Source organism: Scardinius erythrophthalmus (genome assembly GCF_964197995.2).
Source record: "Scardinius erythrophthalmus genome assembly, chromosome: 4".
In the NCBI taxonomy this organism is placed as follows: domain Eukaryota; kingdom Metazoa; phylum Chordata; class Actinopteri; order Cypriniformes; family Leuciscidae; genus Scardinius; species Scardinius erythrophthalmus.
In genome coordinates this window covers 17,642,711-17,913,119 of record NC_138224.1, presented here as the reverse complement: position 1 = coordinate 17,913,119, position 270,409 = coordinate 17,642,711, and the positions used below count along the sequence as shown (strand labels likewise).

At 39.0% G+C, this 270,409-nt stretch overlaps 3 protein-coding genes across 6 annotated transcripts in view; all 3 read left to right on the top strand.

The window, feature by feature from the left end:
• Positions 1 to 11,711, top strand: part of usp6nl (USP6 N-terminal like) — a 61,256-nt gene extending 49,545 nt beyond the window's left edge. For all 4 annotated transcript variants that reach the window (XM_081363733.1, XM_081363732.1, XM_081363730.1 and 1 more), the window contains 9 exons: positions 1,342 to 1,449; positions 1,913 to 2,022; positions 3,306 to 3,354; positions 3,623 to 3,743; positions 4,533 to 4,627; positions 5,327 to 5,392; positions 5,506 to 5,605; positions 6,051 to 6,203; positions 8,611 to 11,711. In XM_081363733.1, coding sequence (XP_081219859.1) covers positions 1,342 to 1,449; positions 1,913 to 2,022; positions 3,306 to 3,354; positions 3,623 to 3,743; positions 4,533 to 4,627; positions 5,327 to 5,392; positions 5,506 to 5,605; positions 6,051 to 6,203; positions 8,611 to 10,010 — 2,202 coding nt within the window. In that variant the 3' untranslated portion in view covers positions 10,011 to 11,711. The remainder of the gene's footprint in view (positions 1 to 1,341; positions 1,450 to 1,912; positions 2,023 to 3,305; positions 3,355 to 3,622; positions 3,744 to 4,532; positions 4,628 to 5,326; positions 5,393 to 5,505; positions 5,606 to 6,050; positions 6,204 to 8,610) is intronic.
• Positions 11,712 to 15,613: 3,902 nt separating this feature from the next.
• cpm (carboxypeptidase M) lies at positions 15,614 to 61,189 on the top strand. The gene is made up of 9 exons (XM_081363206.1): positions 15,614 to 16,033; positions 16,746 to 16,947; positions 25,937 to 26,034; positions 41,559 to 41,728; positions 50,808 to 50,995; positions 51,832 to 52,002; positions 52,436 to 52,588; positions 57,228 to 57,376; positions 60,355 to 61,189. The coding sequence occupies exons 2-9, from the start codon at positions 16,782 to 16,784 to the stop codon at positions 60,550 to 60,552; spliced, it is 1,293 nt and encodes a 430-aa protein (XP_081219332.1). The 5' UTR covers positions 15,614 to 16,033; positions 16,746 to 16,781; the 3' UTR covers positions 60,553 to 61,189.
• Positions 61,190 to 114,669: 53,480 nt separating this feature from the next.
• Positions 114,670 to 246,975, top strand: LOC308689438 (thyrotropin-releasing hormone-degrading ectoenzyme-like). Its single transcript, XM_081363144.1, has 19 exons — positions 114,670 to 115,742; positions 118,784 to 119,057; positions 130,415 to 130,541; positions 176,899 to 177,053; positions 183,341 to 183,454; positions 192,942 to 193,079; positions 194,434 to 194,499; positions 207,069 to 207,134; positions 211,595 to 211,782; positions 219,782 to 219,870; positions 221,125 to 221,258; positions 221,407 to 221,462; positions 228,333 to 228,480; positions 230,285 to 230,382; positions 230,594 to 230,701; positions 235,918 to 236,085; positions 243,793 to 243,933; positions 244,176 to 244,257; positions 245,239 to 246,975. Exons 1-19 carry the CDS (start codon positions 115,048 to 115,050, stop codon positions 245,380 to 245,382), a joined length of 2,991 nt encoding a protein of 996 aa, XP_081219270.1. The 5' UTR covers positions 114,670 to 115,047; the 3' UTR covers positions 245,383 to 246,975.
• Positions 246,976 to 270,409: the final 23,434 nt, after the last annotated feature.

Below are 270,409 nucleotides of genomic sequence, written 5' to 3'. Positions count from 1 at the left end.
TCTCTCTCTCTCTCTCTCTCTCTCTCTTTCTGTTCCAGCGGGTGAGTTTAATTGTAGCGGAGAGACGATTCACGCCGGCCATTAGCTTTTGTGGTTTCAGCGTTTTGCTTTTGAGCTTTTAATCTGCCCTCTGATGGGAGTTTAATCTTTACTGACTGCACAATTACCTGTTAGAGACAGATGTGTTTTATTACACTGGCATTGAATGCATTTAGACGGTGGGATTATGGTTATTGGGGGTGTCCTAATAACCAGGACAGCAGTATCTGTGTCCACATCGTTTAGTTTTGTATATTATGTACCTTTGTTTTTGTTGTTGTTGTTGTTGTTTTTTCAATGTCTTTCATATTTTTAGCATGAATTCAAACTCCCAGTTCAATTTAACATATTTCACCATATTTGAATCCATTCCTGCCTAAAATTCTCCCAAAATCAGCACAGAAAATGTGGAAAGTCTGAAAATTCCGTCTGGGTCTTCTCCTAGCCATGACAAAGAAACAAAGTCATCTGTCTATGATAGGGTTGTCTATATTCCAGATTGCAAAAGCATTACACTTCATTAAGTAGCTTGGTGTCATTTTATTATTTCTTTAAAAGGGTAAAGAAGTGTGAAACAACTACATCATAGAATTATAGATAGGACCCCTGCAGACCCTCATGACTATGTGTAAAGGTTTTTGTGTGTGTGATTTGCTAATTTTAGTTCAGGTTGTATCATGTCATATGAATTTCTGTTTCAATTAAATGCAGTTCTAACTTCCTATGAATGGAAAAACAAAACATCTTACCACTGTTTCCACAAAAATATATTAAACAGCACTGTTTTCAACATTGATAATAATAATAATAAATGTTTCTTGGGCACAAAATTAGCATTTTAGAATGATTTCTGAAGGATCATGTGACACTGAGGAATGGAGTAATGATGCTGAAAATTCAGTTTTGCATCACAGGAATACATTATATTTTAAAATAGATTTAAATAGAAAAGTGTTATTTTAAATGTTACTAATATTTCACAATATTGCTATTTTTACTGTATTTTTAATTAAACAAATGCAGCCTTGATGAGTATAAAATACTTGTTTCAAAAACATCTAACTGACCTCAAACCTCTGAATGGTAGTGAAGTTTTTACCTTGAAAATAACATTTGTTAAATTATTTATGTGTTGGTCTATCTGTTTATGTTTTTTTAGAAATGTCTACAAAGTGTACACTTACATAGTTGAGATTTAGAGGTTTCTTAAATTCTAATCTTGTTTTGTTCGTGTGTGTGTGTGTGTGTGTGTGTGTGTGTGTGTGTGTGTGTGTGTGTGTGTGTGTGTGTGTATGTGTGCAGCTGGCGAGAAGGATCTATAAGGGAATCCCACTGCAGCTCAGAGGTCAAGTTTGGTGTCTGCTGCTCGACGTCCCCAAAATCAAGGAGGAGAAGAAGGACTTCTACGAGGTAAAAACAGTCTCTCCATTCTAGCATAGCCATGATTTTCTTTAGAGCTTGTTAATTCCACAGAAATGTGTGTGTGTGTGTGTGTGTGTGTGTGTGTGTGTGTGTGTGTGTGTGTGTGTGTGTGTGTGTGTGTGTAAGAGAGAGTCAATCTCTTTGCTTAAATATGACTTTCTAAAATAGCCAGCCCCTGAGGTTTGCAATGTAACACTTATGTGGTTTGACACACACACACACACACACCACAGAGGGAAACATCACCCCAAACGGACAATTGCAGCTTTACTAAAGCCCTGCAGCATCCAAGCAGACAGAAAACATGATTTGCAGGCTGTATTCTCCTTTAACTGGAAGTGTTTGCGTGTGTGGCAGAAATCATGCTGTGATCTTTGCAGAATGCTGACTATAATTCACTGCTAGTTAATATTTCTTATGAACTCAATGCCCTGTCTCTTTATTTCTCCAGAAACTAAAGACCAGAGCGAGGGGGTTGTCTCCAGATGTCCGTCAGATTGATCTGGATGTGAATCGTACATATAGAGATCACATCATGTTCATGCACCGTTATGATGTCAAGTGAGCATCCAAACACACATCAACAGAAATACACACAAAGATACACAGGAAGTTTTGTATGTTTCATGCTACGATGGGCCCTCAATTCATGCAGTGACCATTAGGGCCCCTCACCACACCGTACAAGATGACCACTAGGCAATCTAGGCCCCTTAGCACATACAAAAAACAACAACATGGAGGGGTTTGCAATACAGATGTGTTCTTACAACATGAAATTGTGTAGCCATTGCGCTGGACTTCTGCATATTTTTGAGGCAGCGTCAGAAAGGAAGGAGCCTGGTGTGTGTGGCTTTATTCCGTGCTGTCGTTTTCACCGGTATCAAAATTCAACATTATATTGTCATTTTCTACTCAACCGGCACTTTGCTACAACACAACCTGGTTTCTGCAGCGACAGCATGTTTCCTATAACAACATGTCTGATATATGACGTGAGAAAGTGACATAAACCACACGAAATTCGATCAGAGCGGTCAGACTGAAACCCATTTCCAGAAATGAGATTTGAATAGGATTTCAAACAACATATGAATGTTGCTCAGAACGGATTTGTAAAAATCGCATTATGTTTTGTTTTGTTTTTTGTTCACACTTGCTAAATATGATCAGAATCCAATCGGATATGCACAAAAATTGGATTTTAACAGACACTCTGAATGTTAATCAAGTAGCCAAATATTTTGTGTTTTGTTTTTAGTTTTGTATTTGTTTTGTTTTCATATAATCAAGTTTTTAATTTAATGAAATAAAATTTCATTTCATTTCTTTTATCTGAACAAACATTAACATTTTATTGCAAATATTGCATACACTGTGGTGTTTTAGCAGGCTTTCATGCTAAATTGCTTTGCTGATGGAGAATCTTTTTTTTTTTTTTATGTAGGGCTTTAATCTGCCTGTGTAAAATACATTTTTTATTTCTCCTCGGAGGTGCTTCCATTTCTCATGGCCATAAAACTGCTACATTTAACCAGCATGTGAAATGGAAAAGTTGCGAACGCAATGGAGCGAGAGAGAGAGACGCCTACACCCCACCGTTTCTCTTCGAGTTATTGGTGTATTGAATTGTGACAGGGCTAAAGCGCTCATATTGATTGATGTGACATTTACCTGTGGAGATTTGAAAGGGTCAGATCATTCTCACATTGTGTGTGTGTGTGAGACAGTGAGATAGGGAAAGAACAGAACTTGCAAAAATGTGCTAAAACTTAATGATCTATGGCATATAAAAGGAGAATGGAGGATGTGTACATGATTGTTTTGTGTGTGCTGTGTTTCAGACAGCAGGATCTGTTTCATGTGCTCACTGCATACTCCGTTTATAACACGGTGAGTCAAAAATACCCCTTTTTTAAATAGCCACGCTGATTTCAGTTTGCTTCCCAGTAACGAATTAAATTGCTGTCTCAGAGTCAGCAATCATTTTTGAGTATGATTTTGGTTTATGTGTGGAAAGAAGCTGCACACAATGGATTCTCACTCTTATGGTGTGTGTGTGTGTGTGTGTGTGTGTGTGTGTGTGTGTGTGTGTGTGTGTGTGTGTGTGTGTGTGTGTGTGTGTGTGTGTGTGTGTGTGTGTGTGTGTGTGTGTGTGTAGGAGGTGGGCTATTGTCAGGGCATGAGTCAGATCACTGCTCTCTTACTCATCTATATGAATGAGGAAGATGCTTTCTGGGCACTGGTTAAGCTGCTGTCTGGACAGAGACATACCATGCACGGTACATGCACACTCTCTTACCCACTCTAGAACTGTGGTATTGAACTGGTGTTGAGAAGTAATGATAATAATAATAATAAATCATCATCATAACAATAGTGCATATATTAGAATTTGTGTAATGGAAGAGAAAAGAAATGGAAGGGAAAGTGCATCCATTTAAATTCAAGATAATCCAAATAGCCAGTAATTATAAAATTAAATAAATATCTAAATTAAATGACTGCTAATACTGCTAATAATAATATTGTTATTATTTATTTATGTCTTCTTTTTTTTTTTCAAAGAACTGTGCATCCACTTAAATACAAGATTATCCAAACACCCTGCAATTATACAATAAAATAAATATCTAAAATAAACAAAGAAATATATTATTATTATTATTATTATTATTATTGACTTTACTGCAATTAAAATAATCAATAAAATTAATAAAAATGTAATAAATATCTCAAATAAATTAATGAATTAATTAATTATAATTAATATTAGTAATACATTTAGGCTTATCTTATTCATAGTATATAAGGTCATAAATTCATAATGTTTTGTCTAACTTTTTTTTTTTTCTATGAATACATTTTGGTACTGTGTTCAGTCACCACTTGATGTCCAATGTAAAATCTGGATCCTGAAGCAAAAATTAGTTGAGAACCATTGAGCCACAACACTAATGATGTGTTTACTCATTCAATACTGTATATTGTTTATACAGTATATACTGTATAAACATGCACTTCACATACACTTTCTATACCAAATTGAAAAATGTTGTTTTCTCCTCTAGGTTTCTTCGTACCAGGGTTCCCTAAACTCATGCGCTTCCAGGAGCATCATGATCGTATCCTGCAGAAGATGATGCCTAAGCTCAAACAACATCTAGTAAGACAGAACAGCTGGCCAACCCTGAGTGTTCATGTAACAGAGAATCCACAAAGAAATGCCAGCAGGGATTCATTAAAGGGCAGAGTAATTAATAAAAGGCAATATTAATTAATAAAGAGATGGATGGAGTGATGAATTAATCAATTATTAGTGTGTGAGAGTCAGCCTTTGATGTGGGTGGATTAGAAAGAGGATAAAAGAGAAGGATAAGCTTCACTCTTTTAATATGTGTGATTATATGGTCATATGACACTATACAACCACAGTACTTGCACTATTTTTGCAGTATATATACTGTGAACAATATATGATTCATCTATATGCATGTACCTGAATGACCTACATTTTAGGAATACAAATGGTACCGTATACAACCACAATGTGTGAGAGTGAATGTGCTTTCAAAGAGAGTCAAAGACTTGACCTCCCAGGTCTAGAGTGAGAAAAAATATATTATTTTAATATTATTATTTATTTATTTTTTACAAAGTAGGATTCTAGGAGGAAAAAAAATAGAAAGAAACTCAAATGTGTAACTTGTACTTTTTTAAACATTCACCCATACAATTTAAAGAAGTATACACTGTGCAGTGGGTTATACTGTAGTATTGCTTGTGTGCGCATTCACAAAATGTTTTTATCTGTCTTTTGTTGCCATTCTTTTATTAATAACTGTAACTTTGCTGCCCTCTACAGGATAACCAAGAGGTGTTCACCAGCCTGTACACTATGAAATGGTTCTTTCAGTGTTTCTTGGATCGGGTATGGACTTTTAAAACATTATTTCAGTAAATCAGAGCATATTATCTTTTTCTGCTGTAATATTATTTGTGAAACCTCACTGATTTGAGTGCATTTATATGTGTTTTGAATAGACTCCGTTCACGCTCACGCTGAGAATATGGGACATTTATATTTTGGAAGGAGAGCGAGTTCTGACGGCAATGTCCTACACCATCCTCAAACTACACAAAAGTAATGACTGTGTGTGTGTTGTGTGTTTGTGTGTCTTTACTTGGCTTTGTGGGCAAAATTGCTTCTAAGGTACAGGTTTAGATGCTAGCTAAACCTGAAAAATCTCCTTAAAAAGCATCATTAAAGCTAAAAATGTTTCAAATATTAATGTATTAAATAAAATGATTGATATGTGCAAGGGACAACGTGCAAAATAAACCCTGAAAGGACATAATCATAATAGACTGTATAGTTATTATAATTATTGTGTGGCTCTTCTTAGGATTCAAATATGAAATATGATATATCAAATTTGAACATGTCACATTCTAGTTGTAACCACTTGTGTTTTCTCTGGTGTGTGTGTGTGTGTGTGTGTGTGTGTGTGTGTGTGTGTGTGTGTGTGTGTGTGTGTGTGTGTGTGTGTGTGTGTGTGTGTGTGTGTGTGTGTGTGTTTGCATGTTAGAGACCCTCTTGAAGTTGTCTATGGAGGATCTGGTGAAGTTTCTGCAGGTGACTCTGTCAAAAGATTTCTGTTTTGAGGACGACTTTGTGATAGAGCAGCTTCAACACTCCATGTCTGAGCTCAGACGATCTAAACTGGAGCTGCCACCTCCAGGTACTTTAAACACACACACTCAAACACATACTAAAATCATGGCGAATCATAAAATGTATGGCTGTGTGTCACCACCCATAGAGGGAAACATCCTGCTGCACACACTGTCTCCTGGTAATCTCTCTCTGACTCTATCTACTTTATCTTTTCCTTTATCTCTTGCACATACATACACACACACACACTCATTCACTGCTGCTATGTATTGTTTGTCTAATCTGCGTTCTCTCCCTTTCGCTTCAAACATAGCTTCTGCTTACACTAGTGGGTCTGGGAAAGGAGGGCGCCAACCCTCCTACAAAACCAACCGGTGGGCAAAAACGCACTGACTACTTTATCTGTCAATCAACCAACCAACCATTCGTTCGTCTACCCCTATATACACACGTCCCTCTCCCCTCGTTTGTTTCTCTGTCTCACACAAAACCTGGGTTCTTTTGGGGGAAAACTTTTTTTGGGGGGTATGTATTGCAATAAGCTGAGTTATAAAATTCAGTTGACAGAAAATACTTTTAATAAACACACTTATGAGTTCACTACAAAAATTAGCAATAAAAATATTTTTAACCTTTGTGTTTTTGAATAATAGAGTATTTCCTCATTACCTTAGCAATGCTAACACCAAACTATTAGAATCAATTCTGAGTCTCCTAGCTAATAGGGAACATTCCCAACATTCAGAAATAATGTTTTCATAACTTAATGGGAACATTATTATTTTTTTTTTGCTGGGCTCATGTTCGATTTAAATGGGACCTATTATGCAAAATTCACTTTTACATGGTGTTTGAACACAAATGTGTGTGGCAGTGTGTGTACACAACCACTCTATAATGGTAAAAAATCCTCCCACTTCTTTTATTTAATCCCCATAAATCATAAGCAGTGCAAACAAGTCGTTTGCAGTTTCTATGTAGCGTGACGTCACATTGCACAGGCCCCGCCCACGACTGCTGACGGACTCTGCCGTATTAGCATAGACCCGCCCTGAGCATTTAACAGCAGTATCCAAGTAAGAAATATATTGTTATTAAAGCTAATAAAGTTATTTAGTCAAGAGCAGTAAATTATTTTCTGTTTTTCTCATTGTTTGATTCATATTAACAGCATGTATAGCAGTAGGTACTGTATAATACACTGCTTTTTACACAGATCTAATATACACATGCAATTTCTTAACTTGCCGTTTACGTTCACAGACAAAACCGACTGTTTATGTGAACATTGTGTGTTTTTGACATAACCTTGGTTATTATTAAATATGGCTTTAAAACGCATGCAGATAATACACTTTCATGATGATGAGTGCGACCGCGATAGAGATGATAATCAAAGCCAAACAGATGTTTTAGTTTTTGTCAGAGTATCCGAGGCAGGAGCTGTACAGGCTCCGCCCTCTTCTGGAAAGTGGGGTGGGGAGCAGTAGCTCATTTGCATTTAAGGATATATGCACGAAAACAGCATGTTTTTCCTTCCACCCAAAAATGGGCATTTACAACATGGTATAATAAATTATCTGTGGGGTATTTTGACCTGAAACTTAACAGGCACATTCTAGGCACACCTGAGACTTATATTACATCTTGTAAAAAGGGGCATAATAAGGTCCCCTTTAAAGAGAAATCATACATGACCATTCTCGATTTAAACAATACATGCCATTTGGCCTGTAACCTGCATCTTAATTTTGGAACCAAAGTATGATAAACTAGCACCTTTGAAGGTGGTTTGTTTGGATTTGACGTTTCCGTTCCTCACAGCCCTTTCTCAACGCAAACCAAGAACCGCCCCAACCATCAGTATCTGTGTGTAAACGTTCATCATTCCCTTGACGTTTTCTTCAGTTTCCTTCACTGCGTACTTGAATATCGTGCACATTCTTTGTGTTCCAAAACGTACCTAACACATCCTTTCTCCACATGATTTGTATGTTCACAGTCAGGCTTGAACAGTAAGTGTTGTGTTAATATTTTTATTTGTATTTTTTAGCTTCTTAAATCCTCAATGTTCCCAATCTGAGCTTTGATTTGACACCAGCCGTGGATGTTTGTGGTTTGTTTTTCTTTGAATGAAGTGTCAACTGTAACTCTTGTTTTATTTGGCAGTTTGGCTCTGCTAAAAGACATTCAGCTGCATGACTGTTGCATTTCAGTGTGTGTTTATATTGTCATGGTTTAAAGACTCCATGAAATGCATTTTGCTTTCCAGGGGACATTCTCGTTCTGCAGATTATTTTATTGTTCATAAATTTGTACACACGCCCTGAGAGCAAGAGTCGTCATCAATGTTTTGATCTGTTTCTTATGAAGAGAGAGACTTGCTTATAAAGTTTTCATGGAGTCTTTAATACCTGTCATTTCTGTGTTGATATTGGCTCTGATTGGCTGCTCTGCTGTCACCCGTGCAGGTAAGGAGGATGAGTTTCCTAAGAAACCATTAGGTCAACTTCCCCCTGAGCCTCCAGGATTGACGACAGGAGCAACCAATCATGTGGCTAACGGGCAGCCGGTCGGACAGACAGGTGTGGGTCTCCCCCCTCGTGGTCCGAGCCCTGCCGCAAGCACCAGTAAACGAGTAGAGTCTGGTCCCATCACTGATGGAACACCAGAGAGGTACCAAGAGAGTCGGCCACCCAGCTCACTGGACAAGGTGCCTCATCCAGACAAGAGCGAGAAGGATAGACGGGGTGTGGACACTCAAAAGGAAAGGGTCCCAACCCACATGCCCAACAGCAGTGCAAGAGTTGGTGGGAAGGCGTCGACCCAGAACCAGACAAATCACAACTCCAATGCTAGATCCAGCATGCGCAGGGAAATTGGACCTCGCTGGGTCAAGCCTTCCGAGGGCAAACTGGAAGCAGTCAAGGCTGCAGCAATTCGGGAAAGCCAGTCTAGTCTAAATACGGGTGTTCCACCCTCGCCCAGCTCCCTAGCTCCAGAGGAAGCCTCCGGGGCACAGCGCCGACCCCATTCTCGCACATTCGTTTCAGGCTCCAACCGCGCTTCCAATGCCTCACAATACGACAATGTCCCGGGACCAGACGGAGAGGTTATGGAAATTATAGAGCTGGAGAAACCACCATCTCGCCCCCCATCCCGACCATCCACTGGACCTTCTTTGAGACAAGGCAGTCCCACCCGTTCTCCTAGTGGTGTAACTGGTGTTTCTCCCTTTAGAATGCCCAAACAGAGCATGATGCAATCCAAACCAGAACCTCGTGCACCTCTGCACTATCCACCTGGCATGACGCCTGTCTACACTACCTACATTTCGGATTCTCGGCCAGAGGACAGACTATACGCGACTACGGGACGTGGCTCATCTAACCCTTCGCCTGAGAAAACTCTGATGAACAACAGCTACTTAACCTACCGACGGCCTCCGCCAAACATGCCCCCGCTCAGGGTTGCTCCGGCTGAGCTTTCTTCCCAGATAGACAGTGTTGGCGAGGGCGGGTATTACATGAGACAGCCAACCCGACTGGGGTCTCCTGCTTACCCGCCCACAGAACTGCGTTACGAGGGACACAGACAGAGAGAGGGCTGGTACGGGGACATGGAGGCAGGGCCTCCGCGATCTCCTGTGGGACTACCTCGATCTCCCAGCTTCCAGAAGGCTCAGCTGTCTCCCATTCACCCAGGTCAGGAGTTTAACTTTGCTCCTGCAAATATCTCGGACGCTGTGCTCCATTTCAGAGGACACTACCAAGAGCACTCCAGCAGGCAACAGCTCCCCCCGCTGTTCGGAGGAGCACACTACAGGCAGGCACAGGAGGCCTTCGCAATGCAGGAGTCCATGCTGCTCTGAGAGGGACAGACAGAGACCGAAATAGAGGGATACACTGTATGAGTGATGGCTAGCAAGCCGTTTTCTGTTGGTTTAATGCTTTTGCATTCGGTTTTGTTTGTTTCTTTGTTTGTTCGTTTTGTCTGGCAAGTCTTACTAAACAAGAGTTGCCAGTTTCAGTCATTTGTACTGATCAAAGACTGACTGAAGAATTACATTTTTGTTTTTGCCCGTAAAATAATCTTTAACTGCCGATGTGAGTTATATAACAGAGCTTAAATGTGCAAAGAGAGGTTTTTGTTGTTTGTTTAATTAGTACACTGAGATATTTAAATGGAGGGTTAAAGACAAACTCAGTTACTGATCTATTATCATCTATTTTTTTAATGCATTTCAGACATAAACACATACTTTAGAGGACACTTTATTCCTTGATTGTGAATATATATTTTTAAGAACAAAAATTTGTGTAGGTTAGATACAGTATGGATAATTATGAACAACTAAAACAGTGAACATAATTACTGTTGGACAGAACATTTTGATGCATCACTACAGTGTTCAAATGAAAGTAAAAACCTTGTTTGTAAGGCTTGTTTTTGAGGTTATATCTAAAAATGCAGATATTTAATTTTAAATCGAAAGGGAAGTTTAGGGGGTATGTGCATTCTCAAAATCTGTTAGGCACTGACTAGCAAGTAGATCTTATATTGTCAGTCCATCAAGGTTAAAACATAAAATAACAGATCAAACCGATTGATACTCGAGTTTGTTCAAATTCACTAACAGATGACTCTTTAACCAAGGGTGAAATAAAGTACATTGGGACACTTTTGGCAGTCAAAGTGGCCCAATTTACCAAAATTCATCTAATAAATGTCTGTGATGCCCAGTGCAAGTTATGCAGTTAGTTACTGAAAACTCTGTTAGTATTCAATAATATGGCTGCTAGTTTGTTGTAGCATGCGGCTGCTGTGTTAAGTTGGTTGTACCTGTGCTGTTACTCAGTGGAATTCTTCTAATAATGGACCTTTTTTTTTTACAGCAGAAGATTATCAATTTCAAATTTTACAAAAGCACAGGTTTTACACATTATAACACAATCAACTCATTGAATCTCTACAGATCTATTGATATTTTGTTCCAGTCCGTGCCATTTCCTAATCTTATTTAGGAAACTAGATTAGGCTGCTAACCCACTAACCTGATTTTGAGTGAATCTTTTTTTTTTTTTTTTTTTGTATCAGCCTACTTGACATGATTATATGGCATGGCAACACTACCAACTTATTTGACATTCATTTTAATATTACACACCAGTATATTTGCTACTGAATAAGCAGATGGATTATTTCATACTGTAATATACCCTAATGACCAGCCCAAACAGCTTTCAGAACACTCCACGCAACACTCACTCTTTGTATCCCTTTCTGATGGCCTTCTGCTATCATTCCACAGCAAAAAAAAAATACAATTTAAAAAATATATTTTTTATGTCTTATTCATGGAAAAGCAAACTAATTTATTCTCTGCACTAGCCCCAATTGTTTCCTTCTTCCATGCTTGTCTTTTCAGTATATAAACTGGTTTAGTGCATTTCATTTTGACACCGCATTCCAGTTCAGATTGTTGGACTGAACATCATGTCTTTGTTTAACTACTAAATGCAACTTGATTATCAGATTTCCCCTTCTCTAATAAAACCACATGGGGTGATTTAAAAAAATGGCCACTGTTTTGTTTGTTCTGGCATCTCAAAGAGTTTAATGAATGTAATATGTGAGATCTCATTCAATTCTAGAGACTTGGATGTGTGAAGTTATTGCAACCACCAGATGTCTCCATCTGCTTGAACACATTGTGCAATTTGAGACAAGAGATCATTTTCAAACTTAACCATTCATTAAGCTGTAGGTAAGGGTGGTGTGGGACCAAAAAATGACACTTAATATAAATGTTTAATCTTTATCGTATGAGACTAATGACTCCTAGTTTAGTTATGTCATTGAATAAATGTCAGAAAAGACATTAAATTCAGGCCCTGGTGACATTTTGGTCATTCGTTTAAAACTGTTCACCTTCAAGAAGCTCAACATGTGGAGTATGGCGCTAACGCTTCATGGGTTCAGTTCCTAAACACACTTGTAGATAAATGGGACTTTAATAATAAGAGTGATTGATGTGTATTAACTCATGATAAAGACAGCCTAGATCATTGTTTTCAGTTTCCATGACTTCTTTGTTTCAGCCAAACATAGATGTGGAAAATGTTTGTTTTAATTTGTTCAATCTCCAGCTGTGCATCTCATTTAGTATGAAAACCATCCACAGCCACCTCTTGAAAAGCCAAACTTCACATAAGAACCAAAACATATGAGTTGCCTGGTGTTGAAACTAAACTATGCGTGTCAACCTTTTTCCTGGAACAAACAGATGACTAGAGGAACCTTCAGGTCACTGGAAACTATTAGTTGTCGTGTTTAAAGTGACATAATTTATGGGCGTCCTGTCAATTGATTCGAGGCTTGATCTGTTGATTTATGCTGTCAAATTTGTTGACGCGACTCATTGTTTATAAAAACTGACCTAAAATGAGTCGACCACAGGCCAAATAAAGAGAAAGACCCAACTGAAAGAAACAGCTTAATTCACCCTAAGGTGGTTTAAGCTGGTCTAACTGGTTTCTCAACTAGTTTTGAAACTAAAATGTGACATTTTGAAGACATCAATTTACATCAATAGTACTGAACTATCATTTTTGTAAATAACAGAGTTGTGTTTTTATTGTACAGTATATACGCACATATACCTAGAAACCTCTCGTCAGATGTGGATGTGTACAGACACATACCAGTGAACACCTCTGTTCACTGGTATGTGAACTGGTATGTAGATATCTACATGCATGAACACTCTCTATAGACTAGATTGCAGCTGTCAGGACTAATGATGTGTAAGAGATACTAGGGTTTTACAGTTTTTATTGAAACTGGAATTAATAGAGGGCTTTAATAGAGACAGCGTAATGATTAGTCCACTGCAGGAGAGTTGAATTTAACCCATGTGTAGTTTATTACAAAAACAAAACAACTTGACAAACATGACCTGAAACAGAAAATTGGAAACAGAAAACTCAACAAACAGCACTTACAGGAAACAAAGCTAAGCAGGAGACAATAACATGAGGGCTGTGTATACTTGATCCAGTAATACTAACACTTTCTCTTGTATTTATAAAAAAAAAAAAAAATGTGCATGTATTGCGTTAGATTAAACTGAGAAGGGTCATAGCACTTGCATATTGTTGTTAGTTTAGCTGCTTCTATTGTTCTCTTTTGTAAGTCGCTATGGATAAAAGTGTCTGCTAAATGCAAATGTAAAATACTAAGGACTAATGACATAACAAGACACCTGAAAGCAATGAACCAATGAGAACATGACTCATGAAACAAGGGAACCAATCAGAACCTGAGTTCTGATTAGTAACGCGAGAGGGATTCGAGTAACGCTAGAGCGATTCGAGTAACGCGAGAGCGATTCGAGAGCAGCCGGCTAATTCAGACTAGGGAAGGCAAGAAAGTCACATTACCAACAGGAACATGACTATGAAAACTACAAAAAATAAAAGACAAGAAAACATGGACATGAAACAAAACCACAACCAACTGCGACAGACGTATTTCCTCTTTACTATGTTTTCAGATGTTAAAACCCCACTTTCAAGGAGCAAACCATATCTAGAAACTAGCTTCTGATTTATGCTCCCAACACCCATGCAAAGGCCTTTGTAATGCCCTAACAACCACCATTGTTGATGCGACTCTGTACACCCTAGCAACAACCTGGTATCCTGACAGCATCTTTTGCACATACACATTTCAGAAATTCTATAGTTAGCATTAATAGGAGTTCCTGGATCAACATCTTTGTTGATCCTGAAACAACATTCCAATCAACGTTAGATTTGAGAGACAAGTTATGTCAGTTTATATCAAGTTTCGGCTTATAACCAGGGTTTAGTGCTTCTACATCAGTGTTATTTACCTGTTACGTCCCTCTGATTTTAGGGATAACTTATGGGTAGGGTTAGGGTGAGGATATTGTTAGGACCAGAAATGTTGTTCCATGGTCAACAAAATATGTTGACCCAGGAACATGTCTTACAAAATCATGGTGACCATATTTCGTACAGCTCACAATGAGGTCACTTTCAAACCAAGCAGCTTTCTGTTGGTCAACGCGCCAAATTTCACGCGACCAACGTTGCAAAAATCTGCATGGGGAAATCTTTAGCCCTCACGCAAACTTCCAAATCACATGGATTCCAATTGAAATGGCCCCCTTAAAAATACGCTGAAAGGTGCGGTCACGTTTACTGCCGTTCGTCGAATTTCCGTGGGCAAAATCCAGTCATTTCGAAAGGAATCCATGTGAAAATTTGCGTTAGAAATTTGAAAATTAGGACATTTGCGTGGAAATCCAAATTTGGCGTGTTGACCAACAGCAAGTGACTTCTGTTTGAGCTGTGCTTCAAACATCACTACACAGCTAAGAATAGACAATGAACTTGTTTTGCCTGGGGAATTTCGTTAATGTGATCTTACCTGAACAATGGTGGTGTGACATCACCTTAATGATAAGCTATTAACCATTTTTGGAGTGTTTTTAGAGGACAGTAATCCTACCTTAGACATGACTCATGTATGAAAACATCACTTATGTTTATGTTTACTTGTGTAATCAAGTTTTGTGTATAGGACAGAAAAAGAGGCAGGAAAGGCCACCTTCTGTTATTGGAAAAAAACACAGCAAATACTTGGTTTTCTTTAGAACGGATAGGTCTAGTTTAAGTTTTTAGAGAAATTACCTTTTTCTTTCGGAGAGCTCACACTTGTTATCCTTGAACCCTGAAGTGGGCCAAGCTAAAGTACCTTTTTAGATTCAAATTTCAAATAGACGCAAATTTATGTGATCTTTTGGACAATTAGTACACATATATTTCCTGTAATCTACTCACTAATATGCAGCATTTCACAGTAGGTGAGGGTAAACTCAGCAGTAAAGAATGTGCTTGCAAACGGTGTGCTATTTATCTGGCTGTACAGTCGCCCTGAGGGACTCTGCTACACCTTAAATTTGACAGCAAAATTCAACAGATCTTCTTATAGTCCAATGAATAAATTCCACATACTTGAGACGAAATGATATGGTTGCAATCCACTTCATTTTCTTTCTTCTTTGTGTTGCTCTCTTATATGGTATTTTCATGATATGTAAACATGACCTGTTGGTCATAACATTGGTTAAATGACTGATTTTTTTATTACTGTTTGTTAATAACCCTTTGATGTATGATGTCTATATCTTTAAAACTCAGTTTTAGCCATGCATTTTACATCCAAACTAAGTGCACCTTTAACCATTTCCCATAATGTAGTCTTTTTAATTAAATGAGTTCAAAATATATTTGAAACTACTTTAAAAAAGAAAAACTTAGTACTATTTTTTAATCTAATCGTGGACAATATTAAAATATATCATGATTCATGATAGCCATTACGTAAGTCAAAAGTAAAATATGCAAATTGAAGTATATCAAGAATCTTGATTGGTCGACATGTCACGCATTCCTAATAATATGCAAAGTGGTCTTCAGTTAATACCTGTCTCTGTACCGACTGCTGAACTGTACGTTTACAATGTACATTTTAAATAGATACAGTAGTTCACTGAACACCATTAAGTTGGTTTAACTTTCAAATGTCACTTATTCAGTGTGTGTGTGTTTGCACGCGCGATTGTGTGTTTGTGTGGAGGCGCTCCGCCTCCACGCACAAGTACATCAAACACACGAGGCTCGCTTGAGTCAGTTGAACTCACAGCGGTATGAAACAAGACACCTTCATTTCATCAATGACACGTACAGGAGGGGTACATATGAACTTTATTACCATGATGTGAGATGTTATAATGACCGCGGAGTAACTAAACAAACAGGAGAAGGTCTTAAACTGTGCCGGAGAACAACCAACGCACAAGAGGTAAAGCTGCTCATTAACTCATTAATATTAACTACAACGTACACTTTTGTCAGTGAATACCTTTACAAAGTAATGCAGTTTGTTTCTCTTTTTTTAAAAACCATTTTATTTAGGTGCAGTACTTGTTAATTTGGTTTTAGTTATTTGTTGATAGATGCTACACTGTATATGGTTTAAACAGGAGATTTCTATCAAACAACAGACCATCACTGTATGTTGGTTCCACCACAGTATTATTATTAGTATTTTTTTAATTATATGAGATGCATGGCTACCTAAACAGGTAGGCTATGGGCATAATCTATCTGTCTGTCTGTCTGTCAGTTGATATATCTATCTGTCGATCTGTCTGTCAATTGATATGTCTGTCTGTCTGTCTATCTATCTATCTATCTATCTATCTATCTATCTATCTATCTATCTATCTATCTATCTATCTATCTATCTATCTATCTATCTGTGCATCATGCAATGAATAAATGTCCTTACAAAAAGTACTGTGGTGGTACTATGATGTGATATAAGTATGGTATAATGCTATAGTAATGAATTTACTGCATTTACATTGGCCGATAGATTATATTGAATGAATGTTATATTTATCTTTCTAAACCTACAGACTTTTAAAAATATGTGGTATCCATGTTTGACAGACAGTGGGATAATAAGGGCACATCACATCATTGTTGTCTCTATTTTTTCTTTCTGGAAGAGGTTCTCGCACTTTTCTATTGTGCTGGCTCAAAGGATGTTCGTCTTCACGCTCTGCCTGTACTCATGGTCCTGGCTGTCATCCATTCACGGTCTGGAGTTTCGCTATCATAACAGCGTGGAAATGGAGCAGTACTTGAAAGATGTCAACAGGACGTATCCTGAGATCACACATCTACACAGCATCGGACAGTCTGTTGAAGGTAAAACAGCTGTGGTGCAGCGTTAAACACAATCATGACAATAGTTTCCTATGTCTGTCTTCTGTGAGTTAAATTCCTCTCTGTCCGTATGTGTTCCTGCAGAAGAGCACACGGTGTTGTACAGTTTGAGGGCATGTTAATTTTAACAGATGCATGCAACAGGTTCAAACTTATTGCCTGGCCGATCATTAGAGAGCTTATTGTGCTACAAATATTTGTATGAGTCTACAAACAGCAGCAGCAGCAGTACAGTGAGCCATTCATGTATGTATCTGTATGTATGCATAAAACAGTCATCTAATTTGACTGGCCCAATATACAGTCCCTCAGCACTGGGATTTTTCACTGTTTGCATTGTCTGTGTTTGAGGGACAACACTGAGTTTTTTTTTTTTATATTTAGATTTACAAATATAACCAGGATGTCCATTAGGGTAAAATTAATAAATAAATAAGATAGAAAAATAAACATAAAAAATAAAAAACATTTTTAAAAATATATATATTTTTGTTGGTGATTCTTTTACAGTATTAAACGTTTTATGTGTGCAACTATTTACAACAAAGCCCAAGATCCACCCACAATCATAAGACTAAATAAAAATAAATAAATAATATGAAAATAAAATAAAATTGTGACCAAAACAATATATAGAAACTCAAGATTTCAAACTTTTTGATAAAATCTTAATAAGGTCCAACCAAAATTGTATTGTCCTTCTGGTGGCGCCGTGCACTTCAGCTGTGGTACATTCCAAAAGAGCAATGTCCAGCAAATAGGAGGTAGTTGGTTCCAACCACAGTTTTAGGATAACCTTTTTAGCAGATATTTTATTAATTTATATTGATTAAGGTATTGTCGAACTGAACAAAAACATTAATTTCCCCCCATATTTACATTTGTGTAAATAAATTTCGATAATAGATGTTGCAGATTAATTAAATAATATTACTTATAAGACTAAAACATAAGTGAAATAAGTGAATGGCATAAGTGAAATAACCAAAAACATTTTTTTTTTATATATATATAACTGATAGTTGGGCAAGATGTGATCCTTAATAAATGGACAGAAATATTACCAAAAACAAGCTGAATGTAGCCTAAAACCATAAAAAAAAAATGTAGGTCCGCGCAATCGCATTTTATTCTGATACGGCACAGAATAAGATATGACATCAGACTCTGTATCGCCTTTTTAAAAAACATAAATTCAGCATATAACAATTAAATGCAATGCAAACCTGCTGCTTTAAATTTTGCACATTCAGCTAAGAAGAGGTCACACTTCGTAGTGTAATTTGCAAGTCAAAGTTTACCAAAATGCGAAACTTCTTCGCATATGAGCTAGCGTGTTTTTTCTTGCATTCGCATGCGTATGAATGGAAGTCAATGGAATTATGAACGAAAGGCGGAAATTCGGCGGATGGAGGTTACAACCTCACGCCAGTAGGTGGCGACAGGTTTTAGTTGATTAGTTTCACGCAAACGAATCACAATTCATTCAGGTGCTTTTCATTGCACTCTTTATTAGGAACTATTTTTTAAGGATTGTAAAAAAGCAATATTACTCGCAATCGTAGTCTGAATATTACCTGCGCCCTCGTGTCTATGGCCGAATCAACAGCACACATTTGATATTCCTTAAATTGCATTTTTTATTTATTTTAATTAGCAAAATGCTCATATGACTGGTATTCATAAGCAGATGCCTTTTAAATTTGTGAATTGTTTACTGACAGTTATTTCATGTTTACATAAACAGTGGCCTCAAAAATATTTGGTACTTTTTAAATCTGTTTTCATCATTGCATTAATTAATGTGGTTAACTTTAGTCCTGAGAAATACTCTAGCAGTATTTGTTTGCTTATGAGGGGATTATATTAATTATCTAATGCAATGACATTCATATATTAAGTGCTGCTTAAATGTCCAAATATTATTTGGGGTCACTTATTAAGGAAACTTTTATAGCACTATTCATTGAGTATATTTCACTTTCTGATGTAACTGGGAAATTCACATTAGTATCTCTCTGAATGTGCTGCATTGCTCAAATACAGTACCTAAAAGTACTGGTTCCCCTTGAAACGTCCTGTGTAAAGGTGTTGGATACAATCCCATCAGCCATTTCAGTCCCACTACATGTTGATCATAGTTATTAAAACACATTATTACTTACTATGAGTGAAACCGTACTAGTCATTCATGCATATTGAAACCACAATGCTTTCAACCTTTGAAAGAGTGAATCATCTTAGGTTTTAGATTGATATAGTCTACTTGTATTTTAATAATGTTAAAATTGGTTTAATCTCTCTTCCACATCAGATAAACTGTTTTGTTAATTTAGTGACTTATACACAACATTTGATAAGGATCTTGGCCTCTGACCGAACTTCACGTCTTGTAGTTTCTAAGCGCCAAATACCAAAACAGTTTAAGTGTAGCAAAGCGGATCATATCAGCGGCAAAATCACAACTCGCTTGAACACTAGTTTCCCATGGTTCTACTCAGGTGCTTGGAAAGACCAGCCAGTTTTACTCTATTACCCCAACAAAAGGATCCTGGGTAGCTTCAGTGCCATGCTTCAAAGGTCTTTCTCTATGCCTATACGGTCATACTGAAAGAACGTTTTGAAGCAGGCTGTTTTGTCTGGGGATGTTTGAAAGGATAGTTTGCTCATCCCATTTGTTATTTGTAAGGGAAATCAGTGCAGCTAAAGATTTGCTGTTTTTCCACAGACGGTCAATCTGACAGTGTTAAACAGAGGCGGTAAACACTTGCCCGCACAGAAGCACAATGCAGCTCCTGTGCTGAGAGATTGGTATAACAAATAAAGCTGACCTTTGATTTGCATTTGGGTGACAGACAAGACAGTAGTTTTTACAATGAAACAAAATGAGTGTCCGGCACTCTTAAGATTCCATGCTAAAGGTTTAGGCTTTTTCTTATTTTAGTGTTGCTCACCCTGGTCCTGTATGACAGTGATTCCCAACCAGATGATTTCGCTCTGTTTAAAGCATACAACTTTACCACTTTTAGAATATAAAAAATATTAGGCTAATGTAAAAAATAATAATAATAGCATTACCATTCAAACGTTTGGGGTCTGCAAGTTAATGTTTTTGAAAAGTCATGCTTACCAAAGATGTATTTATTTGATAGAAAATAGAGTAAAAACGGGGGAAAAAAAGAAGTAGAAAAAATGCAGCAGCCATTACTAATATTATTCTAATATGCTGATTTGTTGCTCAAACATTTCGAATTATTATCATTGTAGAAATCGATTGTGCTGCCTATGAGATAAAAAAAAAAAAAATGGGGTGAAATTTCATTGCATACCATATGACATATAAGTTGGGAAACTGAGTGATATAACCACTCCCTGCCATTTGTACCCTGTTTTTTCTTTTAATAAAGTAAGTGTGTTTATTTACTGTGGCCGCCTAGCTCACGGTTACGGTGAGTGACGGAGACATTGGCTTATCTTTTAGTGAAGGTGCTGCTAGTCTGTGACATTTTAAGTTGATTTGGTTCATGGATCAGGTTGCTCTTTTTGGCTCCGCACAAAAACATCATTGAGTAGAGCACATCCGCTGCCAACTCTCTCTCCCTCCCTCTCTCTCTCTTACTCTCCTTCTGTTTTCTCCATCTGATTTAGATGCTAATATCATGCTGTACACATTCTCTCCACCTCTGTTTCTACAAGGGTGGTCCTCCGTATCCTTCAGACCAAATCTCGTTTACTTCATCTCTAGACAAGAGGAGTGCCCCAAGGCTGACTCCTGGGCCCACTTTAGTTGATTAAAACCTCAAGTAAACCTCTGCTTCCCCCGTTAAAGATCTCTTTCTGCTAATGTAGGTAGTGCCCAAAGCTAATCCAAGGACACTGCGGTACCATACCATTTCATTTAGCTGATGGAGTCACACTTCAAGAAAGCAACCCCTAATGAAGTTGTTCCCATCTCTTTCATCTCTTGGAAACCTTTGTTGCTGGCTGATTGTAAAGCCCATTTCTCCAATCACTTCAGACCTCAAGGACATTGTGAAGCCATTGTGCGCTCTTGCCCTGTCAAGCTAACCCCTTGTCCTAATCCCACTGTGTCGCCTATTTAAGGCCAGGAAATAAGAGACCCGAGCTGACTAGAGGTAATCTAGGACACCAGCTGCTTAGCCTGGAAGACAGTCCTTGTTTGTTGACCGCCCTGTCTCGGCCTAATCAGTGTTACAGTTGCCCACCAGGGTAAGAACGGGGCTGGAGGCTGACTATGATTATCTCTGATGTAATATTATGTTTCTTATGCTTGATTAGTTGGGCCTAATTAGCTAAAGCGCTTGTAGGGTGATTATCAACCCAGACAAATGCCAGTTGTCATTTGGCAACATTGTTGGCTTAATCAAGATTACACTACAGAAATCCTTTAAGCATTCATAATTCTGTACATCATTTTGTCTTGTGTGATAAACAGCAGTAATTGGATTTCAATTCTTGTAGGAAATGCAAAAACAACTTTGTTAATGGAGGAAGTGGCATGTATCGGCTCTTGTGAGTTGTGTAATGGGGTGGTTGACTCTTTGTAACCACTGTTGAAGTTGGAATGAATTGGAAGCGACAGATGTTTTCTTAATGTACCTACATCCGAGTGTAACAGATTATTGAAAAAGAAAAAAATTACTTGGTTGTAGAGGTGGCCATAATGGCAAAAATATATCTTACAATGATTCTTTACATTGTTTTTTAAGACTGGTTCATTTGTTACTAAACAGTAATTTTTAAATAGGGAACTAATCGCTTCAGGCATGTGCACTCAGAAAACTGTATATCAGAAGTTTGAACTGGCAAGGTTTTAAAACATATGAAAATAATTACATTTTTATAATGATGAAAACCATAATAATAATTAAAAAAAACAGCAACTGCAACTGATAGACTTTGCACTGTACTACACTAATGATCTCTATGTAAAGGCAGATTGTGGAGATATTTTTATCTTTCACCATCTAATATAGTCATGCTGTACACCAAGGTTATTTTCGTAAACGAAAACTGAAGCTAAGACTAAAACTATTGGTCAAAAAACATTTTCGTAAACTGAAATAAAATAGAAATTTCAACATTAATGAAAAACTAAAACTAAACTAAACTAACAACAGTTACTGAAATAATCAAATAGTTACTAATAATTAGCCTATGACCATTGCGCTTGAGTCTCGCGTCTTCTGCAGCATCACGTGCATGACACGACGCTCTAAAAACGCAGCACTCAAGTTAAAATTAGTTAAACTTTTAGAAGACGCCTATCGAGACCTTTTTCCCCACTGTGCCCGTGTCTTTTTTCCGTTTTTCAAAGCAAAACCGCTTTCTGTGTGAACCAGCCCTAAGAAGCAGAAAGGCCAAAATAAGTATTTCCACCTCATGCAAATACAGCTGTACCTTAATTCCAGGTATAAGATAACCATCTCATGTGAAACTAGCCTAAACAAGATAGGCCTATACCACACATATTAGACAAGATACCACACTGAGCAGAAAACGGAAAAAACAAATAGCATGTCTATAGCCCAGAAATAGACGTATATTTGTCCGAGTAGAAGTATACTAAATGTCTGGTCTGAAGAGAACATTTGAATATGTGCATAACTATGAGTATATGATTTTAAACAAAACGCATAAATGGATCAATACAAGAATAATGTTTGAAAGGATTAATCATAGAAATAAACTTAAAGAATAATCATAATTGGCATTTGTTTGGTTCTTTGTTCATCCTCAAACAATTATTTTATTTTTATTATTAAGAGGTTTTCACAAGATTTAAATGTAAACTGCAAACATTAAACTTTGCTGAAATGAAATGTCTTTAACTGGAAGTGTTCTGTTAACTCTGCTAAACTATAATTACTAAAACTAAAACTGAAACTAAATGTATAAAAACTAAATAGAAATGTGTTCACAAAATAAAAACTAAACTAAAACTAACAAAACCATTAATGAAACTAACTAAAACTAAACTGAAATTTATAGGAAATTTGAAAATGATATTAAAATAAAAACTAATTTAAAAATGCAAAACTATAATAACCTTGCTGTACACATTTAACTTGGTTCTATGCATCAGTTGTTGATTGAATTTTCAGATGTGGACGTTGCACTCAAAAGTGGAGGCAGATAAACGTGAGTTTACAGAGGCAAGGTTAAAGCAGATTACATGATTGATTAAATTAAGTCCTGCATAAATCATCTGTCATTTTCACTGGAAGGTCCAGCTATACTCATTAAACATTATGTGGTCAAAACATTTTCTTTTTTAAAATAAAACCCACGACCGGTGGTTTGTTCACAGTACGATCTATAGCTTGCAATTAGAAAATAACTGGGGTGAAATTTCATTGCATGCCGACTTTAAGGAGTCAAATTTAAATCTCACAACAACATAAAAACACATCAGAGATCACTCCTACTCTTTTGTTGCTTTGGGAATAAAAGTCCAGGTGCTTTAATAGCTGGGCTGATACTATTACAGTATATTGATGTGTATTGGGCCAGAAGTCCATTGACTTTTCCGATGACATGGAGACTTGGCTGTAAATGTGAATAATTTTTTTTCTCTGTTTGGAGGTTTTGTGTGAAACTGTGAACAAGACTCACTGTCAAAATGTCATCTAATCAGTGCTGACAATGCCAAACCAAGCTGTTAACGTTCTCAATCGATGGTATGTGTGAACAAAGCCATACTATTAGGCATGCACGTTGGAGCATGTTTAAGGTTGTGATGCTCTAACGTACTGTAAGAAGTCTGCTTTAAATGAGTTTGACCCAGTCACAGAGTTTGACGCAATTAGGGCTCGTTCACACAGAACGCGTTTTTGCTTTGAAAAACTCAAGATGCGGGCAGTGGAATGGGGAAAAAACGCAAGATCTTGAGATGCTTTTTTTAAAAGTTAAGCTGATTTTAACTTTTTTAGAATGATGTATCATTCGCGAGGCACTGCAAAAGACGCAAGGCTCGAACGCAACGGTTATACACGTCCGTCTAGCGCGAGTTTACATAGAAAAACAATAGAAAAGTAGCACATTTGAGTGGAATAAATGCGTTCCGTGTGAATGGCGCCTTAGACTTACAAGTAAATTTCATGGACTTGTGTGACATCATGAACAACTGTATAAATTGTGCATTCAACAGCATTTTGGTGGTGAAAAAAATATGCCTTTACCAAAAAAGTTAATCCAGTAATTAGTGTAAAAGTTGCTAATCAGTTGGAGGTAGAGAACCTGACACTCTTTCTAAAAGTAACTAAAGAAACTATTGTGGACTTGGAGAGAGGCCCCCTAGTGAGAGTGAAAGGCTTCAAGTATCTCAAGGTCCACACCTCAGAGAGCTTTACATGGACCACACACACCACAGATTAGTTTGGAGGCCACAATAGTACCTCTACCTTTGGTGCCTGGGGACGTCCCGGATGGCCCCCATGATCTTTGTAAAGGTGCACAATTAAAAATGTTCTCACAGGTAGACCTACTGACTGGTGTGTAAGTTCCACACACACAAAAAAATTGTAGGATGTGTGGATGGGGGTATACATTTAGGCATTTTAAGATGTCTGGAGGGCAAAAATTGGATAGCAATAGCTTTAAAATCATGTATTTTCACTTTCGTCTGTGTCAGTAAATAAAAGTAAACACATGGCCGTGAAGAGTTGCATTTGTTTTTTGGAATGACTGTGCTGTACTGCAAAGGTTACAGTGGTTTCTTGTCAAAAAGAGATAATATTTGGGTTTTATTTTTTAATATAAAAAAAGACTAAGTGACTGTCCTAACCACAACCTATCAACACACTTGTCAAAGCCACACGTTTTACCTGTTGTGGTGTAGGTCTATCTATGCATTACAAGTGAATTTACTGAAACGCTGTCGGGAAATTGTAACCAAATTCATTAAATTCATTCACAATATGCACACATTCATTCTTAATATGCCTAGAATGTTATAAATGGCTCTGGTTGAGTTGTTTGCATGCCTTAAAATTAGGCCACTACTAGTCGTTTAACATTTTGGTAGCACTTTATTTTACAGTCCTGTTCCCCACGTACATACTTATTATAGTAATATCAATAATTGGGTAAAAACTAATAACACTAAGTACACGTAAGGTCATGTAATGTTAAATAAAGTGCAACCTATTGTAGGCTAAAACAGTTTAGCTTAGCATGCACCAATGCTAAATTTGCTATATACAGTAAACGTTATGTTCACAACTTGTAATAATTACTTCAAGCTCATTGTTTCTGCTTTAAATTAATACATGACGTTAGCTAACTGCGTGATTTATAAATGTACATTTCTGAAATGCATAACTTAGACGTAGTCACCTCTGATAACAGATTACTCTGAATTGAAATGTAGACATGCATTTTCTGTAAAGCTGCTTTAAAACGATATGTATTGTGAAATGCGCTATACAAGTAAATGTGAATTGAATTCGCTACGGGCATCTTACATCTCAATTGCAGGATGTAAGTTCAGCTTTGCCATCACAGGAATACATTTCATTTAAAAAATATTAAAATACAAAGGTTTTAGTAAACTGTAATATTACAGTAATCTTGGTTTGGATGACTGTTTCTCTTTTCAAGCTCATCTTGAAGATGTATTTCTTTTAGTTTGTTCTGAAGCCAGCATGCTTTAACTTGCTCAGTGAATGTGAGATCTCCATATTCAGTAGTCCTCTGAGAGACAGAGACCGAGACAGACAAATAGAGTGAATAAGAGCTAGACGTGAGATTACACGGGATTGGGTTGCCAGGTGCCTGCCCAAACTGTGCAAAAACATTATTTGAGTATCTGGTTAACCCTGAAAACAGTGAGACATTAATCATGTGACCGGCACAAGATCCACACTACTTAATTCAGTTGCAAATGCACTGATTCACTAATGGAAACATTTGTTTGCAGTCGATTAACATTTACATTTTGTCTTTCTAGGAAGAGAACTCTGGGTCTTAATACTGGGTCAACATCCGAGAGAACACAGAACAGGCATCCCGGAATTCAAATATGTGGGAAACATGCACGGAAACGAGGTAATGCAGACGTGTTCCTTTGTTATTTAGTACAGGACATGGTTATATTTTCACCAGGTCTTGCATTGTGAGCAGGTCAGTATTACTGATCCGCTTCTAAAGAACCCAGTCTGGCATGTCTGTTTTCTTTAGATCGGGCTAAATTAGGAATTGGAGGCTTCTTTAAATAGATCCAGCTCTTCGTTTGTTTAGTTTTTTTTCCTTCTTCTTTTTTGTTGTTTGGGCGAGAAGGGGCCAGCGCCGGTCTGAAGGGGCGTATTTGGTAAGGGGTGTGTGGGAAAAGCGGTCTGTGCACAAAAGCATTACAGTCCGAGGAACCGTCCGGGACGCCAGTGAGGAGCAGTGGACTGTGACCCTCACTGGGAAAAAAAATAAAAAAATTAAATACAAGGTGGGCTGTATAGGGGGGATCTTTTCACCAATGTGCTCCGCCTCCACACCCACTCAGAACTATTGTGAATTCAGTACTTCCTGTCTTTGTGAGAAGACTAAACCAAATTTGCTGAAGAAAAACTGTGGTTGGAATTACTATTGGAGGAATGGGCTGGAAAAGCTATAGGAGAGAGATTTTTGGGGAAAAAAGGGTCACACTTTAGATTAGGGTACAATTCTCAATCTAAATATTAACTATAGCCGCGTTTCCACCGCAGGAACTTTCCCCAGGAACTAGTAACTTTGGGGTGGGACTCGGTGTGTTTCGACCACAGGAATCAGGGTCCAAATGAAGTTCTGGGTAAAAATGTCCCCCTCAGAAAGTCCCAGCTTGCGAGGTAGTACTTTTTCAAAGTTCAGGAACTTTTGGGGGTGGGACTCGGATGCCAAACATGCTGATTGGTTGAGTTCATGCCGCATTTTGATTGGTTGACTCCACACAGCATTTCATTTCAACTACCATTTTTACAAATCTGTTGGCGGTGCGTGCAGTCCTACGTCATCGGACTAATTTGCTTAATCTTCACGGTACTTTAGACCGCGGTGGAAACGCAAAAAGCAACAGGTCTGGGGGAAAAAAGTTCCTAGAACAATTTGTCCCGGGTAATTTCGGTGGAAATGCTGCTTATGACTTTTGCCTCAATAAAATCCTAATTACTGCTTATTAATAGTTAGTGAGGTAGTTAAGTTTAGGTATTGGGTAGGAATATGGGATGTAGAATATGGTCATGCAGAATAAGGCATTAATATTTGTTTTATAAGTACTAATAAACAGCCTATATCCTGGTAATGTGCTAATAAGCAACTAGTTAATAGTGGGAATTGGAACCTAAACTAAAGTATTACCAAAAATTTACTCTATCCCAGTTTTAATTTGCAGGGATTACTATCCACCTCTACTGCATTTTAAATTAGGCCTATGGGTGGCACTTCTGGTTTGGGGAACTTCGAATCAAAAAGACTGAAACAACTCATTTCAAATAGGGTTGCACTTCAGTTAATCCTTATCCATCAGTTTGACTGAATAAGCATACATTTTCCATCATGCTCTATTTTTATCCATCAGGAAAATAATGTCAATCTTGACATTTTAATGTGACATTGGTATCATAAGAATACTTGTGATAAGGGCTAATTTCAGTTTGCTGTGTTCTGTTCTCCCAGATTAGTTTATTTTTCTATGGATATGAAAAGGACAACAGATGCTGCAGTATTGTGGTCTACTCTCCCGATTTAATGGACATATCCCACAAATAATTTACTGGAATGCAGTAAGAATCTCTCGTTTTCTCCGCAAATCCTCATTCACATCTCTTTTATGGTTTGTTTTCACTCAAGCAATTTAAAGGTTAAATTGGTGCTCAACCAATGTGCATTCTAGTTAGAAACTCTGACTTGAGACTGCGCTGACACTATGTGACTGCGACGTATGCCTTTAAAATACTACGAAAGCGATTCCAGAGCAATCGGCTGGCTCATTCTGTACAGTTTCTCCAGAACGGCTGCACAAGCTCTGATGTTTAATGATGATAGCAATCACGTGTGTTTCGTGTTTGTTCTGACACCTTTAGTTCCACTAATCCAAGTTTTTAAAACCGTAAGAAATCATGTAATCTTGTATTCCTTTATTGGTATTTAAATAACTTTGGAATTAGAATTCAAATTAAGTTCTTGCACATATGTGCGCTGTACATAAATTACTGAATGAAATGCTACTGTTGCTGCATAAAAATGTCTTGTATTTGACACATTTCATCAAATCCACTTTGCATACTTCATCAATCCGAACGTCACTAAGGGAAGCAGAGAGTTTCTGAATTGACGGCTCCGTTTTCAACTCCTTCCCCAACGGCAAGCGACGAATCTTTCTGATCGGTTAAATCCAGCCAAAGTCCATGTTCCTTTGGGATCTTTTGCCTTTTGATTTGACTTAGACTTTAGTCAAATAAGCAACCACCTAGAATGCAATAGCAACACATTAAAAAACACTGTGAACATCTGTGATCATCTTAGAACATCATCATTTTACATAGTGCAGTATTCTGTGTCATTTTGTAGTCGTTTTCTTTAAGTATTTTTTTTTTTTGTAATATAAAAATAACACAATTCAGCTTCAAAAGATTTCACGTATATCAGTAGCTACTGTACCCTTGTCAAGTTACCTTTTAAATTTAGCCAGTCAAAGCTTTACTTGTCTGGCACCATGGTGCCACCTAATGAGACCGCATCCTGTCTGACCCTTTCAAATCACGCAAATGCAAGGAAGGGAGGTGCATTTTATAAAACTGTAAACATGTAAACATTACTCAAATTAGTCGCGTAAGCATTAACGATCAGCATCCATGAGTCATCTCATGAAAAGAGGTGTGCCAGAACTTTGATACACCACTAAAGTGCTCCTATGATGGTCCGAGTCTCTTAATGACCCCATAAGACAGAACATGATCCTTTTGTATAAACCTGAATGGCAAAAAGTCTCTTTTAAACATCTAGCTAAAGAGAGTGTACAGACTGTAAACAAAGACAGGGCTAGTATGGATTACGGAGAGATGAAAGAGGAGAAGAGAGGGGAATTATGCATTACATTAATGCATTACTCAGATTGAATGTAAATAATATATATAGCACATTACATACACAATGGTATTTCAAAGTGCTTTACATAGAAGAAATTAAAATAAGAATAATTAAAACAGGTTAGAATAAAAAATAATCAGTCAGACGCACAGTGGCACAGTACTCGTTCAGAAAATGCCCAGCTAAACGGAAGTGTTTTGAGTCTGGATTTGAATGTGACTACTCTAGGAGCACATCTGATCTCTTCTGGAAGGTGGTTCCAGCTGCGGCTGGCATTATAGCTAAAAGCGGACTCGCCATGCTTAGAGTGAACCCTTCTTGTTGATGTGATCCTAATGATCTGAGTGATCTGTTGGGTTATATTCAGTTTCAACAGGATGGCCTCCACCCAAACAAACTAATGTGTTTGATCACGTTCATCTCGTTTGGAGATTCCTCATCTACATTCATTAATACTTCAAATCTGTTCTCAAGATGTATAGGCGGTGGTAGGAAACTAGTGTTTGCAATCCTTGTCAGAACCGTATCTGGGGTAGAGGATGCTACTGCGGCAATATGTGATACTCGTGTCTTGAGTGCCTTTGGGTCTCGCTCCCTGTTTGTGCCATCGATTAGTGTGTTGATCGGCTTGTTTCTCTACACTCAGTATGGCCTGTCGAGGAGCACTAGATTCATGGGACTCACTGGCTGTACGCTGGGGACGTCCATGACGAAGCTCTGTTGTGTGTTCCGTCTGGTTTGGTGGTCCCGCGAGTAACTTTGTTTCCAGAACTGCAATCCTTTGTAAAAGTCTGTGGCAGTTTATGCAGCAAGTAGATTCTAGAACCAGAAGAGGCATTTTGTCTCTTGTCCTTTTGAATGTAGGCAGTTGTTGGTGACGTTCTTGGTGTGTTGCTATGCTGTTGGTAAGGTGTTCTAGAATGTGCTGGTTGATTGCTTACTGACTATGCATTTAAGGATGTACCGAAATGAAAATTTGGGGCCGAAACCGAGAGTGAAACCTGAGCGCTGAACACTGAGCGGCAAGCGGCTGAAATTTCGGTGCATCCCAAAATGCATGTCGTAAGCGTTTTAAACTGTTTTCCTTTATTGGCGTAAGCGGCTTAAGAATACTGTTGTAAAGTTTTTCTTTCTTCAAAGCAGAGACCAGTGAGACAGTCGGGATCGCGTTCAACTGAAGTTATTCTTTATTGAGAACTCCTCTGTACGCGGCTGTAGAAACTTCCAACATGATCTGATCTAACATAACTATACTAACTATACTAACATAACTAACATGTTATCTTATAGGCATTTTAGGAGGAGGGACTTTTGGGGATGGCATGTAAATGAGTATACAGGTTAAGGTAACCTGCCCCAGACCCCAGCGTGTTTACCAGTATCAATTTAATCAGCATACCTATTCAAATGCTGATACTGGCCAGGAAACTCTGGTTCCACGGGCCATCCCAGAGCCATTTAAGACAAAAGGGTGCGTCTTGGAGCTACTGGCTAGAGCCATTAAAGACTCATTTAAAACACAATAGAGAAAACAGGGTTTAGGAGCTGTTGATACCATTATAACCTAACCTTAAAAGCTAAAATCAGTATTCTTCACTGTGATGTTATGTAAGGAAGCATATCTGAAAACATATTCTTAAATTTTAACCCTTCAGTCCCCTCTTTGAGAGTTCTTAAAAAAACTCTCACAAAATACAAATTTAAACACATAAAGTTAATTCTGTAACTGGTGTAAGTTACAGGCACATCGCATATGTTCATTCTTGTAACTTGTGTAAGTTACAGGCACATATAACTTGCTCTGTGTTGTTCATCTGTAATTGCATGTTGACACAGAAACAAACATGCACTTAGGGTCCGTGAAATCTTACGGGTAATATTCTTTTCTGGTTGAAAAAAAAACTGTTATTTCCTTGTGCTGGACGTGAGTCATTTGTTGGTTGACACACTTGATACTAACAGGTTTCCGAACCATGAAAAGTTATCTTCAGTCATATTAACCAGGTGCAGCACTCAGATAATGGTGCAGGCTTGTAGTCTTGATCATATCCATGGTTGACTGAAGGTTTTGTATTTCTCTGCGTTGTGTATTTTTTTCTTCTTTTTCTTTTGTGATTGGCTCGTTCAGCAGTGGGTGTAGTTGTCTTCTTGAGGTTGTGGCTTCATATGCAGGTGAGACGTCGTTGCATATGGATTTTTGGAACAGCCATCAAGTGTTTATCTGCACAGAGGAAGAAAGAAAAACAAAAGACGACAGAGCAGTATTTGTCCAAACACTAGGGTTGTAGCAGTATTTGTTTAAATACTAGGGTTGTAGCGTCTGCTGCAGTTGTTTCATTCTTTCCCTATTTCTTAATTTATTTGACACCTATGGACCAGTGAGGTAAGGATGGACTAAATGGGGAAAGGCCTATGAGGTTGTCTTCACCCTGGATTGGCCCCTGACGCCTGTTGCGTCAGTTCTTTCCAGGGCCCTCACTGAACCGTGTCCTATTCTGTCCCTGTTGTGTGCACACTGTACAGTGTGTGAGAAAATTGGCACATCTCCATTCTCCAGTGAAACATCAGTCCTAATAAACATCATTAACAGAGGATGGTTGTCTAACTGCAATATTTTGTGGTATAACATTTTAAGGCTGTGAGTTTTCTGAATGTCCCCCAAACAAAGACTGTGACAGTCACTTTCCTTTTGTTCTATTAAACAAAAATAAGTCTTTCATCTTTGTTGTAAGTTACTGGGGAGATTAAGCAATCACAGCCCAAATTGTTAACACCTCAAAAAGCTTACCCACGAGTCCAGTGACGAGGGGAGGGGTTGCTTCAAAGTAGCAAACAAATGTAGTAAGAGCTGCATAACATTGTTAACTTGTCTTAAGTTATTTTTATTTTTTCGACATTCTTTTCCAAAATGTCCGTGCTTGCCACAGTAAGAACAACTGGCTTCTCTAGGACTTTTGCGTTTCTTTGGCTTCTCTGAGTTAACCTTAAAGGATGCTGCTGCAATTTTTACTCTTGCCTTGACATCAAAGTCTCTTTCCCAAATAGCTAAACTGTCCAAGTTGTCTTGCAGGGTTCTATTTGACCATGTAAGATCTAAGAAAGGCAATGCATTTCTATGTTCTGACAAAAGACCATCGGACCATGTGCGAACTAGAGGACCATTATGACCTAACACTTTCTCTGGAGTGTCGGCAATTCCGCTGTAAACGGCAGCGATCTGACAGAATCGTTCTGTGTACTCACAAACAGTTTCATCCTTCTTCTGTACACAATTAGTGAGCTTTGACCAGTCCACTTTCGGTCCAACAATGTTCTTTAACACTTTAACAACTTCCTCTCTCAATTCATCTTTACTGGTCTGTTGCAGTTCAGAATTATTTACAGCACTTTCAAAATCATTGAATTCTGACTCAGTCAAGATCTGTGATATTAGCTGGGTGACTTCAGCTAGAGTCATATCATAGAGCCGCATTTTGCTGATCAATGCTCTTCTAAACTTAGAAAAATTTCTTTGCACTGATGGCAAACTTTCAGCAATTCTCTCAATCTCTTTAGGACCTAAAGATGTTTTGATTGCTTGTGGCTGCAATATGGGGGTTGCACATGGAACGGTATCAACACCTTTTCCCTGAGGCTTTTGTCTAGCTACGCACACTTCAACTGCATTTACATCTGCATTGACATTGTCCTCTATACTATCAAAAGACTGTAAATCAGGATAGCTTTCATCTGACTGTTGGTCTTCTAAATCACATTTGGTTGAGGCTTTGTTAAGGACCACCTTTGTCTTGAGACAGGACATGTGAGTCTGCAATTGTTTGTTCTGATCGTTTAACGTAGCAATACAACGGGCTTGTTCTTGTGCAATGGATAAGCTAAATTCTCGGTAACAACAGATAATGGCTTTCATATCGTTCTTGTGAATACTTGCTCCTAGTACCTTCTTACAATCTTCAATTGACCAAACTTTGACTGCATCAATGCCAAATTTCTTTGTTAAATTCAATCTGACTTCCTCAGTCACGATTGAGTCCATGCATTCTCCTAACAAGGACTTAAACTCATTGTCTGTCCATAACGGGCTAGCTAATCCACCTTTCTCTGTCGTGGGTATCAGCCTAGCATTCCTTCTAACCATTTTGTGACTTCCTTTGTTGCTTAACAATCACAAAACACTAAAACTTCTCTCTACTGTTTTACAAACAGAGGGTACAATCTTGTTAACACAGCTTAACTATTGTTAACTTTCCAAATTACCACACTTAACTTCCCTGCTGACAAGAACAGAGGATCAACAGAAATATCTAGCACGTAAAGCTAATTCTTCTCTGCCTAAAGCAAAGGATACCAACTATTAGCACTTGATGCTAACTTCTCTAGCAAGAGCATACACACAATATTAACATGTAACTGTTAATCTTCCCTGCCAACAACAGGGGGTAAATTTCATCTCTAAAAGAAAATACTTTTTTAGAGGCTCATCTTTAGTTAACCAAACTCTACAGCTGTTTGTTAACTACTTCTCTGAACGGCGCAGAGGAAAACATTTGTACTGGTCTGCATTGGTTCTTTTAATGGAGTGAAACTCACCGAGTCTTTCATTTGTAGAGAAAGATTCCGTCTGGAAAAAAATCAGTCTTTGAGATCTTTTTGGAGCTTGAAGTTTTCAATCTGGATTCAGAAGATTCAGTCTGGAACTCAGTCAGCTTCGTTGAGATCTTTGAGCTTGAAGTTTCAAGATGCAGTTCTTTGAGTTTCCTTTTTCTCCATCCGGGTCACAAGGCACCATCTGTTGTAAAGTTTTTCTTTCTTCAAAGCAGAGACCAGTGAGACAGTCGGGATCGCGTTCAACTGAAGTTATTCTTTATTGAGAACTCCTCTGTACGCGGCTGTAGAAACTTCCAACATGATCTGATCTAACATAACTTTACATGTTATCTTATAGGCATTTTAGGAGGAGGGACTTTTGGGGATGGCATGTAAATGAGTATACAGGTTAAGGTAACCTGCCCCAGACCCCAGCGTGTTTACCAGTATCAATTTAATCAGCATACCTATTCAAATGCTGATACTGGCCAGGAAACTCTGGTTCCACGGGCCATCCCAGAGCCATTTAAGACAAAAGGGTGCGTCTTGGAGCTACTGGCTAGAGCCATTAAAGACTCATTTAAAACACAATAGAGAAAACAGGGTTTAGGAGCTGTTGATACCATTATAACCTAACCTTAAAAGCTAAAATCAGTATTCTTCACTGTGATGTTATGTAAGGAAGCATATCTGAAAACATATTCTTAAATTTTAACCCTTCAATACACAGATCGATATTTTCCCAGATTTTTCCGGTCATGTAAACACCTTAACCTGCATTCTTTCAGTTTTTTGAAGTGCATTGAAGTGATATATGTAACAGGAAAGCATCCTTAGGTGCATCCAACCAGAGTTAGTGTTTCACTGAAAGGTAAAAATATATCATACACGCTGACTCTTCCTCGACCAAAGACATTTTTGAAAATGTGTTCTCATCTCTTGCTGGCGAAGTGGAAGTGGGAAGTGGGAAGTGGTTATACATTGATGTAACTACCGGGGAAAAAGTCGTGTAAAAGTTTTTTTTTTTTTTTTCTTGGTTCGCTGGGTTTATGATTTGCATGTTAACCAGTAAAACAGGTTATTTAAACTATTTGTGGTAGTTAGCATAGTGGCGTGCATAAAAAGGTGCTCACTGGTTTTCATTTACAACTTTAAGCACACTATCGGATCCAGGCCATATCCAGATCTGATGAAGGACCTTCGCCTGAACCCGATCCAACGCAGTGCTGAAGTGCCAACTAGTCTCTCCCTATGGAGGATCCCTTTACCACTCTACGGATAAAGCGTTGTCGGGAAACTAAATTCGCGTACCTACCCCGAATTGATAAAATAAACTAAAATTCTGTATCAAAAATTATAAGGAAACACCAGTACTTTGTTTAGGCTTGGTTTGTAGGGAATTCCTAACCTGCGCACATATATTCAAACGCACATAACTATAGAACCAATTCTTAATGCGCATGTGACCGCCATCAGCGTTTCTCACAGGTTCGCGTTTAAAGTCTGTGTAGAGGGAATGGTGTCGTCTTAGCGGCCCCAAATTTAATAACAAATGATCGTTGCCGATGGAAGCGAATCAATCAAAACTAACTTTAGCTGGAAAATAACTTTACCGCTATAAAGCCAAAACAATCTCTGTTACCTTAAATTATACATTTATCTCTGTAAAGCTGCTTTGAAACAATCTACATTGTTAAAAGCGCTATATAAATGAAGATGACTTGACTTGGCTATATTAGTAGACTAAAGCCCTATTCGCACTGGATTAGTATTACCTGGTGACCTCTAGTCATTTGTAATAATTGCGGAGGTTGTCTGTGATCTTAATCCCGTGCAAATCGGCCATGTCTGTAATTTGTAAAGTAAAAATTCTCCCGCAAAATGACCTACCATATTTCGCAGAACACAGAGGTCCTGTGACCCGTGCGTCCCGTGCGAATTGGCATCTCTGTGATTTGGCGGGGTCGGATATAATTTTTTCAAGGTTTTTGTTTCCTGTGCGCCTTTTTATCCATCTTTTGCGAAGAATGGAGGCTGCATTGGAGTGTTTTGATAGTATTTTGGGTGCTGGGTCATATCGCTATACCTACACCATACAACTATACAATTTGCAGAAAGAGAAAGCTGAAAATCATCAGAAGAGCGAAACAAAAAGAATGATTAGATGGAGATGGATGACATGTATAGCAGCATGGCGTAAAGAACATTATTCTGTTTATGATACATCATACAGCTAGACCTATAACGACAATACATTTCCAAGCAATAGCCTGTTGACATCATATCCGGGAGTTAAGTCAGAAAATTCGAGTAAAATCACAGGCTTCGCTTATCCTGTGCGAATGCGTCTAATAGGGCTTAATTTAGAGAATAGTGAGTGAAGGTGATTTCAGATGCAGCCCAAGTTTCGATGATATTCTGGTCTGTATGGTTTGGGTCCCTTTATAAAGACTATTTGATTTTTCACCTCTGTCTGTTATCATCCAAATGAAAACCATAATTATTTTTGAAAAACAATTGCACACTCTTAATATGAAAATATCAAAAAAGCTGCACCATTTGAGGAGCATTCATGCCTGTAACATAAACAGACATGCCAGAATTTAATACCAAGTATAGGAGCTACTCCTATCACCTTCAAAGTATCATCTACAGTCATGTAAAATCAGCATTATTTTAAGTAACCAATTAAGTAACCAACAGTGAGAGAGAAATTCATGGAAAGCTAAAGTCTAGTGACTGTTAACACAGTCAAATGACCTTCGGCCTTAGTGCAGTGTGACTGACTTGTCTTTTTCCAGCTCTGGTTTTACTTCAATCTTAAATTATTCTGCTGCACGCTGCTCCGGCCAGAGCGGACTCACCGCCTGCTCAAGCTGCGCTGCATGAAAGCACGATTGTGAATATACAGACTGATCTTAGTCCTACCGGAGGTTTTCAACAGTGGCCCCTTTTTTCCCTGCTCTCTCTCTCTCTCTCTCTCTCTCTCTCTCTCTCTCTCTCTCTCTCTCTCTCTCTCTCTCTCTCTCTCTCTCTCTCTCTGTGGTCTTTTAAGTGGTTTAAGCTGTGGGTATAGAGCTGGTAAGTCCCGCCCATCCGTAAAACCCCAAGTGGACCTCTCTAGGTTGAAAAATCGTCAATGCAAGTGAATGGGAGAAAATAATTGTTTTCTGGTCCCGTTTGAATTGTGCCATGAATGTGAACATATGTTGTCTGTGAATTTTTTATATAATTTTTCATGTTACGAGTTTGACAGTATATGGTATCATTCTTCGGCTAGCAGTTGTGGAAAAGACATAACGAGAAAGACTACATGTCGCCTATGTGACGTCACCCCATAAAGTTGACTTACCCGTGGTTTTCGCCAACCTCACCGATTTTGTCCTCTCCCTAAAAGAAGGCGGTGAAGTGCACCAAAGACACAGCCATGTTTAGCGGGATCCGTGAGCTAGTGTCCGTGTGCGAGTGGTGGTGACGTTTCAAACGCGTCGAAAGCAGCGAAGAGTTGTAGTCCACAAAGTGCTCTCACACAAAGTCTAACCGTATCAAACTTCTACCCGCTAAATTGTAGCATTCTTTACACGAAAAATTATATAAAAAATTCACAGACAACATATGTTCACATTCATGGCACAATTCAAACGGGACCAGAAAATAATTATTTTCTCCCATTCACTTGCATTGACGATTTTTCAACCTAGAGGTCCAGTGGGGTTAGCGGAAGGGGCGGGACTTACCAGCTCTATAATGTGTGTCTGTTTATTTAAATCTCTTGTTGTCTGTATGCCAACCTAAAAAAGCAGCCCATGTGCCTTGGTAATCAGAAATAGATCTATAAATATTCTCCTCTGGATTAGTTATTTCACTCAATAAATGTTTTTTAAAAAAAAAAGCTTTTATTGGAAACAGTGAAGTTAATGTTTTCTTACAAAGTTTTACAAAGCCAGATTTTTGACCAGCAGTATTCAGCATAAAGTCTGGTTTAAGTCTGATAAAGAATTGCCTAGTTAGACATGAAAAGACCATATGTCTGACATGTAAGGGACAAATCAGTTCAGTTGGTTTCTACCAGTGGAAATACGAATTGCTGTACAGAGGAAAAAAGTCAATTTTAGTGATAGAATTTAAAACAAGTGTTCATTTTATTAATTACGTTTCTGTTTTGAGTCTTCTTTTAAACACAAGATTACTTCGATTTTTCATCCGATTAATTGTGCCTAACTATTTACACGAAGGCAAATAGTGCGATTAATTGTGCCTAACTATTTACACTAAGGTAAATAGACTGTCACAGTCATGACATTTAAACATTAGTTTCGGATTTATTTTTGCCACGTTGTTCTAATCACTTGAGGTAACACTGTTAATGTCCTCTCTCAGCCTTGTCGGCAAACATACTGCTGTTCTCTTCTAATGAACCATTTAGTCAACATAATAATAATTTTAAAATGACAACGTGTTTTGCAATGTTCTATATACATAGTCAAAGTTTTAAATCTGTATCGATATATTCAGCTTCATGAAGATTATAGCGTCATGTGTCAGAACAAACACGACTAGGCTTCAGTGATAGTTTTAGTTTTGCCTCTTTTACAATGTAATGACAGCACACCCTTCTCAGCCACTCCCGCAATGGAAAAACTATCAGTGTGGATTATTGCCGATAACCGATAGTTCCAGAAATCGGTTATAGGAGCAGATAAATCTGCAAAATCGAGATATCAGTCGAACCTATACAGCCAATCATTTATTAAACCATTCAAGTATAATATGATACAAAATATAATATTCAGTACTGGCGTTCTGTCTGTGAAGAGTCTCTCTCTCTGAACACACACAACCGAAACAGAAAGCCTCTTCTCAGACAGCACGCAACAGTTCTCTTTTGTGATTTATTAAGCTTGAGTGACAAAAACACACAAAATTTAAAAAGTATCCTCATAAGCACTGTCTTAAATGAGTTAAAAAGTCTCAAGGGTCATTCCATGTCAAATCAACCAAATTTCAGAAACTTCCCCGGCTCAAATTAATTTATTTATTTATTTTTTTAAGAAGAAAGACCAACATAAATAGTGATGAAAGCCAAAATGCCAGTAATCCACATTTGTAACCATAATGTAAAATCATATTGAGATAACTTTAATACTTGAGTTACAGGCACACAATTATTCAACATAATTTGTTCTTCAAAAAGTGATCCACATTTGTTTTTTGGAAAAAGTGTACAATTTAACAATTTACTCATTGAGCCACATTGAAATCCCCATATCTCTGGAAATATACCATAAAGGGCCTTAAAAATGTATATACCCAATCTAAAAGGATATTAAGATATATTTAATACAGGCAGTAACAGGCATGGAAACTTCAAAAAAAAAAAAAAAAAACTTTATTTATGACATGTTGACATTTGCATATGATGTAACATAGATTGCTAAAGTCCGTAGATTTAACTAATAGACCTATTCATCTCTGTGTAAAAATAAAACAATGATGCTGCAATCTTTATAATATAATTTGTAACCCCCTGTAATCTGGCTCCAAATCTCCGCTATTAGATTAGTCAAGATTGGATTACTCAGTTAATATCCATCCATCCATCCATGACATTTAATGTTCTGGCTTTCTTCTTCATTTATCTGTCTTTCAACAAAAGAAGTGATCAAAATCAAAGTTTTTAGCCAGGAAACTATTGTCTTTTTATATGAACAAAACATTTCACAACATAAAGGGATAGTTTTCAGGAATCTACAACCAAATACTCACAGCTGTTTAGTATGTCAGCAAAATCCTGTGTGGGTGTGAGAATTCCTCCCTAAATTATTAAACTGGACCCTTCTTCCATTTCTTCTCTCAAAGGTGTTTTATTTCACCAACAAGTGTAAGCTTGGCCTCAAATGCATCACCCCACAGGCGTGAGGGATCTGTCTGTGCCCTCACACACATGCTGAAATGTTTTGGGTGTTGATCTAGAGGTGTGTTAGTGTGAGCATCAGGGTGCCGTATGAAGAACATCATGTTTTTCAGGCCTGGCTTGGGCCCTGTGATCATGTCTGGGGCGCTGAAGGGACTGAGGACACTATGTAAATTGAATGGTAAACAAAAACCAAACCACATCAGTAAAGTTTCAACCACATCACTGAACGTTTTAACAGAGAAATGTAATGACATGTCAACATATAACCACTAAGTAAAGCAATTTGCCGTAATGCAAAAATGATGTGACGTGCACAGTGTTCAGGAACTATTTAAGATGTGTCAATGAACCGTGAAACCAGACTTTACTGTTTTCTTTTGAACAGTATAATTGCCACTGGAGCAGATGTTTTTGTCTGAGATGAGTTGGCGAGTAAGCGCTGATGGGGACAGGGAGAACTACAGGACTCAATATATCATCATCAGTGTGTTTTCAGCTCTCTGTTTTTTACAGAATTTGCTTAGAGGTCTTACGTAGCCAGTGGTTCTTGTGTGGACTTGAAATGCTCATTGTCTGATGAAAGAACAGGACAAAACTTAGTATGCCACTATGTCCTCAAATGAAACCATTAAAAAGATTAAAAAAAAATTTGATTATTCAACTGCATCAGCTTATAAATTTGTTATGTTTATAAAAGTCCCATTATTGACAGCAGTAAGCCTTTCCTAAATGCCAATAATCACTCAAAACCGAATTAAACCATTTAAATTACGTATTAGGAAGGAAACTTTGTTGTTTAAATACGCCCCTACATTTTTCATTGTGCTTTTCTGGGATATTAAGCCCTGTTTAATATTTTATCTATAATTTATTAATATATATATTATAAGGATGTATGCTGTGTGCTTATATACGCATTGGCACGTTTTGTTTATGGGTGTCTGTTTGTATGAGTGAGATTGTTGCTACTCTTTTGGAAAGCTGTGTTATCACATTCACACCGATGAGCTGATGTGTGCTGTGGTCTGTTTCACAGATAAAAGTAATCGTACACACCGTGACCCACTGTTAGACAGACTACAACACTCCAGGACAGACAGTTTAACCCACAACTCTGCTGGTCTGAACTTGTGCTTCATAATCACAGGTCTCACTGTGTCACAATGTGTATGACGATGCACTTTAACTTCAGAGTCTCATTCGCATATAGTGTTCTAGAAAATGGGTTGTCCTTGGGATAAACAAAGGCAGTCATTTCTCAGAAAGAGTACAGAGACATCCACACCTTACTGATACTATCTATCTGTTGTCTCAATGCTTGCATGTTGTCTTATATAAGCACCTCGGGCATCATGTTCTGTGAGTAGTTTCTGGTATAGCTGCTCCTGTAAGATGAGAATAGCAGTGCAAACTCTCCTCAAACCACATCAAAGCGCCCCTGACGTCCTGTGACGTCCAGAAGAGACAACAATGATGTGGCATGAACTATCTTTTCTGTGATCTCCTACTAGGAATGGAGCAATTCATTTCCTGCAGAAGATTCTGCCATAGTTATGTTAGGCATGACAAATACTAATGCAATTTGTGAGGATTTATATTTGAAGATATTACATTTGAATGAACAGATATAAGTTGTGTGATAAGTGTGTATTAGGGCTGTCAATAGAATATTTTTTGTGTGATTAATCATACACTTCATTGAAATTAAGCATACATCATTTATCTTGCTTAACACGTTCATTTTGTCATAATTTGCTACTGTACTGTATGCAAAGTTAGGGTGATTCTCACAAAATTGTATTCTCTTCAAGCTTTTGTCAAGGTAAATTTAGGTGTCTTTCCAAAAAAGGACACTTAGAGACTCCAAAAGGACACCTAAATGATATGAGCCCATATAATTCATAAATGTATGCACAGCAAAGCAGTTTTATAAAAAATAGCAGTATTATCAAAAATCTGTGGTTGAAACTTTTTTCCTTTTGACTATGTATTTGTGTTTCTCTGTGTGCAGGTTGTAGGGCGTGTGTTACTGCTTCAGTTGATCAATTATCTGACCAGCCGTTACCTGAGTGATCCGCTGGTGACACGTATGTTGAACAGCAGCCGTGTGCACATCCTGCCATCCATGAACCCGGACGGCTTTGAGTCATCTGCCCGGGACTGCATGAACTCAGTGGGCCGGTAAGTGAGAGAGAGATAAATAATACAATTTGATATATGAATATCCCACATTTGTACCACAATACCATGCTTATAATAGTGTTTCTACTGTAAATCCATGGTGAATGTTGGTGATTTGTGGTTAAAAAAGCCTAGATCGCTTTCTTCGACGTCTTCTGCGCGAGTGTGAAAATGTCAGTGCGGTTTCATGTGGCTTTAAACTAGTTTAAATCACCAAGACATTTGTGGTTTGTTTTTGAGAACTTGAATACTTCTCACTGGTTCTCGCTATTATTGACACCAGTCAGCGACTAAACGCATTTGCTCTGCGCTGCCTTTTGGACAGAGATAATAATCGCTGCAGTTCAAATGAATAGTGTTGTTTCGTTCTGATTTTGGCAAGTTTGCCATTGGATGTTTTTAATACGCAACAGAAATGGCAGCGCTTATCATTTAGGCAAATTAGTAGTGGGATATGTGCGACCTCTAACAAAATTCAACAAAAAGTCGCAAAATGTGACAATTTAGTCCCAGTCTGGATCCCTGATATTGGAACCCAATGATATTGGTGAATTGTAGCCTCGAGCTCACAGCTGATTGGTCCGTGGTGACATTCAGTTTCAACACTTCCATTGGCATCGGTCCATACCATAGATAGAGTATACATGGTGTAAATAAATAATGTGGTACTAGAAAGGTTTACGCTCTTTAAGTTAGTATATATCGGAAAAAGCAGGGAATTTTTTTTTTCCCATCAAGTGACCCTTTAACATCCAATTGAACAATTTATTTTTGCCTATCAAAAGCTGAATTTATTTTGCTGCAAGGAATTCAGAACAGTTTATTTCCAAGAGTCTGTATCTGTCTGCCCAGAGAAATCATGGCTCAGATGAGACGTTTAGAGATAGAGCCTAATTTTCCCACAAATCATCCAGAACTTTGCTGATAAGCAGGATACAAAGACTCAAAACACACGTCTTATCTGGCATGAGGGATCTTACTCACACATACACACACACAAAGATAAACATCCATTATAGCAAACTTAAACTATTTGGCCCACAGGCTCCCAAACAGCGGTACATAGTTTTGCCAGAGTAGAGGGGTGTTAAAAGCCTGAAGCAATGGAAAATAACTTCCTTGGTCTGTTGCCACAACATGCTGACAAAAAAAATCTACCCAAGAGGAAATCTGTAATCTGAAATCAGAAGATATGAAAACCCATATCTGGATGAATAAGTTTCATTCATCCTGTGGATGTAACAATGCAGCTTTTGATCAGACTGGGCCACCAATGCTGTAAAAGTCTGCTGTTTTCAACGATACCAATCAAAGACTAGTCAGCACCTCACGTTGTCTGTTTTTGTTCAGAGGAAATAGATGATGTAGATGGATCGTATCTATGGAAGCTCCCACTGGGTGAGCTCAATCTAGAATTGCTCTGTATGATTAGCAATAAAGTAAATTTAGCCAAGCTCAAACATTGAAGACAAATAGAGATGAATAGGGATGTCATTCATGTCAAGGGGAAGGGGATATGTATGACTTTTCAAAAGTTATACGGCGGACTTTTGACAGCCCTGGGGATTTTGTTAAAACTACTGATCAAACTTCCACATTTTTGTATTCCTGCCCACAGAAATCAGAGGTGCATTATGGGTGTTGAAAGTTTTGATAAAAGGGAACAGCACAGCCCTTTTTCTCTGTTTTCTGTAGTCACGTAGCACTGATTTATTTAGTTAGTTAGTTAGTTAGTTAGTTGAATAAATCCACTGTATAGTCAAATTTATTAAAAGCCCATCTTTCCGTCTTGAAAAATAATGTATAAAGATGTTCAGTAGTTTGTTCTCATTATTAGAAGTGTTGCCTGCAAAAAGCATTAGACAGTGAAGCAACTCCCTAGTTTCTGAAAGGCTACGTGAGACCAGTGTCAACCATATGTCCAGCTCAGTAAGCCCCAAAACTTTGGAGACACACCAGACCTCATCTAATACCGTAGAAGCCACATCCTTGAATACAAACCATCCTGCTCCTGCAGTCTGAGACCACATAAGCGCTCCTGCTCAGATGGGGATGCAATTGGAAACAGATCTGATCTGGATTTGATGATATGGTGGGTAAACTCGGGGAGAAAGAGATTGAGCAAGAGTCAAAGCGAGAGAGCACACTACAACAGCAGCCGTGCAGCTGTGTACATTGAGGACGATGATTGTATTTTTACATGGTGTGGTTCGCCCTTATTGCCGTGGCTCTCGCTATGAGCTTCCTGTGAGGTTTGGCACCACTCTTAACCAAGTGAAACAAACACAGCGCTGTCAGCCGTTTTCTCTTATTTCAAACCAGCGGATCATGCTTAACCTGTGACAGTTCACATTGTAAGGAAAAGTGATGGGAATATCACAAGCAAATGCATCACTCTGATTCCAGTTCTGATTGAATTAGGCTACTTTGCCGGTGTGAGCAGAAGCAGGAGCTGGATGAAATATTCTGAATGATACCAATCCACAATCTGATTTATGATGCAGTCTAGAAGCATAATCCCATTATGACCGGTCCCCCTAATGAGTCTGGTTTCTCCCAAGATGTTTTTCTCCATTTCTGTCACCTGATGGAGTTTGGGTTTCTTGCCACTATCGCCTTTGGCTTGCTTTGTTGGGGAAACTTGACATTCAGCAGTAGGCTATTATTGATTTGATACTATTAGATGAGAACTGAACTGAGCTGGGTGGCATCACTATTTTTCCCAGAGCTGCTTTACAGCAGAATTAAAGGCTATTTGTAGGGCTTAACGATACATCGAATTTTCATCGTCATCGCAACAGACAGCCTGACACGATGAATAATGCCTGGTTCAGATGACAAGATTTGTGTGTCTGTTACGATAGTCACGGTGTCAGATTACACGATTTTGACTCCTAAAATTGGACAAGAAACATGTCAGACTACACGTTGCTTTACGACCAGTCATCGCGTGCCGTCACACACATTCACTCGCAAACATTCACTCGCATGCACACACACACTCGCTCACTCGCGCGCGCACACACACACTCACTGTCCCTCGCTCACTCACTCACTTCAATTGCGCTCACTCGCGCACACACACTCACACTCACTGTCCCTCGCTCACTCACTCGCGCACACACACACACGCTCACTCGCACACACACACACTGTCCCTCGCTCACTCACTCGCGCGCACACACACACTCACTGTTGCTCGCACTCTCGCTTACATACTCGACCCGTCGTGGAAGACCGTTAAAAAATTAAACATGCTAGTCTTTCTGTCGTGATGTCGTGAAGCATCGCAGACGCGACGTAGGTTGTCGCCCACATACGAGAAACGATCGAATCTTGTGTCCGGACGCCCGTTGTCGCTTACGAATCCCCACGACACCCTACGTCAAACGGATCGTGCCAAAACCGCGCTAAAATCGTGTAATCTGAACCAGGCTGGTAATAAACGTTTGACCTAACACGCAAAGAACCTATTAAAGCACTAAGACATGGGAACAGTATAGCTAACATTCACATTTGAATATTTATCGCAAGTATCGTCATCGCAATATTAAACAATGTTATCGCACATCGCAGCTTTTCCTCATATCGTGCAGCCCTAGCTATTTGTGCCATTGATCATTATTTTCTTGCTTATCACTGTAAAGCTGCTTTGAAACTATCTGTTTAGTATAAAGTCCTTTATAAGTTAAGGTGACTTGACTTTTCTTGACTTAACAATTACATAAATCCTTTTAGTAACTAAGCAAGAACCAGAAGTTATTCAGTAACTTTGTCTGTAGTAATGCCATGAAATACTCAGGAAAAGTTGTTGCATTGTAGTAAAGTTTATACATGCATTTAAATCATTCTCCTTATGTCAGACATTTTCCTACCCTGCTGTACCACCACTTCATGTATTTCTTGTAAACCCATACCTTAGATTTGTGTATGTGCCAAGTCTGCAGAGAAAAATATACATACCACGGAAAAACGTTTATACATTTCACAGGAAACAATGAATCAACACTTGTAAGTTTGACACAAAAATACACAAGCCGTGTCACCGTAAAAACGGCCTGAGTTTATGGCCTGAAAGGTACTATTTGCAAGTACATGTTTGTTTATAATGTAGTTCTTGAATCAATGCAACAAAACGTTGAATTCTCAGTGTTGCTACAAGGGGCGCAACAAAAGACATTAGCATGAACGTTTACAGTCTGATGCAAAAATGTGCAACAAGTGCGTCCAGAACTGCTAACAGAACTGAACTTTAATTTTTTTTATTTAGCAATTTATTCCTGTGATGGCAAAGCTGAATTCTCATCGGCGAAAATTGTCTCATGATCCTTCAGAAATCATTGTAAAAATCTAATTTAGCACTATTTCTTATCAATGTTGAAAACAGGTAATAAATTCAAAAGGACAGCATATGGAGCAAGCTGTGAAGCTTTAACCGGTTGTCAATTCTAAGCCCTAATAAGGAACAATTATTTTCATTTTATTTTTGGGGATTATTTGCTCCGATCCCCTAGTCGACTAAATCAAATCATCCTTGGGATCTAATAAAGTATGTTGTATAATCTCAGATATTAGTTTGTGGGAAAAGGTTATATTAGTCCTTTGCAGATAGGAATTACAGATTATAAATAGCAATATCATGTGGCCACCCTTAAGATTCAGAGGAAATGTAGCATTCTCAAAGGACTTATTGACAGGAAAAGGATGTTCTGATAAATTCATTTGGGAAACGGTCTGTATTTGGAAGCTAATGAAATCCGCTCTTGCCAGATTTGTGTCCAATATGGCAATAATTTGACCTTCCGAATTAAGAAAAGACAACTCTTGAGGTTTTAGACATTTAGGGCGACTTGACTCGATCAAAAGGTCCACAGATGGTTTGGCCTGGCATTCGTAGTTTTCTCAGCGGAAAGAGGCAAATACGCATACGACTGGTCAGTTTGTCATTGGCGTCAATCTGAGGTTTCAGTGAAAGTACTATAATTTGATGCCGAAAGCACAGCTGGACTGCAGGAATTTTCCATCAGGTCGAGTCTGCAGTGGAACGTGGCCACTATATCTTCATTCTATATATCCATCTTATATATCTCTCTCACACAGCAAAAACATAGAGGGTATTTTCCTTGAAAGGGCAACCTGCAATAATTTCTGTCTCATTTTATCATACAGAGCTAATTAGAAGTAAGCCATTCCTAGGTCGACTTCCTGAGTAGTGTAAACACTGCGGCTCTTTTAAAACATTCGCGTTTGTTTGAGCGGTCGGACATGGCAGATACGGGGCGGGGTGGAAGGAGGATTCGGGAAATCCGTCTTTGTTTGGAATCGAATACAATTATACTAATTAGTGAATCTGCTCAGTATATACTGTGTATCTAGAAAGTGAACCTGAAAGTATTGTTCAAGAATGAACCTCATCACACTGCATGCAAGTGGTATCTTGAAAATATAAAGCATTATTTTACTTTTTTAGATACATTTCTCTACATACATCAAATATATTTTCACTTTTCAATGTACACACATTTTTTTTTTAAATACTTATGGTGACTTTTTGTAATTTGTGGCGTTTGACAGAACTTGCGCATTCTGCTAAACAAATACTTTTGTGTTCTGTTGATTGTTTGTAACGCCATGAGAGTGAATAAACAATGACAGAAGTTTTGGTTAATTATTTCTTTACAGATCAGTGAAACACACCAGAAAAAATGTCCATTCTGCACTGATCACTCCACAGCCAGAAAGCACAACATAAACATTTAATGCTTTTCACTCAGGGATTAATGGCTCTCACACATCCTGGCGCCCCGTGACAGCCCTGATACTCCTCCAAATTAAACTGACAGACCTAGAGTGCAAGCTGACAGAGATTTTATGGCTGTGCGCATGCATAGAGATCTAAGTGTGTGGCGTGGCATGTGTGTAAAATTGTACTGATACAAGTCATCCTGAAAACACCATGATCTAAGCTGTCATTACATATAAACAGTGGTTAAAAGTAAACCACACCGGGCGTGGCTCCATCTCTGATAGAGTGATATCATGATCATTCTAGATATCACAGATGGCGCAATGTGTCTTATGCCGAGTTCAGACTGCACGATTTTAGCCCCGATTTTGGCTCGCCGACAGGTTTTGAGAAATCACCGACAAATGGCCGAAATCACAGGCAAATCGGTGCTCGTTCACGCGAGTGACAATCACGCAGTGTGAATGAGCAAAGACGCGATCTGAGAGAATCACCGACGAGTCGCCGACGCCCGTGAGATATTTGGCATGCTAAATATCTGGACCTGTCGGCGATTCAAAATCCTGCTGTTTGAAAAGTGTTCTGACTGAAAACTACATCGGCGATGACCGACAGCCAATGAGAGAGCAAGATACAGAGCAGCGGGGAGTTCGGGGAGGAGTTATAGGCCACAGTATCAGTATTTTAATAGATATATTTACAATTATATCAAACAGAAACAAAGCACAAACATTTGCTTGACCAGCAGCAACAGCAGCACATTGCAAAATTATTTATTTACCCCAAACTCTCTTTGCAGAACACACAGTCCTTGTTCCTCTTGTCTTCCCAGCCATTTCCTCATACATATGTTTTTCTTTTTCTCCTGTTCGCAGCAAATCAGTGCACAGGCAATTTGGATCGCAAGCTTCTTGCAGGCTATCATTTTTAATAACAATTTCAGTCTCGCGCGAGAGCTGCGGTCTTACGCACGCGGGATTTTGCGCTATTTCCTTATCACTTCTCGCGTGTGTTTGGTTGCGAAACGTAGTTTGCGGGCCAGACAGGAGTTGTCTGCGATTCTTCCTCCTGAAAGTCATGCGGTGTGAAACCTCCTGTCGCCGATGCATCGTGCAGTGTGAACACACCAGCACCCAGGATCAGCTACCCTAACAAAACCACATCCTGAGCTTATATAAGAGAAATGGCATACATTGATCTGATCACAAATGCAGAAAGCGTCAGACAAGATGAAGGCCTTCAACGATCTGTTCTGCCCCGTCAAACTAACAGCTCACCACTAATGGAAACCTCAAGAGCTCTTTTAGACAAATAGTTTATAGAGCTGAAAGCAGTTCATCAACCATTGTTTTTACGACAAAATGTGTTTTGCGCCACATCGATCAGCTGGAGTGTCTGGCGTGATTTAGATCCTAGGGTCTTAAGAGAGAAATCAGGTGTCTGGATGAGGCCGGCAATCAGCGAAAGAAAACAACCCAACTCCAAACCGTGCCAGAGACACAAGAGAATCTGAGTGGATTTATGAGGTGCTTAATCAGTTTTCAAAAAGCTTTCAAACAAGTCGAAGAGCTCCAATATTTGGCGAGAGAACCTGGCATAAACAAGCTCATCTCTGCCATTAAACTACAAAAGCAATCGAGGCTGAGAGTGCAGGCCAACTTTTTGTTTTAAATTGTATTGTGAAAGCAGGAAGAAAACAACTCTGTGTTCAAACGCCAGCGAAATGTGGCACACACACACATCCTGTTTATTGCGTCTAGGTTGGTTTCATATGCATCTGACGATGACCACCCAGGAAGGCTCGATTGTTGAACCTCTAAACCTCTGTACAAAACCCAAACAAATTTTTTTTTCAATTGTCATTGGTTTCTGAGTCATTTTGTGTTTATATATATTGTGTTTATATATATATATATATATATATATATATATATATATATATATATATATATATATATATATATACAGTGCTATGCATAAGTTTAGACACCCATACTAAAGTTGACTAAAAAGAGGAATAAAAAATCATCTTTTGGAAACTGAACTTAATGCCTTAATTTAAAAAATGAGGAAAAATCCAACCTTTAAGGACACCAATTTTCTTTGTGAATGAATAATGTATCGTAAATAAATACATGTTCTTCCTTAAAATACAGGGTGCATAAGTTTGGACATCCCTATGTTAAATTCCCATAGAGGCAGGCAGATTTTTATTTTTAAGTATTTTTTTTATTTTTTATTTTTGGGATACTATGCATCCTGATAAAGTTCCCTTGGCCTTTGGAATTAAAATAGCCCCACATCATCACATAGCCTTCACCATACCTAGAGATTGGCATGGGGTACTTTCCATAAGATCATCTCTCAATGCAAATCAAACTACAGTAGCCTAGCTATTAGGCTAACTGAAATAAAACCATGCCAATCTCTAGGTATGGTGAAGGCTATGTGATGATGTGGGGCTATTTTAATTCCAAAGGCCAAGGGAACTTTATCAGGATGCATAGTATCATAAAAAATAAAAATAAAAAAATACTTAAAAATAAAAATCTGCCTGCCTCTATGGGAATTTAACATAGGGGTGTCCAGACTTATGCACCCTGTATTTTAAGGAAGAACATTTATTTATTTACGATACATTATTCATTCACAAAGAAAACTGGTGTCCTCAAAGGTTGGATTTTTCCTAATTTTTTAAATTAAGGCATTAAGTTCAATTTCCAAAAGATGATTTTTTTATTCCTCTTTTTAGTCAACTTTAACATGGGTGTCTAAACTTATGCATAGCACTGGATATATAAAAAATATTATATTTATTTTTTCCCATACTGTATGGTTGTATGTAATAATTCGGTATATGTGCCGGCATCCAGACGTGCTGCTTTAGCTGAGCAGAATTTGTTGACTGAGAGAGGCTGTTTAAAAGCACTTCAAAGCGTTGCAACAGTAAGCAGATAGGAATCCCTGAGGGAAGCACTTCTGTATGGCGTAGAGCGGGCGCTCTGTGTTCGGGATTAAGAAGGATCGCTCCACCCGACGGTGTCACGGCAAAACACACTAATCCACCCGCACAAATTTAGACCTGCCAGTGCAAACTAATGCAGAGGGCTGTCACTGGCCTGTTAGTTGGCTAGTTAGTCGTTTGATGTTCTTCATCCTTGAAGATTTTGGTGTCAGCAACACAGATGCAGGCTGCAGCTTACACAGTCAGGTCTGCTGTTCAATATGTCCACAAAAGAGTCAAGTTATTTGTTGAAATATTTGCAATTATTCCAGAAAAGCACATTTATAGGCCATAGTTTCATTGAGTAACTAGTTCCTCCTCCCCTCCAGGTATAATAAGAACGGCGTGGACCTGAATCGTAATTTCCCGGATGCATTTGAGAGTAACACCGTGCAGGAAAGGGAGAAAGAAGTCAGGGCAGTGATGGACTGGCTGAAGACGGAGACTTTCGTCCTGTCGGCCAATCTCCACGGAGGTGCGGTGGTGGCCAGCTACCCCTACGACAACAGCAACAGAGGTCAGTTGCTTGTACACATTAATGAACCCTTTTTCAGTGGCTTCCTCCAGTTTTTTTTTTTTTTTTTTAAGCATAAGGATTCATGTTAAATGACAGCAAAAAAATATTGTCAGCTCTTAAAGGAGAACTCGGCAACTCTAGCGAACTCTAGTCACTTCTTCGCTGATTTTCCCTTTTGTTGTCGCATGTTTTCCCCACGAGCTCCCCCTACAGCTGTGGGGGGGGGCGTATATTTCACAACACGGTCGTAAAAAACTCACTTGCGGCGGCCTCCTCCCCTTTCTACCGCTGCTCATGTGCATTTGTTTTGATCGGAGCAAGCCAACTGTATAGTGTGGAGCTATGTTTACCGAGGTGGGTAACTATGGGTAATACATCATACATTGCCGTAAAGCAATTCGTTTTTCGCGCTCGTTCTCGTTTCTCACGAGACTTCCAATTTCTATCTTGCCGGGACAGTAGTCCCCAAGTTGCAAGGTTGGTTTTCCGCCTGGGAACGCTGGGGGGAGCGGGGAAAGTCACCAATATCACCAGAACAGGTTGTTTAACCATCCAAATGATTTCTAGACAGTTTTATTAAGTTAAAAAAGTTACCAAGTTCTCCTTTAAAAGCCACCAGATTCATTGGGCAATTCATTGGAATTTCAAAGCAGAATGGTATAAAAGGGTATAATGGTATAAAAAGAAAAGTTTCCAGAACAACCGAGCTGATGACCGAACAGCAATTCAGTTGGAATTGTCTCGAGTCCAGCATCTGAATCTGCACGGCTCATCGCTGGGACTGCAAACACGCCGTGATCATGAGATTAACGGGAAAGTTATTCGCTGTCTTTCAGGAAGCGAGCTGCAAGGAGGCCAGAGCATCTCCCCCGACGATGACGTGTTTGTCCACTTGGCAAGGACCTACTCCTACAACCACACTGAAATGCACAACGCAAAGAGTTGCTCCGATTTGACGGGCTTTGTCAACGGCATCACTAACGGATACTACTGGTATCCTCTAAAAGGTAAAAGTGTTCAATGCAGCATTTTAATATTTGTGACCTGTGCTAAGTGCTCTATTAAAAAATCTTGAAAATGATGTATGATTTGTTTGAATCGGGCAAAAAATTTATGAATGAGTCGATAGTCAGCAAAGTAAGTTTTGAGAAAAATCTATCAAGTTTTCTTAAGGTTCCAAAACAAAATCACCCAGCAACCATACCTTAAAATCCGTGGTAATACCACCAAATTTGGAACACACCAAAGTCAAAACTAAATATCTATAGAAAAAAAATATATATATTCAACTTTTTTACCTGTATACCACAATTGTTTGATTAACATCAATGAAAACAGACAGCCTATATATAAGACCTACAGTACCGCACGGATCTAATATAATGTTACTGTTAGTGCCAATCGATGGTTCTGTACTAACTGAATGTGTTTTTCTCTTAGGGGGAATGCAAGACTATAACTATGTGTGGGCACAGTGTTTAGAGCTCACACTGGAAATCTCTTGCTGCAAGTTTCCTTCAGAGTCACAGCTTCCTGGCCTATGGGAGGCCAACAGACCTGCACTACTGGCTTACATGCAGCAAGTACACCTAGGTAGGTACTGCTTAGACACACTTGCCCACTTAATGGTGTCCCCATTATGCATAGTATTCCAAAAAAATATAGAGTCATACAAATAGAAAAAAAATCCCTCTTAATCATAACTTATGATCCACTAGAAGTGTGTGCAGGTGTTTGTGTTTAGACACACTGCCATGTGCCTGTAAATTCTTATTTTTTTGGTTTTGCTGTGCTCGGGACATTTCTGGGCTGCAGTAGCATTTGGCCAGTGCGTTTGGCGACACCCTCAGACAATGACGACGCAGACTTTATCGTCTGTGTCTGAAGCTCCACTAAGTTGTCCTGTATCAACATGAAATATAATTTGCTAATGTTGCTACTGTCTTGTTGACTGCTATATGTAATTTGACAGATTACTAGGCATCGTTAGTACGTTTTTATGATAACACAATTGTTTATTAGCGAGCTAGACTGGCTAAACTCGCTTGCAAATTACAGCCAGTCATGTAATTAATAGTGTAACTGTCTGTTCATATACACAATACTGTTTATGATAAACACAATATAAAGAAGAAAAAATGCTCACACAAAAGTCACTTTCTAATCACTCAACTTTGTGTTGGTCAACGCTGTGAATTTGAACACAATCAAAACTATGCAGAGAACTTTTTTGCCCTCACGTGAAACTCCCGATTGTCCTGATGCAATAAGTGTATTTTTCCAAGTAACGGTAGATGTGTGACAACACCTTTAGCTCTTTCATTAACTCGAGAAGATAGGTGATTTCAGATTTTACCAGTGAAACGTACCACCCACACTTAAGTGGCCCCTAAATAAACAAACAAGTAAAGCAAACATTTTAAAAAAGCAGTTTTGCCTAACCATATAATTGTAGCCATGAAATAATGAGCTAAATTTCATGCGGTATAGGGTACTGTATTATTACAGCACAGTAAACATATTCTGTTACAGTCACAATGAAATTACACACACACACAGCACCATCCTGACCGTGATTGTCCCACAGGGACAAAGCCGCCGTCCACACCCAGCATTGACACAACTGTCCCTGTAACCCAACCACAAGCAAAACATCTCCACATACACTACCACACCTCTAAAACAATGTTGTGAAAGAAATGGCTAACCACCTAGAGAGCACCTAAAGTTGTATAATACCACATAGACACGACTGCTTGTAAGATGGTGCTGTGCACCTTTAAAGCACTATATGCCCCTTTTCACAAGATGTAATATGGTGTCCCCATAATGTGTCTGTGAAATTTCTGCTCGAAATACCCCCCGATAATTTATTATAGCTCAGGGGTCTCCAACACGTCGCTCGCGAGCTACCAGTAGCGTGGCCTGATTGGAGGTAGCTCGCCATGGGGACGTTAACATATCGCGTCTTTTGCGAGCGCAAGCGCGCTCATAATTGAAGCGACGCACTAATTTTTTCCAGGCGCAGCGAGATATCATAATCATATAATCATATCATGATATCTCATTATTTGATGGCTACAATTATATGGTTTGGCAAAACTGCTTTTTTAAAATGTTTGCTTACCTTGTTTGTTTATTTAGGGGCCACTTAAGTTTGGGTGGTACATTTCACTGGTAAAATCTGAAATCAACTACCTTCTCTTTATTGAAGGTGAATTCTCAATTCACCAAGTTTCTCTTAAACCTTATTTTAGTATTGTATTACATGAGTAGCTCTTGGCCACTTTTATTTTTAAAAAGTAGCTCTCAAATGAAAAAAGGTTGGAGACCCTATAGCTTGTCAAAATTGTCTCTTTTTGTGTGTGAGCAAAAACTTTTTGTGCGTGTCCCTTTAAATGCAAATGAGCTGCTGTTCCCCACCTCCGTTCGGAAGATGGCCGATCCTTTACACGAGGCGTGATTTCAGTCAATAACAAAACACGCGAATCTCAGTCAGATTTCAGAAATAAGTAGCGGAGTGCAGCCTTACGGAGAGACTCAGAAAGAGGTTGCACCTGGACGTTGCTGAATGGTTAGTGGATACATTTATGTAACGTTAGTTGTTGTGGAGTTACATTGATTCATTTCATATACTCGCATGTGCCGTCATGTTAAACTTTTATACAAGTTGACAGTTCCCTGGGGTCTTTAAAAGACAGCTGTGACATTTGTTTGGTCAAATAATGTTATGTGGTCGTCTGTGCAGCCAACGACAGAACAGTTTGCATGCTTTGTGCCAACAAAACAATACTTTTGGCATTGGTTTTGTAGTTTGCGAAAACAAAATGGCGGCGCCGTGGGTGGAAGTTTTACAGTCTATGTGATAATGGTGGAAACGTGCAGATTAAGGGGTAGTGATATTACAATAAGATCCCCGTCTTACGTTAGAAGGGGAGCGAAGTTTCATCGTCTTTTTTTTTTTTTTTTTTGGACATGCTTTGCAGAGAAAGGCTCACCAAAACTGGGTTGCCATCCGTTCCGTATACGGAATCGTCCCGTATTCAAGGTATCAGTGAAGCGTCCCCTATGATCGGAACGCAGTTTGTCTCGTATTTTCAGACATACGCTCTAAATTGAGAATGAACCATTTCTTTGAGACACATCTTTGTTTGATTTGCAAACATCTAGACGTTCGCTGAATGCTTTAAGACTTAGCAGAATCCTCTACCTCTACCGGCTGGCTTCACAGCCATCACATCGGGACTCGCGCTAACGGCAAATCCATTCTTTCACTGTCCTCGTTTTGATTCCGTCTTATCAGTTTGGGCGACTAATGGTGCGTTCCAGGCAACCTGTAACCCGTGTTTTTCCAACCTTATACCCGTGAAAGTGCACTGGAACGGCTGTCAAACCCGTGACTTCCCACCCGTGAACTCGTAATAGATCGATGCACTCTCAGTTACGAGTCGTGAGTCGTGGTTTTAAGTCGTGATTTACGTGCTCAAAAACCTGCCTGGAGCGCAGCATAATCAACGTGATTATTTTTCATAAGTCCAATAGTCAGCAACGCAAGAAAACATACAATATACCTGAGGGAAGACGTTATCAAAAATTTTTCACTATTGTAAGTTAATTTTAAATAGAGAAAAACATTTTACATTAAAGTAACTTGTACCGTTGGTCGGACCTCGTTATTGAAACGCAAAATAACCAATAAAATCTCAAGCACCAAAAGCAGCCCATACTAATCATCTAAGTTCTCTTTATCTGGAAAATATGCACTTTTCATTTATTCATACACGGTTACAAAAACATTTAGGCCTTTAATGCCTTTTTTTTTTTTTTTTTGGCTGTAATTTCAAAGACGTTCAGTTATTGTGCTTTTAAATATTATGCAATGTATGTATCTTCCTGGCAAAAAAAAAAAAAAAAAAAACATTTATGTTTATCATTTTGAATAGAGGCTGATGATACAGTAATATCCGTTGGTGCAGCTGTATAGGCTATAGAAAATGGGTAAAATTCAACAATTTGAACATGGAGCCAAATTATTTCTATAGGATTGAACCATATAGGGCCTTTAAAAGTAATAAAGATATCTTAATATCCTTCTATATTCTCATTTTTAATAAAACTTTTCTTATGAAATCTTCATTTTAGAGTTACAGGCACACAAACTTTGGAAAAATACCATTTATTGCACTCTGTAATGTCCAATTTTGTAAAAAAAAAAACCCAACAAAAACAAGATACATTTCTAGTTTCAACATTTATTTGTTCTTCAGAAAATGTGCGACCATTGAAAATGTGTACTAATTTAACATTAATATCCCTATATATTGGGACTTAAAATGAACCATGTTCCGCCTTAAAAATTAAGAAACCAAAAGAAAAGTGTGTTAAGAATTAGAATCTAAAAGAATATTAAGCTATTTTTAATATGAGTTGCAGGCATGCAAACTTTGGGCAAAAAAACAAAAGTAGTGTTTTTTCCCATTTTTAAAATGTCACCGTTGGCATAGCTTTAATAAAACGAAGATGACTAAAGTCAACCGATTTAGCTAAATAGCCCAAACAATCTCTGTGTAAAAGTACAATAATGATGCAGTTTTTAAGTCATTTTAACCCCCCTGTAATCTGACTCCAAATCTCAGGTGAAAATTGTCTTTTTGACCCATTTTACAAAACTGTTAATATACATCCATCACATGTAGCCTAATATTTTGGCTTTCTTCTTCATTTACGTTTGTCTTTCTTCTGAATATTTTAACAAAATCAAAAAATTGAGCCAGGAAAGTTTCTGAAATTTGGTTGATTTTTCCACAAAATGACCCAAATGTGTTTGTCTGAGAACCGTTTATACATCTTTTGTACACATTTTAACTGCAGATGCTAAAATTATATGCACTGTGTGGTACAGTACAAATATTTTGAGTGTCCCTTATTTTCCTTTCCATAAGTTGGCAACCCTAGTTGTCACTTTTCATGTTTTCTGTGTTGGTAGATGCACCGGGGACCCGATTATTGCTCTTAAACACAGAACAAGTCAGACTTTCATGATATGTCCCCTTTAAGTCACTCATATGTACACAGACAGTGTTTACATGCGACTCCATAGAGAAGAAAGAAGAAATATTTTCCATTTTTCTGGTAGATGATTGATAGGTGGCCGCTTACTGGCCCAAGTGAAGGCCAGTGTGATATTTTGCAAACAGAAATGAAGTCAGAGTTTGTATTTTATTTCGCACAGGAGTGAAAGGAGTAGTGATGGACTCAGACGGGAAGCCTGTGCCAAACGCTGTAGTCGAGGTGTCGGGAAGAAGAAACCTGTGTCCATTCAGTAGCGATCGTAACGGGGAGTACTTCAGACTGCTGCTGCCCGGCAACTACACCATCACGGTAAGATACCGCCCCCGTGTGGTCAACTTCAAATCTCACTTCTCTGAAAGCTTTACAGACGAGTCACAGCACAATAGTATCATTACAAAAAAAAGACTCCATGGTCAGGGCAAGAGTTATAAGCAATCACATTTTAAAGCGCTATTTGAGTTGTAAAAGTTGTTTCTCTGCCAGTTACAAAACACCTTCAGAATGTGGCACCTTGGGGTTTGAGTTAGCCAGGGATTTATTGAGCAAATAAAGTGACGGAGCACAGTATGCACCACGTATAAACGCTAATCATTGTGAAGTAATGAATTACACTTAACTGTAAAGTTGGGGTTAAATGGTCAGAGCTCAAGGTCAATTCACTCAGACTAAATACAAGGTTGAGATTTGAAAAACAATAAGCAGCTAAAACAAAGGCTTCTAGGTTTGTTTTTTGTAAAAAAAAAAAGCAAATTTTTTTTTTTGATTGTGGCCTTGTTGCAGAATCAGTTATTTAACCTGTTAACATGCATCAGGATGAAATGGTTTACATTAAAATCCCCTTAGGAAATACTCACAATTACATCAGAATGAATGTAATATTATTAAAAAGTATTTAAAATTAGGTAATTTCAAGAAAAATGTATGTAATCATTTAAAAGAGCAGTGTTTTTTTTTTTTTTTTATCTGTATGGTTACACATTTAATATATTTTCAAAATTATATGGTTAAAAGTATTTGTTCTCAGTTTATGCAAATTAGCTCATGCTGAATGAACTAACATGGTAATTAAAAAAAATCCTCATTGTGCATAATATTATGCATAGCCTATATGAACAGAAAAGTATTAGATTAAAGTATTAGATTAGAAAAGTATTATGCTTGCAGGCACATCAGAATCAGTAAGAGCTTTATTGCCACATGTACAAATACAAGACACAAAGTATAGACATGAAAATTTTAAAAACAGGCATTTAACAGGCATACATATGAACATTTTACAGGATAATAAATGAAAGTTAATAAGACATTGCACTAAACAATGGGAGGCATTTAACTGTTCAGGAGTGCCAAGTGTATTGAATCGCTGGTCGGAAGGCAACAGTTCACATAGGTTGTGTGAGTGGAGGCTGTGATTTTCAATATTAACCAACTGTAGAACCACTGCTAGGAACTGAACACATCCTCATAGCAGTGTGAGGATGACAGCGCCAGCCTGATGCCGGAAGTGGGCGGGGTAAAAGCATCTAGGGGGTGTAGATGGGTAGGTTTAGGTATGGTGTATATTATAAGGTGGATATGTATGGTATGCGGTTCTGCGGTCAGACCTATCTCGTGATTTTACTCTGGGTGAGTACAGGTCCTGGAGGGTGAGCAGGGGAGCACCAATAATCCTTTCAACAGTCCAGGCTATGAAGGTAAATGAGTAGCAAAACTCTGGAGCATGTAAATGTATAATTGAAACCTTGTACAATAAATATTTGTACTTGTATGCTGAAATTGGAGACAAGTCACAAATGTGTAAAATGCTGTTTGCAGTACAATCTCAATTAGGCACTTGCAACTCTGTGGCGGCGAGAGAGAAAGGAGGGCACAAAGGAGTCGTTTTATTGGTTGGCGCCTAACTAATGAAATGGTACTTTTGTACGCGATGATGTCACGAAACCCGTGTCCTCGGGGACGTTCTGAAACGCTAACGTGTCTTAATGCATTTGTTAAGCATTTTCCTCACATAGAAAGAAAACCAAAGGGCTTAATGCATTAAGACAGTGGTATTAAAAGACCAAACTCAGTACTAACACCCTACTATGTTTTAGTGCAAATCACCAAACCTGCTGCCTGTTTTATTAACAAATGTATAACAAATTTGTTTATTTTACTTTTGGTCCATTAAGCCCTTTGGTTTTCTATGTGAGGAAAATGCTTAACATGTAATTAAACGTATTGCATTCATATTGTGGGCTCATCTGTACACAGTAGGCTATGCTTAATTAGTATGGTGTTTACCGAGCTTGATAATTATAATTTCTTTCTTTTAATATCACTGTCTAATGCGTACAAATGCATCATCGCGTACAAAAGTAGTGCCATTTCATTGGTTAGGCGCCAACCAATAAAACGACTCCTTTGTGCCCTCCTTGCTGAATTATGCATCTGATATATCGTGAAAATAGTAGCAAAAGCCTAAGTGATGATGTAATGTAAATGTAAGAATAAGTGCACTACAAGTTTATGTCTGTCATTGTATTTTTGTGAATGACATTTTACACATCGTAGCTGTGAGTGTAAATTTTAGCGTACGAATAATTATTGCTACTCTTTTACCTTCATAACGGACTGTCCGGTGTAGTCGTCTTATGTAGCTGAACTTCAGCTGTCTATGAGTCAATGTGACTGTCCCACTTCAGGCCCTGGAACTTGACTCCCCAACGGCAAGGTAGGGAGTGTTGGGGTGTTCCTCCCCAGGTTGTTATGACTGCACCAGACAGCCAGCTGTAAGCAGACTCGGCCGTGTAGGGGGTGCAAGAACACATGCTTGTGGAGCACAAGTGCTGATCGTCCAGATGTTAGAAGAGAATTTTCCCAGCCTCACTAGCTGATACCTCTCTGTCAGCAAGTTGGTGACGCAGAGAGCCGAGTTCATTTGGGCAGGAGGAGGTTCAGAATGAACAAGATGACATTCTGAAAGAAGGAAACACAATATGAAAACAACATCACTACATTTTACCATCCTCACATCAAATCCATTTATATTTGGAATACAGACATACACTTCACTCCGACAGACAAATTCACATCAAACAACTTTACAGCCATGACTAAACAAATAGTGCTGGGAGCACACAATGTATAACCATGTTGTCTCCAGCTGCACAAAAAACTACTAATTGGTTATACTGTATTATCTAGTCATGCCAATAAAGCGATTCAAATTTAATATACATAAAAAAGGAGTAAAATTCTCCCTCACAGGATTTGGTGTTGGTTACTCATTGTTGCTTTGTCTACAGGTGACATACCCAGGACACAAGACCCTCACACAGAGCATTAAAGTGCCATATGGTCCTGACTCGTTCTCTGCCCTGACACACAACTTCCTCCTCCAGCAGAGTGACAACAGCTCAGCAGGAACAGCACAACCCCAGTCCTGCACCACTGCAATCACGACACTTACCTTATTCATCCTACAAAGACTGCTGCTGTCCTGAGAGGGACCAAAGACTCTTTTTAAACATTAAGGACAAAGTCGACTGCCTTTCTTGCACATTCAGATTTGTTAATTCTGTACGAAATCATGATGCCATATCTAGCATTGTCAAACAATCAATAGTACACATGGAGCATGTAAAAACTCGATCCACAGCCTTGTTTAGGGTTTCACAGTGCAAGTTTTTGAAACAGATAGTGCTTTATAATGCTGTCAAATTTAAGATGCCTGCATTTCTGCTTTCAATATGGAAGACCAATTGCTACAATACTGACATATGAAGATTGATAAAAGTTGAAGGATATGTGTGTACAATTTTTAACTCTTGGAGAAACTTGTTTTTATTTGAAGATGCTGCAGATAGTTTGTCAGGAAAATTACCTTAACCTTTTTGCATATTAATGTGTCTTTGCAGCTGTGTAACATGAAGACAACCAAGCCAAAAAACCTGGTGCTCTTTCTACCTCACTCAGTCTTACTTTACTAAGACTGGCAGTGCCCTCAATAAACATCGTCTACACAGTGTCTGATTTTTCACATGTAAGATACTGTATTTAAAACACAATGAGTAGTGCTGTAAAATCTATTAATGGCACCTAACAACTAATTTTATAAACAAAAACTAATAATGAGTCTTTTAATATGAGAAGTGTAACAGTTTTTTGACAAAAAGAAAGAATCTTACTTTGAAAGGAGGAATGAGCCCAACACTGCTTAAGTGTATTGCATGTTCACTGAGGGGGACCCTAGTCAGGTAATATAAAAAAAAAAAAATGCCAACAAATATTACAATAAGGTTCATTACATTAGTTAATGTGTCAACTAACATTACTGTAACTATTGCTCATAGTTAGTTCATGTTGGTTGATACATGAACTAATGTAATGAACCTTATTGTAAAGTGTTACCAATATTTCTAATATATACCGGTACTGACATTACATTACACACATTTACATTTCCTGTCTTCTCTAAATCATGGGGTTCACCACCAGTGGGCTGTGAGAAGTTGCATGGAAAATATAAGAAACATTAAAAACTTGATTTGTTTCGCCCATTATTTGTGAAAGGCACTCTACATCAGGGTAACTCGGTCCTGCACAGTTTAGCTCCAACCCTGATCAAACACACCTAGTTTCTAGTGATCCTGAAGACATTGATTAGCTTGCTCGGGTGTGTTTGATCAGTGTTGGAGCTAAACTCTGCAGGACAGCGGCCCTCCAGGACCGAGTTTGAGGAACCCTGCTCTACATAATACATGACTATATTCAGTAGTGGCCAAAAAGGGATATTTGAGGGGAAGAACAAAACACTAAACTTGGTTAAGGGTAAATATCTGACAAAATTGTGCGGCAAACTACAGCCACAGGTTTTATTTCACTACGCATATTGACTACAAGATAATCAGTTATTAATATCTCGCTGGTTCTCTCTTGTTTTTGCATGTGTTAATATAATGAATGAACACTATGAATTAAAATTCCACTCAATTAGCCAATAGGTTTTAATGAAAGGCAAACATGTCTGAAATGTACATCTATCTCATGAAATTACTGATTAATAGCCCCATGAGTCATATCAACTTTTTTTTATTTTTTTTATTACTAGCTACACTTATTGTGTCTATTTTTTTCTGTTTTGTGTTTGTATTACTGACTGCTTTTAAAAGGATTTCATAATTCACCATGACTCACCGTTGTTCTGAGTCTGTGGCAGGTCTGCTCCCTCTCACTCCAGCTACGCTCAACTGTGTGTCCTGTGGTACAGACGTGCCATTCCAGCAACCAAGACAAACTGCTGTGGGACAGTATTACAGGCACAGGCAAACTCATCTGTGAAGATACAACATGAAGATACTCAAATCAAACAATGGCAAAACTCATTTCATATTTAACAACTATTTAATGAAAACATAAGCATCAATATGCAACTATATTTTGTAAAAGGTGTTTTAACCCCATCATTCTTTATTTGTGCCCATCGACAGCAGTTTCAAAGAACCCGGATGTTCCTTTGCCAAACAATTGTTCGCAAATATTACTTATCTAAGTAATTCTATAGCCTAGCTGAAACCATCAATTATTCTTGTCTGCACTGTTTGAATTATCATAAATAAGATAACCTCAAAATGTATCCTATAAACACCATCCCTTGGTTTCACAGACAAGGTTTAAGACTAGTCCCAGAATAAAATGCATGTTTGAGCTGTTTTAACTGAAAGCTATGGAAGCTTGTTTCCGCCACAAAATAATTAAAAAAAAAAAGATAATTGCGACTTTTTATCACACAATTGCAAGTTTACATCTCGCAATTCTGACTTTATTTCTCAGAATTGCGAGATATAAAGTCAGAATTGCGTGAAATAAAGTCGCAATTGCGTGAAATAAAGTCGCAATTGCATGTTTTAAAGTCAGAATTGCGAGATATAAAGTCAGAATTGCGTGAAATAAAGTCGCAATTGCGTGAAATAAAGTCGCAATTGCATGTTTTAAAGTCAGAATTGCGAGATATAAAGTCTAGTCAGAATTGCGTTAAATAAAGTCACAATTGCGTGATATAAAGTCAGAATTGCGAGATATAAAGTCACAATTGCGTGTTATAAAGTCAGAATTCTGACTTTTTTTCCTCGCAATTGCGACTTTATATCACGAAATTCTGACTTTATATCTCAGAATTCTGACTTTATATCACGAAATTGGGAGATATAAAGTCAGAATTGCATGATATAAAGTCGCAATTGCGTGTTATAAAGTCAGAATTGTGAGATATAAACTATTTTAAGGTAAAAAAAAAAAGTCTGTCTTTTTCCCCCCTTAGAATTGGACTTTATATCTCACAATTCTGAGAAAAGATGTCAGAATTGAGAGATATAAACTCGCAATTATGTGTTATAAAGTCAGAATTGTGAGATATAAACTATTCTAAGGTAAAAAAAAAAAAAGTCAGAATTGCGTGAAATAAAGTCAGAATTCTGATATAAAGTCAGAATTGCGTGAAATAAAGTCAGAATTCTGATATAAAGTCAGAATTGCGTGAAATAAAGTCAGAATTCTGAGATATAAAGTCAGAATTCTGAGATATAAAGTCAGAATTGCGAGAAAAAAAGTCAGAATTCTGACTTTATAAGACGCAATTGCGACTTTATATCTCGCAATTCTGACTTTATATCTCAGAATTCTGACTTTATATCTCAGAATTCTGACTTTATATCACGCAATTCTGACTTTATATCACGCAATTCTGAGAAATAAAGTCAGAATTGCGAGATGTAAACTCGCAATTGTGAGATAAAGTCGCAATTATCTTTTAAAATGTTTTATTCAGTGGCGGAAACAAGCTTCCATAGAAAGCAACTTGCACTGACAAAAATATATCAGTGCTACTGATATTAAAATTCCACTCAATTAAAGGTTTTAATGAAAGGCAAACATGTCTGAAATGTACATCTATCTCATGAAATTACTGATTAATAGCCCCATGAGTCATATCAACTTTTTTTTTTTTATTTAATAAGATGAACATTAGTAAAAAAAAAAAAAAAAATCTGAGGCACGTTTATAAAAGCTTCTTTAAATGTCCTAATTGAACTAAGGCCTTATCCTGGCTTAATCTAAGCCCTGTCTGTGAAACCAGGCCAATGCTAATTTAAGGGCCATTATATGGGCCACACAAGTCCCCCACATGCATGTCACACGTCAAAAGGACTGTAAGCTGGGTTAGAAAAGAAATGAGACAATCCAACCACCACATTACTGAACGACGGTCATTCTGTACTTGATCAAGTTCAAAGGGCAGTTCTAATAAATTTCCTTGCATACTTTTTACAAGCAGTCAAACAACAAATTAACACACTTATTCCTGGAAAATAAAATGTATCTTGTAGCCTATCGGTTTAAGTTCATTAATATTAAGCCAGGTTTAGCATTGATTACACAAATCAGAAGAATAGTGAAGAACTCGGAAAGGTTAAATGATAAAAACCACACCGTGAAACATTTCACAAGCCAATTCAATTGGGCACTTGGGGAAGGATTAACTGACCAAACCTGTACTTTGAAACCTTTCACATACCAGAATTGTGTTACCAACTTACGCACTCAGAGAATGGTAAAGTGACCAAAACTGCCCTGTGAAACATTTCACAATATGTCCATTTGAGCCTAGTATGACCTGACTAGATGACCAGTTTTTAAACTATAAGCTGATTCATCAAATGGCTTGGACCGTTAGCACAGCCTCTACTATGTCTTTATTACACAAGAAAAAACGGGACCGAACAGTGAGAAACACAGAAATGCAACAAAATTCTGAAAGTTCACAAATCAGGTGATTTCCTAAACGTGGTCTTCATGTTTTTTGGAATTAGACGTTAAACATTAAGAACGCCTTTATTATTACTAGCTGACTTACCAATGGGGTTGATGGACAAATGTGAAAATTTTCACAGTCACAGCCTTGCTTTCATACATGTCAAGGTGCTGCTCTGAATAAGGTCTATAGCCTATTCATTTTTGGCATACTTCAGTGTACTTGTAGACAGACTACTGATCACTATAAAGTGTTAACTTGAAGATCGCCATTTTGGAACAACTAATTTTATTCCAAGTATAGTTTAGTTGTAAAATAGTTTTAGTAAAGTACAATTTGAAGTGTATTTACTGTACTTTTGTGTGCTAAAATGGAACAACTTCAAGTAGTGCACCAAGTATGCCAGAGTAGGGACTAATTACATGCTTGACCAATTAAATTAAAGTGTACCTTAACTGTTATTAGTACATTACAAATGTATGCGTGTAATCCAACTATACTAGCAACATAGGGCTGTAACGATTCCTCGATTAAAGCCGAGTACTCGATTTTAAAAAAGTCCTTGATTGCAATTTACCCGTGTTGAGTAACCGGCAAAATATCGGAAGTGGCGCATACAGACGAGAATACCTGAACCGCATTATTACACCGTTTTCTAAGGCTACGCGATATATTTAAAACCATTTACAATCATAATATAGCATAGTGCTATCGTGAAATCACAAAGGCTGTGATTCAGTTAAATAAATATATGCGCTGTTCGTTTGGCCAATATTAAACAAGGATATGATCATGCCTTAGGCCGTGTGTCCACCAAAGCGTTTTTACTCGCGGCTGGCGTGTTTTTTCAATTGTTTTCAATGGGAGCGCCGCGTTTTTAAAACGCCATGAGCGTAACGAGGCGCTGAGCGTCTTTTTCACGCTGAAGCGCTGAGCGTTCGGCGTTTTTTACTGGTCGCCGAGAGTTGAAGAATGTTCAACTTTTGGTAAAACGCAGCGCTCATCACTGTCACTTTTTACCCAACCGTCCAATCACAGTGGAGGAGAGGCGGGACTAATACCACACCGGCCAACCGCGTCCGTCACATGATTCTGCTTGTACAACGTACGTCAACAGATGACAACAAGCATAATAACGGAACAAAATCAAGAGCCAGAGAAAATACATTACATATTGTATTGACATTTTAATATAGAATCAACACAGAAACAAAATATGTGTGAAATGAGATACTAGTAAGACTTTCGCGGATATTCCGTATCATAACAAGCAAAGTGTCTCGGTCTCAACCGTCTCAACTGAAAAAACGCTGCGCTGCCAAAACGCTCTCAAGCGCCCACAGCTGAGCGTTTTTAGCAGAGCGCCTAGCGTTTTCAGCTGGCTAATAACGCTTTGGTGGACACACGGCCTTAGGCTTAGTGTAACCACGCCGTTGGCGCCTTCTGCGGGTAATTTGTTTTAATACGTAGCCTAAAGTTATGTTTATATTAGTTTATATCATATATTTTACATGGTGTATTTTAACAGCGTTGTTCAATAAAACCCATATGATTACTTTGATACTTTATTTGAACCAACAATTTTTGATTGTTAATATAAATGGGTAACACTTTACAATAAGGTTCATTAGTGAACATTAATGTATAAACCAACATGAACTACAGTAACAATGAACAATAGCTACTTTTTGTAACTGTATTTATTAATCTTTGTTAATGTTAATTAATACAAATCCAACCTTTGATTTTAATAATGTATTAGTAAATGTTGAAATTAATATGAACTAAGATTAATAATTGCTGAAGAAGTATTGTTCATACTTAACATTAGTTAACTACCTTAGTTAACATCCTAAGTAATGAACCTTATTGTAAAGTGTTACCTATATTTGTATTTTAAGTCATTTTAAAGGCTGTTGTTCACTTGGATCTATTTTTATTACCACAATTTTTGTATCTGATTACTTGATTAATCGATGGAATAATCAGTAGAATAATCAATTACTAAAATAATCGATAGCAACAGCAATATACCTGCATCATTATACTTTTAGCTTATACCAAATACTAAAAAAATGCACACTTTGTACTGAATAACAGTATAGCCTACTTTATTACACTGCAAACCCCTGTAAGTTAACAGAACTCAAATTAAGCCATCCAATTGCCTTTTGTTTTTGAACCTATAAATCTAGTGTTTTTAGTTGATAACATGCTACCTGTCCATGATTACAGTAAAGTTATGTAATCAAATATTTTCAGTTAAAGGAATAGTCTGAATGAAAATTCTGTCATCATGTACTCGCCCTCAAGTTGCTCCAAACCTGCATGAATTTCTTTCTTCTGCTGAATGTTGGTAACCAAACAGTTGATGGACCCCATTGACTTCCATAGTAGGAAAACAAATAGGTACCCATCAACAGATTGAATGTAGGCTTTTATTCACACATAAACATCAACTCATACATCAGTTGTGGTGGTAAACAGAAGCTCAAGCATGTTCACTTGACAAGAACCAACAAGGTTCATGTGTATTAAGCAGCACAAGCATAATGTTTGAGCTTGTTCATCAAAGTTTATATGCAAATAAAAGCCTTCATTCAATCATTTCATCATATATAAAGCGATCGTGTCAATTCAGAACATTTTTTTACTAAACCACTCAATTCATATGGATTAGTTTTATAACTTTTTGAAGCGTCAAAGTGGTAGCGTAACTGTCAATGCTACAGGACTGGGTCAGATTGTATTTAAAAATATGCATCTTCTATCTACGAAAAAGACCATCTACGAATGTCTTAACGTTACGGGTTTGGAACAACACGGGGGTGAGTGTAAATAATGACCGAATTTGACATTTTTGAGTGAACTGTCCCTTTAAGGCAGTAATCGCGACCACGCGAACTTTGTTACATCAAGCGAGAGATAACTTATACAAGTTTAGTGACAAACAACGCTCTGTTTATCGTTTCACATTATATTACACAACTTACCCGGTCAAAAGACAACGAACGTGCAAGGAAGAGGCGACCAGTACAAGGCGTAGGCCTACAATTCAGTTTGCATTTCGCAACAACTCTCCTCGCGGCTCACACAAGCGGCACAACGATCATGACGCGCAGAGCCGCACTGCGCAGCTGCGGGAATTGCGCGGCCTGCACCTGGTCTGGTGTGATTACGTTGCCAAAAATTACGTCAAACTAAACATTCAAGAAAAAAATTGCAGCCCTTCTGATACAATAATAGTCCAGTCATTTTATGAAAAAAGGTTGAACAAATTGCAACTGAAGCAAACTCAACTGATTTTGTATCCTCAATATGTCCTGAGTAAGGAAAAAAAAGCCCAGAAGAATCCCATTAGAGGAAAGTTTCGAAAAAGACCCAAATATAGCCTATTCATTCGTTTTCTCACGTGAATAGGAAAACAATTTTAACCTTTAGATATCACCATGAAAACAAAAACAAAAACCAAACAAACAAAAAATGTATTACAAGTTTTTTTTTTAAATATTTTTTTAACATGGACAAACGGTGCATAATCTAATTACATATGTGCTAATTTGCATAAATACCACAACAGATCTAAACAGTGGGTATAGCCAGGTGAAAATGTCTTGTTGAATCTTGTTGACACATAACAGTAAAATACTTGATGTTAAGGTCTGAATAGAACCCATTTAGGCTACCCATGAGCATTAATACATAGAGGCAGGAAGAAGTACTTTAAACCAGCCTTTATTCATTATTATTGCAGAGATGGGGTTTGGGGCTGGGTCCGTGGGACTGTTTCTGGGGATTCACTTTTTTATTTTACCTACCTTTTGTCTTCTGCATTCTCCTTACCATTGTCTCCTGTTCTTCCCTCAGACTCGTGCCCCAGAAACAGTCCCACGGACCCAGCCCCAAACCCCAAACCCCAGCTCTGCAATAATAATGAATAAAGGCTGGTATAGCCTAATTCTTCCTGCCTCTATGTATTAATGCTCATGGGTATCCTAAATGGGTTCCATTCAGACCTTAACATTAAGTAAATACTGTTCTCTTACGAGAGGTTCTCTCGTATTGCGTAGTTGCTTACGCTACGGGAAAGCCTTTCTTTCTCGAGATACTGAAGCCAAAAATTATCCTTAATTTTTATAATCTTGTCAACGCAGTGCGGCAGCCTGCAGACCTAGGGCAAGCTTACTAGCGTGCCCATTGGCTGCCCTGCGGCAACTGCAGCAGCCTACCGCTGAGCCCTTGGCGTGACGTCACGACCAATGAGCGCGCTTGGCGCGCTTAATGCGTCACAGCCCGCGAAAAGGGGTGTGGCTTAGCGTATATAAACAGGGCTCGGAGGCTGCTTCTCTGATTTCTGTCTTTTCAGCGAAGCTCTACGCATCGCTGCTCTCTGAGGAAGCCGCCGTCGAATCAAGCGACCAGCACGCCGAGGATCTCAGCCTGAGGACGCCGGCCGCCTTCGCCGCCTTCAGCTTTCCCTGCCTGCTTCGCTATCCGGCGAATATATCCTTTTACTGCTCTGTGTTGTATGTGTTTGTGTGTTCGCCCCGCGACACACTTTGCATCTAAAAGAGCGCGAGGCGTTGTTGCAAATGCCTCGCTCATCCTGTGGCTCGTGCAGAGCCGCGCTCAGCGACGGAGACCGCCACGTGATCTGCGCTCTCTGCCTGGGTTTCGACCACGCAGCCCGCGCCCTTCACGGGCGGCTGCGAACAGTGTGAGGACTTGCCGATGTCGACCCTGCGGGCTCGACTCGCCATGTTTCACGATCCTCCACCTTCTCCGGCTGCCTCTTCCGGGCCGCGTAAGAAAAACGCCGCTCTCAAAGGCCTTCCGAGCCGGTGGTTATAGCTGAGCGCTCGCCGGAGCCCCTCCCGCGAGCCTCGCTCTCTCCTTCTCCCCCGCCCTTCACCGACGCGCAGCGGCCGGCCTCTGCCCGCACTGCCGTCGCCTCAGGGGATGAAGCTGACCAGCTGGTTACTCCCCTCTGTCAAGCCGCGCAAACGGCGCCGCTCACAAGGGATGTCAGAACGGACGGTCACGGGCTATAGCTTCCTTTACGTTACAAGGAAGCTACCCCCCCCCCGGATGACGCACGCCCTCTCCCCCTCTGTTCGAGCCGCGCAAGGCGCCGCTCACAAGGGATGTCAGAAGTAGACGGTCACGGGCTGGCTTCCTTTACGTTATAAGAAAGCTACCCCGCGTCTCGGTCGCGCGCGTCACTCTCCGGCCACCTCCGTTTCTCACACATTTCTCAGTCCCCTCCTAGCTCAGGCGACTAGAAATATCTATATTGCAGTAAACGAGCCTGTTATACACGCACGCCTGCAAACAAACGATGTCACAGCACATAATGACATCTTCCCGCTCTCTCTCCCTTTGTTCGAGCCGCGCAACTGCGCCGTTCTCAAGGGATATCAGAGCGGACGTCACGAGCACCGGCGAAAGGAGGAAGAGAGAGTGTTTACGTCCCGCTTAGGCCGGACTCCCTCCAATCCTCGCATATTTCTCAGTCCCCTCTAAGTTCAGGCGGCTGGAAATACTATTATTGCAGTAAACGAGCCTGTTGTAATACACGCGCGCCTGCAAACAAACGCTCGGTCATATGCTCGCACTGACTGGAAGCTCATGTGTGCCCCTGTGGCTCAGTGGCAGAACATTAGACTTCCGCACCAGAGACCCGTGTTCGAATCCGGCTCTGGCAGCAGAAAAACTTTTTTCTGCTTGCTTCTCTCGAGCTCGCGGCCAGCTTTCTTACATACAGAAAGCAAACCCGCATCTCACGGGATACAGATTTCTCAGTCCCCTCTAAGTTCAGGCGGCTGGAAATACTAATACTGCAGTAAACGGGCCTGTTTTAATACACGCGCGCCTGCAAACAAACGCCGAAACGAAACACGACGCTCGGACATATGCTTGCACTGACCGGAAGCTCATGTGTGCCCCTGTGGCTCAGTGGCAGAACATTAGGCTTCCGCACCAGAGACCCGTGTTCGAATCCGGCTCTGGCAGCAGAAAAAAAAAAAAAAAAAAAACTTTTTTCTGCTTGCTTCTCCGAGCTCGCGGCCAGCTTTCTTACATACAGAAAGCAAACCCGCATCTCAAGGGATACATATTTCTCAGTCCCCTCTAAGTTAGGCGGCTGGAAATACTAATGCTGCAGTAAACGGGCCTGTTTTAATACACGCGCGCCTGCAAACAAACGCCGAAACACGACGCTCGGTCATATGCTCGCACCAACTGGAAGCTCATGTGTGCCCCTGTGGCTCAGTGGCAGAATTTTACTGGAGAACCGTGTTCAAATCCGGCTCTGGCGGCAGAAAATATTTTTTCTGCTGTCTTCTCCGAGCTCGCGGCCAGCTTTCTTACATACAGAAAGCAAACCTGCATCTCACAGGATGGTGCTTGAGTATTTATGAGCGTCTAAACATATGAGCCATCAAAGCATTTGCTCTATAACGCCGATGGTGTTACAAGTGTAGAAAATGTGCCCACTCCCATGTGCTCACTGCTACACACAAACACGGTCCCCATGGTAACGCGTTCAGAGCGCTCTCTCATAAAGCGGTCACACGCCGCTCGAGTAATAAGTGTAGTAAATGTGCCCACAACTCTGTGCTCACATCTACCTGTAACTCGCTCTGCCACTCGGTTACCCCGGGCAACAGCGGCTCAAGCCGAGGGTGTTATAAGTGTAGAAAATGTGCCCACTCCCATGTGCTCACTGCTTCACACAAACATGGTCCCCATGGTAACGCGCATAGAGCGCTCTCTCATAAAGCGGACACAAGCCGCTCGAGTACTAAGTGTAGTAAATGTGCCCACAACTTTGTGCTCACACCTACCCGCTGCTCGCTCTGCCATTCAGTTACCTCGGGTCGCACACCCTCTAAGCTCCCAAACTCTGGCCGTGTCATAAGTGTAAACTCTGCGCCCGCTCAGGTGCACGCGCACTCACTTTTAGACATTACAATCCCCACGCCGCTTTCGCGCCAGGGGTGTTTGTCAGCAAATCGCGCTCCATCCTCTGGGACCGAGCTACCGAACACTGTACAGCCGGCCAATACTGCTTACCAGCCCCCGTGTTCGAGCACCAGCGGCGCGCACGCCGCTCCATCCTCTCTGATACAGGTTCCCCAATCCCGCGCAGCGCGGCGATCTGAACCCAGAGACCATTCGACCCCTAGCTATGCATGCGGAAGCATGGGAAGCTATTCAGGGCGCGTCAGAATGGGTGCTGAGTACTATAAAACACGGCTATTCGCTTCAATTCGCTCGTCGCCCTCCGCGCTTTCTAGCACAGACGGAGACGAAAGTGAGTTCAGAAGCTGCGCACCTGCTTCAAGCCGAAATAGCGAAGCTACTGCGCAAAAGGGCTATAGAACAGGTTCATCCTTCTCTAAGCGAGTCGAGCCTTTACAGCCGCTACTTCCTCGTACCCAAGAAGGACGGAGCGTTAAGACCTATTTTAGATCTGAGACATCTGAACAAAGCCCTCATGAGACGGCCGTTCAAAATGATCACAACCAGAAAATCCTCGCGCAGATTTGCCCAGGAGACTGGTTTATCTCTCTCGATCTAAAAGACGCATATTTTCAGATCCAGATAACTCCCCGTCACAGGCCATTCTTGAGATTCGCCTTCAACGGTCGAGTATATCAGTACACAATCCTGCCCTTCGGCCTGTCTTTGGCACCCCGTACATTACGAAATGCATGGACACGGCTCTCGCTCCCCTGAGAAAACAGGGAATGCGAATACTGAATTATCTGGACGATTGGCTTATTCTAGCGCTGTCAGAGACGGAACTTGTGTCTCACGGAACAGCGCTTCTCAGCCATCTGGAGGAGCTGGGTCTCTCGGTCACTGGACCAAGAGCTCGCTATCGCCCCGTCAGTCAATTTCCTTCTTGGAATAGAACTGGACTCGGTGGCTATGACGGCCAGACTGTCGGAGCAGCGCGCGCGCCGCATCCGCCTCCTCGCCGCATCCGCCTCCTCGCCGCATCCCTCCAAATAGGCAGCCGGGTTCCGCTGAGGACATTCCAGCGTATCCTGGGGCATATGGCCTCAGCTGCAGCAGTGCTCCAGCTGGGCTTACTGCGCATGCGCCCGCTTCAACGCTGGCTGAAAGCGCGCGTGCCCCACCGAGCCTGGGCGGCCGGCGGCTTGCGAGTCAGAGTGAATCAGAGCTGCTTTTCAGCCCTGCAGCCCTGGCTGGCAGCCGAATGGTATCACACAGGAGTGACTATGGGAGTGATTTCACACCGGAAAGTTGTCTCGACAGACGCTTCCAACCTAGATTGGGGAGCGCTCTTCGAAGGCAGACCGGTCTATGGCCGCTGGTCAGACCAGGAGAATCTCCTACACATAAACTGTCTAGAGATGCTCGCGGTCGAGAAAGCTCTCAAACACTTCCTCCCATTCCTCCACGGTCACCATGTTCTAGTCCGCACGGACAATACATTGGTAGTGGCCTATGTGAATCGCCAGGGCGGTGTCAGATCAGACGCTCTGCACCCTGGCGGAACGCCTCCTCGTGTGGGCTCAGCACTCTCTGCGCTCGCTGAGAGAGCCGCGCATGTGCCTGGCCACCTGAACGAGGGCCCCGACAGACTGTCCAGGGACAGCGTTCCCCCTGGGGAGTGGTCTCAACACCCCCAAACAGTCCAGTCACTGTGGCGCCGTTTCGGCAAAGCGAAAGTCGACCTTTTTGCGTCAAAAGACAACGCTCATTGCCCAGAGTTCTTCTCGAAGAACGAGGACACGCTGGCCCAGACCCGGCCCAGCGGCCCGCTGTATGCTTTTCTCTCTGCTGCCTCAGGTCATCAAGAGAATCAGGGAAGCGCGCCACACAGTGCTCCTCTTAGCCCCATACTGGGAGAACCAAGCTTGGTTCCCGGATCTAATACAGCTGGCAGACTCAGCCCCCTGGCCGATACCGGTGAAGAGAGACCTTTTCTCTCAAGCCCGCGGCTCGATATGGCATCCCCATCCAGAGCGCTGTCTCTGCATGCGTGGAGCCTCAACGATTACACGCTGATCTGCCAGACGGGGTCATGAACACGATCATACAATCTAGAGCCCCCTCTACGAGGCGGCTCTACATGTCGAAATGGTCAGTGTTTAACAGATGGTGCACTGCTAAGGGGCTCGATCCACAGACATGTGGGGTATCGCGAGTACTGTGTTCCTTCAAGAGTTACTGGACGCGGGCAGGTCCCCCTCCACGCTCAAAGTCTATGTCACGGCCATTTCAGCGCTCTCTGTTCAGAGCTGGGCCGCGCATTAGGAAGGAACGAGTTCGTCATCCGCTTCCTTAGAGGAGCCAGGAGGATGAACCCCCCGCGACCCCCCTCGGTTCCTATGTGGGATCTTTCACTGGTCTTGGAGGCCCTGAAAGCGCATCCCTTCGAACCCTTGGAAACTGTGGATATGAAATACCTCACGCTCAAAACCGTTTTTCTGATAGCACTGTCTTCAGTCAAACGAGTGGTGAAACAGCTCTTTGTTTCGTTTGGCGGGCGCACCAAGGGTCTCGCCGCCTCGAAACACAGCCTGTCCAGATGGATAGTGGACGCTATTGCTGCTGCTTATGCGTCTAAAGACCTGCAGTGCCCATTGGGCATTCAAGCTCACTCCACCAGAGGCATGGCCTCGTCGTGGGCGTGGTCCAGCGGGATTCCCATTCATGACATTTGTGCAGCGGCAGGCTGGGCCTCCCCCTCCACATTTGTTAGGTTTTACAACCTGGATGTTCCCGCCTTGCAGGCGAAAGTGTTATCAGTCTAAGTCTCGCGTATGCCAGCCCACTATCTGTGCGCGGGCTACGTTGTGTGATTTAGCTCTACTGGTTGAGCTGCACTATGCAGGGAATTGTCAGTTCGGACCGGCCGTGCCGCTCCTAACCCCCTAGTGTGTGCTTATGTACGGCGCTAGCCCTCTTCGGGCCGCCCGGCTCTCTGCTATCACGTTCCCCGGGCTCTCCCTGGGACTCATTCAGTGGATGCTGGGCGCGCACGGCGTTGACAAGGGCGTTCCCGTAGCGTAAGCAACTACGCAATACGAGAGAACCTCTCGTAAGAGAACGTTTCGGTTACTCACGTAACCTCTGTTCTCTCTAGAAGAGGGAACGAGTATTGCGTAGCCCGCCGTGCTCGCACCACGAGCTCATTTCGCTTCATGCGACAGAAACCAGAGAAGCAGCCTCCGAGCCCTGTTTATATACGCTAAGCCACACCCCTTTTCGCGGGCTGTGACGCATTAAGCGCGCCAAGCGCGCTCATTGGTCGTGACGTCACGCCAAGGGCTCAGCGGTAGGCTGCTGCAGTTGCCGCAGGGCAGCCAATGGGCACGCTAGTAAGCTTGCCCTAGGTCTGCAGGCTGCCGCACTGCGTTGACAAGATTATAAAAATTAAGGATAATTTTTGGCTTCAGTATCTCGAGAAAGAAAGGCTTTCCCGTAGCGTAAGCAACTACGCAATACTCGTTCCCTCTTCTAGAGAGAACAGAGGTTACGTGAGTAACCGAAACGTTATATGTCAACAAGATTTTCAGAACAAGAATTTCCATGGTGATATCTAAAGGTTAAAATTTGTACCCTATTCACGTAAGAAAAAGAATGAATAGGCGTATGAATAGGCTATATTTGGGTCTTTTTCGAAACTTTCCCCTAATGGGATTCTTCGGGGCTTTTTTTTTCCTTACTCAGGACATATTGAGGATACAAAATCAGTTGAGTTTGCTTCTGTTGCAATTTGTTCAAGGTTGACCCCCATTTTGGCTTAAAATGACTGGACTATAAGGCTGAACATCAAGGACCATGACCAAAATCACATAGCATTTGAGCCTGTTCATAAACCACCCTCACTGTTTCAAAGGGGCTCTGAAATGTTGTTTTTCTTTTTTTAAAACCATGAAAAAATGAATCAAGTAGAAGAATGACTAAAGTTTAGCATCGGGTCAGGAACGGAAGGTTATTGAAAGAAACAAGAACAGTAATGCACACCAATATTTCTTTCTATTACCTAAATATTTCTGCAGGTGGCAGTGTTGCTCTTTTCTCATTATTGTCTCTCATTTAAGAACTCAAACGTTTTTCTTTCTTTCCACAATGCACTATTCCACTATTAGGCAACCAAATCATAGCAAACTGATCAATATACAAAAACATCTAAAGGCTATCAATTAAATGGACGATCCCTCACTAAATTATATGAAATATTTTGTTGACACATTTACATTCATTTTGTTCTATATGTAATGTAATAATTATTAATAGTATTACAAGTTAATTATTTAATTAATTATAATCATTGTTATATAATACATGTAGGGTATTGCATTGAATTTATATAAATTTAACAAGTGAATATAATTACTAATTTATTTATGGGAATTAATCTAATAATACTTCCCCCATGACTGATTTTAACAAACAGATATTCATTAGACCAGTTCTTTCTGTCCATTTCAGTAAGCATAAATGTCTAAACGGCGAACAGATTGCCTATGGCAGAATTTTTCAGATGCCCTCTGCTTCTTCCTAAAGAGAATTATGCTAATTTTCAAAAAGAGTTCAAAAGAGGCCCTTGTGCAAACAGCCTTAATGTAGCGCAGAACATAAAAACAGAGAAACCATTTGCTCCTCTCTGTGGCTCTGAGCAGATGTGGGTGTTAAAGAAGCTACAATTTGGACCAGAGCTCTTTTAAATGCACTTTAACAAGCAATACATAAATCTCTGATTATGTTCGTCTACACCTACTTATCTAACAAGAAAATCCAAAACACAAGTTAGAAACAAGTTTTTGGGACAGAATTCAATGCGACAGCTTGAGTTAATAAGTTTGGAGGCAGTACATGTTCTTTTTTATTCAGAATAAAACTACATTAAAGCCTGAGGCCAACATTCAGTTGTTATGAGCCACTGTGAAATATTCGTGTTTCTAGACATAAATTGGATGATTTGTTTTATGTATTCAGCGTACAGAAAGAAGAGGGCACTCTTGAAAATGGAGCAAATTCAAAGGTGCAAAATGTATGTGGCCTTCAGAAATAAATTACTATTTGTAGAGTTCGATCAGACACTCAGGTGAACGCTCGACTGACTCGTTCATGAATAAAACGTCAAAATAAAATGCAACAAGTTAAAATATTTAATATTTTTAATAATATATTACGTACAATATATAATTAAAAATATTTAATATTAATATTTAAAAATGTAGCTCAGTAACATTGTTTTATATAATCTGTATTTGAAACCACAAATTATAGGCTGATCTAAACTAGAACAAACATTGTGACAGTTGAAAGTTTTCAAATCAGGAAAAACAAACACGTTCAGGATGTGTTAACGATAACAAATGCAGATTTTTTGGCTTCAGAATTTGGGTTTGCGCCCAACAGATTGTGTTTATCCACACCTGCACAATTAAAAAATTGCATACCAGCCTTCTCACAGCTGCTTACAATATTTTGTCATTTATGCGGTGATCTCCCTGTCTTTTCTGTTTATGATCAAATATGACTATAACTATAGTTATTAAATGTTAATTTGAGTTTCAATTTTAACAGTCTTATATTTATTATGTGTAAAGAAATGAGTGAATCAGAATCAAGCACTCAAGAAAGTCGTGTGAATAAATAAATGAATATTACTGTCCCTTAGTCAGACTTTTATATAGAGAATATTTTTGGGGTCACTAAACTTCACTAAAACTCAAAACCAAACAGATGGCCACTGTGTTTTAATGGGTACGCTTCTGTGCGTGATAAACAAAAAGTTTTATGATTTTATTTTTGGAATACATTTCAATGCATTATTTTGTTCCAAATGAAAAGCAGTGATGGTGAAATACAGTCAGATCCCATTACCGTGTGGCACAGATCAATGCATAATGCATATGAATTGCAGTATATCTAGTCAATTTGTTTTGGCAGGGAAGATTGGCTGGTGGACGCCTGGCAATCGACTGCGCAGCAATCAGAAAGAAGAGCTGGACGCTCGAACACACACCTGTAATATTCAGAAACCCCAGAGAGACATCCATGTGCATGGGCTGGTTTGTTCATGGTCAGAGAGACAACAGACTGAAAAGCATCAAATGATTTAACTGCTACAAGCGGCGCTAACTGTCAGCCTGCAACTGCGATTTAAGCTAAATCATGTTGGTTTTAATTATAAACTTTCCACTGTATGAGCTGACAAAACGTCTTTCAAACTGTGTGTTTATATTTACGGTCATGTTCAAAGCAGATGCTTTTCTTGTCATGGTGACTTACAAGAGCACAAAAGTACATAACCGGCAGCTAGCTGAGAAAACACGCCGCTTGCTAAGCCAGACCTCTGTTTCTCACCACACGCCTTTAGCTAACACAGACATGAAACACTGAACATAATCTGGCTTTACACATTTTAATTACCTGTTCTGTGTAACAATAATGTGAATTATGAACCAGCCGCTAAAAACACACTGGTAATTGCACAGTCATTTGTTTCTGCAAAGATGATTGCTGAAAGTACCCATCAACCCCAGGCTTTGTTCGGAAAGCGAGGCCGACTTTACATTTGTGTGCTTGTTGAACTGAACAGGAACTAGATGGCTGCTTTTCACTATTGACATGCCTCTCAGGTGCCTGACTTGTGTGGTGGTGGGTGATAAGATGGGCTTCCAATCAGGGTGAAAGAGCTCAGCATTCAAGTCAGGTGAACTCAGTCTGAATCCCTCGCTGAGACTCGGCATACAGATATTAAACCTTTGCTAGCTAAGGGTTTATTAATTGTTCGTTCAAATCGGCCTTATTCATACCAGTGAAGTAAACTCATGTTGTTTTAAATCAACTGCAGCATTACTTGCACCATCATCGCCAATAAGAAGGATAATATTCCTCATGACACCTCATTCATTATCGTATGTTGCACTTTCATTGCAGTACAGACCTGATCAAAAGAAACAACAGTCTCACGATTCATTCAAAAGGTAATGAGACATTACTGATGCTTGCAGAGCCATGCCTCTGAAGACGACGAAGCAAAAACAATAAGATGGGGGACGTCGATATGTGCCTCTATTTGTGGTCAGTGAACATAATGGTTTGTTAATGATGACTGAACAAATATGGAGGAGACGAGGTGAGATTCTCATTGACTGCTGCTATCGGACACATTATTAGTCTAATTGGAAGTGAGACGCCGTCAGTCTTATGTTAACAATCCCGGCATGGCTAACAGTCCCTGAAATCTCATCGCATGTGGGACAAATCAGACATCTGGCCGACAAAATGAAGGGTGGAGAGAAAAACTAATTAGTTTTATGATGAACAAATGACGACAAGCAAATGCATTCATTACTGCGAGTGACTGAGACACAAGAAGATAAAATGACTTTTGGTGACTTTGGCTTCTCTGTTGTATTGATGCTTGCTGTTCTTAAAGCAACTGTTTATTAGCAAGTTCAAGGTCACATGCTGCCGTGAACTACCATATTCTTACTGTTTGTTGGCTTATTGGAATATCGACTTAATATAGCATCCATTCTGCAATCTAAATGTAAAATGTGATAATAAGCGCCTGGTAACTTATTGTTCACCAAACAGGCAAAGCAACAGATCCCGTGTCAGTTTGAAGTGAAAATCATTGTGATAGCTTTGCAGCTATATTGGCTCCTCTCTGTTTTTATGCGACGGATCATCCGCCCTCCTGGTGGAGGTCCTCATTATCTTGTTCCACCCACTCGCTATTTCAATTATTTGCCATGCTCGACTTCAGGTCGACTACATCATATGCCACTGGTGTTCAGACAAACACGCAGAGCTCAAAATAATGCTGACACGTCGTCACAGTTGATCGAGCACGAAACCTTGTAAAAGCCAAAACGGACGACGCATAAGTCCAAAGCAGAAGCACTGAACCAGTCTTTCCTGGGCTTTTTTATTATTATTATTCACGTATTTTCAGATGTGAAGCGTTTTCAATGTATCTAGCCTCAAGGCTTCGACACAATCAGAGTAATGTGTAAAAATTTCAGATGGAAAGATATAAAAGCGCGCATGGCAATGGTCGAAATTAGTATGAAGGGAAAATACACTGAACAAAAGCTGAACTGAGCTGAACTCAAAGATCTAAGACTTTTTCTATGTACAGTACACAAAAGGCCTATTTCTCTCAAATATTGTTCACAAATCTGTCTAAATCTGTGTTAGTGAGCACTTCTCCTTTGCCGAGATAATCCATCCACCTCACAGGTGTGGCATATCAAGATGCTGATAAGACAGTATGACGAAAACCAGCCAGTATCTGGTGTGACCACCATTTGCCTCACTTGATCAGGTTGTTGATTGTGGCTTCTGGAATGTTGGTCCACTCCTCTTCAAGCTGTGCGAAGTTGCTGGATATTGGCAGGACCTGGAACACGCTGTTGTATACACCGATCCAGAGCATACCAAACATGCTAAATGGGTGACATGTCCGGTGAGTATGCTGGCCATGCAAGAACTGGGATGTTTTCAGCTTCCAGGATTTGTGTACAGATCCTTGCAACATGGGGCCGTGTATTACCATGCTGCAACATGAGGTGATGGTCGTGGATGAATGGCACAACAATGGGCTTCAGGAATCTCGTCACGGTATCTCTGTGCATTCAAAATGCCATCAAGAAAATGCACCTGTGTTCGTTGTCCATAACATACGCCTGCCCATACCATAACCCCTCCGCCACCATGGGCCATTCGATCCACAACGTTGACATCAAACCACTCACCCACATGACGCCATACATGCTGTCTGCCATCTGCCCTTTACAGTAAAAACCGGGATTCATACGTGAAGAGAACACCTCTCCAAAGTGCCAGACGCCATCGAATGTGAGCATTTGCCCACTCAACTGCAGTCAGGTCGAGACCCCGATGAGAACGATGAGCATGCAGATGAGCTTCCCTGAGACGGTTTCTGACAGTTTGTACAGAAATTCTTTGGTTATGCAAACCGATTGTTGCAGCAGCTGTCCGGTTGGCTGGTCTCAGATGATCTTGGAGGTGAAGATGCTGGATGTGGAGGTCCTGGGCTGGTGTGGTTACACGTGGTCTGCGGTTGTGAGGCCGGTTGGATGTACAACCAAATTCTCTGAAACGCCTTTGGAGACGGCTTATAGTAGAGAAATGATCATTCAATTCACAGGCAACAGCTCTGGTGGACATTCCTGCAGTCAGAATGCCAATTGCACGCTCCCTCAAAACTTGTGACATCTGTGGCATTGTGCTGTGTGATAAAACTGCACATTTTAGAGTGGCCTTTTATTGTGGCCAGCCTAAGGCACACCTGTGCAATAATCATGCTGTCTAATCAGCATCTTGATATGCCACACCTGTGAGGTGGATGGATTATCTCGGCACAGGAGAAGTGCTCACTAACACAGATTTAGACAGATTTGTGAACAAAATTTGAGAGAAATTGGCCTTTTGTGTACATAGAAAAAGTCTTAGATCTTTGAGTTCAGCTCATGAAAAATGGGGGCAAAAACAAAAGGTGTTTATAATTTTGTTCAGTGTAGAAGGGCTGGGTGACAAATATCAGAAACCTAAACCCGAAAACCAACTTGAAAGCAGTTTTTGTAGACAGACTTTGTCTGGGACGCAGAACTGCATGAAAAGCTTTATATTTCATAAGCTCTTTGCTACAACTCATTTTAATATATTAGCTGTTGGCTACATAATATCTGAAGAATAAAACACCAATTAGGATTAAATAACCGACTCATCCACACCACACGGACAATGTGCCCTTTGTGTTTCTAATTAAATACATTGTTTTGAGTGGATTATTTTCATTATCTCATGTGAACAGAACAGCATGACCAGCGAGGACAGCAATGCTTGCTCAGACTGGTGCAATGTTAGCAGAAAATGACATACTGGACTGTAAGATTTATTTCCTAAGTCCATCTCTACTGGTGTAACACAGGTGTGACATTATTTCACTAAACCAATTACGGTAACACTTTAGAATAATGGTCCGTCATTAATAACTAACTATGCAGGAAGTGATCCAGGACTAATGAGCAGCACTACATTAACACTTCAGCTACTACTACTAACTAATATGGAAACAAGCTTAACTAATCAGTAAGTAATATCGAATTTAGGACTAAGATATTTCCTTATTAGGTAATCAATAATTACTTAATGAGATTAGCATCATTAATAACTAATAGGTAATTATGACAAATTATAAAGAATTACTAATTAATTACTAATCACAACATTAACGTGTCTGAGACGTTAGCAAATGTCTTTTTTTTTTACTCTCAACGTGGTCACAAAATGCATCAGTAATTACTCAAGGGTTACCTAGTCACTATGAAAATAATAATGAACTATCTCCTAAATTTGATATTACTTACTGATTAGTTAAGCGTGTTCCCATATTAGTAAATAGTAGTAGCTGAAGTGTTAATGTAGAACTACTCATTAGTCCTGCATTACTTCCTGCATAGTTACTTATTAATGATGGACCATTATTCTAAAGTGTTACCCCAATTACTGTAATAAACCTGTGAATGTGTGTTCATTGTATCTTCATTTGTCTCTCTATACACTCTGAAACTGTTTGATCAAACTGTTCAATAGAAACACACTCAAAATAAACTTAAACTGGAGCCTTTTCTGAATAAAAGTGGATGTAAAGTTAAATATGCTGCTTTATAACTTATGCTATAGACTTCAAACCTACAACAGACTGAGAAAATGTTAGGCTGCTGCACAGCTATGTTGGCTTCTTTTGATTTATTTTGCTATTAAATTACACGTGTTTCGAATCAAATACTGAATGGTTAGCAACGGCCTTTTGGGTTTCAGTTTATTTTGATGGTCCTTTAACATGTTGACTATAAGTAACGTTGCACCTACATGTCCACTAACTCTCATTAGGGTGTTAGTAGAGGATTAGTAGACTGGTAGGGTTAGAATAAGTTGACATGTAGTTGTAAAGTTACTTATAGTGAGTAGAAAGTCTGTTGGAGGACCATCACAATAAAGAGTTGGAAGATATTAAGCAGACACTCTACTAATACTCTAATGAGATTTAGTTGGCATGTAGTTGCAAAGTTACTTATAGTCAACAGAATGTTCAAAAGGGACCATCAAAATAAAGTCACTGTGAACTCTGTTCAGAGAACATTTGGTCCCTCTCTACAGAGAGTTAAAATAACTCTGAATCAGAGTTAAAGTTAATGAGATACTTAAGTGATTAATTAAGTGATGATTGGACATTAATGATGAACACCTGCTGTTAACAAGTTCTCAGCAGAGGAGGATTAAACAACTCCATAAACAGCATTACCAGCTTCACTTATTACTAACCAGGGGTGCGTTTCCCGAAAGCATCATTGGCCAACTATGGTCGCAAGTTCATCGCAATGTCCATTGAACTCTATTGGTAACGACGGAACTTGCGACCATAGTTGGCCAACGATGCTTTCGGGAAACGCACCCCAGACTGACTTTATTTCTGTCAGACGTCTACAGAAAGTCTTATTGAGAATTAACAGAGGTTTAGATGTTGATGATTTATTGAAAATGTATGATCACCATTATAGTGATGAGTGTTTCCTTCAGTTGGGCAGTTTGACTCTTACTGCGAGTTTGTGGTTTTTGTAACAGCTTTTACCAAAACACGTAATTTGTTACAAAGAAAGCCAAAAAAAGATGATCAGGTGATATAGTTTTTAACAGCAGATAGTAAAAAAATGCACTTATATCATCACTGTCCAAAAGTGGTCATTTGATGTTAATAGATTATATTCACTAACAATACTCTCTTGCCACGGATTGGACATTTTAATTTTTTTTAAATACATAATAGGGGATTTTTTTTTTCTAAGACACAGACTTCAAGAATCAGCATATGAATCTCAACAATGGTGACATGCTTCATGCTGCAATGCATGCTGGGAGCCACAATAGTATAAAACTCATGGCTCCCAGCATGCATTGCGGCATGAAACATGTCACCATTGTTGAGATTCATATGCTGATTCTTGATGTCTGTGTCTTAGAAAAAAAAAATCCCCTATTATGTATTTAATAAATTCAAAATGTCCAATCCGTGGCAAGAGAGTATTGTTGGTGAATATAATCTATTAACATCAAATGACCACTTTTGGACAGTGATGATATAAGCGCATCATTCTACTTTTTGTTGTTGAAAACTAGATCACCTGAACATCTTTGCATCTGGCATTCTTTGCAACAAATTACATGTTTTGGTAAAAGCTGTTACAAATACCACAAACACTCAAAAAAATAAGCTAGAGTCAAACTGACCAACTAAAGGAAACACTCATCACCATTATGGTGACCAACCATTTTCAATAAATCGTCAACATCTAAACCTCTGTTAATTCTCAATACGAACTTCTGTAGACGTCTGACAGAAATAAAGTTAGTCTGGTTAGTAATAAGTGAAGCTGGTAATGCTGTTTATGGAGTTGTTTAATCCTCTGCTGAGAACTTGTTAACAGCAGGTGTTCATCATTAATGCCCAATCATCACTTAATTAATCACTTAAGTATCTCATTAACTTTAACTCTGATTCAGAGTTATTTTAACTCTCTGTAGAGAGGGACCAAATGTTCTCTGAACAGAGTTAATTTAACTCTGGGGATTTTGCTGTGTGGATCCTTTTTTTGTTGTTTTTGTTTTTTGTTGCTGTTGTCAAAAATAGTGATGGGCTCTCAGAATCCAAATGCCCGAAGAGCAATGAAAAGCACTTTCGGATCTGATTCGTATACCCTGACAGGCATGTAAAAACTCAGCATGCATATGTAAGGTCTCATTTGTGCAGCTCATTTCAGCATCTGGTGGCAGATGTCTCAGACCTCAGTGTCCTCTGAGGGAACGTCTGTGTTCTCATTACTGCAGTCCGGCCACATATCACTGCTCTGAGCTCCTGAGCTCCTACAGGCCACGAGTTTGTGTTTGTGTTAGTCAGGGCTGTCTATAGCAATGCAGGTTAACTCACTGAATTACAAAGAGGTATTTTTGAGCCGATATAGAATCAACAGTAACTCGAAATAAGCACTCGTTACAACCGAGGTCTGCCAAAGAGCATATCTGAACGCACAACATGTCGAACCTTGAAGCAAATGGGACACAGTAGCAGAAGACACACCGTGTGTGTGCAAGTCCTGTCAATTAAGAACAGGAAAATGAGGCTACAATTCGCACAGCTCACCAAAATTGGGTAATAGAAGATTGGAAAAACGTTTGCTGGTCTTGATTTCCGCTGCGACATTCAGATGGTAGGGTCAGAATTTAGTGTAAATAACACTGTGTGGCATGGACCTATCCTGTCTTGTATCAACGGTTCAGACTGGCGCTGGTGGTGTAGGTGTGTTGTGGAAGATGTTTTCTTGGCACACTTTGAGCTCCTTACTACCAATTGAGCATCATTTAAACACCACAGCCGACCTGAGTATTGTTGCTGACCATGTCCATCTCCAGTGTACCAATCTTCTAATGGCTACTTCCAGCAGGATAATACACCATGTCACAAAAGCTCAACTCATCTACTTGAACATGACCACAGTCACCAGATCTCAATCCAGTAGAGCATCTTTGTGATGCATTCAGCATGACATCACAGTCATGATATAATAACATCATCTACAAAATCCCATTTGAATCTTCACCAAAAGTTTGACGAGTGAGGGGAATTTTGCAAAATTTATGAGCAATTAAATGTTGAACAGTTTAAAAGCAGTTAAGTTGGTAACTAGCGGCCGCCCTGCTGCTGCAGTGTGTAAAAGCAGATATCATTACTGTATTTTACTGGGTTTGAATTCCCTGTGAGCTTGTGCTATTTCATATCTGACGTTTTTGGAAAGAAGCACGTACGGCTCACTTATGATTTATGCATGCCATAAATAGAAGATAGGAATTGTAAAATTGAAAATGTATCAAAGCTGAACATTTGCTGCTTGGCTTAGCAAAGAGAAAAGTCCTGTTTGCATGAGCGACTGCTCTGTGATTGAGGAAAAAGGTATTTAAGACCAGAACGGTGTGTCCTGCCTCTGCATAAAGGACTTACGGGACGCTGCCAGAAGAAACTTTAATCAATATAACATTGTTGTGCCTCGCTATGCAAGTTTAAGGTCTCACTAAAAGAAAGTTCATTGAACGCACAGTCACGTTCACTATAAACCTGACAACACCTGATGGCTACATGTGCTTTGATGAAACATTTTTCACAAGCAATTAACCTCAGATATCTCATGTCAAAAGTTTACATCGAATGCTTTGTTTATTCAGCTGATACAGATGTGCTTATCAGCGATTATGAGTGGGTGTAATGGGTCTGTCACTCGTAACTTTCACCTGACTGGATATGAATAGCAGTAATTCTTGTGAGGAAAAAAATGTTTGAATACTGCTGATCTTTGATTAAAGTATAAAAAGTGAAGAGTCATATAACCCTAACAAGCCAAATAACTTGTGTTCCACAGCAGCTATAATTAGTTTCTTCCCACTACAAAATATTTAAATAAATTTTAAGAGCTACAGCAAAGGGGAATGTTTTCAGTGATTACAAATATGTATATCAAAATTCATTCCATTTAATTTCTTGACTGATAGGCAGAAAATAATGTTTGTCATATGGGAAATAGAAAGCGTCAACAGTGACCACGAGCAACTGTGCTGAGTATATTAAAACCCTTTCACACGTAAGTTTAAAATATTCTGGCTGACCCCCCAGCGTGAGTTTTTCAAGGCAACCGTTATTTAGAACGTGTCACTTTATGGTTTCCATGGTGACGCGTCATTGCTTGTCACGTGACACACCGCAGCAACAACAGAGCTGAATGAATGATGATCTGCTTTTATGTCATTTTTCCTTTTTTATTCAAAATATTCACAAATTTGTTAGATATGTCATGAATTATCTGATATTCCGATTGTCAAATATATGCAAGTGGAAGTGTTTTGTTGTTTAAAACACCTTTATAACGATCGCGTTAGTTGAGCTGTATGCGCGATGGGCGCCGCCATCTTAGTTTGTGCCGCAGACGCAGTTCAGAGAATCAGATCTATTGGATTTACAACACGTGAATTCATCCACTTCTCCCGAAGTACATGAAAGTAAGTGGCTGGTGAACTGGGAGAAGAATAGAGTAAACTTTAAAGTTACTTACACAATGTGTATCTTATATGAATAAAACGTGTCTAATTATAATGGAAAGGATTATTATTGCCTCTTCCTTTGACATCAGTGTGTATTTTATAAACTCTAAATGTATTGGTTTTTTAGTACTTATATGTCTGAAACCTAAAATAAACATTATGTGGTTGAAAACACTGAAAAGTTGTGATATATGACAGCTCTGAGCGCGCCTGTCTCTGGCTCAGCGCCAGCCAACGCGCGAAAGCATATTTGAATTTAGCAGTTGATCACGTGATGCACTGACCGTTCTAATCACACCGGTGTGATCGTACGCTCCAGGGACCAGCCTAGACTGATCACACCGGTGTGATCGTACGTGCGAAAGGGTTAAGATCAGGATTTCCCATACCACATATCCACATAACATCCACCTAATGAGAAGCACCAGAGGTGTATTTTCACAGGGACGTCTCAAGTAGACAGCTGCATACTGAAGGGAGAGATCTTTACAGCTGGATTCCCTAAATAATTCATGATTCTTCAAGAGTGTCAAGCAATAAAACCCCTTTTAGTCACAGACCACAGGCACATGGATGTTTACAGATGCTGTAGACATCAGGCCTGTGGGGATTCCACAATAATGTGACGCCCATCAGAGGATTTCAGGTCTGTGAGGTTTATGTCAGATAAGACTGAGTGAAAAACTAAAAAACAACGAGTGAAGCCTCTTATCCAACCAGTAACTCACAGATGTAGACCAGAGGTGTGACAGGGAATAGGGAACAGATCTAAATGCGGTTGACACTATTTTTTATTTTTTTTTTACCTTAAATACTTTAAGGTAAAAAAGCAATCGACATTCTGGCAGCTTATTTAATATTTGCATAATCGGTTTACATTTTGCGGTTTGGTTGTCACATGTGCTTGATTAATATTGTCACATCTAAATGAGGCTTGTGTGTTTGGCTGCTGTCCTTGGTGTCTGTGTGAAAACTAATGCATTCATACAGAATAGAGAAAAATTAGATTTTTCTTTTACCTAAAGTTCTTCTTCATATTTTTATCATTATTATATTTATACATGCTTCATTTATTTTTATGTTCTTGCTTCAGTCTTTGGTGACAGACATGTTTCCATATATATTCTCTATGATTATTTCCTCTTATGGTTATTTTTGTTTCATAACAATGTCTGAGCTGGAATAAAACCATCAATGACACTCACTAAGTCTCATGTGTTATTATTATAGGAAAAGTCAAATTGTGCTAATTGCATGTCAGAGCTGCTGTGTTCAGTTAATGAGTGTCACATACATGCATGTGACTGAGATCAAATGAGCCTGTTTCTCACAGGATCACTGATTTCTAATGATTTATTTAACAGTCTGTAATTCTAAAGATCAATTTAATGTGATGTAATGGTCATCCATTATTAACCATTGCTTCCTAATGTGGGATCCAGACCTTTATGCATTAGTAATGCATGATTTCAATAGAAAATGGCACGCAATTGCAATGTCACATTCATTAAAATAATTCAAACTAAGTTGCAATTCACAACATTTCACTGTTTAAATATTAATGTTCCCTTCATAAATACCTACAATAATATATTGCTTAACCTGCTAATTGACTAAATATTTTGTTAGTTATATATGTGTAATTGGAAAAAGAAATCCTGCTTTTGGCAATTGAATTATATGTATGTATGTATGTATGTTTACAAAAATATACTAAATATTTTGTTAGTATATATATATATATATATATATATATATATATATATATATATATATATATTAATTATTCAGTTGCCAAAAGCAGTATATATATATATATATATATATATATATATATATATATATATATATATATATATATAATTATTCAGTTGCCAAAAGCAGGATTTCTTTTTCCAATTACACATGTATTACTAACAAAATATTTAGAATTTTTTTGTTAAATATGCCTACATATATATATATATATATATATATATATATATATATATATATATATATATATATATATATATATATATATATATATATATATATATATATATATATATATATATATATACACTCACCTAAAGGATTATTTGGAAGACCTGTTCAATTTCTCATTAATGCAATTATCTAATCAACCAATCACATGGCAGTTGCTTCAATGCATTTAGGGGTGTGGTCCTGGTCAAGACAATCTCCCGAACTCCAAACTGAATGTCAGAATGGTGAAGAAAGGTGATCTAAGCCATTTTGAGCGTGTCATGGTTGTTGGTGCCAGACGGGCCGGTCTGAGTATTTCACAATCTGCTCAGTTACTGGGATTTTCACGCACAACCTTTTCTAGGGTTTACAAAGAATGGTGTGAAAAGGGAAAAACATCCAGTATGCGGCAGTCCTGTGGGCGAAAATGCCTTGTTGATGCTAGAGGTCAGAGGAGAATGGGCCGACTGATTCAAGCTGATAGAAGAGCAACTTTGACTGAAATAACCACTCGTTACAACCGAGGTATGCAGCAAAGCATTTGTGAAGCCACAACACGCACAACCTTGAGGTGGATGGGCTACAACAGCAGAAGACCCCACCGGGTACCACTCATCTCCACTACAAATAGGAAAAAGAGGCTACAATTTGCACGAGCTCACCAAAATTGGACAGTTGAAGACTTGAAAAATGTTGCCTGGTCTGATGAGTCTTGATTTCTGTTGAGACATTCAGATGGTAGAGTCAGAATTTGGCGTAAACAGAATGAGAACATGGATCCATCATGCCTTGTTACCACTGTGCAGGCTGGTGGTGGTGGTGTAATGGTGTGGGGGATGTTTTCTTGGCACACTTTAGGCCCCTTAGTGCCAATTGGGTATCGTTTAAATGCCACGGCCTACCTGAGCATTGCTTCTGACCATGTCCATCCCTTTATGACCATCCTCTGATGGCTACTTCCAGCAGGATAATGCACCATGTCACAAAGCTCGAATCATTTCATGAGTTCACTGTACTAAAATGTCCCCCACAGTCACCAGATCTCAACCCAATAGAGCATCTTTGGGATGTGGTGGAACGGGAGCTTCATGCCCTGGATGTGCATCCCACAAATCTCCATCAACTGCAAGATGCTATCCTATAAATATGGGCCAACATTTCTAAAGAATGCTTTCAGCACCTTGTTGAATCAATGCCACGTAGAACTAAGGCAGTTCTGAAGGCGAAAGGGGTCAAACGCAGTATTAGTATGGTATATATATATATACTGTATATAGCTACTCAGCACAGTATGTTTCTAGATGATATTTTAAAACAATGACTCAGAGGTCAGAATGCCTAAGCTTTCTTAGTAGAATTCAGTACCAATAATCCTTATAAATATTTACAGCCAAAATATGTTGTTTTGCTAATTTCTAGATTTTATGGAGGGTGGATTACTCAATTTCTATCATCATTTACTTACCCTTATGTCCAAAGCTGTAAGATTTTTATTCACTAGACACAAAAAATATATATTTTGAAGAATGTTGTCCATGGACATAAAACACTGGGCCATCTCAAAATATCTTATGTTGTGTTCCACAGAAGAAAGAAAATCATAAAGGTTTGGAACAACATGAGGACGAATAAATGATGGCAGAATTTGCATCATTATTTGTTTATTTTTTGTCTCCCTTTAAGCATCACTGAACACCTTGATTTCACTTTCACATGTAATTCAATAGCATATTTAACTTTGTTTCTGATCAAACGTCCACAGGCTGACAGTCAGAGTTTTGTTCTTTCTGCGTGACGGTCTATGAGCAGATCAGACACGAGTCAAGGACACAAAGACGTCTTCACTGGAGTCTGACTATTTGACAAACTTCATTGTTATTCTATCACTCGTAGCAAGATTAGAATATATCAGAAACGCTCATGTGAAGGTGAAGAGGTGCTGATATACTCCAGAATTTTGTCCTACAAGAAGCCCTGTGACATTTAATCTATCGCTGAGGGGGAGACGAGAGATGGGACGAGTTTCATCAAAGTATGTCAACACTGGAGAGGAGGGTGAAAGACACGGTACAACTTCACGTCTGAAACACACTTTGATTACTTGAGAAAACTGAAATATTACAGACCAATGAGCATTTAATTCCCTTGTCTTTGCAGTGGGTTTGTTTGTGAATCACTGAAATTAAAGGCTCAGTGACTGTAATTAAAGATATAGTCTGTAAATCCTGTACTACATACTACATGCAGCCTACACACACACACACACACACACACGTTTTGCTATGCTGAAATAACATTGTAGGAGTAACAATGCATGAAGACATTTATCCGATTTCATCTCGCACTTCAGGGATTCCATAGTTTACAGCATCTTTGACTATCAGCATAAAGTAGTAGTAGTAGTAGATAACTACATTAGTCCCCGTGGGGCAATTGGGTTTGCGGCACAGTCGCAAGGCACAACATGACAGGACATCAGACATATGACACAAACAAATAAAATAAAATACACTATACACCCTTGGGTCTGACCAGCCCAGCTGGACATCTAGCTTATCCTGACTGATTTAAGGCTTTAATGGCTTGTGGTGCAAAATAGAATTTGGATCTGTTCTTGGTCAGAAGGGGTGGGTAGAAACAACGCCTAGATGACAGTAGATGCCAACGGGTGTGTGTAATCACATACAATATTATTGGCCTTTCTCACCATTCTGTCTTTGTAAATGTGTCCAATGCTCGGTAGTGTTGTCCCAAGTAATTTGCTGGTAGTAGTAACTGTTTTTCTGATTATCCTTTTCTGTGATTCAGTGGCATTTCTGAACCGACAGATAATACAGCAAGTTAAAACACTTTCAATAAAATCAGTATAAAACATTTGAGGCATCTTGTTATTGACATTAAAAACAAGCAGTTTCTTTAAAAAGAACATTCTTTGCTGTGTCTTAGTGTGCAAAAGATCAGTCCATGAATCCCATTTAAGCTTGTTGTCCAGTACAATGCCAAGGTATTTATAGTTTGTAACAACCTGAATAATCTCCCGATTGATAGAAGTGTCGGTGGGTTGCTGTGACTTTCTAAAATCTATAAACATTTCTTTGGTCTTATTGGTATTTAAAATTAAGTGTGACTTATTGCACCATTCTAAAAAGGAATCTAAAACTGGCCCATGATCTACCTCCCCACCCTGTAGCAGACTCACTAGCAACCTGAATCATTTGGATCTGTTCTTGGTCAGAAGGGGTGGGCAGTGCTGTGTCATCTGAATATTTAATAAAGTGCCTGTTTTGAAAAGTGCTAGTGCATGAATTTGTGTATAAAATAAATAGTAAAGGAAATCATTTTGGAGAGCCTATGGATGTTATCATCAGATCAGACAGAAATGAGCCCACTCTAACCTGCTGGACTCTACTCGTAAGAAAGTCCATGATCCAATTAATAATACCTGAATTAAGATAGAATTCACTGGCTAAAATGTCAGCAAGAATCTTAGGTTGCATTAAAAGCGGATGAAAAATAGAATCTTAGCATGAGTCTTTGGTTTCTCAAGATGAGAATGCAAAAGGTACCCTGGAAATCCGGAGTTCTCGCGAGAGCACAATTTGAATTTGATCAGTGAGTTACTCTTGCATTGAGTAATGATGCTCATTAACTATACCCTTGTAGCCGAGCTGCACCAATCACATAGGTGTATCTGATATAGGCGGGCCAGAGGCGAGCTAAACAGATGACGACAGCGCTGCGACGTCAAAGTCATTAGTAAACATTGCAAGATGGCTATGGATGAACACCAGTTGTTTGAAACGGCTTTGGCGGCTACAATGAACGAGTTAGACTTGGCTTTTTATCTAAAAGAGGAACAGAAGACGACGCTCGAATCGGTCCTTTGCAAGAAGGACGTTTTTGCTGTTTTGCCGACCGGATACGGCAAGAGTCTAATCTACCAGTTAGCTCCGCTGGTAGCTAAGCTAAAGATATGTCACCCCGTGTATTGTTGTGATTGGTCGTAGTGTTATCCAATTGCGTGCAGTGAGATTTTCAAATGCATGCTTGGTGTTGCCCCTCGAGTTGGGCGATTTTCATTACTCAATGCCAGACCCTTAATCTGTCAGATTTGGGTCTGGATTCCCAGGCTATGCAAAAGGTGCATTAATGTCAAAATTGCATCGTCCACCCCCCTGGAGGCTTGATAAGCGAATTACAGGGGGTTCATAAGATTGCGGGTTTGTAATACAATGCACCACTTTACCAGGTGCTCCAGGCACTTCATGACCAATGATGTCAACGCAATTGGCCGGAAGTCATTGGACTCTGTGGGTCTTGACAGTTTTGGCACGGGTACAATTGTAGATGTTTTCCACAGGATGGGGACTTTACAGAGATTAAGAGAGGAGTTAAAAATGTCAGTGAACACAGGGGCTAACTGTTCTGCACAGTGCTTGAGGATATTACCACAGATTTTGTCAGGGCCAGGACTTTTCCGTGGATTACAGCGACTAAAAAGGTGAAATACATCCGATCGTCTGATGTTTAATACAGATGTAGGGGGTGGAGGGGGCAGCACGATGCCAGCTCCAGCACCGCTGCCACTCTCAAAGCGACAGAAGAAGCTGTTTAGCTGGTTTGGCCTTTCCAGTCCCTCACCTCCAGGCAGAATCAGGGAAGGATTCCCTCTGCCCTCATGGGGGACATTGGTCAGGGTCTTCTTGATCCCCTGCCATGCCTCACGGGAGTTGCCTGACACCAGGGTTGCCTCAATCTTCTGTCTGTACCTGTACTTATCCAGCTTTATTTGTCTTTTAATCTGTCTCTGTATGTCCCTTTTGATTCCTGCATGCTTTTTTCTTTTCAATAATAAAATGCTTTAATTTGTTGGAGATCCAGGGCTTGTCGTTTGGAAAGAGTGGTTTTTATGGGTATGACTGTGTCTACACAGAAATTGATGTAGTCAGATTTTGTTTCTACCTGTTAATTTATATCAGGGCATTTAAAAGTCTGTAACTGCAGCTTATAGGCAACAGGAACCATCCACTTAGACTGGAAGAGACAATTGACATGTAATGTGATAAATCACAATTTGTTTTGTTTTTACATGCCATTTTGGACTATTTTACCTGACTGATAAGAGACATGATAGTGTGTACACAATTATTCAAAAGTTTGGGGTCAGAGGTCTTCAAATCGAATCAGCATATTATAATGATTTCTGAAGGATCATGTGACATGTGACACTGAAAATTCAGCTTTGCCATTATATTAAGTAAGGAATAATTGACGACAGGCCGTAGAATTATTAGAAAAATAATGCACACCCGAGGTGGTAATGTGCTGCCAGGTAATGTTACACCTCGGTGTGCATTATTTTTCTAATAATTCAACGGCCTGAAGTCAATTATTCCGCTTATACTACAGTTACCACACCTCGAAACATTGTTCAGATTATGTATTTCAAGACGTTTGTAAAGTTTTTGTCATTAAAATGCTCTTGTATGTAGGACTAATTTCTTACGCATCTAATCCAATGCCAATGCCAATGCGTTGCTAATTCCAAAACGTCATTTTAGAGTTAGTAACGGAGGTTTGAGCCACTGATAGCAGACTAATGCTAGCTGACACATTCTCTCGCTGTTTTCATCGACTGCAGCAGATTTTAAACACCGACTTTGAACACAGACTGAACGCGCTAAACACGCGTTTGGGCATGATCAGTCATAAGTATCAAATTACATTCATAACCGACCTTAAAGTGTGTCCCCGGCTTTATGCAGTTATTAATGCAGTTATTAGAGAGAGATGTTGCAAAAATGAGACAGAAAAGCATGTGCGTCAATATTATTATTTATTTATTAATTCAATTCGTTATAATTAATTTGTTCATTCTTTTTTATATTATTGACAGATGACAGTAGACTAGCTAAATAAATGAAACACAAAGCCATTTTAACAAGTAGGCCTATCAATAATTATTTATTTGTTATATATTATCTGCAATAAAAATCCTTGCTGCAGGACTATTTATTTAGCCTATATTCAGTTTAATTTTCTATTGATTATAGATAGCCTAGGACTATATACTTTATTTATTAAAATTAAACTGCATGTTTCCATTGATTGTGAAGCTAGACATTGAAAATTGCAGATCAAGCGCATGGGGCTGCATGTTTTTTCTTGTTATGAATTGTATCCTGTTTTCCGTTATTACGGTTGACTACGCGAAGTGATATGGAACTGTAATGCGGTCAAGACCTGCCTGGAACTACTTTAGCTGTGCGTTTCCCTGAAAATAATGCACACCTTAGAACGTTCTTCAACCAATCAGATTCAAGCATTCAACAGCCCTGTAGTATAAATTGTAATAATATACACTATATACTGTTTTACTTAAATAAATGGAGCCTTGGTGAGCATAAGAGACTTCACTGACTTCAAAAGCGTTCACTGAACAGTTGGTCTTGGCATGACTAGATCTGCTATGCATGTTGCTGCTGCAGAGCAAGTATGGATTTGCTACTGCCATTAGATACACAGACATGCTGCTGCTGCAAGCATACTATATACGATATGTTGCTGCTGCTGCATAAATTGACATAGATAAATCCCGTAGATCTAGGCAGGTGGAGCTGGGGAGGTGGAGGATTTCAGGAAAACGTACTTGGTTACTTACGTAACCTCGGTTCCCTTAGAGATAAGGGAACGAGTACTGCGTTGAAAACGCTGTGGGAAAACTCCTTTTCTCGAGAATATTGAAGCCTTTATTTTAAAACGCATTGCTGCAGCACATGCGAGAGCTAGAAGCTCGCGTGAGCGTGCTGATTGGCTTGTGCAAAGCAACTGCACGAACCAATGGCGGATCAGCAGAGGAGCACGGACCAATCGGGGCGCTTGGCACTCTGCCAGAGTCAAGCGCGCGAAACCGCACGTGACAGAAGAGTATAAATACACAGAGAATCCACCATTTGACAGGTTTAAATCAACTGAAGCGAAAAGACACCTGCCATAAGAGACAATAGCACGGCAAGGCAACGCAGTACTCGTTCCCTTATCTCTAAGGGAACCGAGGTTACGTAAGTAACCAAGTACGTTCCCTTACGAGAACGTTCTCTCGTACTGCGTTGAAAACGCTGTGGGAACACTATTTAAAACGCCGTGCTTGTCGTCTTTGGCCAATCTGACTCACCGAGAGCTCCAGGAAGTACAGAATAGCCTAGGATAAAGAGACCGGATCTTCGGGCCCTTAGATATCCAAACAGATAAAGCTGGGCCAAGGGCCAGTCTTAAGAATCCCACAACTCAAGATGACAACCAGTGTCTGAGTCAAAAACTAGTCTGGGTCCACAGAGCCAGCGTTAGATAGAGACTACTCATGCCTATAAGGCAGGTACCATAGAGGTTTAAGATGCGGACGGAACGGACCAGCCGGCCGCCGCATAACATCCTACATAGGCATTTTCGTAACTAGTCTGGATCCATAGAGCCAGGGCCTAGCTAGAGAGAATTCGTACCTGCGGAGCAGGGACTTTTGGGTTGTAACGTTTCACAGATGTGGACGAAACAGACTAGCCGGTCATCGCACAAATGTGCCAGAGGGAATGTCAAAACTAGCCTGGGTCCGCAGAGCCAGAGCTTAGATAGAGAGAACTCGTGCCTGCAGAGCAGGAACTTCCAGGTTGTAAAATCTCACAAATGTGGACGGGACGGACCATCCGGCCGCCGCACAAATGTCCTCGATAGGAACACCACTCGACCAGGCCCACGAGGAGGCGACGCCTCTCGTGGAGTGAGCTCTAACACCTATGGGACATGTAAGGCCCAGTGAGGTGTAGGCCAGAGCAATGGCATCCACTATCCATCTGGACAGCGTGAGCTTCGTGACGGGAAGACCTTTGGTTCGGCCCCCGAAACAAACAAAAAGCTGTTCAGACTGTCTGAAAGAGGCTGAACGCTCTAAATAAATTCTCAAAGCTCTGACAGGGCAGAGTGTGAGAACATCACTGAACTCTTCTGAAGTGGGAAGAGCTGACAGAGAAATAACCTGGGCTCTGAACGGAGTTGAGAGCACCTTAGGAATATATCCATGTCTTGGCCTAAGGATGACCTTAGAGTCATTGGGGCCGAATTCCAGACAGGAAGCGCTAGTAGAGAGCGCCTGTAAGTCACTTACTCTCTTGACTGACGCCAGTGCCAACAGCAGGGCGGTTTTCAGGGAGAGAGGTTTTAGGTCGGCTGACTGAAGTGGTTCAAAGGGAGGTCCCTTAAGAGCCCGCAGAACCAAAGAAAGGTCCCATGCTGGGACAGATGGCGGCCGAGGCGGGTTAAGCCTTCTGGCGCCCTTAAGGAAGCGAACTATAAGGTCGCATTTTCCTAAGGAGGCTCTGGCTTCCAATACATGCTGTGCAGCAATGGCTGCTACGTATACCTTGAGAGTGGAGGGGGAACGACCCGCATCCAGCATCTCCTGGAGAAGGGATAGTACTCTTGGTACTTCACAAGTGTGTGGGTCGAGGTTTCGAGCTAAACACCAGCTTGAAAACACTGACCATTTATGGTGGTAGAGGCGTCTGGTAGACGGAGCTCTAGCCTCCCTTATCGTGTTCAGGACGCCCTCTGGGAGGTCCTGGGGTACCCGTTGAGTGGCCAAGCGTGTAGGGCCCACAAATCGGGACGGGGATGCCATATAGTCCTGTTGGCCTGAGCCAGGAGGTCGCGCCTCACTGGGATTGGCCAAGGGTCTGTCACAGACAGCCGTATCAGCTCCGGGAACCAAGATTGGGTTCGCCAGAGAGGAGCTATCAGGAGCACTACGCATTTCGTGTCTCTGATCCGTTCGATGACCTGAGGGAGCATCGAGACCGGAGGAAACGCATAGAGGGGAAGGCTGGGCCAGTCGTGGGCCAACGCATCCCTGTTCTTTGAAAAGAAGATTGGGCAGTGACGATTGCCTTCTGAGGCGAAGAGAACTACTTCTGCCTTCCCGAAGACCTCCCAAAGTAGGAGAACCGTCTGAGGGTGGAGAGACCATTCCTCTGGGGGAACCCTGCCCCGAGAGAGCATGTCTGCTCCTGTGTTCAACGTGCCCGGCACGTGAGCTGCCCTGAGCGAGCGCAGATTGGTGTGAGCCCATAACAGTAGCTGGGTGGCTATGGCAAGCAGGATGCGGGACCTGAGGCCGCCCTGGCGATTTATGTAAGATACCACTGACATGTCCGCCCGGACCAATACGTGGTGTCCAGCCAGGTATGGGAGGAAGGTTTTCAGGGCCAGAAAAACTGCTCTCATTTCGAGGCAGTTGATGTGTAGGCGTTTCTCCGAGCTCGACCAGAGGCCGGAGGCAGGCCTGCCCTCGTACAGCGCTCCCCAACCTGAGTTGGAAGCGTCTGTTGAAATCACCCTCCTCTCTGAGACCACCCCCATGCTTACGCCCTGCTGGTACCAGCTGGCGTCTTTCCAAGGGGCCAGGGCTTGAACACAGCGCTGGTTTACCTTGATAACCAAGTGGCCTGAATGCCAGGCATGGGGTGGCACCAGAGGTGCTAGCCACAGCTGAAGAGGACGCATACGCAGTAGGCCGAGTTGGAGTACTGATGATGCGGAGGCCATGAGGCCAAGGATCCTCTGGAACGTTCTGAGGGGTACATAAGAGCCCTCTGTGAGCGATGCTGCGAGCTGCTGAATCGTTAGAGCACGGGCCGGTGTGGGCCATGCTCTCATAAGTACGGAGTCGAGAACTGTTCCCAGGAACGTGATACGTTGGCTGGGCAACAGAATACTCTTGGCAAATTTGACCTTGAGCCCTAGACATTCTAGATGTCTGAGGAGCCAGGCTCTGTGAGTATGTGACTCCGCCTCTGACTGGGTCAATATGAGCCAATCGCCGAGATAGTTCAGGATGCGCATTCCCCGCTGTCTCAGGGGGGAGAGAGCTGCATCCATGCACTTCGTGAATGTACGAGGTGCCAGTGCCAGTCCAAATGGTAGGACTGTGTACTGATATGTCTGCCCCTCGAAGGCGAATCTCAAGAATGGCCTGTGGTGGGGGTTCACTTGAATGTGAAAGTAAGCGTCTTTTAGATCTATTGAGAAAAACCAGTCGCCTGGGCGAATTTGCGCCAGGATGTGTCTGGTCGTGAGCATTCTGAACGGCCGTGACATGAGAGCCTTGTTCAGATGTCTGAGATCTAAAATGGGTCTCAGGCCGCCGTCTTTCTTTGGAACAAGAAAGTAACGGCTGTAAAAACCTGACTCGCTCTTAGAAAGGGGGATCTTTTCGATGGCCCCTTTGGCCAGCAGACTTAACACTTCGGTGCGGAGGACAAGACTCAGTGTGCTCCTTACCGTGGTTTGTAAAACAGCACGGAAACGCGGTGGTCTGCGGGCGAACTGAAGCGAGTAACCGCGCTTTATGATGTTCATTACCCATTCTGAAACTCCGGGAATAGCTTGCCAAGCTAGAGCCCGCAGAGACAGAGACATTATCATATCTGGAACGCCCAGTGTTGGGGGTTCGAACTGACATGTACGTGAGGGAGAAATTTTGCTCGATTTGTGCTTTTTGTGGGTCGCTGTTAAAACAGCGTTTGTGTGCAGGGGTGCGTGACAGGTGACGGGCCCATGTTCTGCATTTAATACTGCTCCAACCGCCTGAACTGAAGAGGGGGCTGAGAGTAGCACTCGAGCGATCTTCGGGGCTGGTCCGGCCGCGGCGGGACAATGACCCCTCTTTAAACCGGTTAGGACGGCTTCTTGAGCTCGTGATCGAGCGTGAGCTTCGGCTGCGGGCCCTGGCGCTTAGGGAACAGGAACCGTTTTGCAGGCTTCATGCGCTGGCTAGTCTCAGCCACTGGGCGGGGTGAAGCTACCCTCTCAGGTCGCGGCGTGCTCTTGGGGCGCCGTTGGACCGAATTGGAGCGTTTAGGGAGGAAATGCTTCATGGCGCTGGAGGCTTTCTGAGCCTCAGTGAAGCGTTCTGCGAAGCCGCTGACAGATGGGACGAAGAGACCAGATGCTGTGACCGGAGAATCGAGGAAGGCGGTTGTGTCTGCGTCCCTGATTACGGTCAATGTCAGCCATAGGTGGCGCTCTAAAACTACTAGGCTGCCATGTTGCGGCCCAGTGCTTGAGCGGTGGTCTTAGTGGCCCGTAGCGCTAGATCTGTCGCACTTCTGAGGTCCTTAAAAGTGTCTTGGTCAGGGCCTGACTCATCCATGTAGCGGAGGAGCTTCGCCTGAAACACTTGGAGGGTCGCCATGGCGTGCAGAGCAGAGGCGGCTTGACCGGCGGCAGCATAAGCGCGGCTGGCAATGGCCGAAGTAGTTCTGCACGGCTTAGATGGGTGCACAGTCTTAGACCTCCAACTTCCTGCAGTGGGAGGGCATAAGTGTGCAGCGACCGCTTCCTCCAGTGGGAGGAGACACACATAACCTTTTTCTTTAGCGCCGTCAACAGTGGAGGGCGTTGAAGAAGCAGATGAGCGGGTTCGCGCTGAAAAGGGCGCGCGCCAGCTTTTAGTGAGCTCTTCGTGGACCTCAGGCAGAAATGGAGCGGCACGCTGACGAGGGGCCTGTTGGCGCCCCGGCAGGTACCACTCGTCGAGGCGGCTTCTGGCAGGCTCAGCTGGAGAAAAACCAGTAGAGTCCCAGCTCGTTGACAGCGCGAGACATGACGCGGAAGAGTTCGGCGTCGATGTTCGCTCGAGTGTCAGAAGGGTCTAACTGAGACGGGGGGAAGGGGTCCGCGGAGCCCGACCAATCCTCGTTCTCAGATGCCGCCACGGAACTGCATCATGCATTAACATCAGCAGATCCGTCAAAAGAGACGAATCCCGCCGCTTCAGACAAGGGGCGTTGGTCGCTCTGAGAGAACAGAACTGAGAAGCGCGTGGGGGAAGCACGTGGAGAAAAGCCCAGCGTGCATCCGCTAACTCACCGCGTTCAGGACGCCTCATGATCGCGCCGCTTCTTCCTACGGGTTTGCGGGGCGCCGAAGACGGAAGATGGGCGGGATAACTCACCGACGAAGCGAGAGCGGGTCTCGAGCGGAGAGAAGAAACAGGCATCCCGTCGCAGAGAAGGCAGCCGCCTATAGTGAGCGCTGACTCGGCGTGCTCAGGGCCGAGACAGGCAGCACACAGAGTGTGTGTCTATAAACACAAGCAGGGGAAACCCGCAGTATTCACAGATAGAGAGCGGCATTTGAATCAACACCGCGCGCTGTGAAAACAGCGAATTTGCTCTTTTAGGATAGAGAGAAAGAGAAAAAGGATACTCGTCGGATGCCACAGGGAAACGCTCAGCTGGCAGATGCCGGGATGCGAAGCTGTTCCGCTGGACGGCTGTTCAACGACGAGCGGCTTCTATCCGGAGAGGATCAGCGACGAGGTGAGTCGAAAGCTGAAGGAGATAAAATCTGTCAAATGGCGGATTCTCTGTGTATTTATACTCTTCTGTCACGTGCGGTTTCGCGCGCTTGACTCTGGCAGAGTGCCAAGCGCCCCGATTGGTCCGCGCTCCTCTGCTGATCCGCCATTGGTTCGTGCAGTTGCTTTGCACAAGCCAATCAGCACGCTCACGCGAGCTTCTAGCTCTCGCATGTGCTGCAGCAATGCGTTTTAAAATAAAGGCTTCAATATTCTCGAGAAAAGGAGTTTTCCCACAGCGTTTTCAACGCAGTACGAGAGAACGTTCTCGTAAGGGAACTCTGATAGCATACTGTAGGACTAGCCTACAGCAAACACTGAACCAGACTATTTAAATGTTGACCAAGCAATCTCATTGGCTACAGAATCAGCAGAGGCTAATCAGCTTGTGCCATGTGTTAATGGTGAGAAAGCATGAAGATTGCATGTAAAGCCTGCGCCTTTTAGACTTTTAATGACTGAATTATATATTTTAATAATGTAACTCTCAGAGTAGTTTTGGCATGTTAATTAATATGCCATTGTTAATATATTTGGTCTCGGTGGGCTAGATCTGCTACGCATGCTGCTGTTCCGACAAAGCAAGTATAGACTTGCGACTGCCATTAGAAACACAGATAGATACAGAGCTTTGTACATGTACATGTAAGATATGTTGCTGCTGTATGACATACAGAAATACCCCAAACAACCAGATGACACAATACAAGCCAACACACATGCATAATACATAAATCCTCACACAGAGATAATGGAAAGACAATTGGATACTACAGTCACCAATAGATTGAAAGACAATTGGTTACTACCGGATACTTTGCAAAGCCCAGAGTTATTTAACTAGTGACTTTTGCAATGTGTACCAGGATGCCACAGCCTTATGGTTGTTTAACTATTGACCTAAATCAACTATGTGTGTCTGAGCCAATATGCCTCAAACTTTCATAATTAGAATGTGCACTATGTGTGACTTTAACAAAATTGTCATGTTGCATGTCATGCAAGCCGATAAAGATGGAGAAATAACCCCCAACCGCCACCTGAGCAAACATGCATCCAGGCGTTCATTCAAACAGCTACCACAGGATAACATGCAAATCTACACATTCTATCTTCATGAAAAATACCTCAATTTCATATAATACGTGTTCTCTAAAAACCTGCCAGTCATTTTTGTGCATAATATGATCAGTGTACAGACTGCAGGGTTACTCTGAGACGAGCAATTAATTAAATAGTTTTTTCAATAATTACAAATTTCATTGATAAGTGTTGGAATGCTGGTGCAAAACCTATAAAGTAATGTTGAGAAGTCCAGCACAATTTTACCAAGACGCACCTGGGGTGTCAATTCAGACATATTAATACTGAAGAAGGAAAAAAAAAAACTCCAGAAACCACTAGAATTTAAACTCAAAGTTGACTTCAAATGTTTACCCTAAAGGCAGGATAAAAAGCTCAAGTTTTAAATTCCTCAGTAGGCAGAGTCGTCCTCGATTGGGGGACTGAGTTGAGGTGGGGGAAAGTTTCAAGCCTGAGAGTTTATACTGTGCCTGCTTTTGTTAAAACATCCCACATTCGATTTGTTTTTGTGAATGAATGATTTAGCTTGTCCTTCTCTTTGAACTTATTGGTGTTGCATAAACTTGTTTGATGTGCTCTTCTAATTTTTTTTTCTGGTCAAAAAAATGACCAATCCCTTCTTTTGGGTTTGTAAACACACACACACATAGGGCCCTATTTTAATGATCCAAGTGCATGGTCTAAAGTGTACGGCGCAAGTTCACTCAGGGCGTGTCCGAATCCACTTTTATGGTTTAAAGACAAGAAAAATGGTCTAAAAGGGTTGTCCCTATTCTCTTAATGAGCAATGGGTGTGTTTTGGGCGTAACGTGCAATAAACCAATCAGAGTCTATTCTCCCATTCCCTTCAAAAACCAGTTGTGCTCGCCATGTGCTTCACTATTTACATGACCGTGTATTTCGTTACATGACGAAGTTTGCAAGTGGAAAAACTGAACGCTTCTCCAGAGAGGAAACGGATCTGCTCCTGCATGAGGTTAAAGCACACAAGCAGACCATCTACAGGACATGCCGGATTCCACCATTTGTTATACACAATAATAATCTTTTACATTGTAATCCTTTTATTTTTAATATTTGGCTAGTTTGTTCCTGCGCATCTGTGTGTGTGTAATAAGCAAAGTGTACGCGGATTGTACACCCGCCTATAGGTGTGCGTATATTACTAATGTAAATAGCAACGCGCCAACAATGCGCCAGAACACACCTCGTTTTAAGACCAGCATGCCCATGGGTGCACAAATGCATTTGTATTCAAACAACGTGGCACAGGAAGTGAAAATGATAACTGCGTCGGGCTGAAACTAGCAAAAAACACTTGCATCACGCCTGGCGCTGCATTGCGCCGGGTGTATGATAGGGTCCATAGAGGCTGATCTCTCTTATCAGGTCAAAGCTAAATGTTGTGTCACTTGCTGTGTCATTGGTTTTAATATACATTACAGTATATCTGCTTGAGCTCAAAGGCGAGACACTCTGAGACACTCCAGATCTTCATCCTACAGTGATAGAGAAGAGCACATACATACAAATGTGGAGATTAGCAGCTGTGTTCACTGAGAGCTGGAGGGTTTATCTATTATCTGTTTCCTTTGGACCCCTGCGCTTCGCTGCTCACTGGGGAAAATCCAGAGTGACTCGAACACACACACGGAGAAAAGCTTCGGTAAAAAACGCTCGAGAGTTTTTGCCTTCGAGGTTCTACGGGTTTGTGTGGGGAGTCTCTGAATCAGGCCGTGACCCAGATGACACGGAAAAGCTGCATATAGTTTCATATACTTGGAAATGTAAAGCAACCGACGTGTGACATCAGTGGATCGATTTGACTATTAAAATGATTATATGTCTGGGAAATCCTCCAGTCGGCCGGGGAGAATTTATGCGAGCGAGTCCCACACAGCGCCTGGAGATATGCAGATTCAATTTGAAAACACACATATAAAATGAGTTCAAGAGATTTAATGAGAACCAGCTCCCAATAAAACAAACACGAAGAAAGAAAGAAAAGAAAAAAACAGCAAGGAGAAAGAAGAGGAATAGATGGAGGCCACAGGCACATAAAATAAGCTTGGAGAAGTTAAACGTGACAAAGGTGCAAGCCTATTTTCTCTGAGATGAAGTGCAGGGGATTCTGTGTTTTGGTGTCCAAGGTCAACAGGGACGAATATCACGAAAGTGTTTGTGTCACAGAGACATTAACAGGTTTGCTCAGGCACTGCAGACACATTGTTTTGCTCCTTCAGTTTGACTGTTGACCTTGAGTTTCCTTGAGTTTCCACCCCATGAACAGGTTTAAGTTTTAGATGTTTTCAGCACATTGACAACCTCTGAGGCTAAACAAAGACATTCAAAGCTTCATATGAGCTTTAAGGTATTTTACAGGCGGAACAAAATGAAAACGTTTCCTTTTCATTTGCATTTTATATTAATAAGCGTCACTCATTGAAGATCTGATGATAAAGAGAAGTTTCTGTTGGATCTTGGTGTCTTGTTAACAAACTTAAGACACTGAAGGAGTCTTGGTGGAGGTTATCGAGCATTGGATTGCTTCCATGTTTTTTATTTGTATCGGTCAGCCCAAGCTTACCTCAGCACAAACTCAAATCTCTTCCCCAAACTCAATAACTCATCTCAATCCTGGCCAGTGATAGAAGCCCCAGGCGCTTCAGTTTCCCATGTTTCAGCTGCTCAAAATGTTTCTCTTCTTGACCAGACTGTCAGAATTTAAATTGCTCAGCACATTTTTCCATACGCCCATATGAGAATCAGACGGCTTTGATTCTTGCAAAATCGATGCTGTTGTGCTTCATGCCACATCAAAAAAGGCATATAATTTACTTTCAAAAATAATTTGTGTTATTAAATCTAAACGTCATTATCGACGTGACTTTAATGAAACCCCAAACTATGATGAAGAAATTAATATTCAATATTAATAAAAATCTGATATATTTATATAAGCCAGGTCACTTATTTTATGGCATTTTTGTGATTAATATGTATATAAAATATAAAATATGAATCTCAGCAATTGTAAACTGCTTCTCTATTTAAAGTCAATGTCATTTTTTCAGCAGATAAAACATTAACAGGACGCTTCTTTTAGCTCAGTGTACTTATCTAAAATGATCTTTCCATCTGGATTCAAAGGTTTCTTCTCTATTATTTAATCATACAGCTTTAAAAGCAGAAGAGCACATGTAACACATTCCACCACGTTATAAACCTCTTCCACCAAACACTGTGGAAATGGGCCTGTGGGTGTCTTGGGCACTGGCGTTTGTAAGTCAATCTTGGAAGGATATAATGGCATGAGGTTTCATGTAGACATGGTGGGAAGGAAGCCATTTGAATCTGTTGACAGTGTCTCGCTGTATTTTCATGATGTTTGGAGAATAATGAAGCTCAGGAGCGAGCGGGGGGGATTTGAAAGAAACACATTTGCGTAGGACCGGTGGCGGAGGCTTTGTGCTTTGACTTGATGTGGCACATTAAGAAGACACACAGTGTATGAAGCTCTATGGGCATCTTATTGTCAGAGGCGGAAGCAGAATTTGCTTGTCATGTTGAACTGCTTTTGAAATTCATGGAAAAATCCATGCATAATTTAACAGTTCTCATTTCTGTACACATGCATGTCATGTCTCTGAAAAAGCTTTCTTTTTTTTTGTTTTGTTTTTTTGTGGAGGATTTTTCTCATTTTAATCAATGGTTGTGTAACATTGCAGTTTTTGTGTGTGTTGCATTTGCCTGTTAAATGATATCATCTGAAACTGAAGACAGATTTTTAAGAAGGAATTATGATCCGATATTCCGATCTGATATTGTTGTCTTAAGGCTTGTTGCAGTAATTGCAGATTGTGTCTTTTATTCTTTTTAATGTCATTAATTGTTGTGACAAGGTTTAAGATGTAATATTTACACATATCTTGCAGTTGCCTTGAGAATAATAAGACATAAAACACATGATCAGTGTTTAAAAGACTAGTGCATCCCTCTAAACAAGCCATGAAATTAAGAGAGAAGCTCTTTGGTTTCAGTTCAAAACATTTCAGACACTTCTCATAATAATGCTGCACTATCAGAAAGAGAGAGAGAGAGAGAGAGAGAGAGAGAGAGAGAGAGAGAGAGAGAGAGAGAGAGAGAGAGAGAGAGAGAGAGAGAGAGAGAGAGAGAGAGAGAGAGAGAGAGAGAGAGAGAGAGAGAGAGAGAGAGAGAGAGAGAGAGAGAGAGAGAGAGAGAAAAATTCATAGCAATACTGAAAGAGGAAAAAAATATTGTCTTCATGCACATGTGGCTCAATATCACACTTTAGTCACATGTGTTTGTTCAATACCCATCTGGCTTCTAGGCTTCTGTGAAATTGATTTCAGCTCTTGACTTCCTGTATTAAATATCGTCCTTGATAAGAGTATAGGAAATGATTTACAGATGGAAACATGGAGAGAATATGATGAAGATAGCAGGATACACAGTTTTCTTACCTAAACATAATCATTTTCCACATTTTTAAGCTTAACCAGGCTCAGAAAAATGGGAACAAAGTATCTATTTCAATATATTTCATGTATTTAATTCATGGAGTTATGTGTGTGGGCTCTTTTAAATGTTTAAATTCATATAAAAGTGCGAAAGAGATTGGGTTACACTTTATTTCGATGGTCCACTTTAAACACTCTACTACATGTCAACTTACTCTCATTAATTTACAACTACATGTCAACTAACTCTCATTAGAGTAGGCCTAGTAAGTAGACTGGTAGGGTTCGGGTTAGTAGAATAATTTGACATGTAGTTGCAAAGTTACTTATAGTCAGTAGAATATCTGTTGGGGAGCATCAAAATAAAGTGTTAGCAGATATGACAGACAGTTTACTAATGACTGTTAGTTGACATGTAGTTGCAAAGTTACTTATAGTTAGTAGAAAGTCTAAAATGGACCATCGAAAAAAGGTGTTACTTCATATTTTTTGGTCATTTGTTTTCATTGATTTAAATGCTGTATTTTGTTAACTTAATGAATCATCAGTGCTATAGAAGAAGAGCTTGATTTTTTAAAATATAAGAGGTAAAAAGAAAATGTTCTACAAAATAAAAATTTCACCTTCCGGTTAATTAAGTCATTTTTAACACCGAACCTAAAGATACAAAACAAAAAACAGCTTTTACTATGTACGTTTTGCAGAACATCCAAAGCAATGCTAAGTGCTGGGCTAAATCGGCTCGTTGTGTGTGCGTACATGTGGTGGTATTTTTACCAGCTGAGAACTCGTGAAAATGTGTAAAGAAGTCGTAAACAGTAAACCAAACCTGCTGAAAGTGTGAAAACGACCTTAAAGATGATAAAAGTTAAAGTCTGTAAAACTAGATTCCAATGCCACAGTATCATTTTGTGATTCACATGCACACTGTTGCAGCTTTCTATCTCTGTATCTGTTTGTGATAATCTCTGCTTCTGTTAACATTATAATTTCACCAAAATGCTTCCTATCTCACTCGGAACAGACGGACCTCTGTATCAGTGTTTGGGGGCGTCTGGGCGGCCCTCTGAGTGACAGCGCCTCCCCAGCAGCCTGGTAAACCATAGGGAACAAGCAAAGGCTTATAATTACAGTGTATCCTCCAGTCCTAATAGCAACTGCTTATATTTAATTACATACTGTCATCGGCCCAAACAGAGCTGAGAGTGCAGAACGCTGCTGTTGCCTTGACAACCAGTGGAGAAAATAAAGGTAATTAATCAGCGGAGAGAATGACGGGAAAATACACACAATTTACAGATCATCCCTGTTTGATGCGACTCTATGGGAGTTTGGTAAAACAAAACTTTTGTTTTGCATATATCAAATTGGTTCTTGCACAGAAATGGATGGAACCATTTTGGACGTTGTTGGATTGTCAATCTTTGCTCGTTAAATGTAAAGGACATTTGAACCTATAAAGTTTTATGGCTCATTTAATGAGAATGAGCTGAAATGACTTTCAAGAACAAGAACATTGTGCAAGATTCTGGTCTTCCAACACCTGGTACAATGTGCTCTCTTCAAAGTTTCTCCATTAACAGTGTTGAGCCAGTGTGAACAGTGTGAAAGACCTTTTCTCATCATTTCCCTCATGTGATGCTCAGCGGGACCATGTAAATCATCATCCCATCAAACCTGTGCGAATCACATCTGAATGTCAGTCTGAAAAACATCAGGACTCAAAGCCCTTGGAGACCAAACGATTGTTCATTTTCAGCCTGTCTGGCTGCTTTATTTCTAAGCGTAGTTTGATCCAGGGAAATCATTAGAGTTTGTCAAGATGACGAGATAAAAGCTGATGAATGGACAATAAATCATCAGACTGTCACGAGGAACCGTGTTTTAACTGTAAAAGAAGAGCCGAGCGTCTCTGGAGCGACTCAGGCGTGAGTTAAAAGTGTCAATGATTCATCATTTCCTATGAAATGTCTCAGATATTTATGATCAAGTTTGCTGATAATAGAAATGTCTATCATCCTCTAATGAGCTGAGACCATGGATGAGTCACTGTTTGTTTATCAAACAAACAACATTGATTATTCAGTCCTAATATATATTTCATTTAATTTATTGTAATTTCATTTATGATAACACCATGATTTGTGGAGTTTTATGTAACATTTATGTTTTTTATTTATTTATCTATTTTATTTTGTTATGTACCATGTTTTTTTTGTATATTTACCAAATATATCACAGAATAACATAGTATTACTATCTGTTTTTCTGTACATTTTCTAAACTTTTACATACTGTAACTTTATTTTAAGGTCAAACTAAACCGAGATCCATTATTTAAATGCATTCATCTTGGCATTATGATGAATAATGGTAGAGCTCCGAATAAATCACTTCATAACTGTGAAAATATAAAACTGATTCATCATTCACAGCTAGATGTTGCTTAAACTTTTCAACTCTGTGTTAAAACGCTGCATTATTTGTTTCCTCATAATATCGCTTGTATTTCTCACGGTTGCTGGAGTTGTGTGAGTGTTCACTACAGGGACTCGTGTGTCAGTTCTCTGCATTTTCAGCAGTTTGAGCAGTTCACTTGATAACAGGATGCAGATCGATGAATTCTGAGCTAATAGACAAACTTATTGCCCTGGACACAGACGAGGCCAATGTGTTTGTTTGGACGAGGCTCTTTAGTGTTGCCTTATAACCAATGGGAGACCCGAGGGCTTCTGGGTAACGTTAGCTGCCATTAACATTCAGATACAGAAACAGCGTCTTCATCCTCAGGCATATTTCTCTCCACCGTTCTATCATTGCTAAAAGCTTTTCATTTAAAAGCTTTTCTACTTTACCAAATGTATTCACATTGCAAGGGTAAAACATTGGTTCTTTTGGACACCATTATTATGTAAGAACATTTCAGCACATTCATATCTCTGGAAACATCTCTAAATCAGATGCACCTCAATCTACTGATGAACAAAAGCATTTGCATCAGCCTCACAGTCAGGTTGTATCATAGTGGAGGGTAAAAATACCAATTCCCTGCTGTCTTACTGTGCCATACTTACTGCTTATACGATATCATATCCAACTGACGTATGAATTATGAATGAGTGTCAGATGTGTGTGTGACTTAAAGTGCTGACGGATGAATTCTAGACTGATGAGAAAAATCATCACCTCCCTGTACAGAATCAACTTCCCTCTAGCAAAACACTCTTTCAGGATACATCTAATTCTGTCCAAAGATGCAATTACTGTGGCATTAAACAACAAGAGATTTTTATCCTACCTTCAAGTGCACCTGGGAAGCTCGTACTTCAGTCGGCCACTCATTATTATGGCATTTCATGTCGGATACATAAGGAAGTTGCCTAAACAAAGCAAAATAATTATATTGTGAACAAATTATGAAAATTATTTATTTCTATATTTTGTTACGTAAAGCAAATCATGAAGGGCGAGTGATTAACTTTACACTTGTTGTAGTTGACTTGTTGTTACACTTTACCTTTAAATGATTGAAATACAGCATGTGAAATTAAAATGCAAAATCATGTATTGCCATTCACTACAGACTTGCTTTCCACTGGTTTCAAGACTATTTTATAGATATGTTATGATATTATCGATATTATAGATCATGGTTTCCACAATTTTTCAACCCGTCACGCCCCTTCCGATGTCCCAACTTGGCAACTCGTGTACCATCTAGAATTCTGAGTTTCTCACTCTTAAATTTGACTTTGCTTGGTCATTCATTGAGGTTTCTGACTTGAAGGGCACATAAATATGTGAACAGTTTTACTAACCTTATCTAACTTGATCATCAAGATTCTTGTCACAATTGCTCTGCCATTACAGTCATTTCCTGAAAGAGAAAACCATAGAATAAGAAGACTTGATGCTAATGTCTGCTATAGCACCCCTTGTGGCAAGGATAAGAATGCAATGTGTGTACTTGTATGGCATTATAAATAACTGTACATTCTGCCATATTTCATATCTCATTCATTACATGAAACAGAAGCTTGTAAAAGTTCCACTGGACAAGGACATCTGCCTGATCACTGAGATGAAAAATAACTGAAAACTTCCACAGGTTTCAGAGAGACTTCACCAGATTGCTTAGATTAAGGACATTCAGCTTCAATGGACCAGCTGTGCTGTGTATATCTCTGTCCATTGTTGATTGTGACAATTGCACAATGTTACCTGTAGACTGCAGGGGGCGATGTGTCTCTGCTCTGCTTAGTGATTTTCACACAAACCTCCGTTTCTTTCTCTTCTGAAATGACCCTCTATGTGCCGGCAGTCACAGCTGCACTCAAGGATGTTTTACAGACATTTTTATTCAAAATCACAGTCCCTCCAGACTGATCTTGTGTTGTATGTTTTCATTCAACATGAGGCTCACGGTTCACACACATCATGACACAGGCTTTTGTGTTCAGATGGCACATTGAAATTGCTTATTTTTCTCTTTAAATGCACCTCCATTTTCATTTGATCCAAAGATTTCACAATCATTCTAGGACGTTCCATCATTATTTCATGAGAATTGGTTTTAAATTCCATAGGGGTAAAGGGGCGAAGAGGATCTTGATCGGATGGAATCCAAATGCATTTCCTGCCCAGTCTAGTTTGGAGAATTTCAATTGTGAATAAAATCATTTGAACTAGAAGCCCCAGTTTCATTTTTCACTTTATCCTCATCATCTTTCCTCCTGGTCTTCTCTCTCCCGGCTCCTTCAAGGGTGTCTTCACACGCTCACCGCTGTCTTCTCGCTGCGCTGTTTAACCAGCCATGCCAACGGCTGCAAATTGAGGGTGTTATTTGGTGTTTGGAGCCGTCACTGCGTTCAAAGAGCCGCCGCTGGTCTTCCTTTATGAAACAATGACAGATGTACTGAGAGGAATGAGTGGCGGAAAAGATGGAGGGGAGATGTGAAGGTGGAGTAGAGGGTGTTTGTGGGTGACTCGTGTAAGTTTTTAAAATGTAAGATGTAAATGGAAAATACATTATTCACAACAGATGATGCTCACCAACTGATGCAGATCAAAGAGGAACCGTGTCTTCCTCATCAGTCTTCACGTGGCTCCTCACACATGCCCAGAAATCCAGCAACACCTCCTGGGAGAGGCAGACGAATCCCCATTTTACCATGTTATAGAAACACAAAGGTCAAAGTGCACAGGAACAAATGACACCAAATCAAAACACAGACAACAAACTGACATGGACTGATCATGTTGATCTAATTCAGAAAGCACAGATTGACCAGTGTGGATGTCCTCATGCAAAATTGGCCCCTTGATTCTCAACATCAGGATCACGTTGTCATCAGCAGAAGCATTTCCTCTTGTGAACGATGTCATCTTGATACCTGGGAAAAAAGATAAAGGGTTAAAAAAAAAGTCAGCTCAAAATTCATTCAGGTCAAACACAAACGCAAATCTGAAAATGGCTTTATAACATCCAGTAGATCGATCAATTTTTTTTTTTTTTTTGTCAACTGTATGTGATTATTAGTGGCCGATGCTTTGTGTTAAAGTTGTGTGTGTTAAATAACAAGCTTTTTTTAATTTAATTTAATTTAATTTAATGGCAGGTTTAATAAGATAGTTAATCTAACATTATTTCAGATAAAATAAATGGTTCTGGAATTTATATGTGTAATAAACACTGTGTAACACCTCAAAACTGCTAAAAGAAAATGTTAAATGCTAAGATAAACATCCTAAAACAACTAAAAATGGGTTAAAAAACAACACTGAATCAAGCCCCTGCCCCTTTTGTCTCAAAATGTATTGTGCCCCTCTCTGATAAGTGTAAATAATAATAATTATTATAATAAATATTATAATAAATAACAATACACTTATACACCATTGCCACTAACAACAATACAAAAAATTATATATATATATATATATATATATATATATATATATATATATATATATATATATATATATATATATATATATATATATATATATATGTAGAAATTTTAAGTCCATATCCAACTCTAAATTGTAAGGAATTTATATTTTTGATTTCATAGTAACATTTTACAATAAGGTTAATTTGTTTATTATTCATATTAACTAACATGAACTATGAGCAACACATTTGTTACTGTATTTGTTAATCTAAGTTAATAATAATACAACTGTTAATTGTTTGTTCATGTTATGTCACAGCCAGTGCAAAGTGTTAACAAATCCAACTTTTGATTTTAATAATGTTTTAGTAAATGCTGAAATTAATATTAACTAAGAAGATTAATAAATGCTGTAGAAGTGCAGTTCATTAGTTAATGTTAAAAAATTAACGAATGAAACCTTATTGTAAAGTGTTACTGATTTAATGATAGCTAACATTTTCATGAATACATACATCCAATTTACAACATCAACAAAACTAAACACCTTCTTGATTCTCACTGTTTGGTAAAGTAAATAATATTTAGTAATATTATCATCATTTCCCTATTTTTGTTTGACGTCTTTTCATTTGTAATGAAGAGAGGCTCTCTGACCTGCTCTCCATCGAGCGAGATATTCCAATTAATTGTGAGGATTAAAATATTTAAAAACACAACAGACAGACGGGTACTGCTTTAAATACAGGTGATTTATTTAATAAATAAATGTTTTAAAAAAAATTGTGCCCTTTTTGGTTCTTCTGCCCCCTGCCCCTGAGGAGGTCTGTGCACGCCACTGACCTGTGTATTATATAAGTTATGGAAGAATGGGAGATATTAATCTACATATAATCTTTGCAGGATTAGCTAATTGAAGCTGAAGTGTGTACATTTTCAAACATTTAATTGATGTTATCTTGATATCCGGAAACTACTATACATATGCCATTTGTAGTTTGATTCATCCTGAAAAGTGACTTTGTGGTTCTATCACGACATTACTCTTTTTGAGAATCAGCCAACCAATGGTGTGAGTTTGGGCCGGTACTATCTCTTTGTTTGGCCAATAACAGACGGGGGGAGTTGTTCTGGAAAATTGTTTGAAATGCAACCCTTATTTTAAATTCCGTTCAGTGGCGCTAGTGGAGCTGAAATTGCACACGGTTCCTGCTTGATTCAGCACCATGGACAGCAGCTTTCAGTTTACAGTTGCAGCGCCCATTGTGAATATGTTTTATTATTTGGTTTTATAAAACTGAAATATTGCCCAGCTACACCGACACTGAAATAACATACTACTGAACAAAACTACTGAGTACACATAACAAGTACTGAAAAGGAATATGGGCTCTCGTTTGACTGCACCACACAACCTCAATACAGTTTATTGAATTAATAATCACACCTCCATTTCACGCTTTTGTTGTGAAAGTACACAACAGACATGCTCTAAACTATTTGTGCGATGTGTAATAAACACTGTTGGAAATGCTGCTATAAAAGTTTGACATGTACATGTCTCAAATGCGTCTCATATTTTCATTTAATTTATGTTCAATGTCAATGTCTGTTTAATATTCATGCAACTCAGCAATTTTAAATGTGTGAAAGAGGATAGAGTAACATCAGCCTGTGTGAATATTTCACTGTTTAATTAAATGTGGTTTAACTGAACATTAGATGGAGAGAGAGAGAGAGAGAGAGAGAGAGAGAGAGAGAGAGAGAGAGAGAGAGAGAGAGAGAGAGAGAGAGAGAGCACAGCCCACTGGCTGAAAGAGAGGATGATGCACCAGAGAGCGAGAGAAACAGGGACGATGATGATGATGTTGATGGAGGCAGGAGAAATGAACAGAGAGAAGAGAGTTTCACAACACTGATCAGGAAGCAGGTGCTGGACCTTCATCCACATCAGACTGAAGTCAGAGGAGAAATGGATGTGCGAAAGGACTCGATGAGCTCCAGCATCTGACCGGACGAACTTCTGATTCACAGCAATCTAGTCTCGAGATCATCGATCCGCAGTTATTCTGCGTGTTTCGCGGGATATTCTCCTCATTTCGCGCCTTTAAATCTGAAGCTGCACCGCATGAACGCAGGCTGATGATGAATATAAAACACATCAGGTTCGTCATATAATGGGGATCGAGGACGCGAGCATGAGGAACGGACGGGCTCTGTCCGATCAGTGGGCCGACAGCGTGGTGGTCCGGCCCCGGACGACCGAACAGCACATCACTGTTCACAAGAGGCTGGTGTTGGGGTTCGCCATCTCCATCCTCACCCTCATCATCGTCACGGCCATCGCCATCACGCTGAGCGTCAGCTTCGAGAGATGCGCCGCGGAGAGCAGCGGGGCTCTGGCCGCGAACGGCTCCAGCAACAGTAAGTGGAAACAGTCCCGGGACGGGAACATCAGTCACAGAGACACAGAGGACGGCCAGCAGCCCTGGAGAAATCTGCGCTTACCGGCCACCCTGCGCCCGCGACACTACGACCTCCGACTGTCCGTGAACATGGAGAACTTCAGCTTCTCCGGCGAGGTGAACATCGAGTTTGAATGCGTCAACTCCACGAAGTTGATCGTGCTGCACACGGACCGGCTGGAGGTGGAGAAAGTGCTGGTGTTTTCGGACAGTAACGTTAAGAAAGCGGGCGTCATGAGGATCCAGCGCCGCTTCCACTATCAGCCCAAGCAGGTGTTTGTGATCGCGCTGCACAGAGAGATGAAGCCCCTCAGAACATACAAGATCAACATCACCTTTCACGCGCACATCGAGCACGAGCTCTTGGGCTTCTTCCGCAGCTCGTACGCGCTGAATGGAGAAAGAAGGTAAAAGGGGTTCAGTGTCCGTCTCAAAAAAGTCTCTCATATGATAATCAGGTGTTGATATAATGTCGTGCTGTTGCCATGGGTAGGGCCGTAGCTGGGGTATCCGGGGCCCCGGCTGAAATCAGGTGCCCCCCCTAAAGCCGGGGGCCAGATCCTCACTAGCGACGGCCCTGACCATGGGAACCACTGATGGTGTGTTAAGATCATATGCAAAATTAAGCTTTTTTGTTTGGCTAATTATTTGCTCTTACAGAAATTTACCATGGTAACCAAAATACCATAGTTACTACAGATGTTACTGTTAAACTATAATAAATAGGATACCAATCTTCAGAAGCTGTAATGTTACAGTCCCCAGTTTACTACAGCTTTACCGCAGTAACTGTATTAACTGTCTGTGTTATGAATATTCATTATTATATATATCGAGTGGGAGATTCATGTGTCAGTGGTATTGATGCATGCAAATTGTGTTATGATGATACATATAAACATAAGTAGACGCAATACAAAGCCCTGTTTAGTCTCCTAATAATATCCTGTAATTTATTCTCCTATAAATAGTATTAACTATGGATTACATTAAACTATCATAGTTTCAATAGTAATGTTCACTACTTCAAAACCATAATAAAAATGAACATGAGATGTTCTTATATGATATATATCATATATCATTCTACCATGCTAAGATTTGTGAGGCTGGCTTTATTTTTTGTTGTTCTGTATACAACAGCTGTACTGTGCAGATGATTGTCAGTAAAGTGTCAAGTACATCATGGAGGTGATACGTTTTAAAAACACAACTGCCAAGACGCTGCTGCTGTCATATTACAGCATGTCAAAAGAAACAAGATATAATCTCTGGTTCTTCATTCATAACATTTACAGCTTTAAATCCAGGTTATAGTTAAGGTTAGGCAGGTCACCTGTAACACTTAATCTAACATTATTATGTGTATGTAATTTTTACGCCGCGGTCTCAGACAGTAACTGTTCCTCAGTGTTCAGGGAGGTCAGAGGTCACACAGATCTGAACACTAGTTATACCTCTGGGTACTGAAGTCACAGCTGTGACTGACACTGCACTCAATGACTCATTTACTGTCACACACTGAGACTCGCATATAATCATGGGAAGTTTTCCAGCACAGTGATAAACACTCATAAACCCACACAGTTAGATTTACATCAAAAATAACCTTCAAATATAAACTATTTATGCAGTTACTACCATTATGCTTTAATTTATAAACTGTATATTGATATAATCAATATATAAACAGATAATCCATCGATATAATATAAACAGATTAGACAATTCAAGTGTTCATTTCATATGTGCTCCTGTTTAAACGACAACCCATTTTTATGTCTGAAAATCGTCATATTATTAGTTAAAATCTAATATAACTCTTTAAGATGCACAGTTGATTATCAGAAGCTCATATATGTGTGTTGACTGTAGATTTACAGCCGTTTACAGCCTCGTATTCACAGTGATTTCACTAAAAATCAACTTCTTGCTCTTGTTTTTCGGCTTCTGACTCTTTGTCCTCTGAGGGAAAAACTGGCTCGAGTCTGAATCTTTGCCGCAGGTTTTCCTGTATTTGAGACATGTTTAAGCCTTGTTTTACCCTGAAGGGTTCGCTTTCATGGACACACTTCATAACCCTTCTGTCTGTCCACCAGTTTCCTCCTTGTCTTTTCAATAACGGCTGAACCTTCTGCTTGCTTTCAGCTGTAAACACAGCATGCTAAAGGCTCAGGGCGATTCTTTCTTTTACTTAAACTTTATTGTGAGGTCTTGATATCGTAATATCCATTGAAGAGCACCTTTGAGATAAATTCAGTATGTTGATGTTGTTCAGCTCCACAGGCTGTGAAGATCCTTCAGTTTAGTGTAATCAGCGCCTGCTGGCTGCTCGTATATTCATGAACACTGAACAGCGGGATCTCGCTGGATTGAGGAAATACTTGTGTTGATGTAGTTAGACGTGATCTGAACTGATCCTCTGGTCTCTTCAGAGATTCAACAGTTTTTCCTTCTTCCTCTTCACACGTTTTCTTCAACCTCGCATTGCACGTCAGTGATGTCATAACGCGCATGTATAAAACATCTCCAACAAACTCAAACACCTCCATGTGTTTCACTGCAGGGAATTTCACTCAAACATCCCTGTAGAATCTCCTCCTGTGTCTGTTAGTAGTCTGATTTCTCATCACCTCCTGTCTGGTCCTGATCTTTAAATAGTGTAAAGATGTTTATATGGTACTAGCATCTATGAAGTGTGAATGAAATGAAGAGGTAGACAGATGGGACATTATAGACTCATTATAGATTGCTCCTGCATGAATGGCTGCTAATGAGAGTAAAAAGTTGTGACAGAAATGCAGGAGCGAGCAGAACACCCCTCCTCCCCCGTCTGATGGTCACGCTGTGGGTGGTGAAGGAAAATTCCTCCCTGTGAGGTTTGATACAGCTTTAATATCCGTTAATGCAGCTTTCTGGAATGCAGCTCACTCTTTCCTCTTAAGAACCGCTTTTCCAGCTCTCTAACTTCTTTACTTTGATACTCAGACTCAGTTCTGATTCTGATGTCCTAAATGTGTCTGTATGTAGATTATTAACGCTTCTACATGTAAGAACAATTTGACAGCTTTTAATTATTTTCTTGTCATTTAAATAGATTCACGCTGTCAATTCGTTGACATTGTGCCGTCACAGAGGTTTAATGTTTACAGCTGTGACATGCAGATATCAAATATATCATTATTTCTGTGTAGTATTTCTTATGTTACTGTATGTTGACATTTGATGTGATATAGTTGCTGTGGTTAAAAATATCTAACAGTCTTCATTAGTGTGATATAAATGCACAGCGATGTGAACAGGGACGGAAGACAGCTAATTTACATTCAGAAAAGTCATGTGACTGATCAATTATGACTTTCCGCTGTTGACTCCTGGACTAGTTAAATAGCATATGTTTCAGCAAAGTTTTCTTTCCTCTTACCTCTCTCTCGTTCTTATTCTGCAGGTTTCTTGCGGTGACGCAGTTCTCACCGACTCACGCTAGAAAGGCCTTCCCGTGTTTCGACGAGCCCATCTATAAAGCCACATTCAGAGTGAGTCTGAAACACGAGAGCTCGTATCAGTCTCTGTCCAACATGCCAGTGGAGTCTTCAACGTCTGAGGAGGACGGATGGGTGACCAACCATTTCTCCAGGACGCCCCGCATGTCCACGTACTACCTGGCCTGGGCCGTGTGCAACTTCACCTACAGAGAAGCAGTTACAGACAACGGAGTCGTGGTGAGTCGCGTTTTCAGACCCTAAAACTCAAAGTTACAAAGAGTACACTGAGATTGTATTATTTTATAGCTTGTTTTCTAAAACCTAGAGAGCAGCATTTTAAAGCATCACAAATTCTAAGGCAGCACCTCATGTATGCTTCAAAGTGAAGGCAATCCCAGAATGCATTGCACTGAGCTCAGTAATAAAGTCAATTCAAAATGGCAAATAAGCCGAGAGAAATAAATGGATACTTACAGAATATACACTTGATTGATCAAAAGCTCATCAAGAGTGACAGTAAAGACATGTATAATGTTACAAATCATTTATATGTCAAATAAATCTGTTGCTTTTGAACTTTCTATTCACCAAAAAATCTTGGAATATAAAAAATGTATCACAGCTTCCAAACATTAAGTAGCAGAACAGTTTCTGAAAGGTCATGTGACACTGAAGACTGGAGTAAATTCAGCTTTACATCACAGGAATAAATGACATTTTAAAATTTAAATTGAAAACAATTCACAATATTGATGTGTTTCATCAAATAAATGCAGACTTGTTGAGCATAAGAGAATTCTTTCAAAAGCATTATAAATACCGACCCCAAACGGTGGTGTATAACTGAATATATTTAATTAAATACTGAAAATTATTGCTAACATAGTTTAATCTAATAAAAAATTGATTACTTTACCCAATATTTATGTGTGTGTGCTACTGCTATGTAGCTTTAAGTTCATTAGCATATTGAATCATTAGCTTTGCAACAGACTAACGTCAAAGTCGATTAATATTAATTGTTATTCGAGTCTCATGTGTACAGCGTTTTTATGTGTTTAATGCTCTGCTATTTATGCTGAGTTTTCCAAATCTGTGACCTGTGAGGTTTCATCTCACTCGGGATTCTCCCAGAAACTGCCAAGAAAGCAAGTTTTAAAACAGACCTATTATCTTGCTCACAGTCGATATGTTTATTTTACAGTACGTTTCTATAATCAATATATAATGGTTACACAGTGTATAATGGAAATGTTTGTCCACAAAGTCATATACGTGCTTATTAAAAGGGTAACAGTCATGTGTGCAACAGGTGTCCACTTATGCTCATGTCCAGGATTGTGTTCATGACAAACTCTTCCAGGTTTTATATAAAATGTTTGATGTGACGTTGTATCACTTCTTTTTTTTTTTACACTGAATCCTCAGATTCTAAGCAGCTTCATCTGTCTGCCATTAGAGAGACTCTGTTTATGAGCTGTGTTACTGATATCACGTTCAGTCATATTAGACACTCCTGACGGCTTCCTCAGTGGCTCCTGCTGTTGCCCTTGGCCGGCCTCCTCCTCATATTAGTGTAATTAATCGATCTCCTTCAGCATGACCGCGCTCTCCTTTATATCAAATCATCTCTGACTGCAGTGTGTGCTTCTATCTGGGGCATTTATACCCACACTGTGGCGTGTAGCGGTTAGCCGCACGCTAGCGTCCCCATCAATCACATTAAAGCGGCAGGGTCGCCCCCCTTGCTCCATTCATCACACAGATTCGGCTGTGCGGAGCGAGAGGAAAGATCGTGGGAGAGGAACGTTGGAGAGGAGAGTGGAGTTATTACTCTGGGTTTATGGGGAAACACTGATCTACCACACACACGTGTAAAGATCAAGGAACACCCGGTAGCAATTGCTTGGGCATTATGTATTATGGGTTTTAAGGCTCTATATGGTGGTGGTGAATTTTAACTGTATACAACCATAAATTTATGTCTATAGTCTATACAGTTATTGATGCAGTTTTACAGTTACAACATCTGGAGCTGATCGACAGCTAGCATACCTTTAAAGAAAATCCCAAGCTTTCCACTCGTATTAACATTGCGGTGGTGGTTATGTGCGTTCAACTCGTAAATAGGGTCTTTCCGACATGGCTTGAACGAACCATTACATTTAGAGCCTTTGCCATCACTGTACGCTCATCATAGTAGTTATATAGTTGTGTTACTACTCACAACCCCATCTCAATTTTAAATACCCTGCATTTTCTGTTATGTGGATTACAAAAGAGAACACAACACTAGATAAACTTTTAGATTTATTCTCATACAACACTAGATAGACTTTTACAATATGCCTTAAAACAGGCATACATAATTACATACATAAATACATACCTTACCTGTTCTTAAAATACAAATATACTGTCAAGTCAAACAAGTTTTCAGTGAAAACTAGCCCATTTTTTATATCAAAACAAATTGTTTATAAAATAAATATCAGCATTTGATACTTTTGGACTGATGGTTAAAGTCTTTTTCAGCACAGTTTTCCCAGTTATTTTATACACCTCTTTTCTCCGTGCAGCTTTGGTCCTCTTTTCTGGATTTATTCCAATAATAGTCCAGTCATTTTATGAAATAAGGAAGGACAAATTGCAACAGAGGCAAACTCTACTGATTTTGTATCCTCATTCCTCAATATGCCCTGAGTAAGGAAAAAAAAAAGTCCCGAAGAATCCCATTAGGGGAAAGTTTCGAAAAAGACCCAAATATAGCCTATTTATACGCCTATTCATTCTTTTTCTTACGTGTATAGGGTAACATTTTTAACCTTTAGATATCACCATGAAAATTACTGAGTTGATTACTTACATCAAGACAAACAAAAAATGTATTACAAGGTTTTTTTTAATTGTTTGTTAACATGGGAAAACGGTGCATAATCTAATTATGTAAGTGCTAATTTGCATAAATACCACACCTTTGGATATAGCCAGGTGAAAATGTCTTTTTGAATCTTGTTGACATATAATAGTAAAATAATGTTAAGGCCTGAATGGAACCCATTTTGGCTACCCATGAGCAGAACAGACATAGAGGCAGGATTTCACCAATAATAGTCCAGATGTTCCCAATAAATTTAGTTGATCACCAGGTATGTTTTATTAATGTAGGTTGAATAATCCATGTAGGAGAAACAAAAGGAAATCTTTCTTACCTGAGTGACAGCTTAGTGACAGTTGATTGACAGTTGAGTGGACCTTGAATGAATGACTGAATTTCTGCCCCTTGCCCTGGTTCACACCGGACGCCGAAGCGACGCGTAGGCGGCGCGGAACGGAGGCCGCTTCCTTTCGGCGCCCATGTTAACCTATGGTGTCGTTCACACCAGACACGGAGCGCCGCGGCCGGCCCGCGCCGTGAAGCGCCAGTTTCGGCGTCTGGTCTATTTTTTGCGCGAGCCGCGAGTGATCCGCGCCAATTCCGGCAGGAAGTCACACCAAGAAACACGAGACAATCTGGTCAATTGTCAAAATATAAGCAATTAAAAAAAAATAAAAAATACCGCGAGTGACAAATGCGATCATATTTGTGTATCTAAACAGACTAGAAAGATGAAAACAAACAAAGAAAAAACACAACAAAATATATTTAATAAATTTGAAGAGAGGATGTATATTTCAACGGTATATCTACACTACTACTGTCTACCATATTCTCTCTCTGGCTGCGTGTGTGTCTCGACAACGGATTAATAAAAGAAGTGTACAAACTTCTTGGTTACAGAAACATGGTGTATTCATTTTATGAGGTTATTTACTTACCCATGATGTAAAAAATAGCTCTGAATAAACAACAAATGAGCAGAAGCGCTTGTCGACCGCCGCGGAGAATATGCGTCTGGTGTGAACAGGCAGGCGCCGGACCGGGCGTGATTTTCCGTTACGCGCCGCTTCAGCGTCCGGTGTGAACCAGGCGTTATGGTGACATTTGTTTGCCTCTATTGCCTCTTTTACTGTAAGATGTCAACAGGATTCTACAAGACATTTTCACCTGGCTATATCCAGTGTTTACATATGTTGTGTTATTAAATGCAAATTAGCGCATACATTATTATGCACCATTTGCTCATGTTACCAATTTTTTTTTTTAAACTCGTAATACATTTTTTGTTTGTCTTAATGTAAGTAATCAACTCAGTAATTTTCATGGTGATATCTAAAGGTTAAAAATTTAAAAAAATTAATGAATAGGCTATATTTGGGTCTTTTTCAAAACTTTCCCCTAATGGAATTCTTCTGGGCTTTTTTTTTCCTTACTCAGGACATATTGAGGATACAAAATCTGTTGAGTTTGCTTCTGTTGCAATTTGTCCTAGGTTGACCCACATTTTGGCTTAAAATTACTGGACTATTGTAACGTCAGACGGGTGGTGAAAGAAAGATGATCCACGATATACAAAAATACTCTAGTTTATTTACAAAGGCAAAACTCGAAACAGTGAGCATGTGCACAAACATACACTAACACTCAACAATAACCGACACCTGAATACTGAACAGAAGGAACTTAAATACACAAGATGATTTGACAGATGACGACATGACAACAGGTGATGGTGATACTGATGAGTGAACACAGGTGATGACGGTAATGATAATGACAGTGATGAGGAAGATGATTAGCTAAACAGGTGAATGAACTAAACTAATGAAGATGATGATCTAATGAAACCAGAACAGAAGAAAACAAACTAAAAGTCCATGAAAACGTGACAACTATAAAGTATCTGAAAAATAAGAGGAGAACATTTTCAATTAAAATGATTTGCAGTGTATAGTTTTGATTATCTAAAAATTTCTAACCAAAAACTACTGGATAATTCACTGAAGACTTGGAATTAACTGCAGAGGTCATACAGAGTACATTTATAGTCAGTAGATTGTAGCATAAGGCACATAAATGTGGATCTTCTCCTGATAAACGAAAGTTATGTGTCAGTCTGGAGTTTGAGCTTTGTTTTAGTGAAACAAAATGCAGACATGTCTAATATGACATACTTACCAAGAAGGATCAAACAAGGAGACACAAGTGCAAGCATTTTCTCAAGGTCAGCAGGTGTGGCAGACATCTATTAGTAAAGAAAACTATTTAAGATGACTAACAGCAGGGGCGGATCTAGAAAAATATTTATGGGGTGGCGAGAGGGGGGCAGGAATTTTTGAGGGGTGGCAAAATATGGCAGACGTATATACACTGAATTTAATCACAGTTAAATTGGCCATAACTTTTAATTTGTTGCTGCCAATAGGGATGGGTATCATTCGGTATTACTACTCTTACCAATACTCCTTATCGATCCGGTACTTTAACGGTATTCTTATCGGTTCTTTTTGTTATATAAAAAAAAAAGAAAAAAAAAATTTTTTAGAACACAATTAATATTGTTTTATATTTTGAAATGTAAAATAAATATACATAGCAAAAGAAAAAGCAATGCTTTAACAAAGCAAATAAAACATACGTTATGCAGAAGGGTGCAGGCTTTTGTGTTTTATATACAGAAGACATAGGACACCAAAAACAAAGTACAAACACATGGTCAAACAAAAAGTATACAATTAAACAAATATACAAATTATAGACCCAGTGCTTTAATTTCAGTAATGTCTGACATTACTGTTCAGGAGTAATATGGGCTAAAAAGACATATAATAAAGTCAGATTTAAAATAACACTGCATAGTTTATCATAGATAGATTAAAGATTCAAGAGCTGCGACAGATTTTCTCTTTGCCTTTTGTAGTTTGGTTCACATTAATGGAGCAATCGTCAGCAGGTTTATTAGACTGCTGCCTCTTTAAGACCAAATGCAGATCTATTCATTATTACGCATCATATTTTCTCCCAACTATTAACGCCCATACTTAATCCTATTGTATTTGTTATTTCCCCAGTTGTAGCCTGGTTTCATTGCTGTGATATCTGAGAGAAATTGGATTTAATAGGACTGCTTAGCGAATCAAAAGATCGATCTCCTAACTGGCACTGTATTGTGTGTTGTAACGTAACGTCTGCGTAACGGCGACCATCAGTAAACGTTATGGATACAAACAATATTTTATATTTTTTATTAAGCTGTTCTTGTCTTCACTAAAATAAAAATTAGGCCAATCAAAGGGAAGAGTGCTCTTACAAATCACGAGGGAGTGTTTGACCGCTGATTTTGGCTAACGTAATAGACTCGCTGTTTTTGCTGATGCTGAATCGTCTTTAGCATACAATACATTCATTACAAATGTAACTTTAAGTTAAACGTGTGTTTAAACTACACCTGGGGAAACTCAATTCACCTTCAGAGGCTCTGTCAGGGGCAGCTCAGTCTCTCCAGTAGGGTTGCAACTTGCAAGACACTACGTACTGCAGACAGATGCACTGTGCAGCCTGCCCAGGCTGCCCTGTGCTGCCACTGGTGAAATTTCGCGGGGGTCGCTGCCGTGCTAGTGATGGGTGAAACCATTGTGAGGGGGAGGGGATTCTAAATCGGCGATTTCTGTTTGAGAGGAGTTTGTTGCGGGTCTCATTGTCCTTCAACGTGTAGGCTATGAACATAAAATATCCTTAAAAAATATTATCTGATTTATAAATGGGGTGGCAGCAGGGGTGGCAAGACTGTATCCCAGGGGTGGCAGCTGCCACCCTTTGCCACCCCGTAGATCCGCCACTGACTAACAGTATCTGCAAATAAAAACTTAATGTGCTACTTGTTTCTTATATTCTATAAATAGGCCTAACATATTCATAATATGAATGGTTTATGTAAAAATTATAATTTTCTCATTTACTCACCCTTTTAAACTCCAATGATGCAAAATATAATATTTTAATGGAAATGAAATGTCTGTTTGTCCCTACAATGCAAAAGAACAGAATGGGGATCAATAATGAGGAACACCAATAGTCATAGTAAATGAAGGATAAAGGTAATTCATACGGGTCACATGGTTTAACCAGTTTTCTGAAGTGATTCAATTTGTTTCACCGTACATCTAGCAATTGGAGTCTAGTTTTTGATGCTTTGGTCTTATATCTTTGAGATTAGATGAAACGACTGGTGACTTAGATTAAAGGGATAGTTCACCCCAAAATTTTAATTATCCCATGATTTACTCACCCTGAAGCCATCCTAGGTGTATATGACATTCTTCTTTCAGACGAATACAATCAGAGTTATATTAAAAAAAAATGTCCTCGTTCTTCCAAGCTTTATAATGGGAGTGAATGGGGTCCATTTTTCTTAAGTTTTAAGTGCATCTATCCATCATAAGTGTCCCAAACTGCTCTGAGGGGTTAATAAAGGCCTTCTGAAGCAAAGCGATGCGTTGGTGTGAGAAAAATATCCATATTTAAAACTTTATCGACTTAACTTGTTTCCGCCAGACACCCGTACGCATCGATTTGCGGCGAAAGAGTAACACTTGAACTTGACGCACGACGTAATGACAACGTGGTTGCTCAGCCCTGTTTGTTTGAACCGCGAGAGGCATCTAAGCTTACACTACTCCTACATCTACGTCATACATAATAATACAGCTCAATCAATCAATCAATCAATCAGTCAATCAAGTGTTGCTCTTTTGAAGCAAGTCACCTACAGTGTACAGACATCTGCCGGAAGCTAGTTATTTTAGTCGATAAAGTCTTAAATATGAATATTTTTCTTTCAAGAATGCAACACTGCTTCAGAAGGCCTTTATTAACCCCCCAGAGCCATTTGGCACTCTTTTATGATGGATAGATACACTTTGATGGACTTAAAAAATGGTGCCCATTCACTCCCATTATAAAGCTTAGTAGAGCCAGGAAATTTTTTAAATATAACTCCAGTTGTATTTGTCTGAAAGTAAATCATGGGCTAATTTTCATTTTTGGGTGAACTATCCCTTTAATCGTACTGTACCTTTATGTTCCTTTTGGAGCTTGAAGGTTTGGTCCCCATTCGTTTTCCATTGTTTGGGCAAGCAGACATAATTTCTCCACAACAATATCTTAATTTTTCCTCCAAGAGAAAGAGACAACATAAGGTTAGGTAAATGATGAGAGAACTACCCTTTTTAGGTGAACAATTACTATACAGGTGTTCATCGAACAAACAATAGGCAAACTTACAGCTTCTTAAAGAATGAGTCCTTGCTTTTCTACGAAGTTAGCCTTCAGGAGTTGAACTACAATGACAAGGAAAACATAACGTAAAGAAGAGATACATAAAAAAAAAGAAAGTCTCAATAAAAAGAAAAATTAGAAAATGATCAACATTGTATTCTATTCATAGTCCATCTGTTATGCTGCTATTTCTGCAATGGTTTGAACACGCAAGTTCACATGTAATCACACAAGAATTATGAATTTTGATCATACCTCACGTATCTTTTGCTTCGATAAAGATTGGGACATGTGTCCGTTGCATATGCATAAACTGTGCATGACGGTAGCAAATACAAACCAAATGCAGTCTAAGTGTATGCTAACGAGCTCACAAGTATGCTATCATATTTTACTCGGTTACATTTCCATGATTAAAACATGCTATCCTGTCTTCTTCACTGGATCTTTATACTGTATGTTAATATTTAGACGTACTTGGTAATTAACAGATCAAATCAAAGACGTAGTTGCAAATAACAGCAGCAGATAATGGACGCTTTGAATCTCACGTTAAAATTTTAACCACACAAGAAAAAAAAAAAAAACATTTCACTCATTTTTTACGCAGATAAAGTTAAGGAAAATGTGCAGGTTGGATAAAAGTTTCTTACCCGTTTTAATGTGATGTGATGACAGTCTGTACAATGGGTTCACATTCCTGTGGTATCTTGCAGATTAGTCACTTCATCCGATTTACATCACAAAAACATCACTGGATGTTTAAAATGTAATATTTAAAAGTAATAGGTAGTTTACAAATAAAATAATAATAGGCAGAGCTGCAAAATGACCTCATGCAGATAAACTAAAATGTCTTCCTATACTCACATGTACATAGGAAAATATGGTATTATACTGTTAAATAACAGTGCCATACTGTTGCTTGTCAACACGCAATTTGAAGTGGCCAAGTTCTCACATAATGCATTGCAAAAAAAACAGTAACTTACAGTTATTACATGAAAACAGCATTTTGCTGATAAATTTCCATGTAAATTTACAGGATTTTTTTATAGTGCAGATGTGCATGTTTACAGGAGTTATGATGCATAAGATTGAATCTGTCTTGAGAACTAAAATCGGACTATCTACCATAATAATACAGCTCGCTCAATCGCTCAATCAATCAATCAATCAATCAATCAATCAATCAATCAATCAATCCTTATAGCGCTCCAGTTTTATAAAGACATCTGTTCTGGTGAATGTGACTTTTGTTTCAATACTTTACAGAATTTGACCCTCATGGTCATAATTTTTTACCTGGTGTCTTATATTAGTTAAAATGCTAAAATAAAATAAACTGGTTATTTAATTGTCTTTAAGCAGCACATTTCATTCATAACACGATAGCAGCCGTTTTTAAATGCACTGGTTTAGTGTCAGTCAGTTTTTATTTATTTTATCATTAAAATGACAAATGTTCTTGTAATATCTAATCAATATTCAACACCACTATACTAAATATTCTCATTACATATTCATGAAATTACTCAGCCTGATCAGAAAAGCATGTTTACTGCATTTAGTGGACAAAATTATGGTTTTAGCAGAAGAATACAAATGCCTTCAAACGTCTATGTGGGTTTAAGTTAAAATACCAGCTTATAGCAGCATGAATGTCCATCTTGATTTTTTCTGGTTTCGTGCTGTCAGGCTGTTAAACCAGTCAAACTGGTCTAAACAACACAAGTGACTAGATAGACTTTCTAACAGGGAATCATATTATATAAAATTAGGAGATACATTTCACACATTGTACAGTTTTTATGGCACAATTTGGACTTTTATAGGAATGAATTTGTGAAGTTCCTGAAGTATCTCTCACATATAGACAAGTATAGTGTAATAACTCAACAGGTTATTAATGTCAGGTCAAGTGCTCCATGTCATCTTCTGAGTGTGTTAACGTCATCTTTTCATCGGGAAGAGCTTTTTAGTGGATCAATGTTGAGCAGCTGCTCATTGAGAGACTCTCTCTATTAAAGTTCAATTAACCCCATTTAAGTCTCTGTCAAGCTGCCTTCAACAAAGCCAAACAAACAAAACAAATGAAGCAGTCAGCACTAGAGTCAGATTGAACAATCTCCACAATGGCTGATTAATAAAGCTTCTCTTGATTGTCAACTTGAGCGCTTTGTCTAATTACAGGTTGATTTAAAATCACATAGATTTGATTGAGCTTTGAATCATTTCCACAGCCGTCCATTCATCTTTTTATCAGACATAGAGCTGATCGATACGGTAGCAACATGTGATGTAAACAACACATAATTCAATGTGCATTGCTGCCAGGCTCTGAAACAAAGGCTTGTTTTGCACGGTAACTCTGTTAGTGTAGGAGGACATTCATTCTGACTGGATGGATGCCCGTTCAGAAAGCTGTGTTGTGCATCAGCCTTCGGCTAAAAGAGACCAAGATCATTTTTACTGTGAGAATACATTTCCCACAGAGCCACACCTCACACATTTCTTTCACACTTGTTCTCTTCCCTCTCACACACATATAGTCGTAAATACAGAATAAAGGATCTTGTAATCATGCAAATGTTTTATCTTTCCTTTTTTCCTGGAAATCTAATGTTTCCAAAGATAAATGTCTAAAATGCTATTTTAATAAACTACAGCTTTAAAATTGATGGAAATAAGCAAAGATGTTTAAATTTTTAAACACATAGAGGAGTTTTTCATCAGCTAGTCTAATAACATTATGGTTTATGAAAATGTAAACAACTAAAGATAAAAGATTAAGCCATGTATCAAAGTTCTAAAGTAAATCACACAATTACAAGCTTTGATTTAAACAAAACAAGTTTATGAAAAGTGCTTCTTTTAGTAAATGAACTAATCCTATGAAGCATTGCAAATTACTAAATCAAATCAGAAAAAAAATATGGTACGGTATTCATTATAAATAAATAAACAATATATTAAAAGTTAAATTTGTCAGCTTATTATGTCTTTCTCAATGCGTTATATGTGTGGACTGTTCTTCAATATGCAAAAGTTCTCTAATTGTTGAATCTCTCTTCAGGGTATTGGGTAGATTAATTCTTTTTTGGAAATCTTTTAATTAAAAACGCTGAATATGAGCTCATCTGCCTGCTATCTACAGAAAATAAAAGGGTTTTTTACATGTGGATTAGGTGACAGTAATACTTTTTAATGCCTCACACACTTTTGAGGGGTGGCAAAAAGTGCACTTGAAAGACAAATGCAAAATTCACAAGCCAGATGAAGCATTTGTCAGATATTTTCACCAAGGATTACTCTTTCAAGTTATCCTTGAGGGAATTCAGGTTAGGACTAAACCCAGAGCCGTACTAGAGTACATTCAGCACCTGACACAATTTGACTTTTGTTCTCCCTCTCTTCCAATGTTGTGTTGATGTAGATTCGGCTGTACGCCAGGCCTGACGCCATCCAGAGCGGATCGGGAGACTACGCTCTGCACATCACCAAGAGACTCCTGCAGTTTTACCAGGATTACTTCAAAGTCAAATATTCCCTCCCGAAATTAGGTAAGACCGGCGGTGAAATGTCTTCAGCTTTGTCTGGCTTCAGTGAAACGGCAATAAATGTTCTTCTCATGGGAAAGCGAGGGATTTTTCATTGCTTCATTTGTACTGCCAGTCGGTTCTGTGTGACTTCATGTTTTGTGTTCGTGTGAAGAGGTGAAGGAGTCTCAATAGCAACTCAGTTCTTGCATTTATTGATCCCAAAAGCATTCTAGGCTGTTTGTGGTTGTGTTTGGTGTTGGGAATTAGAGCACACACACACCATGCGTGTGGTGTTAAAGTGTGTGTAGTTTTAAGTGTGAGTGTGGTTGTGGTGGACTGGCTCACATCAGACTGTGTCTCGCTCCATTGGGTTCCTGTCAGTTCTCTGACTTCATTTGAATATAGCCATCAATCTCTCTAGGCGCCTGTCTGTCACTCTCTTCCCCCGCCTGCTCTCTTCCTCTCTAAATGTGTGTGTTTCATGTAGGCTGTGTATTTCAGTGCACATGTAATATTAATCATGTTCCTCTCTTAAACGCTCTCTGGGAAGCATTTGCTCTGCTTGCTAATAGGGTTAAGACCCTCTCAGTATTCACACACAGACTACATCTCAATGATTTTCTCTTTGAAGTTCTTTCATTCTCATTTTCACCTTCTAGTAAATCCAGCGTAAGCTATTCGCTGTGTTCGGGAACATGGCAGTCGGTCTGCTAGGTCTCATCCTAGACCAGCTAATATGTTTCTAAAACACAGCGACCAGCTTAAAGTCCGCGTGAACCGGAAGTTGCAAACGACTTTTCTCCAGTGTTGTGACGTATTTCCCAGTGAAACGGAATATTGAACAGAGGGCAGGGTTTTACTCTAGCGCTCCTCCTCTCCATCTCTCACTCATAACAGACTAACGGTTTGAGGGGAGTGGTTAAGCATTTCCCAACCCAAGCCGTCAAACCTACATCAGCAGAGAAGGAATGCCATTCCAGACCGGAAGTAACTTTTCACTTTGATTAAAGATTACGACGGCAAACAATTTTTTTCTGTGTATTAACTTGCACGGATTAATTGTTCACCACAAGACTAGTATGCGCTAACAAAGTAAATAGGGTCAATTTTGATTTCAGTTGGACTTCAAGCTTTTCCAGCAGGGGTTTCTAGGACTTTAAATCTGTAACTAAATCTGCAATTAAATCCTAAATATTTAGTGGTAAAGGACAATGTAGCATTCTTACTAATGTTAGTATGTATTACCTTGTGAAAAAGAAGTGTGCTTAAAATTGGCATGAAACAGAAGTCGCAGTAGTCTTTTCTTTCCTAGTGTGCTGTGTGATGAGCAAAACGCTTCTCAAACAAGAAGAAATGTAGAAGGGTACTTGATTTTGTCCTTCGGTAATTGATCGTTATGGTTTGCTATTGCTTGCAAACCTGTTTGTTTCTTTTGCTAAACGCAAAAGAAGATATTTTGAAGAATATGGGAAACCAAATTGACTTCAATAGTATGGAAAAATAGAAGTAGCTATAGAAGTCAATGGCACCCATCAACTGTTTGGTTACCCATATTCTTCTAAATATCTTCTTTTGTGTTCAGCAGAAGAAAAAAAAATCATACAGGTTTCGAGCAACTTGAGCAACGTTGGTTCAATCATAAAATACACAGTATCAAAAAAATAATATACTTAGTTTTCTTTTTAATAGAAAAAAAGACACTACACAAGACAGTAAATCATTTACACAATGTTCTGGGATGCATGTTCATTTATAGATCAGTTCATCTATAAATTAGTGCAGGAAAGTCTGTTTTAAGGTCTGTTTCTGTCTTTCCTATGGCCTCTGTCTTGACCACATGACCACATCTTTTGAAACCACATCTCCTCGTCCCAGTAATGAGTCTTTTTCATTACTGTTGCTCTATTGATTTACGTCCTGCAGGATCATTTCACTGAATCTTTTTAAACATGCTGAACCCTTTAATGAGGCTGGAGATTTTATTCACCTGCTAAAAAGATGGTCACGTCTGGCTGTTAAAATGTCACATCAAAGACGCTGCTTTTGCAAAGGAACAGTTTGTTTTCAACTCAGTTTGTGACCTTAAGATACTTTTGACATGTACGCATTAGTGTTGCTTGTCACTACTAAACTGGGGGGTGAGATGGTTTCAGCGTGAAGTGCGGCTTCATCTGAGAAATGATGTGGACGTAATGAATGCGTCCGTTACGTAAAGACACCATCTGTGTGTTGAGTGTTGGAGCAGTTGCAGCCCCTCTGGTCTCCAAACAGGGACATTCTGTCTTTCTGCTCATGCAAACGAGAAAAATACAGAGAAATGAATTCAGAGCGTACAGGTTAAAGACGGCACGCTAGGAGCAGATCACATTCAAGTCCTTGAAGCACCTCACCTGATGTGTTTTAAAAGCTTGTTACAGCATTTTAAAGCTTCCTAACACTTCGGATTTTAAGGTTTATGTAGTCTGAGAGATTTTAGGCCATTTATTTTGTTCCTTCTTTGACTTAAAGACTAAAGCTCTTTGTATCCGCGGCTCTTGGCATGTGATTCGTCGCTAATGGCATAACGATTTCTTTCAGAAGAAACAACGACACAAACCGCAACACGACCCATTCATCAAAGTGGCCTATTGTTCACCCGCCGAATCTGAAGCAGAGTCCAATTAGAGCAACTTAATCAGAGCTGCCATTTACTGTGACTGGCAAATAAGAGACAAAGAGCCACTTTCTCTCTTTCTCTGTTCCTCTCTTTCATTCACTCTCTCTTTTAAAGAGGGCGAAAAACTGAATGACAGTAAAAGGATTCAAAGAATGATGCAAACCAGGGGAGAAAATGGACTCTGTTGTCGGGTAGCAGTTAATACCTTCATATGATGATCAGAAACCGGTTTCATGCCTTTGACGCAAAAGCTTCCAGAAGCTTCCTCATCAGTGAAGAGTCACATGCAGAATGATAATAAGATGAAGAATCAGAGCGGAGTGTGTCTACATCCATTTAGCTTTCATTACATCAACAAGTGTCTTCAGCTGCAAGTATCAAACTGTCGGATGCTTCTGGGAGTTGTTGTGAGGACGCTCTTTAGGTCCCAGTGAACAGAGAAATAATCAAATCTGTCATAAGTGAGCATTTGCAGGCGCTTTTATTTAGACATTTCACCCCTGCAAATTTGTGTGCTGCAAAACACATTTGATGGCTAATTCTCAGATTACAATCAAATTCTAGAGAAAACAAGAGCTGTCTGGTGCTCAAACATTGAGTCAATTTGTATATCAAATGAGATGCTGTTCCGAGTGAGATGATAAAATGGTCTCTTCAAATGGTGGTTGAAAATAAAGCCCTTTGAGCAAGAAATCAGCAATAGGGAACTGAAGAAATTCTGATTCTTAGAACACTAGCCTATTGCTAATTGCACAGTATACTTATTTTTATAGATTTTTTTAAACATATGTGCAATGATAAAAGTTATTAAATGTAGCATGATACATGTGTGGCATCCAATTAATTAAGAACTATTTTAAATATAAAATTAAAATTATTTAACATGAAAATATAAAATATTATTTATATATATATATATGATTTTAATGTATAATATATATATATACAAAACTATTTATATGAATATTATTTTATATTATAATACTGTATGTATTTAATTACACTATTTAATTGTGTATTGTAATTTATAATTTAATATGATTGTAATAATTTAATATATATTAATGTATTAATAATATCAAATAATCGATCTGATAATTGTAATTCAATCAATCAAGTGCGAATATGAGCAAACGAGAATAAGAGTTGATTCATTCAACACGCTGGAAGGTCAATTGCATTGCATTGAGGTTGCATTTGATATTCTAGATATTTTATTCAGAAAAAGGTGCATACTATGTACTATTTACTGCAGAAAAAAATGATATGCCATTGAGAATCTATCCTTAATGTTAAATTTCACTTAAAAGTGCTTCATCACTGTCATATTTTTTCATTCTCATTTAAAATTTGACAGCTGTTTGAGTCGATATGACTGTAATGGAGCACATCATCTGTTTGTCATAATAAAGAGACAGTGTGAGTGGTTGAAGTAGCATTTAGCACGTCCTTTGAGAGGGACGCGTTACACATTGATCTACAGTAAGTGCTTCTCAGAAAGAGATCAATGATCTATCAAGAAGAGGCCGAGTTGCTCCAGACTCTTCTTAAGCCTGACAGCAGAATCTGAGTGACAAATACGGATGAATGCAAAAGGAAATCCAATGCGTGACAAATGTGGACGGGTTCATTTTCCTTTGCTGTTAAAACCAGAGAAGGATCAGCGGTGTGTGTGTGTGTGTGTGTGTGTGTGTGCGTGTGTGTGTGTGTGTGTGTGTGTGTGTGTGTGTGTGTGTGTGTGTGTGTGTTGACACCGCAACTAATCAGACCAATCAAATCCCAGTGTCATTCATTGGCTGTTATTCCTTTTGAACTTCCTGCATGTTGATCCAGGAACAAGTTCCTCTTGGCTGAATCTCGTAAAGCCTAGAGATCAGATCCAGCTCAGAATCACACATGTGACCTTCAGATTTATTTAAACCTACTGCATGATGGTAATGATGACATTTATCACAATCACCTTTGCCCCCCATCCTCACCCCTCCACTTTATGAGATTACAGTGAGAAGAGAGCATTCTGGGTAATTTCATGTCATGGGAGATCGGTAACAGTGCCAGAGCTGGAGAGATCAAACTATATGAATTAATCTGAGAGAATGAGACATTAAAGACTGACAGAGGAACGTCTGAGCATCTTTCAGATACAGTGTTTTCTGAGGTGAGTGATTGATTTTGAGGAGGATGAGACTGTTTTTTATTTCCTTGTTTTGAATGAGTTCATTTCTTCGCTCATTTTTGCAGTTCATGTCCTCTGCAAGGACATCTTTCACTGCTCTATTCTAACCATCATTATTTATTATCAATACAACTGTGACACTGCCATTTCTCTTTTAGTTTGCTTCATCTCGCTCTTATTTCTTTCTTGCTCGCTCTTTCAGTGTCTTTCCTCCCTCAATCCTGGAACACAAAATCCACTCATCATCATACTTCTACAAAAACTGAAGCATAAGCTGCACTTTTAAATACCTATTTTTTGTCTCGATCGCTATCTCTGTGTGATTGTTCTGGATTGGGCCCTTAATACAAAAAAATCCCAAGGATAATAGTAATCTCTTCTAGAATTCATTAAAGCTAATCATCAAGGTCGGACGAGGGGCGTTTTGAAAGCGCCCGCACCATCAATGTGAAAGTGACGGTCATAAAACTGAAAGGTATTTCACTAGAGATGAAAAATGAGGCACATTATTAAAGAATCACAAAGCCGCCGTATGTCTGATGAATGTTAACAGAGTGACGCTCTCCATCCCTCTTCTTTTACTGAGGAACAACGTATAGAGTGTTTGCCAAGTGTTTCTCAAACCTGACCTTTGACCCTTCCAGGTCTTCTATATGCTTACTAGTGTGCTTTTCAAGAGAAGGAGGTTCAAATTCATTTATTTTAACAGCATTTCCGTTATTTTAAAATGTGCCATTATGATTGATGAGCTCATTTTGATCATAGATCGCTCCTTATTAGAGCACAAAATCATAATCCTCATCACAAGAAACAGAAATCTCCATTTCTCGATTCGTCTTGTATGAAATAAAAAAATCCAACCATTATTAACTTTCTTTTCCTCACATTTTAATGAATAATTTCCCAGCACTGACTGAGAGCTTTATGTTTTTTCCATTACCAGCCTCTCAAAGCGAGAGCTGATTCACAATGCACTAATACGATAAGTGTGTGTGACGGGGTCTGTTTTATGTTGCTGTTTATCATAGAAAGTTATTAGATCACACAAGGTCACATGATCAAAGGAGACGTCTTGACACATGAGCTGTCACATTTATTTTTTGGATGGTGCTAATAAACCTACAGGTGTCTGCAACTTCTCTATTAATATTACATGAGCTTTGCTTTGCATTTCAATACGAGCTAGAAGCCTTCATCATCTACATATAACAGCGAGAGCAGTTGTTATCCAAAAACACAAGTGTGAAAATATGTCATTAAATCTCTTCCAAAGTCTGGTGAGAAGCTGCTTACATTCACCGACATCATAGGCACGTCCCTAAAGGATGGGAAATTTTGACTATGAATTATTTATTTTATTATTTATTGCATAATAATACATTGATTTAATGATATTTGTGTTATTATATTTTTTTTTATTATTATCCACATTAACTTTTGTTGTGTTTTTGTCATTTTTATATATTTTTGAAAATATTTGCATTTGTATTTTTATTTCAGTCTTAGTTATAGAATTTCAGTATATGTGGTTAAACTAAATTAAAAGCTGGAATAATTTTCTAGTTGTATTTTATTTTATTTCAAGTAACAAAAATGTTTTTTATGGATTTAGTTTTAGTTACTGTAATGATAACCCTGCTCAAGACTGTGAATATATACTTACTAATTAAAATGGACTATTTTTGTCAATATTTGTGTATTGTTAAAGCTTGTTAGTGCATCATGTTCTTAGCAATATACTAATGTCAAAATCTTCAAGAATTAATTTACTTTGGTTGTCATGAATACAGCGCAGTATGAAGAGTGATCCAACGTTTCCACAACCTTGCAATATGTTGTAATTTTTCTCACTTGTCATTTCTTGCATCGAGTTTTTCATTTTCTGCTTTCAGAACTCTAGGAGCAGCAGTGTGACTGTATTCAGAGAAACACACTGACCTTTAGTGTGTTTAATCACAGCTGTGTGTGTGTGTGTGTGTGTGTGTGTGTGTGTGTGTGTGTGTGTGTGTGTGTGTGTGTGTGTGTGTTCGGCGTGATGAAAGCTAGAGCCGTGTTTCGCTCTTTCTGCTGAGTTTGGCTCTTGCTTAGTTTGAAGGCCGAGGGCGATGTCACAGGCCTCGTGTCTCTTCATCTATCAGCTGCTTTCTGAAATCTACAGCCTCTGGTCTCTATCGATTCTGCACATCATTTTTGTTCGCCTCCTGCTGAGACTGAAAGCTGAAGCTGAAGCCGAGAAGGAGATTCAGAACAGCAAGGAGGAACTCGGCTGTTTCCTTTAAAAAGATTAAAAAGGAAGTTTGCTGATGGTTGAGAGATCCAGACATCAGATCATACTGAAAACATACAGCAGGAGAACACGACTGTGATGTTTCTGGCAGCTTGTGATGTCAGTTGAGTCTGTGTAATCTTTTCTCCAGTGTGAGCGTCTTTCCCATAATCATCATCTATGATTATGACTGATATATTCTGTCTGTGCTGCAGGTGTGCTGTAGCTGCTCATCACTTGCTGTTTGACTCAAATTTACTGTCTCACCTTCAAGTCGAGATCAAGAAGATCAAGTTCTTACCCTCCTGAACAGGCCATAGACCAGCTAGTTCAGACTGGTTTATGCTGGTTAGTGCTGGTGTGGTCCGTCCAGTCAATAAATTCTTTCTGGGTGAACACCAGCATCCAAAATAAGTGACGTGAAGGCCAAGTACGGTAACCCATACTCGTAATTTGTCCTCTGCATTAAACCCAACCAAGTTTAATGTGTGTTACCAGTCTGACACATTACTGGGTTACCAGTACTCTACCAGGACTCTCTAACCATCAGGCCACGACTGCCCCCGTACAAATACAACAAATGCTGGTGATCTATTGCTGGTCTTTTCACACTAACTGAAAAGTAACAGTTAAAAAAATTATATTGAAGGACCATGCAAATATCATGGTATTTGGTATATATTTGTAATCTTTTTGATGCCAAGGATCCCCAAATATGCTACAATTCACTGTTAATATTGTGGCTACATTTAATGAAAGACACAGAAATGAAAACACAAACAAAAATAGATCTGGCCTGAAGTCGTGTCCTTCCCATCACCCCTGTGCATGTGTGTGGACACAAAACACTGTATGCTGTGTAATTACAAGTGTTTATTTTGTGTGTGTACATGTGTATGCATGTGTTTGTGAAGCGTGTGTGTGTGTGTGTGTGTGTGTGTGTGTGTGTTTGTGAGCAGAATCACTGGCTACGATTACATGCAACCAAATAATCCATTAGTAATCAGATTGACGGCTCAATTGGACTGCAAAGCCTTCATGTAAACACCTTAATCGATCCGAATGAAATTTCGATCAGATTGAAAGGGATAGTTTATTCCTTTTCTAATCCAATCGAGAGGACATGTAAACACTTATTCGGATTGAAAACCGAAACTGAAAGGACTTTGCATGTGCAATGACGTAGAAATAGCGTAATGATGTATGACGCACACACATACATTTTTTACATTTTATGTACATATACTTATTATTTTGCACAAACTGTTTGCAGGTATGATTTTATCAGTGGCCCTGGACCCCTTTTTGAAAACCCCTGGTATATGATAATCATTCAGCACCATGAGGCATCGCCTGTTTCAGGGATCACTGTACATGGTACCAACACAGAGTGAGGAAAATGAACTGTATTGACTGCACACTAAAGAGCAAACACCCTACTGAGTGAGTGTAAATGATTTTGACCTCTCCGTTAAACACAAACGAGTGTCACGCTGTCAAGGCTCACGGTTCTGCCGTCACTCCAGACTTCTGCCACTGTAATCAGTTTCATATTGTGTATGTGGTGGTCAGTGTGTTTGGAGTTTCACTCACTTTTGTGTTTGACTGCAGAATCTCGTCTTCATTCCTATTACAGGTTTAATTCAGCCTCAGTTTGTGCCGTAGATCAAAGTCATTTGTCTGAGAAAGAAACGCTGTCACTGGTTCAGTCAGAGTTGCACTGGAGACTCATTCATCACCTGTAGGACAGCGGGCGCCTCGTGCTGATTGGACATTTAGGATCAACTATTAAGAGAAAGAGAGAAAAATATATAAACTACAGAGCTGTGCCTTTATAAATCCTTCATTTATCCACACATCTACCCATCATAAAAATCTGTAGTTTAATGGCCATCTGTCTGTTTGTGCTGATATATGAAGCTCTATGGAAATGATGGAAGATGATGGTATTTAAGTATTTATGGTCTCTTTAAATTGTTTTTCGGATAAAGCCCCTCAGACGGACAGGATGCTGCTAAAGAGGGATTTTGGGGCTCAGTGAGCAAAGCAAAGTGAAAAACTCAAGAATCCATCCGCTCACAAATAGCAGAAGGCGTCTGATTTTATAATGCGCATTAGATCTGGACAAACTGGCTCTTGACTGACTGTTCTGTTCAACTGACTGTCCAATAAAGTGTGATGTAATCCTGTAATTGGATTGATTATGACAGAGAGGCCAAATGACACGCCGGCCGTCACACTGTAGGAGCACGCAAACACAACACACACACGCACATATTGCTGTTGTCACAATGTCACTAAACTAAATTACTACTTTAGATTAATCTAATTCTTCAATTTGTTGAATCTGACCACCAAAATTCACCAAAAAGATGCAAAAGTGAATTCATCATTGTTCATGTTAATGGGCCAATGACAAATAAGAGTGTTAAATCTGTTAAAAATCTACTTTAGAAATGTTAGTTTTGAAAAGAATAAATTTAATCACAATAAAAATGCCATGTGGTGTAACCATCAAGTAATAATATATTTTCCATTCTCTTTTTTTTTTTAAATATCAAAATTAATTCTAATTCAGAAATTAAAAACATGCTTGTATGAATTGCAATGTTCTGTTTAAATGTCACTTACCCAGCAACAGTTTCAAGTAACGCACCAATAAGATTGTTTGATTGAAGGTGTCCACCCATTTTTAAAGCAATGATTCACTCTGTTGTCTAAGATTGTTCTCCACTTCACACAACACACATCAGCTTAATATCATCTGAAACTGATTGACAGGTGGAACATGTACTGAAATACTCCTGAGTTTCAGACGTGTTGATGTGAGTTTAATGTTCAGTGCTTTAGAGATGAACTACATCAGCAACTGCTTTTAATTAGTCTGGCTTTGAGAGTAATTTTCACACTCTTCTCACTCTCTGTTCATATTCTGTAGTGTTCTCCTCATATCTGAGGTGGGTTGGAGTCTCACTGGATCTGCAGTGAAGTTACTGATTTCAATCACGTCTCATTTACTGCAAATATGCCATGAAATGAGAGTTTGAGCAACAACACAATCAGCTCTTCTGTCTCGTCTGGGCTGGTTTTATTTGCCCGCTGATTAAAACTTCATGAAAGCTCACATTCTTCAAACAAGCAGTTTTAGGTGAACATTTTCAACCGAGAGAGCGTTTAGTGATGTTTTTTCTGTACAAAGCACTTTTCTGTTTAAACAAAGTTCCTCCCCGCAGAGTTTGTTCCTTGGGCTTTTTCCTTGGGGTGTGTTGGTCGATTCTTTTATAAAATGATTAAAAAATAGCAGGGTCTCTTACTACAGTTGCTCACTGTATGTGTAAGTCACCTCCAGCGTTATTGATCGAACACTTTCTGCCCTAATAGTGTTTATGAGTGTTTTCATGTGCATTAGTTGAATATCCAGTATTTTTAGACTGAACTCTCAGCTGAATGTAAATGCTTTTGTGCTGGTTTACATGAATAGAGAAGATATGTCTCAGTTATTGAATCTTTTTATGTTCATACAAATATTAACACATAGTAAGAAATTTGCTGATGAAAAAAGCATTTGAAAGACAGAGGACGTTTCAACCAAACATTTCAATCAAATAATCCATTAGTAATCGGATTGACGGCTCAGGGAAGGGGTTAGGACTTTAGGATTAAACATCTTAATCGATCCGACTGAACTCGATCCGAATGAAATTTTGATCGGATTGAAAGGGATAGTTTATTCCTTTTCTAATCCGATCGGGAGGACATGTAAACACTTAATCGGCTTGAAAACCGAAACTGAAAGGACTTTGCATGTGCAATGACGTAGAAATAGCATAATGATGTATGGCACGAGAATGAAAATTCTCCTTTGACTCAGCGTCTGTGAAGTGGAGCAACGTCTCACCAGTCCTTGTTTCGGATTTCCATCCACAGATGACTGGTTTTGGGCGCGGGAAGGGCTATTTTTACTGTGTGATAAATATAAGCAACATGGAAAAACAGTTAATATACTCTTTGTCTCCAAATGACGGAAACGGATATTAAGTCTGCTGTTAAAAACGTAAGAGAATGGTTATTATGTGCAAACAGTGGGAAACTATATTCGTGCAGTGTGCACGTCAAAAAATCTATTCCGATTCGAAGCTTGTGACATAAACCCGCACATCAAGTTACCTTACCACTTTGTTTAGCGTTCATGTAAACACTACGTTCGGATTCATCAATCGGAATGAATTAAGTCCGATTGAAACTAAAGTTGTGCATGTAAACAGAGTCACTGAGGTTTATTCCCACAGCATTGTCAGTCAGTTGCTGTGTGGTGATATCACAGCGCCATCGGGAGAAAGATGGAGAGAGAGACAATCGTGCAGGATGATGAAAGATGGAGGGGAAAAGAGCGGGTATGTTTGGATGGACTGAAGGTGAAAGCTCGAGTGGATGGGGTGAATGAGCTCAGGTCCGGTGAGCAAGGATGACTGTCTTTATGGTTTTAATTGTCTCGACCCTGAGAGGGCAAACGGCCGGCCCTGACCAATCACAGCACTCTATCAGCCTGAAGCTACAGCAGCTAAATCTATAACACACTGCTATAAAAAGAACATCACACACACTAAACCCTGATGAAACAATGAGAGAGCAATGCTGACCGCACTGTCATCAACTCAAAGACTGATAAGACAAGCTTCAGCAAACTGTACTGTTCAAAGTCTGAAACTGTTCAGCTAAAATTAATGATTTGTTAATGTGTGAACGAGCACCTGACATAAAGATTCGAAGGGGAATTCATGTGTCTAACTGGCTGTGTGGTTGGACTGAATCAGCCAATGAGCAAGCAGGACAGGTGATTTTTAGAGCACTTTGTGTAGTGTTGTATATATATATATATATATATATATATATATATATATATATATATATATATATATATATATATTATATTTGCTCTCAGCTGCTTTCAATTGAATGCTGCCGTTTTGGTTTTGCAAAAGTTAACATGCTAAACTACAATATTTAACTAAAAATTTCCCCTGATAATTTTTTATTTTTTTTTTGCTTTGGAATAATAATCAATGTTAATAATTCATCTGAATTGAATTTGTTTCTATTGTAAGTATCATTAATAATGGATAGAACTTAATATGAAGTAAATATTCAATATAATATTTTTTTTAGTATTTAAATGTATTAAATATGATTTGATTTTTGAAACAATATGTTGTCTTGTATCACGCTCAATATCTTCTCAAACAGTATGAATGCGTCTAGATACCATTCAAAAGTTTAGGGTCAAGATTTTTTATTTATTTAAGGAAATTATTTATTTTTCATCAAGAACGTATTAAATTGATCAAAAGTAACATTTACAAGTTGTTACAAAAGATTTCTATTTCAAATAAAGGATGTTGGTTTGAACTTGATATTCATCTACAAGTGTAGCTGCTGCAAATTTAGCTTTGCCATCACGAGAATAAATTCCACTTTAAAATATATTAAAATAGAAAACGGTTAGTTTAAATTGCAATAATGTTGAAAAATTTTGACCAAATAAACTGCAAGCAAAAGAGCTTATGTGATATTTGGGGGTCCATGACATCATTTTGGTTTTACCAAAAAAAAAAACCTTTTTCATATAGAAAGTCGGAAATTCATAGTTGATAACAATGAAGATCACTTAAAAGACGGATCATGTGGTTCACAAAATATCACAACTACTCCAGCACAGCACATTAAACTCTTAACAGGCTATGAATAATTAGCTCTTTAGCTTGTGTTTTGTGATTTATACACCAAACAGCTCATTGATTTCACTCATCAAGAAACAATCACGGCCAATCTGAGCATAAAATGAAGAATCTGAGGTTAATAATGGATAGAAACTCAATCCAAAACTCCCTAAACATGAAGTCAATTACTATATACAGTCCGTCACAATATCACTGACACTACTAGCAGAGATCTGTGAGAGTTTGAAACCAAGCGAAGTCAAACGAAAGACCTTAAGGGCCGAAGCGTCAGTACATATATGTTGAAAGCGCTGCAGAAAATAATTGAATCACTCAGGAAGTTGAAGCAAATAATCAGGCTAGTTAGATTCGAGAGTAATTATATTAATCATTTCATGTGCCGTGTGTTATTAGAACAAGCGTCCTGAGAGTCAAAATAAACTGGTGTGCTTCTGTACCGAAACAATTTCATGAGGAGTCGTGCTTTTAAAACAGCTCCAAAATACCTCAGAAACTGTGATAAATATAGACATAATTGAACACTTCTGCAGATCAAAGCACAAACTGAACTGAGTACAAGGAAAATATCATTTAAAGATGTGTTACTAAAACACTGAAGGGGAGTTTTTCCTAATATACTCAGAGAAAGGTTTGAGATGCTGAACACGGTTTCAAATAAAGTATGGTGAAATTTGTCTTATTAGTGGCTTGTTATTCTTTCCCTTTTTCTTCTAAATGTGTCCTTGTACAAGAATAATTATTCAGTCTAATGAATTAGAAATTGAGTATAAATCAATATTTGGCTTCAGTTGATCACAGACAATTTTACAAAGACAGAAGCAGTCTGAAGTGAACATTAATTGACTCTGAACTGGTTTCACAAATAGGTTTTGACTAAATAAGTATATTTTATCATTGCCAATTCAGTTCTGTCTGGGGTTTAAATCTCAGATTTAAAACCAGCTCCAATATTAAACACTCATAGACTGCATCATTTCATATAAAGATCATCATTAAGATATGAACAGAGATAGTCTTCTCTCAGATTAGCCCAAATAACACTTGACCTCTGCAGTTCTTGTCTCAAACGATGAATTCGCACGTGGCGCTGTGGTCGTTCTCCTCGAGGCTCTTTTGTTTTGACTCTAATGAACTATTTCATACTTGCTTAGCTTGACTGTTGCCTTGGGCTACAAATATTCCTATTATCATCTTCTCTGAGATCATATTAAGTGTCTGTAGTTCTTCATAATTCTCTCTTACAGGGCTATATATCAGTCTCACCCTCTTTTCTCTCGGTCTGTCTCTCTCTCTGTCTCATAAACTGACACTCAGAGCGCTGTGACATTATTCTGGGAGTTAATTGCTAGTTTTGTGTTAATTCTGTCTCAGTTTCTCTGATCCCTGTCTGTGTCCTCACTGACCTTTTCCCTTCAAATCAAATCTCGACGTGTCATTTAGAAGACGTCAGATTTGCACGTCGATCTGCCGATCAGATTGCAGGATGAATGACCCACTACTGCATTCCAGCAATAATAAAATGGCCATAAAATAGCAAACTCCTTTGTCTTGCTAAGGCTAATTTCAGAGCTAGCATTTTATGTCTCCGAAATATACACAAATATTATTTTCACGCTTTTTTCCCCACAAAGTTTGTTTGGAAAAGACACACAAGAAATATATTTTGCTCACAAGATATACCTTGATTTTATTTTATTTTTCTTCACACATCTCATATTTTATCTCAAGTTCTTTACTGACACTATTGTCTCCTTGCTAAAGAGGTACGCTAACAAAAAAAAAAAAAAAAAAAACACTTTATTATGGAAATTATGTCACAACTGAAGGACAATCCTTTAAAAAAAAAAAAAAAAGAAATATAAATTTTCTAAATAATAATGACATATAACTGTCTAAATACATATTAAAATGTAACCATAGTTTTACAACATGCAGTAATTCAGATTTTTATTTGTATAATGATGTTTCATAGCCACATCGAGATGTTAGGTCTGGGAACTCACCATTGGCAGGGCTCAATCCGAGGGGCGGGATAAACGGTTGTCTTTCAATTTCCCTCTGCACGCAATAGGATAGCGCTACAACAAACCAGAGCGTTTTCCCACCAGCGGAGCTAGTTGATAGATTCAACTTTTGCCGTATCTGGGCGGCAAAACTCTGAACACATCTTCCTTTTTTAAGATACTTAAGTGCTGTTCTTTGTTCTTTTCTCAAAGAAAAGCTTAACTCCAAGTCGTCCTGAGTCGCGGTCAAAGCCGATTCGAAAGACTGTTCGCAGCAGCAGCCATTCTTTGTTTTCAAGTAGCAGGGAACCGTCGCAACTCTGTCGTCATTATGTTAAGCCTGCCCGCCGACTCTATACACGATGTGATTGGCCTGACTAGAGTTTGGTTTTTCCAGCTCGAAAGCCAACGGAGAGTTGCTAGACCACCCTGGCTGCAAAATAAAATTTGTAGGCTAGATGTTTCATAGTTTAAGCCTGAAAGTCTGTGACTGGGATAACAGTAGCCGCGTTTCCATTACAGATTTGCGCAAATGTTTTGCGCTATTATCTAAATATCGATAAAAAACTATTGCGAAATGACGGCGTTTCCATTACCGATGTTATGCAACTAAAACATCCTTTTTTCTCTCGCGATAAGTCATTCCCAAAATCACGGCAACTGACGTTGGTTTATATAATATCACAGCCACCGCATTAGACATTATTATTATTAATGAAAGGAGACGTGGCGTGTTATCCAAGCATTAATGGCAGGGAAAGACCCTTATAATGCGAACGACACATGGAGTTTCTGGGTGTTTCGCCCTCATTTCTGCTCCGAGGTTTTGATTGTGGCATTTCTTTGAGATTTAGAATCCAGTATTCCTATAGTCTAATTATTATTATTTTTTAATGAATTTAATAAAGAACTCTGTCTCGTATTCTGTCCAAACGATCCATAGGCTATTTTGTGTCCATTCGTTTTTCCTTTTTTTAACCCGTAATTGAAAAACGAAAAATGAACGGTTGTTGTCTTTTTAAAACGCAAAGTGGAACACCAAAATTTTAATTTGAACTGGCTACACCAGCTGCTGCGCAAAAAAGTAAATATCGAAGAATTTTCAGATGTTTGTTTATGACTTTTTGCCCCCTTATTAAACATTTAAAATAGTCACAAATTAATATGGAAAACATGTCGATTTTACTGGTTTTCTAAGGCCAAATTAGAACCTGGAATTGATGTTTTTCCCGCAGTGCTGAATGAGAAGAGCCATTAATATTATTAATAAACTATTGTTTTGGCTAAAATCACATCTCCATATCCGCTGTTAAGCAGATGCGCTTTTAGAGAGAAATGCACCTTTCGAATTACAAAATCAGAAGGTAAGCTTTCGATTCGAATTTGTTCGTTTTAAAGTGGACATTTCAAGCTTTAGCCTATATTTGTTTCAGTTCTCGCGCTCCAGTTTACGGAGATCATGAAAGTGCGTCTGATTGTTTTCTTTTACTTTACACAAGCACAACGTTTTATTTTGTTCTTGTGAGTTTACACAAATAAAAGTAGTTGAGAATAATGTATTATTATTTTCTGTATGACCAGAAATGATAGAGTATTTTTAAGTTGTTTCCACTGTTGATAGGAAAATGCAAGTGTTCGCGACCGCGCCTCCGTGCCATGCAGTGCGCGCTCCACACTCAGCTTTGTTCTTTTTTTGCATAAAAGCGTCCTCTAAATATAGCCTATTAAATGTTAAAATAAAATAATATAAAATAATTGTTAGGCCTATTTGCGTAGCTATACATGGACCTCAAACACACCGCGTCTTCTAAGTCAGGTGACTGTAAATGCGCAAAAACTGTTTCCATTGCAGTTTTGCGAAATATTCCTTTTTCGAATTGCCTGAAAAACCACCTCATGAGAGCGTAAAAACTTTTTTGCGATAAACGGGAGTTTTTGCGAAATTGACGTGTTTCCATTGAGCGTATTTTTATTTCGCAATTTCAATTTGCGCAATTTGAAGGGTAATGGAAACGCGGCTAGTGAAACAATAATGTCTAAGAATAACACATATGAAAACTGGCAAACATAAATAATGAAGACATGATACCATTTTTTAAAGTAAAACTGGCAGAAGTTGAAATAACACTTCTTAACCATCTTCAAGAGGTGTTTCATTAGTATATCATTAAAGTGTGTGGCCTGATTATTGCTGAAACACACACACGTGAGCAGATCAATCTGGCTTCACTGTGTCTCATGTCTCCACCATCTGCGAGACTCTCGTCCATATGTTTCTCTGTCTCACTTTTGCCCCTCTTCCCTCTCCGTGTCCCCGTCTCTCATTAGCATGTCCCTCTCAAGAGCTCTTGTCCTTCTCACTCTCGAGTGCTCCTCATCTCTTCCCTCTCCTCTTTTCCTGAATCAGTTTTTTGTGTGTTTTCATCTCCATCTCACTTGTCAAGTCCTCTTGTCTTTGCGAGCGATGTGACCTGGCCTCTGTTCTCTGAGGAGAGCGGCTGTTGAGTTACAGAGCAGAAAGTTTTGTGGACTTCACTGTGGATTTCTCCGCCTGTCCGTTTCAAGGCTCAGGGTCACTGGGGTCCTCTGGAGGTCGACAGGGTCGAACCTTCGTCTCGCTCCCGTGGCTTTTGACAGCTCTACTGCGGTCAGCGCACATAAACGCTTTGGTTCTGCATGTTTAGGCTTGTATCTCGTCCTCCCTTGAAGACAAAGACACTGATTCAAAGGAAACTCTCGTTCCTGCATATGTGTGTGTGTCGTCTAATCTTTTTCATGGCTGTGAACGAGTGTTGTTCGTGTTTTCCCACTCCTCTACAACAATAATAGACCTCTCCAGATCGCTCTTCACTCCGGGGGATTGTCAAATACGTGCTCTGAAAACAGGGTTCTTTCTCACCCTGGCGATGAGTCTCGTCGCCCTCCTCACTCAGCGTTTGTCTCAAGAGCCACTCCAAATATTTATCCTCCGATTCCAAGGTTTTATTCTCACATTTACTGAACTAACAAGACACAATTTCACATTTTGTTTTTCAGATTATTTTGCCATTATTAGCAGATATTTTGTTGTGCTGATGAAAAGCTTTTCTAGTCTAAGTTTATGCACAACTAATACCAGCTAGGCCTTATGCCACAATTTTTTTATTTTCCTTATAGGAAGATCCAGCCAAAACTAGCTTAAGGTGGTAACAGATTGTATATGGTTTCTAACTGGTCCAAGCTGATCATTTATTGATCTTCTGTTAGTCCAGGCTGGTTAAGATGGTTGATCAACTGGATTGGTAATTGGTCTGATTTTGGACTGGTAGACCAGAATGCAGGATGGTGCTGGTAGACTGCTGTGGAAAAATCAGCTTGACAAGCTAAAACTGGCATTGAACTGGTTCCTGGTTCTACAAAAACAGTGATTTGAACTTATATTTGATTATATTATCACCAGAATCATTATAAGTGATTAGACCTTAAACTCTCATTCAAACCGTTTGAGTGAATCAGTTATTTTGGACGTATATTGAAATGAAGGAAATATGGATTAACAGATTCAGCTGGATCATCAATAAACAGTTTTTCCAAAAGTCCATGCATCAAAATAAATATTAGCTAAATACTGCAATCATACCCAAGTTTTGATGTGAGATAAAATACTTTGTCTTGCTTAGCTAAATCCTGGTACAAATTTGTCCCCAAAATATGGTTAAGCAGGAACACGCACACACAGACTAACAGCAGGTTCATGTCAAAGTCATTCAGTGTGAATCGTGACATTGGAGTCGCTCTAGAAGTCAAACAGCTAAAATAGCTTCTTTCCCTCAAAACTCTCATACATATTTAACAAAGAGCCTGAATTACACCAGCTTGACATACACTGAACCGGCAGGGTTTTTGTCCTTTTCATTTTTTTACTTTTTCTTCCAGACTCTTGCTCCATTTCACGCTAGTTTCCTCGTTTACTCTGTCAGAAGCCTTCTGGACCCACAATCCCTCACGGCCTGAAAGTGCTCAAGCATGATGGGTGCACAGGTGCTCATGTATCCATCCATCCACATATTCTCTTTCTCTCTCTATCCTTTTTTCGCTTATTTATTTATAAATATTTTTTTTTACTCCTATTACATCTTAGTCAGATGGCGTCAATCTGTTTACGTTGCTGAAGTATTTGAACTTGTCAATGTTTCACAAAGGGCAAATTCTCTTTTTTTAATGTTTTAGTTTGAAAAATGCACTTCTCTTTTCATGACACTGTTGAAGTGTTTTTAGTTGCGAGTCGAGGACCCTTTTTCTCAGATTCTGCACAAGCACAGCTGAAGTTTCATGGTGATAGTCTGTCTTTGTCAGTGTGTCGGTGGGTTTGTCGCAGCGCAGAGCAGCAGATTGATCCTCCTCTTGTCAATTTGAAGTTGGAGTGGAGCTGTTGCAGTGTGCCGCTAAAAGCAAACAGATTTCTGCCGATGACAGAATGACACATCCAAAAAAGTCAAAGAAAAGAGTTTCAAACCCACGGCTCGGGACAGGCAGAGATGGAGTTTGTTCATTCTGTCACAGTCTCAGTATGTATATACAGTACTGTGCAAAAGTCTTAGGCACGTTAGTATTTTCACCCCCCAAAAAAGAAGGTTTTAAGCCAGTTATTTATATCTTTTGCTGTAGTGTGTCAGTAGGAAATATCAGTTTACATTTTCAAACATTCCGTTTGCCATTCATTTTAATACTCCAGCGATATTTTTGTCAACAGCCGGTATGCTCCACACATAGAGACATCTGATCTCACTATCATCAAGTCTATCAGTGATTATTACATATAAAAAAAGGAAAACACTGAGACAGACTAAATGCAGAATACTGTGGCGACGTATTAAAGGGGTGATAGAATGATTTTATAGGGTATTTCACACTGTTCCTTAAAGGGATGGTTCGGAGTAAAATCAACCTAGGGTCCTTTGCACCATGACCTCGAGCCAAACGGGTTAGCGGTAGCATTAGCCATAACCATACAACTCCTGATGTACTTACAAACTTTCCAATGCCTCATTTTATGAGTACAGAACCTATTTGTACTACTGTAGAAGTTTGGTACCATTCTGGGCATTATTAGTGGGGTAATTTACAAGATACAACCGGGGATCCATTAGCGCCTGCACTAAGCCATTCGGCTGATATCTCTAAATAAGCTCTAACTTTAATAATGTTTGACCAAGGGAAAAAAGGCTTCTGGGGAGGGTGTTTGGCTCGAGGTCATGGTGCAAAGGACCTTAGGTTGATTTTACACTGAACCATTTTACATATGTGGTTTCAACAACCAGATGCATTTACACTTGTCTAGTATCGTCTGGAATGTGGCCCAGACCTCCTCTTGAAGTGGTTTGAGGGATCGGATTCAAATCCGTCTCGATTGCGTTTTGGAGGGCATTTACACCTGGTCTTTTCACGATCGGACAGCTATCCGATCACAGAAAACGCATGAAGTGGCCAGGTGTAAACAGCCCCCAAGAAATCAAAATTGCAGCAGCCAAAGAGCTAGAGAAATACAGTTCTTTTGAAGGAGAAAATGATTTTTCAAATACCTTGATTCCCATTGTACCCACAATGTCTTCAACAAACGGCGCAGTTTGCCTCATATACATTTAGGCACCGGCTTTAACCACCACGAGAACTCCTGGGCCCAGAAATTGAGCTGTGTGTATGCAAATTTAGGGGCGTAACAAAGGAACAGACCAGATCCAAATAAGGAAATCCCCCAAGTGTTACGTCACATCTGAGCTGATTTGAGATCCGACCGTTTTACAGCTGCAGTTTAAAGTTCTGAGATTTTCATTTTAAGGAGGTGACATAGGATTTTGAGATTCTGTGTATGGCTATTTTACCCACCGAGCTGCTGTTATTCAACTATGCCAAGGTAAACTTGGTTTTGCATTCTATCACCCCTTTAAAGACGGTCAGTCACAGTGAGGGCTAGCATTAGCTGTTTAGCACTGGAGCTCAGGGGCTTTCCAAAAATGGAAAAATGTTGCACTACACTTTTTACTCGTGATTTTGTCCTTTTTGTTTTAGTACTGAAACGTAACAAGCACAGAATGACAATTGCGTCAGTCTCCTGAGGATGTTTACTGAGGTGTGAAGAATGTGAGCTGCTGGCCAAAGGCAAATTTCTGCAGAGACAAGCAGCAATGAGTTCAACTACATTTGCATTTCCTGGAGGAAATACCAGGGGGTTTGCAAAGCAGAAGAATAGTGTTAAAATTTTAGATAATATGAGCTTTAAGGCTTTAATTATGTGTAAATGACACTCAGCTCACTACTGTGTTTATGCGTCTCACATAGCTGCCAACTTTTGAGTTTAGCTTGGAGTGAGAATTATGGAAGGGGGAAATTATGGAAATAAATAAATCTTGGATCACAATTAGTGTATTGTGATTTTCAAAACATTTTAGTAACTAAACTGAATTTTATTAGGTTTAGTGGCAACATGTTACAATGTTTACATGGTACAATTTCTGGTAAGCTACGTTTTTTATTATTATTACTTGACACAAATTTCACGATTTCAATTCAATTCTTGTGATTTGATTTAATATTAACTAATTTGGATAAATATTAGGTACACAAGATAGACGTAAATTTTTCTCAAAAAAAAAAAAAAAAAAAAATCTCACCTAATGCTGTAAACATTCAGAGTCCTATCAGCTGGTAGTATATTTAAGGTTAAAAATAACTCAAATTAAATATAATGCGTTTTTTTATTATAATAACAACTTTACTTAATGATATTAGTAAAAATATAATAAATATGTAATATAGTACACATATTTAGCAAAATACTCTCTATAGCTCTTTTTTTCTATATTTGCTATAGCCTATATTATGGTCATTAAATGGCTTTCCTGAGGAAAAATGTTATGTGACATCGTTCTCCAGCTGTTTTATTGACCCCTTTCCGCAGTTGAAAAACACTGATTGGTTGATATTATGTATGAGGAATATACATTTCGGTAAGTTGTACTGTATCTTTCAACATTGTTCATTCGTGTTTTTTTACTATTCGCTAGTAGAGATGATCGGTTCACATGCCGCTTGGGATCTGTCACGTCACATTTACAAGCGCCCAAAACGGTATTTATAATTTGAATTTCGTAATAAAATTGACAGAATCTGAGAGCTGAGATTTTTTTTTACATCATAAGTAACCTGCTCTGTCGAGTCTGTTGGTCTCCGTGTCCTCTTTGCTTAGTGATTTTTCTGTGTGTGAGAAAATGGATGTGTGGCGTGAGAGCGTGTGAAAAGTGCCAATTGCGTGAGTCTCATGGTGAATGCATGAGAGTTGGCAGGTCTGGTCTCACACGAGAATAAACAGTGACTGTGCAGTGTAAATATGGCTATAAAAGGTTACAACAATGTTGCAGATTCTAAGTATAAAGATTGCAAAAAATAAAAACAATTAGCACACAAGCTACATGCACAGTGGGAGAGCCGCATGTAGCCAGCCAACAAATCCTGCTCACATCCCAGTCAATTAGCAGAGATCCGTCCAGATCAGAGAGTCATCAGTATTATCATGAGTCATCAGGGTTTCCATGGAACTCAGAGAGAAACAGCCAATGAGAGAGAGTAATATGAATCAGATTCAATTCAACCATCTTCCAGGATTCACAGATACATCATTCAAGCTGTGAACACTGAGAAAAATACCTCCGTGAAACAAACCCCAGTTTCCCATCTCCATCTCCAGCTCGTCCAGTCAAAGCTTCAATCTCACGGCAGCTGATCTGAGAGCAGCATGTGTGTGACTGATGAAGATTTCGGCTGATCAGTATTCACTTCACTCTCATTGTGCTGCAGATCCTCTGCTGACTGTGCCGTCTCCGTCCAAATGAACGTTCTTGTGTTTTAGGCCACGGAGAAGCTCATTCGGCTCTGAGCCGTGACGGACCTGCTGCGAATTACCCTCTGTGATCTGTGCATTCAGATTCAGTGACAGATTAGAAGATCCCGCAAAGACACAGTTCCAACAGTGACAGTGTTTAACAGAAATATTATATAAACTCACTAAGTGCGTTTGAATGTGTCTTTATCCAAATGACACTCATCAAGTTTAAGAATTCAACAATAAGGCGTTTGTTCACGTCTGAAACGCCTCTCGCCCGACCCGCGTGAACAAATTAGAGCGTCTGCCAATACCATCGACCGTCTGAAGCGTCTGCCATATGAAGGCTGTAAACAAAAGACAGATTGCTTTACTGAGCACGAGGATACGAGGAGAAAAAAAGATGTGTCATAAATGGAGGATATTGATTGGATGGTTTGTTCATCAAGCATTTGTTCTGCTGAAGTCAGAGAGTGAAGATCCGATGTTACTCAATGTGTGTGTTTACGTGTCCAGATTAGATATTTTTGAGAAGCCTTTGTGTTTGAAAGTCCTAAAAAAAACGTTCATCTCTAAATTCTTTGCTTTTTTTTGTTTACTTGCCTTCAAACTGAATGAAACTGAAAAGTCCCTGATTGGCTGAAGCCTTTTATACACCCTGATAATGTGAGTGTGTTTGTGCTTCAGTCTTTATCTAATGCTGGCAGTTTCTTTTCATGTGCTTTTGAATTTCGCCCAACAAAACAGAACAAAGACACCAAAGCCTGAAACTCACCATTAGAAATTTGCCAAGAAACATTCATAAAAAAGCTTCACAAAAACAGCTCAAGACCCTTTTCTTTGTATCTCGCTTAAAATTTGTCTGTAATGGCCATTTTTGTGCACTGACTTTGTAAAAAGATGGTTTATTCATCCTCTTTTTGTGTCATTCTGGCTTTTACTTGTATGGTTATTGTTAGGATATTGTTTTTCTTATGCCATAAAATACATACATTATATACTTACTGCATGGCTTGGTTGAATTCTAACGCAGGATTCTAACCGTAGAGACGGAACGGACTATTTTCTTTAGAGGAAGCAATACAATCGTTTTTAAATCAATAAACTCCTTTTTAAATCAATATTTTGTGTCAAATTATTGATTTATTTGGTAGGTAGCCATGTAATAAGCGGGATAATGTAGAGCGAGGCGGTTGTTATAGTGAATACAACCCCTTCAGGCTGATTCAAGACCCCGACGCGAAGCGGAGGTTGTATTCATCAGGGTTGTATTCGCTATAACAACCGCCTCGCTCTACATTATCCCTTACATACATTGTGGTTGAATTTCAGCACTGAGTATATATACTTATGGGGTATATAAGATGACATCTGTCACTTTTTAATAAATAATTGAAACTGGAGTGTTAAATGGACCTCGTACACACGAAGGCTTTCATATTCACATTCCTGTCCATCTGAAAGACAAAACCACTTCAGCTCAGACAGGACGAACACAATAACTGTGTGTTTATTAGCAACTTCAACCTCTCATGTGAATCAAGGACCATTTTCAAACAATATTATGCAGTTGATTGATTCTCAGTAGGAACATCAGGCCCAATTTGTTTCATTAGACGGGTCATGAAACTTCTCTAAAATTACATGATCTAAGGCACTTTTATAAATAAAATTAAAAAGTGGGTGAATGAGATCTTGAGTTTAAGCCATTAAAATCTCAAGACGATGACCGGACAACTGTCACCATTAAATGAATTGTATTGCTTCAGTTTTACAAGCATTTTGCAAAATTTTCCATGAATTGTCTTTTTTTTTGATATATATAATTATTTATCTATTATTTTTTAAACCCAAAGTTAAATGTCCAGTTCACTGCCCCCTTGTTAACATTTTGGGTTTGAGAAAAATAGTTCATAGTTTATTTTTGATGACGTGACTACAACTGGTGTTTGAACTGATTATTGTGCTTTAATGTATTTGGACAGACAGATAACTGAACAACACACCAGTATGTTCACTGTATTTTGTCCTCATCTAATCGAAGTGTCCATGTGGGAAACTCGAAGCATAAATCAACCTTTAGGATTTCTGCCAGCTGGCATTTTCAAAGCTACTGAAATTTTAGTTGATTAAATCAGGATGCTGCAGAGTTTACATTCAAATACAGTTTAGTGAAGTGACGTTTTCTCTTTGCTTTCACTTTCTGCTCTCGGTGCTGAACGTGTTAGGAAAAGCATCTCAGTGCTGCATTTTTCTTTTCATTCTATTTTTAAAAATGTGACATTTCTGAAAGACGTGACAACACAAGGAAACCAGAGCCCAATGACTAACCGGTCTGGAAAATGACAGCTCTCGACTGGCTGAGGTCACGTCAAAACTTCCCCTGAGATTGTAGATCTGAAGACAAACAGATCAACACTGACTAGTTCATTTGGAAGAGTGACTGAATTTAATGAAGAAACATAAAAAATCAACAACTCATGTACGAATAAAATACACAGAGCTACTGAGAATTCCCCTAAACTTCGACATTTTCTATTTGAGAGAGAGAGAGAAAAGAGTTAAAGCAAGAGAAATGTTTCTCACTCTTTTTTTTCTTTGACTTGAAAAAGTGACAGTTTAAGTTCATGATCAAACAGTCTCGGGAAAGGGAGGAAAACTTTGTTGAGGAGAGAGGAGGGTCTCTGAAGTCATGATGTCAACTCAACACACACACACACACACACACACACACACACACACACACACACACACACACACACACACACACACACATCTGCATGTATTGAATCTGCTTCCACATGTACAAAATCAAAACCCTGGCTTCTTTTTCTTGAATAATGACAAAAGCGCAGCATTTAAAGACAATTCCCAATGACTGACATCACAGAATTTACCAGTATTTTGGTGATGATGTGTGAAAGGTCTCCTACCAGTAAAAAGACAGAATGCCGTTGTTTGTGTGAACGACATATTTGTGTATTTACCGGTAAAGTCATTCTGGTAATTTTACAGTAATTTACCAGGAATGCTGTGTGATGTTTCACGTGCTGATATATAAGCAAAATCTTTACAGTTTACAGTCAGTTTACTATCAATGATCTTGTTTTACCACATTAAAAATGTTTAGCATTTCATCTATTGTATCAAGTATTTTTGATTTAATATATTTAACATATTGTTCACTCTTACGAGATAAAGACACTTTCACCTCTTTAGTTCAGCTCTTATAGTCGAGTGCTCATCTTTACTGAAGTGTTGTGGGTTTGAGAGTCTCTATAATGATGGATCTGATCTCAGACCTGCTCTTAAGTGAAGAATCACCAGCAGACATTAGACTTAATGGCCATTGACACGCTCACACTCTGCAGGTTACATCCAACATCTCACTTGACTTTCAAGCAGGATTAAATGTGAAGTTGAATCAGCAATCATTTCCAGAAACAAATCTGATCTGGTTTCTCCGGAATAAACAAGCTATATTATATGCTACTGTAGTTGTTATTGTTTGTTGTTTCCTCTACTATCAACACTGACATTTAGCCAAAGGTCAACAGTGAGGTTAGGTTGGAAACTTTAAAGAGAGGCACTAGTTACCCACTGAGTGCTAATGAGGTGTATGTGTTGTTGTGGCCGAGTGCCAGAATTAGGGTTTTAAAATCCCCGGAAACATCCTCTCACCTTCAAAACAAATATGAGAGTGTTACAGGGTTTAATAATGTTTTTGCTACGCTACTGCATAGAAATATGCTAACAAATTCTCTAAACACTTTAGTAAATGCATAGTAAAATGCTAGCAAACACCAAGGTTACCCTAGCAGCCACTCAGAACACTTTAGCAACTCTATCATAGCATCATTAGCATCATAGCAGCAAATTTAACTCAAATGTCAAATATCACTCATTTTTCTTGTTCAATGTTCGCATGTTCTCCACTACACTTGCTAAATTTATTTTGGTAATGTTTTGGGGTTAATTAGGCTCAAGTTTGGCAGGAATAAAAGAAGAAAGGAACATGCTGTGCCATGAGGAAGAGAAAAATGAAGCAGCCGAAAAAACAATATGTTGCTTCAAAAACAGCACATTGTTTTCATGGACTTTTTCAGGAAGTACCAAAAGAAAAGCAACTATTAATTATCCCTACAATACATTTCCTGAGGCACGTTGTGTGTTTTCTGAACACGCTGTTGTGGAAGCGCCTGACGATGCAGTTTTATAGTTACTGGAACAGGGAATTTTCTCAGAGTCACTCAACTCTTTCACTTTCCGTTCAACAACCCCTTGGCGCTTTGCTACATATGCTGTGTCTTCCCAGCTGTCTCTGCTGATTATTTCACAGTCACACATATTAAAGTGCAAGTTCACGGTTTTGAATATTTTTCTATTTCTGTCGCTCGTACACTTTCCATCCCGACGTCAGCAGAGAGACAAAAAGTCCAATAACAAGCAGCTTCGCCTTTCCTCCTCTTCCAATTACTGATAAAGACGAATAGCAAACGGAGAGCAGAAAACTGCTGGAGTGTTTCAGGACAATGTCTGAAGCTCACTGATCTGTGTTATAATAATTCCACCCGACCCGTCGCTCCGGTCCTGAACACTCTCAAGAGAGAGAGAGTCGAGAAGAAAAAAATGTTTGTGTCCCTCCGTTGTGCTCGGGTGCCGCTCTGATTTGTAGTGAGCACCTGAATTTGACCACTTCTCACAGTTATTGCCTCTCGCCTCTAAAGACTTCTCTCCATTTCAACAGCTGTGATTTGTGGAAGAGCAGAATGGGCTGCAGACATCATTAGAGAGAGCTGATACTAACGAGACGCTCCAGCTGGAGCCGTAATAGCGCTTATAGTGGCTCACACTGGCTGAAATTGCGATCAATTGTGTTACCGGGTTAAGAACGGGAATGCTGTGGATCAAACATGCACTATGAGGAGAGAGACCAGGAATGTGTTAGTGTGAGCTTATACCGGGTTCAGACTACATTATATTTTTGTCTGTTACCTTACTGTGTCTGATTGTGCAGGTTGGACTCCTTAATTCTAGCCATGTTGTGGGTAAGAAACATATCTACATGACTATGACTACACGTTACTCCCCGACCAATCAACGCCTCCTGTCTTTACCAAAGTGCGTGATGTCATAGAGAAGGCGGAACTAGCAGCTGTCTGTCGGAAACAATAGCGTAAACAAACTACTGAAGCACTGTGTTAGCTTAAAGGGCACCTATTATGCCCCTTTTCACAAGATGTAAAATAAGTCTCTGATGTCCCCAGAGTGTGTATGTTAAGTTTTAGTTCAAAATACCCAACAGCATGTTTTTTTACAGCATGTTTCAATTGTCATTTTTTGGGGCTCAGAAAAACGCACCGTTTTAGTGTGTTTCCCTTTAAATGCAAATTAACTGCTGCTGTCGGCCCAGGGGGTGGAGCCTCACGAGCTCGCGCTAAGAGCCAGGACAATCTCATCTGATAATATCAAAACAGAAACTCTCAGTAGTGGTGTTCATTTCGACTCGGAGTCGGACAATAATGCCCACAGAGCCAGAGAATAAATGCTCTATGGAGATAGAGCAGGTATAGTTTAGTTTAATTACGGTTATTTGTCATCTGCTTTTATCCACTATTAATACAAGCCTGCTGTAGCAGACCCCGTCCGAATGATGACCAAAATATACTGATGAATTCAATTAAGTTTATTGTACCTCACACAAAAGATGAAGCCTTAGTTTTACTCCAAATAAACACAGTATATAAGTGCGCATTAAAGTCTTATCCATAAACTCTCTCTCTCTCCCTTTCATTATCATCAGCATGCACAGCGAAATACACAAAACACTCGTTAGAACTAACAGAAAACAAATATACACACCTTTTCAGTGGGTGCTTAATCAAACGGTAAACTGTATATCCACGACTGGATGAGCTGTGATAAAGTGCGCGCTCTCACTTTCATTTCTGCCGTGATCAGTAACGTTAGGCCTGTCGCTCCGGAGACCATAAGCTGGATCACGAACAGTACAGATCCATCCTCGAGTAACAACAAGAGTAATTGAAGACTACTCAGTTCGTTCTTACATCCAACAAAATACCTCAATCTCTTAGGAGACATTCTTGTCTACAGCTGCTCAAGCGTTGAACAATGCCGGATTCTGTGTCCAGCTCACTCAGGGCGGGTCTATGCTCAAACTGCAGTGTCAATCAACAGTCGTGGGAGGGGCCTGTGCAAAGTGACGTCACATTGCCCCGAATCTGAGAACAGCTCGTTCTGAGACAGTGCTTATGATTTATGGGGATTTTAAAAAAAGCACTTGGTGGATTTTTATCATTATAGGGTGGTTGTGTACACACACTGCATGTAAAAGTGAATTTTGCATAATAGGTGCCCTTTAATGCTAATTCCAGTACTCAGTCACTCGAGGAAACATCATAAGGCAGGAGTAGCTGCTATAGCACGAGTCTTTCCTCCATTGCATATTTCCACCTAGCAGCACCAATACTATCTCTCTTTCGTTTCGACATGTTTGAAAGCAGTGTACGGAAGAGCTTCTGTGCTCCTATTGGCCAATGTCACAGATGTGACGGAACAAGTAGTGGAGGGCCAATTTTTTTTTTAACTCTTAGTTTTTGTCGTGAAGCGCCGCAGACTCTGCGTCAGTTGTCGTCCACTATGTTTAAAATGCGGCCGTGGAACCCAGCGAATTTATGTGCAGCCAATATAAAAAAAAAGACATGGATGCAAAAAAGAGAGCAGAGTTTTTAAACATATATGATGTTTTGCTTGTAATTAGAGCTGTCACTGTAATACTTATGAGTTCTGACACATCACTGTCCTTCCACTGACTACCTTTCGCAACTGTCTTGATAACGTCAGGTATGTAAAATCTTTGAAGTGACTCAAATGAGCGCATTATTGTGTTACAGTGAAGTTATTGAATATTTTTCATAATATAAAATGTGCAAAACGGTTTTAGGTTTAGCACTTTGAAAACGATCCCTTCGGACTTGTCTCTCAGCCGCCTGCTCATACTGATCAATTTATATTATAAAGATCGTTTTGAGGAAAATTGGGCTGTAGCTCGTTGTCTACGTTACTATGATTGGAAATAGGTGTCATTTGTATTTTAACAAAGTTTAGCTCACGAGTTATTGATCCGGGAATCTGTGTATATATTTCCAACTTTATTGAACTCCTTGAACTAAGCACTGATTGCATTTCTTTATATTCGAATCCAAGTTCAAACTCCATGAACGGCTCATTAGTGGGACATTAAACAGTAAGCGTTTGTCCGAGCTCACAACAGGCTTTGCGAGAGAACGCAAAAGTTTTAAGAGAGAATGCAAAATATTTGAAAACTATTTTTTTCTCCGATCCCAATTTTTTTTTTTTTTTTAAACTGATATAAATTAAACATGAAACGATTTCAAGAAGCTTCAACAAACACACATAATTTCACTAATTTATAAAATTAGCTTTTTGTAGAAAACTAGCTACAAACTAGCAACAAAACGGCAACAAACAAAAGAGCCCATAAAAACGGCTCTTATAAAAGCCTATAATAAATAATAAATATTTCCTTGAAAATAAGGAATTTAGGAATGGGGATTTCTTAAGATCTCAATTGTTTATCCTTGAGAGAAAAACAAAAACAAAAAAATAATATATATATATATATATATATATAATCAGTGAGGAAAATAAGTATTTGAACACCCTGCTATTTTGCAAGTTCTCCCACTTGGAAATCATGGAGGGGTCTGAAATTGTCATCGTAGGTGCATGTCCACTGTGAGAGACATAATCTAAAAAAAAAATCCAGAAATCACAATATATGATTTTTTAACTATTTATTTGTATGATACAGCTGCAAATAAGTATTTGAACACCTGTCTATCAGCTAGAATTCTGACCCTCAAAGACCTGTTAGTCTGCCTTTAAAATGTCCACCTCCACTCCATTTATTATCCTAAATTAGATGCACCTGTTTGAGGTCGTTAGCTGCATAAAGACACCTGTCCACCCCATACAATCAGTAAGAATCCAACTACTAACATGGCCAAGACCAAAGAGCTGTCCAAAGACACTAGAGACAAAATTGTACACCTCCACAAGGCTGGAAAGGGCTACGGGGAAATTGCCAAGCAGCTTGGTGAAAAAAGGTCCACTGTTGGAGCAATCATTAGAAAATGGAAGAAGCTAAACATGACTGTCAATCTCCCTCGGACTGGGGCTCCATGCAAGATCGCACCTCGTGGGGTCTCAATGATCCTAAGAAAGGTGAGAAATCAGCCCAGAACTACACGGGAGGAGCTGGACAATGACCTGAAAAGAGCTGGGACCACCGTTTCCAAGGTTACTGCTGGTAATACACTAAGACGTCATGGTTTGAAATCATGCATGGCACGGAAGGTTCCCCTGCTTAAACCAGCACATGTCAAGGCCCGTCTTAAGTTTGCCAATGACCATTTGGATGATCCAGAGGAGTCATGGGAGAAAGTCATGTGGTCAGATGAGACCAAAATAGAACTTTTTGGTCATAATTCCACTAAACGTGTTTGGAGGAAGAAGAATGATGAGTACCATCCCAAGAACACCATCCCTACTGTGAAGCATGGGGGTGGTAGCATCATGCTTTGGGGGTGTTTTTCTGCACATGGGACAGGGCGACTGCACTGTATTAAGGAGAGGATGACCGGGGCCATGTATTGCGAGATTTTGGGGAACAACCTCCTTCCCTCAGTTAGAGCATTGAAGATGGGTCGAGGCTGGGCCTTCCAACATGACAATGACCCGAAGCACACAGCCAGGATAACCAAGGAGTGGCTCTGTAAGAAGCATATCAAGGTTCTGGCATGGCCTAGCCAGTCTCCAGACCTAAACCCAATAGAGAATCTTTGGAGGGATCTCAAACTCCGTGTTTCTCAGCGACAGCCCAGAAACCTGACTGATCTAGAGAAGATCTGTGTGGAGGAGTGGGCCAGGTTTGCAGTGTGTGCAAACCTGGTGAAAAACTACAGGAAACGTTTGACCTCTGTAATTGCAAACAAAGGCTACCGTTACTAAATATTAACATTGATTTTCTCAGGTATTCAAATACTTATTTGCAGCTGTATCATACAAATAAATAGTTAAAAAAATCATACATTGTGATTTCTGGATTTTTTTTTTTAGATTATGTCTCTCACAGTGGACATGCACCTACGATGACAATTTCAGACCCCTCCATGATTTCTAAGTGGGAGAACTTGCAAAATAGCAGGGTGTTCAAATACTTATTTTCCTCACTGTATATATATATATATATATATATATATATATATATATATATATATATATATATATTGAATGGAGAGGAAATTGTGAGCTTTGCTTAAGCTTGCTTCTTCTTAGATTATTCTCCTGTGAAAAAGTAATAAAATAAGATAAAATTAAATAAAACTATTGCTGTAGTATATCAGTTTTCAGAAATCTAATCTTGACTATTAATAGCGGTCAAATGGTTTATTGGTTGTCAATATTAATGAATAATTTTACAGTTGACACAGCCGTCTTGTTGAGGGGAGCAAATGCTCAGATGCAGTTCTGATAGTTTGAGAAAACGGAGGTGAATGTGTGAGATGAGAGGTGGAGTGAACTGTGTGATAATGAGACGAGCTGAGAGCATCTGTTTGACCCTCTCTGGAGGCTTTTCTCCTCAGGCACCACTGCAGCTCCATGAAGGGCCGCTCTCTTCTGCCCCGCTGCCTGTGTTAAGAGCTCAGATGTGAGAGCAGACCGCAGGGCGTCAGGGGTGCTGTGGAGCGAGAACGAGTCTCTCCACTTTACCATGACCACACACACACACACACACACACACACACACACAAAGAGAGACCCAAACGCTTCCCTCTCTCCTCATATTCAGCCTCATGTGCTCCTGAGGTTAATAAAGCTCGGTGGTGAATGAGGGTCGACATTCTGCTGTTCACTATTTCAGGATATTTTTAAAAGATAATTTTTGTTGGTTTCTGTGTAGTTTGAGTGTGTCTTTGACAATAGAGAGTCGTGACCCCATATTGACTTCTCGATGCTGTATTGGGAGTTAAAATTCAGTGCTGTTTGATCTAGGTGTAGGAAGTAAGAACAGGAAGAAGAGTGAGACTGCAAAATATTAAAGAAGAATATTTGAGGAATATTGAGTCCAGGTGAATGTAGGAAGCACAAAATTAGCCCAAATAAACACAATAAACCCACCTAAACCTCATCAAGATTTCATCAGGAAGACACAGCATGTCTTTAATAGGAGAAAAAGCCACAAGAGCACATATTTTCATCGGTCTGAAATAAAAACAGTAATTTTAGATCTGTTGCAATTTATTCAACAGCGTGATTCAGTCAAACAGCTTCGTATTGAACTGAAATTTGTGGCCCAATTAGCCAACAAAACCGCACCAATTATTACAAACTGTCTCCACATGCAGAAGCATCTAAAAAAATCAATGCAAATTGGGCAGGTCATTCTGAAATTTAATATCCAGGTGAGAGACCTTAAAGGGATGGTTCAGAGTAAAATCAACCTAGGGTCCTTTGCACCATTATGGAAGTAAAATAATCTCAAATGTTTTTGAAACAAAAAGCCTGTTGAATTGCACTACTTGAAAAATAATAGGCATTGCATTAACCATGCTAGCATTTTAATGCATTGTATTTTTAGGGCTTGCATTTTTATGGGCTGAAATTCAACATGGTTGAATATTTAAGCTGTGAATATTTCAATTAAAAACATTTCAAACACATTTTCATTCTTAAAAATTCCATAATCCATATTCACCTTTCATATTTCACTTCCAAAATATTCAAACTGTTTAAAAATACAACCTATAATATTCAACAGGCAATTTTCGGTCCATTTTATTTCGCTTCCACAAATTCAGTGGTTCAAATTCGACAGTAAATTCAACGGAACTGCAGGAAAAGCAATAGATTATCGAGCATACTATCCATCTGCTGTTAGTCAACCTCACCAGCAGGTGGTGCAAAAGCGCGTGTTGTTGACGAAGACCAGCAACAGTTAGAGCAAGCCATTCATTCATAAAATGAAAATGATTACCCGTATCAGTATATATATGTGGAAAAGATGATAAAGACACAAAAGCTGTGTTTATGTTTCATTCAATAACTTCATTGTTACATTTTGTAGCCTACATGTTATCAGCTTTCTCTACCTACATGAACAGGATTATAATCGTTTCCCTCAATACCTCACACTCAAGGATTCCCCTTCCGTCGGGGCAAAACGCTATGGACTAATACAGTGATATGAAAGACCAAACTCGCACCTTTATGGGGATGTAGGCTGTAGGGACTAAGAATATGAACGTAACGCGCAAAGTTTCATGCAGAGCGTTTCGTGATATACTGGCATAAAATCAACACTTGATCATTAACACTTTCTTTTCTCTTCTCTCTCTCTCTCTCTCCACGTGTGTGTGTGTGTGGAGAGAGAGAGAGAGAGAGAGAGAGAGAGAGAGAGAGAGAGAAAGAGAGTAGTACGTTGCATTAGCTTAAACTGGGAAGAGTCATAGTACTTGCATATTGTTGTCCTCCTATTGTTAGTTTAACTGTAAATCGCTTTGGATAAAAGCGTCTGCTAAATAAATGACTAAATGTAGCCTAATAAATGTAAAATTGGCTTGACATTTGGACATTCGCACATTTAGGGACCGTCTCAAAAGTTGCATACAACATTGGCATACACGTTTCTAACTTCAATAGCAAACTTTAATTTATTTGAATAAATATAAAAAATCCAAAGGGTGCGCATTATGGCTGGCACCACATGAACACTTTACAGTTGGTTTTATGACTGTAAGTCGTTCTATTCAAATGATATTGAAGTTTGAAACGTGTATACCAAAGACGTATACACTTTAGAGACGGTCCCTAAATGTGCGAATGTCCAACGTCAAGCCAACTTTATGCCAGTCTATCACTGGGAAACGCTCAGCATTAAACTTTGTGCGTTATTCTGAGTCCATCTGCTTGCCTGCGAGTTTGGTCTTTTATATCACTGTAATTAGTCCATTAAGCTACGTTAAGCGTTTTATATGTCCAGCAGGGGAATCCTGACGTTTTGAGGGAAACCCTAATAGCTTGCATGCAGCACATCGCCACAATATAAAGTTAAGGCAACTAAACAACCAAGAGAAATATACGTCAACCTCAAAAATGTAACATTGGATCTGCGTATCCGCATCGGGGAATAACATTAACGTATAATCTTGTTCACGGTAGAGAAAGATGATTGTAGGCTACACAGGGAAAGTAACCGTGAAGACACTGAATTTAACATACAACCGCCGTCATAATAATCACAAATACACTTACATTGCTGTTAAATGAGTTTAATGAATGAATGGCTTGCTCTAACAGTTGCTGGTCTTCGTCAACAACACGCGCTTTTGCACCACCTGCTGGTGGGATTGACTAACAGCAGATGGATAGTATGCTCGATAATCTATTGCTTTTCCTGCAGTTCCGTTGAATTTACTGTTGAATTTGAACCACTGAATTTGTGGAAGCGAATTTGTGGAAGCGAAATAAAATGGACCGAAAATTGCCTGTTGAATATTATAGGTTGTATTTTTAAACAGTTTGAATATTTTGGAAGTGAAATATGAAAGGTGAATATGGATTATTGAATTTTTAATAATGAAAATGTGTTTGAAATGTTTTTAATTGAAATATTCACAGCTTAAATATTCAACCATGTTGAATTTCAGCCCATAAAAATGCAAGCCCTAAAAATACAATGCATTAAAATGCAAGCATGGTTAATGCAATGCCTATTATTTTTCAAGTAGTGCAATTCAACAGGCTTTTTGTTTCAAAAACATTTGAGATTATTTTACTTCCATACACCATGACCTCGAGCCAAACACCCCCCCAGAAGCCTTTTTTCCCTTGGTCGAACATTATTAAAGGAGAACTCCGGTCAATTTTAACATTGAGCTCATTTTTTTGTACATTTGGAGTGCTGTCAATACAGAGAACAACGACAAAAATCGGTGTTGCCTACACAGAGTTATTCTATTTTTAAAATTTGCACCCTGTTGACTTCAATGGGGCAAGTACTAAACCTGCTTTTAGCCTCTTAACATCCTTGATGTGTCATTACAAGTGCACAGAAAATGTGAGTGATTCCTTCCTTCCTTCCTTCCTTCTTTCACATCTACTGCAGTCAGATTCACTCGTGTTCACTCAGAAGGAATCACTCACATTGGCTGTGCACTTGTAATGACACATCAAGGATGTTAAGAGGCTAAAAGCAGGTTTAGTACTTGCCCCATTGAAGTCAACAGGGTGCAAATTTTAAAAATAGAATAACTCGGTGTAGGCAACACCGATTTTTGTCGTTGTTCTCTGTATTGACAGCACTCCAAATGTACAAAAAAATGAGCTCAATGTTAAAATTGACCGGAGTTCTCCTTTAAACCTATGCATCGCTTTCTGCCAGGACTTTTACAGGCTTTTCCCAACTCACGGAAGTGACCTTGACGTCCGGGTTAGCAGTTACATGACCGTCAGGCAAGTGTTATTTAAATAAACTCCTGATGTAGATGTACTTACAAACTTTCCAATGCCTCAATTTATGAGTACAGAACCTATCTGTACTACTGTAGAAGTTTGGTACCATTCCGGGCATTATTAGTGGGGTAATTACGAAAAACAACCTTGGATCCATTAGCGCCTGCACTAAGACATTCGGCTGATATCTCTAAATAAGCTCTAACTTTAATTATGTTCAACCAAGGGGAAAAAAGGCTTTTGGGGGGTTGTGTGGCTCGAGGTCATGGTGCAAAGGACTCTAGGTTGATTTTACACCAAAACATCCCTTTAAGTTCTGGAAACATTTCAGATCACGCCTTTATGATTTACCTCTGTAGAAACCAAAGGAACATCTCAACATGAAAGTCCTTTTGATCAGCTGCTGATGAAACACTCTGACATGTTCTAACTCCTGACTCAGCCTGGACTCTGACAGGGACCTTCTCGCTATGAGGCGACAGCCACTTTTTTTTTTGTTACAATGTCTGAATTAAAAATCTATTAACATATAAAACATAAAGGTAAGGATAAAACAAATAATACCCATCTACCAAACATCTGTCCACATCTGTCCTCTTTTACTCTGTAAATCCAGAGTAATATAAGGTAACTCTGCTATCACACATACAGTAATGGAAAGTTAATTCATATGAGATCTACAGTATAAGTTGTATGTGTTTTAATGAACTCTTAATGAAATTACAATTCAGACATTCAAAAAATTCTAAAAACATTACAATTCAAAAAATATTTGTCAAAAAGCAAAAAATAAAATAAATTCAGTGCATACTTAAATGCAAAAATTACATTTAAATAGTAAACTTTAAGTATGATGTTAAAGGGATAGTTCGCCCTAAAATGAAAATTAAGTTATCATTTACTCACTGAAGTGTTGTTTTAAAGCAGTATGCAAAAAAATAATAAAAAAATTACATTTGTGAGACCGCAGTTCAATCTGACTAGCCCAGAAAAAACACACAAGTTGAGAGAAATTAAGATTAATAAAAATGTGACACGCAGGCACAGAAAGATCTTGAAAAGCAAAGGAAAGATCTGTGGGAATGGGCTTTATGCACAGCTGCACTACTTCCTGAACTTCAGCCAGCTCTTTGTTTCCTGTCTGCCATTATTGGACAAACTGATTAATCCAGGTGTGTCTGATTATTGTTACTGAGGTCAGGCACACCTGGATTAATCAGTTTGTCCAATAATGGCAGACAGGAAACAAAGAGCTGTCTGAAGTTCAGGAAGTAGTGCAGCTGTGCATAAAGCCCATTGTGTTACAAGACAGGATTGAAACATCAAAATGTCAATTAGCAAAGAAAAACACTTTAAACACTTAGTATACTCAGTTTAGGGTACTTTCATGTAGATCTATTTCCTAATCGGTTTAATCCATTGATGAATGTTCTGTCAATACTGTAATCCTGTAATGCTGTTGAAGGTGAAACTAGACTTATATGACGAAAGAGTGTGTGAAAGTGAACAGCTGCTCTGTCAGTCGTTCCTACAGACCTTCATCACATCACATCAGTTCAACATGCTAAACAGACTGACACCAAAAGAGCCCAGCACTGCAGTCAGGCCAGTTTAACTCTTATCTGAGATATAAAACAGAAGAAACAAGACAGCGTATCTAGCATTAACAGCTGATGTGTTTACAGCCTAAAGCGTTGACCACGCTAATGCTGGATTGAATGTTTTCTAATGCTGTTTCTGGGCTATTGAGAACTGTTTAGCTGCTTTAATAGGAGTAATTGATACTATTCTGTCTGCCATAGTCAGATTCTAAGAGTCTTAGATGTTTCTAACGATACAATAAGTTTTCAAAGGTTTTCAATATTTAATAATGATTGTATGGCTATATAGTGCAGTGAATCCAAGCTACCATGAAGTGAAGTTAGCATTATGATACCTGACAAACATGATTCCTCACTGAACATGTCTGTACCGCAGCAGCTGATTCAGATGAAGTAAATCAGGGTAAACAGAGTAAACAGGCTCATGTGTTTCCATTTCTTAGTGTATTGATGGTGAATAAGCAGGTTGCTAATGAAAAGCCCTCACAACCCCTCACTCACAGAACTAGCATCAAGAAAAGAATTAGCGCTGCTCATGTTCATGTACAACTACTTCAAACACAGACGTCTTGATGGTCATTAAGTTTAGTAATCTAATGAGGACACCTTATTAAGTCTTTTCAGTGGTTTGGGATTCAGTGTTTCTTCCTCTTAGAGCTCAGGTTCCTCAGAGACAAATACAGTGTAATTGTGGAATTATTAATGGAGTCATAACTACATCAGGCGACGTTTACAATAACTACAGTATGGAAATGTCTTCGTCCGAGGGGAGAGCTGTGCTCTAGATTCAAGGTGATATTTGTTAACAAGGAATAATTTCTCCACTTCAACTAAGAAACAAATATGCCTCCTATTTATTGATCTAAACAAACTCTACCCAGCCGAAAAATACAGAGTTGGTCTAGGCCAGGGGTGGGCAAACTACGGCCCGCGGGCCACATGCGGCCCGTTAGGCTGTTTAATCCGGCCCGTCGAGTATTTAAAAAAATTGTATTAAGATCGCATTAATTTTGCCTTTTTTCTTGCAATACTTTGCGTTATATATATATTGCGTTGCATATATTTGACAATCAGAATATCAGATATTTCATGCCATAGCTAACAAATGTAAAAAAGGAAAAATGACATAAAAGCAGATCATCATTCATTCAGCGCTGTTGTGGCTGCGGTGTGTGTGTCACGTAACAAGCAATGACGTGTCACCATGGAAACCAAACAGACAGAAACCAGAGAATGTCTCTGCAGAAACTTAAGCGCATAGACTTGTTGCACGTTAATGTTTTTTCCTTTTTTGGAAACTCAATGAGAAAAAAAAATGTTTGGTAACCGCTTGCACACCTTAGTTTTTCCTTTGATTTGTCTGCTATTTAGTTTCTTTGCTCCTCTGGATTTGTGGATGTATCCTGCCCGATTCCGTTTACCGACCTTTATCGTCCGGCTTTCGACTACGCTCCCCTGTCTGCCATGTACAGAACCCGTTTTTTTTTTCATTAAATATTCTGATCTGCCTTTGCCTTTTATGTTTAATTTTATTATTCTTAAAATAAATTTGTATATTTGTTTATTTCCACAAATGTATGACTTTTGGAAGTGCAAATTGCCATTCAGTTTTAATAAAGTTGAATTAACGTAACCTGTAATTTTTACTCTTCTAAGTGTACACTTGCATATGTTTTGTTTCTAATTTACTGTTAGGCCATTAAATAATAATAAGGATAGCTACACAGTATTTAAAAAGTATAGGCTATAATTATCTAACATCTTTAAAAATTAACATCAAAACATAACATTCTAAACGGGGGATATCTAGCATAAAAAATGTATTGTCAGAATGTCATCTCTCAGTTGTTGAATTTCGCACAGACATTGCCACAACGTTGTCTGTTTGCTGAGCCCGATCTTATGAAAGTGCGAATACCACGAATTGTATTTGTAGTGCATAATATGTTTTCGCGTGCATATGATATGCACTTTATGGCGTGTAATAGGCACGCACTCCACACCCCTAATCCTAACCAAGGGGTTTACAGTGTGTAGCATGCACGCAGAAAAAAAAAAAAAAAAAAAAAAAAAAAAAAAAAAAAAAAAAAAAACTTTTTGGCATATAAATGGCACAAGAAATAAAATTTGTGGTATAGATACGCACTTTCATGAGATTGTGCTTCATAATCTGCTACTGGGCCGGCCCTCTGTCAAATTTTTAAAACCCAGTGTGGCCCTTGAGCCAAAAAGTTTGCCCACCCCTGGTCTAGGAGGTCATGCTGTTCTCAAGCAAAACTAAGCTGGTATAGCTGGCCCACAAGCATTCCCGTTTCCCATGATGGTGACTTACCAGCAGCTGTATATACTGTATATACAGTGTATACAGTAATATATATATATATATATATATTACTTTGAGCACACCTATATAGATAGCTAGATGGATGGATAGATGGACAGATGGACAGATGGACGGACGGACGGACGGACGGACGGACGGACGGACAGACAGACAGACAGATAGATAGATAGATAGATAGATAGATAGATAGATAGATAGACAGACACAGATAGATAGATAGATACCTATAATACACATAATATTTATGCCTTTATAACAATATCTCCATATTTTTATACTGTATCAAACCAATTTTTTTACTGTGATTTAAACACAGAAAAGGAAACAAAGTTGAATAGCAAAATGTAGAGTTGCATTTATTCTTTTCTATTTTGCCACTCTATAAACAGACATGTGTCTAGCTGATCTTTATGGAGTGAACGGTACTTGTTTCTGTGCTGAATGAGAGCAGGTACGCGCTGACAGACGGAACCCTGCTGTGAGCAAAACCTCACGTTCATTTCCTCCCGCCTCCATCTGCCTTACTTCCTGTGTCGCCCCAGGCCCGTTCGCCCTAAAACAGCCTCAAAGAGCAGCGCAGGTATTAATACAGACTCAAAGATAGACCTGAATGTTCAGAACTAGACCTCAGGCTGTGTGTGTTTATGTGTGAAACAGACTGAGGTGTGAGGAACGTGATGAATAATTGCTGTAGTGGAGCTAGTGGAGGTTCTGCTCTCTGAAAACACAAGCTGTTTGTTTATTTTGATCTTGCTGTTTTTCCGGACGCTCTTGTTTCTGTGTCTCCCGCCATTCACTGTGCCTCAGTCTACAAAGACCCCCCTCTTCACATTCCCCTCACAGATTCCTTCAGCCTTTTTTAATAGTGAGACAGTGAATGACAGGGAGAGATAGAATTTCTGCAACTTTGCATCATCATCATGATTTTTGTAAAATTTTACAGCACTCTGCCAAAAAGAACATGTTCAATCCAACACAGCAACAGTGTAGAGCTTTATATATCAACTACAGGTCATACACCTGCTTACAATGACTTACAGGTCATTACAGTGAAAGAAAGAAAATAAAAGATAAATAAATAAACCATACCGGAGTACAATGATGGTATCAGGTGTAAATATTGTGGTATTATATTTCAAATTTAATTTTGCCTCCTTAAGATGAATCTCTTATATTCCTAAATTTTAAGTCACTTTGGATAAAAGCATCTGCTAAATGAATAAATCTAAATCTAAATGTGATTTACTCAACCAATTTGTTTATAAACACTGATTCAGACAGGAACATATGAAGTGACTGCCATTATGAGTGAGTCATTGAATTATTCACTCAACTGATTCCTCTAAAATACTGCTTCATTCAGGAACGAATAAAGTGACTTCCATTATGAGTGAGTCATTGAATCATTCGCTCAGCTGATTCGTTTAAAACACTGATACATTCAGGAATAAATAAAGTAGGCTTGTTTGACTTGAAGCGGCGCTGCACAGACCGATCGGCGTATGACATAAAAGCACATAGAGAACGATTCAAAAGCATATGGAGCTGTCAGCTCTCTAATCGTTCTCGCGGTACTGTGATGTCATACACCGATTGGTCTGTGCAGCGCCGCTTCATGTAAAACAAGCCTAGTGACTGCCATTTTGAGTGAGTCATTGAATCATTTACTCAACTGATTCGTTTAAAACACTGATTAATTCAGGAACGAATAAAGTGACTGCCATTATGAGTGAGTCATTGAATCATTCGCTCAACTGTTTCGTTTAAAACGCTGATTCATTTAGGGATGGCAGTTTTGTGTATAACTATGAGATGTGCAATATTCTGCTGCTGCTTTGATTGAAAATATATATATTTTATTTTAAATAATGAAGCAAAATTAAGTTTCACACTTGCTATTTTTTCTGAATATTATTGTATATTCAGTAAACAACACACTTGCTCCTGTGATACTGGTTAAATATATTATTATGTGTGTTATAGAAGGTCATATACCTGGTTATGATGACTATTTGTAGTTGTAGTAAATGGCATGTTTGTCTCTTAACACTCTTCGTTTCCTTCACTAAAAGTACTGTTAAGGTACGTTGATATATGAAGGATTATCATATTTACTTACTGGTTCTGGGTCTTGAGGTGTCTAGACGGGGTTTTCTGGTATTGATCATTCTATGTATCTTGAAAGTCCTGACGGAAGGTTGAGTTTAAGTACATCACTGATTATGGTACTTTTGTCTCTCTCTTCAAAAGCATCAGTCGTGTAATTGCTGTATGAGTCCTTATAAAAGCCCAATTAAAAGAGCATCAAGTCTCTCATCCATAAACCACATTAACAATGGCTAATTAAACCTGCACTCTCTGATTCTGATTTACTTGCAGAAGTCATTTAATAGAGCAGCTCTTTCAGTCTCTCACCTTTGCGTTGCTGTTTTCATTGTTCTTTGCCTCTTGAATGAGCTCGTCACTCCATCATCATCTCTGTAAAGGTAAAACATTAATTGTGTGTGAACGTAGAGTCCTAATGGGGTCTCGTCATTATAAGGGAAGCGTTTGAATTTTTTTCATGCCACAGTGTCACAGATGTATTAGTTGCCATGACAATTGCGGCTTCCCTCCAAAACTCTGCAGCTGCTTTCTGATGAATTCATGAAACATGCAAATAAGGCAAACACACACACACACACACACACACACACCAGCCCGGCGGATAATCATGTTACAGCTTTCAACAGTTCCTCTTCCTCTGTGGCTGATTATAAGACGTGGATTTAACAGCGCCAGAGGTTTAACCGCTTCTCATTGGCATATGAATGTTCCTGAGACGGGCTGATGGAGGTGGAGGCGTTTAAAACAGCTGATTCTCTGTCTGCTGTTTCACTGATACACTGACTTGAGTAAATGAGCTATTTTAAATGTGTTTGGGGAGAAATATGATTATAGAGCTCAGAGCTGCGTATCTTTTTGCTTTGCCGTGTCTGCTTTTGGCTTTAAAGTACAATGATCTTTGATTATAGCAATTAGATGATAAACACATTTGATTAAGGTCTAATCCACATCACTTTATGTATGTTATGTAGGGGTGGGGGGAAAAATCGATTCTTAGATGAATCGCGATTCGGGACGTGGACGATTCTGAATCGATTCACAAATGTCAAAAATCGATTTTCAAAAAAAAAAAATTCTAATAACGTAACATTGACGGAACGCAAAAGGCGGAACTCTGAAGCGGACGTGCACGTGCGCGGACAGTCTGTGGCGTGCACATAACAGAGACGCGCACATAACGGACGCATGATGGCTAAGCGCCAAATGAACAATGCCAGTCATAAAAAGTTACATTTTGACTGTAAGTTACTCTCTGCAGATGTTCATTCACTTTCTTTGTATAAGCTGTTTTTGATTGTGGTATACAGCAAACATTTCAAGTCATAACTCTTTATTATTTAGTTGTGTACTATAAGTCAAGAGCGACTTTGTATGTTACTAATTATTCAGAATATGCATAAGTCCACAAGCATTATACGTTATGATAGCTTCTGGTACATTATTCTATATTTTTGAACGAAAACTGTTTGTGAATTTGCTACAGCAAAATGTTTTTTTTTTTTGTATGAAGGATTATATTGCTAATTGGAAATAACAAGAGGATGTTGGTTAGAAGTCTATTATTAAATGCTACTATGCTAGAGATTCAGAATATGCTGAAGTTTGTATTAATTTACTACAAGTATGCTGCTAGTACAAGCACACATTTATTTTCCTGTTGGTTCTCAGCAATGTTGGGACATATGCTGGCAAATGTAACCTTACAGTTGACTTGCCAAATCACTTCCATTTGTTTTATTAATAAAATTAATATAGGAAGTATTAGAAGTAAGTTCGTTATGGGTCATCATAAATACTTTGCTTTAAAAGTGCCAAGTAAAAACATTTTTTCAATGTTTTTGATAAAAGGCACTTCCCTAAGAATTGAACTTAATAAATGTGAAAAAGACACTTTAATGTTTATGTTTGTCATTCTGTATAGCAAAGCAGATGAGAGTAGATCATGATCAGAAACCTGATTAGAAATCATTATGAATAAAATCGAATTGTTTTGAATCGAAAATATTTTTGAATCGAAAATCGATTTTGAATCGAATCGTGGCCTCAAGAATCGGAATCGAATCGAATCGTGAGATGGTAAAAGATTCCCACCCCTAATGTTATGTTTATGATACAGTTATCTAATACAGAAGAACATTTGTCTGTTTTAAATGAAAACAATTTACACAATGCTTCACATGCAGTGGTGTCGCATTATTTGGATTTTTTTTCCTGGATTTAAGTGTATCTTTTAAGGGTAACTCTTGCCAAAATGCAAGGGTCTTTTTGTTAATCTACCCGAGGCAAACTTTCGTTTAAAAGCATAATTAGAATGGAAACGCCACTTTTAAGTTTGACCGTATTTTCGTTTTCGGTCAAATTGCCTTCTGAATGGGAGTGCTAGGGGCACTTCTATGATAGCATCAAAAATCGCTATTTTTAAAACACTAAGAAGGCTCGACACAACATGAAACTTTGCTCTAAATATCACCAGGGGCTCTACACATGAACTCGAGCATTGAGAACATTGTTTGTGTACACAGAGTTTACTAAAAAGAAAGATTTTGAACAACTCACTGTAGCTGTGTCCGCCGGCATTTTGACAGTCAAAAATAGTCGATCTCCGAATGCAACGTAACAGGGAGGAGAGTGATGTTAGGTTAACAAAAAGACCCTAGGTTGCATTTTGGCAAAAGTTAGTTAAAGTTCCAATATGTAAAAAAAAAAAAAAAAAACACAAGAGGGCGCAGTTTCCAACAATAACAAAGGCGAAGCTTGATGACGCTATGAAGGAGGTGACGATGGGAGATGTCGTTTTTAATGCGTTTTCACCATCTAGCGATGTATCTAAATGGAATTAATGAATCATGATCACGGATGAGGTAATTTATTCGTTTTTGTATTACCCGTATGTCTGATCGTATTATTTTATGTCATCATAATTAATGAAACTGCAAGGAACATGAAATGTTATGCTATATTATCCCGTTACAACTTACAGCTAGCCTATTTGTCATTAATTCATATCTATTAAAATCATCTTTACTGTAACTATTACGTTACTTTTACAATAAAAAACATTTGATTCGCTTACCTGTATCAATACACTCGCGAGAGCAGAGTCTCTGTCAAGTCCAAGATTCTCGCGCAGCTCTCTCCATCTCGAAAACGCCTGGCCGATATTTATCCGGGTTTTATTCCTCCGTTTGTCACACAGTCTGCGTGTATCCGAATATGGACGCTTTCGTTTTGTTGGCACTTCAATACTCGCCAAAGAGTAATCGTGATCCATAACAGCTATAACCATACAGTCTATGGCAATAACGCTATAACCACCACTTCCGCATTTGACCATGTGATGTTCCGGTGTGGTGGAATATCACATGGTCCACACCGGAAAAAAAGGATAGTGCGGACATTGCGTCACTGAGAGGCGACATTTCTTTTCCGGGACGGACAGTTATTTAAAATCGGAATTTCTCTGAAATAAAAAATCTTTGGAGACTTTTGAGATATTGTAAGTACACAACTGGAGGAAATATATCACACTGTGCAAGTTATTTTCGGAAATTTTATTACAAAATTGTTACATATTGGAGCTTTAAGTGTTTTGAAATAAATTGTCAACTTGAATAAAATGTATATATTTTGGAATGAAACTATGCCCTCTACGGGATTCATAGTAATATGACTGACTATGTAACATCATTTAGACATTATCTTTTTGCTGAAAGCCAAGAAGCAAATATTAACAAATATCCATTTTTCAATAATCATTAGTATACAACAGGGTTAGTAATTTAAGAACAAAATATAATGGAATAGTGCAGTATTTAGTATATTTAATAGACTCAAGAATACAAATGTATTTACACTAAATAAATAACTATTACTGGATTTGTTATGATCCATTTATACTGTAAATAATAACGGTCTGTAAGGTATCATTATTTACAGTTCAGTTGAATGACCCAGCTGCTGTTTGAGCTACTTTGCAGTGTGGGTACACAACAGTTTTTTGTTAACTTGTTTTTTTATTTCAAAACACTTACTTGTTAACTTGTATTAACTTGGATCTTCATCATTGTGTGCAGATCTCCTGGCAGTGCCGAAGCATCCGTATGCAGCCATGGAGAACTGGGGCCTGAGTGTGTTTGTGGAGCAGAAGATCTTGTTGGATCCTGACATCTCCTCCTTCTCCTATCAGATGGAGCTCACCATGGTGGTGGTGCACGAGATCTGCCATCAGGTAAAAACACACTTACTGTGGTTTCACATTTTTTTACGGTCAAAGTTAAACTTCACCTTGCTGGAAGAAGACAAAACAGATTTATATACGGGCTGATGTTTAAAACAGCTGATTCACTTCATGTGTTAATAATAAATCACAATGGACTAATTTAGTCCAATCATATCACCTGATCTGTGAGCGTTACTTTTCTGACATGATGTGTTGTTTATTTCATGACTGTTAAAGTCGGCATGAAGTTCCCTATTGTGACGTTATTTCCGAGTAGAAAGACTTCTCGGACAAGAAAACATAGGTAAGCACATCATCAGAGAAGAGATGTCACTGCAAGAGGGAGAGGAAGTTATTTTGATTAAAGATTTACAAGGAGCCTTGAATTAAAAATAATAATAATTATGATGATGCGCACGGATAAATCATTTATAATAAATACTGCACTATTCCATAAAATATAACCTAAGATATAGCAATTTTGTTTTTTTTCAAATATGGCAAAAAAAAACTCTCAAAAGGGCCTCAAAGAAGTTTAATATTTGCTTAATTATAGGTAAGTTTAATTTACACAAGTGTAGTTTATCCAAGTTTTGTGGCATTTTTTTTTAAATCCTTAAATTAGCTGAAAGAAGGAATGCCTCAAAACTCTTAACTACTTGAAATGTATATTTGATTATATATTTCATTGTTAGGCCTTTCATATTGTCTTTTATTTATTGATTTGCAATAATTTTCTCTTTCAACGAAAGATGCTTGAATTTATTGTGCTTATGTGTTTAACAATAATGTAATGTTAAATAGAGGTTTAATAAAGGTAGTTTGAGGCGTCTCATCAGCAACTGTTCCAGCAGGAATTCAGTTAATGAGATAACAATAATGGAAATCGATCGAAAACGAATTTCATTAAGGATGGATTAACCGGGTCTGGTCATCAATGTGCATTAAAAACCTCAGCTCAGTTCATTTACTTGTAACGTTACTCTGTAGCACCTTTCTATGAAATACACCTAAAAATAGCTGCTGCGGGAAAAGGTCTCGACCCAAGCTGCCAAAAACATGAGAATGATTAATATATTAAGCGCATAAAGAAACTCGTAAGCGTATTAGCCTAGCGTAGTTCGCTCGCTCTGTCAGGTGCTCTGGCATAGGTCATGTTTAATGCGTGAGACATGTTTTCCCCAACGCAGTGAGCGCATAACTTACATTTAACGTTTATATCCTTGTTTGTAAATGTTATATATTCACATGAGCATTTGCATTTTGCAGTAAGACTTGTCCTGACTCCTGACAGCAAGCGAATCTTCTCCGTCAATCTTCGCAGACTTAACTAAACGAGCGCGAGCGCGCGCATGCACATGCGCATCGAACAGACTGAGCGCCTGATTAATTTAATAATTCTGATTAATTTATTAATTTTACTAAATATTTCTTGTTTGTCGTTAGATTTAGGTTTAAAATTCTACATGTACGGCAAGTAATTGTATTTTAATCAGGACATGTAACTGAAAAGAATTAGCATAATTGTGCATAGCCTATAAGTGATGTCTCTTACATTTAGGCTACAGATTTTTTTTTTTTTTTAAATAAGGCGTTGATCTACTTATAGAAGACAGAGAAAGGAAGGCAGAGTCAGAGAGTAACAGAGAGTGTGAAGATGGTCAGTTGAGTTAAAGGGCAGAACAGCAGCAGATAATTGGACATCTGGAGAATTTGATGCACATCTCTTATAAAAAGAGCTTTACGCATCACCTCCATTGGGATTGTGAAAGTAAAGATTTCCTTTCTCCATCTCTCTTTCTTTCTGTTTTTTTCTCTCTCTCTCTCTCTCTCTCTCTCTCTCTCTCTCTCTCTCTCTCTCTCTCTCTCTCTCTCTCTGGAGTGTTTTGCGCATGCAAGAAGTCTCTCTTGTGTTAAATAACCTATTTTTCGTGCCTTTGCATCATTGCAGACTACCGTATTAGATGCAGATTAAACAAGCAGTCTGGGTTAAAAGTGATTTTTTTTCTTTCTTTTGGCATTGAAATAATGTTCAGTAAGGGACTTTAAGCCCACAAATGCATCATCGGCATGAATTGTAAAGGAAACGCTGGAATTTTTCATTGCATGTGCTCATTTTTCACCAGCCTTTGTTTGCAGCTCTTATGTTGCTGAGAACCTTGGATTTTAGTGCCTTTTGTTATGGCGGATTATTGATGAGCGTGTTGGAGATGTTCTGCGTTCTCAGTATTGTTCTGGATTCATCTCTTGAATATTCTTCCTCATATACTGCTGAATCGCAGCTCTGCATTGTTGGTCTAGCTCAAAGATGATAGGCCTACAGCATGTCTGCAGTTCTTTCCTCTTTTCTTTTCGTTTGTTTTTTTTCTTTTTTCTTTTCTTTTTAGGGAGAAGGAAATAAAAGAAAACAATCCTCTCATCTCTCATTTCTGCACAGATAATTCAGCTCTGTCTGAACTCAGTCTGAACCTTGTACAGTAAAACACTCTCACAGGGAGCATGAAATCATGATATTATTTCAGAAACAGCAATAATGTGCATATGTGATAGTTTTAGAGCTGGAATTCATGAGAGTAACCCAGATCAGGCTGTTCTCTGCACATAAAGCCTTGTTTTATGATCAAGAATAATTGAAAAGAAGCAGCAGTGGAGGCTGGAACTATAATGTTGTCCAGTGATGATGTTTACAGGTGGAAAACTGAAGTATGTCCAATGTCCTGCAGTAGGCATTCCCACTGAATTCACATTTATCTAAGCGTACAACACGCTGTAAAGCTGAAACCGTTTGTGCTTTTTTTTGTTTTAAGGTGGCGATTTTAAGGTCTGTTTTAAGGTGGGCCATAAGCAGATCGTACAAAAATGAGATTGTATGAATTCATACGAATTAAACTATTTGTCAAAACATAAAATAGTTATGAACTGTCGTGGCAGTGTGTTGATGCTAACTTAAGATGTCAGATTTAACATTGAAAGCATGTAGTCAGTCCAAATTTAAGCTTTAAACACACAAGCGTGTGCATATAAGCGTGTAAGTGCTTACTTATAAATAAGAGAAAGGAGGAGAGACAGAGAGAGTAAAAGACAGAGATTAGCTGTCAAGTGCACTGAATTCACCGCAGGCTGTTTCACCCTTTTGGGTCGCAGTTCTCTGGAGCTTCTGCTCATCTTTATGTTTTTAATTAAGATGCCATTTTTCTCTGCTTCAGTCTCATGGCCATCATTTTCATACAGAGTTAAATAGCACACTGCTAATTATTTTCCACTGTAAATTACCTTGACTGAGCTCAGAGCGTCGGAGTGGGCGGGGCTTGTGCTTACCTGACATATTGATTGGCTCCTTCATTTTGAAAGTATTAGATCAGTCCTCATCCAGCACATATTCTGTCATACATAAAAAAAAGTCTGTCTGAGCAAGCACTAATAACACGAACAAAGTGCCGGCTTCTGATAAATCACATTTGTATCTCGTCGCTCTCGCGGACTGCCAGTAGGAATTGATTAGTAGATGATAGACGCTGTTTTCTATTGTATAGGTTTATCCTGTGGACTCTCCTGGCCTCATTTTAATGTCACTGTAGCAGCGGATTGTTAATAGATTTGCCGCTGCCAGCGATGGGGTTTATATGTCACAGACGCTCAATCACTGTTAATTTCTTATCTCATTTCAGCCTCTCAGAATTAAATGAGGCTGCCACAGTCCTTCATATGCAGTTATTCCGCCAATAAAACAAGCCTAATAGAGGCCGATGCAGCTGATGTTGAGTTTTCTTATTTTCCCACAAATTGGAGAGGTGACATTCTCCCCTCTGGATATGAATATGTTTTGGATATAAATATGTTTGGAGAGTGAGGCTTCAGTTCTCACACACATCTTAACACGGTTGCTTTAAAAACACATTTAGACATTAAATATGAGTTAAACATTAAATATGAGGATAAATGGCTGTCGGTGGAGGTGAATCTGACTCATGTCTGTTGGCTGGTGTTTTATTATCTGCTCATTTATAAAAGACAGCATCCGTAAACACATGAAATAGGAGATTTCACACTCTCACTCTAAATTCTGACAAATAAATACATTTTGTCACTCAAATCAGAGGGTTTCAAAATTCTCTTATTGTGATTTGGAGCAATTTCCAGTTCTAGTTCAGGTTTACTGAGATTCAAATTTGAAGAGGATAAACAGTGTGATGATGGTTTCGGAACCTAGTGAGCTGCTACCTTGTTGTCTACTGTCTACACAGGCAGCTGCTTTCTAAGCACACATCCTCACTGAAACTGAACCTCAAAAGTGAATGATTTGGTAAAGGTAAAGAGCATGAGAAAGTTGAAGAATGTTCATGGATCATTTCCAATAGAGTGCGATTTTAAAAGGTAACACTTTACAGTACAATATGAATGCGCATTAATTCATGCACAGATAATCATGTGTTAATATGACTCAAGATCTAAACCATTTATTAATGATTACTGCATCAGAAACTAATAAAGAGTCCATCTTTAATAGGTAAAGTAATATATGAATTGCTAATTAAATGTGTAAAAAATAGAAAGTTTTGAAAAAGTTCACTTACAAGTACATTGATATTAGTGTAATTACTACATAAAGTATACTTGCAAAATATACATGGATTTTACTTAAATTTAATAAAACAATCTTGAAGTAGGCTATACTTTCCATTTTTAAGGGATTTTAGACCATGATACTTGTACAGTAGATGCAGTTTTGATTCTAGTATTTAACATTTGAACCTATACTACAATGCAGCTTCAGGACTTCTTTCTTGCGGTTTTCCAGTTGAGAAAGCAATATCCTTTGCCCTGCAGTCGCAAACCTGATCCAGGAGACACACATTGTCTGAACCTCCTTGTTAAAAGTCAATGAAGGACATTTAAACTCAAGTATTCAGGCTTTTACTGCAAGTAAAAGTTAGCTGGAGGCTTCATGTCAGTATGATTCTTCAGAGTGATTCTCGGCTGCTTTGGTGTGTTTCATGTCTTAAGGTTTTTTTTTTATTATGCCGTTGAAGGTTTTCTTCTGCTTCAAATGTACAGTATATGCTGCAGTATAGAGGTACAGAGTGAACTCTTCCCTGCATGAATCCCGTCAGCGTATCTGTTAATGAAACAGGAGGGCTGCAGAATCCCTCTGTTTCAGCTTTCTTCTCACCGACATTGTTGAAGGCGTAATTAAGCGAGGGTGTCACGGCTCGTACTGTTCATTGACATACTTGTTGAGCTATCTGTGTTGTTCCTCAAGGTTTCACAGTACCAATCCATTTGCTCTGCAGCTTCTGTCACATAATAAATGACGTGATGTGACTCGCTGTCCTTCATTGTCATCAGAACATCTGACAAATTAGAAGAGGGCAGAAAAAGTCACTAGACCTTTGGGAAGCTACTTGAAGTGTGACTTGTAGAGAGTTGAGAGCAGGATAACAGCTGTTTCTCTCCGCGCTGCGGCTCTTCTATCAGTCCATGTGTCTGAGTCACAGATGAACGGGGTCAGGCGCTTGGAGAGCCTTTGAGAACATGTCATGTTCAGATGAAAAAGGCCTGACTTCTAGAGGTTTGTTTGCTGCAACAATGAGATCCGGCGTTCAGTAGCACATCTGCTTGAGCCTAAGAGCCTGTGGAAAATATCCAGCTCATTCACAACTGCAATGTTGCATCTTTTCCAGTCAATAGCCCTGTTTTGCACACTGTCAACTGCACACAATGGCAGGGATCACTTGAATAGGTTTTACCTTCCAAATGGGACGTTTCATAATCGAATCCTTATTTTTCTCTCTTCTGCTCATTTAAGGTGTCCTTGGCGGAGCGCCCAGGTATGAATGCTGTGAAACAGAAAAATGTGTTTTTAATTGTGTAACTGTAGGTAATTGATTGTTTAGGCCACTATTAATCATAGTTCAAAAGCTCTGCCGGATTCTCAATGTTCTGTGAAGCCGTTTGTGAACAACTTTTCTGTTGAACCAGAGTGCAAATGTTTATTAGAAGTGTTTGTTTGTACTTCTACTTCTGAAGGAAAAGAGTTATTTTTCTGCGGTATTGGAGTTTTCTAATAAAACATGTTTTCCACTAGATGAAATATGCTTTTGTTGATATTGGATGAAGAGGAGAGTGTATATTTTCCTGATGCTTTGTCCAAATAAAGTTTGGTTTCAGTTTACCCATGAACACTTTTCTTGTACAAAAGTTTGTCATAATTGTTTGCCGGTGAACATGAAATGGATTTTTGTAATGGTCCCTGTGTTTCTCGGTTGATGATTGATGGTTCATTTCTTCTCTTCTAGTGGTTTGGCGATCTAGTCACACCAGTTTGGTGGGAGGACGTTTGGCTAAAAGAGGGATTCGCTCATTACTTCGAGTACATCGGGACTGATTTCCTCTTTCCCAAGTGGAACATGGTGAGTTGTTTCTCAGATGTGAGAACTGTAATATTCAGTTAATTTCATTCAATGAATCATACATAACTTTGAATGGAAAAAAGATGTGATATGAAACAATAGATTATACTGTATACTTACAGAGATAGTTTTGATGGTTTTCATGCTATTCATTCTCCTAAAATAAGTGCAAATTTTCAATGCTTTTCACATACACATGATTTTGAGCATTTCTTCTTGTGCATTCAGCTGAGCAGAAAACTACAATTCTCTTGCGGTGCATTTCCGTGCTATAGATACTTTGATTGCTCGATGTTAAATCTTGATAACAGCCTCTCAAGACCAATAAGTTTACTTATTGTTTAATCTGTTTCACATCAAGTAAAAGATCAATTGTTTGGCTATTTCTGAGCAGGTACAGATTCTCTCTTTTTTTGGTCTCTCTGTGGGTTTTCTCTGTCCAGTGATTTCTCAGTGTTGGGTCAGTCAACTGTCAGAACGTAATTGTATCACTGCTGCATGGTCAGTGTCACTCAGAATGACCAGTATCATCACTCTAAAAAAGCTAGTATTGTTTGTTCTCATTGAAGATGTCCAAGAGAGACGTCAGAATATATTGTCACTATCCTCAGTTGGTATTTAATTAAATTGTTTTATAATTGTTGAAGTTGTAGATTAGCAGTAAATGCATTATTCTTCAACAGATTGAACCATGGTGCTCAATTCTAGTCATCTTCTATCATTTATTGTCCTCTCTTTAACATATCTGAATAGAAATAACAATTCTTTAAAGGGGGGGGGGTGAAATGCTATTTCATGCATACTGAGTTTTTTACACTGTTAAAGAGTTGGATTCCCATGCTAAACATGGACAAAGTTTAAAAAATTAAATTGTACGTTTGAAGGAGTATTTTTGTTCCAAAGTTTTTTTCGAGTATGGGCCTGTGTGACGTCAGATGTGGCGGAATTTCCTTATATGGGTCCTAAGGGCACTTCTCACTCGCAGGCGCGCGCGCGCTCGTAGACCAGACAGAGAGAGAAGAGAGCAAAAGCAGTACCTCATCCAAGCGCTCTGCTCGGCTTTAGGGAAGACAGTGTCACCAAAGAAGTGTGTTTTTGGTTGCCAGGGCAAGACAACCCTGCACAGATTCCCAAAGAACCCGGCGTTAAGGGACCAGTGGATGGAGTTTGTTTTTTCTGAGCATCAACGGAGTTGTGCAAGACTGTTTGTTCCCTGCATTTCGACGATGCTTGTTTTCTAAACAAAGCCTAGATCGACAGATTTGCAGATCGTCTAATGCTTAAGGATCGAGCAGTCACAACGATAAAGGTTCGTCTCGGCGGTGAGTAAAACTGCTTCAAATGTATGTGTGTTGTTGTTAGCTCGGCACGTTAGCACAGCTTTAGCTCCGCCCACACGGCACGCCTCCAGCCGCTCGTTTTTTTCCGGAAAGACTCGGTACAGCCTATCTTTCTTTTATAAATATAATAAAACTAAAGACTTTTTGGAGATATGAAGGATGCAATACTACTCTATAGGTACTCAAGATTAACAGGAGATTGAGTGAAAATGAGCATTTCACCCCCCCTTTAAAAAAGTACAAATAAAATATAGTAAATTAGGATTTACTAAAATTGAAACACAAACAAACAAATAATACTGTTTAATTTTGTATTTTAGTCCCTAAGTTTCTCTTTGGGTAGCTCAAAGGACAATGTTTTACAATAAGTTAATGGGTGCATTCAATCTTACAGTCAGTAGTGAATTAGCGGGCCAAATGGAGGCATGCGTGGACTGGTTCATTATGAGCTTGTAAGGAACAAATTGTTCCAACTGTTTCAATGGTTATTATGAGCGCAGTTTGAGTTTGGCTTCATGTGCAGAAAGAATCATATTTAATGGTGTTGAGCTTTGTTATCATGTCTCTATTTTTCAGTCCTGCTGCATTGCCACAGCAACCGGTGATTATGCCATCATATTTTTCTGTATTAATGAAACTTTAGTCTATATGCGGTCTCTTCCAGATGCTCAATCAATTATCAGAAGAGAGCTGTGAAATAATATTACAGTGCCACAGACAGATTGGTGAGAATCTGATCATAATGCATTCTGAGCAACACGTTTAAACATTCTTACCTGTGCTAGTTGGCAAAAATTATTCAGTGGGAAAAGACATAGTTCATTAGTGCCACACCTGTGTGAGTCTGAACTAAAACTGCTAATTCACTGTGGAGCTTCACAGAGCTGGAATTTGTGCCAAAGCTGCCATTGAAAAAACACTTGAATTCAAGGCTGGCACACATAAACTAGAGCAAATCCAAACTCCTTTAAATAAAGTGCAAGGATAAAAAGTTTTATGGTCTAATGATTCGTCCACATCCATTTCCCCCATCCAGATGGGTTCACGTTCGGAGAAAGACAAAGCATGGCTTCAGTTGACAATGCTCACTGTCTCACAGGAGTCAATAGGTTCAGTGATGCTCTGAATTGTTGTATAACAGCCAAGAATTATGAGGCTATTTTTCCAGACCAGGTGCGTCCAAACACACAATCATATCATGATATTCCTGTATTATAGGGTGATAAATAAATCCAGGAGTGTTTGTGAACACCAGGAGGAAGTCAAACACCTTCAAAGATGTCTTAAGCCACTATATCTGAACATTATTCATATTTTACGGGATTTTCTCGAGTCACAAACAGGACTTCCACCTAACCTGTTTTGAGAACATTACTAAAGTTAACCTTACTGGAAGAATGTTTGTTCATAACTTTGAAAGAAAATTGCCAGAACGTTGGGGAATTTCTGAGAAAGTTCCCTGTTAGCTCATTCGTTACTGTGAATTAGCAGTCGTTCTGATTAAATATGTTTGGATCTTCTGCTCATTATGATTCACTGACTGTGTTCAGTTTTATTATGAGCTAGTGAGAAGATTATTGTGTGTTCATCACAAGACCTGACATGTCTTTGACTGGACTGGACATAGTGTGCACTAAGAGTGGTATATGCTAAGAGTAAGTGCTGAAGGCAGTCTACAGCAATACATTTAGCTCCGGTTGACATTTAATACCAAAAGTTTATTACATTAGTTTTTTTATTAACATTTTTTATATATTTATCTAATTTGAGTAAGATGTATGTCAGTATAGCACCCTTGTTTAATACTTGTGTGATTTCTGCTCATACACACATTCTCATTGACATAATGACCTTCCCATCCCATCTGTCCCAGTATTTCATACCTCTCTGCTCAACCTTGGTTATGGAGCATCAGCCAAGCAGAGAGATCATCTGGGAACATCATTTCAGGAAGCAATTGGTTCTTTCTCGTCCGATAAGTTTAGATGGAAGCACTTCATTGCCCTGATAGGATGACTGTAAGAATTTCCCTACCACAATTTTGATAATATTACACATTTCAAGAGGAAGGAGTGTAAACCAGATCTGAAACTCACAAATGCACTGAGAAATGTGGGAATGGATTTGTCAAGAGTCCTTAATAGGTCATTAAAACAGCCTATCGGTCCCTTAACCTGCTCACAACTACTGGACTGTTGGCTCTCTTCCTCTTTCTCACATCTGTCTTGCTAGAGAAGCTCTCAGCGAGGTTTAGTTACCCATAATGCATTGCTCCAAAGCTGCTGACCTTAACGTCTGGCATCACTGTTGATCTCTGGCCTGGTTGATCAGTGAGAAACTTCAGGTGATGATGTTGAGACGTTAATAAGCAGCATCTAAATGAAGTATCATTGGACGTAAACACCTTGTTGAGAGCACATATGGGCCAGATGGAAGCTCTTCTCATTGCACTCATTTTATATTGCCCACAACGTGACTCACATAAAATTAGCTCCACATCACCAGCTGTTCTCTCTCTGTCTGTCGGTTTCTCTTTCTCTGTTTCTGTGCATTCACATTCACCATAATGTATGTTGTGAATTAACATTAAGGGCCCATTTGCATATATTGATTCTGTCTATATACAGTCTTTACATTGCCCTGCGAAGCTTACATTAATCTAGACTTTAAAGTCACTGTCCATCAGGAAATACTGAAAGTAAAGACATGAAACACATGCTGTTCTTTTCAACAAGACCACTTAAGTGATGATATAAATAGCCTGAGAAATTAGGACACTGATTTTAAAAAGTCGCACTTCCTCTAAGATCTTCTCTCTGAAGTTAAAAATGAAGGATAAATTATTACAGCAGTCCATTAAGCAAAGCATGTTTCATTTTGTTATGCCTTGGATATCTAAAGATAATTATACCTCAGATGTAATTCTATTGTAGGAAATTTCACCCTTCATTAGCTGCTCAAAAAGAAAGAATTCATATGAAAGCCATACAAGATAGACTTATAATATCTAAATATTATTAAAAGTCACCCAGCAATCACACATCAATCTTAGTTTGGCTCAGATAAATATTCTCTGTATTGATTTGTATTGATTGTCTGTATGTCTCGTGTCTGTCACGTATAACTAAAGAAAAACTAAAGGAGAGGACTCAAGTGCAGAAAGAATATTTATTAAATAAAAGAAACATGAAATGAAACAAAAACCCTCAAGGGGGAAAACATGAAATAACCAAAAATACAACTACAAAGCAACATACCGGGGTTTCACGGGAAAGCGGGAGACGTAAACAAGACAACGATCCGACACAGACTGCAAACACAAAGGAACTTATAAAAGGGACAAATCAGGCAGGTAATAAGGAACAACAGGTGGGGCAAATGAAACCAATAATGAGATAACAAGGAGGGTGGGGTCAAACAGTGACAGGAACACAAACACCACATGTGCTACACAAGACAGGACAGGCATGTGACATTACCCCCTCCTTAAGGAGCGGCTACCAGACGCTCCACAAGGGACGGGAGGGACAGACCAGGGCGGGACGGGAGGGACAGACCAGGGCGGGACGGGAGGGACAGACCAGGGCGGGACGGGAGGGACAGACCAGGGCGGGACGGGAGGGACAGACCAGGGCGGGACGGGAGGGACAGACCAGGGCGGGACAGGGGGAACGGGAGGGACAGACCAGGGCGGGACGGGAGGGACAGACCAGGGCGGGACGGGAGGGACAGACCAGGGCGGGACGGGAGGGACAGACCAGGGCGGGACGGGAGGGACAGACCAGGGCGGGACGGGAGGGACAGACCAGGGCGGGACAGACCAGGGCGGGACAGGGGGAACAGGAAAGACAGACCAGGGTGGGACAGGGGAAACAGGAAAGACAGACCAGGGGGGGACAGGGGGAACAGGAAAGACAGACCAGGGTGGGACAGGGGGAACAAAAGAGACAGACCAGGGTGGGGCAGGGAAAATGAACAGTTCTGGAGGCCAGGGTGGAGCCGAGAGTCCATCGGACGGCCAGGGCGGAACAGAGAGTCCATCGGGCGGCCAGGGCGGAGAAGACCCCTCGGGCGGCCAGGGCGGAGAAGACCCCTCGGGCGGCCAGGGCGGAGAAGACCCCTCGGGCGGCCAGGGCGGAGAAGACCCCTCGGGCGGCCAGGGCGGAGAAGACCCCTCGGGCGGCCAGGGCGGAGAAGACCCCTCGGGCGGCCAGGGCGGAGAAGACCCCTCGGGCGGCCAGGGCGGAGAAGACCCCTCGGGCGGCCAGGGCGGAGAAGACCCCTCGGGCGGCCAGGGCGGAGACGACCCCTCGGGCGGCCAGGGCGGAGACGACCCCTCGGGCGGCCACGGCGGAGACGACCCCTCGGGCGGCCACGGCGGAGACGACCCCTCGGGCGGCCACGGCGGAGACGACCCCTCGGGCGGCCAGGGCTCAGGCACAGGAACTGGCACCACCGGCTCGGGCACTGGAACTGGCACCACCGGCTCGGGCACTGGAACTGGCACCACCGGCTCGGGCACTGGAACTGGCACCACCGGCTCGGCACTGGAACTGGCACCACCGGCTCGGGCACTGGAACTGGCACCACCGGCTCGGGCACTGGAACTGGCACCAACGGCTCGGGCACTGGAACTGGCACCAACGGCTCGGGCACTGGAACTGGCACCAACGGCTCGGGCACTGGAACTGGCACCAACGGCTCGGGCACTGGAACTGGCGGCACTGGAACTGGCACCACCGGCTCGGGCACTGGAACTGGCCCCACCGGCCCAGGAACAGACATAGACTCAGGAACAGGCTCAGGAACAGGCTCAGGAACAGGCTCAGGAACAGGCTCAGGAACAGGCTCAGGAACAGGCTCAGGAACAGGCTCAGGAACAGGCTCAGGAACAGGCTCAGGAACAGGCTCAGGAACAGACACTGGCTCCGGCTCAGGAACAGACACTGGCTCCGGCTCAGGAACAGACACTGGCTCCGGCTCAGGAACAGACACTGGCTCCGGCTCAGGAACAGACACTGGCTCCGGCTCAGGAACAGACACTGGCTCCGGCTCAGGAACAGACACTGGCTCCGGCTCAGGAACAGACACTGGCTCCGGCTCAGGAACAGACACTGGCTCCGGCTCAGGAACAGGAACAGACATCGCCGGCTCAGGAACAGACACCGCCGGCCCAGGAACAGACACCACCGGCTCAGGAACAGACACTGGCTCCGGCTCAGGAACAGGAACAGACATCGCCGGCTCAGGAACAGACACCGCCGGCCCAGGAACAGACACCACCGGCTCAGGAACAGACACCACCGGCTCAAGTGTGTGCGTAGCCCACACACACCACATGGCTGTGGCCATAATGGCCAGTGTCGCGGTCACTGAGGGCTCAGGAACAGACACCACCGGCTCAGACACAGGCTCGACGGCGGCAATCTTGTCAGGGGACTCAGGCTCGACGGCGGCCATCTTGTCAGGGGACACAGGCTCGGCAGGCGTGACGTGAACAGGCTCGGCGGCAGCGACGACCATCTTGTCCGAAGACATAGGCTCAGGAACAGTCTTTGGCTGGGCAGACGTGACGTTAACAGTCTCTGGCTGGGCAGACGTGACGTGAACAGTCTCTGGCTGGGCAGACGTGACGTGAACAGTCTCTGGCTGGGCAGACGTGACGTGAACAGTCTCTGGCTGGGCAGACGTGACGGATCGCTGAGGTGGTGCAGGCAGTGCGAGCAGGATCACCGGAACAGGGACCACCGGAACAGGGACCACCGGAACAGGGACCACCGGAACAGGGACCACCGGAACAGGGACCACCGGAACAGGGACCACCGGAACAGGGACCACCGGAACAGTCACGGAGGGAGTCTTCCTCTTCCTCCTCCGTTTCGAGACCACTGGAACTGGGGCCACTGGAACTGGGACCACTGGACTCGGGACCACCGGAACTGGGACCACTGGACTCGGGACCACCGGCACTGAGGCCACCGGAACTGGGACCCTCTTCCTGGCCTCTCGCTCCTGCAAGCGAGCGAGACCCTCCACCATAGCCTCAAACGTACAGCCATCATACGCCCTCCTGAGAACCCAGTCCATGGGCTCATTGAGTGCGTAAAAGAAGAGGTCCTTTAGAGGCCCGTCATTAAGTTTTAAACCCTCCGCCGCTCCAAGGAATTCACCTGCGAACTTCCTCAGGTCAGCCCCTTGTTGGCGGAGGGCACTTAGTGTCTGAAAACGAATAATGCGATCGTAGTGGGGGCACGAGACAGGAGGGCCTGGTGGGTGTCGTGAATCTTTCTGCTGAGTCCTTAACATGGTCGGATCGTTCTGTCACGTATAACTAAAGAAAAACTAAAGGAGAGGACTCAAGTGCAGAAAGAATATTTATTAAATAAAAGAAACATGAAATGAAACAAAAACCCTCAAGGGGGAAAACATGAAATAACCAAAAATACAACTACAAAGCAACATACCGGGGTTTCACGGGAAAGCGGGAGACGTAAACAAGACAACGATCCGACACAGACTGCAAACACAAAGGAACTTATAAAAGGGACAAATCAGGCAGGTAATAAGGAACAACAGGTGGGGCAAATGAAACCAATAATGAGATAACAAGGAGGGTGGGGTCAAACAGTGACAGGAACACAAACACCACATGTGCTACACAAGACAGGACAGGCATGTGACAGTGTCATTTCATTAATCTGCTTTTAGCAGAACATCAGACTATGAGATATGATTATGGTTTGAACACATTACATGAAACCAGGAATCACTGGGTTAATAGAATATGCCTCATTATTTTGACATAAAACTATGAAGGGTTTTGATGAACATTTGTTTCTGGACTTATTTCCGTACGTTGTTTGTTGTATCTCAAATCCCTTGTTTGAAATATCCTGCTTTCTTGGATTAATGTCTTCAACATGATTTTTAATCAAGCTGCCAAAAGCTTTAATGGCCAAGAGTTATTCATAATGACAATGAATACAGGTGTAATAAAACATTCAGAGTATCAAAACAAGATGTGTTTATAACAGCTGATAGTTTGCTGACTTTCTCTTGGTCAATCACATTTAATAAATACATTTGAGAAGATAATAAAATAATAAACTCTTAATTTAGCTTAGTTTTGAATTTAATCAGACAGTCAGTGAAGAGATTTTGCCAGAGGGATCTTTATGAAGATGTTTAGAATATGAACCTGCAGTGTAATGCTTTCATATATATTTCATGTGATTCATATTTAATTAATTTTAATGTATGGTAACTGACCGTCACTTTTAAATGAGTAACGGGAAAATAGTGTCACATTTTACTGAAATGTTTGTGGTTTTACATTCATGCTGTGTTCATTTTAGCTGAACATCTATTGAATGTAGAAGTTGATCTACAAAACTGGAGCAAGTGATTATTAGTTTATTCAAAGGTTTAATATGAACATTAGGCATCTGTACTTATTGTAATATAATATGCAACCCGTTCTCATACCCAAGGCGTCACTTTCAATATGTTGTATTTGTATATTTACATGACATGTCAAGGTGATTCAAAGAAAAGCATGGCATTTTTTCTCAGTTTAATTGCCTCATTGTGATGTAATTTCTCATTTTGTTACTTTTAAGCAGTTAAAAATGAGACTTCCTTAAAAAATGGAAATAACCTAGGATCAGAGTAACATCTTCCTCAAGTGCTGCTGAACAACTCACTGCATTTGAGATCGTGACTCTCTGCTGATCCACAGACAACAGTGAATGATGAGGGTCTTTTTCATCTGACCCAAAACTTCTACCTGTCTTTATAGTGAATCCTACAGGGAGACATTTGATCAGAGTAGAGAGACAGCAAGACCCCTTTACAACACACACACACACACACACACACACACACACACTGAGTGTATTGTAGCTCAAGTGTGTCGTGTTGGCGCTCGTGTGGCGACTGAAGGTTCATCAGAATGAATTATAGAAGCTTCTGCAGGAATAAAGTCTTCAGTCATGAGAGATAGAGAGCTGGATTTTCTCACAACAATTTTCTCATTTCATTTATAGAGCTCAAAGTTATTTTTACTTTTGAAAATAAAACAGAAGCTTTCATGAGACATGTTTATGTGTTTGATACTGTAAAAAACAAGTAAAGTCTCTCATCCACAGGAGAAGCAGAGGTTTCTGACTGATGTTCTTCATGAGGTGATGTTATTGGACGGTTTGGCCAGTTCTCATCCGATCTCTCAGGAAGTGTTTGAAGCCACAGACATCGACCGAGTGTTTGACTGGATCGCATATAAGAAGGCAAGATAATCTCTCATAAAATCCTGGCTTCATTTGCATGATTGAAATGATTAGAAACCTTTAATATTGAGCTGAACTGAATTCAAAACTGATTCATACTATAAAACATTAAATTAATTTACACATTTTTTTATTCGGCAAGACAGCAGAAGAGGGACAATGACTTTGTAAAACAACAGTATTTATGTGCAGACTTCACCAATAGACTTGATCTTTTATTGAGTCCAGTAAACACCTCAGTTTGCTTGTTATTTTTGTCCCAGGAAAAGAAATCTCAGTTTATCTTTGTGAATTGTAAATGGAGTCACGCTGTTATAAGCCTCTTCACATACACAAGAAAAACAGTTTAATTAAAAGCTTGTTTTTTAGTAAGTCAAGGACAGAAACTGTTACACTGAGAGTTTTTGTGTGCTCTGGGGACTTTAGTGGCACGTTAAATATTTCTCAGACCAGACAACATCTATTTAATTACCTCTTTCTCACTGAAACACACTTTACTGAAAAAAACTCCAGTGCCCAAATATATCCTCTCATCTGAGCATCTGAAAGCCATTAAAGACACAAAGAGAAGGAAAGAAATATCTTTGTCCTCTATCAGAGTTCAGACACAGACAGAATCTTCCGTCCACTGAAGATTTGAGTTTCTGTGTCAACTCTCCCTCCAGCTGTCAATCAGCTCAAGGCCGGTTTGTGATTGGCTCTTGCTCTTTCTCAAGGTCCTCCCCCTGTTTCCCCAAAGGTTCTGTTGGGTTATGAACTCTGTCAGTCACGCTGACACCAGGCCGTCCCTCATCACTTTCTCCTCGCACTCTAAGGACTCTGAAATCCCACAACATCCCATGAGTCCCCAGCGCTAACAGGAAGTGACACTCATCACACAGATTGTAGAGGGATGGGAATTAGATGCTGTCAAATGAGCATGTCAAAGCCACTCAAAATCAAAAAAGCTGATGAAAACTCATAAAACAGCAGCAGCACCACATGGAGTCCTTGTTTAGATGAACCAGACCTGCTAGAAATTGAACAGTGCCATAATAACTGAACTGTTTTTAAAAAACATTCTGTGATGTACATAACCAAAAGTTCATCCTCCTTGAACAGTCACTCCACTAGAATTATGATTTTGACAACTTTCCTGTTCAAATAACACATTTCTGCATTTAAACCCTACAGAATATTTGCCCCATTGACTTCCATAATAAGTGGATTTCTGTACATTTTCTGTAGTAATCGACGGCATGTCAGATATGCTGTTCAAAACGCTCAAAATGATGTATATTTTGTTGGGTTTTTTACTGTATGCATGTGTAAATAAGCAGTCTTTATTGGACGTGTGTTTACTGTGTGTCCGCAGGGAGCCGCTCTGATCCGGATGCTGGCGAACGTCATGGGACAGACGCTATTCCAGAGAGGCCTCAATGTAAGTGTTACACTCAGTTCAAATATGAAGAAGATTCTGAATTTCCAAAACAAAAGTATTTAATAAGCAAAACAAAGACAGGTAATTCAAAGAGACAATGGCAACGTAACAGCGTGTCTAGCTTGTCAAACACAAATAATAACCGACTCTGAAAGCAGGGAAATGAGGAACTTAAATATAAACAGATAACAAACTAAAGGACCAACAGGTGTCATGATCACATCAATCACCATAGTAACTAATGATAAACAGAGACAATAGGAAACCAAGAGAAGCAAACTAAAAGTCCATGAAAATGAAACTAAACAAATAACTGAATAATCCTGGCAGTAAGTCAGTATTTTTCTTTTATCTTCTCTCTTTGTGGTCACAAACAATTTCACACTCATGTATGTTTTTACTCCTAATGTGTCTTTTGAATGTTTAAGGCTCTTTGTATGAATTATACATACAGTATCATAACAGGATTGTGGCATAAATCCAAAACTTTTCAATTCATTTTTCAAATTCTGACCATTTAAAAGTATCACAACAAATGAGGGCTTGAGACAAAGAACCATATTCCAAGTCCAAATACTTTTCTTTTTTTTATTTGGACTCTAAATATTATATTACTTTATTTATTTTTTACATGAAGATAGACAACAAAAGCTTCCCAATTCTAATGAGATACGATTTTTTAGTATCAATCTTAAAAATAAAAAGTTAGAGTAATTTACATTTCTAGAATGTGGAAGAAAAGTATATGTCCAGTTAATGTGGAATAACAGTATAAGTCCAATTCATCATCTTTAAACCACTGATTTGATTCCTTTATCTTAGTTTTAATACAGTAACAGAACCTTAAAGAAAATATTAAGCATTTATTTCTTACAATTTCTTTTATTTTTTTGCCAACGTAAATCACAGAACAAAAACACGGACAATACGGTACGAACAATGAGCAATACATAGTCCTACTTATAGTACAGAAAATAAACGTCAGTACAAACAATAAACCGTTAAATAACATAAACATTTAATGTTCATTTCTCAAGCCTCTTCGGGTTTTCTGAGTGTTACGTATTTTTGCTACAAGCGTTTGTGAGATTATTCAACCGTGTCGGTTTACATGCGCTTCTTATCTTTAGAGCTACAACAGCTTGTTTTTGTGTCACGCGCTTGAGTTTCCATCAAGCTTGAGGTGAAAGTGACATAATCAGGCAAACGATTAAACATGTTCGTGCCAGAAATTAATTTCATATCTGAAATAGTAACAATCAGAAGTTTCAGAATCATTCTCTGTGTTAAACCGGTTTACAGTCATGGCTTCGTCAAGATCTGATGGAACACATCAGTTGTGTTAAAGCACAAGTGTCTGGTATTGTGTCGATGTTGGTGAACAGAGTATCAGCTCCAGGCTTTTGTTGTGCTGTTTGTTTATAGTCACATGTTCATCTTCTGTAAAGCTCTTCCTGGGTCCCATCTTCCAGTTCAGGCCCCTCAGGAGTGAACAACAGATCTCTTGATGTATTATTAGACAGTATTAATTGTTGTTTTGGACACCGTATGGCTTCTACACGAAACTACATCCTGAAATGTGGTTAAAGGATTTGGCCGTGAACAAACAAGCTGCAGGTTTGAATCCAGTGAGAGTAAATCTGTAAATTAATGAGAGTTAAATGTGACACCCTCTTCCTTTGACATGTGAGTTAACACACTTTCAGAGGTGTAAGATTCACATTTAGATTCCTCGCCCTCTAGATCCAAAGAAATCCTTTATGTCTCTTTATGACTGAGATGCTGTCAGTTTCAGAGCTTCGTTCTGGGTTATTTTTGATGTTGTGGTTTATTGTTGCTCTTAGTTTCTGGAAGCACAATCAGGTCATGTTTTCTGCACAGCAGATTTAATGCTTCATTTACAGATGTAACAGCTGCACATACAAGCTTTATATCGCAGCACAAACACACATCTGACCAGTAGACTGATGTGTCTAATGCACACGTGTTCACATATCTTGGACTGGCTATAAATGTAATTACTGTGTTTGCTTTTGTCCAGTATCTACTATAGTAAACCTGTGGATTTATTAGCAACATCAATATACTGGTTAGCGCAAAAGCTAGAAAACATGCCAATCAATTCTGTGTTAATCTTGGTTAATCAGTAAATCAATATGACATGATGGGCATAATGTATCTGGAAAATCAATTTTTCTTTCTTAATGTTTTAAGAAAGAAAACATTTTCTGCTCCCTTTTACTTAAACTCATTACTTCAGACTTATGTGCCATTCAGAAAACTTGCACTCTGCAAGCGAACGACGTCTTGTGGTGCCATCTCAAAGAGGCACAAAATCTCTTTCTCGGACTGTTCCCTGCTGGTGGAATGATCTGCCTAACTCAACCAGAGCTGCTGAGTCCATAGCCACTTTCAAGAAACGGCTGAAGACGCTTCTTTTTTGACAGGACTTGATCCAGTAATACTAACACTTTCTCTTCTATTCTATTCTCTAAAAAAAAATTAAATTTTTTTTTTTACTGCGTTAGATTAAACTGAGAGGGGTCATAGCACTTGCATATTGTTGTCTTACTGTAAGTTTAGCTGCTTCTATTGTTCTCATTTGTAAGTCGCTTTGGATAAATGTAAATGTAAATTTCTCCTAATACTCTAATGGCTGCTAGTTGACAAGTAGTTGCAAAGTTACCTAGTCTTTTTTACACGTTACATGTAGTTAATTACTATAGTAATTACGGTTACACTTTATTTTAAGGTGTCATTGTTACAGTGTAATTATATATTTAAGTACTGAGTAATATTACAGTTTTTCTCAGTCGCTTTGGTGCATTTCTCACATCACTATTTACATTTGCACAACAGTTAGTTCAACCTCCACAACATTTAGTCATTTGTGCACATCATAGTAGCAGTTTCTCATTCCTTCCAACAAATTGCAAATGCTTTTGGACATGCATCAATTGCTTTCATACAACTCTCTGCTGTTTTATAACATTATCATTTGCTTATGTCATGTCAGTCAAAATTAACTATACTTGTAAATGATGAATAGTCATTCCATATAAAACTAATAGTCCTCATTTCATTGCTTGAGTCATTACATACAAAAATGTTGAACTAGTTGTCAAAATCTGTAATTTAAAAAATAAAACAACAACAAAAAATGCTGAAAAAGTCTCCTAAATTGAACAATTTGCAATTGAGCAAGAGATGATATTCGCTGGGATGTAGATTAAATTATGTGACCAGACAGAGAGGAACGTCTGGATGTGTATGAATGATTACAGTCCTATGTATGTTGTATGTTCAGTTCCAATACAGTATATAGGCCTACTGCAATATTGTTTACAGTTGTGCACAGCTCTACCCAAAGGGAGTTTATGTTTGTTGGAAATAATGGTGTATTTTTTCTTTTGCACAATGCTGTGAACAAATTAGAATTGCAAAGAGCATATGCAGTAAAAATGTGAAACATACACATTCAGTGTCTTGTACTCAGTTACCTCATACATACAGTAATGTGTAACTTTACTGTATTTTTCAAATGGCTGTGCAAATAGTATTTAGTGCTGTATTGAGCATTTTCAGGTAGTCACTGTGTCACCAAGATTTGACTTTTATCATTGGAAAACATTTACAGAGTAAACTGTCGTAATGAAAACATGACTAAGCCATTTGACTATCTTGTTCATAAACGATGGTGTCAGGACTTTTTATTTTGATGACACTGACACATTCATTGACATAAATACTTGCTTTTGAGGAATGGGCTTTCCATTTTGAGCAAGTGACACGCTTTTGCAGGTTATCAACTAGGTTTTGCAGTTTGTACTAATTGTTTTGAGAACTGCATTAACTGTTGTGCAAATGTAAATAGTGTTATGAGAAATGCACCAAAGCGACTGAGAAAAACTGTAATCAACTACATGAACTTACTATAGGGTTAGGTTATGATTAGGGTTTGGTTGAGGGTTAGTTGCATGTAATTATGCATAATTTACTGTTATTACTATGGCAAGTACATGTAACATATGTAATAAGGACACTGTAAAATAAAGTGTTACCGTAATTACTATAAATTGCATAATTACATCCATCTAACCCTAAAACACACATTAATCCAAACCTTATAGCAAGTACATGTAGTTAATGATTATTATTTAGTTCTTAAATGTATAATTACACTGTAATAGGGACACATTAAAATAAAGTGTAACCAGTTTTAGTATAATAATGTCTAAAGTGAACCATCAAAATAATAAAATAAAGTGTTATCAAATTAAATTAATAATTTGTCTAAACTTTTTGTTGTATTAAGCAATGTTTCTACCTGATGAACTCTTAAACCCCTCTAGATCTGTAAGTCTGTGTATTTAAGGGGAGAAAGACAACATTACACTTCTCCCAGGATCCATCTCTCCTCTCTCGTCTGCTGTCTGTGTTTCTCTGTTCACTGAAGCTCATTTCATTCTTTCAGTGTCTGTCTTCTGTGTGGCATTTCTTCTCCTCCTCGTGTCTCTGCATAATTGAAGCAGCAGACAGACGTGAATGCTGAACAGTTCAGAAGCAGCAGACAGGCTGAAGTCCCACCCGGACCACCATTAACCATCTCTCTCTCTCTCTCTCTCTCTCTCTCTCTCTCTCTCTCTCTCTCTCTCTCTCTCTCTCTCTCTCTCTCTCTCTCTCTCTCTCTCTCTCTCTCTCTCTCTCTCTCTCTCTCTCTCTCTCTCTCTCTCTCTCTCTCTCTGACTGTGAGGATGAGGATGAGGGCGTCTTTATTGGTAATGGTGGATGGGCTGGTGAGGCGGGCGGATGAATGTCTCTTATAAAAGAAAAGTGGGAGTCATAAATGAGGTCTGAATGGTTCTCAGGCTCATACAGCTGCTGGAGTGATGAAGCGTTCCCGTCTCATTTACACACACTGCCCATCGCTTTTAAAGCCACTTTCAGATGGATCATATTATGGGAAATATTCATTCTAGCTGGAAATGTGAAATGCTTGACCTATGAATAGCAGAGGACAAGTGCGCTATTGCCCTGGAGAAATAAACTTCAGCATGTTACAGTCCATCTTCATCCTCTGGATGTGATTTGGAACAGTGGGAAGCTTCTTCCCTGGATTCAGTGCTTCATAGTCTTGTTTTTCGCTCTCAACGGGATCCTGACTTGGAGAATGACAGTCCATCAGATCCCTGCGGATATTGTGGGCTAATAATTCTTTCTGAACACAGATGAAATAGCCAGATACTCAGACAATACTCGGTTCAATTTCCCAACATTCTTAAACACAGAGAGGATCTGTTTTTTCCCATATTCCTCTTCTTTTCCCAGCAACCCCTTCTGGCTTGGCTGTTCCGCCTCATTATTGCTGTTTTCTTTCTCTCTCTCTTATGGGAACTTTCAGTATCTCTGTCTGTCTCTGTGTGATTGATGGGAAGAACAGGTAAACACAACACCTCACCAAACAATCTACCTCCATTGCCTCAAAATTACTTTCATATGCAGGAAAATTGTAGACATATTTCTTCTTGTATTACTTTGTGAGGGAACTCATTTAGAAGGATGAATAATGAATTATTTATGATCTGCTTTGACTGTTGTGGTGAAGGCTCTCACAGAAAACTTGTGTTTTAGCTCGGGGGGATTTACATATCGAAAGCGATCAATCTTTTGTCTCCCTTGGTAAGTAATTTGGCTTTGCAAAATGCGGAACCATAACTGAATGTGGTTATAATATCTGATGAAGGGACGTTCAGGATATTATTCTGTCCTGAAGATTGTCAGAAGAGTAACTAGCCTTTGCTAATTACATTAAGTTAATTACACACACAACCATCCCACTGGAATCTGTTGAGTTATGAAGTGTGTCCTTAGATCTGATCCTAGCTGTCTAACTAGACGGACTTTTCGGCATCACAAGTACAACATATAAGTATAGTACAGGCTTTTTACGCCCGCTACTAAAATAGCGTAGTTTGGCTAAAACAGTCCCATAGTGCTTTGTAACATTGAATAAAATTCACAAGATATAGAATGGAGTAATTGTAAATATATATTTATCAAATATTGTCTCCACATTAAAAATTCCCATTATTTGTCTGTGCTATGTTTTGTTTATTCTCATTACAGTGTCACATTAGCTTCGCTTATAGCAACACCAGTCTCTGTAATTGATAGATGGTTAGTGCTAGTCAGCTCTCATGCATGAGGAACACTGTATGTGTGTTTTTCAGTCTTTCATGTCTATAAGAGCGTTTTGGTCACTAAACAGTGTTGGGTAGCAACACAGTCATTAAAATACAAATTTTTAGGCCAAGCAGACTGGAAAATGTCATCGCAAACATAAAATGGCTCTGGTTGGTCCCTCGCTGCTATGCAAATGTATGCAAATGAGCAGAGTGGGTATTTCATATTGCAAAAATCTCATTCAGCAGCCAATTTATACCTGCCGAATACAGGGACAACGGTCAAATATACAATTTAGCATCTTTATACAATCACAAAAAGACACATTTAAGGCACAAAAAAATATCATATTGTAAAACCATATAGATTATGTACATATTTCATTATAATTGTATTAATTTTGAATGCCAAAAATGTATATTTAAAATAAAAATATTATTTTATCTATGTAGTTGCATTATTTAGTTTCAAGTTTGAAACAATATTTTCTTCAAAAAGTGGTGCAGTTTTCCATGCATTTTATTATTTCAAATCAATAAATTCAAACTGGCTGCTGTATAATTTATTTGAGGTATTTGGAGTATACACACACACACACACACACACACACAGACACACGCACGCACACGCACACACACACACACACACACACACACACACACACACACACACACACACACACACACACACACAAATTACTCTGACTGACGTGGCAATTAGATTTAGAGAGAGAGAGAGAGAGAGACTTCTATCTCTTCTATCTAAAAGTTACTCTAAAAGTGCTGTTACTCTTGGTAACAGCACTTTATACCATCACAGATCTCGACCTTTCCTCTTTGAGAGCATTCACAGTCAAACCCCTAAAACCTTTCTCAGACCACAGCCAAATCATCCTCTATATAAAGCAATCTGAAACATTACCCAAACCAATTAGGACCCCTTATCAAATGAACAAAATAATGCCTTTCAAATGGACTGAAAACAGTGCCACTAATTACAGCACTGCTGGTGAATCTTCAGAAATACGATCCTCTCATACATTCATTTCAAATACAGGTGTACCCTAAAAATCAATTCGGCATCACTCAGGAAGTACAGAAGACCTAAACAACATATTCTACAAAACAGCACAAAAAAGTAATTTGACAATTGTTACACCGAAGAAAAAATATTTAGATACTGACAAATGGTTTGATTTGGACTGTAAGGCTCTGAGAAAAAACCTCAGAAATGTATCAAACCAAAAACACAGACAACCAGATAATCCGGACATCCGCCTTGTTTATTGTGAGGTACTAAAACAATATAAAGCCACACTCCGGCGGAAAAAAGCACAGTTTTTGCATAACCAGTTTGAAGAAATTGAAAAATCTATAAACTCACACAAATTTTGGGATAAATGGAAATTGTTATACAAACCAAATCAAGAAGTTCTGGCAATCCAAGACTGGGAGAAGTGGAAAAACCACTTCCAAGAATTATACAGCCCAACTGAATAAACTAGAGAATTTGTAAAGATCAATTAAAGCAAATCAAAACCGTTTAGATTTCCCCAAAACAATGAAAGAATTGGAAGAAAAATTAGGAGTCCTTGAGCCCAAGAAAGCCTGTGGTGTTGACAGCATCCTGAACAAGATGCTGAAACACACACACCAAAGCTTCAAACTGGCCTTGCTAAAACTGTTCAATGAGGTTCTATGTGTAGGGTTCTTCCCTGAGATCTGGAACAAGGGCCTCATCAGCCTCATTCACAAGAACGGAGACAAATTAGACCCCAACAACTACTGAAGCATCTGTGTGAACAGTAACCTGGGGAAGGTTATCTGCAGCATCTTAAACACCAGACTTTTACACTTCCTTATGAAGCACAATGCCAAATTGGCTTTCTTCCAAAATGTCGCACATCCGATCACATTTTTACATTACAAACACTAATTGACAAATATGTACATCAAAACAAAGGACAAAATTTAGCTTGTTTCATTGATTTCAAGAAAGCATTTGATTCAATCTGGCATGAAGGATTATACCTAAAACTTATCGACATGGAATAGGGGGGAAATTCTATGATTTGATCAAATCGATGTACATAGCCAGCCAATGCGCTGTTAAAATTGGAAACCAAAGAACCACATTTTTCCACCAGGGGCGCAGAGTGAGACAGGGCTGCAGTTTAAGCTCCACCCTCTTCAACATTTACATCAACCAATTAGCCAATATATTAGAACATGCTCCCGTTCAAGGTTTCACTGTACACGACACAGAGATAAAGGGCCCTATTTTAACGATCTGAAACGCAAGTATCAAAGCGCAAGTAACTTTGTTGGCGGGTCTTGGCGCTGTTGCTATTTTCCCGGCGGGATAAATGACTCTTGCGCCAGGCGCAAATCTAAAATGGGTTGGTCTGAAGAGCTTCATTATTCATAGGTGTGGTTTGGGCGTAACGTGAAATAAACCAATCAGAGCGTCATCTCACATTCCCTTTAAGAGCAGACGCGCTTTTTCCTTGGCGTATTGCTATTATAACGGCGGATTTGCCAGGCGCGCGCCAGGAGCGGTTCACAGCCGAGGAGAGCAACGCTCTCGTCACGGCCGTAAAAGAGAGAGAAGTGACATTGTATGGGGATGGAGAAACACACCCAAATTAGCTTCGGTTAAACAGGTATATAATAATGTGGGTAAATGTGTAAGCTAGATGTATGCTTTTATAATAAATTGTCTATCTATCTATCTATCTATCTATCTATCTATCTATCTATCTATCTATCTATCTATCTATCTATCTATCTATCTATCTATCTATCTATCGTTATAATATGATTTGCAAAAATGAAAACTGCTGCTTCTGTGTATATTAGAGAATCAAAGTGTATGCGCGTTGTGCACGCTATACATTATGGTCAAGCATGCGCCCTTAAAATAGTATAATGAACAACGCGCAACGCGCCACTGACTTTAGACTAGTTTTTTTCTGGCCAGTGGCGCAATTGTTTTATGGAACAGTAAAATAGCACCAGGGATTGTTTGCGCCGGAACACGCCTCCTTTTTTGCACTGAACCGCCCAGGGAGCGCAAGTTCATTCCCTAGTTTAGCGACGTGCTTCTGTGGAGGGAAAAGCGCGCTTTGCGCGGGTGCAAAATAGGAATGAAACATGCGTCGGAGTACAAAGTAAATTGCGCTGGGTGCAAGATAGGGCCTAAAGTGTCTTCTCTACGCAGATGACCTGGTTCTCCTGTCGCCCACTAAAGAGGGGCTTCAGAACAGCCTGAATCTGCTGGAGGATTACTGTCAGTCCTGGGCCCTGACCGTCAACCTCCAGAAAACTAGAGTAATGATGTTCCAGAAACGCTCCAGATATCAGGGACCACTGAGAGCACAAAAACATACACTTACCTCGGCCTGAAAATAACTACTGGTAACTTTACTTTGGCTATGAATGAACTCAAAGAGAAATTGACATCCCAATCCAAATTGAACCAATTGTTTTATATGGCAGTGAAGTGTGGGGTCCTGCTATAAAATTAGATTTTTTAAATTGGGAAAAACATCCGATTGAAACTCTACATTTAGATTTCTGTAAAAGAATACTGGAATGCAGAAAACAACGGATGCAGGGCAGACTTAGGCCAATACCCTCTCCTTCTAAACATCCAAAAAAGAGCCATCAAATTCTGGAAACACCTAAAAACAAGCGACCCCAACACATACCATTACAAGGTCCTAAAACACCAAGAGCTGAGCGTAACGAGGAGTCCCCTGTGCCAGCTGGTGCTGAGACTGACTGAGCTCACCTGCAGAGATCAGCACGCCCCAGCACACACACACACCCTCATACACATTCGGTCTTCACAAATGATCAACACAGAACAAGACAAGTACATCACCCATTGGACAAACACCATTAAAAACCAACACAAACTGGAATGTTATTCGGCACTAAATCAAAAGTACACTGTTGCGAACTACCTGAGCACATTGAGTGATGTGAAACTCTGACGATATACAGACTCAGCGAGCACAGTCTGGCCATCGAGACGGGCCGGCGCAGACAGACCTGGCTCTCCCGTGAGGACAGCTCGCGCTGCATTCTGGGAGTGACGGAGACCGAGCTGCACTTCCTCACAGAATGGCCAAAATATAAACACATCAGAGACCACTATTACCAAATATTTCCCCAATTTAACACCTGTAATCCAACCCAAAAACTCAGTTTCATTCTTGGCAAAGAAGCCAAATGCTCCAATATAGCTGCGAAATTTGTAGCATCTTGCCACCTCCTGAGGGACGACCAGAAAGCAGCAAACATCCAATAAACACACACTCACTCACAGCGTAACACAGCCTTACACACCTACACACATGTATATAATGTTCAATTCCAAGTTGTTTATATATATATATATATATATATATATATATAGAGAGAGAGAGAGAGAGAGAGAGAGAGAGAGAGAGAGAGAGAGAGAGAGAGAGAGAGAGAGAGAGAGAGAGAGAGAGAGAGAGAGAGAGGATGGTAACATGAATCTGGTTCTGCTCCAGACTCAAATCCCAGACTCTCTGAGAGCTCAGCAGAGCATGTAGAGTGATGGAGGCCAGCTGGACTGGGTCACGCTTTCAGGATCCCAATACCCTGGAAATCCATTCTTTGCGAGAGCACAATTGAACTGCACCAATCACATCGTGAATCTGATATAGGCGGGCCAGAGACAAGCTAAACAGATGACGACAGTGCTAGTGACAGCGCAATTACGACAGTGGCTAGTGTTATCCAATTGTGTGCAGTGAGATTTTCAAATGCATGCTTGGTACCGCCCCTCGAGTTGGGCGATTTTCATTACTCAATGCCAGACCCTTAATCTTTTGGATTTGGGTCTGGATTTCCAGGCTAGGATCCCAATGCAATTTGCTCAAACCTCTCAGCATGATGCCTGTCTACATTTCAACAAGTACCTAACCCTGATTCATGAAACAAAGTGTAAAATAATTACCTTATTAAAGGACAAGTTCACCCTAAAATAAAAACCCTGCCATCATCTGTTTACGCTCATGTCATTCCAAATCCATATTTATAGTCTTTGATTAAACTGTCTCTTCTCTAAGATCTCATTGAATCTTTCAAACCTGGTGCATCACAATACACAAAGCCAATAGTATTGAGTGCATTTAATGGTTTTTGAGTTTTTGAGGTAATTGAGTGCTGGCATTTAACTGTGGAAATCTGACTTGGTCTTTTCAGCGCACAAAGCTCTCTTATGACTTCATAACACAAGACTGTATTCCACAGAAGTGTGGAAAATGAGAGAATTATCCCTTTAAAACACAGTATAAAGGGAGTTTGAAATCAGTCCATTGTATGTCACATACCCCAGAATTAACAGAGAACATGCTATTTTATGTCAGCATGTGCTCTTGACTTCAGCAACAGGAAGATGATTACAGTTGACGAGTTTATCGCTCACGGTCACTCGAGAGTTATCGATGAATCTCGTACAGCAGGGAAAAGGCTTCCCACCAGATGTTCTTATCAGATGAATGTAAATGTGCTCTCTAGGATCAGACTCCTTCTTCATGTCGCCCACCACCTGTATGACTGAGACTGCAGGGCAGAACAGACACACTGATAATGTAGCGTTTGGCACAAGCGCTGCCTCTGTTTAACAGATTAAAGTCTTTTAGCACAGAAATGAACACCCACTAGTGTCTTAGCCAATATACAACATTACAGATATTCATCCACTTTGCACATTTGTCTGTGATTGATGTTGAAGTACTTGTATTTACTTTGCTGACTTATGGTGAGGTGTTTATTTTCTTCACAAAGCTCACTTTTTACACATTACTTATTTATAAATGTTCACTTAAAAAGAACCATGTTTACTAAATTTAGGTAATAGCAAGTTGCACATGGGTATCATGTAAATACATTTACAGTTTGTTATGTGAATATGATTATCAGATATCGTCAATGTACTACTTTGTAAGCGTATTTAAGTTTGTAGTCACTGAATGAATTAATGATTTTCCCCCATAATTTTTTTTTTAAAACCCAGGGTCTTTATTGTAATATGGATAACTTTACCATTGTCTTGTAAGAAACTCCTGTAAAATTGTGTTGCTGATTTGTATGTTACTCATTCTGTGACACGCTGATGCAGCATCGACTTGAACAACATAATCAGCCTCTAATTGGCCTCCTTATGGTCCTCCTTGATCTGACAGCCAATCACACCCAAACATCTGCTGCTAATTTGCATATGTTCAGCTTGAATTGAGCGGATTAGTAATGTTATTGTTTGGGCTTATTCCGTTTCCCAAGTTCACCGTTCCTGTCCAAGTCCAATTTATTTCTCTTCCAATATTGATCTCCGTCTCTGTCTGTTTGCAGGATTACTTGATGACGCACATGTATGGGAACGCGGCGCGAGATGACTTGTGGAACAAATTCTCAGAGGTAAGATCTTAAGCATCTTCTGGGTGTGAGACCTCCATCCACGAGTGGGACTCATCGATGGGGTCAGTGAGCGGCGAGCTGACGAGTGAAATTGTATGTGTTCAACCAACTTAAATTCACCCAGTGCGTCTCCTGCAGGCAGGTGTTCAGAGATTCATGCGCTGCATAGACATGTAGGGCAGAGGCCATTATATAACTGCACATCATCAGTGGCTCACAATTCATGCCAATACACCACCTACTCACATCAACACATAAGGGTTTTATGGAAATGCCACACTGGAAGGAGTTCGATGCGCAGGCTGGGTTGTGTTTGATAGTCTTGCTATTAAACTTGAGGTTTCACTTAATATGAAAACGTTTTCCACAGGTCCACATGGGAGGGTCACATATTGATCCAGAAATCTGATCGCTGTAACCTGCTAAATGCTAATGTTCACAGATACTGATTATGAAGTCTTGCTGCTGCTGATTCTGGTGGTTTTAATTAACTTATAAATTACTTGAATCTTATCAGACCAGATTAGTGAAGTGTCACATAATTGCTGACAAGCCTGATGAGTCTCTCAGATTAAACATGAGCATCTGCCCTTCAGCTCAGGTGTAGCCAAGAATAACCCAAGAAAAATCTAAAAATGATCCACCATTGTAGGAATGTTTACCTATTTAGGTGCGTCACTCTGGCCTCAAAAATACAGTTTATATTGGGTTTGGCATGACTGACAAAAACACTGACAGGTATGTTTCCTGAGATTCGCTGCTTCAATTTCTCCATCTTTTCTAGTACCACAGAAGGTTTAGCAACCATATAGTTAATTGGAAAACTTCATTTCCAATAATCCCTTCAAGCTTCTACAATAAATCACAATAAAACCTGAATAAATTTTTTTTTAATGATTGTTTCTTTATTATATTCACACACATGCAAAACAAGTGCTAGTATTGCCATTTTGTTTCTTATATGCCTTTTCCATACGTCTCATTTACCTTCATGGACGGAGGTATCATGTAATCCGTAATCTAATTGATGAAACGCAGCTTCAGATGTAATTGCTAAGATAACAAAATGAATTAAGGCTGGAGGTGTGACGCTACATAATGCTAATATGCTAACACACCTGTGCAGTGCAGATGTAATTAATACCGACTAAATATAAAACCTTATCTATCTAATATGTAAGATTTAAGCTTTTTAAGAAATAGACAAGGACATAAAAAAGCTTAAGACACTGAAGAGCGAGTGAAACTGCTGGCCATTGTCAGGAAATGTCGTAGCCAACATCTATAATCACAGTGAAGCTGAGCGTTGGGTTCAAGTCATCAGCACAGAGATGTGCTTTTAAAGTCAGACGACTCTCAGCAAGTCCTCTCAGTGCTCATCTCACAAAGTGTCATGACTTTAATGAGATTACTTTCAAGCATAATCTCAAAGTTATTATAGTTTGTAATGGAACAGCAGGACATTTAGCAGCTATCAGCATCGTATGAAGCGTTTTGTCATTCACATCACTCTCCTAAGTGTCGGCTGATGGGCGCCCGCTTCTTCATTTTCTCTTTCAGAACAGAAAGGATTTAAAGGTGAATTTATGTCACCAGGACCCTGGTCTCCTCTCAGTGACCGTGTTTGTGAGGCACTGACGAATTTAGCTACATTAACAGTCCGTGACAGCCCATCATCTAATGAATACTGATATGCGTTGTGTTCATTAGCTATTCATGAAATCCAATTTGCTGCAATAATCTGGCAGTGCTTGGCGCCCACAAAGCCCTTTGTCAAGCTCACGACACATCGCCGGACCGGCCTTCACTTCCTTTAATTATTTCCACCAGGGCAAAGGTACAGTGGCTTCCTGAAAGCGTCCTACAGAAAAATGATTCATAATGTAGGAACATCAGCTGCCGTCATCAGCCTCTTCAGAGCCTCTACTTCTGTATTCACATGGTAAACAAACTGTGAGTCATTGACAGATGTGAGAAGTTGTCCGGATTCACTTAAAGGGGTCCTGTTATGCTTTATCACCTTTTCTACTTGGTTAGAGTGTAATTTTGCTGTTTGAGCATAAAAAAAGTTCTGCAAGGTTACAAAGCTCAAAGTCCACTCGAAAGGGAGATATTTTATTTAACAGAATTCACTTTACAAGAACTACAATGAACGACTAGTTTACAACGCTTTTTTATGGACCTTGTGAAGTCTAAATGTAAGTAATAATTTAAATAATCCACGCCCACGGAATATGTAATAAAAAGGTGTGAGCTGCGTTAGAGAAGACAGTGTTATCGCTATGTCAAAGAGACGCTGTTTTGACATAAAATGCATCAAATAATGTGTTTTTTGGACAATCAAGCATGAAAGCACATTCTTGTATACCCTAAAAAGAATCAAGACTTCGTAAAAGGGCAAAATTCGACCCCTTTAACATTTTCTATATAATATCCTAGACACTAATCAAGTAAACTCATCTCATACAAGCTTAGTTAGTCTCTTATTTTAATACTCATAATGGTCATAATCAATTCCTATAAGCAAGAGGGTCCCAGTTACACTGGAGAATGGAAGTTCACATGCTCGACTGATCTAGTCAAGCAGAAGTTTGCAGAATGCAAGAGAGCCTGACAGAGCACTTTGTTTCTGCCACCACATTTCTCTTCCAGTCCCATGGGTCTCCACAACACACTGACTCAGTACTGCTGCAGAAACACTGTAGCTCTCCAACGGTTACAACCAATTTCAGACAAAATTACTGATTGGCTCCAGTAAGTATGGAATGCTGCACCTCTTTAGGATGCCTTGAATGGAAATGATTGGAAATATCTGTAGATCCAATGACATTCGCTTTGATCCAAAACCTAGCAAGGTGCCTCACTGTCTACTGCAGATATAGACAGCTACAGTACATCAGGATTGAAAGTAAACCTCAAAATTAGTTGATACACCAATCTCTAGGTATGGTGAAGGCTATGTGATGATGTAGGGCTATTTTAATTCCAGAGGCCAAGGGAACTTTATCAGGATGCATAGTATCCTGGATCCATGAAGTAACTGGCCTTTAAAAATAAAAATCTTCCTGCCTCTATGGGAATTTAACATAGGGGTGTCCAAACTTATGCAACCTGTATTTTAAGGAAGAACATTTATTTATTTACGATACATTGTTCATTCACAAAGAAAATTGGTGTGCTTAAAGGTTGGATTTTTCCTAATTTTTTTAATTTAGGCATTAAGTTCAATTTCCAATTGACGATTTTTTATACCTCTTTTTAGTCAACTTTAGCATGGGTGTCTAAACTTATGCATAGCACTGTATATATATACACACACACACACACACACACACACACACATACATATATATATATATATAGTTGACTCGCCATCATTCCTCGACAGTCTTTTCTGCATCCCTCCGCCACCTTGACTCCTACTCTCAGCTAGTTCCTATCCCACCCAGGGATACGGGGGAGTATTCTGGGTTCGGGCCAAATTCCGAGCTTGGAGCCGATCCCCTCTTTTACTCTATCAAATCTAATTATTTGTAAGTGTGAACTCGTGAACTGTGTATTTATAGTCATTATTTCACTCCACTCCATTGGCAGTGTATTCTGGGATTGTTGTAACCACTAGTTTCCTTGATCAAACTCTTTATAATATTTGATGTATATGGAGAACAATTTAATACTTTTTCTTTTACATAAATGTTTCAGTGCATTTGCAGTCACCTACCCTTCTTATCACCGTTTTCAAAATCGATACACCAGCTCAAGGTGAAAAGTGGATTAAACTTCATAAAGCATTTGAAAGTTCCTCATATATACAGAGAACTTTTAAAAACAATTCATACAAAAAACTGCCAGTTGTCCATCATTCTGAGACATTTATATAAGCATTTTCAAAGAGTAAGTAGAAAAAGTGTACGCAGTATATTTCCTCCAGGGACGAAACTTATAGTCACATTACGAGCTTTCCTCATTAATGAGCCGTGAGATCCAATTTTATGTTTTACTACTATAAAAAGGAGGAGAAGCTTCCTTTGAAGAAATCAGACTTATAAATCTATTTTTACTCCTTTACAAGCGTTGCTCTTGTATAGAGAGGTTAGATAACTGGAAATTGCCTTGTAATGTTCCTCCGTGTGCGGTGTAAAAGAACAGTGAATTTTAATCACCTTTCTATTCACTAAGAGTTTTTAATTAAAAGTCCTGGATGGGTTTTTATTTACATCCATTTTAGTTTTGCAAGACAAAGAAAACCTGAATCAGCCCAAATATGTGCATAAGAACCCATTAAAGCCATCAAATCTGAATTAATTTATAAATAGTTTCATTAGGTGGTCCCTAAACCCTAAAGCCCACCAACACAACTCACTTCCACTCAACTGACACAATCAGACACAATCTATTTTCACATTCTACTCGCCATTATATGCCCTTCAATGCTTGATGTATGATATTTTGTGTCACAGGCCATGCAGCGGGAGGGAAAGGACATCAACATAACGCAGGTCATGGACCGCTGGACCCTGCAGATGGGCTACCCTGTCGTCACCATCAGCAAGAACGACAGTCTTGACAACAGTGTCACCATCTCACAAGAGCACTTTGTCTATGACATGGACGCCAAGATCCAGAATCCTGAGCTGTTCAACAAAAGGTAGTGTTCTATATCTGAAATGTGCTATATGTCAAATGTGCTACATGTCGAATGTGCTATATGTCAAATGTGCTACATGTCGAATGTGCTATATGTCAAATGTGCTATATGTCAAATGTGCTATATGTCGAATGTGCTATATGTCAAATGTGCTATATGTCGAATGGACTATTTTTTACAACAGGTTGTTGCATGAAATTGAAACACCATCAGTCAACTAACCTCTGATTCTCCATGAGCACATAAATCAGTGCAGAAAATCCCCCATAATACGCAGAGTTCTGTATGTTTGCTGAACACTGCAATGCTGAATAATGTAAAAATCCCACACAGTGATGCTCTGATAGTTTCCTGTGATCAGATCAAGCTCAGAGAGAATAGGATCCTAGAGTTGTTCTGCAGCTGAAGAGAAGAAACCATTTTGATTAAAAATAAGATTAAACTTTAAGATATTTTGGAAGAAATACAGAAGAATAGACCATATGGAGATTATAAGCAGAGCTAGACAGATAAAGACTAGCCTAGCGCCCCACAAGAGCATGAAAACCCAGAGGATTTCCTCACTTATCCAAAGGATGTGAACAGTTTAATGCTTTGCACATCTTGTCTGCCTTTTATCACTCCTACTAAAAGAAACAGCTTAAACCAGCCTACAATGGTTTGATGGTCTTCAATAGAAACCAAGCTAGTCAGTCAGCTAATACCAGCAAACTTTCTTAGGCTGGTTTATGATGTTTTTTCTTCTTTAGTAGGACAGTGTAAAGAGTATTTGTATGAATTAGATCTCACATCATGTTCACTCACACAAGCTATCAAGCTGCTATTAACTGAGCATTTCATTTATTATTAGCGATTTATGCTAACCCGTCACCGCCACATGCTGTTTGGCACCCGTCTGCGTTGTCACAGAAAACTGCATGTGTCACTGGCAGATAAATTAGTTTAATTCTTCGTTTGTGTGAGATGAATAATTCAATACTGCCTCTGATCCGTTTTAGAAATCCTCCTTTTGTTTTGGATCAGACACTGTTAGCAGCCCAAGAATTGACTCAAGAACTGAATTTTATTGCTGAACTGTCAGTTTGTGTGTGTGTGGTGAGGGTTGTTAAGCAGTACTGCCATTTAGATTGTAATAATAACGTTTCTCAAGGTGAGAACAATATCAATGTCAAACATGAGAAAACATTTCTTAGCTTATAATCTATTGGATATATTATTGTGGTTGCTTTTTGACTAAAGGTGGCTAAAAGTTGAATCCAATAGTTAGAAATAGGAGATAATAATAACTCTAGTGAGATAAAAGCATAATTTCTGGCATCATAAAAGCATTTTTCTTCATTCTGCACGGCTAGGCTAGCTCTCCATAACAAGCCATCTAATGTCATAAATATGAAACACACAGGTAGAAATTTGTTTGTCCGCCTCTTTCCTGAGTTCATTTGTTCAGAGCAGACAAAGCCACCTTCCTTTGAACGTCTCCTCCTACATGAACTTGTTTTCTGAGCGCTACGGTCTTCTGCGGAGGCGTTCAGAAGCAGAGCTGCTCTAGGAATCAATAGCAAAACTGTGTTGCGAGTAGGGGGCATCTCTTTCCTGTTTTGCCCCTCAGGCGGGTTTTCAGCTGAGTACCAGACAACCTGCCAGAATGCAGAGGGATTTGGCACCTTTGTAAATGCAGTGTAACACCTCACTTGAGGCTTTAAGCCAGCCTAGCAAAATGTGCTGACAGAAACATTGGCAGCAACAAAAGGAAAACAGAGAAGGTCAGTTTGAATGTAATTCACACTCTGTTTGAGTGTGTTTCATGTCCACTGCCATCTCATTTAAGTTCATAGAGGGTCCAGAGTCTGTCTGGAGATGTCCAAACTCAACAGAAAAAAATATATTTCTTCCACACCGTTGTACTTGAAACACATGCTGGCTTTTATGCTACACTTTGATATTCTCTTGAAGCAGCTTCATAATCCAGCTAGTAAAGAGCTCGCTAATACACATCTAATCCACCTCTTTTTTCAAACGTGCATTAAAGGAATATTTTTGGGTTAAATACAACAGCAGCTGTATTTACATCATATTTGGTCTGTTATTTATTACCACAGTAATTCATTTTAACTCTTCCTTCAGTTTGTAAAAAGACTGAAAATATGTTTATTGTAATATGAATGCATTTACAGTGGAAGCCTAGCATGCTAGCATTATAAAAATAGATAACTAAACATTTTTTGCTTGTTTTTACAAAGTAAGGGTTTTGTATAGATCTTGTGATTTGTATTTAATGCTAAATATTTATTTGAAATGGTCACAGACGCTTAAAGCTACAGCTAATCTGATTGTTTATACCAGCTTGTTATTAGCGTATTAGCAGTAAGCTTACAGTTTTCATCTCAGTTATAAAACCTCAGTATTAAGTTAGTAAAATGTAATAAGTCATTAGAAAGTGGACATAAATGTAAATATTAGAAAAGTGAAGTTTATACCTGAAATGATGATGCTGTCCTTCAACACACCTTATCTGGAATCATCAAAGGACCGTTTGGCACGTCCAAGATAGTTTGCAGATCCTGTTGTTATTTTCAAAAGTGTAAAAAGTCTGGAGCTGAAACGTTGCTTCATTAACACCTTTACACTCGTATCTTACCTGATTTCTGTTTGGATTTTCACAGCACAGATTTTGTGCTGAGGTGATGTCATAGAGAATAACAGCTTATTTCCCATTGCAGACTTGACTGTGTTGGATACGTGCAGTTACTCCTGTGAATTATTTACAGTCCCGATGTGGATCTGAGCCTTATAGAGTCTTATAGTGTGCAGCTATATGTATGTGAGGTTGGTGTGAAACTGCGTCCCAGCCGGGTTCGTCACTTATTGGGGTCACCTGAAAACATTTCCGTTGTGGTATTTGCAGCGCGTTTCTGTATTTGGTTGTGTTGTGAGTATTTGGAGCACACGTGTGTTGTGAAACTGATTAAGTAATTCTTAATTTGCGGGTGTTTTTCTATTTACATGTGTTTTATTCAGTTGCAGCGCGTTGAGCTCTCTTGGCCACTGCAGAAAACAAACACGGGTTTGTTCCATAAACATTAAATGATGCCCACATGTCTCATCTCTCACACACTTTACCCGTCTGCTGCAGAGACTGAACTCTTCGTGCTTTAGCTAAAGCTCTGGGCCATAACACAAAGTTCCTGAGGGATGTAAATAACGATGATGATAACAGACGCTTCCATAAATGAACAAACATGAGCCACCAAATTACCAGCCTGTGGAGAACTTTAATTTTCTTTTGCTTTCTTCTCTTGTTCAATCCCACTGATGAACACAGTTTTATGTAAATGTATCTGTGTGATTTCATTTGAACACACACACACAGATGCTTCTATTATCTCTGAAATTCATAAGTATTGTTATCAGCGCTCATCTACCACAGGATCTCTCTCTATAGTCTCCTTATAAACATAATGCGTTTAAATACAATTTCCCAGCAGGCTTCATATAGCCTCAGCTTATGCATAATGTTTTCTCAACTGTGTTATAGTTATATCCTCTGCGATATAAACTCTCATTCCAGCATCTCCAGTGTCTGCTGTTTACAGCCGTTTCTGCTGCCTTTAAAAATCTTGTTGGTGACACTTTAATTAAACTATGGAAGTAAAATAATCTCAAATGTTTTTGAAACAAAAAGCCTGTTGAATTGCACTACTTGAAAAATAATAGGCATTGCATTAACCATGCTTGCATTTTAATGCATTGTATTTTTAGGGCTTGCATTTTTATGGGCTGAAATTCAACATGGTTGAATATTTAAGCTGTGAATATTTCAATTAAAAACATTTCAAACACATTTTCATTATTAAAAATTCAATAATCCATATTCACCTTTCATATTTCACTTCCAAAATATTCAAACTGTTTAAAAATACAACCTATAATATTCAACAGGCAATTTTCGGTCCATTTTATTTCGCTTCCACAAATTCGCTTCCACAAATTCAGTGGTTCAAATTCGACAGTAAATTCAACGGAACTGCAGGAAAAGCAATAGATTATCGAGCATACTATCCATCTGCTGTTAGTCAATCCCACCAGCAGGTGGTGCAAAAGCACGTGTTGTTGACGAAGACCAGCAACTGTTAGAACAAGCCATTCATTCATAAAATGAAAATGATTACCCGTATCAGTATATATATGCGGAAAAGGTGATAAAGACACAAAAGCTGTGTTTATGTTTCATTCAATAACTTCATTGTTACATTTTGTAGCCTACATGTTATCAGCTTTCTCTACCTACATGAACAGGATTATAATCGGTTTCCCTCAATACCTCACACTCAAGGATTCACCTTCCGTCGGGGCAAAACGCTATGGACTAATACAGTGATATGAAAGACCAAACTCACACCTTTATGGGGATGTAGGCTGTAGGCTACTATGGACTAAGAATATGAACGTAACGCGCAAAGTTTCATGCAGAGCGTTTCGTGATATACTGGCATAAAATCAACACTTGATCATTAACACTTTCTTTTCTCTTCTCTCTCTCCACACACACACACGCACACGCACACACACACACACACACACACACACACACACACACACATACATGTGTGTGTGTGTGTGTGTGTGTGTGTGTGTGTGTGTGGAGAGAGAGAGAGAGAGAGAGAGAGTAGTAGGCTACGTTGCATTAGCTTAAACTGGGAAGAGTCATAGTACTTGCATATTGTTGTCCTCCTATTGTTAGTTTAACTGTAAATCGCTTTGGATAAAAGCGTCTGCTAAATAAATGAATAAATGTAGCCTAAATGTAAAATTGGCTTGACATTTGGACATTTAGGGACCGTCTCAAAAGTTGCATACAACATTGGCATACACGTTTCTAACTTCAATAGCAAACTTTACTTTATTTGAATAAATATCAAAAATCTAAAGGGTGCGCATTATGGCTGGCACCACATGAACACTTTACAGTTGGTTTTATGACTGTCGTTCTATTCAAATGATATTGATGTTAGAAACGTGTACCAAAGACGTATACACTTTAGAGACGGTCCCTAAATGTGCGAATGTCCAACGTCAAGCCAACTTTATGCCAGTCTATCACTGGGAAACGCTCAGCATTAAACTTTTTGCGTTATTCTGAGTCCATCTGCTTGCCTGCGAGTTTGGTCTTTTATATCACTGTAATTAGTCCATTAAGCTACGTTAAGCGTTTTATATGTCCAGCAGGGGAATCCTGACGTTTTGAGGGAAACCCTAATAGCTTGCATGCAGCACATCGCCACAATATAAAGTTAAGGCAACTAAACAACCAAGAGAAATATACGTCAACCTAAAAAATGTAACATTGGATCTGCGTATCCGCATCGGGGAATAACATTATAAACTTGTTCACGGTAGAGAAAGATGATTGTAGGCTACACAGGGAAAGTAACCGTGAAGACACTGAATTTAACATACAACCGCCGTCATAATAATCACAAATACACTTACATTGCTGTTAAATGAGTTTAATGAAAGAATGGCTTGCTCTAACAGTTGCTGGTCTTCGTCAACAACACGCGCTTTTGCACCACCTGCTGGTGGGATTGACTAACAGCAGATGGATAGTATGCTCGATAATCTATTGCTTTTCCTGCAGTTCCGTTGAATTTACTGTCGAATTTGAACCACTGAATTTGTGGAAGCGAATTTGTGGAAGCGAAATAAAATGGACCGAAAATTGCCTGTTGAATATTATAGGTTGTATTTTTAAACAGTTTGAATATTTTGGAAGTGAAATATGAAAGGTGAATATGGATTATTGAATTTTTAATAATGAAAATGTGTTTGAAATGTTTTTAATTGAAATATTAACAGCTTAAATATTCAACCATGTTGAATTTCAGCCCATAAAAATGCAAGCCCTAAAAATACAATGCATTAAAATGCAAGCATGGTTAATGCAATGCCTATTATTTTTCAAGTAGTGCAATTCAACAGGCTTTTTGTTTCAAAAACATTTGAGATTATTTTACTTCCATATTAAACCTTTTTTAATAAGACTTATGAATTGTAACCGCATTGTAATAATTATGTTAAGCCTTTAGAAAGTATGATGCATTAAAACACAAGACCAACAACCAATTTCAGGTGAACTAAGGAATCTAAAAATATTATAATGCATTTTAACTTTGCTTAAAGTTACTTATGAAAAGACATACTGCAATTATGAATTCCTTAATGCATTATGCATAAAGACATTGAGTAAAGAGTTCCCATATTGTTTTATAACAGAGATTTCAGTCTGTCTTTTCACTAAACCCTAATTGAGGCGTGTTCAGACATAATTATGACACATTGAATAACATAAATCATCTTTCCTGAATGAATGGAGGTGAGTCACCAGCAGCCTAAAAAGGATTTTTGTCCGTTCCTGTCGGTTTTCCAAATAACACAAATGCTTAATGATCCAACCCTTTCCCCACAGCCAAGACTGACATCATGAAATAATCCAGACGGCTCTTCTCATATTTAATCACTAAATGTTGACATTTATGAGGAGTATGTGGTGCGTGCCTGTGTAAAGTTCAATGCCACAGTGATAGGCTGCTGTGACGGTTGCCAGGGTGTTGCTATGTGTTTGTCAGAGTGTTTTTTAGCATGTTGCCTCAAGATAAAAGACGGCTTATCATGATCTGTTGTTCTAGCCAAGCTAAGATGCTAACATGCTAACCAAATGAAGGGATGGTGTTTTTTAAACACTTTAGCTTTGATAAAATGATGTGTAATTTAAAAGACATTTTCATGATTAAGCATGAAAACACCATTAAGCTTTAAATTGTTCTGTCATTTCTTATCAAGTTACCAGGCACTGAATAAAGTACAATGGTGCGAAAGGCACACCTTAAGTAAAATGTGCATTTTTAAATATGGAGGTAGACACCCAACTTAATAATGATATTGACCATATGAATGTAACAAAAGATTGTACCATGTTAAAGTATATAAAATCACATCAACCATGTCTTGCCAACAAATGAAAAAGCCAGCCAATTATTTAATGTCAATTATTGTGCCTTTAGCCTCTACAGAATGGACGTTTTTACCCTAAATGCCATACTTACATATTCTTTAGTTATTAACAATCTGTTGATTTAACTACTTTTAATTGAAGATCATTAACTAGACATTCAACTTCAAGTATATATGGCCATTTTTCACATAATTCTGTAACATTTGAAAACATTAAATAGCAATAGAACATCAAACCTATAGCACAGAATTGACTGTTGCTGTCCGTGATCATCCGAATTTCCCAGTGAACCTATAAAAAAAGCTGAGGAAGGGGGGAAATTGTAAAATAAAGTTGAAATATTTGTTTGGAGCGTGTTCAAATGATTCAGTCTTACATTAGATGTCATAATGTTACAGTATTTATTGCTTTGGATCAGCTCAGCTGCACTCTTGTTGTCTGGGGTAATTTACACTGGCTGACAGCAGAACTCGTCCACGTGTGTGTCAGACATTTTGACAGACTGAAAGAGGGACGGCCATCCAGTGTGACAGCTGTCAGACAGAGTTCATACCTAGAGATGTTCATACACACACAATAGCACATGAAAGCTATAGAGTCACAGATGAATCGACATCAAAATGAGGCGGCGACACAGAACATGACAGCGATCGGGTGATGAGTGATACACAGCTGTGTGTGTGTGTGTGACAGAGAGAGAGATAGAGAGAGAAAGCAAAGCACTCTGGGAAAGAATGAAAACTGATTTCTTTGAGCTTTGACACTGCTGGGTTTTCTTTGAGCTTCACAATCATCTAATACTCCTGATTTTGTCACTCTGCCTGCTAGTGTTGAGACAGAGAGGATATTGCACGAATGTATCCCACAATCCCATTAAATCGTGGGCGTCCATTTGTGTCAGATTATACACATCATACTGTGACATTTAAACTCCTGAGATCAAACAGAAGCGTTTCATCTGTTATTTCTCTCTTTGTCTCATTTCAGCTTCCAGTGGCAAATACCGCTGACGTTCGCAGTGGGAAACTCCAGTCACATATCAACAGAGACCATCATGTGGGTCGCCAATAAAACAGGTACAATTATACAAAGTGCTTTTATTAGAATATGGACACAGACAGTCACATTATTCTAATGAGGATTTCCTTCATTATGATGTCAGGACAGTTTAATATAACCCTGACATTTTTGACTGCCCAAAAATGTCAAAATTTTAATTAATAAGAAGAAATTAAAAATGTGCTCATCATAAAATATGGTGTATTCAAGTCATTGTATGTATGAGTTAATTGATTTTTTTTAATACATTTTTAGACCCATGAAATCCCTATCAGCCAGTGACAGATACCGTTTTTTTTTATTTAATTTTCCCGTACAATTTGATGAATTCAGCTCTCAAGACATGCATGTTTGTATATTCCTTTTTACTAAACACTTCAATGCTATTCTTCTGTGATTCCCACACTGTTGCAGCACCCACACGTCCACCATCATTACATTCAATCCTATTCCATTACATTCCTCTCCTTTGGGAGATCGAGGCGGATTTTCTTTGGACGAAGCCACAGCGAGTCAAATTCCAAGAGCCGGAATTAAATTTGCTCTGCGAGCGATCCATGTGGCTCAGAGCTGAAATTTCCCCTGATTATGAGACCATTTAACAGCCTCCATTTTCTGCTCACCTTCCATGAAAAACTGCCCTCACCAGGCCTACAATGCAGATGACACCGAGCCGGAGACAATGACTCTTGAAAGAAACACACACTGTAACATAGAGACCCCATTTATATGCATTAAATCACCGCATGACTCTTGAAATCTGGCCGCTGACGGTTGGATGCTTCCTGGATCACGATACACTGCAAATCCATTGAGTCCATGAGCGCTCGAAAGCACTTAACCAGTGAATTTGTTAGCCATGAAAAAGCACAAGGTCTGGCTGGAACAGGTTGAGAACGGTGGCAAACACAATAGATTACAGATGTTGTACATACAAAATGCTGAATGCATCGTCTCTTCATGTATATTTCTGTACAGTCTGAGTTCATTTCAAAGATGATAAATGTGCTCACAATTTGATATGCATAAAAAGCTTTGCAAGTTCACTGTCAGGTAGAATACATCAGTCCATATGAACTATAGTGACTTTTTGCTTTATATACATTTTGTTTGTAATGAACTTCCTGTTATCTGAATATATTATCTGTCATTGAGCGTCTAGGCATCATTTAGCGCCACATGTTTCTGCTTGTGAGTTGAGCTACAGTGACTGTCAGAAGTGTCATTAAACATTTGTTTCATGTTCTTTTTTTTTACTGCTGTATTCATAGAGACGCACAGAGTGGGTCACATGGGCGGCGAGACGTGGTTGCTGGGCAACATCAATCAAACGGGATACTTCCGAGTGAACTACGACCTCCACAACTGGAGACTTCTCATTCAACAGCTGATGAGCAACCCAAAGGTATTCCTTTCTTCCACATCTGTCAGTCTTTCTGTCTTCCCGTTTTATCCAAAGTGTTTCTTCCTCCTCTTCTGTTATGATTCTTCCTTTTATTCTCCTCATCACTTCCTGCTGTATTGTAAATGTCTGTGCTGTTCTCTCACGGCAGATCATCTCCGTGGGCAACAGGGCCGGTCTGATCGATGATGTCTTCAACCTGGCGAGGTGGGTTCAGTTTGTTACATGCAAAATCATTCAGAGAGTCTGAGACCTGAGATCCATCTAACAGCCTTCACACCCCTGCAGAAACCCCTAGATTATTCAGGCTATTTGTGTCCTGCTTTTTATTCTCACAGTAACTGTCACATTATTTCAGGAGGTCGTGCACTTACCAGTAAGAAAGCTTAAAGTGACATGTTTGAGCTGTTTCAACTGAAAGCAACTTGCACTGGCACTTAAAATATATCAGTGTCATTGTTTTGTCCCAAGATGCACATGTTTTTTTTCTAAGACCCGTTTATAAAAGCTACTTAAACTAAGGTTTAATCCTGGCTTAATCTAAACTCTGTCAACCAGGCATTGGATTATAAAGGCATATTGAGCCCAAGTCTATATTTTAAGCACGAAAATTATCAAGATCTCTATGAAATTCTCTATGGTGAAAATTTGTTAATTAACTCTAATTAAATAAAAATAAATTGTACTAACGAAATGTACCATACATTTTGTTATTCCATGAAAGCTCAATAATTATTATTTAAAAGGATTCATTTCCCCCCACTTTTGCAAAACTAGACCTGCATCTTTTCATTATGGGCACTTAATAATAATAAGCCTCATTTTTGGATGACACTGTGATTTTCTAAAACCCGATTTTACCAAAATGAGCTTCATTTTAATGCATCATAGGCATCAAAGAACAGACAGGGGGCTTTTACCTTAAGTTACAGAAGAGCAAATCATTGCAAATGGATCTTCATCTTCCTGGGATTTCAAAAGATTACATCACGACTGACAGATCTGAATGAAAGTGAAAATGTTGCAAGACTCAAGACTTGTTCATTCCTGGTTTTAACATCCATCTCGGTTGATCTGCTGGTTAGCCGAGACATTTTTTTTGGATGATACAAAATGAACATCTAGATAGTTTCTATATACATAAAGTATTCATTTCACATCATCTGTTATGAATCCATAACTTTCCAAGCTCATTAAAATTGCATCACCAGATGCCGGAATCAGTATTATGCTAAATCTCAATTTGGTATTCAGTTGTAATGGACCTAAGTAATCAGTCCCAGAGAATTTGCATACTTTCTGTTGATTAGCATTTGAGATAGATATTTGATTATTATTATAAAAAAAAAAACTCTTTAGAAGATTTAAAAAAAAAATCACGATTCATCCACTGGGTGTCATTTAAAAAAACAAATGAATTGAATACTTGCCATGTTGTATTTAAAAAGACCCATTTAATTATTGATTTATTAGATTTGTTAGTTGTTTTGTTTTCTTTTAATTGAATTCAGAAGTCATGGGGCCCTATCTTGCACCCAGCGCAATTGACTTTGTACAGCGACGCATGTATCATTCCTATTTTGCACCCGCGCAAAGCGCGCTTTTCCCTCCACTGAAGCACGTCGCTAAACTAGGGAATGAACTTGCGCTCCCTGGGCGATTCAGCGCAAAAAAGGAGGCGTGTTCTGGCGCAAACGTTCCTTCATGCTATTTGGTTTAGAAAACAATTGCGCCACTAACCAGGAAAAAATAGTTTAAAGTCAGTGGCGCGTTGCGCATGTTATTCATATGCTATTTTAAGGGCACATGCTTGGCCATAATCAATGTAGCGTGTGCACAACGCGCATACACTTTGATTCTCTCATCTACACAGAAGCAGCAGTTTTCATTTTTGCAAATCATACATTATTACGATAGATAGATAGATAGATAGATAGATAGATAGATAGATAGATAGATAGATAGATAGATAGATAGATAGATAGATAGATAGATAGATAGATAGATAGATAGATAGATAGATAGATAGATAGATAGATAGATAGATAGATAGATAGATAGACAATTTATTATAAAAGCATACATCTAGCTTACACATTTACCCAAATTATCATACGCCTTTTTAACCGAAGTTAATTTGGGTGTGTTTCTCCATCCCCAACGTCCCTGACGAGAGCGTTGCTCTCCTTGGCTGTGAACCGCTCCTGGCGCGCCTGGCAAATCCGCCGTTATAATAGGAATCCGCTTTAGTACAAGCGCGCCTGCTCTTAAAGGGAATGTGAGATGACACTCTGATTGGTTTATTTCACGTTACGCCCAAACCACACCTATGAATAATGAAGCTCTTCAGACCAACCCATTTTAGATTTTTGCCTGGTGCAAGAGTCATTTATCCCGCCGGGAAAATAGCAACAGCGCCAAGACCCGCCCACAAAGTTACTTGCGCTTTGCGCTTTGACACTTGCGTTTCAGATCGTTAAAATAGGGCCCATGGTGTTTTTATTTTGACTGTTCAGACAATAAACTGCTCATGTCTTTTAGAGAAAGACAGAAATTTATCACAAGACCTAAATTTCAAGGTTAACGCCCATTTTCTTCTGGTCAGCCTGAAAGGATCTTGATAAAGCCGTCCATCACAATAGAAAGAAGAGTCAGATGCAGCTCTCGTTCTGTACTGTACTCTTGATCTTCTTTTCTCCTTTAGCCCGAAGGCATTAGTGAAGAAAAAGCCTTTAGCTCATCAAGATGAGACCTGCGGTGAGACCACTGAGCCGTTACTGCGATAGCGGATAATAAGAAAGCAAGGGAAAACCTCTGTTTCCCCTCCTTTCCGTTGCGGTCTCATTGTCTCGATCCTTCAGAGCTTCATCATTAGCTGGAAACTCACATGTGAGAGGAGGAAAGACAGAACGGTAAAGGTAGATATGAACAGAGTTTATTGTGCCACAGGCTGCCAAGCTGCCATTAGTTCCTTCAGCAATGACTGCTCTCCCTAAGGTCCTCTCTGTTTGATACAAGGACTCGCTCATTCTGCTTAATGAAGGAAATATTCAGTCACTGGCAGCCGCTCTTGATGCTACAAAACAACTGAGTTCCACTGGTGGACTTTCTTAGACATTGAATTTAGGTGCTGCTTTATACAGATTGTGAAATTCATTCACTTTGGACAGTCATTTTTATTCTTCCACCAAACTAAATGAGGAAGCTGTCAGATTCTCTGCTAGCATTAGCTGCGCTGTTCTTCAAACTGAAACGACAGGCTTGTGTGCCGGCGCTGTGCGGCTCATGTTGAGATAGACGGGGCTTTAACAGGCATGTGGAGAGTTGTGCTTTTGACCAAAGATGTTTCCTAACCACGAAGGTTCAGTCAACTGACGACAAACCCACAGAGAAACTTGTGTTTATTATGTCATATTGAGCTCAGAAAGGAAACCTGTTCCTGTGTTATAGTGCGTCATGTTCATTTAGCCTGTTTATTCGGCTCGGCCTTGTTTACCGAAGAGCTTGATAATTGATATTTAACAGGACTGAAGGCAAATCCTTTTGTTCCTGATTTCAGTCTGGTTTCTACATGTTTTTTTGTCTCTGCTTTAGTTTGCAGCTACTCTTAATAAATACGAGCGGATGTTAACAGCATGTCTCATTCATCCTCAGGCTAGATCTGTGGAGATGGTTATTGGCCCTCACGTTCTCGAGAAGAAAATGACAACCTGCATATTAAAAACAGCATCATCGTTAATCACAGTGTGTAAAATGTCTCATTTCTCTGTAAATTACTGGGACGATAAAGAGTGTTCATATGACTGAGGAAACTGAATGCCTCGAGGGATGTTATCTAATTAAATGCCCCTGGTGCTCATGGGAGTCATTCACTCAGATCAATACTGACTCACAAAGACTTTATTGTGATTATGAATTACTGGATCAATTGAGAAGAAGAAAGCTAGAGTAAGTGAAGACTAGTTGGAGACTGAATATCATATTTAATGTGCATAATAATTGGGTTAATTGCATAGCTTTTCAGTCATAAGCAAGCAAGCATCTTCCATAAAAGTATCTTTAAAGCACAGAGTTATTTAAATATTCTCTGGAGCAACAGTTATACTGAGGTTTTGGATTGAACAGTCAAAAATGTTTGGGTCATATTTCAGCCTATGTTAATATTATATTATATAAGTATGTTCTATGAATATGGGTAGTATGAATGAAATTCAGATGTACTACATCCACCATGTTGTTACTGTCATGTGACCAACACACTACAAACTAAAACTAAAAGATACAAAATAAAAGCACAAGGAACACAAATAAGAAATGCATGACACTATGTGCTTAAGAATCATGAAAATAGTGTCAGACTGCAAAAACAGTAATTTTCATGTAGATTTGTAAGCAATTAACAGTTGCTGTCAACAGTCATTTTGATCACCAGCTACTTGAACCTCCATAAAAACGCTGATCTGTTCTTAACCCGACATTAGCATCAGCAGGTTGTTGCCGTAAAGACAGAAGGTTGTTTTGTTTGCGACGCTCGTGAAACATCACAACACCTGTCGACAATTCTGCCATACAACACATCTAATACAACTGCCAGAAAGAATTAAACAACAGTGCCAGGAGAATATTTTGGTTACTTTTCCATATTCTTTTCCTTTGCACAATATTTTCTTTTGACTCTGAGTCTCAGTGATGGAGCTTCTTAATAGGCCTGCTTGAAATGCTCTGCTCAAGCTTCATCTAAATGAGCTACAATTACAGGCTAATTTAAAAGTCAATGATTTATTTAGGAGACTGTTATTTCAATGTCAGTGACGTGTGTGTGTGGGGGGGGGGGGCAGTAATTCATTACTGTGCTTGCGAACAGTATAGGTAAAACGTCAGTGCCTCATGATATTTTTATGGTCATGTGGTGTTCTTTTATTTTTTATGAATATTTCAATAATTCAAAAGTAAAAAGTAAAAGGATTTTTTTTTGAAAGGATCAACTAAATGGCCTTAATCCATTTGCTCCTGTTAGAATTGGGTAATAATGGAAGTGTCTCTAGATATAAATGACATGCAAAGCAATGTTCTTAAATTCCTTATATTCCCTCTGAAGAAGAACCACACTTAATATACTTTAATATTTTATACATACTTTAATATTGTGTTTCTATTTGAATGCTTTAATATTATAATATATATACCCCTAAATGCGTCTGACAAGACAATACTCATGTAAGCACTATGAAGGACATCTACATCTGTAACCTCAGGCACCGTCTCTCTCTCTCTTTCTCTCTCTCTCTCTCTCACTCGCTCTCTCTCTCTCTCTCTCTCTCTCTCTCTCTCTCTCTCTCTCTCTCTCTCTCTCTCTCTCTCTCTCTCTCTCTCTCTCTCTCTCTCTCTCTCTCTCTCTCAGATTTGGAAACACAAAATAATGAATTCACAAACAATGTAATTAATGTAAAGACTGAAAAGCTCTTGACTCAGTGTCAAAACCGCATCCTTCATGTCTTGTGTGCACATCTATCCTGACAATATACATTGAACATTTCCATGTAATCAGTGTGAAAGAATAACAGACAGCCGATGAGTGTTTCAAGTGCATTGGCATCATTATAGACTGATTAATTGTTTATATTAATACAATTATTGCTCATTAGACCACAGTTTAATGCTTGATGGTTAACGACAGCTTGGATACAATCAAAGGTGTTTGGAAGTCATTCTACACATCAAAACTTGAAAATGTTTTGAGATAAGCACATATACATGTTAATCGCGGTAAAAACTAAATTTTGTTACTCATAACTGTTTAATAATTAAAAATGAATTCATGCCTGAGGTTAACAGCTACTCAGCTTTGGTTTTGCACTGAATGTCAATTATCCCAGCTCGTTTTATGAATATTTTGGATGTTTTTGAACATCACTGAGCAAAGATATTACACTAATATACATTTTGATGACTCTCTTTCCTTCTGTAATCTATAACAGACTGTTCAAAGGAAGAAGAAGAAGATTCCTGATCTAAATTAGTCCCAAACCTCATTAAACACTTTGAGCTAAAATTCTTCGCAGTTAAACAGGATTAATTTACCTTTTTCTTATCCTAACTTCACTTCGCCATGGAGATTCACATCCTCAATTGTCTCCTGCTTATGTTATTGCAAATCAGTTTGTCTGGAAATCTTAAAAACCTCCTTGGTTAAGAGTGGGTAACTGTGATTAATGTCCCAATTAAATGTGTGTTGGGTGAATCTGTCCTCTGGAATTTAATGAGACCGTTTTCCGAGTCTGATCACTTCCTTTTTCGCCTGACCTCTGATTCGGAGCGCTTATGTGCCCTGCATGAAATTATGAGAAATGAAGATTAATTTCTGAGTCAGAGTAAGGGCTTTAAGCTGGAACATAAATATGATCTCAACTAGATTCTACTTTTTCTGAGAGGTGCTCGCTTGTGTAAAACTCCTTGCTGTGATGCTTGGGTTTCCAAATCATTACGTGGTTGCTAAAGCGTTCTGATTTCTGAGCCTTATAGCAAAAGCATTTTCAGATTTGTGAAGTCTTGTCTCTCTAGTGTTTTTGCTCTAAGGATATCGGCCACTTTTCTTTGTTTCCGCTCTCATGGGAAAGTTGTGGGAGTTTCAAAAAAGACTGAAGGGAAAGTCGGCTGATAACGTGAAACAAAAATAAATGGAGAAGCACCGATGTGTGGCCTAGAAACACAGTCTCACTTGACTAGAGCCCAAGGTCCTGCTGAAATACATCTGGGATTTGATGTGCTCTTCTAAATGACGGTGGATATGTGCTGTTAATGCTCATGTCTGTGTTTTTAGAAAAGATCTTATGTTTTATGGATTTATGCAAATTGAACACGACTGTAGCCGAACAGGAGAAGCTGTTTTTTGGGGTTTTTTACAGCACATTATGACTCCCCACGCAGAGCACAATGCCTGGCAGGTATTCTAAACCAATGATGATGAACAAAATGAACTGTTTGTAATCAAATGTTAACGATGTGTCTACCAAAGGGGAAATATTCTTCAAATGTGTTGCTAGTGTCTTATCCTCCTACTCTCTTTCTTCTCTCTAGAGCGGGGTATTTGCCCCAAAACGTCCCCCTGCAGATGATCTCATATTTGCCTCAGGAGAGCGAGTTTCTGCCCTGGCACGCTGCTAGTCGAGCTCTTTACCAGCTGGACAAACTCCTGGACCGCACTGAAGACCACAGCCTGTTCAGCGTGAGTCTGATCTCACATCAGTTTGGTGTGTGTTGGATTTTAACCTTGACTAGTGCAATAAGAAAGACACAGCTGATATCTAGCAGCACGTCTCAGGTGACTCGACAGATCGAACTTAAGACTTCCTCTGATCATTATTCCACAACAGTCCACAATGTTTCAGGCACAATGCCTGTTTTAGAAACAGTGAGATTTCCACCATCGGTTGTGTTTTAATGGCTATATGTTAAGAATAGCGAACTACCATATCATACTACTCTGCAGTAAAGAGTATGCATGTTGTGAATAGTGTGCAATAGAGCGCATGTGTGTGGAATCCCCAGATGAGCTTCTGCAAGTATATAATGAGGGCACTGTGTGAAATACTGTTTCCCACAATGCAGTGCACTTGACTTAATCCCAATTTCCCGTGTGACGAATGAAACCTGCACAATATCAACTGTCATTTTTATCTGCTTCTTCTAGATACGTTATTTGATCAGAATGAGAAATGTACATTTTTACAGAATAAGCACTATATATTTTTTTTTTCTGTTTTTATATATAATATGCAGTGTATAATGTGCAGTATGTTAGTATTTGATTCTGAACATCATGATGACAGAGTGAGACAGTCTCTCTGTTTCTCCGGCTTCTGTCTTACTTGTCCTCCTGCTTTCATATTCATTTATCACTTTGTTATTCAGAGTAGCATTCACACGCCTACCCACAATCCCTCAGTGCGCATGAGTCATTTCTGCCCCTCCTCTGTAATGGAAGACCCTTTAGTGTCGGCAGTGAGTGTGTGATGAATTGAATAGTGTCTTCTCTCTGTAACTCACATTTATTGTGCTTACTGTGAGACAGAGCAGATGTTTAGCATGTAATGCAAGACAGGAAACAGCTGGAGCAAATTAGTTAGATGCCTTCAAATCATGTGACCAGGTGTCTCAACCGTCAGTCCAAACCAGTGTGTGTGTGTGTGTGTGTGTGTGTGTGTGTGTGTGTGTACGCATGCTGCGTCACTAATTGTCAAACTGAGGTTACTCTGTTGGCAAAACTATAACACATCACTCAATGTTTGTAACAGCTTGACAAACACACCTGATCATCTGTACGGTTCAACACATTATGGAAAACAATGTCCTCTACTTCTGTCCCAGTGTTTTACTGTATGTGCTTTTATCCGTGTAAGTGTGTGTTTGTGTTAAGAATTGAATTGCAGCATAGCAGGGTCTAATTGTGATCATTCACTCGTCTCAGTAAGAGGGCATGAAGGAGAGCAGTCATGCTAAATTAGCCATGATATCAACTGCTGTTACATTTCCCTCATGCACACACACACACCGTGTATAAACTGTATAAACATAACAAAACAACACAATATATTCAGTTTGAATCAACATTCTCTCTCGTTCTCTTTTAACGAGGACTCAGCAGCTTCTGTTAGTCAAATGCTGTACAATAATTTGTCCAGACAGTTATATATGTAAATATTCTAATATGTTTTAAAGCTGAAAGCTAGTTCATAAAATCTTAAACATTTCTGAATGACCCATTTTTTGCTGCTTAGTTTTCACAAATGGTCTGGATGGATTCGGGAGTGAGTTTTATACATTTACAAAGTACAAGTATGAGTACAACATACTGTTATTTCAAGGGAAATTTAAATCCTGGTCTCAACATGGCAACCACTGACTCATTTTCTGCCTCTTGTTTTGTTTTGCACTTCTGTTTGGTTTTGCTTAACTTGTGTTTTATTATATTTCTTGTATTGTTTTGCTTTAATTATTTCCTTTGCTTTACTTTTTGTTTTGTTCATCAGGACTATGTTCTAAGACAGGTGGAACCAAAGTATCACAAGCTGGGCTGGCCAAGCACTTCCCCTGACGGCTCCTTCATTCAGCCGGCTTATCAGGCCGAGTGAGTCTTGAGTTTCATCTTTCTTGAATTATGTATTACAGTTATAAACTTATATGTAGTCTAAGTAAGGACACCGACATTTTAAGTCTGACATTTTCCACCTCAGAGTTGAGAATGACATGTATTTAATTTTTAATTATTCCCTTTCCTCCATCTTTAACTTTCTGCTGCTGTTCTTCCCTGCTGGTATCCTTCCCTCTTTCCTCCTCAGAGAGTTGCAGAGAGAGGTGATCATGCTGGCCTGCAGTTTTGGAAGCAAACACTGTCACCGCAAAGCTGTGTCTCTCATTTCAGACTGGATTTCCAGCAACAAGAACAGGTGAGCAAATTTACAGAGTGGCTTCTCCTCACTCCTGTATAAAGAATCAATCTTCAGATCAGTTATTGGGCTTATTCATGGTCTAAACCATACAAACATCTCATCGCTCACTTAAAGGAGAACTCCAGTCAATTTTAACATTGAGCTCATTTTTTTGTACATTTGGAGTGCTGTCAATACAGAGAACAACGACAAAAATCGGTGTTGCCTACACCGAGTTATTCTATTTTTAAAATTTGCACCCTGTTGACTTCAATGGGGCAATATTTAAACCTGCTTTTAGCCTCTTAACATCCTTGATGTGTCATTACAAGTGCACAGAAAATGTGAGTGATTCCTTCTGAGTGAACACGAGTGGATCTGACTGCAGTAGATGTAAAAGATATGTGACCCTGGATCACAAAACCAGTCTTATGTCGCACGGGTATATTTGTGGCAATAGCCAACAAAACATTGTAGGCCTATGGGTCAAAATTATAGATTTTTCTTTTATGCCAAAAATCATTAGGATATTAAGTAAAAATCATGTTCCATGAAGATATTTTGTAAATTTCCCACCTTAAATATATAAAACATTTATTTTTGTGAATGGATGCAGCACTATCGCCAATAGAAATGGACAACTTTAAAGGCGATTTTCTCAATATTTCGATTTTTCTGTACCCTCAGATTCCAGATTTTCAAATAGTTGTATCTCGGCCAAATATTGTCCTATCCTAACAAACCATACATCAATGGAAAGATTATGTATTCAGCTTTCAGATGATGTATAAATCTCAATTTAAAAAAAATACACATAAGACTGGTTTTGTGGTCCAGGGTCACATATGTATAAAAATGATGTTATTTAAGCCAGCGCAAATACCTGTTTACATCCTGTTTTTCGGTTGAAGTCCAAAGTAGTCGATTGCCGAGTTCACGCGCATAGGTTTAGTTACCAATGATCACGCGCATGAACTCGGCAATCGACTACTTTGGACTTCAACCGAAAAACAGGATGTAAACAGGTATTTGCGCTGGCTTAAATAACATCATTTTTATACATATCTTTTACATCTACTGCAGTCAGATTCACTCGTGTTCACTCACATTTTCTGTGCACATGTTATGACACATGAAGGATGTTAAGAGGCTAAAAGCAGGTTTAGTACTTGCCCCATTGAAGTCAACAGGGTGCAAATTTTAAAAATAGAATAACTCGGTGTAGGCAACACCGATTTTTGTCGTTGTTCTCTGTATTGACAGCACTCCAAATGTACAATAAAATGAGCTCAATGTTAAAATTGACCGGAGTTCTCCTTTAACTTAACAACTCAATTACTCAAAAAAATATTAAAATGCAAATATATAAGGTTTGTTAGAAATTAAAGCACTGTAATAACTATCATGATTATTGATTATTTTATGACCAGGTGTTGTTAATGATATGCATTCACAGCAGATTTGTTATAATTACTACCATTTTATTGCTAAAATCATACAAATATTGTAAAAACAAACCAACAAACAATGGTTGGGTATTAAGTATGTTCAGCCCTGCCAACATTCATTCAGTAGGAGCTTTATTCCAAGTGTCCATGGAAACACACAGTCTGATTTGTTTTCCCTGCTGCCCACAGCAATGTTCACATGCATGTATGCAGTATCACACTGTCAAACACACCAGTCCTCCGGCAGGCACTAATGGCCATAATGGAGAACAAACAGGATTGTGTTTGTGTGTCTGAAGAAATGGTTTTACCATGCACAAGATATTGCGTTTGCCCAGTTTTTAGGAAAACATTTTTTGTCCTTGAGCCAAACAGTTGGCCGCACGCCTACAAACACATGAAAGACCACACACACAGTTCATCACACATTAGCAACCTCAAATTCATTGGATATGTGCTTGCTGACTTCACAATTGTGCCTTTAAAGTGGCAGATAGAGCTTAAATACACACACGGATGCTTTATTACACATATAATGTGTCACATATTGACCTTGACTTCATATAATGTGCTTTTAATGACATGTTGAGGTCTCTAACATGACATGAGCTTCTCTGATAGCAGCGGATTGCTCTGTTTAAGAGCTTTTTTGCCTATATTCTTGCTTTCAACATGTGAAATACACACACGGTTGTATTCAACCAGTGTTTGACCTGCTCAATCAAAGATTTTCCACTCTTTTGCCCTGAAATGGCTCAATTGCTCTGGCAGTGGCTCTGTAATTATTACCCCATGGAGTCTAGTGTGAGGTTTCTGATCGTGTCTGAACTGACAGGAAGTCTCTGTACTGAACACAATCCCTCCTGATAGACGTATCATCATGTGGACAGCTTAGTTTAATTCTCTGACAGAGAGTTAGAGCTCATGAAAGACACCTAAAATGCTTTAGTTTCTCGTGTACGACTGTCAAGTCAACAGATGAAAAGAAATTATTTCTGAAACGCATCTGCTAGAGTTGTTGCCTTTCTTCTCGACTGTTTTATGTTATTAGTTTTAGCATACTTTTGATACTAATATAATTTCGACTACTTTTGCTTAACTGTTCTTAATTGTTTTTCGAACTGTGCCTCTGTGATCTGCCAGATGTGTCCTTCATTGTCCTTTCTTCAAAAATGACCTCTAGTCCTGCTGGGATAATAAAAAGAATCTGTTCAGTTTGATATTCAGGGATAAGCAGCACATAAAAGAGGAATGCGTTGACCTTTATGTCTTTTTATGGTTTAGGTGATGATAATGTCACAGGAATGACCCAGCAGAGTTTATGAGCTGCAAAGAAAGGCTTCAGATCACTGTGAAGCCAAAGACAAACTCTGACAAAACCTCCTCATGTGCTTTATTGATTAAAAACAGGATACCACAGACTGACTAAACTGTTTTTAGTGCAATGTTAGTCTTTGTTTGAAATAATAAAGGCTCACATATTGTACATTGTTTCAAAAACAAAATCATCTCACAGACACAGAATCTTCACAGAATTTCATAACCACCTTTTATTATAGATGTGTTATCTCCACACAGCCAAATATTAGACCAAGTCAAACCATTATATTCATGTTATAATATCAGAAGTAAAAACTAGATTTATGGCTTGTGTTCTCTCCGATTTTTATTCTGAAAATACCTTATAAAATTCATGAATTTTCCAGATATAATGGCAGCTAACGGAACGGCACAAATATTATTGTTTAACTGCGTTTCTGAATTCGCTTAGACTTTCTGTCAGTGGCAGTCATAAACAAGACATCACCTTCACAGGTGTGGAAATTTCAGTCTATAAGCTCCAATTGGATGTGACATGATTTTATATCTTACTGAATGTGCCGTTCTCTGTATTGCTACATTGAAAACTCCCAGAGGCTCCGACGGCTCATCCAGAATCAGCAGGTCTTTATTGCGCTTTGTTTGAGCAAATCAAAAGTTCAGTCACTGTATCGCTACAGCTCCTCCAGAGGTTTAATATTATTTCTTCTTCCTGTACGAATATTACATGCATCGTCTCACAGCCTGAGAGACTTTTCTTTCTGAGTTCTTCTACTGTAGACTGTTATTCTTTTCTGAGATTTATAACCAGATGATATTATGGGTCCATTCAGAGGTCATACTTATAACCTGTATATCTCTTGATTATATATACAGGGTGGGCCATTTGTATGGATACACCGTAATAACATGGGAATGGTTGGTGATATTAAAGTCCTGTTTGTGGCACATTAGTATATGTGAGGGGGCAAACTCCTCAAGATGGGTGGTGACCATGGTGGCCATTTAGAAGTCGGCCATCTTGGATACAACTTTTGTTTTTTCAATAGGAAGAGGGCCATGTGACACATCAAACTTATTGGTAATGTCACAAGAAAAACAATGGTGTGCTTGGTTTCAACGTAACTTTATTCGTTCATGCAACCCTGTTCTCCCACTCTTCACACACTGATAGCAACACCGCAGGAGAAATGCCAGCACAGGTATCCAGTATCCGTAGTTTCAGGTGCTGCACATCTCGTATCTTCACACCATAGACAATTGCCTTCAGATGACCCCAAAGATAAAAGTCTAAGGGGGTCAGATCGGGAGACCTTGGGGGCCATTCAGTGTGTGAAGAGTGGGAGAACAGGGTTGCATTGACAATCCAACACAATGGGCAGCACATTGAACACATTTTATAAGTGGTCAGAAACTTGTAAATAACTCATGAACGAATAAAGTTACGTTGAAACCAAGCACACCATTGTTTTTCTTGTGACATTACCAATAAGTTTGATGTGTCACATGGCCCTCTTCCTATTGAAAAAACAAAAGTTGTATCCAAGATGGCCGACTTCTAAATGGCCACCATGGTCACCACCCATCTTGAGGAGTTTGCCCCCTCACATATACTAATGTGCCACAAACATGACTTTAATATCACCAACCATTCCCATGTTATTACGGTGTATCCATATAAATGGCCCACCCTGTATATTGCATTGTGACTCACTTTGGGTGGCCTGCAGTGATGATTTGGGTCAAATTTTAATGACTTTAATTGTGACTTCAAAAAAAGATTTTGAAAAATATGCTTGGCTTTATATAAATGTGTTATACTGTATATATATTGCTGTGACAATGTTCAAAGTGATTCAAAATGATTGCAGACAGCAGAATGCCGCTTGAACAATTGACATTTAGACAATAAGACAAAAGATAGAAACAGAAAAACAAAGCTTCACTTAAGCATAAAAAATAAAACATGCAAGAAATACACTCACACTGTTTTTCATTGACTCTTCTGGAGGTGAAACGTTGACTTGTGACTTGTTATCTTTGAACAACCCTGAGGAATTTCTGAAACTTCTGCTGTGAAAAAAAAAAACTCTTCAGGGAAATTTAAACAAGAATTAGGTGTGAACACAATGTGATCTAATGGTGTGTGAATCTAAAATAACCCTCAGTAAATGTTTAAAGAGCAAACTTTGTCACAGTGAGGGATGCTTATCACCTGCAGCATTCAGTGTGCATATATGCTAATCAATGTATCAATGTTTTTCACTCAAGTCAATATTTGTATTTATGTGACATAAAATAGTAAATCTATATTTTTGGCTCCATCAATATAGTTGTAAATGTTAAGTGTATTTATATGCTAACTTTAGCATTTACTAGCTTTGAATGTTTACCTCAAAATATCCAACCATGAATGTGAATTCAGCTTGTGACTTCAATCAGATATTTCAATCTTCTGTCCCACAGGATTCCACCTAATGTGCGGGACATTGTATACTGCACAGGCGTGTCTCTGATGGATGAGGACGTGTGGGAGTTTATCTGGATGAAGTTTCATTCCTCTACAGCCATCTCTGAGAAAAAGGTTCTTCTGGAGGCCTTGACCTGCAGTGGCAACGTCTTCCTGCTCAACAGGTCAATCGACACTCTTACCAACTCATTGTCAATAACATGATGAGGCAAAGAAATTCAAATAAGTTATCGGAGCATAACACATTGCTCAATCAGTCTTAGCGGGAAGGTTTAGCATCTAAAACAAATCTTCCAAATTGCCATTCTATTGATAGCAAGAAGTATCTGTAAGTCTCTGGAGGATGTACGGCACTCCTCTGACTATAACTCTGTTTGTAGTCTGCTGTACCTCATGAAGTAATCCGATTCAATCCCTTCCACCACATCATGTCGCTCACACCAGCAGAGCTGCACTCACTCCTCTGACAGGGCTGTAAAAACAATGGCTGCCGTAGGGGCTTTTCCCACAAGTCTCCATGGCGCCTTAAATCCTCTCCCAATTCAATAGTTGGACGAGGACGGTGACGGATTACACCCTGTCCAGCCCTGAAGAGGATCTCACAGCCCACACATATTTTGAAGCAGTTCTCTTGGGATTTACTGTGGGTTTGACATCTACATTTATTCAGTTGCATTTGGTTGTTGTTTTATAGATGATATGAGAGAAAGAAACTTGCCCATATAAAGAGATCCACCCTGACCCCTCTCTGCAGTGAGTGTTCAGCACTATACAGACTGATTCCTGTGGGAATCTTCTGTGTGAGTCAGTTGAGAGGTGGTTTTCCTCTCTAAAAGATAAAATAGCACTGCACTTAGGAAGCACATATTTTTTGTGCTCTACATCCAGGCATCTGTATCATTATGTTATAATACTATTCATCACTTTAAATTCAGCAAGGAACCTTTTATTTTATTTTATTTTTTTATTATTGTGGTAATTGCATTCTTTGAAGGTAAAATCAATGAGCTTTACAAGCTCTCGGTGATCCATGACTCGGCTGTCATACACAGTACACCTAGATACAACATCTAAAAGTCAGGCAGCTGAACCATGAATACAAAATCCTCTGCAGGAACCTCCAGCATTCTCCTACAATACAAACTCTTGAAGGCCACATGCTTCTGATGGTCACTTATCAAGTAGTATTGTATGTGTTTCTGGATCAACATTCCTTTCAACCAACATGATTGTAGGATTCGGTTTAGATTTTAGAGATACAGGGGTTTGGACAATGAAACTGAAACACTGGCCAATATAGTGTTGGAGGTTATGTATGCCTGTATATGTGTAGCCTGGTGGCCAATCTTCTCTGATTTTGCAATCCATCAGCAAGAGCAGAGTGTGAAGTAGGAATTAGCAGAGCAAAAGCACAGCTGTACATAAAATATTGCAATTCACACAACATAATGGGAGATATTTTAGAGTTCAAGAGAGGACAAATTGTTGGTGCGCATCTCGCTGGCACATCTGTGACCAGGACAGCAAGTCTTTGTGGTGTGTTGAGAGCCACAGTATCAAGGGTAATGCCGGCATACCACCACGAAGAACAAACCACATCCAACAGGAGTAACTGAGTAGTGCAAGAGGAAGCTGTCTGAATAGGATGTTCGGGTTCTGATCCAGATTTCCCCCCCCCAAAAAAAAATCATAAATAGCTGCCCAACTTAATGCAGAATCAAATGTGCTCCTCAACTCTCCTGTTTCTACCAAAACTGTTCTTCAGGGGGTTGTAAGGGAAACAGGTCAATTTAGCTCTAAGGGAATTATTAATTATAAGGAATTTTGAAAGAATCCCTTATTTTATTGCCAAACAAATTAGTCGTCTAGCGCTCAGTTAAACGGTCCATAGCTATCAACTCTATTGCGGATATTAATATCCAACAAGATCAAGATCAGCTAGCCTGGCAAGCCAGACCCACATCAAGATGTTGGGTCTGGGAACACACCATTGGCAGGGCTCAATCCGAGGGGCGGGATAAACGGTTGTCTTTCAAATTCCCTCTGCACGCAATAGGATAGCGCTACAACCAACCAGAGCGTTTTCCCAACAGCGGAACTAGTTGATAGATTAAACTTTTGCCGTATCTGGTCAGCAAAACTCCGAACACATCTTTCTTTTTTAAGAATGACTTAAGTGCCGTTCTTTGTTCTTTTCTCAAAGAAAAGCTTAACTCCAAGTCCTCCAGAGTCGCGGCCAAAGCTGATTCGAAAGTCCGCTGTTCGCAGCAGCAGCCATTCTTTGTTTTCAAGTAGCAGGGAACCGTTGCAACTCTATCGTCATTATATTAAGCCCGCCCACCGACTCTATAGACAATGTGATTGGCCTGACTAGAGTATGTTTTTTCCAGCTCGAAAGCCAATGGAGAGTTGCTAGACCACCCTGGCTGCATAATAAAATTTACTGCCGCTAGGGTGCGTCTAGATTTCTAGACTAAAGATCAGCAGTTTAAGACATTAAATTCATAAGCACATAACACAAGAACACTTCTCTTTGAATACAAACAATAATTTATTGATTATAGCAATATATGCCCTTTGTAAAACCTGACCTGAACGAATCATCAGCCATTAATTTAACCCTTCTATCGTTTCTTAGGAGGGGTTATTAAATTTTATATCAATGGAGTAGTTCAGCTACAATCTAGAGGCATTGCTTGAGTTTGTTGTTTGTGTCTGAATGGGGATCCGGAAGGCATGGTTCGCTGCATAGTTTTCCCGGTTCGTTGATTCACTGGAGGTCTTTCGTGTCTGGAGTGATGTCTTGGGAGGCCAATCATGTTGGTGTGTTTGCGGGTGATTGGATGAATGGAGTCTTTCTCATGGCAGAAGTTTTGAAGTTTGAGCAAAGCGGCAAAATTTAACTTGGAACACAAGACTCTAAACGGAAAGAAAAGAAACCAAGTAAAAGAAAGAAAAGTAAATGAGATAAGAGTAGTAATATGGCTTGCATGAAGCTGTTCGTTCTTGACCCATTTTCATCTCCCATATCTGTCTGACGCTTTGTTCGTGTCCTGAGATTTTAACCTGGGGTGTCTGTCCAGCCTCCCAAAGGAGTTCTGACCAATTATACCTCATCTTTAGCTTGTGGTGTGACTTTTTATCCTCCTCTCACATGAATTACGTCATCTGATTAGTCACATGGTGTCTTTATTTTCGCTCTACCAGAGTACAATTTAGACACGATTTCTATAATAAGAATACAATACATTTTACAGATTTCATTCATGCCATCTTTTGAGTTATGAGCAGACATTTACGCTGATACCAAGCAAGACACATTTTCAATCAACCATTCAATAGTTATAACAATTGCATGACTTATGTGTGATCTAAGCATAATAGTCACATATATAGGTTGTAGATATAATGTAGAATTATGCAGTTGAACAATTTTTGATTATAAGTCTGTCTAGCATTGTTTTGGAATGATCTGATGCACTTTAAATGCAAAAACAGTCCATGTGGGTTTTTTTTTTTTTTGTTGTTGTTTTTTGTGGATTTCAATCCTGTTTTTAAGAGGTCACTCAGAGGTCTTTAAAATGAAGAAGGTCTGTTTTGCATCTCTGTCTTGGGAGAATCTAGATGTGCCATCTCTAAACTAGACATCTTCATTGAGTTCGTACCATAATCCTACAAATGTTCATTGTTTTAAAGCTGTGGAGTTCGTTAGTTAGCTCAGACTGGATGGCGCCCACTTTAATTATGGTCCTTTATTGTTGATAAATTGATAATTGGTGTCCACCAGCATCACATATTAAATTTGCCACTGTTCTGCAAGAGGAATAGCTCAAAATCCCTCTTACCACTTGACTTGTATCTGTTTGAATGAATCATCTCTGTCTCTCAGTTCCTACGGGATAAATATTGTGGCGGTATTATGGTTTGGCTGCTATAGCCAAACCTTTGGTCACTCGTGCCAATACCAAACGATAGTTTCAATGGTGCCAGTGGTGGAAATCTTGGCCTGTGGAAAATTTGAAACATGTGTTGTTCTCTGAGTCCATCTTCACTGTCTTTCCCACATCTGAGTGAGTTAAGATGTAGAGATTCCCCCAAAAATCTTAACACCCAGACTGTTACATGCCCAGAGTAAAGCACAGGCTGGATCAGAGATAGTTTGGGCTGCAATATCATGGCATTCCCTAGGCCCACTACTTGTGCTAGATAGGTGCGTCACTGCCGAGGTCTACCAAACCATTGCACCCAATGCTTCCAACATTGCACCCTGAAGGTGGGGCCGTGTATCAGCATGATGATGCACAAATACACACAGCAAGACTTGTGACAGAATGATCTGACGAGCATTAAAGTGGAGTTGAACATCTCCCATGGCCTGCACAGTCACCAGATCTGAATATTATTGAGCCACTTTGGGGTATTTTGGATAAGCAAGTCAGGAAACTTGTCCACCAGCAGCACATATTGAACTGGCCACTGTTCTGCAAGAGGCATAGCTCAAAATCCCTCTTACCACTTGACTTGTATCTGTCATTCTCAAGATAAATTTATGTATTGGCCACAACAGGAGGCCCCACACCAAATTAACAAATTATTGTGGTCTAAAACCAGGTTTCTGTTTCATTGTTTCATTGTCCACCCCCTGAGTACTTGGGGTTGACATTGAAGCTTTAAATATAATGCTCCCTTCCTTCTGATTTAGTGGTAGTTGTTTGCAGTGTTGTAGAGACCAGCTCATTGAAGTCCGGGTCAAGTTGAATCAAGACTGAGACCAGAAGAGGGTCGAGTTTGAGTCAAGACAGAGACCAGAAGAGGTCTGAGTCAAGACTGAGTCTACATGCTCCTGAATCAATGTTTGGCCTTGGATTTGGACCAATAAAAAAATATGGTCTTTTGATGGACTCCGGAGCATGTGGACTCAGTCTCGAGCTTGACCATCCTCTGCTCTGGTTCCTGGCTTACATTAGGTTGGCTTGACACCAACAATGGTTATTGGTAAGGGTTAAATTTGGTTAGGACTATTGTTTTTTCTTTTTGTTTTTTTAATTGTAAATCCTGTTCCAGGACCCAGGAACACATCTTAACTGGGAGGTTTTTTTTTTTCTAGGTAACTGAAACAGATACATTATGTATGGCCATTAGCTGGTTCAACCTTGTTTATGTGGTTGGTCAGCTGGACCAGCAGTCAGTGAGGCAAAGGTCAACCTGGTTAGAGCTGCCAAACCATCTTGGCTGGTAGTTTGGATCTAGTGTGGCTAACCATATTCTAAAAAACATGTTGGAAGAGTAGACTAGCTTAACTTTTTTGAGAAATGTGCATACAAATGCCAAGAAACCTTTTTCCCCACCACACAACAATGATGTGGGGTGCGAGCAGCGGTAGTGATGAAAAAACTGTAGCAACACTCACATGCTAATTAGAAACTGGCACCTATTGCTACAATGCATGGTGTAGGCATGATGTGTGAAGAATCTGTTACTGAATTTTTAACTGTTGATATCTGGAGCTCTACACTTCTTTTTTTCTTCCATTTAATGAATTCCCATGTGTTTGGCATCTCTGTTCAATGTGATGGTAATGCCCCATTCATTGTTGCCTAGATGATTTAGTGTTGCTTTATGTGCTTCAAATATCTTTCATTAATAAGATTTGTTTTAGTGCCACATAATGAAGAACTAATTATGTATTAAACTTCAGAAGTAAATGAAGTCCAATAAGGAAGCGTCAAAAACATTCCGTTTTATAAACTCAGAGTCCCTCAGGGCTGAAATATTTACATTTACATTTAATCATTTAGCAGACGCTTTTATCCAAAGCGGCTTACAAATGAAGAGAGCAATAGAAGCAGTCTAATCAACAATAGGGCAAGAATATGTAAATGTCGTGACCAGTTTCAGCTAGACCAGTGCAGCACACATAGCAATGAATTTTATATAATAGATATAGAACAGTAAGTATTATTGAGTCAAATGTTGGCGAAAGAGATGCGTCTTTAGTAGATTCTTGAAGATGGCTAAAGACTGGTTGAGATAGGCAGGTCATTCCACCAGCTTGGAACAGTCAAGGTAAAATATTTCATGACTACTGCAGCATTCAGACGTCCACCTTTGCTCTAGTGTTGGACTTAAACAACAGGACCTCTAGCAGCAGTTCACCGATTTTAGACACACTTAAACTTCACACAACATGCACAAGCAAAGCCCCCTGTCCCAGATGAGCTGTGTGTGAGAGTGTGTGTGTTTGTGATATTTAATCTACCGCAGAGAAAACTGGCCTGTGTTTGGAGTGAGCTAGTAAACGTGCTTCAATCACTGAGTCTGAAGGATGGGGTGTATGGACTCTGTTTAGTATTGATTTCTATGGCATGAAGTAAATTGTATCCCCCTCCTCCATTATTAGTTTTTTGGATGACGTGTGTTGTGATCTAGTGGGCTGAATACAATTTCTCTCCGCTACTGGAATTTGTGTGTGTGTGTGTGTGTGTGTGTGTGTGTGTGTGTGTGTGTGTGTGTGTGTGTGTGTGTGTGTGTGTGTGTGTGTGTGTGAGTGTGTGTGTGTGTGTGTGTGTGTGTGTGTGTGTGTGTGTGTGTTTGCTGATCTTACCTCTGCTCTGACTGCTGAACTAGAGATGTTGTGCAGCCTTAGAGACTGAATGAAAATAACGTAGCGTACTGCTTACTGAATACTGTGAACTGTCTACAGTATACTATTTTTTTTTTAAATAATGTAAAATATTGTAAATTATGGCACGTCCTGATTTTGCAGAGTTAGGCTTGTTCCTGGGTCAACATATTCAGTTGATCCTGGAACAACATTCCTGTTTGAAAATTAAATCCTAACCATGTCCTCACCCCTAAACCTAACCCTACGCATAAGTTATCCCTAAAATCAGAGGAAACTGACAGGTGAATAACACTGATGTAGAAGCACCTACATGTAACCCTGGTTGTAAGCCTGAACTTGACATAAACTGTAAACTTGTCCCTCAAATCTGATTGGTTGATTGGAATGTTGTTCCAGGATCAACAAAGATGTATAAAAACTAGGAATGGATGGTCAATTCAAGCTCATTGCATTGTGGGATACGCTCTGGTTGTATACTGTTTTCGGTAAATGTAGGTATCCTTCACATATAGAAAACGTACATGTTGTGCACAGTGTACATACTGTGTACTCAAGACAGTAGTATGCTAAAACAAACGTGCTGATCTGAACTTAAAAAAGTGATTGTAGAATTAGCACAGCAAAGAAACTCTGAAAGCGTTCACACTTGTCCACAGAGGAAGCAGAATGTCACGTTTGCGAGCTGTGAAGCTGCCGTCCGCACACAGATGTGTTTGTCACCGTGGCGCTAATCTCCAGGGTGTTTGTGAAAAGGTGCCACAAATGACTCGAAGACGAAAGAAAGTCAAAAGCCCAAAAGAGCAGTTGAACTGAAATAACAAACCAAACCACATGAAGCAATTACCCCACTTGTTATTGCAAATTGAAAACTTGTGCACCGTGGAAGCGTCTTTATGTGTAACACCTCATTTCCTATTTCTTCCTTTTTCATCTACTTGACATTTTGCACCAATATGAATCGAAATGGGTCTATCTGCATTTGATTTGGGCTTCTCAGGTTAATTACTTTTTGAAGATGCTGACTCACAGTATTGAGAACATATTTGAATAATTGTGTTTCGCCAGGCCTGTCAGTGGCTGTCTTTAATGAAAACGGGGAAGAATAATGTGTTTTGTATCTCAGATTTACCCGAGCTTAAAACTAGCATAGAAATGATAGCGAAATTGATTACGAATAGCACAATTAGTCAAGATCACAAATATGATAACTAACTAAGGAAACTCTCATTTATTGTGTTGTCCACAGGCTCCTGAATCTGTCCCTCACCTCTGACCTGGTGCCGGATCAGGACGTGATCGATGTCATCATACATGTGGGCCGCAATCCGCTGGGAAGACATTTAGCATGGAGATATTTCCGTGAGAAGTGGGACATATTGAATTCCAGGTGAATGTAGCTTCATTCATCTCTGTTTATCAGTGACTTTAACCTTCCTCTCAGTCCCTGAAATGAATTTTACATTCGCACTCTCATAAGATATTTATTAGTCAATGTTCTTTCTTTGTGGTTGGAGTACCAGAGAACATTATGGGAAATATCAATTGGTGTTTGTTTGCTACTGAGCTCATTAAAATGGTGCTCCAGTGTTTTTAATGACAGAGCTTGAACTCCATGTCTCTCATTCGCAGGTATGGAGAAGCTTTATTTATGAACTCAAAATTAATCAGCGGCGTGACGGAGTTTCTCAACACTGAGGCCGAGTTGAATGAGGTGAGTCTGGATTTATACACCATCCTGAGTCTTATACACCTCCATTCAATCTAAAGCACTAATGAACTATTGACCAATCTTCGTGGAACATTAATACTTACAAGAAACGTTGGTCAGCAAAATTCTTGAGATGGAGAAAATGAGTAAAAGTAAACTTTGAAGCCTGCAGAAATGTGCTCTGGTCTGTTTCGTTGGGTTATTTCCTCGTTGTAACTGCTTAACCATATTACAGGAAATGGAACGTATATTCACTTATTCAAATTCATTCAGCTTCAGTCCCAGAGGACACAGACTGCTGATGCTTCTCACTGCAGCGCAGCACTTTCTCATCCAGCTGACTTCGCCTTCCACATTTTATCATTCACACAGCGATAATACGAACCCCCTCAGTGTTTTCTTAAACAGAGAATTAGCATACTGTCATTGACAATCAGCTGCTGCCAGAGCACTTCATCCACAGATTCACCATTAGGTCAGTGATACTTTGAACGCTGTAGGTTTCAATTGATTATTTTGTTTCTTTTCAACGAACAGCAATTTTGAAATAAATCAAGACCAAAGTAGCAGCTTAAATACTGAATCCCAGCGCATGTTCGTTCATGTCGATCTCATGACCTCAGGAACTGGGAATCGTTTTCGTAACGTGTTATTTGGTAAATAGAGATTTTTAATGAGATTTTCATGATTGTAATTGATGTGAGGCTTTTTTTTTTTTGACAGACACCCAAGTGTCTTTCTCTTCCACAAAAACAACACAGATAATTCTGTTTACTTCAAATCCATTCCCACTCCTCATTATCATAAACATCACTGTTATCTGCTAAATTACATGTCAGGCATTTGCATGTAAATGCGTCGTATATTCTGACGCTGTTTAACTATCAGAGATGAAGGTGCCACTTACTCACAAAACTCTCTATATCTGATCCATCAGATACAATACGATTATCATGTTAATGAAACTGTTTATCTTCTCCTCAGCTGAAAGAGTTCATCCTGACCAGCGGTGGAGAGTCGGCACCTGCGTTCGCTCGAGCCGTTGAGATCGTTCAAGCTAATGTAAAGTGGCACATCCTGTTCCAGCAGCAGTTTTACCGATGGCTGCGAAAAGCTCCTGACGGTTAACACAGCATTAAGCATGGAGCGATCTATTAGCATGAAATGTTGTGGCCAGTGACGTGGGGACACCTACGTGATATTAAAAATAACTTTTATGGACTTTGAGAAGCAGCAACTTTTATTTCTCCTTTGAAACAACAAGGCAATGACTGTCCAAGACAAGTTCCCAGAGAACAACAGTGCCACCCTGCTGGCCAAACACACTTACTACACCAATAGAAGAGACAGTAAAAGGGGGAGGAGATGGACAACTTGTAGAAAATAAATGGAAGAAATTGCAACACTGAATATGGTAACAAAAAGACTTCCACTTTTATTTTGAAAAGAGCCAGCTGGGCTTCTTTTTCTAGAACGAGCATGTGCATTGGATGGATCAGGCTGGGGGGAAAAAAAGTTTTTAACGTGATTTGAGTTAAAGAGGCAAATGTGTGATCCTGCTTTCGTCCAGTTTTATTCATAATGTGAAATACGAGTTATTCGTGAAACAATCTTGGCAGTTTGAAAATTTCAGGCAGTTTCAGGAGCGGCGCTTGTGTGTTTATAACCTACAAAAGAAAGAAAAGGGCCTTAAAATGACTTTGTCTACACTCACTACATTCTCTCCCCAAAGACTGCTGCTGTTCTCAGATGGAACAAAGACTCTTTTTAAAGTTGAAATTTCAGCAAAAAGCTGCTCTTTGCTTTTCTTGCACAATCACCATTTTATTGACTTACATTTTTTACAATATCAAATGAGGCCATATCTACCTTCATTAAAACAGTCAAATAAAGATAACTGCAGCTCGCTCGCGGATCCATCATTTATCTTGGACAAACACGGGCTTGTCTGATTAAGGGTCAGTGCTAATTAAGGAATTCTTAAAGGTGCCTATATTTGGTTTCTGTGGTCAGTAGTGGATTGAAGTTGAGTTTATACAGTGGAGATTCTAAAATGTTGACACAAGATGATTATATAACTTGAAGAATATGCATATACATGTATGTATGTTCATCTGTATATATTTTTATTTATGGGTCAAAGATATGGCACTCTTTTTTTTCTTTCTTTTTTTTTAAGTATTCTGGAATTAAAGGGATTGTTCATCCAGAAATTCTGTCATCATTTACTTACTCTCATGCCATTCCACACTTTTAATATTCAGTATACAGATGAAGATATTTTAAATAGTCTCATGATTTTTGTCTTTCAGTACATAGAGGCATTGCAAAAAAATCATTCATATGAATTGAGCAGTTACTTCTTCTTCTGAAGAGACACGATCGCTTTATATGATAGACATATTGTAAACTTTTATTCACATATAAACTTTGATCAATGCACATACATTCATCAAATATGGTAAACATGGACGCTCAATCATGTTTTTTGATTTGCAAGAACAAACCTCACTGGTTTTCGTACATCAACAAAGCACAGTTGTGTAAATGATGACCATTTTAATTTTTGGATGAACTATCCCTTTAAGTTAATCCAAAGTGTATTGATGCAATTCATACAGACAATAAGCAGAATACTGAACTATTAGGATAAAAGTGTTCAAGTTAAAGTTCTATTTTTTTTTTTTGTGAATATTAAAATAAAACATGTCAGGGTGGTGTAACCAGTGAATGACTGAAATTATTGTAAAATGTTTTACCATGATAATTATTATTATTTTATTTAAGAAAAAAAAAGTATTCATATTTGGAAAATCTTTTATCTGCCAAGTATTAATATTTGGAAAACCTTTTATCTGCCAGATCACTGCAGTACATGTTAGTGCAGATTTTCAAATTAAATGGTATAACCTCAAATAATGATATATACCATGTACAGTATATATATGGTGTAATTTTTTTTTTTATTCACTTATAAACAACGAGATGGAGCAGGTTTATTTACAAAACAAAGAAGGTAAACCAAGATGTCACAATAATCCACAAGGTAAAGTTAAACACTAATGTAACAGCTTTGTATATTATACACAATGACCGACAAACTGAGGGGCTGTTTACACTACACCGTTTTCAACTAAAAATGGAAAACTTTATGGAAAAATAAAGCGGAAATCGGAAAACACAACCTTTTGAAAGCTTATTTGAAAACAGTACCTTTATCGTCTCTGTGTAAACTACAGAAATGTGAATTTGTGAAAACGGTGACGTCATGCCATTGTGTAATACGTGTTCAGTCTAAAGGCGCATTTTTTTCTTTACAAAGTGACATCGCCAGCTACTGGCCTGGTGTGAATAATACAGCGTTTTTAGTCACTTTCATTTGAACGGGGATCATTTTGACAAAATTGTCATTTGTATGCGAAAAACGCAAAAGAAAAAAACAAATCGGTAATATGTGGTTACACCACTTGACATTTTTAGAGTTTAATTAATTTAATTAAAATGTTCATTAGATTGTTTTTGTTGTTTGTTTTGTTTAGTTGTTTTAATGAATGCAAAGATTTCAATTCTTATAACTTTTCTCATGCGCTTTAAAACAGATAAACGACCCCGATATAGATTTGTTATATTCTTGGGTAAAAACATTACTATCAAAGTCGACTTCACATGTGCATTATGCAGATATGTTGACCTTAATATAAAGTTAATTTGTGTCTGTTTATTTCTTTTGTATGCGTTGCAGTTGAAGAGCTAAAAAAAAAAAAGAAAGAAAGAAAAAAAAGAAATAAGCAATCAGTGCCTTTTCATTTCCAATTAGCAAGACTGACAGTGCCTTGAATAAACCTGTCATAAACATTCCCATGATCTGGTGTCAGATTTTTCAAACAAGTCAGACGTTGCAAGTTTGAAATATTTTAAGCATACTGTATATAAAAGAAGCTTGAACCCTGAAGCCACAGGTGTCAACACAGTAAAGTGTTCGGCATTATTCAGACTCCGCACTGACTGTTACTCCAAAGTCAATGTAATATATGAAAAAAGTGTCACAAATGTCATAAAAAAGTTGAGAGTCAACCGAATAAAATAGCTGGATTGTGCGCTGTACAAGCTAAAGTAATTCTGCCGCCGTCTGCTCTTTACAGGTTGAGGCGTTCACTTTATCAGTCAACTTTGTAGAGCGTTCAAAGAACACATTGAACCATAAAAAAATATCTCCAACTTATCATAATGGCAGTTCCAAAAAGAAAAGTTATAGTTATGCTCTGAAAAATCAGCAGAACTGATGAAAAAAGGAATGTATAGTGGTTCTGTCTGAAAGGAAAATCTACAGTCATTGGCTGATTTGATCAATCCTTCACAAGTGTCTGCAAAGCCAGTGACAAGAATTACTTAAAAACATGAGGACTTTCTCCTATACCTTTCCATCACGAAGTGCTGATAAGTCCTATCTGTCCTCCTTCATTCATCTTTGCCTCCAGGTCACATGTTCACGTTTCGATCTTGTGGCTGCTGTCCATAGGCCTGAATGACCTCCTTTACTAGATAGATAAACAGCAGTGGACACGATCGATCCTTGATTTAAAACTCCTCAAAACAGGCACAATATGCACCTGAGACTGTAATCTGTAAATAAAACATTTTTTCACTATAAAAATATCACTAAAAATGTCACAGTGAGAAATAGCTTCATTAGCTGCTCACAGCTGAAAATAATCTTGCGCCTCATAACAGCCAACAGAGTTGCATTTATCAGTTGTCTAGAGTGGTTTCTCACGTAAAAGAAGTGTGAAATGAACAACACACACCTTTAAATGTAACCTACATATCCAAGGAGATTTGGAAGCTGCTTTTTTCTTTCCTTCACGTGTCATGCTTTCCACAAAAATTAAACTGTTTTCAAAACTGATATTACAGTTTTTCTCGATTGCTTAAACACATTTCTTGAAACTATGCCTCGTATTCTCAAAACTATAAACACAAATCCATAACGTCTCACCCAATTCCCCAAACATCCTATTTTCAGGTCAAAATGAAGCTCTACACTCAAAACCGTTCACTCTTGCTGAAAAACCAAACTTTGCCCTCAGACAGGACACACAAGCCCTCAAAATCACACACACTACAACATAGTCTAAAACACTGGTGCAATAAATTCAAAACAACATTTCCAAAACTGGTAAGTTATGTTGCTTGTGGTTCCCCCATCACAAACCTTTTCACATGATGAACACAAAAGACACAACCAGTGGATACATTGGCACATTTTTATTCATACACAGAAAACACACACACAAAAATATATATTTTTTCCTGTTTTACTGTTTTTTTTTTGTTTTTTTTTTACTCTCTCCTCTAATTTTTTTTTATATTTACTTACTGTAAGATGTGTGTGACCATCATATGACAGTAAAAGAGCACACACAAACCTTATTCTAATATGGAATCGTATTAGAGTGGTAAAGAGTGTTGGTCGTGACAGGAGGGCCTCCACTAAAGGAGACAATATGATGGACACGTCTAAGAATGTTCCACATATGGTTGAAATACCATCATTTGCCTAGAAAGATAACATTCTGGGAGTCAAGACTATAAAGGAGAAAGGATGCACTCCCTTCACTGTCACACTCTGCAGCCACACTGTCTGACTGTATGACTGCTGGCCTTTTCTTGCGAGAAAATACACCTCATCAAAGACTATTGGAAATGTTTGTCTCTTATTCAGTGATAGAATTTTGTTTGCCACCAAACCTGAAGGTTCTCGAGGCGACGGTAAAGCGATTCATATTTGGCCTTACTCGTAGCCGAGCCTCCTTCATAGTCATACCATTGACAAAGACGTGCAAAAGTGGCTTGAATTTCATCTAAGACTGCTTGTCTTCTTGTCCTTGCCCTTCCTCCTCCTCATTCTTATCCCTCTTCCTTCATGTCTTTCTGGATCCATTGTTCCAAAACACAATAAACTGATTTGGGCCCTTCTATCTATCTATTGAAGTTCTGATTGATGTGTGTTAAATTTTGACTCTTAGTGTTTCCACTTGGGTAATTGTGTGCTAACTGAGCTGAAGATGTGCTGACTTGAGTGAACAATATTGAATGCTAGTGCTTTCTAAATGACAACATGGTCTAGGCAATGAGAAATGAAGGGATTTGTGTGTAGAGTTTTGCAGTGACAGTTCAACAAATCTGACTCATGTGTCAAAACAGGGAATAGTGTTTATAGTTTAGTGAAATGGGTGTGCTTTTTGATAAATGGCGTTATGGTTTTGAAATTTTAGTTCAAAAGCCTGGTTATAGCGTTTAAGCAATCGAGAAAAACTGTAATAATAAATGTTCCCTGAGCATCAAATCAGCATATTAGAATGATTTCTGAAGGATCGTGTGACACTGAAGACTGAAGTAATGATGCTGAAAATTCAGCGCTGCATCACAGGACTAAATTACATTTTATATTAAAATAGTTTTTACAAAATTGCTGTGTATTATTGATCAAATATATGCAGGCTTGGTGAAAATAAGAGATTTGTAAAAAAAAAAAAAAAAAAAAAAAATCATAAATAACATCTGGTTCTGGTTCAAGTCACCTTGATTTTGCCAAGATCTACATATTTTGTTGATCCTGGAACAACATTTCTGTCAGAAAATTTGATCTTAACCATATCCTCACCCCTAAACCTAACCCTACCTGTAATTTATCCCTAAAATCACAGGTGAATAACACTGATGTAGAAGGTGATAACACTGATGCCTAAAAGTTTGTCCCTCAAATCTGGGGTGCGTTTCCCGTACAACGATATAGCTCATGCTTAACTACCATAGTACGACGCATCGTTGGAGAAATCAACTAGCTAGTCACGACTGTTTCCCGAAACCGTATGTCGCAAAGTATCGTTCAACCACGTTGGTTTATGACGTCTCGCACGTGGTGGACTAATAACTTATTTTAATTAATCTGTTTGAGATCGAATTAACGCTAGATTTTGTCATTTAAGTTACAGACATGGCATCTGAAGACCATTTCTAATTTTTCTCAGTTATTTTGCTTTATTACCAGACTCAATATTTGGCTCACATAGTAGAGCACGTTCGCACATGCGCACTCTTCAAAAACGGTGCGTTAAATCTCTTGATAAACTAAAAGACGTAAATTACATTTGTATGTATTCTAAATAAATAACACGGGTTGTACTGAATGTCAGCTTGCTTATTTTGCTAAAGATAAGGATTTATTCAGTCTACATCTCATGTGAACTAGAAACGATGCTTCTAACCACACAACTTTGCGATGCTGTTTGCGAACGTTCGTTGGAACGATGGTTTCGGGAAACACCAAATCGTTGAACTATGCTGATAACTACGGAACTTGCGACCATAGTTGGCTAACGATGCTTTCGGGAAACGCACCCCTGATTGGTTGATTGGAATGTTGTTCCAGGATCAACAAAGATCTTGATCCATGTACTTGAAAAACTTGAAATCACATTTACCTTCTGGGTCACTACCATTCAAATATTCTCCCATGTTTAGACAATTGAAGTCTATGACAGTATGTGTAATAAAGTGCAAATTAGAACCACTTTATTTAGTAAGATACTACTTTAAAGAAGTAAGCACTGAAGCTGAAACCAGAAGCAAACTGAAGTCCAGCAGCACAAGTGTGACTGGAAAATTTGCTCTGATCCATAAGGCTGAACATCAAGGACCATGACAAAAATTCCAGAACATCCATTCAAGGCAATTTTAACGCTATATAAACCTCACCCTTACGCTTTTAAAGGGTTGTGCAATTATGTATTTCTTTTAAGGATGACTAAAGTTTGGCACCGGGTCAAAGATAAAATTGAAAGAGAGAGGCAGAACGGGAGAAATTGCACAAAATACATCCCTCACTATTACCAGAAAACTTCAGCAGGTGTCAGTACTTCGCTTTCTCGCAGTCTTCACTGGCTCTTTGGCAGAGAGAGAGTGCAAGTGATCTAACGGATGCGAGCTGCTCGGCACAACTCATATTGTGTCTAATTGTGTAACTAATATTTTTAGTTTCTATTTATTACACCAATCTCCTTCATTGTATTACAGTTTTTACCAACTGCTTACACACAAAATCTTACACGATTTTTGAAACCTCTCACTCAAAGTGCAAAACTACATGCCAAATCTTCTAAACCATAAGCTATTTCTCAGCCTTTGACTCAGTTTTCAATTGCATAGAACACTTTTTTCAAAACACTACACACAATTCTCAAGATCTATCAGGAAGTGACTTGCTTTCCTTTTCCAAACACAACCAATCAAAATGCTACACTTATTCACCAGGTCACACAGACACACTCCTCACATGTGCAAACACTAATTGCTTTACTACGGTGACCGGGAGGGGACATGTTCGGTTCACTTATTTTTGTGGTGGCCACAACATATAAACTCGTGGGAACGTGATATTAGGCTTGTTCGACTTCATGCAGCTCTGCGCAGACCGATCGGCGGCTGACTTGAAGCAGTGCATGCCGGTTAGAAATTTTGTCCGACTTGATACAGCGCCGACGCCACGTGACTGTGACGTATGCCATCAAAGTACCGCGAGACCGATTCGAGAGTAGCCGGAGAACTCAGCCAGCGCAGCTTCTCAAGAGCGGCTGCACTGGGCTTCACGAGGGCTGATGACGACACAGCTGTTCCACGATTGGCCAGATCCATTGCATGACAACGATCACGTGTGTTTCGTGTTTATTCAAACACCTTTAGTTCCTCTAAAGCGCACAACAAATCAGTTTTTTATAACAGTAAACACTCTTTTCATATAGTTGCGATGTTATATTGTGTCATGTTTATCAAAATAAAACTGATTAAAAAACGTAGACTCCACTTCATTGATAGTAGCTTATGTTGAAGGTTGAACTTTATTCTTGTTCAAACAGACGCTGTGTGAAGAAGCAGTATATAAAGTATTGAATGAAAATGTCTCTGAAACATTATTTGGCAAATATTGCATTTATTTCACTTCAGCTGTGGTAAAGTATGCAAACACCACGTGAGCGGTCACTACGGGAACCAGAAAGTGTCCGACTTCACGTCTCCGTTTGCAGCTCCTCCCCGTCTGCACGCGGCTACTCTCGCCGATCGGGTGCATCCAGCCGCAGCCGATGTCGAACACACAGTCGTGGGAACGTCATATTAAGTCGTGGCCACGAGATCATTTTGTTGAGGTAATGACATCATTATGTCGTGGCCACGCGATCATATGTTGAGGGAACGATATATTTTTCTCGTGGCCACGACTTCATATTTTGAGAGAACGACATCTATTTGTCGTGGCCACGAGTTGAGGGAGCCACAGCGGCCAGTAGGCTACTGTAACCGTACCATAGCATAGACTGGGCTACAGCAGAGATGGAGATGACAGAAGAAATAACATTTTACTTTAAGTTAGGAATGTCATATAAAGATATAGTGCGGTCTTTGGCATTAAGACATGGGTACGTTGTAAGTGAAAGACACATGAAGCGCATTCTTAGACTTTTTTGTCGCACGCATATTTAGGGACCGTCTCAAAATTACATGCGACATTGGCATAAACGTTTCTAACTTCAATAGCATTTGAAGACAATGACTTACAGTCATAAAACCAACTGTACATTGTTCACCCAGGTCTCATGTATGATGCACACCTTTTAGATTTTTGATATTTATTTAAATAAACTGCTAAATCAAATGCAAATATTGCTATGTAGCCTAGGCCTATTTCACTATTGTATGGGATCATACACAAAATATGACAATATTTAAAGCTCAATATCATTTGAAGACAGTGACTTACAGTCATAAAACCAACGGTATATTGTTCATATAGGTCTAATGATGCACACCTTTAAAGGTCCCATGACATGAAATTTTCACTTTCTGAGGTTTTTTAACATTAATATGAGTTCCCCTAGCCTGTATATGGTCCCCAAGTTTCTAGAAATTTCAATCGGTGTAAATCGAGCTTTTGCTATCTTTCTCTGCCTTTGAGAAAATGGAAGCTCAATCGCGCTGATCTTGAATCTCCTCCTTGTGACGTCATAAGGAGGAATGTTACCTCCCCTGTCTCTGCTTTGCCCGCCCAGAGAATATTTCTCGCCCATGAGAAAATGAGCTAGGAAGGAAGTAGGAACACGCGCGCGCGATTTTAGTTTGTCCACGAGAGATATCATGGCTTTTGAGCGAGCGAAGCATAACACTTGCTCAATAATTGGATGTACAAATGAACACGAAAGGGTCAATACAGAGCTGGGCTTGCTGAACGTCTGAAACTAAAGTCTGGATCACTCTCTTTGGCTCAGCTACACACCTCGGAACACTAAGTCAACTAATGATATATAAGTGTGTTGCTTTACTGTTTATGGTTGCCTAGACTGTTACAAGTAGAATGTGGCTGTCACATTAGCTATGCAGCTATGCAGTTTATGTGTGTGAATACACACACTGTAACGCGAGTGTTGTACACTTCTTTGTTATTTGGATAACCGTTTTCCTGTTGGTTATACGGCGCGCGCGATATCCGCATTTCAAGATCGCAGAGCTTGATGATGTAATTGTAATAAGATAAATTACAGATGTTACAGATCTCTCATGAAAAGGCAACAGTAGGTTCGCGTTAGCTACATGATAATAACTGTAAACCATCCGAATAAAGTACCGTATCCAGACATAATATTTTAAACTAACCATTCGGAAATGTCCTGCTGGAGCCGCTGAGTTGCAACTTCTTCATCCGTTGCTTCTCCATCCGGATCAGATTCTGGGTCAAACTGAAATGCTTGAACGACTGCGTGTCTCCGTGCCATTGCAATATATCCAATGTAAACATGCATGGTCTACCGTTGCGCAAGATGGTCAAGGCCACACCCACCCTCCACCTTGCGCCGCCTTTCTCCTCCTTTCTCCTCCTTATTAGTATTTAAAGCTACAGACACCGAAACGGCCTGTCTGAAGGAAGCTCATTCTGGGACTGGCTTATAGTGGCTATAATTCTGCACTGAGGCTGAATTTTTGAAAAGAGATTTCAGATACAGTACTAGGGACCACTAAGGCCTATATTAAAGCCTACAAAAAATAGCATGTCATGGGACCTTTAATATTTTTGATATTTATGACAATAAACTGCTAAATCATACGCAAATATTGCTATGTATTTCACTACTGTATGGGATCATATACAGAATATGACAATATTTAAAGCTCAATATCATTTGAAGACAGTGAATTACAGTCATAAAACCAACGGTACATAGTTCATGTATGATGCACACCTTTAATATTTTTGATATTTATGACAATAAACTGCTAAATCATATGCAAATAATGCTATGCATTTCTCTACTGTGTGGGATCATATACAGAATATGACCATTTTTAAAGCTCAATAGCATTTAAAGACAATGACTTACAGTCATAAAACCAAATGTACATTGTTCATGTAGGTGTCAGGTAGGCCTATGTGGCAGCAGTGAAATACATAGCAATATTTGCATATGATTTAGCAGTTTATTTAAATAAATATCAAAAATCTAAAAGGTGTGCATCATACATGAGACCTGGATGAACAATGTACAGTTGGTTTTATGACTGTAAGTCATTGTCTTCAAAAGCTATTGAAGTTAGAAACGTTTATGCCAATGTCGCATGTAATTTTGAGACGGTCCCTAAATATGCGTGCGACAAAAAAGTCTAAGAATGCGCTTCATGTGTCTTTCACTTACAACGTACCCATGTCTTAATGCCAAAGACCGCACTATATCTTTATATGACATTCCTAATTTAAAGTAGGCTAAATGCTATGGTACGGTTACAGTATTGGCCGCTGTGGCTCCCTCAACATAACTCGTGGCCACGACAGATAGATGTCGTTGTCTCGAAATATGAAGTCGTGGCCACGAGAAAAATATATCGTTCCCTCAAAATATGATCTCGAGGTCACGACTTTGCATCGCGTGGCCATGTCGTTACCTCAACAAAATGATCTCGTGGCCACGACTTAATATCACGTTCCCACGAGTTTATATGTTGTGGCCACGACAAAAATAAGTGAACCGAACATGTCCCGTACTAACCAATCACTGCTTTAAGGTCAGATGATCTGTTTTGAACAATGGATCCCCCCCTCCACACACACACACACACACACACACACACACAATTGTGTTCTTTACTGTATTCTAAAGAATATACTTTTGGTTTACAGTACATATGTTTTATGGTTTTGTTGTATGCTACTGTAAACAACAATAATGTTAGGCCTAATAAATATTTTCTGTTTCTACATTGCATTGGTGTTTACAGAGTACTTGTTACATCAGATTACTTTCACTGTAGAACATTGAATTGAAATGTAGATATAAGCCTATGAAAGACCAAAGATCTTTAGATTTAGAACAACAGTGTTTACATGGTATATCCAAAAATGTATTATTATGAAAGAAGTGTTTGCCATTTGATGCAAATGCTTCATTCTGACATGTGGTTATGGCATTTTGAATGCAGTGTTGCATTTTGAAGGAGATGTGAGGCATTTTGCATTTTGTGTGTGCAGTTTTGAGGATTGTGTGTAGAGTTTTGAAAAAAGGAGACTTAGTTTTGAAAACGTGTGTAAGCAATTGGTAAAAACTGTAACTCAAATGTTTAAAGGGGTAGTTGAATATGATTTCACTTTTCTAACTTTAGTTAGTGTGTAATGTTGCTGTTTGAGCCTAAACAACATCTGCACGCTCAAAGTTATGACGCTCAAAGTTCAAAGCAAAGGGAGATATTTTTAAGGACTACAACAAACGGCTGGTAGGGACTACATGACATTCCTCCTCCTGGGTTAGTGATATCATGAACCCTAAAATGTACATAAACCCCACCCCGGAACACGATTTATAGTTTATCAAGACTAATTATATGCTAATATGCTTATTAATGACTAGAAGATAACTACACTTAACCTACATAAATTCACCAACTAACTATTCAGAAATGTTATCTACATGTTGTCACTTCTTATTGAGTCTCTCCATCTTTCTGACTCTGGTTTGAACATAAAAGGCTAAAAGTTTTTGAAATTTTCAGTGTCAATGTGAGGTAAAAGGACACGAGCTCTTGAAGCTCCGTCCCCCTGTGCCGGGAGCAGCAGCTCATTTGCATTTACAGTTTTTCTCAATTGCTAAAACATTAAAACCCATTGGCTGAATAAAGTTCTCAGTTTCCTAAACTCATTTAGCTAATTGTGCAGTCTGTTAACAATACCTTAAACCATTTCACATGGTAAAACACAATTTGCAGATCTCACTTAGACTTTTCAGCAAATACAAATAGAGAACACATGTCATTGACTGAACACAACCACTAAAAATTGATTTAACCTGTTTCAAATGATGCCCAAAGACAAGAAGATGCACACTGATCACGTTTACTCCTTTGATTTTTGTCCCTTTCAGTACTGTATACTGTAGTACAGTGCATTGTAGGCTGTATACTGTACAATGAATAAATTGTATGGCCCTGAACATTGTGCTTTCCATTTGTTAACAGTACTGACTGCTCAATAGTTATTGACTGGTTGCAGGTTCATATCAACAAAGAACAAGAATTACAGTATCGCAGAGACAAAGGACAATTTTGTGAGATGCAGGGTACAGTACTGTAAAAATAGGGGTACTAGGAGGAGGAAGAACAAAAAAAAATTGCAAAGAGCAAAGCAGAGTAGTAATTTCTGATCAATTTTGAGCTACTATGATAGAACATGTTTTCGTTCATCAAAAGACAATGACGGAAAAATATGAAATTTGTTTTGAGATTAAAAATGTACTTCTCCCTGAGAACTATGTGGTTTTTGTGTTGTTGTTGTTTTTTTTACTTTTCTTTTTACAGAATCAGTTTTCTCGATTGTTTACACACATTTTCTGAAAGCATGCCTCATATTCTCAGAACTCTACACACATATCAAAACACACACACAATGGGCAAAACCCCTCAATTCTCCTGCAAAATGAAACTTTACATTCAAAACAATGTTATTTATTCTCAAAATGGTATTTGTTTTCAAATGACACACACAAACCATCAAATGAGTAGACATTTATAAGAACCAGTTGAACACTGATGTGCTCAATGTAAAACACTATGATGAATGGAAAACACTTCTTCTCCATTCATCATAATGACTTAGGCCTTTTTTTGGTTCAGTGATACACTTACTACAGACAGTACATACATAAGTGTGTTGTAAAATATTTGAGAATATTGTTTTTATACTCAGAACACACAAATACACGGTAACAAATATATTTTAGTTTATACACAATGTACACTGTATACATCCCAACCAACACAAAGTTGCACATACAGTGGTCTACATACAAAACAACAGAAGAATTGACTGTATACAGTTACAGTAAAAAAAATCCAGTGTTGCCATTCATTGCTCCATTGAAGAGCTCACCTGTTGCCCTTTTATGCTAATGCTCTGATTGCTAATTGTAAAACTGTGTGACGGGTGTTTGCCCATGTGATGAGTCAGTGTCCACATTTGAATGGCAGTGTGTTCCTTGTGAAAACAAGAGATTTTCTGCATGAAAATTATGCCAAAAGCAGAGAACTGTGTGTAGTGTTTTGAAAAAAGTGTGTTTTAGAACTGCAATTGGAGTGTAAAGCAGGAATTGTGCTTGTAGTTTAGCAGAATTGGTTCAGGGGGTTGGTGAATGAGTTACATGTTCTGCTCATTGTGTCTCAAGTACCAGTATTTGTGTGTAAACAATTGAGAAAAACTGTAATGTTTTCAGAAAAAGGAGCAAGGTTTCAGAAATTTTGTTTTAGCAATTGAGAAAAACTGTAAAGGAACAGACACAAAAACTGTGCGTTTTTGCTCACCCTCAAAAAGTGACAACTTTAACATGCTATATATAAAAATATCTGTGTTATTTTTAAACTGTGTTGTGTCAAAAAAATATTTTGAGCTAAAACTTCCCAATACACACTCTGGGGACATCAAAGATGTATTTTACATCTTTTGAAAACCGCATTATACAACCCCCTTTAATTTCAATTAAGTGAATGCTTTAAAGAAATCAGGTAACTTACTTTTTTTTTACAGTGTACAGTGTCTATCTGCTCCCTCTGTCCACCAAAATGAAATGTGTTTTATATTTAGTGGTGAATTCAGGTCGATTGTGGCACTTTTCCCCAGCCATCCCAATGGCAAAATGTGTCCCAGTCGACATGAATTCAACCCTACAGGTTACTAGAGGCCATTTTTTCCCACCCCACATATGAACACAAAGTCAACAAAATGGAAACACATTAGTCGTTCTTTTATTAGCAAAGTAAAGATGTTTTACCAGCCATTTGGTTCGCTCTGGGCTCTAATGTGGCATCATGGCCAAGGACAATGGCTAATATTGTCTCTCCTCTCTTCCATTTGGAAAAGTGCTGCAAGACTAACAACAGATCAAAACAACAACACGCACCAAATGCGTTGGCTGACGGGAGAAAGAGGGAGAGCGAAATGAATCATTGTAACCTCTAAATGAATTATTGATGCTCAGTTTTTTGGACAAAATGGCCAGTGTTATTAATCATGTATGGCATGTATTAGCTCAAATCCAAAAAAAAAAGTGTTGCTTCTATAGCAACAGTGAGGAAGGCAGTTTCATCTATAGGGTAACCTTTTCAAATAGACGGAAGCAAATGTTTCCTCTCCCTCACACAGTCGCACATTAGTATGCATGCAAATCCCTTGCGTTTCCAAAATATCAAGCAATAGCTTTGCTAATGATCAATCAGAGTAAATCTATTGTACATCACTCAACTGCAACATTAATTACCAAAGAGTACTACAATGAATTTGGGGAAAAGAGTCCTTTTACATAAAATCTAAACGAATTCAGAACATTTGACACATTTGGAAGGGGAAATTTTTGATGCTTTGATGTTTCAGTTTAATGAATCAAAGGGGAAAACAAAGAAACAGTGGGTTGACTGAACATCTTAGGGGGAAAACAACATTCAATCTGTCATTGTGTACTCTGAGCTTTGAGTGTGTGCGCTAAAACTCACAGTGGACATCTCATCTGAAACAAATCTCAACGGAGATTGTGTTCAAAAGCCAGAAATATTAGTTTACACCCACTTTTCTGTTGTTTCATTTTGTTCTGAACAATTATTCCTTAAGAGAGTGAGTGTAATAAGGTAATAGTAAAATAAAATGAACTAATGAAATTTATTAAAAACGATATTAAATTGTATATTTGCAAATTAGCCTTTTTTATTAAAAAATAAGTAATTATTATTAATAGAAATTATTTATTTGAAAATGACACTTGAAAATAACAATTCTATCTTCATTTACAGTAATCACCCTTCAAAACCAAATCACATTTTCTTCCGGGGAACACAAAAGGAGATGTTTTGAAGAATGTTCATGCTGCTGTTTTTCTTATAAGAATTGTGAAAGAAGACTAGGACTGACAAGGACGAAAAAATAAATAATAATAAAATACCATTAAAGTAGACTAAGTTTACTGTATTCCAAGTCCTATAAAGTCATATTGCAAAAGTAAAAATACATTTCACATTGACTTTGAGGTTTGGTCAAACTTGTATGAAGACTTGAGACATGAAGATGTATCTATAAATCATTATTACATATTAAAAACATCCTATTTGAATATCTGCTTGAGGATATAAATAATAACCGCCCAGAAGTTCTGTCAACCTTTCCCTAAAATGTGTCTGAAATGGAGACAAATTTAATCTCCAATCTCCAACAACATAGTGGCCTTAGAGTTTGTCTTTCAAAAGATCCAATATTATTATCAGTGCTCCGTTCTGTATTCTCGTTTCCCATTATAATTTTTAATATTTGCTGAGGGGGGTTTAATTACGATTTAGTTATTTTTTATTTTTTTTGATAATCACACCACCATTTCTCACCAAGAGATATTTGACGAGAATTTAACAAGATTTTTTTTTCTCCAATCTATAACTGTCCAAAGATAAGGGGTTCTACATGGGTAAGCCGAGATACAAAACGCTCGATGTGATCACACCCATTTCTCTTCTTTGTAAACAACCCAATGTTCCTATGAGCATTTCCTGTGAAAGCAGCCCAGCTCCTTTTGAAGATGCGAGCGGATATTGGATTTGCAATGTAATCAATATCTAATTACCTTTATCAAAAGGCCTGGGATTTTAATAGTTGATTCAGTGGGGGCAGGAGACACCATTTAACATTGAACAGTTAGAACATCACCTGTTGTTCCTGCTTCCTTCTCATTAGCACTGATTTCAGACCTAGTGAGCTCCCTTGTAACCTACTGTCTAAATAGGCATCTGCTTTCTAAAGCAACATCCTAAATGAATCCTAAACGATAGGCGACTCTACATAGGCAGCCACAAATAGCACTCCTCAAATGACTAACAATTGATTTCAGTAGAATAGTTGTTATTAGCATGTTGCTAAGCTAACAGCATGATGGTCTAATAAGCATTAAAAATACAGAGAACTCACAAATTTAGTTTCGAATGAGTTAAACGTAGCCTACAAGTAGTGTTAATAATTAAATTATCTTGCTTGGATTCAGTTTTTTTTTTTACTGAGCTTGGCACCGGCAGCATCCTAACTTTTATGAAACGTTAGCATTTGTAACGTTTTGCTAAGCTAACAACACAATAGGATGTATAATGAGACTGTAATAAGTACATGCCCCACCAATATTGGGTACAGCTACCCATTTTTAATTATTTTAAGCTTTTTTTCCCCCCAGTATTTAATGAAACATAACATCTTAATCCTGATGTTAGGTTTATGTTCTCCCAGCCTACCCTTGTGAAAAGCATTTAAAATGTTTTTATTCCATCCTTTAAAAAGCTGCCTACAAAGGTAGCTCAGATTTTATAGCAAGGTAATTATCTCACATGTAAAAAGTGCTTGTTGACCTAACATGACTGAGAGAAATTATAAGAGAGTTGGGAAAGAAAGTTGAACCTGGTTGCTGTTCTGGTTAAAGAGCTTCTGAGTTTCTCTTCACCCACTAATGGCTGCACATTTGTCCTATCTGTCTCAGGTTATACCATCTTTCCCTCCATTTCATATGTGCTTTGTTCCTATAAATCATCTGCCATGTTCTCCTTCTCCATCTTGGGCTAAATCAGAGCATCAGCACAGAAGATTACTCCCAGCAATATGGATTTCAGTGAGGTATCAAAGAGGGTTAGATAATGTATATCTCCGTCTTGTGGCTCTCTGACCCCTGATCAATAGCATCTCGGCTCCAGAGTCATATAATCACCTTAGATGAATGAGACCGATCTGAGGTCTGTCTGATGACTCTCAGACAGAGTATCTGTTTCTCTCTGAGGACGTCCCACTGGGCCCAGTGTAGTCGACAGCCATTGATCACCTGCATCACTCCAAAGGGAGACGAGATAAATGAGAACAAGGTGCCTGTGGAATCTCTTTGGTGATTAGGCATGGATGTTGAGATGATGTGAAAGTTGTTTCAAAGAGTACAACAGTTTTGTGCGAATCAAAGATAACCATGCATACATGCTTTAATGATAAGACAATACCAGAATGCACTGCGATTTTTATTTAAAAAAAATATATATATATAAGAAAATATAGAAAATTATATATAAGAAAATATAGAATATATATATATATATATATATATATATATATATATATATATATATATATATATATATATATATATATATATATATGAAGAGTTCAGATGCAAAAGCCTCTAAGTGCCATCTGAAATTTTCTTCTAGAATGATAATTTTTATCAAGCTCGTTTATTTAAGTTCAGTAATTTCACTTAAATGACAATTAATAGGTCATTTTCATTGCCATTTAAGTGAAATTACTGAACTTAAATACATGAGCTTGATAAAAATGATCATTCTAGAAGAAAATTTCAGATGGCACTTAGAGGCTTTTGCATCTGAACTCTTCATATATATATATATATATATATATATATATATATATGACCAATATTTGTGTGGGCTATTTTATATATTATTGAGTTATTAGCTTTAGAACATAAATTGAGTCATTAGCTTTGGAATCCAAAACTCCCTTTATAATTAACAGATCTCTTATTTACGTTGTATTTGCACTGTCGGTTATGATGAAAGCATTAGTGAGTGTGCAGAAATTGTTGCAATGATGAGTTCACTGCATTCACGCACTCAACATGTCTGTGATCGGCTAAATGCTCATAACTGCTACCTTGCATGTCACAATCTAAATATAATGCTATAATCAACACGTTTCACGATTTGTTAACCTTGAGAGATGTAATAGTAAAAATGTGCTAAAACTTTTCAAGAGAGTTCCACATGTAATACTTAGCTATTTCATATGCAAAGATGTTAGCCAATCACAGCAGTGGGCGTTTACATTGAAGTCTCACAGCAGACACAACATTTCAAACAGAGTGTTTAAATCAGAGGGCTAAAATCAGAGTAGGAAAAATGCCTTTTATATCTAAATTATGGAAACACTATAAAATAATACAGTTCATGACCCCTTTAAACTGAAAAAGTAAAGTATGAATTTAAATTATTGTGACAACTGTGAAAGGCGGGAGGATTCATACTGTATGTGCGGCAGGTTTCTCAACAAGAAAGACTTCTGTATAGAAATGATTGAATATAGATTGTATAGAAACGTCCGTATGAAATTAACATGAACTAAAATTAATAAATGCTTTAAGTATTTTTCATTGTTAGTTCATGTTAACTTAACTACTGTTAACCAATAGAACAATCAATGGTTCCCTGAAGAACCTTGGAACTTTTCCCTTCCACAAAAAGTTCTTTAGAGTTTTAGAACTGTCCAGTGAAGACTTCCTTGGGGAACTAGTTCCTCCATGGAATCGCAGTGAAAACCCCCTTTTGGAGCCTTCGTTTTTAAGAGTGAACCTCATTGTAAAGTATTACCATAAAGCACAGTATGAAGCACAGCTCACTTTTAAACCAAGCAGCTTTCTGGTGGTCAGTGGCGACGAATTCATGTTTCCAACTTGAACACGCTACGAAATCTCTGTGGGGAAATCAGGCAGCTCACTTGATATGGGAACATAGCTTACCTCCTGTTCATAGCATTTCAATAACCTCACACTGGCTTCAAGGACAGAAGGGGGCAAGTAAACAGTGGAATAGCATTTGATATGAATGTTACGCTTGCCTAAAGCACTCAATACTGTATTAAATGTACAATGACCTTGACTGACAGTAAAAACTGCAAATCCACAACAAATCAGTAGTAAATTCTCTAGTGACAAGTACAGGGTTTAACAGTATAGCAAAAGTCCATAAACCAGAAAACAAACATTGGGAACACACATAATCTGACAGCAAACACAGAAACCAAGGGTAAAGGGGCGAATACATCTTTTAAGAGGTATGATGATGTGGTTTTGTCAAGGAAAAAACCTCAAAATTAACATTATGAGCACTTAAACATTACGGAACGGGTTGGTTTAGGAAACTATTAGACTCTATGTGCTATACACAGGAAAACAGTGGTTGCTGGTGCTGCTGTTAACGTCAGTAGATTGCTATTGATTCCTGTGCCACAGGAGGATTGGCCTTTAAAGATCAAACATATGCCCTCACAATCTGCCACACAGCAGATGTGACCGCTTCCTTTGCCAGTCTTTGCCTCTGTCTTGTCCTCAGTGGATTCTGTGGGTCTTGTAGCTTCCCCCTTCCGCTGTATATATTTTTTGAACAAAGAATTGCTGCATTTTGGTGGCGTCATCACTAGGGATGTTTGCTTGTAACATACAGTGCTATGCATAGGTTTAGACACCCATGCTAAAGTTGACTAAAAAGAGGAATAAAACATCATCTTTTGGAAATTGAACTTAATGCCTTAATTTAAAAAATAGGAAAAATCCAACCTTTAAGGACACCAATTTTCTTTGTGAATGAATAATGTATCGTAAATAAATAAATGTTCTTCCTTAAAATACAGGGTGCATAAGTTTGGACACCCCTATGTTAAATTCCCATAGAGGCAGGCAGATTTTTATTTTTAAAGGCCAGTTAGTTCATGGATCCAGGATACTATGCATCCTGATAAAGTTCCCTTGACCTTTGGAATTAAAATAGCCCCACATCATCACATAGCCTTCACCATACCTGGAGATTGGCATGGTTTTATTTCAGTTAGCCTAATAGCTAGTTTGATTTGCATTAAGAGATGATCTTATGGAAAGTACCTCATGCCAATCTCTAGGTATGGTGAAGGCTATGTGATGATGTGGGGCTATTTTAATTCCAAAGGTCAAGGGAACTTTATCAGGATGCATAGTATCCTGGATTCATGAAGTAACTGGCGTTTAAAAATAAAAATCTGCCTGCCTCTATGGGAATTTAACATAGGGGTGTCCAAACTTATGCACCCTGTATTTTAAGGAAGAACATTTATTTATTTACGATACATTATTCATTCACAAAGAAAATTGGTGTCCTTAAAGGTTGGATTTTTCAAAAAAAAAATTAAATTAAGGCATTAAGTTCAATTTCCAAAAGATGATTTTTTTATTCCTCTTTTTATTCAACTTTAGCATGGGTGTCTAAACTTATGCATAGCACTGTATAAAAGATGTCTTTGTATTTGAAAGACATTGATTTGGCACATGCACTTGGATCTTTCTGTATGTCAGCAGTTAATGTAACAATGTACAAATGCACAAAATCCAGTCATTTCAATTGTTCTGAAATGTTTCCGATTTCGCATCAGGTTCATGTTTTCTACGGACATTCGCCACTCTGAACAAAAGAAAACAGACTGATTTGAAAGTGATTTCTGTGTGAGTGCTGATTTATGCATCGCTACACTATTGCCAGTGGACAAATAACCTTTTTACCCATGAAATTTCGCTAATGTGACCATACCTTAAGTGCAACATAAACAACAACAAAAATATTGTGGGGGAAAAAAATGCAACTAATTACTGTGTGCCTTTTAAAAATAAAATATAATTATTTTTTAGTACTTGACTCCAGTATCCCTGCTGAACATGGATGGATGTATTTTATAGCACATAAAAAAAAAAAGTAAAAAAAAAAAAAAAATTAGGGAGGAAAAGTAAAAATTCTTGACTTGTAATATGCCATTTGTAAAAAAATTCCAACATTTTCCAAAACGAGGGTGTTGAAATGTGATGCAAATTAAGGCTCTCTGTGATTTGTCTGGCTTTAAGCAAGCTTGCATCTATCTCCCTTCTTTTCTGAGTCTACAGGGAACAAAGCATAAGAGAGAATCCAATCCAAATCCCGCCATTGATTTGAATGTGAAAGCACTCTGATTCTAGGTATTGTGGAAATGGCAAGATATTAATTTGCATTGGCGGAACAAAAAGGATTTATGGTCTCTTGTAGTGCTTTGTTCTGAAATGTCAGCACAATTGGAAAGTTTTCCATTGTCTGGTGGATTATTTATTTATATCCTGAGGATTTTTGAAGTCTCACAGATCACAGGACTTATTATTTCTCTGAGAGGTGAAACATAGTGGAATGAGTCAAGGCTCATGTTGAGCCAACAACAGAGATTTTGAGGGCCAGTCACTCAAACTGAAAAAAAGAGTTTTGTATAATAACCATGAAATCACGTCTAATCGTTCATATACCTCCTCTTTTATTACTTTTTATTTTCAAATGGAATATTTATCCATCTTTAATACCGTATTTTATGTTGTGATACCCACTTGCAGCACTATTATTTTAATAAAAAAGATTTATTTAAATGATTTACTGTTTTATAAAGCAGTGTATACTATCAGCCATTTATTGGCTATAAGCCACAACATGGAAATAATCAGCAAATTGAAATCAGCCAAAATTTCTATATTCTTGCATCCCTAGAGTCTCGATAATGGTTGTGAAAATCTAAAATTCAAGTTTAGTGCAAGACTGGTCTTGTGAAGATTGGAGAAGTAGTGAAAAAAAAAAAAAAAAAAATCCAGGATGACTCCCAATATTCTGGGTGGAAATTAAAATAATTTTGGGTAACACTTTAGTTTAGGGTCCAATTCTCACTATTAACTAGTTGCTTATTAGCATGCATATTACTAGGATATAGGCCGTTTATTAGTACTTATAAAGAACATATGAATGCTTTACTCTGGATGACCATATTCAGTATCCCATATACCCAATCCCTAAACTTAACAACTTAACAACAGTAATTAGGAGTTTACTGTTGCAGTAAAAATTGAGCTGTTGGAGGCACTGTAAAGTTGGGCCGTAACCTAACTAACCCCACAACAACAAAAACCTTTGATGCTTGCCCCCAAAGACAGAAATGTCCTGTAATAGCATAAGCACTGAAGCAGCGTAGGCATAGAGTAGCTCTGGATCGAGGTTTCTCTCAATAACAGACACAGTTAGACGAGAATGCGTTACTGTACAAAATAATTTATTGTAAGCATTAAAATCTTTAAGCAGCTCTGCTCAAAACACAGAGGATATTATCTCTAATTTAGAAACAAAAGAGAGCTTTACGTCAAACACAAAAACACAACATGAAAGGAGGGAAATAAAAAGGCTGGACATGTACGTTGGATCATTCTGATATTACACAGGCGACTTACAACTTTATAGTATCCAACTAAAGGGTCTTGTCTGGGGATTTCATTAAATACTCAGCCAGTCATGTAAAGAGTGGCCTATGTTTCCCAGTTGTTTTATTCCTTGAGAGATTCACAGTCAGCTGGATAGAGGATACTATTAATGGTCTCTGAAGTCACAAGGGTTGTGCACCATTCAGAATTGAATTGAGAATGCTTTATGAATTACAGTTAAATTCCTGAATTGGAACTGAATTGGAATTGAGGTAGCCAAGAGGATGCAGAATTAAAATGGAATGAAATTCACATACAGTAAGCACTTTTGTACTGTAGTTTCTAAGAAATAACTTTTCCAGTATAAATCACCAAAAACAAATGTGTAAATGTGATGTAAATTTTACCATCGATGCACACAGTATATGAGGTATTTCCAGAAACAAATGGTTAAGTATGGCTTCCCCATATTTGTAGTTGATTATTATATTATATTATATTATATTATATTATATTATATTATATTATATTATATTAGTACAGAAAAAATATTCACTGCATAAACTGGACTCTAATTATTAGTTTTTGATGTTCGCTGTGTTATCTGTTTTGATCGTACTGAACTTAGTTAAGAAAATGAATTAAGGGAATAAATAATGAATAGTCAAAATGAATGATGTAATTATTTATATTTTGTCACATACCTTACGTCAGACTAATGGCATTTCGCTGTTATTGTATTTCAGTACATTCCAGCCAAGAGACTGGATTCTTCAATTCTGAATTTTGCCCAAGCCTGAGTCACATACATTAGTGATGGACTGATATAGCGACCAGGACGCCTGATTGGCTGATAACGGACCAATTTCAGATTAGCGGTTGCTGGTCGATTTTGCCAATTAATGTGTGTTAATACACAGTATGATTGTTGATGGAAAATATGTAATTTTTGGTGAATTTTGAGTAAATATTGTATAAAATTGTAATTTCAGTGAATTTCTTTACATCTGTTTTGCTGTCATTGCATTTTATTACAGATAGGCTGGTAATCGGGCATCATTAAAATAAGATACATTTGCTTTAAAAAGGCAAAACAAAACAAAATATTGCACATGTAGATGCTTAAAGGGATAGTTCACCCAAAAATGAAAATTCTGTCAGTAATTACTCATCCTCATGTTGTTCCAACCCCGTAAGACCTTCGTTTATCAAGTTTATCAAGCGACGAGAATACTTTTTGTGCGCTAAAACAAACAAAAATAACGACTTTATTCCACTTTTCATTTCCTTCTCTCTGGGCCTCGAGTCTTTTCGCGTAGTGCAACACAGATGCGCTACGCTTAAACACTACGCGAAAAGACTCGAGGCCCAGAGAGAAGGAAATGAAAAGTGGAATAAAGTCGTTATTTTTGTTTGTTTTAGCGCACAAAAAGTATTCTCGTCGCTTGATAAACTTAAGATTAAGCCACTGTAGTCACTATATATTAACGATCTCTTTAATAACTTTTCTGGGCCAGCAAGTTTCAGTCCCTTAGAAGCCTATGGAGGAGTGAGACAGCGCTCAGATTTAATCAAAAATATCTTAATTTGTGTTCCGAAAATGAACGAAGGACTTACGGAGTTGGAACAACATGAGGGTGAGTAATTACTGACAGAATTTTCATTTTTGGGTGAACTATCCATTTAACAATCAAATGAAACAATTTGAGTAAGAAGACAAATTAATTTCAAGATATATTCTCTGAAAAGCAATATCGTATGCAATTTTGCTTCAGATGTAGATTTTTCTTGCTTAACGGATATTTTTGAATATTCTCAATGGAAAACAAGTCAAAAATACATAACCCCCCTATATCAGTCAACCACTATACTATTTTCAATAGGAATGCTCCACGTTTAACAATTCATGTTCATAAAAAAATAAAGAAAATCTAAAAAAAAGATGGAAAAAAAGATAAAACAATGGAAACCTTATAATTGGTCTCCATGATAACCATCCATTCAGAACCCCACAGTGTTCACGACTCAAAAGATAACACATCTCAGCACTGCATTGACTGCATCGACCTCCCTCCAGCGAATCAATGAATTATACATGAAAATATCGACACACTGATTATTTTTTTCCACTCAAACAGACATACCATATTCAAGGACAAACCCTCCAAAAACAGGAGAGCAAAGAGCAACACTATGAGAATGCGAATGATCCTGGACACCAGCGGGTTAAACCATCACCGCTTTAGCTAGGACCCGAACGCTCGATAGAAGATTCCCTCTTCTGACGACCGCAGAGTGCAGTCAATTGATCAAACAATAAACGTCATCTGTACAAGAGATAAAATTCAGTCTGCTCCCCTTTTATGGCTTTAGAGAGAGAAAAGGCTACAAGAATGTTTCTCCTCTTTGTCCTCCTCGTCCTGTTCCAATCAAAACACTGATGATTGTCACGTCTTTGTGCTTAATCTAAACCGTGTTTAAATATACTGAAGAGCAATCTCTTGAACCGCCGTCTGGTCTTCAAAGCAAATTCGATATTCTTAGGACTCGGAAAA

Coding starts and splice junctions, on each gene's coding strand:
- cpm (XM_081363206.1), top strand. CDS start 16,782: ATGTTCGTCTTCACGCTCTGCCTGTACTCATGGTCCTGGCTGTCATCC. Junction 41,729..50,807: donor TGCATGAACTCAGTGGGCCG/GTAAGTGAGAGA, acceptor CCTCCCCTCCAG/GTATAATAAGAACGGCGTGG. Junction 52,589..57,227: donor CATGCAGCAAGTACACCTAG/GTAGGTACTGCT, acceptor TATTTCGCACAG/GAGTGAAAGGAGTAGTGATG.
- LOC308689438 (XM_081363144.1), top strand. CDS start 115,048: ATGGGGATCGAGGACGCGAGCATGAGGAACGGACGGGCTCTGTCCGAT. Junction 115,743..118,783: donor GCGCTGAATGGAGAAAGAAG/GTAAAAGGGGTT, acceptor CTTATTCTGCAG/GTTTCTTGCGGTGACGCAGT. Junction 207,135..211,594: donor TGTGGAACAAATTCTCAGAG/GTAAGATCTTAA, acceptor TTTGTGTCACAG/GCCATGCAGCGGGAGGGAAA.